The 207,924-nt window shown below is 40.0% G+C and overlaps 1 protein-coding gene across 4 annotated transcripts; it reads right to left on the bottom strand.

Moving 5' to 3' along the window:
* Nucleotides 1-21,033: 21,033 nt before the first annotated feature.
* On the bottom strand, nt 21,034-193,382 carry SLC35D4 (solute carrier family 35 member D4). 4 transcript variants are annotated; one of them, XR_013486231.1, is made up of 16 exons: nt 193,181-193,382; nt 183,588-183,634; nt 176,560-176,637; nt 153,937-154,018; nt 138,876-138,953; nt 136,402-136,427; nt 127,989-128,040; nt 122,726-122,774; nt 121,768-121,813; nt 120,583-120,618; nt 116,853-116,887; nt 110,156-110,225; nt 101,984-102,077; nt 41,093-41,157; nt 25,552-25,626; nt 23,419-23,508 (listed from the first exon to the last, which is right to left on the bottom strand). XR_013486231.1 is itself a non-coding variant. In XM_020968752.2 (15 exons), exons 1-15 carry the CDS (start codon nt 193,250-193,252, stop codon nt 23,448-23,450), a joined length of 891 nt encoding a protein of 296 aa, XP_020824411.1. In that variant the 5' UTR covers nt 193,253-193,382; the 3' UTR covers nt 21,034-23,447. The 4 variants fall into 4 exon arrangements, 3 of the variants coding, with proteins under 3 accessions (XP_020824411.1, XP_078009592.1, XP_020824412.1); XM_020968752.2 differs by lacking the exon at nt 25,552-25,626 and having other exon boundaries at nt 21,034-23,508; XM_078153466.1 differs by lacking the exons at nt 25,552-25,626; nt 193,181-193,382 and adding an exon at nt 192,774-192,843 and having other exon boundaries at nt 21,034-23,508.
* Nucleotides 193,383-207,924: the final 14,542 nt, after the last annotated feature.

The raw sequence follows: 207,924 nt of genomic DNA, 5'->3' as shown, positions 1-207,924 counted from the left end.
CATTACACCTTTGTCCAATTCCAAATGTTAGCAAGTTTCTTTTTACATCAATCCCAAACGTGTCTCTCTCAACATCCACCCAATGTTCCCAGTTCTGCTCTCTGGGGCCAAGCTGACCAAGCATCCTGGCTATTCTATTATTTTATAAATAATGAAACTGAGTCAAATAGAGGTTAAGTGACTTGTCCAGGGTCACACAACTGCTAAGTATCTGTGGTAGAATTTGAACTCAAGTCTCTGAATCAAAGTCCTGTGCCACCTAGCTGCCTCTAATACTATGGAAGAGGTAGAATTTGACCTTGGTCTTAAGGGATGGGAAGACTTTCCCTAGGCAGAGAAGAAGGAGAGGGCTTCCAGGGGCAGGGATTACCCTGAACAAAGTCCATCAAGGCAGGAAATCTGCAGGAATGTTGAGGGGGTACAGAGAATACATGAGTAAGAGCACTCCGGGATAAAGCTAGAAAGGTTTGTAGGAACCACATCACAGAAACAAGTTCTCCTTTCTCACTTCCCTTTAGACTTGGGTTACTTATTTGCTTCCAAGTTCTTCCTTGAAGAGAAATTTTTTTTTTTTGGCTAGGCAATGGGGTTTAGTGACTTGCCCAGGGTCACACAGCTAAGTGAGTGTTATGTGTCTCAGGCCAGATTTGAACTCAGGTCTTCCTGACTCCAGGGCCAGTGCTGTATCCACTGCACCAAAAATTCTTAAGAAGGGATGCTGAAAGAATCTAAGACAACTCCAAAAGACTCATGATGGAAAATGTTGTCCACATCCAGAGAAAGAACTACGGAGTCTGAATGCAGATCAAAGCATATTATGTGCTCTCTCTTTGTGTGTGTGTGTGTGTGTGTGTGTGTGTGTGTGTGTGTGTGTGTGTGTTTCTTCTTTCTCATGGTTTCTCCCACTGGTTCTAATTCTTCCTTACAAATTACACACATTGGGATGCGGGAAGGGGAGAGATGGGGAGAAAAGTGGAACTCAAAATCTGATGGAAGTGAATGTTGAAAACTAAAAATAAATAAATAAATCATGTATGTATGAAGAAGGGATGCTGGGAGGCTGCCTGCTCATCTTCCCCAGGCTGAAGCCTCTTTTTGGTTCCTCTCTGACATCTCTCAAATCTATCCCTTCCTGCCTGACCTTGAATGCCAGGCTAGGGAGTTTGTATTTTATCGGGGAGACAGTAGGAAGCCATCAGAAATTTTTGAGCAGGGAAGTAACATTTTCAGAGGCTGTGAAGTAGGAAGATCATTCTAGTAGAGATCTGCAGGATAGCTAGGAGGAGGGACTGGGGTGGGGAGGTCAGTTAGGAAGTGTCTGGATTAAGGGAACAGTGATGGGAATGGAAAAGTAGGGCTAGATTTGAGAGAAGATGATGGCAGAGAGGAACAGAAAAGCAGTTTCTTCTAATAGAGATTGGGGTGGTCTGCCAGCATCCCCTTGAAGGGGAGCAATCCATAGCCCAAGATCAAGGGAAGGTCAAATGTCAAAGAGAAGACTAGTCCAGCCCCATACCTTCTGAGTCTGCCCAACTGAGGCTGCCAGTCATCCTGACGCCTCCTTTTAGTCTGAGAGATGAAGACAGATGGTACCTTTTCCTATCAGTCAGGGCTGCACCTAGGATGCAAGGCCACATATGTTATAAAATGAGATAACATGAAGTGCTCTAAAAACCTTAGAGTGCTAAATAAATGATAGTGCTTATTGTTACTACTTTGAATATTTATTAATATTAATTATAAATATAATAATTTTAATAATTACTAACAGTCAATAATGTCTTTTAATATTTGCTAATATTATTTACATTTATTGATATTATTGATATTTATTTTAAACAATTTTTATATTTAAGGAGTCAGGGTGGCCTTGCCTGGCACTGGGCTGGCTCCTCGAGTGCTGGTCTTGTGGACTGGACTGAGGATGTTTCTGGCAGCTGGGTGGCACAGTGGGCAGAGTGCTGGACTTAGATTCAGACTTGGGTTCAAATTCTACCACAGACACTTACCAGTTGTATAACCCTGAGCAAGTCACTTAATCTCTATTTGACTCAGTTTCATCCTTTATAAAACAAGGACAATAGTATCTACCTCACAAGGTTATTGGGAGTATCAAATGGTATTAAACATATGGAAAGCATTTTGCAAACCTTAAAATGCTATACAAATGCAAGTATAACCTGAGTTTCAAGAATGGGGAAACCCATTTTGAATAAGACTCTCCTAAATGATGGAAAAAATGATGGCTTACCATTGCATGCCAACCCAAGAGAGTGTCCTTGGAGGAGAGATTTTTGGAAGCAGCAAACATGTAGCAGAAGCCAGTGTTTCAACATGTTCCTCATTTCCAGTTTACTTCCCTAAAGACTCAGCCCTTGGGTGAAATGGGGGCCTCCCTCTTGTTTGAATGAGATCTCAGCTTCCTCCCATTTAAGAGCTTATTCACTCTTGTGTATTGTCGAGTATATTCTAATCTGTAGAACTTCTCTGATTTCTATTCGCTGTTTGCTTGGATAAATGAGTTTACTCACTATTTGTTATTTGAGATGGTCTTTTGTGTAATGAGCATTTGGTAGAAAGAAGTCTAGTCTGTGGGTGGAAACTTGGGGTTATCCTTTCTCCTTTAGGAAACAGCAGCCAGGAGAATGCTTCAAGAATCTAGAAATTGTGCCTCTAGATAAGCAATATGGGAGAAGAAAGTGCAGAATATAAATGTAATTCTATTGTGGTTCCCCTTCTCAGAGAAGATTGAAGAGGTCACCTTCATGGCTCCTTCTCCTGCTCCTTTCTAGTCAGGAATAGAATTCTCCTTTGGAAAGAGGTGGGTCATCTCTACACATGCCTCTCAATCTAGCCACATTTAGACAGCATATGAACGTCCACATTTTAAATGGACAGCACACACCTTATACCGTTGTCATTTAGTCGTGTCTAACTCTCCATGACCCCACTTTTATGAGGTTTTCTTGGCAAAGATACTGGAGTAGTTTGCCATTTCCTTCTCCGGAGTCCCCACTTGAGGAAACTGAGGCAAACAGAAGTTAAATATCTTGTCCAGAGTTACATAGCTAGTAAGTATCTGAGACTGGATTTGAACTCAGATCCTCCTGACTCCAGGCCCAGCACTCTATCTACTGCGCTACGTGGTTGCCTCTACACCTTACACTAGCTGTCTTACACTTGTCTCTACCTCTTTTCCTCCTCAAAAAAGTAATTATACATAGTAGAAGTCTTTCCATCTTGGTAGGACTACTTTGGTGTTGTTCAGTTGTTTTCAGTTGTGTCAAACTCCTTGTGACCCCCATTTGGGGTTTTCTTGCCATTTCCTTTTTCAGGGTCCCCTTTTACAGATGAGGAAACTGAGGCAAACAGGGTTAAGTGAGTTGCCCAAGGTCACACAGCTAGTAAGTATCTGAGGCCCAATTTGAACTCAGGTCTTCCTAATTCCAGGCCCAGAGGTCTAGTTACTGTGCAACATAGCTGCCTGTAGGTAGGGCTTCTAGCCTTGTGGGTTTTCTCCTCATGCAGTCTTCTGTGGCCCACGGTGACTGCCTCATGAATTTCAATTATATCTTCTATCTTTGATGCACATATTCATTTCTTATTTTTATATACATGCATGTTATTTGTACACATCAATGCTCTTTGATGGTAAGGACTGTTTCTTATTTATGTCTCTACCTCCCTCACTGCCTTGAATAAGCCTTCGTGCATAGTAAGTACTTAAATCATGTTTTTTTTTCCTTAATAAATTTATTTATTTTTAGTTTTCAACATTTACTTCCACAAGACTTTGAATTCTATATTTTATCCCATCTTGCCCCTCATCCCCACCCCAAGATGGCATGCATTCTGAATACCCCTTCCCCTAGTCTGCCCTCCCTTCTATCTCTCCCCCACTTCTCTTATCCCTTTCCCCTTCTATTTTCCTGTAGGGCAGGATAGATTTCTGTACCTCATTTCCTGTATTTCTTATTTCCCAGTTGCATGTGGAAACATTTTTTTTAAACATGTGTTTTTAAAACTTTGGGTTCCAAATTTTCTCCCTTCCTCCCACCCCACCCACCCTCATTGAAAAGGCAAGCAAGTCAATACAGGCATACATGTGCAGTTATGCAAAACACTTCCATAGTAGACATGTTGTGAAAAACTAACTCTATTTCCCTTAATCCTATCCTGCCCCCCTCATTTATTCTATTCTTTCTTTTGACCCTGTCCCTCCTCAGAAGTACTTCCTTCTGATTACCCCCTTCCCAATCTGCCCTTCTCTCTATCATCCCCCTGCTCTCTTGTCCCCTTCCACCCCTATTTTCCTGTAGGGTAAGACAGATTTCCATACCCAATTGAGTGTGTATGTTATTCCCTCCTTAAGCCAAATCCTATGAGAATAAGATTCCCTCATTTCCTCTCACCTTCCCCTGTTTCCCCTCCACTGTAAGAACCTTTTCTTTCTGTTTTGTGCGAGATAATGTACCCCATTCTACCTCTCCCTTTCTCCTTCTCCTAGTATAATCCTCTCTCACCCCTTAATTTTATTCTCCAGATATCACCCCTTCATCTTCAACTCACCCTGTGCCCTCTATCTATCTATCTATCTATCTATCTATCTATCTATCTATCTATCTATCTATCTATCTATCTACACATACATACATACATATAATTTTTCCCCTCCCACTACCCTAATACTGACAAAGGTCTCATGAGTTATAAATATCATCTTTCCATGCAGGAATGTAAACAGTTCAGCCTTAATAAGTCTCTTATGATTTCTCTTTCCTGTTTACCTCTTCATGTTCCACTTGAGTCTTGTATTTGAAAGTCAAATTTTCTATTCAGCTCTGGTCTTTTCATCAAGAATGCTTGAAAGTCCTCTATTTCACTGAATGACCATTTTTTCCCCTGAAGGATTATACTCAGTTTTGCTGGGTAGGTGATTCTTGGTTGTAATCCTATCTCCTTTGCCCTCTGGAATATTATATTCCATGCCCTGCGGTCCCTTAATGTAGAAGCTGCTAAATCTTGTGTTATCCTGATTGTGTTTCCACCATACTTGAATTGTTTCTTTCTGGCTGCTTGCAATATTTTCTCCTTGACCTGGGAACTCTGGAATTTGGTTACAATATTCCTAGGAGTTTTCCTTCGGGGATCTCTTTCAGGAGGAGATGGAGATGGGTGGATTCTTTCAACTTCTATTTTGCCTTCTGGTTCTAAAATATCAGGGCAGTTTTCCTTGATAATTTCTTGAAAGATGATGTCTAGGCTCTTTTTTTGATCATGGCTTTCAGATAGTCCAATAATTTTTAAATTCTCTCTCCTGGATCTATTTTCCAGGTCAGTTGTTTTTCCAATGAGATATTTCACATTGTTTTCTAATTTTTCATTCTTTTGGATTTGTTCTACTGTGTCTTGATTTCTCATAAAGTCACTATCTTCCAATTGCTCTATTCTAATTTTTAAGGAAGTATTTTCTTCAGTAAGCTTTTGGACTTCCTTTTCCATTTGGCCAGTTTTGCTTTTTAGGGCATTCTTCTCCTCATTGGCTTTTTGGACCTCTTTTGCCATTTGGGTTAGGCTATTTTTTAAGGTGTTATTTTCTTCAGTATTTTTTGGGTCTCCTTTAGCAAGCTGTTGACTTGTTTTTCATGATTTTGTTGCATCACTTTCATTTCTCTTCCCAGTTTTTCCTCTACTTCCCTTACTTGCTTCTCAAAATCCCTTTTGAGCTCTTCCAAGGCCTGGGATGGACTCATATTTTTCTTGGAGGCTTTGGATGTGAGAGCTTTGACTTTGTTGTCTTCTTCTGGTTGTATGTTTTGATCTCCTTTGTCACCAAAGTAAGATAATATAGTCTGACTCTTTTTGCGAGGTTTGCTCATGATCCCAGCCAACTACTTGAGTTTTAAACTCTTTGTTAAGGTAAAAGTCTGCTTCCAGTGTGGAGAATGTACTGTCCCAAGCTTCAGAGGTTTGTATAGCTGTTTTCAGAGATACTTCTAGGGACCTGTAAATTTTCAGTTCTTCCAAGGTGGTATGATAAGGGGCGAGGTGTTTACTCTTTTCCTGGCCTGAGCTCTGGTCTTTGAGTGACTGGCCACAAGCAGTCTTTTCACTCTTGGAACTGTGAGGAGGGTTTTCTCTGTACCACCACTACAAGCTCCACTGTTCCAGTGCTCCTCCTCACCCCAGGATTGCCACCCAGAACTGTGACCCAGATCCAAGCACGGGCAAAGCAAGAGATTCCTGCACCAGCAGAGATAACCCTGCAGTCCCCCTCTGATCAGCCACTTGACGCCCCCTCAGTCCATGGGCAGGAAGCTCAGGACACAGCCACCACCCAGGCACCGGTACTCTGCGCTCTGGAACTGGCTCTGACCTAGCTCTTCTCTCACAGCAAAAACAGATTTTTCCCCACTGACCTTCTAAGTTGTCTTTGGCGTTCGTGGATTGAGGAGTCTGGAAACCTCCACAGCTGCCCAAGATTCAGTCCTCTGAGGCCTGCTCCAGGTTTGCTGCGGCCTGTGCCCCATGCCAAGCTGGGCTCCTCTCCCTGCCCAGCAAGATATGCTTTTCCGATCAAACATCCAGGCTGTCTTGGGCTGCAAATTTGTTCTACTCTGTCTTTTTGTGGGTTCTGCTGCTTTAGAATTTGTTTAGAGCCATTTTTTATGGGTATTTGGAAGGGTTTGGGGGAGAGCTCAAGCAAGTCACTGCTTTTACGCTGCCATCTTGGCTCTGACCCCCTTAAATCATGTTTGATGAAAACTGAATGAATGCACGGATGCTCAGGGCTTGTGGAATCCTCTCTACCGGCCCCAGTCATGATGTCTCGCACCCACTTCAATGATGCAAGGACTTACTTAGGATTTCCTCCATGAGGTGTCTATGTGGAAAGAGTCCAGTCTCAGGAGTCGGGTTCAACTCCTGCCTCTGACTTTAGGACCTGTGTGACCTCGGACTTAACCTCCCTGGTTCTCAATTTCCTCTTCTGTAAAAGAAGAGGGTCAGATGAGATGATCTCTAAGTTCCCTTACATATCTAGGTCTATTCCTACCCCCAATAGAGCCTGTACTTCTTCAGTAAAGTTGGCAGATAGTTTTCAAGAGCTGTGCTGCTGTACTTCATTACCTAAAGCCTGAAAGGCTCCTGACTTTGGAGTCAGAGGACCTGGGTTCAAATCCAGTCTCAGACACTTGACACTTACTAGCTATGTGACCCTGGGCAAGTCACTTAACCCTACTGCCTAGCCAAAAAGCCAAAAAAAAAAAAAGAAAAGAAAAGAAAAAAAATGAAGCAAGTGGATAAGATTGTTTCTAATGTCCTTTGCATCTCCAAATCCATCATGCTATGATCCCTATTATCTGTAAAACCTAAGGTAAATAACTTAAGCAACTGAAGCCTTAGTTTCCTCATCTGTAAAATAAGGGGATTGGATTACATATTATATAATTTCGAAGGTTACCCATGGCTCTACATCTATGAGCCTATATGATTCAACCTGCTGACCTTAGCTAAGCTGGCCCTTAGTTGGACAGCCAAACAGCGTCATCACTGAGGACATTCCCATTTGGTAGGTCCTGCCAGGGCAGTGTCCTACTGACCCTGCCTTCCCAGAAGCTCAGCTCAGCTCAGATCAGCTTCATGCCCTAATGAAAGATTAGGGGATGACTCTAGAAGAAACCTTGCACATAGTAGGTGTTTAACGTTTGTTGAATTGAATAAAGTGAGCCAAGCTGCTGTTAGGCTTATCTCCATTAAAGAGATTTCACATCCAGAGAATTGGGAAATGATTGCTGGATAAGAGATAAAGTGTGGTTCAAATCCAGCTTCAGACACATGATCCTCACTAGCTGTGTGACCCTGGGTAAGTCACTTAACCCCGATTGCCTCACAGAAAAAGAGATTGTATTATTAAAAAGAGAGAGAGAGAGAGAGAGAGAGAGAGAGAGAGAGAGAGAGAGAGAGAGAGAGAAAGTGTGAGGCCAAGCAACTGACAGGTCCGCTCACTTTTCTTCTGCCAGCACGAGAAAAGCTAATCATCCCTCACCCCAATCTGAGACTAGTTTGTTTTGACAAACAGCCTGGGAAAGAGGGAGTTGCTGCTGACACACTGCCTCTAAGCCTTATCTGGAGAATGCCTGACACCAGCCTCTGAAGGAAGTTATAAAAATGTGCTTATGCTGCTGGTCTGTCTTGATAAGATTTCCAAATTGGAGCCCAAGTTAGGGGAAAAAAAAAACCAACTTTAGTTCCTCTGCTTTTGGCCCCAGATGAACCCAGACCAACTTCTAGGCTGTGGTGATAAAATGGGGTGTGGCATCCCCTCCTGTCCACTGGTAGGTGTCAGGCCTACCCTTCATAGTCACCAACAAAGGGTAAATGGGGGGAGGAGGAATCCATATTCTCTTGTAGTGGTTTTTAAAGCCCCTATGTTGGGGAACATACTGATTTCATGAAGCCCCTTGCCTGGAGGACCTTTCTGTATACTATGCCACCATTAATTTTTTTCCAAGATAAAGAAAATGATTATGAGGAAGTCAGTCTCCGACAGAATCATAAATCATAGAATGACTCCCAGTTGCTAAGCATTGAAGGAAGGGAGGCAGACAGAGACAGAATCCACAGAGATAGAGACGGAAACTGAGGAGGTAGAGGAGGAAAGGAATGTGCATTTATTTAAACAGCCTTTTTAAGTATTAAAACAATCCCTGTCTGAATTCCCATTAAGACAAGATCTCAGTTTGGGAATGATAACTGGGGCCGTTGTCTTTGCTTATTACTAGTGTCTGAGCCATAGGAGCATGCTGGTAACAACCAGCTCTCTGGGGGAAACTGTGCTTATGACATACTTTTAAGTTTAATCTAGACAATTAACATTTTCCCCATCACTTTCTTGAGTCTAGTAATCAGCAAAACAATAAATCAAGCCCTGACTTGGATCATTTGCTAATTTCTGAGGTGTAACAGTACACACTGAAAATTTAACAACTGGATTCCACAAGCCGCTCCCAAACTGGCTCCCAGCATATCCCTATTAGAACCCCTCAATAACTCAAGACTAGAAATAGTCACAGAATCCTCAAAAACTAGCCAGAGAGAGGGAAGCTAAGTGGCACAGCAGACAGAATGAGGAAGACTCATCTTTGTGAGTTCAAATCCAGCCTCAGACACTTAGTAGCTGTGTGACCCTGAACAAGTCACAACCCTGTTTTCCTCGGTTTCCTCATCTGTAAAATGAGCTGGAGAAGGAAATGGCAAACCACTCCAGTATCTCTGCCAAGAAAACCCCAAATGGGGTCACGAAGAGTCGGATATGATTGAAATGACTACACAACAACAGCCCCAGAGAGTCCATGAGGACTTATATCAAACAGCAGCTGGGATGTCAGAGCTGGAGAAGATCACAGAGATGATGAAATTCAATCTCCTCATTTGGTAGATTGGGAAACTGAGGCCCACAGAAGGGAAGTCATTTAACCTAAGTCACATATCACATCAGTATCACTTCTGGGACTGAAACCTAAAGTCTCTGACTCCCAGGGCTGGGCACCTCCCATTGCACACTCTGGATCTTGAAGTTAGAAGGACGCTAAGAGATCATCTAGCCTATTCTCCTGCCTGATTCCAGAACCCTGTCTACAAAATCTCAAACAAGGACAAATCTAACTTCTGTTTGGATACTTTCCATGACACTTTCACTACGCCTCTAGGTATTGTATTCCCCCCACCCCAACAGAACATAAGCTCTCTGAGGGCAAAGACTGATTTTTCTCTTTGTATCCTCAGCCCCTAGAACAGTGCCTAGCACATAATAATTAGTAATAACAATAGCTAGCATTTATAAAGCACTTATTATATACCAGTCACTATGCTAAGCATTTTACAATCATCATTCCATGCGATCCTCACAACAATCCTGCCAAGTAGGTGCTGTTACAACCCTCATTTTACAGATGAGGAAACTGAGGCAAACAGCGGTTAAGTGACTTGCCCAGTGTCACATAGCTAGTAAGCGTCTGAGGGCAGATTTGAGCTCGAGTCTTCCAGGCCAAGAGTACCTGGCACAGAGGAGGTGCTTAATAAATGTTTATTGAATTGAATTGAACTGAATTCACCAGGCCACCTAGCCATACCTATAATAGTTTTTTTTTTTTTGGCTAGGCAATGGGGTTAAGTGACTTGCCCAGGGTCACATAGCTAGTAAGTGTTATGTGTCTGAGGCCAGATTTGAACTCAGGTCCTCCTGACTCCAGGGCCGATGCCACTGCACCACCTAGTTGCCCCCCTATAATAGATTCTAATAAAAGCTTATCAATTGATTAACAGTTTACTGCATTTATGGTGCCATGATACAGCTCTTGAAGAGAGAAGACCTGGATTCAAGTCTCAATTCTAACGATTACCAGACAACCTCTCTGAACCTCATTTGTAAAATAGGATTAGTAATAATGATACTACTTCCTCACCAAGTAATGAGGAAAATCTTTTGTCAGCCTTTCAGGGTGTTACAGATATGATTTATCATCATGGATGGTTCAAATTGTTAAAATTGCAACCTAAGGAGCCAAAAATCTGTCTCCCTGCAAACTTCACCTCTTGGGTCTAGTTCTGCATTATGTAGCTCCGTGTAACAACCCTCCAAACATTGCAAGGCATTTTTTATGTTCTCTTTTCTTCTCCAAATCTGCTCCACCTCCTAGCTTCCTTATTCTGTTCATAGTACCACCATCTTGCCAGTCACCTGGGTTCAAAACTTCACACTGTCATCTTTGATAGCTCTCTCTCCATTGTGGCCTACACCCCAAAGTTCTCAAGTGCTTCTGGTTTCCACCACCGTAAGAGCTACATATGTCATATCACCATCCCATCCCAATACACACATACACACACACACACACACACACACATACACACATGAAAGTAAGCTCTTTGAGGGCAGGGACTCTTTTATTTATGTCCTAGTATCCCAACTGCCTAACACAGTGCCTAGCACATCTATCTCTATCTTTTGAAATTCTATGTGTCCTTTGAGGCTCACCTTAGATGTGACCATAATGTCCTTGCCTTAGTTCCCTCCATCAGAAACGCTCTATTCTTCCTCAGAGCACTTGTATATCTCTTCTGTCATTACAACCCTACTTTAGGTTATAGCTATTTGTATGTTCTTGCCTCCCTTACTAGTTGTAAGTTCCTCCAAGGCAGGGATCCTATCTTGTCTCAACCAATCAATAAACATTGCACACAGTAAGCCTTTAATATACATTTGGTTGATCAGACATGATTGGTTTCCAGACTTGCCCTTGGGGATTGCCTTCAGGACCCGTTCATGAGCCTTGCATGACAATTAGTTTCAGAACCACATAATTATAGCGATTTTTAACCAAACATGGCTGTACTCAACTGAATTAGCTAACAGATTCACTTGACTTAGTTCCAGTGGACTTTTGGCCATTTGCCAGAAATTAAACCCATCTTCAAGGATTGAAATTTCCACCAATAAAGAGATTATTCAGGCTATGCAAGGGAGGTATTTACTGAGGCAAAGGCAATATTATTGGATTAAACATGTAGCCTTCCAAGGTGATTTGAAATGGACAATACTCATTTAGGTGCATAAGTTCTAGTACTTTTTTTGGGCTTGTGATTTCATTGGTAAAGGGAATTCCTTTTACTAATGCAGGTCTGCATCTTTGTGACTTAAAAGTCTTCAAGAATTTCCTGAGGCCTCAAAAGGTTAAATGACTTGTCCACCGTCCCACAGCTAGCATATGTTAGATGCAGGATTTAAACCCAGTCTTCCTGCCACTATAAGCCAAGCTATTTACTCTTTTGTTTTTAAATCACATGACTTTACATTCATGGTTCACATTTCTGGCCAACCCAAGCCTCATTCCCACTTAAATTCTCATTTAAATGGTATAATGCCTGGCCCTTAGTAAGCATTTCATAAATGTTTGATCAATTAAAAAGAATGACTTATGGCCTACAACTTCTGGTCAATAGAAAGGACCCCTACTTAAAAGAGATTTATCTTTGAAAGTCTTAGTAAACCATTTGAAAACCAGCCTGAATGGGATGTTGGTCTTAGGGCATCTGTAACCTCCTGTGAAGGGCTGCACAATTCACCCCTAAGTCTTAGCCTTCTGATTATTGATAATAAGATAAGCCTCCTGACTCCTTAGATTCCTCATCTCCAGCCTGAAAAGATCACTCGGGATGATGCTATCCTCATGAGAAATGAAAATTTGGATAGTCTCATTTAAAAGCATTTAATTTAATTCAGCAAATCAATTAAGCACCTACCTTATGCCAAGGACTATACTAGGCACCAGGATATAAAAATTAGTAAGACTCAGTCTCTACCCTCATGGAGCTTATAGTCTAGGTTTGAAGAAAAGGCTACATATTAAAGAGATGTGCATGGAGGAGAAATTTCCTTGTGAGAAGGAGCTAATATAACCCTAGTCCTGTTTTTGAATACAAAGTTATTTCAGCTTTCTCCTAGGTAAAGGCAATTAGCTCTCACAACAGGGAATAAAAATGAATTATATGCATTAGAATCATGCGGACCTCTACTGACTGACAAAAACAAGTCTTCTCTCCCTCATGTGGTGTTTATAAAGCTGGTCATAGAAACAACACTGGCTGTGTGCCTGGTACTGGGCTAAGCACTACTAGGAATAGAGAAAAGGGGTTATGTGTGGTCCCTGCCCTCCGAGAGCTTACAATCTAGTTGAGCCTTTATAGTTATGCCTTTTACATCTCAATTTTCTCTGTTAAGGTTTTGATATATCATAGGTCAGCATAAGAAATTAAATGGGAAGTTTTGGGAAGTTTTGCAGAGGCGGCAGATGACACACACAGGCCAGCAGATGACACAGAAAAAGTTTAAAAACTCAGAAATGCATAAAATATATGTATAGTATTGTATAATAGCAACACAGTTTATCTTTTAATACTGTAAACACCCCATAAAAGAAAAAGAAAAAATTCAGGTTTTTTTCCTCTGGTAGGAAGGGAGGTACAAAAAATTGTACACAGATTTTCCAGATCAAGAGGGGAAGGGCACCTCATCCCTAACCTCTCCACGATATGGAAAGGATAATTGTACACATGCAATAAGATAAAATAGAATATCTGTCTGCAACTTTCTGCAGACTTTAGCACCACTGTTCTTTGAGAGACTACACCAGAGAATCAGAAAGGGACAAGAAAGTTGAAAGCAAACAGGATCATGGCTATGGCTGCCTGGTGTCCTCCCCACTAAGGACTAGGAAGGACAAATGAAGCCTAGCGTGCTCAGCCCACGCCCTACCAGGGTGAGTCAAAGAAAGTGCAACTGAGCTCTTAGTCCCCAAATGTATGTGTGTGTGTGTGTGTGTGTGCGCTTTCAGATTTATAAAACATGAAATGTTCACCAGCCTGCAGGATCGAGATGGAGGGATGAACAGTGTGGGAAGAACAATGGAGTTGGGGGTGGGGGGCCAGGGAGTGGTCCAGAGAGAGATGAGAAGGGAATGCTTGAGGCGAGGGATTCCAAAGTCCCAGTGTATTACATCTCTATTTCACTGCTCCCTGTGTCTGCTATTAATAGCTATGTCCCACATGTGTTCACTTGAAGTTATTTGGAATATAGAACTTAATTGTTCCCCTGCTGGCAAACACAGCTAAGCCAACCACAGCGCTGGCCAAACTTTTTTTTCTATCTGAACGCACAGGGCTTCATTTGCCTCTTGTCTGCACCCTAGTGACTGCTGGACAGAAGCAGAAGGTCATAGATTCTGGGCTTTGGTCTCCAGGTACTCCAGAAAGGAGTGACAGGACAAAGGGTTTGCCTCTCTGATTCGACAGGAATAGAATTTCAAAGGCAATTGAAATTACTGTGGTGTGGTGGAAAGGGAATGAGCCTGCAAGGCAGCTCATCAGAACAGAAGATGAGAGTGTCAGTATGGGTTCTTCCAGTCCAGAGCTGACACCAAGTATATGGTCCAGAGGAATCTCTTTGCTTCTTCTTGCCTCAGTTTCCTTCTCTGCAAAAATAAGAGGGCTTAACTAGGGAGGCTCCCTGCTGCCTCTGACGTTTCATGATTCTAGGCCAAAGAATATTAGAAAATAGAATATTCGTAGGTCAAAGGCAGGAATTTTTTTTAAATTCCCTTACATTTTTCTCTTGGGTTTTTTTTTTTACATTTTTTCTCAGATTTGTTGTCAGGGCCCTAGGCCAATACTTTATTACTAATTCCCCTGGTCCCAAACTGAGAAAGTGGACCACAAATGACCCTGATAACTCAGTTTATTATAAGTTAAATACTTTAAAATACAGTTTTTAAGTACTTAAAGTCTCCACTGGGGCACCATGCTCTTTCCGAAAAGACCTGACCTTGCCTCTGACTTTGAGCCAGCCACTTTTTCACCAATCTCTTGGTTCGTCTGGGCACACCCTCCTGTTCTTCCTTCCCCTCAGTCATGATAGACTTCCCCTCTTCCTCACCCAGCCTGAATGAATAAATGAATAGCATTTACTCATTATCTGCTAAGCACCAGGGATACAAACAGAAAATCTGAGACACTCAGGAGTTCACACATTCTAATAGGAATGCAAAACACATGTAAGAGGTTTCAGCTGTAAATCAGAAGGAAAGGCCTGATGGTCCTTTAGGTAAAGAAGATGATAATGCATCTTCTTCAGCATCATTTCCATTGACAAAGCAATATCCCTTTTTGGAGTTGAAGCGTTTGACCAGGACTTTGTCAAGGGCTTTGGTGTTGAGAACTTTCTTAGGTCTTCAGTAGCTGGGGCTCATGAAAAGGCAGGGGAGGGGGGAAAGCTGCAACACCTGCACAGGAAGTTGCCAGGTTTAATCCAGTCTCCAAGGGGTTGCTCCCCTGCATCATGGCTATAGGTGTCAAGCTGGCATCAGGGTTGGTGGTCTGCAGGGGGAGGCTCTGCAATTCCCAGAGTCCTTGGGCTTACTGCCTGGAGGTGGCAACTGGTCAGCAACTGGTATACTATGTGCCTTCCAGGTACTGTGCTAAATTCTGAGAATACAAAGAAAGACATAAATATGGTATTCTCTCAAGGAACTCACATTCTGGCCGGGTAGACAACATAGAAATAACTATGTATATAAAAGACATATGCAGAGTAGTTGAGTCATTTCAGTCATGTCTGACTCTTCATGACCTTCCTTTGGGGTTTTCTTAGCAAAGATACTAGAGTGGTTGCCATTTCCTTCTCCAGCTCATTTTACAGATGAGAAAACTAAGGCAAACAAGGTTAAGTGACTTGCCCAGAGTCACACAGGTAGTAAGTGTCTGAGTTCAGCTCTGAACTCAAGAAGATGAGTTTTCCTGACTCCAGGCCTGGCGCTCTACCCACTGTGCCACCCAGTTGCCCCTTATGTACAGAGTAGGTGGAAGGTAATCTCAAAGGGAAGGAAGGGGTGTCATTGAAGGGGAAAGACCTCTTGCAGAAGGTGGGCTTTGAGCTGATTCTTGAAGGAAGCAAGAGAAGACAGGCAGGAGATGGAAGTGATGTTCATTGTGGGGTCCTAGAATGTGATCAAGAGGAAACTGTAGAATATTAAAGTTAGATGGGACCTTAGAAATTATCTAGTTCACACCTCTACACACACAGAGCAAACTGAGGTGTTCTAGGGCAAGGGTTCTTTGGGGTTTTTTAAAATTATTATTTATTTGTTTTTAGATTTAAACATTTTTTAGAATTTTGAGTTCCAAATCTTCTCCCTCTAGCACAGGGGTTCTTAAGCTCTTCTATGTCACAGACCCCTCTGGCTGACCAGTGAAGCCTATGGCTGTCTTCTCAGAATAGTATATTTAAATCCATAAAATAGAGGATTGCAAAGGAAACCAATTGTACTGAAATAGCTCTCAAAATATTTTTTAAAATAAGTTCATGGACCCCAAATTGAAAACCCCTAGCTTAGGGGCTCAAACACTAGAATGGGGTGGAGGTGGGGTCCAGGGATCGATGACTGCTAGAGAAAGGTGGCAGTGTTTGAAGTCAGTCTCCACACTTCTCCCTGCCTCAAGGTCCCCCTTGAGGAAATAAATTTGATTATATTGGCCTTCTCCCTACTTCACAGTGGGAGCGTGAGGATTAATAATCCCCTCCCAGCCTTTCCTGCAGTCCTATGGGCCTAGGCAGGTGGAGAGGGACACAAAAATGATTCAACTGTACCTTTTGGCCTTAATGATTATTTAAATGAGTTTTTTTAAGAGACTGAAACAGGAGAAGTGAGGAGTAGTGGGAGAGGACTCTTGAGGGCACTCCCTGGATGATTCTCAGATGAAACTGGACCAAAGGTTTATGTTATTGTTTGTTTTACTGAGGACAGGACCGGCATGGGCCAGGCCCTGGAAAATCGGCACACAGCAGGAGTAAAGGCTCTCTCATGTCAGCTGGGAGGAGAGAACAGCTTCGGCATTTCAGGCTTCCTAAACCAAGTGAGGCTGGTGCCAAGGTCCAGGCTGGGATTAGCATTTCGCCCTGGGCTGCTGCCCGGGGCCAGCAGGGAGCTGGTTGAGCCCCTGGCCGAGGGCAGATTTTGCAATGGCTATTCATCTTCTGAGTAGGGCCCTGGGGAATTTGGTTCCAGGCCACTCCAAGGCCCCAGAGGGGGAGAGTGCCAGAGGTCAGTTGGTCAGTGAATAAGGATTTATTAAGCCCTTACTATGTGCCAGGCACCATGCTAAGTAAGAACTAGGGATACAAAGAAAGGCAAAAATCATGGTGCCTGTATTCAAGGAACCCAAAGTCATGAAAGTCCCAGCTTATACAAACTCGAAGCCTTCTACCACTTACCTTTCCAACCTTATCTTTTCAAAATAATAATAACAAAGAAACAAAAAACCAGCTTTTAGAAAAGGCAGGTAAAGAGGATAAAGGACTGGATTTGGCATCAGAAAACTTCATGTCCAAATCTTATTTCTATTCCTGTTTATATTTGTAACCTTAGGCAAATCACTTCACTTCCTCAGCCTCCTTTTAAAAGGAGGACATTAGGCTCAATGGACCCAGAGATACCTATGAGCTTAAGACGAATGATTCAACAATAACTCATGTTTTTATAACGCTCTATGGTTTACAAAACACTTTCCCCACGACATCCCTAAAGCTATGATCCTATGACCCCTTGGAGGAGGTAGTCTGAGTCTTTTATAGATGAGGAAAATAAAACTCAGAGAAATGTACCCTGAGTCATACAGGTAATTAGTGACAGAGACATAAGTACAGGTAGCTGCTGGATACTTCTGGCTCCCACCCCTGGACCCTGAGTTGGGGTTTTCTGAGTCCCTTGGTCTGTCCTGGGGCACAGAAGAATGGGCCTGCACATATACAAATCTATGGGTGCTATATACCTGACAAGGACTTGGGAGTGGAGGGGTGGAAGGAGTGGAAGAGACCAGGGTCAGAGTGAAAGTCTGCTTAGGTCCCTGCTTCACTGGACCCAAACAAGACTCTCTCTCTTGCATCTGCCGAGATCCTACCAACTAGAAGACAACTCTATAATACAGAACAATGCACCTGATTATGTCTTCCAGAGAGAAGAAACAGAGGAGTCCCCTTGGAGAGTCCAAGCTCTGCTGGTAGGGATCAGGAATAGGCCTATCCCAAGTTACTGGGTAAGCTGAGCAGCCTTACCTTCTTTCATTCTGGCTTTCCCTGGAATGAATGGGTGTTGCCTCAGTCAAACTGAGACCTGTTAAGGACCTTGCTTAAAAAGGCCAAGGTCTCCCACTGAATCCAGGGCCATCTCCAGTCATCTTGCTCTATATCTCACCACTGGACCCAGATGGCTCCAGAGGAGAAAATGAGGCTAATGACTTTGCACAGCCCTCCCTCAAAGAAATCCAATTCACTCGCAATTCATCATGGCTTCATCTCTCTGATGTCACTGTCCTATTCAAGAGCAAAGGACAAACAACAGTAACCCTGAAATGAAGAGAAGCAGATCACTTAATAATTAATTAATTTATATTATTACTAATTATTAAAATTAATCAGTTAGTAATTTGATAATTATCAATCAATAATAATAGTATTTATATAGCACCTACATGCCAGGTACTGCATGAAGTGCCTTTTACACAAGCCTGGGAAGTAAGTACTCTTATTATTATCCCCATTTCACAATAGGGGAAACTGAGGCAAACAAGTACACAGCTAGAGAGTATCTGGGAACAGATTTAAACTTAGGTCTTCCTGATTCAAGGCCCAGTGTTCTATTCACTTCACTGTGTAGCTTGCCTCTAAGTGACTTCAAAAAAGTGTTCAATTCAACAAACATTTCTTAAGCCCCATATATATATATATATATATATATATATATATGTATACACACACACACACACACACACACACAACTATATACATACAGCACTGTGCCAGGCTGCTGAGGATTACAAAGATGAAAAACAGGTCAGAGGAGAATAGAGAGCAGGAAGGGACTTCAAGGCCATCTATTATAACTACCTTATTTCATAGATGAGCAAACCGAGGCTTATCAAAGTGATCTGCACAAGGTCACATCTGCATGGGGCAGATGTGAATCTCTCTCTACAGAGCAGGGGTCCTATTAAGCCATGGCTTTTCCAAATCCAATCAGGAAAGGACGGGGGAATCATTGATAAATATACCTCAAAAGCATGCTACAAGGTAGCTGTAAGCATAGTAATTTAAGAAAACTTGAGGAAAGCCATCTAAGCTGCAGGAATTAAGGAGAGCTTTCTACAGAGGAAGCGGCAGCTGAGTAAGGCCTTGAAGGAAGGAGATTTTGATAGGTGGGTATGAGGAGGCACGCATTCTGGGTATGGGGCATAGCCTGACAGTGGGAAAGGGCAAAAAAAACCCAGCAAGAATATAGAGTACATAAAGGGAAGTAATGTACAATAAGGCTGAAATCAATAAGTTGAAATCAGATTGGAGATAACTTTAAATGCCAGGCTAAGGAATTTTCTATTTTATGCTATACATAATAGGGAGCCACTGAGGTTATTTGAGCAGGAAAATGATGTAGTCAGACCTAAACATTAGAATAACAAATTTGTCCATTCTGTGAAGGACAGATTGAAGAGAAGAAAGGAGACAGGAAGACTATTTAGAACGCTAAATTAATAAAGTAAGCGGTGATCAAAGTGAAACTAAGCTGATAAGAGCCTAATGGCATGAGTGAAAAGGAGACAGATTTGAGAAATACTGTGGAGGTAGAACCAATAAATCTTGGCAATTAACTAGAGGTAGGGAGTTCAAGAAAGGAAGAATCAAAGATGACTTTGAAGTGTCAAGCCTGGGAGGCAGAAAGGATGGTAGTGCCTTCAAACAAAATTAAGAAGAATGTTGCAACTGGAGATGCAAGTTAATTGTTTCATTTTTAGACATGTTGAGTTTGAGATGCCAAAGAGACATCTAAGAGATGTCCAGTAGACATTTGGAAATGAAGGACTGAAATTATGTAGCATTGGGAAGTTCTCTGTATAGAAGAACTGAAGATGTGCATGAATGTTTTTTATTTTTTTATTTATTTTTTTATTTTGGCTAGGCAATGGGGTTAAGTGACTTGCCCAGGGTCACATACAGCTAGTAAATGTTATGTGTCTGAGGTCACATTTGACCTCATGTCCTCCTAAATCCAGGGCCAGTGCTCTATCCACTGTGCCACCTAGCTGCCCCATGAGCTGTTTTTTTTTTGTTTTGTTTTTTAAGGAAAAAAGATAAGTGTAGAGAAAGAAGATGGCCAAGGGAACGTCCTTGGGTATCCACTTGTCCATCCTTTGCTTTTGAAGAGTTGGACAATGACATCACAGGGTGATGTTTTAACTTGCACACGAATTAGACTTAAGTGAGGCAGAGTTGCACAAAGTTGTCAACCTCACTCTCTGTTACAATCATTAAAGTCAAGTGGCAGGACAAAATCCAAGATGACTGGCAATGGCCTAGGATGCAGCGGATGTCCTTAGCATCTTTGATGTCTGGCCAAGATCTAAGTGCTCCACAGTGCTTGCTTCAGCCACCTTCACGGCTATTGGAATAAATTGTTCTCATTTGCCCATTCTGCTGGAGAGAGTCTTCCATGGGAAATATCCCCCTGGTTACCCTCGACCCGGTTTAGCCCATCTGCCAAGATGGTTTTACTGCGGTACAGCCATTGCACAGCTTCTTGAAGCCACAGGCAACAGTTTGGGTGACAGATGGACTGAAAAGGACATCCATGTAGAGCGAAGGTGGAGGAAGATGTAGCTAGGAAACAATAAAAAGGAACGACCAGGCAAAGAGGAGAAGCAGAAGGTAGCAATGTTTCAGAAGCCAAGTGTGGTCCCGGGTGCCCCAGTCTGATCTGAGGACAGGGAAAACAGACGGAAGCAGCTTTGATGCCTGAGAGACAAGCCAGAAATCATGGAGAAAGATTGGGAAATATGGCCATGTTGGATAAGTGAGAGTCGTTGGGGGAACAGACTGAGGCATGAATGTCATTTTTGGTCTTCAGGAATCCAGTCTACCATTCCCCCTTAAATGGAATACGGGAACACATTCTTTTGTGAGCAGTGGGGAGACCCATTACCGATACTCCCATTCCCAAATTTTCTCATGTCAGCAATTTCTGTGGTCATTTAACCATAGCTCTCTCTTGGCACTTCCATTAATATGATGCCAGAGGATTATGGTGGGAAGAGTCCTATAAGCCACTTCCTCTTCTACTCTCCATCCCCACCCCATTCCCAGTGATTTCAGGTAAAACCACCAGGTTGAGGCTTGAGAGGTTCTGTTTGTTCTGAGCATGTATTTGTGTGTATTTGTATTTACGTGTGTGTGGAGGGATGTCTTTGGATAAATGTAAAGAACAACCACATTCTCTTTTCTCTGTTTTTCAACTAATGTAGACTCAATACCACGTAGGATCATGCATGCCCTACTGCATGGAGAGGGCAGGAGGGATGAGGATAATCAGACTGAAAAAAAAAATGTGATTTGCATCTTCACACTTAAGAAGAATAACACCCCCAAATCAGGTAAGATTTTTTCTCTATTGACACAAAGAATTTTCTTTATTTGGATTAATACAAATGAAAACTAGATTGGACATAGTGTCAAAAGGCATAAATAGAACTGAAATGTCAACAACAAAAAGATTCACCCAAATGAGTCATGTACAAAGCCAAAACTGAATGATGGGAATTGAGAGAGCACACATCTCGGGCAATATCTGGGCTCACCTCTGCATTCAGACCTAACCCCGGAACTCAAGGTATTAGTTAAAGATTTAAGACTGTCTAAAGAAATTATTAAAGCTGAAACAAAGGAGTAAGGCTATGAGGCAGCAGCAGCTTCTTTCAGCCATCCATCTCAGAACTCACCTGAGAACTTTAGGACCACAGACTTGGAGCTGAACTGGATCTTCCTGCCTCTTTTTTTTATTTCTTTAAATAAATTAATTAGAAGGCATTTCTGAAAAGCATTTGACAGAGCCAAGCACTGTCTTGGGCAAAAGGGACAAATATAAATATAAAAATGAGACATCACTTGCCCTCAAGGAGCTAACATTTTATTGGGGGCAAGGGAGGGGCTGGCAGGGAACACATATAGAGCAGTGGCCAGGGAAGGATATTAAAGCCAAGGTGTGCAGAGAGTCATGCGACAGCAAGTGGAGCCCCTCAGCAATCAGATACACCCCCATGATGGGCTGGACACGGTGGGTCAGGTGAGAGTGCATCTACTCCCCAGTCAAAACAGATAGATTGGCCCCAAAGCAGTTCCAAAACTGAGCGGTCTGACTTCCTCAGGGAGGTGGCCATGAGTCCAGAGATGCTGCTGCTCCAGGCAAGGAGGAGGGACTGGTGGGGAGGACAGTCACAGGGCAGATGGATGGATGGATGGGATGATTATTTAGAAACAAGGAAATACTATTCAGCCAATACCTTCCATGAAAGCACAGGGCTTCTTTAGAACAGAGCAGTACGTGGTGAAGCTGGGCTTCCAACCCCTGACAATGGCCTCTGTGACTTGGTAACAATACAATCTTCCAGAAGCCAGCTTCCCTGCCATGCTACAAAAGGCCAAAGCTCTGTAAATTAGGGGAAGGTAGTATCATCTTCACAAAAGCAACTGTAAACAGAAAATTTTATTTTGGAGCCAAATCTTGATGATTTACTCGACACCTTCCTTGTGGATCCCAAATCCAATTTTCATCCCATGTAAATCCTATTTTCTATTTTATATAAATTCTACTTTTGTTCCTATAAGAGACCCCATTAGGGTTATAGCATTTCCAATCCAATTCTTAATCTAGCATGGAAAAAACATAACCTGTCTTCTTGGTAAGTGATTTGCAACTTCTGGGATGCCATGGAATTCACTAATTTGAAGCTTTGAGGAATGCAGGTTGTTTTGGGCTTTTGTTGTTGTTTTGGGCAGGGAACGGGGAATATATTTTACTCTCCAGGACATCCATCAGTGCTCATAAAACTAGCTCCCTTTGGTGATAATTTAGTGTTTTGGGCAGGGAAAGGAGAGTATATTTTACTATCCAGGACATTCAACAGTGCTTATAAAACTTTGGTGATAATTTAGTGCTAACTTGTTTTCAACTTGCAGGAGATGAAACAATGTGCAGAATTAACAAATAAATGCAACATACACTTGATGAAAATTCAGAGAAATCTGTGAGAGGGAAGGAAAAGCAATGACAATGACAAAAAAAAACACCAAAAGCCTAAGCTTTTGAGCTCACAACAGAGGAGTTGTGCTGCCTTGCTGATTTCTAGCATGGACATTCAATTTCTCACAAATCAACTTCTTCCCAAGGAATTCTCTCCAGATGCTGCACAGGAGTGTGAATTCTGCAATTCTTTGTCAGGGCAGACAGGAGAATCTAGGACAGGGAATTCCCAGAAGAGACCATAAACATTTAAAATAAACCCAGGGCCCTCTGCCGTATGGTTGTGAAGTAGTGTTGGAGGCTGGGAAAGGGGAGACTCAGAAAGGGGCATTTAGTGCAAAATGAGTCTGTTTAGTATAAAAATGAATCCTAGGCTTCCAAAAAGGTCTGGGAAAATCCCAGGGAAGATTCTACTGCTCCTCTCTCCACAAAGGAGCTGAGGGAAATTTGGGCACTGAATGACCACGTGTTGTGTCTCTCTAGTAAGATGGTGCTAAGAGACACTAAAGATAGCCATGAGCAGCCACTCAGCCCTAACTCAGAGTTCTTCCAGTTGGTCCTAATGATAACAACATCAAGAGGGTTAGCCCTCTATCATCCTTAGGAACAGATTTTGTTTTCTCTGAGCCTGCCCTTCTCCTGAGGAAGAAGTAGACCTGTCCATGGCTCCCAACATTCCAGCTGTTTTCACGTTATCTGTTCCATCCACACAGAGCTCTTGCTTTCTCCTTCAGTGTTTGCAGCTTGTTGGTTTTATGTTCCTTCTCTTCTCTATGTGCTCGTCCTCTCTGAGTAAACCAGCAAGGCTTCTCCAAGTCCACCCAGTAGAAGGCTGCAAACAATTGTCAAAAGGTTAGCTTTCAACCTGCTCCACATGGCCTGTCCACAACAGGAGACCCTTGGCCTCTGTCCACCTAAGGCCAGTGATCATTGCCTCTTCCATAGCTGTAGTTCTGGCTACCCATCTGGCCTCAGCCCATGACGCTCTGGGACCTCCAAAATTTCTTACCACCATGGAGTGAATGTCACCCTGTCCACACAGGAACTGGCATATTAAGGGTGAAAAGAGTAGAGACAATCCTGATGTACACTCTTAATTTAAACATATTCCTTATATAAGAACAACCCGATGGTCCCAGTGACCACAGGAATTCCCTTGTCTTCCCCACTGCTCTTGCTTGGCATTTCTCTCCCTTCTTCCTTTTCCTGCTTCCGGTGCTGCGACCTAGGACCATATTTCCCATCCCTCTTTCCCCCCACCCCCGCCACACTCATACACACACACTTCATGCCACACTCATACACCAAGCAACTGTCCCTTCTGAGAGAGAAAGGACAGGTAAACGTATGCTGGTCTCCACAGCCAACATCCCAGCTCAGGCTCGTCTCCTCATCCATTCATCTGTTTATCCCTCCTTACCCTCTCCAGACTCCCCCTACTCCAACCCCAGTTCCAGCGACAAAAATAAAACCAGGGGCAGCTAGGTGGTGCAGTGGATAGAGCACCAGTCCTGGAGTCAGAAGGACCTGAGTTCAAATCCGGTCTCAAACCAGACACTTGACACTTACTAGCTGTGTGACCCTGGACAAGTCACTTAACCCTGATTGCCTCACCAAAAAGCAAAACAAAACAGAACAAAAAAAGCCCAAACCATTCCTGAATTGGCTTTTCCCTGAAATGTAAAAGAATCTTACTTTACCTAGGTGGGCAGATAGCACAGAGGTTAGAGGTCAGGCAGACCTCAGTTCAAATCCAGCCTCAGACACTTACTAGTTGTGTGACCCTGGGCAAGCTAATTAACTTCTCAGCTTAGTTTCCTCATCTATAAAATGGGGGTAATAATAGCACCTACCTCAAGGATCAAATGTTGCAAGGATCAAATGAAATAGCATATGTAAAGAGCTTTGCAAACCTTAAAGCACTATACAAATGTTAATTATTAATATCACTGCTTCAGTCCTTTGGGGAGGTATAGGGAAAGTAGGGGAATTGGGTTGGACACTCAGTGCCTTTGTATTTCCAGTCCGTGATGACAATGGGCCATGACAAACTTAGGAGTTTGTCAAGGAGTCGTCAAGTCGTCAAGGAGTAAGCAATTGGGCACAATGCCATTTTTTTCATTTTTACATGCCAATGGCTGGGTGTCATGGCACGTGTCAGTAATCTCTGCTGCTTTGGAGAGTCTTCTGAGCTTGGCAGTTGTGAGCTGCAATGGGCTGGGCTGATCTAGTGTTCCCTTAAGACTGGCATCAACAGAGCAAGTCCCCAGGGGCAGAGAGACACCAGACTGACACAGCAAACTGGCCCAGGTCAGAAACAGAGCATGTCAAGGCCCCCAAGCCAATACATAATGGATTGGGTCCATGAGTAGCTCCTACATTTCCACCCTGGATGAGAAAGTGAGACCCAGTCTCGAAAAAAATACATGAAAATGCAATAATTTAATGACACCTTCCACATGAATGGCTTAAACTCCACTTTTATGAGAGCAAGAAAAATGATATGGTGGTCAAAAGTGTGAGATATTGGCCAAAAAAGTAAATGTAATATTAAAAGTCATTGAGAGAGTCACAGTGTCCAGAACAAGGGAGGTATTCTTTCCTCTATATTCTGCCTCATTTAAGTCCCAAATACATGTTATTCATAACTTTTATAATTTTCAGCATAAGAATGAATGAAGCTACTGTGTTAATATCATATCTTCTGGTCACCCTGACCATTCCCCATTCCCTTATAGTCAGTATAGTGAGTTTATAAGTAGCCAGTGTAAGTGGCAATAGCAAGAAATAAGACTCCCAAGTAGAATCTACCATTTACATACAACCTGTCTCAAAGATCAAAAGAGTGTCATTTATAAATTGTATTATACATTACCCCAAATCCACATCCTGGTAATAGGTGCTGAATCAGGAGAAGCTCTTGAGGCATTGCTGTCAGGGCCTTCTGGTTCTGTTATGTTAAGATCCAGACATCCTCAATAAGACCAGCAGAACACCAAATGGTGCTGGTAATTCGGAGATGATGTGGACATGTCAACTTTAAAGTTTTACAGACAACTTTGAGATGATTTGGATATGTTAATGAACTAACCCCAAGGTGGCATGATAAGAGTTGGGTCTGTTCCCCCATAAACGTGACACCTCAAAGTCCTGCCCCTCAGCACTCTCCCATCTCCATCTGGGTCCATGCTGCTGACTGCTCCCAACTCTAATCCATGGTTCCATGAGTGATCTCTGTGCCTCTCCCTCTCCCCTTCCTCTTCCTCGAGCTGCCTCCCCTCACCATCCCATTCCCTGCTCCCATGCCATCTGCCTCTGTACCCTTTTACTACTTATCTCTATACCTCTGTCATAGTAAAGTGTGATTGCAGCCCAATTAAATAAGCTTTTGAGGTCTAGGCTAGGAAATTAGGTACTGTGCACTGCCACTACTGTTTCCATGACACTATCTGTCCATCTCATCCTCTGCCATCCCCTTTTCCTTCAGTCTTTCCCAACATCAGAGTCTTTCCCAATGAGTCTGGTCTTTTCATTGTGTGGTTAAAGTATTTAGGCTTCATTTTCAGTATTTAACTTTCCAGTGAACAGTCTGAATTAATTTCTTTAAGTATTGACTGATTTGATCTCCTTGCTGTCCAAGGGGCCCTCAAAGTCTTCTCCAGCACCACAGTTTGAAAGCATTGGTGGTTCCGCAGCCCTCTGCTTTCCAGTTCTCACCCCATACACTTATTCCTTATGGAATTCCTATGGAAAAACCATAGCTTTGACTGTTTTTGAAGTGAGCCAGCCATAGGGCCCTTCCTCGAAAATACTCAAAGAACCGGGCATACCTGCCCCTGTTTCATAATTTTATTATTTCATAAATTAATAAACAGTTCAACAGTTAACTGTCCAAGTTCTCTCACAGTATTAACAAACACTATGGAAAGAGGGTTCGGGGGCTAGGTTTCTCTTCTGATAGCAAGTGGCCAATGTAACTTGGGGGTGGGAGGAGTATATTTCCTTCCCACCAGGCAGCCCATTCTGCAGATGTGGTAGTTGAGGTCTGGGAATAGAGGGAGAATGAGATATGTAGCCAGTTCTTAGAATGCATTTCCCTATAGAAACTATGTTATATAAATGAGTTCCAAAGCTAGCCACACCACCCTCACCACTCATTACCTATTTTATCCTACGTAAGCAATTCAAGCAATAGTAGTTTAGTAGTGTGGGGGACTTCCAGTAGAATTTCTGCCTATGGAGATCACAAATGCCCTTTGCTCCAGTCTCTGACTTTTAATGTTTGAGAGCTGTCAAAGGCTCAGACAGGCTAAGTGATTTGCCTGTGGTCACACAACAGTGTCAGACACAAGATGTGAACCCGAGTCTTTCTGACTCCAGGCCCAGCATTATACCTACTATATCATGCTGCCTTATTTGTAACTTAAATAGTACATTTCAGTTAAATAAGCTTTTGAGGTCTAGCCTAGAAACTTAGGTACTATGTATAACAAGGTTTCTATGAGTAAATGAGTTATGAGCCCTAAACAACTGCATTATAAACTTTCGGAGCATTACTCATGGGTAAGTTGGTGCATACTCTTGTTATATCCCAGAATGGAAGCTGGCTCACTTCAAAAACAGTCAAAGCTATGGTTTTTCCATAGGAATTCCATAAGGAATAAGTGTATGGGGTGAGAACTGGAAAGCAGAGGGCTGCGGAACCACCAATGCTTTCAAACTGTGGTGCTGGAGAAGACTTTGAGGGCCCCTTGGACAGCAAGGAGATCAAATCAGTCAATACTTAAAGAAATTAATTCAGACTGTTCACTGGAAAGTTAAATACTGAAAATGAAGCCTAAATACTTTAACCACACAATGAAAAGACCAGACTCATTGGGAAAGACTCTGATGTTGGGAAAGACTGAAGGAAAAGGGGATGGCAGAGGATGAGATGGACAGATAGTGTCATGGAAACAGCAAACATGAGCTTGGACAGACTTCAAGACAGTGGAGGACAAAAGGGCCTGGCGTGCTGTGGTTCATGGGATCATGATGGGTTGGAAACGACGGAATGATTGAGCAACATTTCTTATTAATATCTAGAAGATCCCTTGTAGTAAACTTTTCAGAGGACACTGTCAAGAGTCCCACAGAATGGGCAGGCATGGATGGGTTAAGACCTGTATTACTGGAGGGAGCTTCCAAATCAATAAGCTCACAGATTCATTTGAGGGTTGAGGACCTCACTCAATTGGATTGCCCCTAAAGCTGCATGACTCCAAAGGCAATGTATTCATTTCCTACACAGGTGGGGTGAGTATGCAGGATCACAGTGAACTGAGGCCAAGGGGAAAGCATGGCTTTTACTCTTAAAAGGTTCTGCTTCTGCAAATTTTAACTAGGAACACTAAGCCTCTAACCCTCCAAAATTACCAGAGAAATGCACAGAAGACTAGCCCTTTGACCTTTCTAGTCACAGAACTAAAGTGCGACAGTCCTGCATTTTGCCCTACTGGCTTATGAAAAACCAGAACAAACAAACTCGAAGTGAATGCTGAAACACAAACAAATTGGGGGGGGGGGCAGGAGGGAAAGGCTGCATCTTAATAGCATTGTGACTATTTAAGTCTGAGATTTACTGAACTGTTTGCAAATCTTGCAATCCCCATCATTCCTGAAATGAACAAACATCAATAACTAAGGAATAAATTTTTACTGCTGAGCTCACTGGTTGCATTTACAGTCTGAGACCATACAAACAAACTTCTCCTTTTAAGCAAATCTATAAACAGGGCCCATTGGGCAGGTTGTGAAATAGATGAAGTGTCCCCCTCCTCTCCACTCCCCCATCTACTTCTCCAGTGGAGTCTTTCAGCACTTCTTCCTCTCTTCCATCAGGCCCTCAGTACCCTCCTGCTACTCTCAGCTGTGGGTGGCCCCACACTGTGATGCACCAGGCTCTTTGTCTGATGCCTGCACTCCAGACTCGAGACTCAGTGGTTCTCAAACTGTGGTCCAAGGACCCCTGGGGGTTCCTCAAACCCTTTTAGGGGCAAGATCGAAATTATTTTCATAATAATACTAAGATATTTTAATTTCTAATATAGTAGATATTAAAAGATATATAACCCATATTTTGGGGGTCCTCAATAATTTTTTAAGAGTGTAAAGGATATCTAAGACCAAAAAGTTTGAAAACCAATGCTCTAGACCAGTGGTGTCAAACTAAAATAGAAATGTTATTGTTGTTGTTAAGTACAACTTGTCATGATCCCACTTGGGGTTTTCTTCTCAAAAAATGGAGTGGTTTGCCATTTCCTTCTGCTCATTTTACAGATGAGGCAAATAGGCTTAGGTGACTTGCCCAGGGTCACACAGCTAGGAAGTGTGTGAGTCTGGATTTGAATTCAGGTCTTCCTGACTCCAGACCTCGTGTTCTAGCCACTGGGCTACCTTGCTGCCTTCAAATAGAAACGGGTGCCACTAAATCATACATAAAAAATCCCTATGGGCCACACATTAATTTAGTTTTTAAAATGTAGTATGATCTGTTTTATTGTTGTTTCATTTATTTTGTTAAATATTTCCCAATTACATTTTAATCTACTTCGGGCCAAACTCAAGAATGTTATGGGCTGCATGCCATGTGTTTGACACCTCTCCTACTTCCTCTCTCCACACATTCCCATCAAACCATAACTGCCATGCCTCATTTTCTTAAGGCCTTACTAGCTAGCTGATGCAGCGGATAAAGCACCAGGCCTGGAGTCAGGAAGACCTGAATTCAAATCTCGCCTCACACTTCCTAGCTGTGTGACCCTGGGTAAGTCACTTGACCATTATTAGCTTCAATTCCTCATCTGTAAAATGGGGATACACTAGAGAAGGAAATGGCAAATCACTCCAGCATCTTTGCCAAGAAAACCCCACGGACAAAAAAAATCCACGAGGTCATGTAGAGTCAACAACGGCAACAAGGTAGGTGACAAGAACTAATCTAATCAACCAACCTGCATAGAGAATCACACTGGGCTAGTTGAGAGAACTGCCCCATTGGGGAGCCCAGGACCTTGGACAGCAGTTTTTTGTCACATATACAATTATAGGCATCTAGGGAGTAGTGTGCTGGACTCGCAGTCAGGAAGACCTGAGTTCAAATTTTGACTCAGACATATTTAGCAGCTGTGTGATGTCAGGCAACCAATCCATAAGAACCTCTTCAATGCCTGTTGTGGGCTAGACTCTGTGCTAGGTGCTGAATACAAAGAAGGAAACGCTCCCCACCCTCTAGAAGCTTACATTGTAACAGGGGAGATGAGAAATACGTGTGAAAATATATAGCTAAAATATTAAGTAAGTAAATACAAATATAAACAAAGTAGTTAAATCTAAGGTATTTGGGGAAGGAGGGCTGGGGGAATCAGGAAAAGCTTCATGCAGAAAGCTGTATGAGCATTCTTTTTAAAGAAAAGAAAGATTCTCTAAGGCAAGAGGTAAGGAGGGAGTACTTTCTAGACACTGGGGACAGCCAGTGCAAAGATAGAAAGTACACCCTCCTTACCTCTGCCTTACAGAATTCCTCTCTTCCTTTAAGATGACGCTCAAACACCCATTTCTGGACAGTGAGGATTGTTTCATTCTTTGTATGTACATCCCTTGTCATATACACAGATGCAGGCAGCTAGCAGGTAGAGTGCTCGACGGAGATGGACTACTGTTTGTGAACAACAGAGAGAAAGCCAGTTTGTCTGGAATAAACAGTTGGGGGTAGAAGGGACAGGGGAGTAGGCAGTAATGTCAACTGAAGCTAGAAAGATAAGCTGGCATTTTGGAGAACAATTTGGAACAATGCCCAAAGGGCTATCAAACTCTGCAGACCCTTTGATCCAGCCATAACATCGCTAGTTCTGGATCCCAAAGAGATCATAAAAAAGGAAAAGGAACCACATGTACAAAAACATTCACAGCAGCTCTTTTTGTGGTGGCAAAGAATTGGAAATTGAGGGGATGCCCATCAGCTGGGTAATGACTGAACAAGTTGTGGTATATGAATGTAATGGAATACTACTGTGCTACAAGAAATGATGAGCAGGCAGACTTCAGAAAAACTTGGAAGGACTTAACATGAACTGATGCTGAATGAAGTAGGCAGAAGCAGGAGAGCATCATAGTAATAGCAACATCATGCGATGACCAACTTTGATAGACTTAGCTCTTCTCAGCAATATAATAATCTAAGAGAATTCCAAAAGACTCATGATGAAAAATGCTATCCACAGAGAAAGAACTGATGGAGTCTGAATGCAGATCAAAGCATATTATTTTCTCTTTTTTTCTTTCTCATGGTTTTCCCCTTATGTTCTGATTCTTCTTTCACAACACAACTAATGTGGAAATATGTTTAATATGATTGTACATGTATAGCCTATATCTGATTACTTGCCATGCTGGGGAGGGAGAAAAGTTTTGGAACTCAAAATTCTATAAAAATGAATGTTTAAAACAGGAAGGAAGGAAGGAAGAAAAGCAAAAAAAGAAAGGTTGGCATCAGGTTCTGTAAGGCTTAAAAGCTAAACTGAGGGTTTTATATTATATGAGGAAGCTATTAGAGCTGATTGAATAGAAGAGTCATATGGTCAGATCTGTGTTTAAGGAAAATCACTTTGGCAGTAGTATGTAGAATAGACTGAAATGGGGAGAGTCTTGAGGCACAGAGACTAATTAGGAGGCTACTGCAATAATCTAGGCATGAGGTAATGAGGGCTGAAATAAGGTGGCAGCAGTGTAAGAGGAGTAATTTAACCTCTCTCAGCCTCAGTTTCCTTGATTGTAAGATATGAATAAAAATAGCGCCTGTCAAGATATTAGGAGACACCCTGTTTTCGAGAGCTAAGGCCCAGCAAGAAAGCTGCGCCCTGAGCTTGGCATAACAACAATCTTTTTTCTTTCTCTTTTTTTTTTTTTGGTTGGGCAATGGGGGTTAAGTGACTTGCCCAGGGTCACACAGCTAGTAAGTGTTGTGTGTCTGATGCCGGATTTGAACTCAGGTCCTCCTGAATCCAGGGCCGGTGCTCTATCCACTGCGCCACCTCGCTGCCCCCATAACAACAATCTTTTACACTCATCTTCTGGAACTGATGGTCCTTGAGCTTTGGCAAGCACCAGGCCCAGACATGAAGCCCTGCTATGAACAGACTTTCTATTACTAGACAACCTAGCCTCACTCTTGCTGTTGTATCTCACTACTGTTGTTATACTATACTGTATGACTCTTTGTCTAGCCACAAGTATATAAATCAAGGTTCAGCTCCAGAAAAGCGGGTCCCCCCACCAGGGGATGGGCCCCAGTACATATGTCTAATCTGCCTCCTTGCCTGCAAACCGTTTGTCTCACTTTGAAATTAAACTTCTGTTTGATTCCTGACTCTCCTGCCTCTAGCCTGCCCTGTTTGGCTTCAGACATCCACAGGTTAGAGACCAGTTCAGTCCAGTTGACATGCCTAACTCATGGGACTGTTGTAAGAACCAAATGAGATAATACATATAAAACCCTTTGTAAACCTATGTTATATTAATAATTATTAATAAGCTATTATCAGTGTGTGCTTTTAACTATTTCTGGGGTCCCATTTATAAAAAAAAATCCCTGCTCTGGTCATCGAGGAGCAATAGTAGCTCAATGTATTACCCTTCCTAAATAATATTTCTGTATTTAACAGTACAAAGCCCTTATAAAGGGCATGTAGGGCCTTGGTGGAAAAGAGTGACTGAGGTAGAATATCGTACACTGTGACCCAAGACTACATTTTTGGAGTGGCGTGGCAGGTCTCTCCATACCACATAATATAATTATTATTATTGTTATTTTAGAAATTGATCAATATTGACTGTATGTGTATGTTTTTACTATAGCTGGACAATGTTGAGGATTCTTTATGTCATCGTAGTTCAGTCATGTTTGACTCTTTGCGACCCTATTTGGGGTTTTATTGATCAAGATACTGGAGTGGTTTGCCATTTCCTTCTCCAGCTCATTTTACAGGTAAGGAAACCAAGGCAAAAGCAGTTAAGTGACTTGCCCAGGCTCACACAGCTAGTAAGTGTCTGAGGCCAGATTTGAACTCAGGAAGATGAGACTTCCTGACTCCAGGCCTCGTGCTCTATCCCCTGCACCACCTACTTGCCCCATGAGAATTCTTTTAGAGACATGAATTCCCCCCGAGCTGACACTCAGGGATAATGTAAGAATTTTTTCCCCTTAGGTGTCGAACTAAGAAATTGTTTCCCACAACCTAGCAGAGATTGGCACATGGCAGGAGTTTAATAAATGTTTGTTGACTGAGTGACAATATGCAAAATGCTGAACATAGTAAAGAAGCCCAGGAACAAAGGAATCATCCTTTCAGCCTGTTCTTCTCTCTATAATCACTACCCAAAATACCCTGTTCTGAAAGGAAGGAGAATCTATAGTCAGCAACAGAGCATCAATGTTCACAGTCAAGTTCTTCTGTCTAATTTTGGATGACAATGAATTAACACATTCCAAACACAAACCCTTTATATAAGCAAAACTTATAAATTTGAAGTATATTAATTAAAATTAAGGTTAAAATTCTAATTTTCTTCCTTTGGATTCTCTTTTAAATTCAAGGGCATAAAGCTGGTCAGCAACAGTAACTACTTAAATTATTGCTATTATTGTTATTTTTCTTTTAGAAATTGATCAATATTGACTGAATGTGTATGTTTTTTACTGTAGTCGGACAATGTATTTTAAAGATGCCTGGTTCAAATCCTAATTAGGGAATAAACACGTAACTTACATTCTAGCTGCACTCTAAATAGCATTTTCTTCACTGACCATTCTAAACTGCAAGGCGTTGTCTGGGCACTGCCAGGGGCTCTTTACCTATTCCTACCATTTCTGCTGACATCTACCCCAGCAGATGACTAAGACAGTTGTATGTGTACAATAAGAAAATGTCTCTATACAAAAGATAGAAACAAAATCTGAAGCATAATCTGACACTCCCTTGCTGGTGGGTCTTTCTGTGGTTGGAAAAATTCTTTGAGGCTGAAAACATGCCCTTCTTAAACTCTAGGGTTCTCCAAAAAAATCAGGAAATTCCAAAGTCAAGGTTCCTTCTGCGGTGATCACACATGTTCTATTGCCTTGTTCTGGTACACGTACCACACAGCAGGCACTGCTTTCCATTTTGTTGAGTGCACACAACAAAACACACAGGTTATGAAACTTGACAAAGCTATATGTGACTGTTTTCACTGCTGCTCTCACATCCAATCTCAACACGGAGTTGCTAGCCAGTACCTCCATTCCAGCTTCTCACGTTCAGATCAACCTCAAACTGTTTAATGTTGTAAGATCACATAGGAACCTCATGAAACATTATTATGCAAAAGTGACACTGCAACAATTTAGAATCTGTCAAGCTTGGAATGATAGTGATTTGGGGAGAATCTCAAAAACAGATCCAAAAACAAAATTATTTTCCTTCTCATGAAATTTTGGCAGCTAGACTTCAACTTGCCCCCAATTCACACATCCCTTAGATAGGCATCTTCCAGCTGGGTGGGAGAAAGATGTCTAGCATGGGATGAAGCCTTTATTTTATATTTCTAAAGTGTAACTATTAACAATTTTAGACATTTGTCCGACCTCTTCCAATACTTTCCCCTAGGGCTTTGAACTCCACAAGGCCACTAGCTGACTCCTTAATCCTTTCCTCTCTGTTTATATGAATCCTATGCTTTCTTTATAGCACAGCTGTGCTTGCTGATTTCATATCTATCTACACACACATATGTGTGTACATATATAGCATATATGTACATAATATGGGTGTGTATACACATATATACATAAGCATATATGAACATACATATACAAAAACACATACACCACACACCAAACAAAGGTAGTGTCTCCCTCCTCTACACACTCATAGCACTTAACTGTATCACTCATTCAACTCAGTCATACACTGAATTGTGTAATCATGTGTTTTTGCATGCATGTGTCTCATCTCTCAGACTGCACGCTCTTTGAGGGTAGGGACATTGTCTTTCATTTTTTTGTAATCTCCACAATGCAATGTTATCAAAAACACTTGTCTGAATGAGGGATCAATGTCCAGGTTCAATTTGGGGAGCTAAGCAACAAAGGGAGAGCTTTTGTATAAAAGCGCTCCCCAGTGGAATGGAAAAAAACCAACCTTATCCTCCCTTCTCACCCACCTCATTCAGCCTCAGGGTGAGGAATGGAACTGTTTTGTTTCGGGAAGCCCCTATTCTTTTACCATGAAATCATCCAGATACATCTTGTTGATCTGCACCCTCGCAGGACGGAGGAGTTTGGGGACCACTACCCCATGAGCTTCCACTCATCTGATGACATATTTCAAATCCTTATTTAAGAGTCACATGCTATATGGTATGAGGAAACTGTTTTGTTTTTCTTTCCTCTTGTTCCTTCCTTCTTTGGCCTCTATTCACTGCCTAGGAACTCTTTCTCTAGAAATTTTGAAAAATGAAGATAGATTCTTATCAGTCTGTGATGGTGCAGGTGTCATCTTACCCACAAACAGGGTGGGGACAGGCTCCAAAACTTCTGAAATTCCTTTCTTAGCTCTACAAGCACCAAAATTTCTTCACCTCCTCGTTCCCCAAAAGACAAAAATTGTCCTTTCATTTGGCACTGAAGGCATGATTCTTTCACAGGAACTAACAGCTGACATCGATTTCCTTCTTCAAAAACCCAAATGTGGAAGCTGTCTCCACCCCAACACTTAAGCTAAAACTACAAAGCTTCTTCCTTCTGAGATTAAAAAAAAATCCTAACAGAACCCTGTTTTATTTTTGTAGCCAATATACTACCTAAGGAGACTATACAAATAGAAGATGTCATATAATTAGGGAGGCTATAACAGACCAAATTAAGTAGCAGGTACATAGGACCCCCCCCCCCAGACTAGCTCTATGAATGTCATGACTTACTCTGAAAAATCATATTAATTACCAGAATTAGTCGTAAAAGCAAGCACATAATATTACTGATAACAGTATTAATGGTAATTATCCATTAATGGATAACAAAAATATGAATTAATTATGTTATGCTCTAAAGTTTGCAAAACACTTTGTTTCAGGCCTTGTAAATAAATGCAACATGCCATAGCAGATGGAGGGCCAAGCTTGGAGTCAGTAAGATCTGGGTTCAAGTCCTGACTCTAATATACATTAGTTGCTTGTTCCTGAGAAACTCACTGAATCTTTTAGCCCTTCAGGTAATTCTCTATAGATTGTAAATATCTATTGTTTCTGTTTTGGCCATAAAGCCTGAGGTTCTTCCCCTCCCAGATTGATTTTTTTTTGACTAAGTAAAAGATGCCATTCTATGCCTCATTTCTTATCGAGCCTTAATGGGTGTTGCCTCAATTAAATTGTACTGGGAAAGAACTCAGCTTAAGAAGCCAAGGTCTCCCACTGCATCGGGGCCATCTCCAGGCGTCCTGATCTATATTTTGCCACTGGACCCAGATGGCTCCAGAGGAGAAAGTGAGGCTAGTGACCTTGTGTAGTCCTCCATCACTTAAATTCAATTCACTTGCAAGTCATGACATCACCTTTCTGACGTCATGGTCCTCTTCAAGAATGAAGGACAAACAATAAACAAATAAATTCTCTATAACTACATGCTGTAAACAGTTGCCAATCTACATTGGTAAAAGGGAGTTTCCTCCCTGGAAATTCCCTACACCATGTGAAATCATAGTCTGGAACTCCCCCTATTCCCTGCTCCCAATCCAAAAGAAAAAAAACAAAAAACAAAAAAACTAAGTTTATAGAATATATCAGTCTACTTAATTGTTTCAGAAACTTTTGGGCACCATACACCTGGGAGTTGTTTTTGCTGTCATCATTATCATTATGACCACCCTGATATCTCCTTGGCTCTGGACAGGGGGCAACACCACTCATTCTAAAGAAGAATGTCTCACCCTAACCAATGCTATTCTTTTGAAATCCTCCTAATCCCTTCCCCCAACCCTACAGGTTATAATTCTTGATGGGCAGCCAGGTGGCAAATTGGATAGAGTGCTGGTTCTGGAGTCAGAAAGACTCATCTTTGTAAGCTCAAATCTGGCCTCAGGAAATTAATGTGCGACTCTGCACAAGTCACATAACCCTGTTTGCCTCAGTTTCCTCTTATGTAAAATGAGCCGGAGAAGGAAATAGCAGACCACTCTAGTATCTCTGCCTAGAAAACTCTAAATGGGATCACAAAGAGTAGGACACTATTGAAATGACTGAACAACAACAACATGATTCTTGATAGTAACTACTGAAAAAACGAAAAATGAAGAAAAGGCCTAGTTTTGAACTGCATTCTCAACTGGAATTTTTTCTTTCCTTTAATTTTGAAGCATAATTAAATGAAAAAAATCTGTATCTGCCAAATAAAACATTCACACTAAAACAGAAAAGGGATCCTAGACATGGAAAGTTTTAAGCCCAAAAGGACTTCTTGGTGTCCTGTTTGAAGAAATCCCAACAATTCCAATCCAGTTACCCTCCTCCTCAGTATACTGCATTCAACAGTCAGACACAGTGGATTAACCCATGAGGGTTACGAGGGGTGGGTGAAAACGGCATGACTGAAGCTCAGACAGCAACTTGGGATGGGGATGAGGTTTTCAGGCTGGGGCCATACTATCTGCCACGGATCTAAAGGTGATCTTCTTTGGCCAAAGCCACTTACAAGTTCTTCAGGCTATTTTCCTTTACGGGATTAATTTTGGTGGCTAGGATGTGACCATATGGATCTGATCAAATAGAGCCAATAAAATATTTGTGGCTAGCAGCACACCCCATTGTTTTTGCTTCCAAGCTAGCTGCTGAAAGACCATAGGCTCACAGATTTAGAGCAAGATCAGAGATGCCATCTAGGTCAAGCCCCCATTTTATTTTTTTCTTGCTCTGTTGCATTTACATTTTTAAATTAAATCTTATCTTTTTTAATTAACAAGCACTTGTTTTCTCTTCCTCTCACCTCCTTTTCCTTACTGGAAACAGAGAAAGACAGACAAAAACCTTGTAACAAATATACATAGTCAAGCAAAACAAATCACCATATTGGCCACGATCAAAAAACATTTCTCTCATTCTTCATATTTAGTCCATCATCTTTCTGTCAGGAGGTAGGCAACATTCTTTGCCATCAGTTTAGGAAATCATTGCTGATCATTGTATTGCTTAGAGTTCTTAAGTCTTTCAAATTTGTTTTCACAATGTTGTGGTTAAAGTATAAATTATTCTCCTGGTTCTGCCCTCATTTTACAGATGAGGTAACTGAGGCCCAGAGAAGTTAAGTGACTGGCCCAAAGTCATACAGATAATAAGTGTCAGAGGCAAGAATCACATCCAGACCAGGAGAACATCATACACAGTAACAGCCATGTTGTGCGATGACTGATATTGATAGACTTAACCCTTTTCAGCAATACAAGGATCTAAGGCATCTCCAAACGGAGATGGAGTGGAAAATGCTATCCACAAAGAAGAAAGAACTATCAAAGATCGAAGCATATTATTTGCTATTTTTTTCTTCTGTTGTGTTTTGTTCCCTCTTTCTGGTGGTTCCTCCTATTGGTTCTAATTCTTACTTACAACATCACTAATGTGAAAATATGTTTAATAGGAATGTATATGTATAGCCTATATCAGATCACACGCCATCTTGGGGAAGGAGGTGGGGAGGAAGAGAGAAAAAAATTTGAAGCTCAGAAGCTTATGGAAGTGATTGTTGATAATTCAAAATAAATTAATTAAAAAAGAAAAAAAAAAGAATCACATCCAGGTCCTCTGACTCTGGTTACAATGCTCTTTCTGCTATACCACACCCCCTTCTCAATAGTGAGTAGGAGAACCACCAATGAGCAGCTTTATCTGTTTCATTAATCCTTCTGCTCTGCCTTCTCTCGCCCTCTAAAACAACAACAAAAATCCCATCACAATAACAAGAGCTGGTCATTGTCAATGGATACAAGTGCTCACTACTACAGCCTTTCAAGGGCTATTCTTTCCCTGCAGCTATGCCAGTCGGGAATGAGGGGCTGCTTCTCAAAATTTCCTCCTCCTGGGATTGTTTGAGTTCATCCAAATCAATCCACAAATGTAGTGTCTCCCATAACAAATATAAGAAAAGGCACGAGAAATGTGTCATTTCATCAGAGTGCGGAATTCCCTAACTCCTTTTGCCAAAACAGACTACAAACCCCAAACACTTATCTATGAAGACATGGGGAGTCGCTTGAGTGACATAAAGGTTAAGTGACTTGAAGGTTACCTTCCTTCTACTATGTATTTCTCTTGTATGGTCTCATTTATAAATAGATATATAGACATAGAGATATATAGATGCAAATGTTGATCCACTTGGACTACTGACCTCCCTGACTTCCTTTAAGTCCCAACTAAAATCCCAGCTTCTATAGGGAGACTTTCTCAAGCCCTCTTAATTCTAGTTCCTTCTCTCTGTTAATTTATTTCCCATTTATCCAGTATGTAGCTTCCTTTGTATGCGTTCATGTTTTCTCTCATTAGACTCTAAGCTTCCTGACACCAGGGACTGTCCTTTGACTCTTATTGTATCCCTAGCTCTTAACATAGTGCCTGGCGCATAGTAGGCACTTAATATATGTTTCCTGATTGATATAGATTAGATAGACTGTCTCTCTCATTAGAATGTAAACTCCTTATACAGAAGGAACTGTATCTTTCTTCCTATCCCTAGCACTTAGCACAATGTACTTACGTAGTACATGCAGAATAAATGCTTATTGATCCTCTAATGTCACTCACTTAGCAAGTGTCAGAGGTAGGACTTGAACCTAGGGCTTCTTGGCTCCAAGCCCAGGCCTTTATCTTCACATTGTCTTTAAATAACAAACATACAGCTTTCAATTAATTCATTACATATAGAAAAGATACCACATTCACAAGAACCGATTTTAGAGAGCTGACTAGAAAGCCTGATGTCTATTCTAACTTTGCCATAGAGACAATATAATCACTAATTAGTTTTGCTTGCATATATGTGAGATAGAAAGGACCTAGACTGAGGGCTAAAGGGAGCCTCAGAACCTGTCTAGTCCAAGCCTCTTGTTTTACAGATTAAGGAACTGGGATCCCAAGAACAGAAATGACTTGCTTGAGGTCACACAGGTAGCAAACATCATAGGTGGGATTTGAATACAGTGCTCTGGACTCTGGAACCAGTGTTCTCCCTTTTCTACCATTTCTGCCTCTCGGAGCAAAAAACAAAAAAAAAACAAAACAAAACAAAATAAAACAAAACATCTGGATTGAAGCCCTAGCTCTCTAATTTACTTGCTGTATGACCTTGAACAAGTCCCTCCATAGCTTCAGGACTTTGTTTTCTCAACTACAACATAGGGATAATAAAAGCCAGCCTGCCTACCTCATAGGGTTGTTGTGAAGATCATTTGAGATAATGGAGGTGAAAGTACTTTGTAAACTGTAAAATAATTGGTAGGGTATGTTTATTATTATACTTCTGACCACAATTAGAAATACATGGCAGTTGCTACAGCTGTTTCCAATAATCCTAAGTAAGGAAGGCATAAAAGTCTCCTTGTCCCACCCCTAGGATGCTTTTAGGTAGCTGACAAAAGCAGGAAGAGCCTGGGCCTCAGGGCTAGTGCTCAAGATGAGCCATCAGGCTATGCTGGCAGAGCTATATGTATGGGGGATCAATTAGGAAACCAAGAAAGCATAGCAGAGCATCATGGTACTGGAGACCCATGTGTGTGTCCGGTCCCTGGAAAAAGTCTCATGCATTGGGCTATTTTATAAGCTGATTGATATCTTAGGCACAGAATGTGCTGAAGTGATGACATTGTATGAGAAGCTCAGTAGCAACTGTCTCCTTGACCATACCTTCCAAACCCTCTCTTTTGGGACTGCATGGCTCTGGCAATCAGGGTTAATGGGACCCTGACAACAATGGTCAGCATGCCCTCCAGACTGAATCAAAATTCTCTGGGCAGTCTGGTGTAGGATTCTGTGCCTTCTCCCACAGATGAAGAAACTGAGGGCCAAAGAAACCCAAGATCAAAGGGGTAAGGAACGGCAGAATTAGGTTCAAATACAGGTGGTTTGTTGTTGTTAATGTTTTTTAGCACTCATTCTGTACCACACTGCTCACCATGAGTTATACCATGAAATTCAAATGCCCAATGGCCATCTCCTATCACGGAATTTACCAAGCCAACAGGATCCAGCCCCTATGCTTGTACAAAATACTTACCAAACTACCAGTGGCCATTTTATCCCTAAACAATGGTACTCAACAAATCAACAGCCAATCTACCCATCCTTAAAAAAATACTTACCAAGCCACCATCGCAACATCCAGGACTGTGTCAAATAGAAATATTGAGAAACCAGCTGTCATAACCTGCAGAAACAATTTTAACAAAAGATCTAAGTGACATCTGGCTTGTCCTTTCTCACGGATTCAGTTTAGTTCCACGCGGTCCCCCAGCATCCTTCCTTCTCTCCTCATTCCCTGCCCTTCTCCCACATCCACCTCCCTCCTGGTCCTTTGGCCCTACCTGTGATTCAGGTCACAATTACGCATTAAATGTTGCTTCTGAATCATTGTTCTATGCATAGAATTTTTACACTTGCCGATTGCTAGCAATATATTAGGTGCTAAAAATACTCCTTCCTAAATTGTTCAGGATAAAACAAAGAGCACAGAGGATTTTAATGAGATCAGGTTTTCGTTTGTTTTTTTTTTGCTTCTTAATTTTACTAGTTATTCTTTTAAGGATTCACTTACAATGACTGGATGTACTTCTTTATACCTTCCAAGAAAGACAAATAACACAACAAAGAATTCCTTTCTTCAAAAACAAATGAAAAACACTCCAGTTGGGTCCTTCACCAGTATCTAAATAAATTAAAGGTACACAATATAATAGAATCAAAGCCCTACTCTAGAAGTAGAAGAGGGTACTTTGGATTTAAAAAACAATACTCCTTGCCAACACTTTTGAGTCTCTGACTGGCATTTAGATGTAGGCCTCTTCTAGCCCCTCCTTCCTAAAAAGGAGCACATAGTCACTACTCACCACAGCCCACATCACACATGTCTCTAGGAAGAGATTTTTATTAAAAGTGCTTAACTTGTATAGAATTAATCTCCAGGACTCAGTTATCTTGAAAGGCCCAAAAATAGGGGCAGCTAGGCGGCGCAGTGGATAGAGCACTGTCCCTGAGGTCAGGAGGACCTGAGTTCAAATCTGGCCTCAGACCAAACACTTGACACTTACTAGCTGTGTGACCCTGGGCAAGTCACTTAACCCCAATTGCCTAAAAAAAAAGAAAGGCCCAAAAATGCTTCTTAACATCTAGACCAGCAGTTCTGAATTACATTTTACAAAGGTATCTGTCCATCTGCTATTGTCGATAGCACATTCTCTTGTCCTCCACTGTATCTGTCCTAAGGGTTTACAGGTTATACTGGGCAGAGTCTATTAACTCACCAAGTGACCAAGTATGCAAGCTTCTAGAAGGGGAGAAAAAAAAAAGTGTTTCTCTACTCCTTAATTGGGCAGCCAAATGGTGAAACAGATAGAGCCTGGAGTCAGGAAGACCCGAGCTCAAATCTAGCCTCAGGCATTTACTAGCTATGTGACGCTGGACAAGTTACTTAACCCTGTTTGTCTGTTTCCTCATGTGTAAAATGAGCTGGAGAAGGAAATGGAAAACCACCCCAGTATCCTTGCCAAGAAAACCCCAAACAGGGTCATGAAGAGTTAGACATGACTGAAATGACTGAAAAACAATTAATTAGTGGGAAATCATCTTATGGTTGTTGACAAAGAGGCTCCAACTGGATCGATATGTCTCCAGGTAGCCTCACAATGGAAAGTAAAGGATGAATGTAAGACTTTTCAAAGGGTGAAGGAAAGGATCTGGCGAGGGTGCCCAATTTGGTACTTGACCAATTATTGTTGTATTATTATTGAACATTTTATGTCGATGCCTTGTTTCCCCCTTGAGAAGGAAGAGAAGCTGTTGACCAGGCTTTTCCTGTACCCTTCCCAGGACTAGTCATACAGGGTGTCCCAAAAGACTTAATTCAATTTCAAGCTCTTAAAACCTATTAAAATAACTGTGTACTGGAGATTAATTCTATACAAATACGTCCAGATGAAAGTGAGCACTTTTAATAAAAGTCCCTTCCTAGAAACATATGTCTCTATTAAAGCTGGGGCGCTATGTATAGTCAACATTTAAATACCTTTAGAATTGAATTAGTGACTGCCTAAGAGAAAGAATCCAATATACTAGAGTTACTACTGTAAAATTAAAACAAATGGTCTGTTTTATATTCAGACCGTTAAAATGCTGACTAGATCTATTGGAATTTCATGCAACAAGAAGTTGTTTATATTAACTTGGGTTTTCTCCCTTCCTTTGTAGGGCTCCAAATGAGGCAGCTGAATCTGGGCACTGGATTTGGGGTCAAAGAACTCTCTCTGGGTTTGAATCCTGGCTCAGCTACTGAGGACCTGTGTAATGTTGGGCAAGATACTTAATCTCTCTGAGCTCAGCCTCAGTGTCCTCACCTGTAGAACGAGGGGTGGGGCTACACCAGGGGTTCTTAACTTGTTTTTTTCAAAAGCATTCTGATAACTCTGTTTCACTAAAATTGGTTTCCTTAGTAATTCTAGTTTTATTATATTTAATTACATTTATTTGTATTGCATTTTTATTCACTTATTTATTTTTTATTTATAATTATATTTATTATATTTTAAAATACTGTTCTTTTTCTCAATGCCAGGAGGAGGTGGGTGGGAGAAAATGCAGATCTGAAAATAAAATTGAACTTAATAAATAAACAAATAAATAAATATGATTCTGAGAAGTAGCCCACAGGCTTTACTAGACTGCCACGATTAAAAAAAAAAATAAAGTTAAGAACTCTTGGACTATGACATCCTTAGATTTATTCCAGTTCTAAATCCTATTACCCATAACTACAGGGATCCTGTCAGGCTTTTTACCTTCATTATCACAAAAACAGATATGAAAAAGGAACAGGAAGACAGCTTTTTCTAAAGGTGAAATATCAGCACATAGTGTTGAGAGAATAGTGTTAAATCAGTGATAAAAGAACTGATAAACTAGTATGTGGATGAACCAGGCCGTGGCTGCCATTGTAACTTATACTTCTTCCCAGCTCTCCTCGTGCCTAATCTCTTGATGTATCACGGCCAGTCCATATGATCACTGGACGATCTGCCACAAATAAGTTACAGTGGCCATATGTTGGCAACTATGATAAGAAGTTCAGAGGCTTAGTGGGGGATAAAGTAGAAGCTATTAGCTGAGAGCGGATGATTCCCTTTCTTCCCATTATCTATGGATTTCAATTAGTCATGCACACATTAGCATAGAGATTGAGTTGGCTATATTCCCCCGTGGATTATGAAATAGTTTCCCTTTCTTGAAGCCACAGGACTTCATGAAAAGAAACAGGATTTAATTACAAAGGCAAAGAGGAGAAAGGAGCAGAGAAGATGGCTGGATTGGGGGGAAAGGAGAAATTGGTTCTATCCCTCAACCCCCCCCCCAAAAAATTCCACCCAAATGGATATGAATGTGGTCAAGACAGATTATGAAGGACAGATCAAGAAACTGCTATAATTAATGGAAAACTGTAATGTACCTAATAAAACCTGCTAATCTAACATAGTACCTCCCACCCCCAACCTTGGGGGGAAAACAATCCTGTCCAACTCTACCACTGTCTATGGCCTGGTTGATCAGTGATTACATCACGTGAGGGACCCTGGTGGTCAAAGGCACAGTAGTTATAATGGGTATTCTTCCTACAGGCTATCTTAGGGAGCTAATCATAATTAATAAAGGCTTATGATCATTATACCCCCTCAAGACCTATAAAAAGAGCTCAACTCTTCTTAGAACACTGAGAAGTATGAGATGTAAGAAAAGAGCTCAGTTCTCATTCAGAGGTCCAAATCCACTGTGGGAAGCAGAGACAACATGGGGGATGCAAGGTATCTACGGCAAGGATGGTTTCTATTTAGCCTTTGTGCTATGGGCAGCACTGTGGAAACATCATGGTCAAGGGAAGGACACTTAACCCTGTTTAGACATTATAATATAACTACAGCCAACATGGAATTATTATCATAATACTGTGCATGTTATTACTTTTAATATTTCAACTCATCAATATCAGTATTCCTTTCATCCATCCAACTCAAAACCCATGCACATGTGCTCATCCTGAGTAATACCGAGGCTGGCCATATCCTTCCCTAAGTCTGCCACAGGGGTCCTCCTTCAGGTTGGGGGCCTTCCTCAGGTTTTCTTGATATTGTGTACACACGATATCTGTTCATTAGTTATCTCTTGATATCCTTACATTAAAAGCTCTTTTATTTCCCCAACTTACATGCAGTGAATAAGTCATGGAACTTGGAGTCAAGAAGACCTGAGCTGGAACCTGCCTCGGGCACTTATTAGCTGTGTGACCCTAGGCAAGTCACTTGGTCTCTGACTGACTCAGCTGACTCATACACAAAAAGGGAACAATAATAGTGCTGACCTTACAGGGTTGTGAGGATCAAACGAGTTACTATATTTGAAAACCTTAAAGCACTATATGAAACACTAGTTCATCACTGTTGTTATCATCATTATTATCAATTATTAAGAAATTATGGTATTCCATCAAGTCAATAGGCATTTATTAAGCACCTACCATATTCTAGACACTGTACCAAGTGGTAGGGATATCACAGGCATGTGTCACTGGAAGAATTAATAGAGTTAAAAGATGGGCTTTTACTTCGGGGAGAAGAACTGTGCACATTTTCAAAGTGGTTCAGAACATATGACTAACTAGATTGAATGGGGTAGGTAAAAAGCTAAGCTCAGATCACCCAAATGAACCATCTGAATAAACAACCTTACTCAGGCCAGCAACGTACTTTCTGGCCATCAGAAGCTGTACCTGGATCGCATTTATGGGGCAATCTGATCTGTGCCATTTAGAAGCTGCCTATTCCCTCAATCCACAAGCAGATACTATCACTATCTGTATTTTTTCCTATGTTTAAATTAACCATCTGACAACTGTTCAAAGTGCTGCCTGAAAATAAACCCCAATTCCAACAATTCCAAAATTAGCCTTCTCTCCCTTCTTCACATCTAACCGCCCATCCTCCTTCTCTGTGCCTTTGCAATGGCTGTCACCCATGCCTGGTGAGTGTTCCCTCCTCACCTCAAACTCACAGATTCCGTCTCTTCCTTCAAGATGGAGCTCAAGCACAGCCTTCCATGGGATCGTGACGTCCCTCCCAAACTACCTTGTATTTAACTACTTCATATTTATCTGCATTTATTTACTTTACATGTGTTGTATGTATGTATGCCCTTATTATCTCCCCTCCCCCAGAATGTAAGCTCCTTGTGAGTAGATTATTTCATTTATTGTGGTCGTAGCCCCAGAGCCTAGCACATAGTAGGTGCTTCACAGATGTAGAGAGATGCTGTAGTGGATAGAGTGCCAGGCCTGGAGTCTGGAAGATTCCTCTTTTTGATTTCAAATACAGCATCAGACCCTTACTAGCGGTGTGACCCTGGACAAGTCACTTAACCCTGTTTGCCTCAGTTTTCTCATCTGTAAAATGAGTCAGAGAAGGAAATGACAAACCACTCCACTGTCTTTGCCAAGAAAACCCCAAATGGGCTCACAAAGAGTTGGACATGACTGAAAATGGCTAAACAACAATAACAATAAATGCTTGTGGATTGATTGATTGATCAATTGAAGACAGAGGGGAAACTAAAAACAGGTGCATCCTCAAGACTCAAGTCTAAATCATTAGGGACTAGATAGTCAATGACAGCTGAGATCTCGAAGCATGATAACCTAAACTAGGCATCGTCAATGTACTAAGAGGAAAAGGCAAGGGAATGTGTGGAAACATTACCTAATCCCCACTCTGCCTCCCCCTAATGCCTTCTTTTTCAGTTTCCTGGATGCAGCTTACCAGGCCTCCTACACAAAATGTTCATCACCATGGCACTGATTTTGAGTCCCTGAAAATAGAATAAACTTCCCTGATTCAACCAGCTATTGGGAGGTGATACATATTGGTTGCTCCCTCAATCAATTTAGCTATATCTCCACTATCAAATATAAAATGCTCTGTTTGGCTTTTAAAGCCCTTCAAAAGCTGGCCTCTGCCTACCTTTCCAGTCTTCTTACATTTCCCATCTGTCTCTAAACTCTAAGATCCAGCCACACTGGTCTTCTTGCTGTTTTTTGAACATAATACTCTATCTTCTGACTCCAGGACTTTTCACTGGCAGTTCCCCATTCCTGGAACACTCTGCTTCTGCCTCCTGGCTTCCCTCAAGACTCAACTTAAATCTGACCTTGTGCAGAAGGCCTTTCCCCATACAAACCCCATCGCTGGTGCCTTTCCTATGAGATTGCCTTTCATTTACATTGCACTTTATATGTCTTGTAGGTACAAGATTGTTTGCATGTTGTCTCCTCCACTGGAACGTGAACTCCTTGCAGGCAACAACCAAGTTTTTTTGCTTTTCTTTGTATTTCCAGTATTTAATTAACACAGAGCCTGAGGCATAGTAGGTATCTAATAAATGATCATTGGCTTACATCTGCCTCTTGTTGCTGGCAGGCCATCTAAACAAAAGGAGGACCCATAGCACTGCTTAGAGAGTTGCAACGTATGGCTTGATGAGGGAGGGGAGAACAGTAGAGAAAACAAGCCAGGACACTTTTCCTGTCAAAAGCTGAAACTAGACTTGTGTCTTTAAGTCCTGATTAATTTAAAGATCTAGGTCTAGATACTGATGAGCTAGAGATCCATTAGTTTAAATAAAACTCTGCTGCCTAGATTCAGAGATCTACTGACACACATCCAATCCACACACACCACACTCTAGATATTTGGAGGGGAATTTGGTAGAGCTCAGGCGAGTCCCTGCTGTTTCTGTGCCATCCTTAAAAACAAAAAAGGTTGCGAATATTAACACCAGAAGATACTTCTAGGACCACCTAAGTCAAGTCACTTATTTCACAAACAACAAATTGAGATTTTTGAGAGGTCACATGGTCACATCAGGGATAAATTACATTACATGATAATCAGACATAGAAATTATATAATAAACTATGAGGTAAGAATACAAGTAGGCAGCTAAGTGGCACAGTGGATAGAGTGCTGGGCCTGGAGTCAAGAAGACTTGAATTCAAATATGGCCTCAGATACTTTCTAGCTGTATGACCCTGGGCAAGTCACTTAACTTTGCCTCAGTTTTTTCATCTGTAAAATGAGCTGGAGAAGGAAATGGCAAATCACTCCAGTATCTTTGCCAAGAAAATCCCAAATGGGTCACAAGCATCAAACATGACTGAAAAATGATTGAACAAGAAAACAAGCACAGCATAAGAAGACAATGAGTTGGTAACCACTCATGAAAATGAAACTTCAGCCATGAATAATAATAATAATACTAGCATTTATATGGTGCTTTAAAGTTTGCAAAGTGCCTTGTAAATATTATATCATTTGATCTTCACTACAACCCTGGGAGGTAGGTGCTATTATTATCCCCATTTTACAGAGAGGAAACTGAGGCAGACAGAGACTAAGTGATTTTTCTAGGGTTACTCAACTAGTAAGTGACTGAGGGAACATTTTAATTCATATCTTCCTGGTTCTAGGTCCAGTCTATCCACTACATGCACTATGGAGGGGATCCTATATATTCTTGAATTTTATTATAAAAATGAAGAAAACTGTATCATACCAAGACCCAAATTCCTGCATAGAGCATAGACGTATATCACCAAATCAATTAATCAAGAAGCATTTATTAAATGTTCACTGTGTAGCAGGCACCATGCCAGGCAAAAGAAATACAAAGACAAATGCAATAGTCCTTTACGGGGGGAGACAACACATAGATAAATAAGGGTATATGCACACACACAAGGAGGAAGAAACAATATATTTTTGCTCATTAAAAAAAAGACTCAAGGAATCTGCTGTCTACTTTGTTGATTGATTATTGCAGCTTGTCCTTATGCTTTTCCGGTCATTGGGCAATGGCTACTGGAAATGAACTAATAAATGCGACCCTGGTTTAAGCTTAGAACTTCAAGTTGGATTAACACTGGAGAGTCTACAAGAAGCTCTGCCCCCCTCAGACATATACTCACAGCTGCCCTACAAATTCCACAGCCCTCAGGTCACTGTTTGAAGTGTCTCATGATTGAGAGAGCTCAGTCATGCTTGTGTCCCAATGAACCAGCTTTTGTTATGACTCTGGATATTTATTTAAGGAAATATGCCTTTGTTTTCGCGATTCTATTTCCTGCTTGTTAAGATTCCATCAGTTCCAACTGGAAAGTTAGTAGAGAACTAAGAGATGACTGGACATTATACCAGCAGCCTAAACTTCTGCGGGTGGGGAGGGAGCCTGGAGGCAAGCCTGGAATTGTGAGAGTCTGCTCAGCCTCCTTCATGGGAGATTTTCCCAACCCTGACAGCAAATATCCCTCTTCTTGTTTACTAGAGGAAGAAACGTAGTCGTGGCAATGTGGACTGTGGCCTGGGCGGTAAATAAGGCCAGAGCTGGAAGGAAGCCCAACCTGCTGGGAGGGAGATCTGCACTCTCTGTGGCAATGCCACTCACATGCCAATGGGGCAAGTGTTATCACCTAGAAAATGAGGAAATTGACCAAGATGACCCAAGAGGATTCTTTCAACAGTACCATTTTATGATTCTCTGTCCCCATGCTTGATGTCCACTCACAAAGCCTAGACAAGTCTCCCACTCCCCATCTAAGGCCTTCATGTCTCATGTTCCCTGCCCGGCGCCCTAGATGGCCATGAACAGGAATAACTCTCCCACAGCATCTGAACAACACAGGCCTCCACAGCCGCAGGCCAGGAGCTGCCAAAAATATCAGAATTCAATACAATGTGTCAGCCATGCTGCTTTGAACTTCCTGCCTTTGTCAACAGATGTCACAACCTCGATGTTATTTGAACAGATTTGGGTGTTTAAAGGATATCAGATTTTGTTTTTCAAATATTCATTTGGTCCCAAGACAAATTCCATTTTTAAGGGGAGGAGGAGGGAATGGACCCTGAGTCAGGTGTTTGGGGGAGTTGGATTCTCTTCTGTGCGAAATTTGTTTCTGAGACAGAAGTGATTGGTTAGAGCAACTTTGTCACACACAGCCTAGGATGTGGAGATGGAGGGGACCTAGCAAACCATCCAGTCTTTCACTTTACGGTTAAGAAAGGCTCACAGCCTTTTCCCCATGACCACAAAGGGAGTAAAGGAAATTTATTCTCCTCTTCCCCCAAAAAAATACAGGGTAGGTTTTATTTAATCTAATAATAAGTGTGAAGGACTTGTGTCCAAGTCCATAAACAGTCGAGACAAATACTCTTCCCTCTCCTGTAAGCCCCACCTTCCCAGGATCCTGTTACATAGTCTTCTAGACTTCAAGTATTCCCCTGGGTTGAAGGTTCTGAAAGAGAATTGAGCAACCTTCTCCTCCAGGGAGCCTCGCTGCCTCCAGGGACCTAAATAACCCTTCAAATTTAGATAACTACCCTAAAATTTAAGACCCCTTCCTAAGAGAGTACTCAGGACAGCTAGAGTGAACTCCTTTCTCAAACCTATACAGTCCACACATCTCACAGTACCCCTGAAGGCAAGGTCCAGGTTATACACTCCATGTCGTGGCTCTAAGGGAAGGTCCTTAGCGTCTGTCAAAGAGCCTACTCAAAATTAAGCAATGTTGCTGTCATTCCATCTTGTCCAACTCTTTGTGACCCCCTGGAGCACAGCACAAGAGGCCCTTCTATCCTGCACCATCTCAAAGTTTGTCCAAGCTCATGTTTGCTGTTTCCATGACACTATCTGTCCATCTCATCCTCTGCCATCCCCTTTTCCTTTTGCCGTCAATCTTTTAATATTCAATTAAATGAAGTCATACACAATACTTAACACTTAGGGTTAGGCCTAGATACATGGTTCGCCATTGATTTCCATTTCTGGTACTACATAAATCACGAGAATTTCTTCATCAGTTTTTAAAGCCTTTACCTTCAGCCTTGCTCCTCCAGAGACCTGGCCTAAAGCAAGATAATATACTTTTACATCTTCTGGACTGCTCTTAAATATCTGCCAGGGCAGAAGATTTCTTTTCTCTAAGGGGCCAACTGTCAAGCAAGGACTCCCTGATGTTTTTCTTCAGGAGTCAATAACCTAATGTCAATATAAGAAAGTCTGGATAATGAAATATATTTGTCATGAAGCTATTTTGCGCTTTTAAAATGTGTTTTTAAAATGTTCAGTTTGTATTTTTTAAAATTACATTCTGGCAAGTTCGCATTTTGTAATTTCAGTCTCCTTCAAAAATCTGTTCACAAGCAAAAAACAGATGTACATTGAAAGAGCTAAATCAATATTTGTTCATTGATCGACTGTAGCTAAGAAGCTGGCTGATCCTATGTGTGAATGTTGCTAAGGCATAACTGGATATCTCCATAAGCCCACTATTAGTATTATTCATGATAGCTCATACCTTTTTGCAAATAGCTCTCAAAAGTTAGTGAAGTTGAAAAAGCATTGCACCTCAAAAGAGGTGGGTTCAAATTCTGCCTCCAGTTTTTAATACCTGTGTGGCTGTGGGCAGGTCACTAAATCTCTCACCCTTTGTGTCCTCAGCTATACAAATGGAGACTGACTCTTACACCCCCTACCTCACCCAGGTGTCATAAGCATGTTCAAATGAGATCTTGTCTAGCACATGTTTTATAAACATTATAGGCTATGCTCAGCTTCTGCTACTGCTGCTGCCATCACCATTATTCAAGAGGAAAAATAGCAAAGACTGAATTAGAGAACAGGAGGAAGAAAGCTTGACGCTGGTTGGGCAAACACTGAGAAATGTTTTTTCCAACTGGGGAAAAGAACGATGATGTTTTATGCTGGCAAACAGACTGTATGTGGCCATAGTCCTTTCAGCTTCTGCCAAATTACAGGGAAGGAAGAGAAGAGATCTGGGAAAGGACCTAAAAGCTTGTGGGGAGTTACTTCAGTAGAAACGCAGGCGTGAGAAGAGTCATTGTATTACTTTTCTAAACGTGACCTCCTTTATCCAAAGCTGTCTATTACAGCATTGGATATCAAACTCACTAGAGCAATGGAACAATGAACGTGCCCCCTGAAGACTCTTACGTGAATCACTTTCATCATGGATACAAGGGCGCATGGGTGGGGAACACTGCATATGCCATCAGGCACAGAAGCCAAATTGGTTAGCTTTCCTGAAATGCTGTTTCTGTCTCTTTTTTTAATCTTATAAGGGATGGAGGGATCTCTTCTTTTCTTTTTTTAATAGTATTTTATTTTTTCCAATTACATGTAAGGACACTTTAACATTCATATAAAAAAAGTTTTGAGTTCCAAATTTCCTCCTTCACTTCCCCCCTCCCTAAGATGGTAGGCAATTTGATATGTTATATACGTGCAATTACATAAAATATTTCCATATTGGTCATGTTGTGAAAGAAGAAACAAACAAAAAGAAAAAACCATAAATAAAGTGAAAATAGTATGCTTTAATCTGCATTCAGACTCTATCTGTTCTTTCTTGTGGATAGCATTTTTCATCATGAGTCCTTCGAAATTATCTTAGATAATTGCATTGCTGAGAAGAGCTAAGTCTATTATATTTGATCATCTCACAATGCTACTGTTACTGTGTACAATGTTCTCCTGGCTCTGCTCACTTTACTTTGCATCAGTTCATGTAAGTCTTTCCAAGTTTTTCTGAAATCCACCTGCTCATCATTTTTTTTTTGGTCTAGGCAATGGGGTTAAGTGACTTGCCCAGGGTCACACAGCTAATAAGTGTTATGTGTCTCAGGCCGGATTTGAACTCAGGTCCTCCTGAATCCAGGGCCGGTGCTCTATCCACTGCACCACCTAACTGCCCCTGCTAGTCACTTCTTTTAGCTCAATAGTATTCCATTACATTCATACACCACAGCTTGTTCTGGCATTCCCAATTAATGGGCATTCCCTCAATTTCCAATTCTTTTCTACCACAAAAAGAGCTACCATAAATATTTTTTACATATAAGTCCTTTTCCCTTTTTCAATGATCTCTTTGGGACACAAACTTAGTAGTAGTATTGTTAGATCAAATGTGTACAGTTTTATAGCCCTTTGGGCATAGTTCCAAATTGCTCTCCAGAATGGCTGGATCAGTGCACAACTCCACCAACCGTGCATTAGTGTCTCAATTTTTGAAAGCAAATGTGATACAAAAACAAAAAAAAAGCAATTAAAATATTTATGAAAGAGAATCAAAAGGATATGGGAAATATATACTAAAGACTGAGTAGAAGTATTGATTAACCAGGAAATGAAATTTATAATGCTTCACATTTCTGCAGCATTTCAAAGTTTACAAAGTCATTACTTCATCACAGCACTTTGGGGAAGGTACTGCAAAGTAATGATAAAAGATAACAAATAATAATAAAATTTTACGAAAGAGTAAATTGAAGCTCAGAGAAGTAAACTTATTTGTCATTTTCATTTTGGCAAATCACATGGTGGGAGCAGGCATGGAAAGACTGCAACCAGGATTTCCCCAAAACTCACCCAGCTTCCCAGCTTCTCTATTACTGTGGAGGGCAATGCTATCATTCCAGTTACCCAGGTTTTCATAACCTCAGTATCATCTTCATCTCCTCACTTTCTCTCACCTCACATCCACAAAATGAATCAGCTGCCAGCCTTCAGTGATTCCACCTCTGCTTCCCCCATTTGTCCCCTTCTCATTACAAATATAGCCACCACCATAATGCAGGCTCCTCTGGACTATTGCAGTAGGCTTCTAGCTGCTCTCTCTGCCTCAAATCTCTCCCCATTTTATATTTATCCTCCACGCAACTACCAAAACAGTTTCCCTAAAGTGCAGGTCCAACAATGTCACTCCCCTGCCTGATAAACCCTGCTTGATAATTTCATCTATCTCATCAGTGTGTGTGTATTTACATATGCATATATAGCCATATTGGAAATGCATGCTTAAATATTTTTTGCTAATATGCATGATCAAAGAAGTTTGGAGACCCCTGATTTTGATACATGAATTGCTTACTTCTAAGGATTTAGTTGCCCCCAAGATGGGCTACAAGACGCCATTTATTTGAGTCCTCCACATCAATTTTATTATTAATTCAAGAGAAAAGGCCAATAGAAAAATACATAAGTACCATGGGACCACTTGATTATATTGATTTCATAGAGCGGGATCTGATACCAACACCAACTCATATGTCAATTACACATAGTTATAACAGACTTTTACTGTACGTGGCTGTCATATTTCAAGGGATGTGACTGGATCTGTTCTATATCCAAATCCATGTAATAATGAAATAGGATAAAATGTAGCTCAACTTTATTTAAATGCTTCTCAGAGAAAACCCAATCTAATACATGTGATGTGAATTTAAGGTTATAAAATCTAATTAGATAATCTGAGAATTGGAAAACAATATAAGCACATACCTGTACTAAAAGAAATTTGACAACCTTTTTACTTGGAGACCATCCAAAATATAAAGAGTAATTATGCAGCGGCTTGTGACCACAGAGAGAGGGAGAGGGAGAGGTCTAGGCAAGTTGAACCATTTCTCAGGCTTCAAACAATTCTACTCTTCTTTTCTATTGGAAATCTTCTGTGCTATTAGGGCGTATTAGGAGACAAATAGTATTCAGACCTAGGGAGACGTTAATTTTACTGAATTCTATCACAGACAGAACACGTCTGCAGTATCATATTCAGCTATGCGATAAAAATTTAGGAAGGGTACTCACAAGCTAGAAAGTGTCCAGAAAAGAATAGCAAGGACAGTGAAGATCTTGAAGTCATAGGCTATAAGATGAATGTATAAGTTATTTTGACTATTATATATACCCAAATTAACTATAAAGGACATATGAAGAAAGACACCATCTGCATCCAGAGAAAGAACTGATACGTAGAAATATGTATAGAATAATTTTATGTATATATATATATATATATATATATGTGTATACATATATATGTGTGTACACACACACCCACTATTTGTGTCTAATGGTAGCCATCTATGTGGTAGAGAAGGGGGAAGGAAGAAAAAAAGAAATTTACAAGATAATTTTGTTGTATATTTGAAAGGAACAGCAAGTTGTTCATAGCAGATTTACAGTTTTATGTGCAATCATCTTTTTATTATACTATGTTATGGAAATGTTTGTTTTATCCCATAAATTTTAAAAAAGAATCAGGGATGCTTAGTCTAGAGAAGACTTAAGCGAGACATGATACAGCCAGGTTCACATCCTCCCTGTCATTTATTACCTTTATTAGCTTTGAAAGACATTTAATCTCTCTTGACTTCAGGCTTCCCCTCTATAAAACAACAGGGTTGGATTCAATGACCTCTAAGATTCCTTTCTACTCTAAGTCTAAATCTAATGATCTTAAGTATCTGAAGGGCCATTCCACAGAAGGGACTTATTCTTCTTGTCCCTAGAGGGCAGAAGTAGGAGAAATAGGTGAAAGATACAGGGAGAGAGGTTTCGACTCTATATAAGGAAAAACTTCCTAGGAATTATAGCTATCAAAAAGGAGAATGCCCTGCTGTGGTGAGCTGCCCCTCACTTGAGGTCTCCAAGTGAAGTCTGGATGACTACTTGTTGAGAATGGTTTAGAGGTGATTCTAATTTGAGTCAATTTTGGACCAGATGGTCTTGGAAGTACCTGAGATGAGGTAATCAATGGAATTACTCATCACAGTATTTCTTATCAGTCTTATATTACTTTCTTCATTGTGTGTGGTTTGTCCTTTGTTCTTGAAGTGGACCATGACAACAGGAAGATGATGACATAACTTGCAATGGATTTTGATTTGAGTGAGGGAGGGCTGTGCAAAGTCACTAACTCATTTTCTCCTCCAGAGCCATCTGGGTCCAGGGGCCAGATATCGATCAGGACGACTGGAGATGTCCCAGGATGGCAATTGGTCCTATGTCCTCATCAGCTACATATGGTGTGACTTATTTCTGAGAATATGGAAAGACCGTTGTATGGACCATAGTTATTTTCATGGGGCTATATACATAAAGATTGTCCTTATGACAATCTGATTTATGATAGAAGCTGTTTCTTACACGTGACTCTTGCTCTTGAGTTTGTGGCCTGCTAAGTTTAGCCCCTGTGTGAAAAGGGTCTTCCATTAGCTTAACGTGTGACTTTGGACAAGTTATTTTACCTCTCTGATAGCTGTGTGCTAGACTGTCTTGTTTTGCAACAGGTCCTATATTTGCTATACCTTTTGAAGGTGTGGAGTCTTTGAATCACAACCTGATTCTTGTTCTTCTCCTCTTTATTTTTAGTTGTTCTACTTCAATTCACCCCAAACAGTTGGTCAGATTTAATGTTCTCTGAAAATGGCCTAAGGAGATTTTAATTTCTACCTGTATCAGCTCTTCTCTGGGGAAATGGCTATGTTCCAAGGCCTGCCTTTGCCTATCTAGTCATTTACACTAAGTTGAGCTTGGAGGTGGTGCTGATGAAATTAATGAGAAGCCAGATGCTATGGACATTCACCACAGATTCAAGTGTCAAGGCCTTAATAGAAAACCCAAATAATATTAGTACAAACCTACATGATGAAGAGTGGGAAAGGAAAGGATGAGGCAAGATTCCAATTTCTTCTACACTAACATTTATATAATGTTGCAAAAAGATTTCATTGGAAATACCCAATTCCTTTTTATGGAAAGCTTCAATGGCTTACTTTGCCCAAGAATATGTTTCAGTAATACAGCCAGAAACAGCCTCTTCCTTTCTTACTCCAATACTCTTTCACCTTTTCAACTTTCCATGTTTAATTTTATTTAGCAAATTTGTTCTTCTAAAGCTGGAGTTATTTCTGGAAAGATACTTTTATATAAAAAGTCCTTTTTCAAACTTTGCATTTAAATGATTTAAGAATAAAATTAATCAATAAACACATATCTATGTACTGGGTGCCAGGATGGCAAATATAAAAACCAAAGAGTCCCTGACCTTAGTGAGTTTACCATCTATCCAAGGGAACAAAACAGACACATACAACTAAATACAAAATATATACACAGTGCATTCAAGGTCATTTGGGATGACGGAGCACTAGAAGCTGGGAAAGTAAGGGAAGGCCTCATGAAGATGGTCCTTGAGCGGAGGTTTTAAGGATTCTAAGGGTTTTAAGAGACAGATGTGAGGAAGAAGTATATTCCAGGTATGGAAGACAGCAAAGACATGGGGACAGGAGACAGAATGTCGTGTGCAAGGAATCGCAAGAAGGAATGTTTAGCTGGAACATACATGGTGAAGGAGAGTAATATGTAATAAACCAGGAAAGGTAGGCCGAAATCAGATTACAAAAGGCTCCAGGGGACAAACAGAGCAGTTCACATTTTATCCTAGAGCCAATAGGAGCCAACTTGGCTTGAGCAAGAGAGTGACATGGTCATGTGCTCTAGAAAAACCACTTGGGCAGTTGTGTGGAGAACAGATTGAAGAAGAAAGAGACTGGAGGCAGAAAGACCAATTAAGAAATTATTACAACAGTCTATGTACCACGTGTTTACTTAGCATAGTCTCTGGCACATAGTAAGTGCTTAAGTAATGCTAATTGACCGACTAACTCCATGCTCCCATGATTGTTTCCTTCACTCTCTGAATCTCTTCCCTGTAAGCAGCCATTGTATTACTCAAATGATATTGCACGGGTGAAAAAGAACAATTGAAATAAAAATGCAGCATACATCCTGTGCAGAAGGGATGAGAGCCTTACCTTGGGTCCCAGTGGCCATGTGAGTCAAGAGAAGGAAAGTGATGTGAGAAGTATTATGAAGGTAGAATTGACAAGACTTAAAACTTGATTGGATGTAGGAAGTAAGGAAGAGGGAAGAGCTGAGGATGACTCCAAGGCTTTGTACCTAGCTTGACTGGAAAGATGGCAGTACCATCAAAAGAAGTTAGAATAAGAGGTAGGTTTGAAGGGAAACATAACCAGCTCTGTTTTGGACATATTAAGTATGAACTGCCTAGCTAAATGTAGACACAGGAGAAGGTGTCCAATGGGCTGTTGGTGACATAGGATTGGAGCTCAAGATGGCTATAACACTCAAATATGCAGATCTAGATGACATCTACATAACTGGGATCACTGAACCCATCAGAGTTGATGAGATCACAAAGAAAGATGGTATAGGGGGAGAAGGGCAGAAGAAAGGAAGGGAGAAAAGAGGAAAAGAGAGAACAGGACAGGGGATGACAGGAGAGGCAGGAAAGGAGAGGATGAAAAAAGAGAGGAGAGAGCATTTTGATAAATCTGGTTAGAGAGTGAGATGATCTAGCAAATTAATCTGTTAAGGAACACTTGGACAGGTAGAACAGATGAACCAGGAAAAAAGAATGTCAAGAAATCTTTGAGAGGAGAGAATATGTAGGAGAAAAGGGCAGCCAGTAGGGTTAAACGGTTCAGAGATACAAAAAAATAATTTAGGACTGAGAAAAGGCCACTAGACTTGGCAATTAAGAAATCATTAGTGATTTTGGAAAGACCAGTTTCAGTTGACTAATGAGGTCAAAAGCTAAAATGAAAAGGGTTGAGAAATGAGTGGGAGGAGAAGAAGTAGACTGCAACCAGTGTAGATAGCTTTTTCTAGCTATGAAAGGGAGAAGGGATACAGGAGAATAGCTTGAAGTCACTCTATGGTCAAGTGAGGATTTTTTTAAGGAAGAGGAGAGCAATCTACCATATGAAACTATCACCATTCCAGAGTGAGAAGGGACATGGCTGGAGCATTTGTTGTATCCTGAGGTTGCTCTGGCTTTCCTTTTTCTTCCATGTGAAAGCTCGATAAGTAAAGAGGGGAAAAATTAGGAAGGAAGGCTTCTTCCCAGTCTATCACAACTTATTTCAGGTTAAAACTTGGTAAGTGCCACAGCTGGCTTTCAATCCTATTTTATAAGGCAAGCTTCAAAAGCCAATTTTATTTAAAACCAAATTAAGATCTCATAGTCTGAAAGTGAGGGTTAATGGTGGTGAAAAAATCAGCTATCCTGGGAAGACCATGCTTTCAGCATCTAAAAGAGGAGAATCCTGATTCATTTAAAGAGAATATTTAATAGTTGGAAGCTATATTTGGAAATGAGACAAATTTAAGCATCAAAAAGTTTCCAATGAATATGCCATAATTATACTTACTCAAAGCCCCTGAAGACTTTTTTTTTTAAAAAATTCCCTTTGAAGGAGTAATAATTTCAGCACATCCTATTGTCAGAGTCAGCAATCCTGGGATTGAAAGAGCAGTTTTACAGACAGGTTTTGATAGACTCAGATGCTTCCTTCCTCTATTAAAAGGTAGGAAATTGAACACCCATTTGAAAAAACAAAACAAGTAATTGCTATCTTTGATCTGCCTCCTTCCCCCAACCTCATCAAGGAACCTAGCCTCATCAAGAGCGGCACTGCATATTGGACTCATCAGGCCAGGTGATTGGCTTCTATTTGGTTTGAGCTGATGAAGGAGGAGAAAAAAGAAGGTGCAGAGGAGGAAGATGCCAGTTCCCTTAGAAATATGCCTTTGCAAAAGCTTTCTCCTATCAATTTTCCACTTGAAAGATTTATACAAGCCACAACACTCTCTGCTGTATGAGTTCTAGTGACCAACACAGTACCAACAAGGCTACCCATGAACCCAAGGAAGAGTGAAGGAAACTTGGAACGTTTTATAGGGATTAGGACTGCCCACTTCATGATGAGAAAGAAGAAAGTCATGGCAGAGAGCAGCGGCTGTTTCAAATACATTTTCCCTCCTAAGGCTGAAACCCGTTAACCTAATGAACCCTATTCCCACTCATGTGTGGGCAGAGTGGACCGATGTAGTTAAAGGAAAATTACACTCTCCCCCCTCCCCCAGCACAAGTCATGTTCACAGAAATTGAAAAGTAGAGTCTATGGCAGAAGGGAAATAGAATAGGAAGGTCACCAAGCTAGAAGTCAGAAGAGCTAGGTTCTAGATCAGCTTAGAACCTACTGCTACTATCTGATAGCTACTGGCTGTCTGAAAAATAGTTAAGCAAAACTGAGCAATAAAGCAAATCTGCCTGATCATGTATGTAACCCTCTTTCCCCATAGTCCCCCCCATCTCTCTACCTGCTGCCCTATAAATACACACACTTAATGAATCTGGCACCCCCTTAAGGAGGGTGCTTCTCTCTAGCAATTCACTTGACTCCTCTAGACCAGCTTCCTCATCTCTTAAATGAGGAAGTTAAATTATCAAGGTGGGGAACTTGTGGCCTCGGGGCCACATGTGGTCCTCTAGGTCCTCAAGTTTGGATTCAAAGGGCCACACTTGAGGACCTAGAGGACTACACGTGACCTCAAAGCTGCAGGTTTCCCACTCATGAATTAGACCATCTATAATTAGATAATCTGTAAGGACCCTTCCAGCTTGAATGATCTGAGACTCTTCATACACTGGGTTAGCTCTCCCTGGAAAAGAGAGTCAAAACGGAAGAAAGACAACAAACTAGCTCTTCATAGTGAGTACAATCTATGTTTGGAAGGAGCCAGAAAGCTTGGGCTTGGGACCACCCCAGTATTAGGGTACATCACATTTGAATTTGTTTAGTTTTACACCAGCATGCAAAACCCACTGGGTCGTAATCTTCCTCCCTTATACACCCAAAGCTAGGAGAAATAGAACTAATAAAAGTGAACTGTATTTGTACATTGTAAAATAGTTCAGAAAACAGATTTTAATTCAGCACCCTTCTCCCCTACCCCATCCACAAAGAAATGCCAAATACCACAGGGGTTTAGAAGGCAATCACAGGTCAGCCTTTATACTGATTTCCCCAAGGGCAGGATCAAAGGAAGAAGAGTAAAGAACCAGAAAAAAGCAAAAGGCTAAACAAACCCTAATTCATCAGCAAAAGCAAAGACACAGTTTTGATCCAGTGGTCACCCACATAAGGTCAGCTTAGCCTAAGTCCAGCAGCCAGGCCATCATACAAAATTGAGTAATTCTAGAAAAGTCTTTACTGCTGAAGTCAGTATTTCAGGAGTTTATTAGCCATCTGGGGGACTTACAAAATGGAGACACTCTGCAAAGATGGTATGGATTATTTCTACTGCTCTCTCCCAATCTGAGAGGCAGCCATTGATCATCTGTCTGTCTGTAGACTGTGGTCTGTGCATCAGCCCAAGGTTTCCCAGGTCTCTGTGTGCCTGGTTGCTGGGCCGATGGAACCTCACCCAGATGCCTGATCATCTAATGTCTCAGAATGTGGACCCTAGAGCTGTACAGCAGCTGTTGCATGGCACACAGGGTCTTGCCCTGAAATTCAGTATGGAGTATTTCTGAATGCACCACAAAGTCAATGAGTGCATCTGGCCTGAGAGGCGTGGAACTGGAAGGGAGGGCAGAAGCAGCTGCTGAAAAGAAACTACTGGGCAGTTGGGGTGGGGAGAAAAAGGACATCATCTGCCAAGATCCAATTACCATTGGGAAACCTGCTGCCCTGTGAATCCACACACTTAATGACTTTGGCATACCTTCTATAAGCATCACGATCCCCAAAGAACCACTGGACTGGGCAGCTGTTCAATGTCAAAGTTTCGCAGATCATATCAAAGGAAGGTGGGTACTGAATGCCTCAGGGTAAGAAGCAGCAGCTTACTGGAGTTTAAACAAAATTATCTCTTTGTGGCAACTGAACTCAGATGAATTGCAATAACCTATCTTGGTTCTGGAGAGAAAGCTCTTTAAAAAAACAACATCCCACCCTCATCATGGTAGAGTTGGGGGACTATGTGGGAAGAGAGCACTTAATATAGCATCAGATGCAGTCATTTTGCTAGACAGAATTCCTTAGCTATTTTTCTTTGTTACAAGGGAGAGTTTGGTGGGGAGCGAAATATACTGGAAAATAGTATGTAAAAAACCAAAAGATAACCAGGTTTGTTTTGTTTGGTTTTGTTTTAAAAAAGAATACTGACCAAAGTGGCCGTGGCACCATTAACTACATGTGTTTAATTAAATCATTTAAGTTCTCTGAGCCATAGCATAGTGGAAGGAGCCCTGAAGAGCTGTATGACCATGGGACATTTATCTAGCCTCTTTAGGTCTCAGTTTCCTGCCTGTAAAATAAAGGAGCTAGATTGGGTGAACTCCAAGATCCATTCTGGCTAAACATCCAATGATCCTACCAAAATGAAAGGTTTAGACAAGATGGTCTCTAAAGGTCCTAAAACTAAGGTTATAGGATTCCTAAGAGTGTTACTGGGCAATATTAAAGTCAAGTTAAGTAAGATGTCAACTGAAGATTTTTTTTTCATAACGATGAACACACCCTATAGTTAAACACCAAATGGAAAATTCAAAACCTAACCCAGAAATTCAGATTAACCATGATACTTCCCAATTCTCTACTCCACCCCTATACCTTGCTTGTCTCATGTCTTGGCTCAACTGAAAATTCAGCTGTTCTGCTTATTTAGTCTTCAGTGTTCCAGAGGCACATCCGGACTAAATGTCTCTAGTCTGCCCAGAGAGTAGGCTGAATATCTACCTCCCATACCAACTTATTTCCCTTGCTTTCATCTGTTTCCTATTAGTTTCCAATGGTCTCAATTTGCTAGGGCATTTTTTATGTTATGCTGCTTTCTAGTGGATAGAATACTGGACCTGGAGTCAGGAAGACTATCCTAACAAGTTTAAATCTGGCCTCAGATATTTACTAGCTGTGTGACCCTGGGTAAGTCACTTAACCCTCTTTGCTTCAGTTTCTACATCTGTAAAACGAGCTGGAGAATGAAATGGCAAACCACTCCAGCATCTGTGCCAAGACAACCCCAAACGAGGTCATGGAAAGTCAGACACAACTGAAAAAGGATTTAACAATTTGTCAAAAATAATAATAATGATAATAATAATAATAATGTGAGAATCCAATACTACCCCCAAAAGCATTATCTAGGAGATCACCGAAATTCCAGCAACATTCTGACTATTATAATGTCATACAAGTTACAAAGTAGAGCCACCATAACTGAATATAGCAGTTGCTGCTGTGGTTGGCTGAGGACTTCATTACTCTTCCATTAGGATGGCATTTTCCAGGTCATCTTGGAACTACCCAATTCTTGAGTCCTGGAGATTTTTCCTAGGACCTATGCTAGACACCTGGATATTTCTTGGCATGAGACTTTCAAAGTGAAGGGTGGGGGAGAGAACCTCTCTCTCCATGCCCTAGCTTGTCTCTGTGACCAGGGAAGAAATTTCCCATTCCACTAGAGAGAGGCCAGCAAGAAGGTTCAGCAGAGCCAATGAGGACTCAACTGGCCAAGTGAGAAGCTGACCTGATCCAAGTAGGAGCAGTACAGAAGCAGGCACCATTACAACGTCAAATAAAAATTTCAGTGCCTCCTGGTGGAGACTATCTCTGGGACTCAAACCCGCCTCCCCTCTGCTTTTATTGGATCAGAGACCCAAACTATCTAAAAATGGATAGATCTAAAATAGAGAAGTTTGTGCAGGTACCTTAACTTGCCGTTTATTTCACCTGAGCAATGAGGCAGCTGCCTTTTAGTACAGGTACAATTTTTATTTATCAGATTAAATTGTCTACTAAGGAAATGATCCTTCATGAAAAGGTAACTAATTATAGCTCAGAGGAAGGAAAGGAGAAGCTAGGTAGGTGGGAAAAGGAGCTAAAAGAGATTTGATTGTTGGAAAAAACAGACTTCTAGACCAGAGTTATTTTGGGTTTTTTAAAAAAAATCTTTTTGGGGTCTATGACCCATTTGGCAGTCTGGTGAAGCCTGGGGACCTCATCTCAGAATCATGTTTTTATATGCAAAAAAAAAAATACCTGGATTACAAAGGTAAGCAATTATATCAAATATAGTCATCAAGATATTTTGAAAAACTAAACCCACAGACCCCAGGTTAAGAAGCCTTATTCTAGACTGAAATCAGAATACACGCTTCTGTCCTGGCAGAAGTATGTGTCCAACTAAAATCCCACCTTCTATAGGAAGCCTTTCCCTACTCCTCTTAATTCTAGTGCTTTCCCTCTGTTAATTATTTCTATTTATCCTGTATAATATTGTTTGTTTGCTTGTTATCACCCCCATTAGATCATAAGTTCCTTGAGGACAGGACCATCTTTTGCCTCTTTTTGTATTCCCAGTGCTTAGCATAATGCCTGGCACACCGTAAGTGATTAATAAGTAGATGTTGATGATGGAAAATGCTATCCACATCCAGAGAAACAATTATGGAGTCTGAATGTAGAACAAAGCATATTATTTTCTTTTTTGTGGTTCTTACCTTTGGTTCTAATGTGGAAATATGTTTTAAAGAAATAAAATAATATATGTTTATTGATCAACCTCTGTACAGACACAATGGGGAGGAGCTGGTGCAATGGTCAGGAGATTGACTGACAACCAGCTGACCTGAGAGTCCTAACTGAAAGGAAAAGGCAGCTGGGTCAATGCTTACAGTGCCCCCTTATTGGTCACCTGAGCTTTCATAGAACCACAAAGCTCAGAATTAAGGACACATGGGTAATGACAGTGCCTGCTGTGTAGAGAACTGAAAACTATTAGGATAAATTTTGCCTCATTCAACAGGGAAAGGGAACTAAGCTAGCTGGGGAGAAGAGGACATCCAGCCTTGTGGAGGGCACTGAAAAGGAGATGGAGGGGGCAGCTAGGTGGCGTGGTGGATAGAGCACTGGCCCTAAAGTCAGGAGGACCTGAGCAAGCCACTTAACCCCAACTGCCTAAAAAGAAAAAAAAGGTGGTAAGAGAACCACTCAAAGCATATATTGTCAACAGCTGGAGTCTGTGGCCTACGACACTCAAACTGAAAACAATACTACATGCTCCATCATCTTTTGCCTTTTTATATAACTGCTACCTGACACCATTCCTTGACTTCTGAAAATATCTGTATAACCTACTGTGTTGTAAGGCAGCAAGATGGCCAAGCAGATATAGCCTTGGGCCTGGAGTCAGGAAAACCTGAGTTCAAATCCAGCCTCAGATACCACACTTAAATTCTGCTTGCCTCAGTTTCCTCATCTATAAAATGGAGATAATAATAGCACCTTCCTTCCAGGATTGTTTCGAGGATCACATGAGATAATGCTTGGAAAGCGCTGGGCACAAAACCTGGCACAGAGTAAGTGCTATAGAAATACTATTACTATTTGTTGCTATTATTATTACTATCTGTTAAATATGAGACTCGTAAACTAATACAAAGTGAAGTGTGCAGAACCAAGAGAATGATTAATACTATAACAATGTTAGAAAAAACAATTAAGACTTAAGAACACTGATAAGTACAATGAAGAGGCCATGATGACACAGGACCAAGGATGAAGAAGGTTCCCCACCTTCTGAAAGGTGATAGACAAAATATGCATAACGAGACATATTTTGGACACAGCCAATAGAGAATTTGTTTTGCTTGACAATACATCTTGATTACAGAGTTTTTCATTTTTTCCTTTTTCCACCGGGGGAATGGGAGGGAGAAGTGGGAAGGAGAAAAAGCAAACACTTGATAACTGAAAAATAATATAAAATTTAATTTTAAAAAATACATGTATGATCAGCACCACAACCCTAGTTTTCTCCATACCAATAAACACCAAGAGAAGAAATCAACAATAAGGCAAATAAATTTGGGTAGATTGCCAACTTCTCTATTTTAAGAAAGAAAGGCTAGCAAACAACTAAGAGAGAAGCAAATCAAGCCTGGCGATGACTGTAAAAATGTAAAGCAGACTCCCATCAGAAACAGAGTCACAGAATGCCGCTCGTCTGCACAAAGTCACCTAGCTTCTCAACATACGACAATTTGGGACCCTCAAATGGTACATTCCTCACCTGTACAGAAAGAATGTGGACTAAGCTACTACAACAGGGTAAGGAAAAACAACTTTCCATTTACTTTCTTTATCTAGGTATCTAGCCAAATATTTAGAAGATCTCCCACGCTATGACTCTGAGCAGGTCTAACAGCTACTGTCTTTTGGCTATCAAGGAATCATTTCATTCCCTCTTCACTTTCCCAAGCAAAAACATCAGACGGCCTGTAATTATAGAGAAAATGGGCAAAATATGTAGCACGTTGTAGCTGTCACCGAAGACAAATGCCCAAACCTATGCCTCCCTTTCTTTTGCCTGGCCAGAGTTCAGTGCCAGGAGGCCCTGCCCCATCATTGTTTCAGCACCCATCTCAGGTTTAACGCTACATTTCCCTGAAACTATATCAGCACAAGGTAGACCCAGTGATTTTTTTTTTAAACCAACACAACAGAGAGAAGAACCCTTACTTTAAACATTCTTCCTTGGAGCACAGTATGCTAGATTTAGAAATGAAGGAGTCCTTACAGGTCATCTAGTCCAAACCTTTCACTTCATAGTTAAGGAAACTGAGGCCCAGGGAGGTTAAATGTCTTGCCCAAGGTCATACAGGTAGCACGTGGAAGTCGGGAATTGAACTCAGGTTTCTGCCTCCAAATCACATTCTTTTCACTGAGCCATGCTACCTTGGTGTCACTGTCATTGGAATTGAGAAGGTTCTTACACAATCCCAACTACGTGAAAATACAACAAAGTAGATTTGAACTGGCTTTCAGAGAAGTGGAGGCCAGATCCCTGGAAGAGGTAAAGTACGGCTGCAGCCAGGCACAACATTGGCTAAAAAGGGTGGAAAGCCAGGGATGAATTTACCCCTTAGGGCTCACTGACTTCCCTCGGTTTTCTGAGCAGATCACTCTTTCCATTGTTGAAGCAACTGCTGGCATGTTGCTTTGGAAGGGCAGCCTGAAAAAATTTTAAAGGCACTGGATAAAGTGATTAAGTAAAGCCCTCTATTTTGCAAAGCTGAAAATAATGTTTTAAACCTCAAGTACCACTTGTGCCTGGCAATATTAAGTCCCTGCAGAAACCAGCAGGGTGGGGAAAGTAGGGGGTGGGGAAGAGTGGGGGAGAGGGATTTGGACTAAAAGAAAGGAAGACAGTTCTTTTAAATGGAATTTGTCTTTCTGTCTCTTCCTACTGACTTTTGTTGGTAATATACAGAAATGCTGATGAATTGTGAGGCTTCAATTTCTCTCCTGCACTTTGCTGATGTTTTTAACTAACTGAAAAAAAGGTAACTTCCCCAAAGATGCAGGATACTGCCTATAAGACCAAGAGCCATTCCCACTAGTTGAGGGATCAAATGATATAAACAAACAATTCTCAAAAGAATTGAAAACTATTAGCAGTCATATGGAATGTAAATGGAATGGAAGTAAACAGGAAATCTGGAAGTGGCAATGCTCCAAATTACTAATTTAAAAAATTGCAAATCAAAACAACCCCAAATTTTCATCTCATCTAGAAAATGGGCAAAGATGAGAAAAAAATGGATAGGGTCAATGTCGGAGTGGTTGTAGAAAAAATAGTAATGCACTGTTGATGCAGCTGAATTGGTCCACCTACTTCCAAAAGCAATTTGGAATTATGCAAATATACTGACTATAATGTCTGTACTCTTTGGCATAGAGATTTCACTGCTGAGCATTTACCCCCAGGATATCAATAACAAAAGGAAAGGCCCAATATAAATCAAAATATTTATCAAGGAACATTTTGTGGTAGCAAAGCATTGCATGCAAAGTAAATGTCCATCAACTAGAGCACGGCTAAGAAAATTGTGAGGCATGAACGTAATGGAATATTACTGTGCCATAAGAAACTACAGATATGATGAGTACAGAAAATGACTCATATGAACTGATACAAAGTAAAGTAAATAAAATCAGGAAAACAATATGTACAATGTCTACCATAATACAAATGAAAAGAACAAGAAAGCAATCACAACCAAATGCTGTGAAATGATAAACATCAACCTTGGCCCCATTAAAGAGATAGAAGGCACCTCTTCTTCAAGCCCATTACCACACCCTTCTTTGCAGTGATGTGAGAACATAGATATTGATAATGAATATCCAGTCAGACTTTTTTAGATATATTGGTTAGTTTGTTACTAGCAGTTGAGGGGGAAGGAGGGAAGGCTTCAAGGCTATATCTGAATCTTGTCGCAAAAAAAAAAAACTGGGATTCTATGAGGCAGAAGTGAGAAGGAAATGCATTTAGGGGATGGAGGACAACCAGTTCATAGGCCTGGATACAGGAGATGGAGTGTTATGTTTGAGCTCTGTTGGATTGCAGATGGCATAAGGCTGGAAAGACAGGTCGCTACCAAGTTGTATAGGGCTTTCAATAAACTGAGGGATTTATATTTCATCGCAGAGGCAAAAAAGGGAAGCACGAAGTTGATTAAGTAGTGGAGTAATATGGATTTGTACTTAAGGAAAATCACTTTGGCATCACTGTTTAGTGGTAAGAGACTCGAAGCAGGATGATCAATTAGGCTATTGCAAAAAATCCAGTTTCATGTGATGAAATACTGAATTAAGGTGGCAGTTATATGAACAGAGAGAAAGAGTCAGATAGGCAAATGAATGAATGGAATAAACATTTATTAAACACTTACTATATGTGCCAAGGGAAGCTCGGTGGCTCAGTGGATAAAGTGCCAGCCCTGGAGTCAGGAGGGCCTTAAGTTCAAATCTGGCTCCAGAGACTTACTAGCTGTGTGACCCTGGGCAAGTCACTTAACCCTGTTTGCCTCAGTTTCTTCATCTGTAAAATGAGTTAGAGAAGGAAATGGCAAACCCAATCCAGTATCTTTGCCAAGAAAATCCAAATGGGGTCATGAAGCGTCGGACACGACTAAAACGACTCAGCAATAACAACAAACCTGCCAAGCTCTATGCTACACATTAATACTAAATTAGCACTTACATGATACTTAAGTTTAACAAAACATCTTATATATGTTATCTCATTTGATCCTCAAAACAATCCTGCGAGGTAGATGTTATTATTATCTCCATTTTACAGATGAGGAAATTGAGGCTGATCCAGGCCAAGTAACTTGCCCAAGGTCACACACGGTTCTGAAATACAGGATTTGAACTCAGGTTTTCTTGACTTCAGATCCCATGCACTTGCTACTATGTCACCCAGCTGCCTAGGTTCAAGAAGCTCACGCTCAAATTGAGGGAAACAATTCATTAAAGCAGGTTTAATAGCAAGGCATCTGAAAAGGTCTAGAAGTCCTACAGGTATAGGGGAGCGGAGGAGAAGATGCATGAGTTAGGTGCTGAACTCTTTGAGAAACAAGGGACAATGTCCTGGGGGCTGGTGGAGCAGACTTCAAAAGAGAAGAGGCTGCTGAGGGATGAGAGGAAATCTGGAAGATTGCAGTGAGGAGCCAGAAGTATTGAGTATCACAGCTCTGCCTCAACGAGCAGTGGGTTCGGGAGGTGTGAGAAGGTTCAAATCCTTAATAAAAGGATGTGTTCTGTAAAATGTGGACTCAGTCAAAAGGTGCAATCAGCATGTGGCCTCGAGGCTGCAGGTTCTGCACCCCTGGCTCAGACACTGCTGGAAAGGGTGGCTGAAGATTCCTTTCCATAGAGGAGTCTGATCTCAGGAGGCCTAGCTGATGGACGGATGATGAGAGAAAGAGGTCCCAGGTGAAGGAAAGTTTGCTCCTTATGGAAGTGGAAGGAGTGTGTAGAATGAAGTTGAGGAAGATGAGAAGAAGAGAAGAGAAAGTGAGGACTGGAGATAGTTTGCACCTACACAGCCCATGATTTATTAATACAGGGAGAAGGAGAGAGAGAAAGAGTGAGAAATGATTAGCCTTAAAGGTAATAGTGTTGATGTTCAGTCGTGTCTGACTCTTCGTGGCCCCGTTCGGGGTTTTCTTGGTAAAGATACTGGAGTGGTTTGCCATTTCCTTCTCCAGCTCATTTTACAGAGGCAAACAGAGCTAAGTGACTTGCCCAGGCTCACACAGCTAGTAAGTGTCTGAGGCCAGATTTGAACTTAGGAAGATGAGTCTTTCTGACTCCAGGCCTGGCACTCCATGCACTTTGGCGCCACCTAGCTGTCCTGGGTAATAGTGAGGGGCAGATAAAGAGTGATTCTCAGAATCCAGGCCGCCTGGTAGAGGGTGTGGGAGTGGCTGGGTATGTGTGTTGCCTCTGGCCTACTACTACAGCTGTTCCTACTCAGAGGAGGCTGATGGAGGGTCAGGGCAGTAGTGGTGATGCAAACAGGAAGTGATTCCTCTGCCCAGGGAGAAGTCATGCAAAAACAAAAAATAAAAACCATCATGTATTTTTTATTTTTAGAAAATGTTTTTAAAGAATGTAAGCTCTTTGAAGGCAGAGACTATCTCACTATTACTTAACATAGTGAATATGTAATATTCATATTGATTCATTCATTCATTCTCCCAAGTTAGGAAAAAGTCCTAGGGAAAAAAATTACCTTTTCTTTCAACTCTCTTAAACAAACATTCTACCAATTCTTCTCCTCCAGCAGAAGAGGAATGATAATAAATTCCATTTACATAACACTCTCACATTTGCAAAGTGCTTTTACATATCAGTCAAGTCAATTAGTATTTATTAAGTGTCTACCATGGGCAGCTAGGAGGCACAGCTGATACAACACTCATCCAGAGCAGGAATACTCATCTTTGTGAATTCAAATCTAGCCTCAGATACTTACAAGCTGTGTGACCCTGGCCAAGTCACTTAACCCTGTTTGCCTCAGTTTCCCTATCTGTAAAATGAGCTGGAGAAGGAAATAGCAAACCACTCCAGTATCTTTGCCAAGAAAAACCCAAATGGGGTCACAAAGAGTCAGACATGACTAAAAAATGACTGAACAATAACAAACTGTGTATTATGAGCTAAACTGTGCTAAATATTGGGGTACAAAAAATAAAAATATCCCTTCTCTCGAAAGTACTCATAGTCAACATGCAAACAACTATGTACAAATAAAATATATACAGATTAAATTGAGAGTAATCTCAGAGGGAAGTCACTGAGATTCAGAAGGGCTGGGAAAGGCTTCTTGAAGAAGGCAGTACTTGAACAGAGATGGCAGAGGAAGCTAAGGAAGGTAGGAGGTAGAGAGGAGGAGGAAAAGGGGCCTATGCAGGGGGAAAGCCAGTGAAAACACTCAGAACCAGAAAGAAGACTGTTGTGTTCAAGGATAGCCAGGAGGCCGGTGTCTCCGGACACGGAGGGTGTAGAGGGGAGTGTAAGGAGATTGGAAAGGTAGGAAGGGCTCTAAGAGACAAATAGAGGATTTTATCTTTGTTTCTGGAGGCAACAGGGAGCCACTCAAGTTTACTGGGTGAAGGTAGGGAAGGATGACTTATCATCAGACATGTGCTTTAGAAAGATCACTTTTGTGCTGAGCAGAGAGGTTGGACAGTGGTGGGGAGAAATTTGAGGCAGAAAGACCATGATAATGGTCTGTGAGAAGATAAGGGACTGAACCATTCTCATTTGACCAGGAGAAAAAAATACATACTTTGACTGCACATGCAAAATCTGTATCAAATTGCTTCAAAGATGGGGGAGGGGAGGGACAGTAGGAAAGAATCTAGAACTCAAAATTGTAAAAAACAAAGGTTAAAAGTTGTTTTTAAAAAAAAAGTTGTTTTTACATGTAATTGGGGAAAAAATAAAATATTAAAATTGAAAAAAATTATGTTTCTACATTTTGAAGGGGAAAGGATAGCCACATCCACTCCAGTGAAACTGTGGTCTCACGGATTTGGACGTTCCCTCCAGTGTCAGAGATCATAACTCTTCCAGGCCTTCCAATCGTTTTTGACCCTGTCTTATCATAGATCCACCGGGAGGGTATTTACATGTATGTTAGGTGGCTTCCTCAAACTTTCTTGACATTGGCATACTTCCTTGGCAAATGAAGCACATGGGCTCTACACTCGTCATCTCTTGCTCTTACTATGTGGCTGATGCACTTTTTTTTTTCTAGTCCTTTATTTTTTAACTCCATTTTAATGCTGCTTCCCTTGTATAATTCCTCACGTGTGGGACTGGGACACACCCACAGTGTGCCTCTCTAATGAAATGATGGTCAACTTCAATCCTCCATAGACTGTATGTAGTATATATTCCATGTAATCTCAGACATGTGACATCACAGAAAAAAACACTGATTTTTTTTTTAAGATAGGCCTTTATTTCAGTAGAAGCTAAGGTTATTTTTAACAAGTATGCAATCCTTTTCCTAAAATTTTGGGTCCAGTTCACTGTCCATTTGCAGTGTCCATCCCAGATAGAGCTACTAAAGGAACAAATCTATGGTTTATACGTCCAACTGTATATCATAGCCTGGACAACAGTCACATTCATCACAGATAGGAATAAGTAAGGCTGGTGGCATAAATTACCATTTAAAAGCAGAGAAACTGAATTCTAATTCCATCTTTTCTCCAGAATTTCAGCTTTCTATTAGAAAATTACTTCCTCTACAACCCATTTCATGCATCTGAAAAACAAACAAAGAACCTTGATCTCTCTGGGCTGCTGAGAGAATTAATTAAGCTGATTCTTGTCTCCTCTTTTTCTCCTGTAATGGGGATAAGGGAGAAGCAATGGGTAAATATGAGTGCCTGCTGGAAGAGAAATGTGCAAGGCATATACACAGCCCCCAGAAGGGTATGGCCTGGGCAGAAGACCACACAGAAGCAGACAAATAAAAGTGGAAAATGCATTTAATAAAATCCCCTCCCAAACTCCTCATAAAAACTCATTTCTTCCATTTTCTCTCCAATCACCCAGGTGTTTCTGGCTTCTGACCTCATTGGTCAAAGGAAACCAATCTCTCCAAAGATACTATTGATCTCTTAATTGTCAAATCTGATGGCCTTTTCTCAGTATCTAACACGGTTGACTGCAGGGAATGGTGAGCACGACATCTGTGCCTTCAGATGTGAGAAAAGGTAGCTGGAGATCACAGTTGAAGGAGGGTCAGGTCTCAGGGAGGCCTTATCGATGGATGGAGGATGAGAGAAAGAGGTCCCAGATGAAGGAAAGTTTGTCCATTACAGAAGTGGAAGGGGTGTGTAGGGCAGAGACTGAGCAGGATGGTATAAGAGAACGGGAAGTAAGGACTGAAGATTTAGGATAGCCCATAAATGATTAATATAGGGACAGAGAGACAGTCCAGATGATCTCTCCTCTCTCAGTTTTCATGGCATTCCCTCTTAGTGCTCTTCCTACCTCTCTGACCACTCATTCTTAGTCACAATTGCCAGACTGTCCCATGTCCCAAATCATAAATGTAAAATTCCTTCAAATCTCTGTCCTGGGCCCTCCCCTGCTGTCTTTAAATACCCTCTTTGAGAAAGATCTGGTAAGTTCCTATGGGCTCAATTACCATTTCAAATGCACATGATTCTCAGATGTGACAAACCAACCCGCCCACCTCTGCTAGGCTCCAGTCTCACATCACCAATTGCCTGTTGGATAGTTCCAACTGGGTACCCCACAGGTATCTCAAACTTAACATGTCCCAAATAGAGCTCAATTTTCTTTCCACCAAAAACCTCTCCTCTTTCTAATTTTCTTATCTCTGTGAAAGATACATGCTTCCAGTCATTTAGATTCATAATCTCAGAATCATCCTCCACTCTTCACCTTCCCTCACATCTATATCTAATCAGTTGGAGAGTCTTATCAATTCCACCTCCACAATATGAATTACATCCAACTTCTCTCTGTTCCCACACAGACTGCCCTAACTCAGGCCCTTATCACCTTTCCTCTACACTACTGCAAAGGCCTCACTAGTGGTCGCCCTGATTCCAGTCTCTTCTTCTTCTAACTACCCTACACACAGCTGTCTAAACGACTTTCCTAAAGCCCAATCTAAGGATGATATAACCCCAGCTTACAAAAGCTCCAATGTCTCCCTTTTGCCTGTAGGATAAAATACAAAATTCTCTAATTGGTATGTTAAGCTTTTTACAACCTGGTTCCAACCTACCTTTCCAACCTTATTCTACTTTATTCCTTATTCTACTTTATTCCTTTTTCCACATCTTCCAATCAAGCCAAATTGGCCTTCTTGCCATTCCTCACACAAATACATGCTGGTAATATCCTAGATCATTAAGAACATGAGATCAATTGAGAAAACATCTGCAAAGAATGATATTACTCATATCTGTGCCTTCTCAGAGACTGTCTCCCATGCTTGGAAGACCCCTTTGCCTCTACCTGTAAGATTCCTAGCTCCCATCAGGGCTCAGATCAAGCACCACCTCCTCCTTGAAGCCTTTTCTGATTACCCCAGCTGCTAGTGCCCTTCCCTAAAATTACTTTACATACACACACATATATTTGTGTGTATATACATACATACACATACATATATATATACACACACACACACACACACACACACACACACACATATATATATATAAATTATGCTCGTATGAGTACATGTTGTTTCCCTCAATAGATTATAAGCTCCTTGAGGGCTTAGTTTGCACTGGGATGCCTGGCACATAGTAGGTGCTCAATAAACGCTTCTTGATCCACTGATAAAATGGCTGTTGATATTACACGACACAACCAACCTTACCAATTTTTTTTTCATTTAGTTGAGTAAATTGCCCCAGGTGAGTTATCTGCTGTTCTAAGGAGAAGGCCTAATAGTACTTTATTGGGTCCAAAGGGGAAATAAATAGGAGGAAGGCCTACTGGTAGAGTGGAAAGAATGTTGGCTTTGGAGCTTGAGAACTTGGGTTCAAATCCAGGCCCTACTACTTGTGAGCTATGTGAACTTTCAGGAGATACTTCATGTCTCTGGGCTTTAGTTCTATAAATATCTATAAAATGAGGGGACTGGGCTAGGTGACCTCTGAGGTCCTTTCCAGCTCTAAATCTATGACCTTATGAAAGAATTTTTATATATAAGGAATATTTATATCAATATAATATATGTAATAATATAACATATCTCAATAGAAATTAAACATTCCTAAAACTAAAGAACAACCATGTCAGCAGGGAGAATGGAAGACCCAAACATTTATATGGTGCCTACTATGTGTCAGAAACTGTGCTAAGCATTTTTTACAAATATTATCTTATTTGATCCTCACAACTCTTCAAGGTAGGTGCTATTATTATCCCCATTTCAGAGTTGAGGAAACTGAGGCAGATAGAAGTTAAGCAACTTGTCTAGGGTCACACAGCTAATAAGTGTCTGAAAGTGGATTCACCCTTAGGTCTTCCTGACTCAGACCCAGAGTTCTATCCACAAAGCCACCAACTGCCCAGAATCACAGAATTGGAAGGGACCAGCAACCAGTGCTGAAGTATTTTTTAATCCAACCAATACCTCAGGAAAGCATCCCTGGTAAAACACACAAGAAGGGGTCATCCAGGATATCCTTGAAGATCTGCAGTGGAGAGGAACCCATCACCCTTCCAGGCTGCCCATTACACTTGGCGACAGCTCTAATTGATAGACAGGTGTTCTGTTCACATGAAGCTAAAGTATTCTCTTTCTAACTTGCACCCTCTGAGGGCAAATTACATATAGATAATTATAATAGATAATTGAAGACAGCTAGGATAGCCTTCCCTTTCCGCCATCATTCTCCAAATTAAAACATTACCAGTTTCCTCAATGGACACTCATATGGGAGGGACGGTGATACAGTGAAAAGAAAAATGGATTAGAAATCAAAGGATTTGAGTTTGAATCCCAGTTCTGCCTTTTACTGCCTGTGTGACCTAGGGATACAACATAAATTACACACACATATCCATATTCCTTTGAGGGTGAAGGGGATTTTCATGAGGCAGTAGAGTACTGTAAGAAAAGCACTGTGCTTGGGGTTATGAGAATCAAGCTTGAATCCTAGATCAAACTATGAACCTACCGTATGATCACAAATTACAACCTCTCTGAGCCTCGATTTCCTCATCTATAAAAAATGAGGATAGTAACACTTACACTCATTAACTACCTGTAGGGAAAGAAATGTCTTATGAACCATAAAAGACTATATAATAATGTTATTATCCTGAAATGTTCTAGAAAGTAAGGTCTGTGGCCTAAGGCAAACATTCATTCACTCCATAGTGGAGGTCTCCAAGGTATTAGAATTATTTGCAATTTTTTTTCTAAATTAATCTCATGATTCAAAATGGTCTAGAACGTTGCCAGCACCTATTGACCTTGTGATCAGAAACTCTTGGGGAAAAAAATCCAAATCAACAAAATGAATAATAATTATGAACTTAAAATTTGGGTCATTTCTTCAGTAAATAAGCTGAAACAAATTTACTCAAGTTCCAAAGTTGTGAACCATAGAATAGTTATCATGCTTTATGGGATAGTCAATGGCACTAAAAATAGCACCAAAAATGAGTGCATAATCTAATACAAAAAAAAAAAGGAATAATAAGCTATTCCAAAAATAGCAAAATTTCCACCAATATCATGCCCTCCTCTAATTCTTTGACTTCAATTCAACTCAACAAACATTTATTAGGAAATGGATGTCTGACATATTCTAAAATAATCCAAAAATTTATTTCTCTTTTTACACATCCTCTGGGAAAACCTTGTTCATAAACAAACAATTCCCAGTTAACTAACTTCTCTATGGACCTGTTTCCATACTGATTCAACTATAAAAGAGAAATCTCTCCAGCTCCCCCACCCCCAATTCTTCTGCTGTTTCACCAGTGATGTAATGGAAAAAAAATTTGACATGCCCTTATTATTGTTATGCTAAAGGAAAACTGTTACATAAGGAAAATTGTACTTCTTTGAGGTTTTAATTTTCCATGAAAAAATCATTCTCATTACTATGAAACCATTCAGAGAACAGAAAAGAAAGAAAAGGTTTCACCAGGAAACATCCCTAATTAGATTTTTTTTTGAAAAAGTACACTCTTTTAATATGTTATATCATATAATAGGTTCAAACGGCTTAACTTAAAAAACTAAACACTTCAGTCAACTGAATAGGATGAGAAAGAAATGTAACGGGATAAGCAAAGCATAAGATTCATATTCAAGGGAGCTTTGGAACATGAAGGAGACTGGGTGAGACAAAGAGATAGCCAAAGGCAGGCTTCAAGAAAAACAGTTGGCAGGAAATGCAACTACCATTCTTCTGAGGAAGGAAGAGCTGCCTTTCTGGAATAAGTTTTGCAATTTGGCTTCCACTAAGCAGGCGAGTGCCAGCTTGGGAATGGAAGCAGGAGATGCCCCACATACACTGCCGCTCGCCACCATTTTGTCCCACTCCTAAATTTCACATGCCCCTCCCCCCATGCTCCCCACCAAAATTTCAGATGGCACTCAAAGCCTAATCGGGGATTAGTCAGTGTGGGGACTTTGTGTGTTGACACAGATGACACCCACCTCCCTGGACAACTTTATTGAGTATTTGGTAATTTACTGTTGGAAAAAAATTCATTTGCCCTCAGGTCAATCTCTCCCTATTGAGTCACACCAGAATTCAGGATACAGACATATAATTCTTTATCAGGCCCACACTCAGCATCTTTCCAAAGTGGTAGGACTCATTGGAGGCTTGTGACCTGCTAACCTGTTCTTCAGGAGCCCAGGGTCACCAACGCATACCAATGAGACACTGAGCTCTGGCTCAGTCACAGGCTAAAACCCTAGGTCACGATTTCTATTATCACTACCTGCCAAGAAATCTCAAAGGAACCTCTAGTGAACCATCTTATTATACATAACTACTCTTGACGAACTCAAGCAATTTGGCTAAATTGACTTTCTTGGTGTTCCCCACACATTAAACTCCATGTCTATCTCCATGACTTTGTGCTAGGCTGGTCTTGTGCCTGGAATGCACTTCCTCTTCACCTTCACCTCTTAGATTTCCTAAGTTCCTTCAAAACTCAGCTCAAGTGCCCATTCTACATGAGGCCTTTCCTAATTCACTATCACCAGCACCACCACCACCAAGTGATTGTGCTTCTCCTTTGAAATTACCTTATATTTATTGCCCATGTATTTTTTTATTTTATTTTTAATTTATGGAATGAAACAGCATTTCCATAACATAGTACAATAAAAAAGACAATTGCATATGAAACTGCAAATCTACTGAGCACAACTTGCTATTCCTTTCAAATATACAACAAAATTATCAGGTAAATTTTTTTTCTTTTTTTTTTCCTTCCCTTACCCCCCCCCCATCAGAGATGGCTACCATTACACACAAATAGGTATATACATGTAAAATTATTCTACACATATTTAGAATTTTTTCCCTGGATCCAAATAGTGTTTTCTTCATATGTCTTTTATAGTTAATTTGGGTATTTATAACAGACAAGATAACTTAGATGCTCAGAGTCATTCTTAAAACAATACTGCTGTTACTTGTTGTCTTGGTTCTGCTCATTTTGCTCTTCATTATTCCGTGCAAGTGTTTCCATGTTTTTTCTAAAATTAATGAGCTCATCATTTCTTATAGCACAGTACTATTCCATTACAATCATACACCACAGCTTATTCAGCCATTCCCCAACTGACGGGCATCCCTGCAATTTCCAGTTCTTTGCCACCACAAAGACAGCTGCCATAAACATTATATATTCCTTTTTCTGTAATCATCTCTAAAATATATATTTATATTTATGTTTAGCAATACGTATCCATATTTATATATTATATATAATTTTCAAAAACAATATGTATATGTGGTTTGCTCCAAAAGGGTGTAAACTCCTCAAAGACATCAACTGTTTCACTTTTGTCTTCATATCTACAGGACATAGGCGCTTAATAAATGCTCACTGATGAACTGATTGATTGATACCTGACCACATCTCCTTAGTAGGCAGCCATGGTACTAAACTGCTTATCCAGAAGTCTAACTTAGAATTTCTGGGTTAGGATGCTGGGCCTGAAATCAGGAAGATTCAGTTTCCTGAGTTCAAATCTGGCCTCAGACACTTACTAGCTGTGTGACCCTGGGCAAGTCACTTAACTCTGTTTGCCTCAGTTTCCCCATCTGTAAAATGAGCTGGAAAAGGAGGTGACAGCCCACTCTAGTATCTCTGCCAAGAAGACCCCAAATGGAGTCATGGAGAATCAGGCACAATTGAAATGACTGAGCAACAGTGGAGGCCATCTAAACTTAGCATCCCAGGTTGGCCTTATCTTATAGCAAATAGTAGCTGTGGCACATGAAGAGACACGTAGAAGACTTTCACCGCCATCTCTGTGTTTTCTGCCTGTGGGAAACTCAGTACTTCCTACCAGACCCATGCAGAGATGGTTAATTACATAGTGAACCAGGGGGACTGGCATATACATAACTGTACAGATAAACTGTATGAGACTCGCTGACCACACTGTGTCCACAACGGGCCTCCTGTGCCCCATATCTCCACTCTTCCTCTCCTCTCCTCCTCATCCCACCACAGATGAAGCAAACACAGACCTCTGCTTGCTGGTGTCCGCTCCAGATTTCTTTTCTAATATTGAATTCCAAATTCTTCTCCTTCCTCCAGCCCCTCCCCACCCCATTCATAATCTGTGCTTGGCAAAGGGAATGTCTCTGGCAAATTAGAAAACAAAGGAAGGAAGAAAAAGAAGACTAAGGAAGAGGGTCAGACATAGGCAAGAGGGGAGAAGTTGGGGTATAAAACAATAAACAAACACATAGGGTATGAAACAAATAAACAAATCAGCAACTGACAGGGGGTGTGTGTGTGATAACGACCCCCAAAAAGGACAATGGAAGGAAAAAGAGCACATAGGAACTAACAGAGAATGTCCAAGCCTGCCTCAGGAAGACACAAGATGATGATTTTAATTGCATTCTGGGTTAATTAAATAATGACAGAATCAAAGAAGGGATTTTTGTATGGGTTGGAAAGACCTCAGGCCCAATCCATACAGAAAAAAAAAAAAAAAGAATCTCTAGGACAACACACCAGACAATGGTCATCCAGTCTCTGTTTGAAGACCTCCAGAGAATAAGAACTCATTATCCTACTAAGGCAGCCCATTCCATTTTGAGGTAGCTTCTAATGGTTAGAAATTTTGTTTCTTACATTAAGCTGAAATCTGCCTCTTCAAAAATTTCTACCCATTGTCGCTGGTTCTGCCCCGTGGTGCCAAACAAGACAAATCTAATCCCGTTTCCTTCCTTCTCTCCCATCCCTCTTGGAGGCAATTGGGGTTAAGTGACTTGCTGGGTGTCACACAACTGAAGTGTCTGAGGCTGAATTTGAGCTCAAATCCTCCTGATTTCAGGGCCCATGCTCTATATACTCTGCCACCTACTTGTCCCACTAATCCCTTTTCCACATGACAGCCCTTCAAACACCTTAAGACAGTTATTTAAAGCTCCCCTTGAGCATTCTTTTCTCCACGTCCAATATTCTCCATTCCTTCAACCAATCTTCAGATGGCATGGATTCATGGCCCTTTACTATTCTTAGTGGGTTGTTCTAGCAATCGGGGGTGGGAGGGTGGGGGGGAACTGTGGCCTTGGGGTCCTCTAGTGCAGCCCTTTGACTGAATCCAAACAATTTGTTCTGTGAAGGACTTGAAGACCTAGAGGGCCACACATGGCCTTGAGGCCACAGGTTCCACACCTCCGTCTAGCTGTTCTCCAGCTCATCGATATCCTTCCTAAACCGTTTTTCCCAAAACTAAACACACCACTTCAGAAGTGGCCTGCCCAGGGAAGAGTACGGTGGTTCCATGACCTCCTAATTGATAGATTTATGCCTCTCCATAAGAGAGGCATAAATGTAGCTCCAGAATGTTATACATATTCTTTGGCTGCCATTAATACAGAGTTGACACACACTGAGCTTGTAGGCTCTAAAACCTCCAAATCTTTTTGAGATAAATGCCATCTAGCCATACCTCCCCCAATCTGGTATTTGCAAAGTCATTTTTTGAACCCAAGCACAAGACTTTATATCTATCCTCATCCTAACAGATTCAGTTCAATTTCTTAGCCTGTCAAGATCTCTTTGGAGCCTTATTCTGTCATCCAGTATGTTAGCTGGGCCTCCTAGGGCTGTGTCATCTGCAAACTGGATGCCATGAATGTCTTTATTCAAGTTATTGATAAAATACTAAAGATATGGGGAATGGCTGAATAGGTTGTGGTATATGAATGTAATGGAATGCTGCTGTTTCATAAGAAATGATGAACAGGCAGATTTCAGAAAAACCTAGAAAGATTTACATGAACTGATACTGAATGAAGTGAGCAGAACCAAGAGAATATGTACACAGAAACAGCCACAGTGTTCGAATACCAACTTTAACAGACTTAATTCTTCTCAGCAATACAAGGATCAAAGACAATTCCAAAAGACTCATGATAGAAAATGTTATCCACATCCAGAGGAAGAACTATAGAACCTGAATGCAGATGGAAGCATACTATCTCTCTCTCTCTCTCTCTCTCTCTCTCTCTCTCTCTCTCTCTCTCTCTCTCTCTCTCTTTTTGTTTGTTTCTTCTCTCTCATGGTTTTTCCCTTTGGTTCTAATTCTTCTTTACAACATGACTAATGTGGAAATATATTTAATATGGTTGCACATGTATAGCCTATATCAGATTACATGCCTGAATGCCATCTTGGGGAGGGGGAAAATTTAGAACTTAAAAATCTTATAAAAATGAATTCTGAAAACTAAAAATAAATTTTAAAGAACTTGAAAAAAATATTAATAAGAAGGCTCCCTGGTGAGGACCTTGGCCAATGTGATAATGATTAATTCAACCAGTTTAGAGTGCATCTTTCTGTACTATGATCTAGATTCTAGCCCACATCTTTTCCATAAGAATAATAAGAAATGTATTCTAAAACACTACTGAAAAGTAGATTATCTATAGAGAGCTATGTTGTAACAACAACAACATACTTCAGTCGTTTTAGTCCAACTCTTGGTGACCCCATTTGGGGTTTTCTTGGCAAAGATACTAGAGTGGTTTGTCATTTCCTTCTCCAGCTCATTTTAAAGATGAGGAAACTGAGGCAAACAGAGTTAAATGACTTGCCCACGGTCACATAGCTAGGAAGTGTCTGAGGTCAGATTTAAACTCAGGAAGATGCATCTTCCTGAGTCTAGGCCTGGTGCTATTCACTGAGCCACCTAGTTACCCACAGAGAATTACAGCAGGTATAGGAACTAAGACCTGTGATTTCATTTATAATGGAAAATCCCTTTACCACCATATGCTGGCCCCTTCTCTGCAATTTGTAATGTTAGAGATTTGCCTGAAGTATTTAAAGGTTAAATGACTTTCTCAAGATCACAGTCTTCCTGGTTTCAAGGCCAGATCTCTAGCTCCTTTGCCATGATGTCTGTGAGATGTATAACCTCGTCAGAAAAGGAAATAATGATTAGTTTGACGTGATCGAACACTTACATTGGGTCTTTGTTAGCGCTGAGGTTTTTGTTAAACGTTCCCTAACCATTTCTATCTTCTACGCAAACCATGGCCTCCAAGGCCAAATCCTGAGAGGCGTGTCTTTGTACCTGGAGCTAAGAATGACTCTGACATTTTTAAATACAATAAAACTTAACTGTATTTTAAAATGTCAAAACCATTTTTCAGTGCTGGACTTAACAAAAAACAGGCCGCGAGCAATATTTGGACTATGGCAGTAGTTTGCCAACCTCTCTTCTAGAATTTTACCAAGAACCAAGGGAATTTAGACAACTAAATACTTGAGTGCCTATGGGTTATGGAAATGCACTTGTTATCAGACACTGAACGCAGATGTACATACTTCAAGGGATCCATAATCTCATTGAGAAAGTCCTCTTAAAAGTGCTGGCCAAAGCCTGAACACACCTCTCATTCTATGTGATTCTTATTCTTGTCTCCTTATGAATCCTCCATAGAGACTGTTTTTGTTTTTATAAGCATCTATATCAAGCACTGTGCTTAGCGCAAATATTATCTCTGATCCTCACAACCTCCCTGGGAGTTAGGTGCTATTATTATTCTTCATTTTATAGATGAGGAAACTGAGGCAGGTAGAGGTTAGGTGACTTGCCCAAGGTCACACAACTAGGAAGTGTCTGAAGCCAGATTTGAACTCAGGTGTTCTGAACTCCATGTCTAGGGCTCTACACACTGCATCATCGAGATAACTCACCCTAGTAGAGGCCTTTCTCTGGGTCTTTTAACATTCCTTGTTTACTGGTATAGCATTTGGACTGTCCATCTATAATCTCTTACTGTCACCAAATGACCAGCCCATTTCCTTTTCTAATTATACATTTCCTGGAACGTATCCACTTGTGCCTCTTTTCAGAACTCATAAATAAACTGTCCTTTTTGGGGGTCATTAACACACACACCCCCTGTCAGTCTCCAATTATCTGTTTATTGTTTTATACCCTAACTTCTCCCCTCTTGCCTATGTCCGACCCTCTTCCTTAGTCTTCTTTTTCATTGGCTTCATTCAGTTATCACTGGCGACATGTTACACACTGTGAATGCTCTTTGAATCCCCTACAATTGTGAGCATTCCATGACAGAGACATATTGTATCACTGGACACTGGTGCTAAAGACATGCATTTTAGTGTCAAGGAACAGTTTGGGATTATTGAAAATTCTGTGCAGTTTTCTAAATGCTATCCAACTTGCTCTCTTTCTCCTATTCAATCCTGGGTTCAGATCACTGTCTATCTGCAATGCCCACCAAGATACAAGTACTGTGGATCATCCAAATGCATGGATAATAGGTATTCTTCAGCCATTCAGTACTTCCCATCTGGATTATGAGACCAATCTCATTAAGGAAGTTCTATTGTATTCTTAAGTTTGATGCAGGTATCATCAGCATATAAGAACATCTAAAGGGCCTCCTTCTATCTTCCGTAAGGAATTCTTCCACCTGGCCTCTTCAAGGACATCCTCCTTGATAATAGAGGACACTGTCTTAGTCTTATTCTGTTGTTCATAAGAATCACTAAATCTAGCTGCTTCTATCATAAAAAGCCACAGAACAATATTTTTTAACTCCTACAAAAATAGCAAAACTTCCACCAATAAACTTCCAAATGTTAAGTCCCAAGAGTATCTGTTAGCAATTCTTTTCAGAACTCATCTTACAAATGAGAGTGGACATGAGGTAGTCTATCCTAGAAAATTAAGTTGAAACAAAAGCACTGATTTTGGAGGCGAAGGATCTAAAATTAATCTTGACTCTGCTATTTAACTACCTCTGTGACAGTGGGTAAGAGAGGTCACCTCTCTGGGCCATTGAGTGAAGGAAGGGATCCCACCAGATGATCTTTAGTGTCTCTGCTGGCTCTAAATTCCATGGTCCTACATTTTTTCCCAGCTTAATATCTTTGTCAAGAAAAAAAAATATGTATATATATATATACCATTGTAACAAGAGTATTTATTAAGGGGATTTGTTCTGTGAAGTTGGATTCAGTCAAAGGGCTACATATGAGGACCTAGAGGGCCATATGTGGCCTCAAGACCACAGGTTAACCACCCCTGTAGCTAGATGCTCAATACATGCTACACTTAATTCAAGAAAGAAAGTCTTAAGTCACTAATTCTTAAGTTGATACCTTACTCAGGCCAAGTTGCTGGGTCTGTATAAAGTGCGAAGTGATACTGAAGGGGAGCTAAGTGGTGCAGTGCGTAGAATGCCAGGCCTGGGGTGAGGAAGACTTATCTTCTGACTTCAGACATTTACTAGCTGTGTGATCCTGGGCACATCACTTAGCCCTGTTTGCCTCAGTTTCCTCATCTGTAAAATGAGCTGGAGAAGGAAATGGCAAACCACTCCAGTATCTTTGCCAAGAAAACCTCAAATGGAGTCACCAAGACATGACAGAGAAAGACTAAACAACAAGAATCTGAAGGATATGTCTCAAAACTACTCCTGCCAAAGTCATGCACTAAAAGCAGGAACAAACTAAGGTAGGAGCTTTCCAATTTGTCCAAATATTCCCTAAATTTTTCACTGCTTTGAAAAGTCCTCTTACGTAAGAGTAGTCTTTGCTCAGTTTCTTTTGTTTGAGGTAGAGGATTTTTTTCCCTCTGTGTGTTTCTTTTTAAAGAAACTCCTATATGAGAATGCAGGATAGTGTGGTGGTCATAACATACAGGGAGATGTTGTTATGGAAACTGCTTTAAGGTCTCCCAGCAATCCCAGTGTATAATTAGTGCTGAAAACCACATAACAACCATCCAGGGATCTCCATGGAAACCATTAAACCTATATTTTCCCCATTTGCAGCAGCTGTTCTGAATCAAAGACTCTACACAGGTTTTTTAAATATTGTGAATAATACATCAATTGCTTTCTTTATTAACTAAAGTGTGACTAAATAAACTATGTGCTGTGGTGCTCCGTCTTCAGCATATGCAACCTAGTAGAGTGCCTTCCACATGTTGGTGCTTAATAAGTGTTTGAGGAGTGGAATGGAATGGAACTTTGAATGACATCTTCATGCAAAGTCAGTAAACACTCAATTCGGGCTCTCTCATACAGCTGTCAAAGCACCCAGTCAATCTGGTCAATTGAGTCAAATAACCAATCAACTCAGAAAAAGGAATCAAACAGATTGTTAGATGGCACTGATCACTGGGTGGACTAAATATACCAGGCATTTCGGTCAAAACTCTTCAATCCAAAGCTTTCTACAGATAATTGGAGCTCCTGGGCCATGGAACTTAATTTCAGTAAGCAACCATTTCTTTGATGGTCAGTAATCTGTCTGCTTTCATTTTGAAAAATGAAAACAGAAAATCAGAAGCCTAGGTTCCTGATCATATTTTCCTCCTCAGTTCAGGCTCCTTTCTTCACTTCTATAACTCACAAATTACTTAGATTTGAATCCTGAGAAACACAGCACCCAGTCTAAGAAGGGCCCTGTTGTCTTCCAAATGAAATGTTAGTTGCATTGTCAAGGGAATGACAAGCCAGTAAATGCAATTCCACTCTTGTGAACTCTTCATAGAAAAGAGACGATGGACAAGGCAAATCTGCCCAACTTCTTGTACTTCCTTTTAAGGAAAATGATCTTCAGACAGGTAAGGGTAGCCCAAATATAATTAAGAGGGAACTGAAGAAGATATGAATAAGGAAATATAAACTGCAAATAATCATTTTTTAAAATGCTCACTCTCTCAAAAACATACACATACACAAAGAAATGCACATTAAGACAACTTTGATACATACATGTATCAAACACACATAAACATACATATTACCTCACACCCATCAAATCAGCTAAATTTAATGCAAAATATTCAGTTCTGGTAAGCCTGCAGGAAGTAGACAGTCACACGTTACTGGTGGTATTGTAAATTGGCATAATCTTTTTGTCTAGTAATCTGGCTGTACACAATAATTACAAAACTTATCATACAATTTGGCCCACTAATCCTATTACTGGAAATATGCCCTGATGATATAATGAAAAAGACAAAAAGAACTATTCGTGCAAAAAAAGGTTTAGAGCTATGTTATTTGTAACAAAAAAAAGCAGGAGGTAAACCTGTGGGAGGTTATGTCTCATGGGCAGGGATTAGCTAAATAAATTATAACATGTCACTATAATGAAATATTTTTGTTGTTATTCAGTCATTTTAATCATGTCTGACTCTTTGTGATGGGAATTTGGGGTTTTCTTGGCAAAGACACTGAAGTGATTTGCCATTTCCTTCTCCAGCTCACTTTACAGGTGGGGAAACTGACACAAATGGGGTTAAATGACTTGTCCAAGGTCATACAGCTAGTAAGTGTCTGAGTCCGGATTTGAACTCAGGAGGATGAGTCTTCTTGACTTACGCATGGTACTTTATCCAATGCTACCTAGCTGACCCGATAAAATACTATTGTGCCATTAAAAGTGTCAAATGTGAGAAATATTTTAAAAAATTCAGAAAGGTATATGGAATAAAGTAATAGCAGAATTAGAATATTACATGTATTAATTATAATTATATATAATTGAAAAAGAAAACTATACATATACATGTATAGTTTTCTTTTTCTATATATAGATATACTTATATGCATAAATTATAATATATCACTATAATGAAATATTTTTGTTATTCCATCATTTCAGTCATATCTGACTCTTCAGGACCCCATTTAAGATTTTCTTGGCAAAGATACTGGAGTGGGTTGCCATTTCTCTCTCCAGCTCATTTTACAGATGAGCAAACTGAAGCAAACAGGGTTAAGTGACTTGCCCAGGATTATATAGCATTTGTATATGTGTATGTATGAGTATGTGTATGTATGTGTGTATATACATACACACATATAGGTATATTTATATTTATATGTATATGAGCTAGGCAGTACAGTGGATGAAGCCCTGAACCTAGAATCAGTAAGACCTGAGCTCAAATCTGGCCTCACACACTTATTTACTAGTTATGTGACTCTGGACAAGTCACTTAACTTCTGTTTTCCTCAGTTTCCTCATCTTTCAAATGGGAAAACAAATAGAATTTATCTTCTAGGGTTATTGTGAGGATCAAATTAAATAATACTTGTAAAGCACTTAGCACAGGGCCTGGCACATAGTAATCACTATATAAATGCTAGCTAGTCTTATGATTACTACATATTATTATCCAGATCAGGAGAAGGGGAATAAATGCAAAGATATTATTAAAGTATATTTTTGCAGTAAACATTTTTGAATTTAGACCAGTTTGGTTAGAGCAGGATACAGGATGTATGACTGAGTTGATTCAAAGTTAGACTGAAGGGCAAGCTGACAGTTTATTCTGGCCCATCTTACTGAAGTACCAATGGTACTGTTAAACAGACCCCTGAAAATGTCTAACACTGTTCCAAACAGATCACTAATGTGCGATGCTACTCTTTGTCTCCTGGAACCAGCAGCAGCAAATCGTAAACAGCAGCTCCCGTCTAATAAACAGCATCAGAGTGCATCAGAATTTGAATCCTTGAGCTGAAAGAAAACTTACCATCTAATCCAACTGAGATCCCTGGGAAAGTATATGATGGAAACATAGCTAGCTAGTTCACTGGAAGTGTTCTGCTTTATTCCTTGAAGTTCTCTATATATTTGAGATATGAGACCTTTATCCAAGAAACTTTATATAAAAATTTCCCCCAATTTTCTGCTTTCCTTCTAATTGTGACTGTATTTTATTTGTACAAAACCTTTTTAATTTAACCAAAATAATTTTACAAATATTTTCAAATAATAATACTTGTTCCATATACCATACAGGGTTACCGTGGGAAGGTAATTTGTAAATTTTAAAAAGCACTAGACAGGCTCAGATTCTTATAATATAATCTAGCCACTGCTGGGATTCTTATAATCTAGCCATTGTTCAAATTCTTATAATCTAGCCACTGGTCAGATTCTTAAAATCTAGCCAATAGCTTACTAATGTTCAGACTCCTTAAAAGTCTGCCTAGTATGACGGATGTTCTAATAAACCTTGTCTTTGGCTGGAAAAAAAATCACTAGATAAATGAACAAAAATTGTTATTGTTATTATTGTCATTGGGTCATCTAGTTCATCTCCCCAACCAAATAAATCCATTCCCTTTATAACATCCCTGACAAGCCTCATTACTACATAAGGCAGTCACACGTATAATTGATATCATAGTGCTTGCCTTCTCAAGGGGTGGGAAGGAGAGTCCCTTTTAGTGCTAAATCCCATGATCTTCCTCATATCTGAAGAACCTCCCCTCAAATATTTGTATATTCACTCTTCGCAATTAGGCTAAACCCTTAAAGTATTTTCCAGCCACTAAGGTACATTTTCCAGGCACCATAATGAATTCACAAAGGGCTAATTTAAGCTATGTACTAACTAGTAGTTTAATCTGTAGTCTATGTAGGTGGCCAAATCCTGAGCTCTTCTATATCCCTGGACACCTTCTTTTCTTCTGAATAGACATGTTAGTGTCTTGGAAGGAAAGGCCATGGAAGCAGGCCAGACTCAGAGGGAAGAGTCAGGCTGCCTATTAAAGATGAAGAACTTCAAAGCCAGCATCATACCCATTGTTTCCATTCCCATCACCCACTCCGGCTCAACGAAGACGCAGAATCATGGAGATTTGTTCCAGGACAGCCATATTCTTCAACAACCACCAAGACCTCCATTCTAGCTGATGCTTTTATTCAACTCTCAATCTCTTCCTGATAAATTCCTTATAGCAGTCATTCCACTTGCTCTCAAAGACAAGAAACAAACACCCCAGCACTATGGGCTTACATACAAATCTGACCAGACTAGTCTGGAGCCATTTCAGAGGCAGCCAGCAGGCAAAGTAGATACAGCACTGGGCCCAGCGTCAGGAAGACCTGAGTTCAAATCTGTCCTCAAACACTTGCTAGCTTTGTGATTGTGGGCAATCAATCAATAAATCTTTATTAAGCACCTACTATGTGTGAGGCACTGGAAATACAAAAAGAGGCAAAAGACAGTCCCTGCCCTCAAGGAGCTCATGTTCTAATGAGGACAACAACATGCAAACAAATATATACCAACAAGATACATACAGGATAAATAGGAGATAATTAACAAAGGGAAGGCACTAGAATTAAGAGGGGTTGGGAAAGGTTTCCTCTACAGAGGTTCCCAAACTGGGTGATACTGCCCCCTGGGGTGCTGGAATGATCGGGGGTGGGGGTGGTGGTAATAGCTTTAGATGCAATTGGGGGGCTTTGAATAAAAATAAGGGGGTGGTGGAAGCATAAGGAAAGAGAAGAAAATTTTGAAAAACTGTCTATACATGTTTCATTGGTTGTGTAACAGAGTTAAAGTCGTAGGGATTACATTTTTTCCAAATAAACACGCAAAATGTAAGTTATAACCAATCAGTGGTAAAGTCCGCTGATAAGACTTAACAAGCAAGTGCTGGCAGGCAAGCATGTCACGCATTGTCAGGAAGTCCAGCATGCATCGGTAGGAAGACGTGTGTGTAATGACTTGTTTACAATACAATTACATGATGCATTATTGCATCATCAAAATTTCAACGCAGAAAAACCCCACAAATTTACAATAAATTATTAAATTTAAGATGCATCATTTAAAAAAAATTTATATTTTTGAAATGATTCAATTTTTAAAAAAAAACACCATTAAAGAATTAAATGAAGTGGATTTCCAAGGTGGTGCTGAGTAATTTTGTTTTTGAAAAGGGGGCAGTAGACTAAATAAGCTTGTGAGCCTCTGCTATCGAAGATGGGATTTTAGTGGGACTTACATAAAGCCAGGGAAACCAGCAGGTGGAGATGAGGAGGAAGGCCATTCCAGGGATGGGGGACAGCCAGAGAGAATGCCTGGGGCCAAGAGATAGAGAGTTTTGTTTGTGGAACAGCATGGAGAGTCACTGAATTGAAGAGTATGTGGGGACGTGGAAGACAGTGAGGGATAAGATGACTAGAAAGGTAAGGAGGGAGCTAGGTAAAGAAGATCCTTGAATGCCAAGAAGAGCATTTTGTATTTGATCCAGGAGGCAATAGGGAGTTACTGGGATTTACTGAGTAGAGGGATGACATGGGCAGACCTGTGCTTTAGGAAAATCACTTCAATAGCTGAATGAAGAATGGATCAGAGTGGAGAGAGACTTGAGGCAGGCAGACCCACCAGAAGGCTACTGCAATAGTCCAGGCATGAGCTGATGAAAGCCTGTACTAGAGTAGCAGCGAGTCACTGAACTGCCATCTGCCTCAGTCTCCTCAACTGTGAAATGGGGATAATAATGGCACCTACCTCACAGGGTTGTTGTGAAGATTAAATGAGATATTTGTAAAGCACCTCGCACAATACCTGGCACACAGCAGACACTTCATAAATGTTTGTTCCTTTCCCCTTCCTCATTTCTTTCAATGGTAATCACACTTGGTCACCTCGCCAGATAAACAAGTCAACCCTCTGACCCACTCCAACCACCCACAGACAGAAACATACCAGCAAGTCCCCATTGGATGGTCGCAGTTCACCCAGAAACACCAAAGACGAGACTGGTTTTGCTGGGCCCAAGGTCTTAGACAATCCTAGGAGCTGGATTGCATGCCATCAGTTTGTGGGGTAGGATAGTGGCTAAAACAGAGTAAATCTATCAAGATTTTTTTTAAGATTCCCATTCTGTTATCTACTGCTTTTCTTACATATCCCTCTCAATTTTCTGGCATCTGAAAACCTAATCTATGTTTTTATCCAAGTTGCTGATAAAAATATTAAACAGAATAAAGTCATGGGCAAAACCCTACAGTGCTGGCCTCTCTTTCTCTCCAAAAACGTCTACCTCTTGCCCATAACCATTTCTGTTAGCATTACCACCATAATTCCAGAATTCTTGGCTTCAGACTTCATCACTTTTGACTCTGTCCTCTGTCTCGTTCCCTATATGCAACCTGTCATAAAATCCCATTATTTCTTTCTTCAAAATGTCTCTCACATTCATATTTTCTTTTCTATCTCCTTTGCCACCAATTCACTTACATTATGGCAACAGGCTCCTGACTGACTTCACCAATTCCAATTCATCTTCAAACAAGATGGTTTTCCTAAAACATTGTTTTCATCATATGATTCTCTGCTTCAAGATCTACAGTGGTTTCCCTGTTACCTAAACTTTCTGTCTGATTTTCAAGGCCTTCCATAATTTGTTCCCTCTCTATCTATTCAATTTTGTTCCCAGTGCTCCCTTTCATTCAAGTCAATTTCTTCACTGTCCCTGATATACTAACTCCCCTCTCTGTAATCTGCTCATGCTGTCTCCGCTACATGGAATTCACTTATTCATCCAACAAGATCTATAAAATGTCTAATATACGCCCAAGCACTTACTCAGTGCTGGAGACACAATGACCAAAAAAAAAAAATTCCCAGTCAAAATGGTCACTTGCCAGCCAGCTGCCTTGCTTCCGCATACCTGCCCCAACAAAACAAGTCTCATACCAGAACAAACAGTGATCGAGAAATCCAATGAAAAACTATAAAAAGTGACCTCTCCCATCCCCAGAACTGCACAAAGACCAAGGCAGCAACCCACGGACAAGAGGAAAGGTCCTTCCCCAACCGTGCAAAGTCAACACTAGTCCATCCCAGTTTGATCAGAAAGGTTCTGTGTCAGGGGCAGAAAGAAAGGAGGATTCCGTAAGAAATCCTCAGGATAGTCAGAAAGCCTCAGGCTGGGGACCTTGGAAAGGGGGAAGGTGAAAGAGAAGGAGAGGAGCTGCAACCACAATTGCTGACCAAGGCAGTGCCATAACGTTCAGTCCCAAGCAGCCTAGGTGTACAAACTCTAAGGTCACTAACATTATGGCCTGAGACACCAAAGAGGACCCCAAAGATTCAGCACTCTGAACCTCAAAGATCCAAAAGGGTCAACCTCTGGAAGGTGGAAGGTTCGAAGAGACTCAGGGTGACACCAAGGAGGGCTGACCCCATACCCTAAGGCACATCAGGGGACAGAGCCTGGCCATGACACAAGGCGTCAATTCAGAAACTAAAGGTGTAAAGATGAATAAAGCAAGCTCCTGCGAGAAAAAAATTACTACAAATCTAACTTTATAGCTACTGAAAGCAGAGACTCAAAGGAAAAAAAATAGATTTTCCACAAGGATTGCTTGAATACTTAGAAGAAATGAAGATGTTAAAAAAAAATTAAATAAAAGCTACTGGGGAAAAATGAGGAAGAGGAGAAATAGCTTAGAGGAGAAAGTGGTAAACCTCAATCAAGAAACAGAATCCTTGAAAATCAGAATAGACCAAATGGAAACCAATATCTCCATGAAGAAGAAAGAAATATTAGAACAAAAACAAAAAAATTGAAAAAAGAAAAGAAAATTTAGGATATCTGATATCAAAAGCAAACTTATCTGGAAAACAGGCCATGGCAGAAATGATTTAAGAATCGCTGGACTTTTTAAAACCCAACATTTTTTTTTAGAACGTGGATACGTTATTTCAAGAAATCAATTCAAGTAAAAATTGCACAGTTCTATTAGAACCAAAAAGCAAAATAAGGTCAGAAACAATCTACTGATCATCTACTGAAAGAAACCCCAAAAGGGTAAGTTCTAGGAATATCATCATTCTCACATCAAAGAAAAATTCATGCAAAACAAAACATTGTGCAATGCAGAAAGAAGTTCAAGTACCAAGGATCTACAGTCAGGTTTACATGAGACCTAGCAGATGGTACAAAACACTAGCGGAGATCTTGAAATACAATATTCTTTTTTTTTTTAATTTTAAAAAATATATTATTTTCAGCATTCTTTTTTAAAAAAATTTGAATTCTAAATTCTCTCCTTCCCTCTGGCCCCTCCCCAACCACTGAGAAAGTAAGCAATATAATATAAATAACACATGTGAAATCATGCAAAACATATTTCCACGTTATCCACACCATCAAAAAAATAGCAAGAACAATAAAGAGAGAAAATTACACTTCAATTTGTACTCAGAGTTCATCAGTTCACTCTCTGGAGGTGAATAGTATTTTTCATTATGAGTCCTACAGAATTGTCTTGGATCATTGTACTAATCAGATTGGCTAACACTTCCATAGCTGATCATCATCACAATATTTTTACTGTGTACAATGATCTCCTTGTTCTGCTCAGTTCATTTTGCATCAGTTCATATAGGCGTTCCAAGATTTTTCTGAAACTATCTCCTTCGTCGTTTCTTATGACACCGTAGCAGAATTAAATGTTGTTGTTCAGTTACGTACAACTCTTCATGACCCCATTTGGGGTTTTCTTGGCAAAGACACTGGAATGGTTTGCCATTTCCTTCTCCTGCTCATTTTACAGATGAGGAAATGGAGGCAAACGGGGTTAAGCGACTTGCAAATAGTAGAATACAGTATTCCAAAACACAAAATATATAGGCCCACAATCAAAGGGGAAGGGGATGAGAATAGCATTTATATAATGCCTACTATATATATATATATGTACTAGGCTAAGCGCATTTTATATAATGCCTGCTACTATACAGGTAATATGCTAAGTGCATTTTACTTTTTACAAATATTATTTTATTTAATCCTCACAACAACCCTGGATGTTAAGTGCTATTGTTATCCCCATTTAATAGTTGTGGACACTAAAGCAGACAGAAGTTAAGTGACTTGCCTGAGGTTACACAGCTAGTAAGTGTCTGAGGCTGGATTTGAACTCAGGCCTTCTTGATTCCAAGCCCAGTGAGGTCATCCACTGTATCCACTGTACCACCTAACTCCCCTGCCATATAACCCTACGCTTAACCTCTGACTGCCTCAGTTTCTCATCTGTAAAGGGGTGATAATAACAGCACCTACTTCCCAGGGTTATTGTGGGCATCAAATGAAATAATATTTGTAAAGTGCCTAGCACAGTGCCTGGCACATAGTAAGTGCTTAATAAAACGCTTTTTTCCTTCCTTCCTTTTTTTTCTTTTCTTCCAAGAATGCAGCACCACATCTTGTAAAATGAAATAATATCTGTAAAGTACTTTGAGTGTCATATAAATGCCAGATGTTTGTTATTACTAACAAAGTTCCTCTGAAATACCCTCAGTACCTGGGCATTTGGAGAGCTTGGCAAATGCTCATCAACCGATCCTATCTGAATAAAGAAGGGAAGGAGTTTGTCCATAAAAATGAAATATTTCAAACACCACAACCGTCAACAATACAAAGAATTCACTGAACCTTAAAATCTCCTTCAGCGGAGAGCTGCTTCTGGCAAATTGGGAGTTGAATAAAACATTACAGGTGAGGTTCTAACAACTCCTATTCCCCTCTAAAAACAAAACAAAAGCAAAAAACCTAAACAAACAAGTCAAGAAACACATCCTGCAAACTGCCAAAGGAAGAATAAGTCTTCAAAGGCCCCAGACGGCTCACAAACTTCAGATGCTGGTTTCCAGGGCCTGCTGCTGCCTCACAAGGCACAAGATGGTGGCAGCCTGCACAGCATTTGCTCATTAGTTACATACATATAAAGCAACCAAATGGGAAACATATTCTGGATTCTCCGAGGCTCCCCAAGGGCCCAGGTTGCTGCCTGAAGACTGCTCACTCTCCTCCCCTGGCTCCCTCTCAACACAAACACACTCTGGCCTCAGCTGCTGCTTCTTTCCGCCTGCCGCTGAGAACGCCAGTCAGTCTGACGTTCAGGACGATGACACGGGGCACTACTCAATCCAGGAAGAATGCTCATGTGAGAATTTAAATCAGCTGGAGAGCCCCACCAGCACATAATAACATCTATAACTTGGACCACATTTCCCTCATTTGTCATGTTTCTTCTATACATTCTGTTATTCTGATCTTAAGCCTCCCTCACTTCTTTCTGTCTCTAGGATTAACTTTACAAATATGAGGGAAATCAAACTCTTTCTAATGTTATCCTAAGACTGTGGAGACCTACAGTTGTATTTCCTGTGCTGGTATTTGTCTGTACCTAAAATCAATTTGTAGGGTTGGATATCAAGAAAATATGAGGGCGCAAAACATTCTAATTGATTCTCTTGGAGAATTTCTCAAGAAAAAAGAATAATTACACACAGTGGGATATCAGCCCCTTTTTTGACCCAGAATAGCCTGGGACTGATGGGTCACAGGATGACAGAATCTCAATCTGGAAGAAACCACAGAAAGCATCTAATCCAATCTCCTTATTTTATAGATGAGGAAACTGAGGCTGAGAGTGATGGACAGCTATTTGGCATAGTGAAGACAATGTTGGGCTTAGAGTCAGTTCAAATCTTTCCTCTGACATTTATTAGCTCTGTGACGTTGGGTAAGTCACCTCTATGAGCCTCACATCTGTAAAGCAGGGATAATTGTAACATCTGTCTCCAAGGGTTGTTGTGATGATCAAATGAAATAACAAAGGCTTAAGCACTTTGAAAACATTAAAGGACTAATCCTTAATAAAAGGATTTGTTCTGTGAAGTTTGGATTCAGTCAAAAGAATAAACTTGAAGACCTAGAGGGCCACATGTGGCCTCGAGGCTGCAGGTCCCCCGCCCCTGGACTAAATAAATGCTAGCTATTATTTTTCCTTGGATGTTGAAACAGCTGTATGAGTGACATTTGTTTGCAAACTTCAGATGAGGGAAAAGCCTATTATCTAAAACAGTGGAAAGCTGTTTTGATTACACACTCTATCAATAAAAATTGTTTGCACAAGTTCCCCAATGTATGTGTATTTACTTAATTATAAATTGTATAGGAAATTCTAAGAAACTTTAAGTTATCAAGAAGGTGCTGAACTTGTATTGGTAGAAGGTTTTCTCACTAAGGAGTTTCATGTATCAATGACATCCTGGGATCAGCCCCATCTTTATCCATGTATTATTCTGATAACAATTAATCAGTGAACATTTATTAAGCACCTATTATATGCCAGGCACTGTGCTAAATGCTAGGGATACAAAAAGGGGCAAAAGAGAGTCCCTGTCCTCAAGGAGCTTATAATCTAATGGGAGAGATAAGCTATATATAGGATAAATGGGAAATAACTAATAGAAGGAACAGGGCAGCTAGATGGTGCAGCGGATAGACCCTGAAGTCAGGAAGACAATCTTCCTGAATTCAACTCTGGCCTCAGATACTTACTAGCTGTGTGACCCTAGGCAAGTCACTTAACTTTCTTTGCCTCAGTTTCCTCACCTATAAAATGAGCTAGAGAAGGAAATGGCAAACCACTCCAGTATCTTTGCCAAGAAAACCTCAAATAGCATCACAAAGAGTTGGACGTGACCGAACAACAAAACAGAAGGCATTAGAATTAATAGAGATTAGGAAAGACTGCTTATAGAAGATGAGCTTTGTACTGGAGTTTGAAGGAAGCCAGGAGGCAGAGATGAAAAGGGAAAGCATTCCAGACATGGGAGATAGCCAGAGAAAATGTCCAGAGCTGGGAGATGGAATATCTTGTAAGTGGAACAAGTGGGAGGGCAGTGTCATTGGACCAAAGAATGCGGGGGAGGGGTGTAAGAGGTGCCAACACTGGAAACGGTAGAGTGGGGTTTGGTTTGAAAGGCTTTGAACTCCAAAGGATTCTGTATTTGATTCTCCAAATGATAGGGAGCACATGAGTTTATTTAGCAGGAGGTGACATAGTCACATCAGTGCTTTAGGAAAATTACTTTGGGGCTAAACAGAGGATGGACCGGACCAGGAAGAATGGTGGCACAGGAACAACCAGCAGGTTATTTCAACAGTTCAAGTGTGAAATGATTCCGGCTTGGTGGTAGTTATCAGAAGAAAGAAGGGGATATATTCATGAGCTATTTCAAAAGTGAAATCAACAGGTGTTAGCAATGGATTGGTTATGGGGGAGACAAGGGGAGAGATATGGAGGAGTCAGGATAACACCTAAGTTTTGAGTCTAGAGGTATACTGAAAAGATAGTGGAGTACCCTCAAGAGTAATAATGGAAGTTTAGAAAGGGTGAAAATTTGGAACAGAAACATAATGAGTTCAGTTTGGGATATACTGAGTTTAAGACATCTGTCTATAGGACATCCAGTCTGAGATACCTGAAAGGCAGTTGGTGATGCAAGACTGGAGGTCTGAGGAGATGTGAGGGCTAGATAAAAAGACTTGAGAATCATCAACACAAAGACGAGAATTAAGTCCATGGGAGCTAATGGGATCACCAAGTGAAGTAGCAGAGAAAAGGAAAGGGTCTAGGACAGAACTCTGTGGGACACCCACAGTAAGTGACCTGGATTAAGATACAACAAAAGAGACTGCAAAGGAGTAATGAGACAGCTGGAACCCAAAATAGAAGGGGGTCCCAAAACCCTAGAGAGAAGAGAGTATCAATGGCAAAGGCTGAAGAGAGGTCAAGGAGAATGAGGATTGGGAAAAGGCCATTGGATTTGGGAACTAAGAGATCACTGGCAACTTTGGAGAGAGCAATTTGGGTTGAATGATGAGGTGGGAAGCCATATCGTAGGGAGTTAAGAAGAAAGTGACAGGAGACGAAGTGGAGGCACTGTATTGTAGATCTGTTATATAGAGATGGCTTACTCAAGAAGCTTATTCACAGAAGAGATAGAGAATGACAGAAGGGATGGAAGGATCAAATGAGGCTTTCTGAGGATGAGGGAGACATAGGCATGTTTGTGAGCAATAGGGAAGCAGCCAGTAGATAGGGAGAGTTTAAAGAAAAGTAGGTAAGAGTGAAGAATTGAGGATGACACCTAGGTTGTAAATCTGAGTGCTTGGAAGGACAATGGTGCCCTTGCCAGTAACTGGAAAGTCTGTAAGAGGGCAAGTTTTTTATGGGGCATGGGGAAGGTAATGAGCTCTGTTTTTGATATTTTGAGTTAAGGTGCCTAAAGGACAACCAAATGTCTAAAATATAGTTCATATCTGGGACTGGAGCTCAGAAGAAAGATTAGAGCTGGCTATCTCCATCAGGTAGGCATCCATATAGACACGCTCATTAAACCCATAAGATTTGTTTAAGTAATCAAGTAAGTTTACAAAGAGAATAGAGGAAGGCCAACGACAGAGTCTTGGGGCATAGCAGACATGAAGTGGATGAAGACACATCAAAGGAAAATTTAGAAGAAATAGTCATACAGATAGGAGAAGATACAAGACAGAGTAGTGTCACAACAACCCGGAGAGCTGCATCTAGAAAGATTATACCTATTGTACCTAGAAAGAGTATCTGGCAGGAAAAAGTGTCCAACAGTGTCACCCAGACATACCACAAGCAAAGTCAGCACCTATCAAATGAGAAATGGGTAAACAAATTATGATATATGAAAGTAATTGAATATTACTGTGCCATAAATGATAAAGGCCATGGATTCAGAGAACTCAAAGACTTATGTGAACTGATGCAGAGTGAAGTGAACAGAACCAGGAAAATAATTTACACAATAACTACAACATCATAAAAAACAAATCTGAAAAATTTAAAAACTCTAATCAATGCAATGACCAATAATGCATCCAAAAGACCAATCATGACGCATGCTCCACACTAACAAAGATGCAGAAGACTCCTGGTGTAAATTAACATACATGTTTAGACATGGCCAATGTGTAGATCATAGGATTCATTGGAAAAGACCTTGATGTTGGGAAAGATTGAAGGCAAAAGGAGAGGGACAGCAGAGGATGAGATGGACAGAGCTTAGACAGGCTCTGGGAGATAGTGGAGGATAGAAGGGCCTGGTGTGTGATAGTCCACCAGGGTCACCAAAAGTCAGACATGAATGAATAAACAATGCATAGATTTATTTTGTTTTGCTTAACTATGCTTTGTTTAAAAAAAAAAGTTGCGGGTTTTTTTGGTGTTTTTTTTACTGGGGAGGTAGGGTTGGAGATGGAGAGGGGAAATGATAATGACACTGATGGCCCCCAAAAAGGAAAAGAGGGTCTTTGTAGTGTTTTTAAGTAAAAAGAAGAGAACAGAAGGTTAAGAAGGAGACACAGATATTTAGAACAGCTTTGAAACCAACATGTGAAATTTATTATGTAACTTGGAAGAGAATTACAAGTAGTATGCAGTAATGGAGATGCAGTGTTTTATATTGCAGTCCTCTTTTTCTATTCTTCTTTGTATGTGGAAATGCTTGTGGTTTGTCAATATTTACCAAGAATAACAGCAGGTCACCCCAGAAGAAAAATACATATTCTGCCAGAAAAGGTCCAATACAGACTCCACTAAGTAGAGTTTTCTTCAGTCGTTCAGTTATGTCTGACTCTTCATGACCATCGCACACCAGGCCTTTCTATCTTCCACTATCTCTCAGAATCTGTCCAAGTTCACGTTCACTGTTTCCATGACACTATCTATCCCTCTCACGCTCTGCTGTCCCCTATTCCTTTTGCCTTCAACTTTTCCCAACATCAGGGTCTTTTCCAACGAGTCCTGTCTTCTCCTTATGTGGTCAAAGTATTTAAGCCTCTTCTTCAATATCTGACCTTCCAATGAATAGTCTGATTTAATTTCTTTAACTAGTGACTAATTTGATCTCCTTGTTGTCCAAGGGACTCTCAAAAGTCTTCTCCAGCACAACTCAAAAGGGTCAACTCTGCGGCACTCAGCTTTCCTTATAGTCCAATTCTCATAGCCATCCATTACTACTGGAAAAACCATAGCTTTGACTATACAGACCTTTGTCAGCAAGGTGATGTCTCTGCTTTTTAGTACGCTGTCTAGATTTGTCTAGAGCTTTTCTTCCAAGGAGCAAGTGTCTTTTAATTTCATGGCCGCAGATGCCATCTGCAATGATCTTTGAGCCCAAGAATATAACTGACATTGCTTCCATTTCTTCTCCCTGTATTTGCCAGGAAGTGATGGGACTAGTAGCTATGATCTTGGCTTTTTTGATCTTAAGCTTCAAGCCAGCTTTTACACTCTCCTTTTTCACCCTCATCAACAGGCTTCTTAATTCTTCTTCACTTTGATATAGCATAAAAGCCAAATTCATATAATACTAAAGCTGGGGAGTGTCTTAATTGTTTGCCTAGCCCTAGACCAATCCCTCTTTCCAGGAAGAATCACAAGCCAAACCATCCAGCCAATTAAAAATCCACACTATCTATAATTAGTTATAGAAGAAGAATTCTCAGACTTCCTTCAGTAACTCCATTCCAGAATTTAACAAGGGAGAACAGAGACTCTTAGAGTATTTGTTTTGCTAAATAAAGCTGCATGTACAAGAAAAACTGTCCTAAAATTTAATTTAATTACTATGACTTTGGCCTGTGTTGTCATTGGAGCAACATCATTAAAACATGAAGAACTTGAACCAAAAATATCCCTGCAGAGTTTCCATTCAAAAGGCACAAAGAAAAGAGGAATGACATAGTCTTTGGAGGAAAAAAATGTAACAATCTTGGGTTGAGGAAGTAAATTCCAAAGATGTTCTCTCTACTTTGTCTGACATGGTATTTCCTTTTTGTATATGATTTAGGACAGCGAGGTGGCGGAGTTGATAGAATGCCAGGCCTGGAGTCAGGAAGATTCATCTTTCTGAATTCAAATCTGGCCTCAAACACTTAACTATCTATGTAACTCTGAGCAAGTCATTTAACCCTGTTTGCATCAGTTTCCTTATCTGTAAAAAAAATGAGCTGGAAAAGTAAATAGCAAGCTGCTCCAGTATTTATGCCAAGACAATCCCAAATGGGGTCATGAAGAGTCAAGACTGAAAAACAACTGAACAACCGGAAGTCACCTTAAAGATTATCTGGTCCAATTCTTTCATTATAAAAATTAGTAGCCTGAAACCCAGAGATTAAGTAATATACCCAAAATCATAAAGGTAGTGGGTAAGGCTGGACTTAAAACTCAGATCATCCGGGCAGCTAGGTGGCGCAGTGGACCCGCCCTGCATTCAGGAAGACCCGAGTTCAAATCTGATCTCAGACCCTTGACACTCACTAGCTGTGTGACACTGGACAAGTCACTTAACCCCACTGCCTAGCAAAAAAACAAACAACTCGGATCCTCTAACTTTATACCCAGTGCTTTTTCTGCCCCATGATACTTTTCTTTCTTCTTAAATTACTTGCCTCTCTTTCTCTTGATTCTCTAATTATGGACTTTAGAAACAGTTTTTATAATCCCTTCCTACTATTACTCTAAAACCTTTGGTGCAGCATTCCATCCAAGCCACTCTCTAATGTTCTACAACCTTGTCCATCTCCAGTTACCTGAGACTTTTTGAGTCCACTGAATTAGATCAGGTAAGGTTAGTGCCTCCTTTACAATCCTACCACGGAAGGTAGGAATAATACTGTCCTTGGCATACCTCCCTGCGATGGGACAAGGATTCTTTACAGAATGACAATAAAAGATGGGTTAAACACCTTTGAGTTCCATATGAATCCGATCTGCAGGGCTGGATTCATGAACACTGAGCTAACGTTATCTCTCTATGTTTATACACATCTAGGAGGATCACACAGTATAGACAATGGGACAACATGAAGACCCACAAGTTCCTGGGATGGCTAATGGTAACAAGCATTAGTAAGACTTTCTATGGGCCAGGCACTGTGTAATCAATTAGATGTTTCCACCCTATCCCTCTCTTACCTTGGCAAAGAAAATCCAGGCTGTGTGCTGTGCTGGAGCCATGTTGTTTTTTAGCTTCACTGAACTTAACATCAAAAAGAATCCCAAGAATCCACTGGATGGGGAAAAGAGAAAAAATGTTTTATTAATGAAACCAGCATTCTTCAAAGCATCCAAAACAATTTTTTGGGTTTCTCTTATATTTGCTGTGATTTCACAGAAAACAACTTTTATCTACGCTTTGTTTTCCAATGTCATAATTATTCAAGCACTGTTTAGCAACTACTGTATGCAAGGCACCATACTAGGCACTGGAAGAAACAGAAAATTTAGATAAGACAGAGTCCCACCTCACTTTGGAGCTTACAGGGTAATGCGACACACAGATAACTTATAGGAACTGGGTCTGGACCATCAGGTTCATTCATACAGAAACTCCTATTGAGAACATGCAGGGACAAAAATTTAGACCTGGAATGGAAGTCACTTTCCAGATGAGAACCTGAGCTTCAGAAAAGTTACATGATTTATTCAAGGTCACATCAGCATTAAGTGGCAAAGCTAAAATTTAAACTCAGGTACTCTCCAAATACAGGGCTTTTCCCCCTGTACTATGAAAGTACTTCTGACACTGTAAATTGGTACCTGGTTTTAGAAAGTTACCTGAGGCAAGAGATGTTAACCAATTTGTCCAGGGTCACCCCGACACTATGTATCACAGGTGGGACTTGAACCCAGGCCTTCTTCCTGACTCTGAAGAGGCTGGCTCTCTATCTATGTTGCCTCTGACATGAATAACTAATACACAATCACCTCACTAGAGAAGGGAAAAGGTCATGACCAACTGGTAGATGGAAAAAGGCTTCATGAAGGAGGGAACAGCAAATGAGTTGGAGTTTAAAAGATTGGTAAGAATACAAATAGTGGGAAGAGGGAAGTAAAGGGTCTTGAGTGGGAAAGGATATTCCAGGCATAAGAAGAATGAAGGACAAAGAAAGGAAAATAAAGAATCTACATGGCAGATGTCAAATGGCTCAGTTTGTCTGGATAGTAATATGGAGGCCAAAGGTATGATTATCAGACTTAAATGAGAATGTAAGCTACTTGAGGGCAAAGACATTTTGTTTTTGTCTCCACATCCAGGGGCCTACAATCTATCATTTACTGTTGTTGTTGTTCAGTCCTGTCCAACTCTTCATGGCCCCATTTGGGGTTTTCTTGGCAGAGATATTGGAGTGGTTTGCCATTTTTTTCTCCAGCTCATTTTATGGATGAGGAAACTGAGGCAAACAGGGGTTAAGTGACTTGCCTAGGGTTATATAACTAGTAAGGAAGTAAGACTGGACTTAAAACTCAGATCCTTGGGGCAGCTAGGTGGTGCAGTGGACAGAGGACCCGCCCTGGATTCGGGAAGACCTGAGTTCAAATGTGACCTCAGACCTTTGACACTCACTAGCTGTGTGACCCTGGGCAAGTCACTTAACCCCACTGCCTAGCAAGAAAACAAACAACTCAGATCCTCTGACTCCATACCCAGTAAACGTCCGAGGCCAGATTTGAACTCAGGAAGATGAGTCTTCCTGACTCCAGGCCCAGTGCTCTATCTACTGTGCCCATATAAATATTAGCCATCATCATTATCATTATCAGATATAAGACTATGCTGTGAATATGCTACTTGACAAGGGGAGCAAAGTTTCCTTTTTGAGGTACTAGCAACTGTACTTATCATTATAAGTCATTATCATTAAGATCTTTCTCCAGGAAATCCCTAAATGGGGGAAGCTGGATACAAAGGTCTTCCTTCAGAACCAGCTGCTTGGCTCCTTTTGTTTATGACCGAGCGTGCCTAGGACACGGTGACGGGGATTAGCTTTACAGTTAGGGGAGTTGACCCGTGGAAGCTTAAATCATTCAGTCACTTACAACAGAGAGGCAAAACAGTTCCACAAGAAGGCAGTGTTCTAGAAGTCAGGTGGCCTAGAATTCTATCCTCTGGCAATGCTGATAACCTTCTTCAATTTCCCCTTCTATAAAATGGGAATGAGGCGGCACTTGGTGGTGCAGTGAATAGAGCACCGGCCCTAGATTCAGGAGGACGTGAGTTTAAATCTGACCTCAGACAGGTAACGCTTACTAGCTGTGTGACCCTGGGCAAGTCACTTAACCCCCAATGCCCAACCAAAAAATAAAATAAAATAAAATAAATTGGGAATGAGAGTACTTGCTTTTAATATTTTACATGACTTCACAAATATAATTCATATCATACTGCTTGCCTTCTCAATGGGTGGGGTTGGGGCTAGTGGGAAGAGAAGAATTTGGAACTCAAATTTTTTAAAAATGCATGTTAAAATAAACTCTACTATTAAAAAATGTTTAAAAAGAGTACTTCTTTATTTTTTCATTCACAGGAATGAATAACAGACTTTTAGAAAAGCTGAGGAAGGGCTTAGAGATCATTTAAGACCAACCACCTAATGTTACAGATTAGGGACAGCGTGCCACAGAGGATCACTGGTACTTGGTACTGAAAGGCATATAAGTCTTGGTTCTGACACTAGCTTTGTGACCTCTCTGAGCCTCAGTTTCCCCCTCTGCAAGAGGCAGGTAATAATGCCTGTACTACCAACCTCATGTGAGGCTTCAAAGTAAGCAACATAAATTTTAAATCTTAAAATACTGGAAAAACATTAATAATGATAATTATTATTATTGTAAATGAAGAAATGAGGAAACTGAGTACAAAAGACCTGAAGTCACTTCCCCATAGTGACAGAGGTAACAAGTGAGAGAGCCGTACTGGAAATCCTGGTTTTTGATTCCTAATTCAATACCTTTTCTACTCCATCATGAAAATTCAGTGAGGTTAGATCTGAAACAAGCCAGATTCCCTCACGAGGGAGCTAAAAAGGAAGACTGGGAGAGAAAAGTAAGGCATAACCCTGCTCCAGTTCTTTCAGTGGTTTTTAATTTAACTTTCCCCATCACAGATTTAGATCACAGATTGCCTGGAGTCACAGAAATCAAGTTAACTAGGATTTTTAAACCCCTAATATGTGCCAGGAGCAATGTTAAACGCTGAGGATACAAAGAAAGGCAAAAATAGACCGAGTTGTTTTTGTTCAGTTGTTTTCAGTCATTTCTGACTCTTTGTGGGCCCATTTGGGGTTTTCTTGGCAGAGATACTGGAGTGGTTTGCCATTTCCTTCTCCAGCTCATTTTACAGATGAGGAAACTGAGGTAAACAGGGTTAAGTGACTTGACCAGGGTCACATAGCTAGTAAGTGTCTGAGGCTAGATTTGAACTCAGGAAGCTAAGTCTTCCTGGCTTCAGGTCCTCTACTCTATCCACTACACCACCTAGCTGCTTAAGCTACTACTACTGACCTCAAAACAGACATTTATAGAAGGTGCACTCACTACTTAAGGTTAATTTAATACTTCTGTAAAGTCCTTCTGAATTCGTTATGGATCAACACCAAACTCATTCTTTACAAACACACCTCCGTTTTAAAGGATGGGAGGAGGACAGAGCAAGGGGAATTTCCAGGACACTCTTGGAACAACTCTGGGATTCACCTGAGATAGGATGATGAATGGTATGTGATGCATCCTCTCTAAGGATTTAGCTTACAGTCAGGAAGATCTGTAACATGGCTTGGAGAAAGGAACCCTTTTTACACCAGGAAAACCTTTGTACTCTCACGAGGGGGTAAATGAAGAAGACAGACTTCTCTTCCTGTTAAAATTTAAAACATCAGTTTGTATGTCGGGTTGTGGGGAGTTGCAGATTAAAGAAAACCAAACCAAAGCAAAGATGTCCCACAGAACAAGGGAACAAGGTAATGGGCCATAAATTGGGTCTCTGCTCAAAATAATGAAATATCAGCTTGACATTCCCTTCTCATCTTTCTAGTAATTCTGCTGAATAATAATCCCTCCAGGAAAACAAAATCACACGCACAAGTGTGGCACTAAAGAACTGTGTTTTATAATCACAGCTAAGAGTAAGCTGAATAAGAAATAATCCAAGCTGGTAGTCACTGGAAGACGCACTCTAGCCAAGCTTTCCAAAAATCTGTAAGTAGGGATTTCAGAGTGAGCTAAAGGCTCAAGTACACAAAAGAACCTCAGCAAGGTACATTCAAGTCTTTGCTTGAATGACAGCTTTATCTAGGAGCTATTCGTGACTTGTTGGCTTAAAAAAAAAATGGGATGAACTTTTAGGCTCATGACATCATCAAGTCAGATCTGGAAAGGATCTTACTGTTGATGTTCAGTCAGTCACGTCCGACTCTTCGTGGCCCCGTTTGGGGTTTTCTTGGCAAAGATAATGGAATGGCTTGCCATTTCCTTCTCCAGCTCATTTTACAGATGAGGAAACGGAGGCAAAGAGGGTGAAATGACTTGCCCAGGGTCACACAGCCAGTAAGCTGCCTTAGAGGACAATCTCTTTATTTTACAGATGAAGTAACTAAAGCTCAGGAAGGAAAAATTACTTTGTCCAAAGTCACATAGCCAGCAACTGGCTAAGGCTAGTCCTGGGACTCAGGTCCTCAGTCTCCAAATCCAGTGTCTTCCCATTATGTTGTTAATTGGGATTTTTTTGTTGTTGTTGCAGGATTTTACCCCAAAGTGGTGAAGAGTACCTACAGTGATGGGAGCCTCTTTCCATATTAAAGGGCGTACCAACAAGAAGACACCCCCCCACCTCTTTAAAGGAGGTATGGGGCAGAGGAAAGAGGCAGTATAGAAAGGAGGAAAGACATAGATTTAGAGTCAGAGATACACCGGAGACAGTACTAGATTGAAACGCGGTGGACCTGGATTTAAATCCTCTAACTTCTCTGGGTCTCAGTTTCCTCACCTGTAAAATGAAGGAATTTGGGGCTCATGATTTCTAAAGTCCCCAACTCTGAGTCTATAACCTGAGTTAAAATCTCAATTGTGCTACTTACTACCTGCGTGACCTTGGGCTAACCACTTGAACTGTCTAGGCATCACTTTCCTCTCCTGTACAATGAGGATGTTAGACTGGATGATATATAAAGTGCCTTCTGGTTCTAAACCCTATAATCTAATATCTAAACAGTCAACTAGAAGCTGGGGCAGTTAGGTGGTGCAGTGGATGGAGAGCCAGGCCTAGAGGCAGGAAGACCTGAGTTCAAAGCAGCCTCAGATACTTATAAGCTGTGTGATCCTGGGCAAGTCACTTAACCTTCTTTGCCTCAGTTTCCTCATCTGTCAAATGAGCTGGAGAAGGACATGGCAAACAACTCCAGTATCTTTGTCAAAAAAAAAAAAACGCAGTGCTGTCGCTTTGTCAACAACAGCTTTTTGTTTTCCTCAATGAGGAGTGTTGCTCATTTGTGAGCCTTCATTAACTTGAAGTGAAATGGTTAAAAATATTTATCCTGTTAGAATAGGCTGCATCTTTTTAACAACTCATTAAAAAAAAACTCTGGCTTTTGAGATGACTTATACTAATTTACATTGTTTACCATGCTGTAGTCCTTTAAGAACACTACTTAAAAGCAAAATAAACTTGGTTTACATTTAAAAGAAAAAAAAACAAAAAACAAAAAACAACCCAAACCCAAATGGGGTCAAGAAGTCAGACACAGCTGAACAACAACAAATCAGAAGCTAGCAAATTCGAATTTTAGTTATAACTCCTACTACCAACCAGCTGGATGACCTTAAATATGCCCCTTCACTCCTCTGGGGCTCAGTGTCCCCACCTATAAAACAAAGCAGCTGGACTAAGTGAACTTCCAGCTCTGTAATTCTAGTATGCCATGAGTCAAGGTCAGGGTTGGGTGGTGAACACAAAGAGTCTATAAACTGTGACACTCTAATTTAAGTCTCTGACTTAATTCTAAAGTTAAATAATAAACGGTCTTTGGATTTGTCTCCTGTTCTGTATTACTCACTAGATTGTAAAATCCTTGAGAGTGGAGATTGCATCTGATGCATCTTCTGTCTCCCCTACCCTGACCCCAAAGCACCTAGAACAGTGCTGATCACAGAGGAGAAATTTCATAAATGCCGGTTGTAACACTGAGTGATCTTTGCTTCTCCCTCATACCCAACACAGCCTCTGCAATTCACAGAGTTAACAGACTGTATGGGCTTTTTTCAACAGAGACTCAAGAGTTACCCAGTGACTAATTTACTTATTCAGTGCCATGCCAATCAAACTACCAAAAAATTATTTTATAGAGTTAGAAAAAAATAATAACAAGATTCATTTGGAAAAACAAAAGGTCCAGGATATCAAAGGAACTAATGAAAAGAAATGCAGGGGAAGGTGGCCTAGCAATTCCAGATCTTAAATTGTATTATAAAGCAGCAATCATCAAAACTTCTTGGTACTGGCTAAGAAATAGGGAGGTGGATCAGTGGAATAGGTTAAATATGCAAGACACAGTAGTCAATGACTATAGTAATCTATTATTTGATAAACCCAAAGACCCCAGCTTCTGGGATAAGAACCCACTCTTTGGGAAAAAAAAACTGCTGGGAAAACTGGAAAAGAGTATGGCAGAAACTAGGCATAGACCCAAATCTCACACCATATACCAAAATAAAGTCAAAATGGGTTCAGGACTTAGATATAAAGGCTGATACCATAAGTAAACTGGAGAACAAGGAATAGTTTACTACCAGATTTATGGAGAACAGAAGAATTCATGACCAAACAGGAGATACAGAACATTATGAAAAGCAAAATGGATTTTTTGATTACATTAAATTGAAAAGTTTTTGCACAAACAAAGCCAATGCAACTAAGATTAGAAGGAAGGTAGAAAATTGGGAAAGAATTTTTACAACCAGTCTCTCTGATAAAGGCCTCATTTTTTAAATATATAGAGAATTAAAACAAATTTATAAGAACACAAGCCATTCCCCAATTGATAAATGGTCAAAGGATATGAACAGACAGTTCTCAGATGAAGAAATTAAGCCATCTATAGTCATATGAAAAAATGCTCTAAATCGTTATTGATTAGAGAAATGCAAATCACAACAACTCTGAGGTACCACATCACACCTATCAGAATGGCCAACATGACAAAACAGGAAAATGATAAATGTTGGAGAGGATGTGGGAAAATTGGAACACTAATACATTGTTGGTGGAGTTGTGAAATGATCCAACCATTTTGGAGAACAATTTGGAACTATGCCCAAAGGGCTACAAAAATGTGCATACCCTTTGACCCAGCAATAGCACTTCTAGGGCTATATCCCAAAGAGATCAAACAAATGGGAAAAGGACCCACATGTACAAAAATACTCATAGCAGCTCTTTTTGTGGTGGCAAAGAATTGGAAATTGAGAGGATGCCCATCAATTGGGGAATGGCTGAGCAAGTTGTGGTACATGAATGTAATGGAATACTATTGTGCTATAAGAAATGATGAACAGGCTGACTTCAGAAAAACCTGGAAAGACTTATATGGTCTGACGCTGAGTGAAGTGAGCAGAACCAAGGGGACTTTGTACACAATAACAGCCACGTTATGCAATGACTAAGACTGCTAAACTGAACTCTTCTCAGCATTGCGAGGATCTAAGACATCTCCAGAGGCCTCATGATGGAAAATGCTGTCCACATCCAAAGAAAGAACTATGGAAGTCAAATCACTCTCACTTATTTTTACCTTCTGTCAAGTTTTGTTTCATCTTTCTGATGGTTCCTCCTATTGGTTTTAATTTTTACTTACAACTTCACTAATCTGAAAATATGTTGAATAGGTATGTAAATGTAAAGCCTATATCAGATTGTGCGCCATCTTGGAGAGGGTGGGGGGGAGGAAAAGGGAGAAAAAATTTCAACTCAAAAGCATATGGAAAAAAAAATTTAAAAACAAAGAAGCTGTTAATTCTCAAAAAAAAAAAGAGTTACCCAGTGAACTCCAGGTAACATAAGTGGTAGAGTGCTGGATCAGAGTCTGGAAGGCTAGGGGTTCAAAGACTACTTCAAACACTTGTAAGCTATGGGACCATGGACAAGTCACTTAACTCCTCTGAGATTCCATTTATTTCCTCTACAAAATGGAGCTCAAATGAGATAATAGATAGAGAATGTTTCCCCAAATTTAAAATAAAATCTAAATGCCAGTTCTTGCAGAAGTAGTAGTAGGATTTGGGGCGGGGAGTGAGGGGGCCATTCTTAAAGATTACCTGGCACAGCAGCTGGTGTGGAATCTGTAAAAATACAGGAATGGGAACTCCAGAACACTGAAGAGATCACCTGAGGAACAAAGCAATGCAATTCATAAAACACTGGCAACAAATAAACAAAAAGAAAGAAGGAAAGGAAGGAAGGAAGGAAGAAGGAAAAGGAGGAAAGGGAGGGGAGGGGGGGAGGGGAGGAAGGGAGGAAAAGAAAGAAAGAAAGAAAGAAAGAAAGAAAGAAAGAAAGAAAGAAAGAAAGAAAGAAAGAAAGAAAGAAAGAAAGAAAGAAAGAAAGAAAGAAAGAAAGAAAGAGAAAGAAGGGAGAGAGGAAGAGAGGAAGGAACGAAGAAGATGAATGAGAGAATCAATAAATAAATGGATAAGAAGAGATAAATGAATAAATATGTAATTAAATAAATGAATAGACAGAAAAACAGATGATTGAATACATAAGTAAATGGATAAATAAGAGTAGATAAATAGATAAATTAATGGATAAATAAGTAATTAGATAAATGAATAAATCAATGGAATAGATAGAAAAATAAATAGATAGATGATGGACAAACTTGCTCCAAGGCTGTTATCACTGAAACACAATTGGCCAGTCACTGGTCGAGTATTCCTTTGATTATGAAGATCTAATGGTTGTATTAGTGCTTATGTGGTTCAGAATGGAGAGGGGGAGAGTGGAGAACATTTTTCAAAAGAGCCTTTTAGGAGGGGGACGGGGTTGCCTTATACAACTCATATTCAGTAATGAATAAGTTCCACAGGCATCCTTCAAAGGCTTCACATTTAACCAACAGTGCAAAGAAGGAACAAGTTACATGCAAACAATGTGTGTTCATTTTACTTCAAGGTCCAAAGGCTACATTTATTTCTACTGAAGTAAGTTCATTCTTTTAGTTCCACTTAGTGGAATAGGAAATACTCACACATATTGGCTGTGTCCCTCTATGGAATTTGAACTAGGTCACAGACAATAAGTCAAGAGGTTTTTAAAAAATGTTTTAAGCCTTTCCAAATATGTCCAGAGGAAAAGAACTTAGCATTTCCTTCCAAATCTGGAATTTTTCTGTCTCTGAGGGGTCTTGCCTTCAGACCTATGGTCCTCAGGAAATCTGAGTCTTTGATGAATGGATGTAACATTTATTGAATAAAGTTTTGCTTCATGAGCAAAACTCACAAGAACGAGTTTATAAGTGTTCCATCGATGAGCATGGATTAGATAGTTATTGCAATACATATATATAGTAATCTTTTGACAATCTGATCAAACCTGTAAATGTATCTGTCTTGTTTTAGTTGTTTTTTAAATAGCATAAATCAAGCCAAGTTGACTGACTTCTTAGTGATGTTTAGGGCTCAGGAAGCAGAACAAAAAAAATTAAGGCAATTTTCTCACTTAAGACTAATGAATCACTGAATTTCTGAGTTGGAAGAGGCATCAGCTGTCATCTAGCAAAATTCACATTGGAGAAAAGAATCCCTACTACCACATATACAATACATGTAACATATCCAAGCCTTGGCTTGAAAATTCGTAGTGAAGATGAGCCCTTCACATTCCAAAGCAGACCATTCCACTCTGGGAGACTCCTGAGTGTTCATATTTCCTTACACAAAACCTAAGTTTGTCTCTTGCAGCTCCCATTCATTGGTGCCAGTTCCACCCTCTGAGACCAAACAAAAGAAACCAAATGACATCCTTTCAAGTACTCGAAGACAACTATAATGTTTCTTTTGAGTTTTCTCTTCTCTAGACTAACGGTGTTAGGATTTAGACACATCTGACACTGGTGCCTTTCTCAAGCACTTACAACTATTCTTGAACAGTTTTAAGGTAGTTAAAATAAAACTAGTAATTATCCCTATCCTGGAAAGTGACATTTTTTTTTACAAATAAAACTATATTGACATCTTTTGTTTTTCCATTGCCTGAATTTCCTCCTGTATCTGTCCCCTTCCCTCCTCCTAAACAGCTATCCCTTATGACCAAAAATAATGTTTAATAGAAGAAGAGAGGAAAAAAGAAGAGAAAAAACAACTAGCAAAAACAATCAATATGCAACAAAAAAAAATCTGAAAACAAATGCAAAGTCTCACACTTGTGGACCTCCCATCTTTGCAAAGGAGTAAGAAGTATTTTCTCCTATCTCTCCTCTGGAGCCATTATTGAACTTCGTAATTCTGTAACATTCACTGGGAGCAGCTAAGTGGCACAGTGAATAGAGTGCCAGGCCTAGAGTCAGGAAGCCTCATCTTGATGAGTTCAAATCTAGCCTCAGATACTTATTAGCCATACAACCCCAGGCAAGTCACTTAACCCTGTTTGCCTCAGTTTTCTCATCTGTAAAATGAACAGGAGAAGGAAATGGCAAACCACTCTAGTATCTCTGCCAAGAAAACCCCAAATGGGGTCATGAAAAGTCATACACGACTGAAAAACAACAACAACATTCACTTTTGATTACATTGTGGTATTTGTTCTTTCTCTTCATGTCATGGTAATCGTTATATATCCTTTTCTTCACTTTCCTTACTTCATTCTGTATCGGTTCATGTAAGTCTTTCCATGTGATTCTAGATTGATCATATTCATTGCTTCTCACAGCACAGTAATATTCCACTACATTCATGGACCACATTTTGTTTAACCATTCATTCCTCAATCAATGGACAATATTTGGTTCCTGGAAAGTGATTTGTAATTGATAGAATCCATGATTTCATCAGCGTGGATATTTATCACCACATCACAATGCCTCTATACCTTAACAGCTAGTCCTCTTAAGTTGATAGGACTGGACAAATATAGCATCCAGTGGCCCACTTTCTAATGATGACCCTCTCTGAGCTTACCTCAGCTGGTTTGTGGATGACAGGAGCGTACATGGTCCATTGCTAGGCATGTACCAGGCTTTCCCAACTAGGACTAGCCAGGGCTCCTATTCCTCTGGCCCTTGAAAACTTAAGTCATCTTCATTTCATAAGGAGGTATCAGAGTGGAGCTCTGAATTGATATAATTCTTCAAATATGTAGCTAATAATATCCTTATCTAGATTTTAAGGAATTCTGTTATTAGTCTTTGCAACTCCTTCTTGGAGGCACATGAAAAATCAATCAATTGATAATAATCAAGAGGTACTATAATTGTTCTAGGAATTTTAAATGTTACATTAAATAAAAAATAAAGTAGCAAAATTAATTTAAGAAACGGAATATGACATATTGCCTCCACAAAAAGGAAAGATACACACCATAACGGAATGAAATAGTACCTTTAGATATTACATAAAATGGTGCAAAAATATGATCAAGAAATAGTTTTTAAAAATAAGAAAACAGGAAAAACTTTAAAATTACAAACATAAGAATTCCTTTATTAAGCATTTAATATAATGGAAATTATAAACCTCACTTTAAGTGGCATGATTAGATAGCAAGGAGGAAATCTACATCTATGAAATGACTTTGAAACTCTACCTTTCAAAAATGGTACCTGTAAAAGTAGGAGAATAGGGGTTCAGGAGATATGGATGGTAGTCCTGGTAGTTAGCCTGTGCATACCAGTTTATTCATTTTTAAGATAGGAATAACACCACTTGATTTAGTTACTTCACATGACTTCTGGGAGGATCTCTGATATCTGTCTCATCCTTTCCATTCCACTATTGCTGCTAACCATATTCCTAGACAAATGCAAAAACCTCTTTACTCCCAGACTTCTTTATCCTCTAATAGATCCTACATACCCATGTTAAATTAAGTTCTCTTTGATTGTGTACCACTCTGCTTCCAAATCATTCAACAGACTACCATTGCCTACCAAACAAAATCCAGACATATTTTTTCCCTAGAATTCAAGACCTTCCACAGTATACGAGGCCTTTCTTCCCAGTCTTCTCTACTTATATTTCCCAATATGAACCCTTTACTGCAACCTATCTGGACCAATCTTTGTTCGGACACAAAGATACAATGTGATTTCCTGGCTCTGCAGCTTTTCCCAATCCTATCCCTTTATCTGGAATGACTTCCTCTCCTCTGATTTTTGTCTTTTTTTAAAATTTATTTTATTTTGAATTTATAGAATAAGAATTTCCCTAACATAGTATAATAAAAAGATTGTACATGAAAATTAAAATCTATTATGTACAACTTGCTATTCTATTTACATATATAATAAATATATATATAATTTTATATAATAAATTTTTTTTCTTCTTTTTTTCTTCCCTGCCCCTTCCCACCTTAAAGATGGCTACCAATAGACACCAATACGTGTATGTGTGTGTGTGTGTGTGTGTGTGTGTGTGTGTGTGTGTAAAATTATTCTATACATGCTTCTATTTATCAGTTCTCTGGATGCAGATAGTATCTTCCTTCATATCCTTTCTTCATGTCCTTTTTAGTTAATTTGGGTACTTATAATAGTCAAAACGACTTAGTTGCTCAAAGTTCTTCTTAAAACATTATTGCTGTTACTATATATGATGCTCTCTGGGTTCTGTTCATTTCTCTCTTCATTATTTTGTGCAAGTCTTTCCATGTTTTTTTTTCTTTGTGAGGCAATTGGGGTTAAGTTCCATGGTTTGTTTTTTTTTAAGATCATTAAGCTCATCCTTTCTTACAGCACAGTACACTGGGGAATGGCTGAACAAGTTGTGGTACATGATGGTGATGGAGTGCTACTATCTTTATCCTTCAAAATTCCATCGATTCTTTCAGACCTTGATTAAACACACCTTCTACATGATCGCTTCTCTGATTATCTTGTAACTGTGCTATTTCCTCACCAAGTTCTTCTCATCTAGATGTGGAGCAGGTAGAGGTGGAAGTCCATTGGGAAAGACAACTGCGTCTTTTGCAGTCATGATTTTTATTCCCTTTCCTGACTTTAGGTGCAGAGTCACAAGCCCAGATGGACAGTATCAGGTCCCACTGAGTACGTGACAGACTGAGTAGACACCTCCCTAGCCCTGCATTTGCAGTTCTACTCCCCTCTCCTTCCATAACTGATTTCAGTGGACTCCTGAACCATGACTTTCCCTTCAAGTGAGTTGGACTAAATGATCTGTGAAGTGGTTTCAGCTCCATGAGTCTATGATTGAACCCCATGATCCATAGAGCTGACCCCACCCCGTGAAAGGTCTTTAAGGAAGATAAATGGCCTAAATTGGCGGTTAGCCTCTGTATAGGTTTATTCATCTGTAAAATGGAAGTAATGCCACCTGCCTTACCTACTTCACATGTTTTCTGGGAGAATCTCCTTTCATTTCAGGTTATACATGGCAAAAGGGAACAAGAACACTGTAAATAAATGAAATCTAACGGTAATAAAAAAAAACCAATTACAAAAAACTCCTCCCTACCCTAATGCTTTCACCAGAAATGCCAAAATTTTACAAAATGAACTAGTTTAGGTTTCAGCTCTTTTTATTCCCCAGCCCAGTCCTGGAAGGAAAAGCTCAAGAACAGCAAATTGTCTAGAAGGTAGGCTGAGGGGGAGAAGAAGAAACTCGCTGAGAGCTGGTTTCATAAGCAAGTAAGAATGGAGAAAAATCTAACCACTTCCTGTTTTCCTGGGTCAGGAAGTTCCACATTGTTTTGAATTGGCTGGGTTTGTCCTCAGCTTCATACTAAAAAAAACCTTTTCACCTAGGATCCCTTTGGCTTGCCTGATTTTCTTCTTCCAGTTAAATATTCAAAAGTAGCAAACAAATCAACCTCAAAGGCAGGAATCAAAATATCTTTGTGCTGTAAATACCTCTGAGGATAGCTGAGGATAGTGCTGACTTATCTCCAACCATGCTAGAGTCCCAAAGAAAAGTGCCTAGTGAAGCCCTACCCCTCCCTTCAAAAAAACAAACCAAAAAAAACCACTCAAAAAGCACAGGCTGGCATCATAATGTAGAGATGAGCACCACTTTAGCAAGGATCATTTGATTTAACAATTTATGTGAACATTTTTTGGCAGTCAACATACTGCACTATGCTGAAGATCTGAGCATACTGTATTGACTGAGCACCTGCAGGACTGTGTCCAAGGCTGATGGGTAAGGTGAGGTCACTTTTATTCTCTGAGATCCACAGAGTGTGCAGGGTGGCAGAATGGAGCATGCTGTGGCCACATTGGAATTGGTATCCAAGCTATGAGGTGCTTTCTCTCCACCCCAGGCCCAGTTGTAGTTTCAACATCAGGAACAGAAAATGCATGGTAGTCACCCCCAAGTAAACAATGAGGATTGTCTTAATGAGCTCTAAAGCACTGGTCACACTAAATAACAGTGTAATTTTTTGCTCTGATGCTACTCCAATTCTCAACCATTGTGGGCATTCTGGGAAGTCCAGGAAAAGGATCATATTGCCATAAGCTGTTTACCAATGCCATCATTGGCCCAATACGTTGCTACAAGCAAGAAACCAACAACATGGTGGCCATCATGGCTAAGCTGTAGTGCTAGAAGAAGGCATATAGCCCAATCCCCTGATTTTACAGAGAAAGAATGGGAGATCCAATATGGCTGTGATGTGTATCAAGTCCCATGGGCAGACAGTAGTAGAGCCACCCACTAGAACCCAACCTCTAGTCAAGGACTTGGGACCACAAGTCTGCCCCAGTGCAGTATGTCTGTCCATAAAGAACATCAAGGAATACATAAAGGTACATCAAGAAATGTGTAGTTTTAACCTTACCTGTGGGATGAGATGCAAAGGCCAACAGGACCACGCTAAAAAAAGACAACAAGGTGTTACATATGAATTCAGTAAGTGAAAGAAATTTTTAACCTATTCTATCAGGTAGCAAAGTTTTTCCCAAAGCAAATTCTCCAAAATAACAAATTTTTGTTAACTATATATTACATTCTATGGCTTAGCACAGTGATTAGCACATAATAAGCTTATTAAATGCTTGTTAACTTGCCTTGGCATACTACCACTTTGTCTAAACATACTTTATCTTCTTCCCATTTACTGAAAGAGATGAAAAACTTAAACAATCTTATTTTGATGTGCAAATCCAGTAACCACTTGCCCTAGATCTCAAGTTCTACTCCCTATTCCTAAGTTTCCTGGCTGGGCTCAGTGCTGTTATTTTTCTCAGTCCCTCTTAAGAGAATACTCAACTAACCTATTTTAGTACAATATGATGCTGTAACCAAGAAGTCAACAACACAGCAGCCATTATTGCTGAACTACAGAACTGGAAGAAGCCATACAGCCCAATCCCAGTGTTAGAAAGCTAAACAGGCAGTCCCCAATTTACTAGTGAGTTATGTTTCAATTTTCTTTTTTTTTTATTATGAATTTGATCAATATCAATAAGCATGAACATTTCCATGTACAAAGAAGATGAGAAAAAATGTATGTGAATCTCTTCATTCTGGATAGTTTTTTTTTTATTTTTCTGAAAGTTTCTGTTAAAGTTCCTTGTTTAGAAGTTGGAATGCAGTATTTCAGAGAAACAATTTTACATGGAGTAGTTAAGTAACCAAGCCTTCCCACAAAAATATACTTCACTACATTTCTAATCATGCTAGCCTAAGTTCTAGGTTCTGAAATCAGGAGACCGATAGGTGGAGGAAATACTCATCATTATAATTGGTTCTTTGGCTTATGGCATTGTGTTCCCTTCACACATAAAGATGTTTATTTGGAGAGGTAAAACATTAGCATGGATTACTTTATAAAATGAGATAGCTGCTATCAATCATGACTCAAGAGAACCGAAACATAAGACAAGTAAACTTGGATGGCATGTTCCCAGCGCCTACCACAGTGCCTTAAACATAGTGCTATCATTAAAAATAATGTGGATTAAACTGAACTGAAGGTGTGGAAAGTCCCAAGTACATACTTCTCTACTTGGGGGCTGGGGGCAGGGAAAAGAGGGGGTCAGGTCTGGCTAGGGTATCCAGTAGGGGCAGAGGCCACATGAAGATACTATTTCTACCAAATTGGATTGGGAGAGGGAAAAATTAAAGGGGAGAGTTAAAGAATGATATGCTGCATCAGACTAGCCCAACTTTGCCTTAGAGTTACTGAGACAGAGGAGATATGGTCAATGGCAGTATTTGCAGTGCTATTACTCTCACTGTAGGATAGCTGGAGAAAAAAGGTACCAAAGGAGAAGGAAATAAACTTTAAGAAGTAAGTAGCCCCTAGAAACTAGGGGCTATTGAGCCAGGAACCCAAAGTCAGATGAAAGAGCTAGATGAGAGAGTTGGTCCTCTTGCTACCACTGGAATTTTACCAGAACTAAATTTCTGGTTATTCTAGTCATCGCTAGCATGCACATTCTTGGCAGAAATCTTTCTGAAGTCTGTAATTTGAAATTATATACAATAGCTATAGCCATGGAATGATAGGATTAAATAATGTGCTAATTTGGAAAAAAAAGAACACACCAGAATATGGCACCCATTTCTTCTCTGCACACCAAACAATAAACTCTCCCTATGCAATACCCAATAAATCTTCCTTCAGCTCTATCCAAGTCTATTTGTCATACCCAGGAGAGAATTCCTACATTTCCTTTGGGGCTTTAAAACACCACCATTTCAAAGAAACCTCATCTGTAAAATAAAGGGTTTGGGCTGAATGATCATTAAGCTCTAAAATTCTCTGATTCTGAGCCCCTGGAAAATTGTCCTCCCACTTAAACAGCTATAGACTAAGTGAGGCCAGAAGCATCCTAGAAAAACCTAGATTAAGTGTGAGTCTGGAAGTAACAGGACACCAGAATTTCCCAGAGTCATTATTAAATGCCAATTAATTAAAGGTTCCTAAAAACCAAGGTTAAGCTTTTTAAATTTTGTTTTATTTTGTCTTAGGGAGGGAGACAGACTTGTGATTTCATTGATTTGAGAAGCTCCTAATGCTGAAACTCCCTCCACCAATGCAGATGGATAGCTTATGGTCTAAAAGAGTCGCCGGAAAGATTAAGACTTAACCATAGTCATGTAGATCATATGTATCAAAGCCATCTCCAAGGCCAGCCATTTAGCTACTACCCTATGTTGCTTCCCCACATTACTTTTACCACATAACACAGCTGTGAACCCAGAAGCAAAAAAAGGCCAAAACTACTCCCTTTTAATGGTTACACTCACCTCTTGCTACATGTACACTCTTCTGTTCCTTCTTCCCCTCCATCCTTTCTTCTCTACATCTTTTTCATGCCCTTATCCAATTGAGTAACACCCACTTCCCTTTAGTATCTCACTGCTCTGCTCAGAATCACTAAACAGAAAAATTCAGGAAATAAATATTCCCTCAAAAAAAAAGGGGGGGGGAGGTAGCTGGACTAAAGTTTCAGAAACTTCTCACCACTTTTCTCTCACTAAAAAATTGAGAGCTCAAACCAACTTCTCTGCCTTGGCAAGCAATGCTTTGAGCTGGCAACGAAGAAGCACAGATGACCCATAAATCCAAGCATAATGGAAAGCTCTAGATGCTCATTCCTCTGTGTTTCCAATGCCAGCAAGAAGCCAAACAGTGCCCCCAGTACTGATTCACACATTTTCATCACTTGTGCCGAAAGAAAAGACTTGGCAATGGGATTTTGGCTTGAGCTGACTGACCCCTAGTCTCAGCCAGGAAGCTGCAAGCATCAGGCTCACAGGCAATAAATATACACATGATAAAATAAAGGAATGGTTAGGACTAGAGAAGAGAACACAGGAAAATTAGCTATAGGTCAAAAAAGCTCTAAATCGTCGCTTTTCCATATCCCTCATTCCTTTGATGTTTGATCTGGCTAGAAGTTTTGCCTGAAATGGTTCAAATGCCATGGAAGCATTTTAAAAACAAAACAAAAAAAAATCCTGAGTTTTTAGACAAGTCCCATGAAAAGGCCTTCACTACAACATTCAGGCAAGGTGGACCAGATGCAAGTCTTCTACCTGGCACAATGGAAGCTCTCATCCATGCCTGTAGCAAAGCCTGCTGTTTAAAAGGCATTTTTCAATATAAGTATTTAGCTGAGCATTAGGGACCTCAAAATGAGAAAAACAGTTCTCTTTGAATGCTGGAAGCAAGGTTGTTCACTCCAGAAATAATGGATGATCCAATGGACAAAAGGCTCATCTCCAAGTTGACTCTGTTATTACCTCAGTGTGACTGTATTTAAACCTTCCTAGATTTCCCTAAACCAAGCTAACTTGGCTTCTTATGCTGAAGCCTACAGTGGACAGTGGGAGACGTGACTTTCCAGCTACAAAAAAGCCATGCACATTAACCTGCTCTCCTACTGAATAACTTTAATTTCTGTCCTGCTCACAGTTAATTAATTTCTTTGAACTAATCTGGTAATGAGGGACAGTGACTCAAAGTGTATTCTGTGAAAAATGTGACCGGAAGATGTTTTTGAAATGAGTTAAAGAAACAGACAACACCAAAAAGATGACAAGGTTAGTAATTTTACCTAAATATGTAGTTTAGGTACTGCTGGTCGATGTCACTAGGGAATCAGAGAGGTAGAAAAGGGGAAAAAATGGTCAGTTATTTTGCAAGTAAAAAATATTCACCATTCTCTACTAAGGCATTACTTAACGGCATATTGTTACAAAAGAACAAGATGAAGCAGCAAGGGTACTTTAAATGCAAACCAGCATCTGGATTTTTTTTTTTAACATCAGTGTAGTGAATTTCCAGCAAGGAAACTCCCTCCCCACCAATGCAGTTAGCCACATGCTCTGTAACTTAGAGGTGCCCGGGCACTGAGAGATTGAATAACTTGATCAGTATCACCCAACAAGTATGTTTCAGAGTCAGGTGACAAGACAAAAGTCATCCTGACTCCGGGAGTGGTTCTCTACCTATTACGTCACACTGCTTTTCACCTGGATTTTCAAGAATTTTTGGTTTGTTCCATTCAAATCAGATACATGTTCACATGAAGAAGGGGAAATTTGGGCAGGGGGAGTCACAGAGATCACATAAAACAGCAACCAATTAAAAAAAATTGCGGGGGGAATCTCCTGGGAATATGGCCCAAAGAAAGTGTGACCCAAGTGGGGACATCAAACTCCTTGAGATACAGAATCTGCCTTGTGCTCGTCTGGGAGAGTTTAATGTAAAGGAAAATCTGGAGGGAGTATGTTTCTTTAGGTTGTTCCAGGAATAACCAAGGTGGCTCTCAACAAAACTCTGAATTAGGTATTCCCTCATTTAACTAAACTGACAAAAAAGTGACTAGTTAGATCAACCTCACTCGGTATACCAAAGGTTTCACTGAATCCAGAGAATACAGCTTCTTTTTGTGTCTGTCCAAATTCAAACTGAAAAACTATGGAGAGTACTTACTGTCTCTATAAGCCATAGGTAGGTTCAGTACCTAAGGTTGACAGTTGAGTGGCTTAGAGAAAGTTGTACACGTGGGTATGAATGAAGACAACTAGGACTACAAAATTTCAGATGGCAATGAGAGAGAGGAGAATAACCTTTGGGACCTAAATCTGTCCACTCTCCCACAATCCTATGCAGCAGAGCTCCAAGTCCCCAAGCTGAAAGGTCTCTAACGATGAGAGTCGCTCATTCCTTTTCTGTAACCAAAAAATATAAAATAAGACAAAAAACAAAAATATTCCAAAAATCTTATAAAACGTACCTTAACATGTTGGATTTCCAGGCCTTGTGAAGTATTTTGTAAGACCCTGTAAATGAAATAAAACATGCTACTGATACATGCTCATTCTGGCAAATAAACTAGACTCACTGTCATTGAATCAGATAAGCAAAGGGCTGGAAGGAGCTCTCAAGGGACCTCAGAGCAACATCCAAATGAGAAGGGCACCTATCCTGTCTCTGAAGGTCTTCAAGAAAGATGTCACAATCTATGCTACTGCATTCCAGCATATAAACCAGCTCACAGAGAATACTAAACAGGGAAGGGTTAGTCATTCACTAGCACAATGGCCAGCAAAAGCTGAACTTCCTCCTCTCATACGTTAGCTACGGTAAACAGAAACACACAGCACCATTCAGACTCTGAACAGAGGGTAACTAAGTCAGACTAGCGTGTTTTCTCACAATACAATATGTCTCACAACATGACATAAGCAAAAAAAAAATTAAATAAGCTCTTCATTTAACCTACTCTGGAATTTTCTGGTATGTAATTGAAAGAAAATGACCTTCACATAAACCTTTGTGTGTATTCCCAGGATTTTAAGGAAAGACTTGCCAACATTCCATAAATTGGTCTGGGGAAGTAAATCTTAAGTCACAATATCTTAATTAAAGTTTTCCATGAATGACAGGAAGAGGTAGTTGGGACTGATATAATTGAGGGAAAATTCCAAAGAAGCCAAAGCAATTCAGAAAAGCACCAGTGAATTCTGACCCAATCCAACTCTACTTTGGTACCTGGAGTCTGCTCCTCCTCTTGTCCACACCTCTGCCAACAACTAGGTGTGTTCTAGTCTTTGATATGAAGAAGCATGAGCAGGATCTGACTCCATCCTCAAAGCTGTTCCTCCTTTCTTTACTCCTTTCTTCCAAATCTTAAATGCCTTTCTATTATCAAAGTCTTCATTATTTTTTCCTGGCATGCTTTTTAAACTTACCTACACAGAACAAGTGAATGGCAGCCCAGAAATACCCAGCTTGATCAAACTGTAACAAATGACAAACAAATGAATTATTCTAGGCAGAAATAGACATACACCATATATTGGAGCCACAAGATAGCAAGCACAGTGGTGACTACAGAATGCCTGGCATGCTCCAGTAACAAGGGTGGCCAAGGTCAGTGAATCCTTAGAGACCCTTTTAACCTTCTAGAGGGTTGTCAGTAAGGGAAGTCTTTCAGGACACTATATTTCAAAACATAACTTCAAAATTGAATGTTTCAGCCACCAGTCTCTCATCCTAGTTGAAAGGAAGGGGGGATGTAATAAACACCTACTACGTGCTAAGTAAATACTGTGCTAAATGCAGTTGGATGTCTCCCCTGGGTCACTCTTTGGGCCACATACCCAGGAGATCACCAAAAAAAAAATCTCTATGGCTCTCCCTGCTCAAGTTTCCCCTTCTTTACATGAAAATGTATCTTATTTGAATGAAATATGGTCTCATTTGACCCTCACAACAACCGTTGAAATATGTGCTGCTACTGTCTCTGCTTTAGTTAAGGAAACTGAGGCAAACAGAGGCTAAGTGACTTGCACAGGACTACAAAGCTATTAAATAAATATCTGAGCTGGATTTGAACTCAGGTTTTCCTGACTTCAGGTACCATCACTTGAACCATTTTGTCACATAGCTGCCTTTCAAAGTAGTTGGTTGAGAGGATATCATAACTTCTCCACGAATCACAGAATTTGTATTGCAAAAGACTTGTTTCAGAGGTGTCAAAATCAAATAGAAACTGGGCTGCTGCTGAACAGTATACAAGGATCCCAGCATCCGCATAGTGACTTAGAAAACCACATATTACAATCAATGTTCTATTGTACTTTTATTTATTTAATTAAATGTTTCCCAGTTACATTTTAATCTGGTTCCAATGGTCTACACATTTGATACCTCTGATCTAGTCTCAAAATTCCTAATGTACTTTCAACCTGAGGGAATCATTATGATTTTGGGGGCGCTCTGTCTATGAAAGAAATACTCCTGATAACATACCCAACAAGGGGCCATACAGTCGCTGCATGAAAATCTCAAAGGAGAGGGAATCCACCATGTCTACTTTTTGGATAGTTCTAATTATTAGGAAACTTTTTCTGACATCAAGCCTAAACTGGTCCCTTTGTAACTTCTATGAATTGTTTCTGGTCTGCCCTCAGAATCCAAACAGAAATCTTTCCACATGACAGCCCTTCAAATACTTGAATATAACTATCATGTCATTCCCTCCCCCTTTCCCCCTGCCACCTACGTCTTCTCTTCTCCAGGTTAAATATCCTTCAACTAATCTTTATATAACACAGACTCAAAGCCTTTCACCATCTTCTTTGCCTTCCTCTGGACCCTTTCCTGTTTATCAACGTATTTCTTAAATTCTAGCACCCAGAACTGAAGACAGTAACCCACAAGGGGTCCGATCAGGGCAGAGAACAGAGGGATCAGCACTTCTTATTTCTGGATGATTTACCTCTCAACACCAAGATCATATTAGCTTCTTATGAACACCACAACCCAATGCTGACTCATTCTGATCAAACAGTTCAGTAAAAGTCTCATCTCTTCTTCAAAACAACTGCTTACCAACCAGACCTCCCCTCTCTTGCTCTTGTGAAGTTGGTTTTTTTAACCCAACTATAACACTTTACATTTGTCTCTATTGAATTTAATAATAATAGCTAACATGTATATAGTGCCAGGCACTATGTGCAGTACTCTACAATTATAACCTCAGTGATCTTCACAACTCTAGAAGGTAGGTGCTATTATGACCCCCATTTTACAGATGAGGAAACTGAGGCAAACAGAAGAAATGAATCATTCAGGGTCACACAGCTAGCCAGATTTGAACTCAGGTCTTCCTGACCCTTGACCTGGTACTCTATCCTATGTACCATCTTAGATTCAGTACAGTCTTCTGGCCCATCAAAAGCTTTCTGGATCCTTCCTGTCATCCATTAGCCCTCCCTCCCAGCTTTGTGCCCTCTGCTAATTCACTAAACACAGTGATGCTCCTTTAGACCTGACTTGCACAGTGGTAGCAGCTGAAGGTGGGCTGCCTAGGAGTCAGAGCGCCTGCAGAAATCCCTACCCCAAGAAGGGAAAAAGAGAAAGAAAGAAAATGGAAATAATCTAGGTTTCAAAAAAAGATTAAAATACCACATATTGCTACAGCCGAATTACTAGGTAGCATATCCCTGAGGGAGTTCAATTTGGGGCTTTTACATTACATTACACGGTATTAGGGGGAAGGAAGAAATAGGCTGCTTTCTTCTCTCAGGAGATCAGCTTTCAGAGCCTCTCACCCTATGAGGGAAAAATCTAAGATTGTCACCCAAGTCTTTACAATGCTGCTAAAAAGGGGGACTGAGCATAACCAGTAAGTTAAACGATATCTTGTATATAAGAAGAAACCATTTGAGTATATGTTTTACTCAAAAAACCCAACAGTGAGATATAATAATAGTAATAATAACAGCGTATATATAGTGCCTACCATATGTCACACATTTTACAAACATTATCTCATTTAATCCTGACAACTCCTACGAGGTAGGTGCTATTATACCCCTTTTACAGTTGAAAAAACTGAGGGAGACAGTGATTAAGTGACACACCCAAGATCACATAACTATTAAGTGTCTGAGGCAAGATTTGAACTCGTTTTCCTGACCTCAGATTCAACACTATATCCGCTACACCACATAATAATAATAACAATGATAATGATAATAATAATAATAATGGATAACATTTGTATAGCACTTGCTATATGCCAGGAATTATGCTAAGTGCTTTATCATTACAATCTCATCTGATACTCACAACAACCCTGGGAGGTAGATCTTCCTAACTGGAGGCAGCTAGATGGCTCAGTAAAATGTGCTGGGCCTGGAGTCAGGAAGACCTGAGTTCAAATCCAACCTCAGATTCTTACTAGCTGTGTGACCCTGAACAAATCATTTCATCTCTGTTTGCCTCAGTTTCCTCATCGGTAAAATGAACTGGAGAAGGAAATGGCAAATTACGTCATATCTTTGCCAAGAAAACCCCAGGGACAGTACTGTTGTGCTATGGTCCATGGGGTCACAAAGAGTTGAACGCAACTGAACAACACTAACTCCAGGTCGGTGGTCTATCCACTGAACCACGTAGGTGCCTGTAAATAAGGTGAATTTCAGTGTGTGTAAGGTGGATTTTTGTTATTCTTTCTTAGAGTTTTCTTCCCAGGATCCACAGCCATAACCATCTCTGGTTTCCAGGTGTTGGATATGAGTTCTCATGATCATGGTTGAAAACAGTTTCTATTGCGCAGTCATGGTAGATTTAGGGATGAAGTAATGTAAAATTGTGAGGCTATTCCCAGCCATATGCCTTCTTTGTCGCTTATAAAGCGAGTGAGCACTGGTCAGTGACTGGGGACTGCGTAGGGGTGAACGTGCAGGTTGAATGCTGTGCGTGCTTTGATCGGCCCCCATTAAGGCTGGGAAGGGGGGATCTGTGTGTTTGTCTCAACCGGCCCCCATCGAAACTTGAGGAATTTAGGGGAGAGCACAAGTTGTGCTGGTCTCAATTGACCCCATCAAGACAGAGGGATAATTGCCCCCCTTCACACCGGCCCCTGCGAGAAGGGTTGTTAGGGAATGCTGTAGGAGCTGGTGCTCCCATTATCAGCAAACTCCCTTTGAGAAGACCAGACTAGAATAAAGTAAGCTTATTTAACCCCTTATTATGACTCCATTCCTGTCTTCCTGTCTGACTGGATCAAAGTGAACCTGCTAGTGAGAGAGATGCTAGAAGCCCTCCCGTGTCTCTTACCTAAGAAATGGCGTTGTTGGTGTGTTTGCCTGTAAAACAGTGCCTCTATTTGGCTTCTGCACCATAGCTCTGTTTTTGCTCTTAGGGTAGCAGATAAAGTGAAAATTCTTCCAAAAGTCAACCAGAGGTTACCAGAGCTGAGCAAAGTTAGGCCAGGTGCACATATCTGGGAGGGAGATGGGGGGAGGACACAACTTGATCCAGTCTCAGACTGTTTCAATTAAAAACTCAATGTTCTACAGTGGAAGCAACACCTGATTTGGAAGCAGAAAATCGATGGTCAAATCCCAGCTCAGTGATTGGCTACCTGTGTTAATTTTAGCCTTCACTTCAGCATGCCGGGGCTCTGTCTTTTCATGTGTAAAAGGAGAGCAAAAACGACAAAGGTGTCTCCAAGCTCTCCCTGTACAATCCTCTGATTCACTCACTCCTGCGCATCTACTGCTACAGCAGGTAACAATCAAACTCCTTGTAATCAGATTGCTATAACACTGGTAGACAGGAAAAGGACAGGAAAAAACATGGGAAGTCTGGGTTGTTGTTTTTTTTTTAATGCAAACCTGATGTTTTTTAAAACAACAATAATAACCGACATGTACATAGATGTATATAGTATATAAGGTTTACAAAGTACTTTCTGCACTACAAGCCTACAGGGATTGTAATACAATATTATCATTCTTGTTCTACAAATAAGCAAAGTCAAACACAGAGAGAAGAAAGGATTTGTCCAGAATCCTGTACCTAGTAAGTAAAACCTCTGGGACTCAAAAACAGGCCCTCTGACTCTAGGTCTAATGCTGTTTCCACTATATTTGTCAGAACTCTACAAGCGTGGGCTATTCCAAGTCATCAAAACTCAATTAACTGGCATTAAGTACCTACCATACTATATGTGCCAGGCACTGGGGATATATATTTTTGTTGTTCAGTTGTTTCAGACATGTCCGACTCTTCGTGACCCCATTTGGGGTTTTCTTGGGGAAGATACTGGAGTGGTTTGCCATTTCCTTCTCCAGGGGATATAAAGAATGAAATAATCCTCACTCACATGGAGTGTGTAGCAAAAAGTGAAGTTCTGGATATGCCTTCAGGTAGCTTGCAGGCAGGTAGGTGATACTAGAAGACCTGAGTTCAAATCCAACCTCAGACCCTTATTAGCTGTGTGACCCTGGGTAAGTCACTTCACTTCTGTTTGCCTCAGTTTCCTCATCTGTAAAATGGGAATAATAATAGACTCTACCTCATAGAGGGAGTTATTTAATATGAGTAAAGTACTTTGAAGACTTAGGCACTACATAAATACTATCTATTGTTAATATTCATATTTCAGAGCATGGATAACATGAAGAAAAAAAAACTAGTTTATGGGTCTGTACTTACTTGTGAGTCATAAAAGGGGAGACACCCTGCTGCAACCAGGAGGAAGACAGCACTGTGGAGAGAAAGACAATGAATGGAGACTTTACGTCTTCATGGTTAAGTGTTTCACAGACCCTCCCTAATCGTTGTGAAGGAAGAGAAACCAAACATCATAGGACCAAGCCCACCTCTCATCACTCTTTCCAAGCCCAGGTGGTCATCCCATGTTCCCTGGGCAGCTTTCCTGTCTGGGGCTAGGAAGTTGCAGTGATGTATTTGACAACAGGGAGACTGACACCTGAAGATCTATTTGCCTACTAGCAGACCCTCAGGAAAACAAGTGACTGGAAACCAAAGAATCCAAAAAAACCAAGAGGATGGGGCTGGCTGCCTCTTCATTTTTCAGCTGTTTGCATTACTTACCAACCAGATGCTCTATCTTACAGCCCTCTACTGATTTAACACAACTGTACCATTAGACCAGGGGTTCTTAACCTGGGGCATCCAGGGACAGATTTTAGGAGGTCTATGAACTGGGATAAGGAAAAAAAAAATCAACACTAGCCTCTAATTGAAAATGATCGTTTTGACAAGCAGGATGGCTTCAGAGAAACCTGGGAAGACTTACATGAACTGATTCAAAGTGAAATGAGCAGAACCAGGAGAGCACTGTATACAATAACCAGCTATACTGTAATGATGATCAACTGTGAAAGACTTAGTTACTCTAATCAAGACAGTCTGAGACAATGCCAAAGGATTCATGATGAAAAACGCTATCCACTTCCAGAGAGAGAACTGATGAACTCTGGGTGCAGACTGAAGCATGCTTTGTTACTTTCTTTCATTTTGTCTGTTGTTTTGGGGGTTTTTTTGCAACATGGCTAACATGTTTTGCATAATTTCACACGTGTAATCAGTATCATATTGCTTGCTTTCTTAAGGAATAGGGGAGGGATGGGAGAGAAGGAGAGAAATGGGAACTAGAAATTTTTAAAAAATTAAAGTTAAAAGTTCTTATATGTAATTGGGAAATATTTATTTAAACAAATAATATGTTTTTAAAAATAAAGTAATCATTTCCTTCTATTATGAAATTTTAAAAAATTTATTCTGAAGAGAGGTCTATAACTTTTACTAGACTATCAAAAAGGGTACATGGCTCAGGAAAATGGTTAAGAACCCTTGTTCTATGACTGCACATGTATAACCTAGTTCAAAATGCTTACTGCCTCAGGGAGGGGCTGGGAAAGGGAGAGAGAGAATTTAGAACTCCATTTTTTTTTTTTTGCAAAAGGTAGAACTTTTTAAAAATTTTTTGTAGTCATGCAAAACACTTCCATAGGTAGTCATGTTGTGAAAAACTAAGTATATTTCCCTTCATCCTATCCCGTGCCCCATTTATTCTATTCTCTTTTTTGACCCTGTCCCTCCTTAGAAGTGTTAGCTTCTGATGACCCCCTCCCCCAATCTGCCCTCCCCTCTATCATCCTCCTGCTCTTTTGTCCCATTCCCCCCTATTTTTCTGTAGGGTAAGATAGGTTTCCATACCCAACTGAGTGTGTATATTATTTCCTCCTTAAGCCAAATCCTGTGAGAATAAGATTCATTCATTCCCTCTCACCTTCCCCCATTTCCCCTCCAGTGTAAAAGCCTTTTCGTGTCTGTTTCATGTTAGATAATTTACCCCATTCTACCTCTCCTTTTCTCCTTCTCCCAGTATAATCCTCTCTCACCCCTTAATTTTATTCTCCAGATATGACCCCTTCATCTTCAACTCACCCTGTGCCTTATATCTATATACATACATGTAATTTTTTCCCTCCAACTACCCTAACTGACAAAGGTCTCACGAGTTACAAATATCATCTTTCTATGCAGGAATGCAAACAGTAGAACTCAAATTTTTTTTAAATGAATGTTAAAAATTATTTTTACATAAATTGGAGGAAAAATAAAATATTAAAGTAGAAAAAATACTTTTGTTCTAGACTGCAAGCTCTACAATCACAGGTGTTTCAACTTATCTATACTTTTTAAGTCCACCTCCAAACGCCTAATGCGGTATTTTGCACATAATAGGTGCCTTGTAAATTTTTAAGTGTAATAATTTTTGAATTAGTCATTTGCCAGGAAAAAGCCTTTTGCAATACATCTACAAATGCTGACTGACTCAATCAAGAAAATTAAATACCGCTTAGCATAGAGTAAAAGGGAATTTTGACCAGCCTGGAAAGGTGCAGTAATTAAAAACCAGTACAGACCAAGCTAATTGTTAGTTACAGTTACTGAAGGAAAACACCATGCAAAGCATATTAAGAATCACTCCCACAAAATGACAATATTTTCAATTGCTTCATATTTTGGAAAAAAAATATTCTTTGTTTTATAGGAACTTGATACTCTACAAGTGATTTAGACTGTCTAAATTTTTACTTCCCTTTGGTTCTTATTTCATTTCCTCCAAGCTTTCATCATCCAGACTTCTTTAACTTCCACAAATCTCTCTTGGCACACAATTTTGGTTTAGAGAAGGGAGAGGGAAGAATGACCAAAATTATCATATAACAATAATAGCACCTAGTACGTGCCAAGCCGTAGGCTAAATGCTTTCCAAATATTATCTAATTTGTTCTTCATCGCAATCCTGAGAGGTAAGTATTATTTTACAGCTGAGGAAACTGAAGCAGTCAGAGGTTAAGTGACTTGCCCGGGGTCACACAGTCAATGTTTGAGGCTAGATTTGAACTCAGGTCTTCCTGGCCTCAGATGAAGTAACTCTATCCACTGCACCACCTAGAATTGCAAATGACCTCAAAGTCTGTCTGATCTCATCCATACATGAGAAGGAAGGTGCTCTGATACCATTCCCAACAAGTGGCCATTCGGCCTCTGACTGAGGCTTCCCAGTGATGGGTGGAATCACCCTTGAGGTGGCTGGCTCCTTCAAAGCAGGGACTGTCTTATTTTAGTCTCTGTATTTCCACCCCTTGTGTCCACAGGGCTTATCCACACTTAATAAGTACTTGCTGAATTGAACTAGATAGCTCTAATAGTTAGGAAGTCTTTCCCCTACATCAAGCTGAAATCTGCCTCTCTGTAAGTCCCAATCATTACTCCTAATTCTTCATTTCTTGGAGTAAGCAGAACAGTCTAAGGACCCCAATTCAACTCCTGTCTCTGGCACTTATTACCTGGATGACCTTCAGAAAGTCACTTCACTGCTGTTAGCCTCAGTTTCCTCATCTGTAAAATGGACTCCATATCCTCTAAGGTCTCTCTCTCTCAATCTGAGCCCTTCCGAAGAACACCCCTTCAAACACATGAAGACTGCTACCACGTCCCACCCCCACAGGCTGCTCTTCTTTCTAGGTTCCAGCTCCTTTGAGTGATGTTGTTTATGGCACAGTTTCTAGACTCCTCTCTATTCTGACTGCCTTCTCTGGACACATTTCAGGTAGGTGGTTCAGCGGACAGAACACTGGGCCTGGAATCAGGAAGATCTGAGTTCAAAGCCAGCCTCAGATTTTTACTAGCTGTGTGACCCTGGGCAAGTCACTTAACTCTGTTTGCTTCAGTTTCCTCACCTGTAAAATGAGCTGAAGAAGGAAACGGTAAACCAATCCAGCATCTTTGTCATCTTTGTCAAGAAAACCCCAAATGAGGTCATGAAGAGTTGGACAAGATTACACAACAAATAATACTACATAACATAATAATGTTATATGTGTGTATTATGTTATAGAATTACAGTTTACCACAAACCATAATAAAGATCATCATACATAAGCACATTGGAAGAGCTGCACAATAAATTGTGATGAGGTCTAAGGGATTAGCAGGGGGAAGGCTATTCCTGACATGGGTTTTAATGTATGAGTAGGAATTCAGCTGGAACAGAGAGGGATGACATGTCAAGCAAAAGTAATCACGCGCTTAAGATACGGCACTGGGAAGGTGTGGGTAGGTTTAGGAGACAGAGAGTAGTCTGGTTGGACTCCAGCAGGGCATTCTTGGACACGAGTAATGTGAGAGGAGGTTGGAACGGCAAGGTGGTAACAGATTGCAGAGAATCTTGGGCGCTAGAAGAAAAAAAAGTCTAAACTCTACTTAAAAAGGGAGTCAATAAAAAATTTTAAGTAGAGTACGGCGATTTCAACCTCTCATCCAAGCTGAGGAGAATGAGTCCAAATAGGTGGAAATTTTCCTCCTCCAAATACCTAATAAGAGATTGACCAGGAATTTTGCTTAGGCATATAGATATGGGGTCACAAAAAGCTGGACGCAGCTGAAAACAACTGAACAACAATAGGTACAAAAGACATGTGATAACTGTTTAAGATTCTTTCAGTGTTATTTTTTTTAATCCAATTATACAGAACAGTGTGGTCCTACTCAGTACTATAAATACTCCATCTCAAAGAACCACTGCCTAATAAAGTAGAGTGTTTGTACTCAGCTGAATTCAAGGGTGGGGAGGGAAGCTGAGAAAGCTAGGGAGGCTGCATCATACAGTAGGAAGAGTGATAGATTTGGAGTCAGGGGAACGTGGTTTGCATTCTGACTTTCTATCTGTGAGACCCTGGACTAGTCACTTAACCTTTGTGGGCCTTAGTCTCCTCATCTGTAAAATGAGAGGGTTGGATCAAATGACCTCAGTGCTTGCATGTCATGGCATCACCCCCCTGATGTCATGATCCTCTTCAAGAACGAAGGACAAACAAGATGCCTTCAAACAACCATCCTTGAAAGAGGGAGAGCACCCCCTTGTGGACATCAAAGCAGGGCCCAAATAGGATCTTTTACTTAACTACATCATCTCATTTGATCCTCACTGGAAACACCGACAGGTAGATATTACCTACCTTTCTATACATACAGATGAAGAAGGTCAGGCTCAGAGGGCTTACGTGACTCACCAGTGGTCACACAATCAGTAAGTGATGGAATCTAAATTTGAACCCAGGCCTCACCTGACTCCAGGTCCAGTTCTCTTGGAAAACACTGGAAATTGAGGGGATGCCCATCATTTGGGGTGTATGTCATTGTAACAGAATACTATTGTGCTATAAGATATGACGAGCAGGACGCTCTCAGAAAAATCTGGAAAGACTTCCATAAGCTGATGCAAAGTGAAATGTACTGTGGACAAAGGAAGAACAATATTGTAAGATGATCAGCTGTGAATGACTTAGCTATTCTCAGCAATACAGTGATCCAAGACAGCTCTGAAGGACTTATGACGAAAAATGCTATCCATCCCTCGGCAAAGAAACGATGATGTCTGAATACAGACTGAAGCATATTTTTTTACATTATTTTTCTTGAGGGTTTTTTTTTTGGTCTACGTTTTCTCTCACAATATGACTAATATGGAAATATGTTTTGCGTGACTACACACGTGTAACCAATATTGAATTGCTTGCCTCCTCAATGATGGGGGCTGGGGAGGAGGAAGGGATGGAATTTGGAACTCAAAGTTTTAAAAATGAATGTTAAAAATTGTTTTTAGCCTATCTTAAGGATTTTGGCACTTATCGAATCTAAATGACATTTTGATACCACCAGAGCATGAGTCCACGAAGTACAAGAACTGTTTAATGTTATTTTGGTGGAGCCATATAATAATGCCATCCATCCATGTATGTAAAGTGATTAACAAGATTTTTTTGGTTCAACATCTTCTTTAATTTGGAAGCCATATTCTCTTCTATTCAGGACTTATGATAATGAGTTTAAGACAAGGCAGAACCATTATAGGCTTAAACACTCCCTGAAAATTTTCACATTTCAGGACAGCTAGATGGCACAGTGGATAGAGCACCAGCTCTGAAGTCAGGAGAACCTGAGTTCAACTCCAGCCTCAGACCAAACACTTAACTCTTACTAGCTGTGTGACCCTGGGCAAGTCACTTAACCCTAACTGCCAAAAAAAAAATCATATTTCATATAAACTCTTTTTACAATTATTGTGTTGCTGCCACGTTTTAAATAAGAACAGTTTTCCATATGGAAATATGGAAACTCTCTAGCTTTCTCATTGTACTTGGGTCTCTTTTATATATTTACCCTACTTATGTCTTTCATGAATAAGTAACTCAGTCAAAGGCTTTACGATAATCAATAAAGACAGAATAAATTTTATGGCAAAAAAAATTGTTTTTACATGTAACTGGGGAAAAATAAAATCCTAGATTAAAAACTACGTTATGATATGGGGTAAAAAGAAAGAAAATAGGCTTTAAAGAATGGCCTTTATTTCTTAAATGGTACTAGAATGACCATGCACACACACATGAAAGAGCAAGAGAATAATTCCAAGGCCAACATGTCAATAAGTGTATGATAATGCAGTCAGGCAGTCAGCGTAGTCAATAACTCAGGGAGCAAGGTCAAACTGTGCTGGAGTTGTCATAGAAGACTTTATGAATACTAAACACTAGTCTAGACTAAGCACTGTACTTGAAATCTAGATAAAAGGCTTCGAATCCAACCCCAAGCACAACTTCTCAAGAGACTCAGTTACCTCATCCATAAAATGGAAATAATACTTGGAAACTTGCCACTGTTGGGAGGTAAGTGCTTTACAAAACCTTAAAGAACTGTATAAATGTGAGTTGTTAAAGGAAGAAAAAATGTGACTTAGCAGAGGCTAGACAGAAAGGTGGCTGATTTAATAGCAGACGTATTAGTAGTAGTAGCATTGATATAATAATAATAATAATAATAATAATAATAATAACAATAGCTAGCTGATTTGGTGTTTATGTAAAACAGATACAATTTTTATAAAACACAATACATATCCTCCCTATTCCTAGGTGACAAATTTCAGATATCCCTAGATGGAGTCAACACTAAAATGTTTCTTCTACCAAAGTTCTCCACGGATATTTTGGGGCTTGGGTTTTGGGTTTGAGTGGTAGATTGAAAGGGGAAAGGTAACCAGAAAAGGAAGCAGGTTGGTCAACTTGGATTGATTGCTTGATTTCTTCAACACAGTAAAAGAACAGAAGAAATGCCTTTAGTTCATGGATTAGATTCTCTAGGGAAGACTGATGGAAGGACAGAGAAGAGAAAGACGGAAGATCAGAAGGCAAGGAAGGGTTTTGATCAGTAGCAGAAAAGGAAGTGCACAGCTAATGATCATGCTGCCATCCAAGTGAGGCATAAAATGCTTCAGTCAGCGGCCCGCTTTTCTTCCCAAAGTTCTTTGGCAGTCCTCTGCTAAATCTTTTGATTACATCTGGAAGAACGTAGCAATTAGGTGTTACAGGTCTTTAACACCCCTCTGTAATTCCTATTAATCTCTCTTTTAATAAGAAGGGTGTGCCCAGAATTCTGGGCATTCTATACCCTCCTAGCAGTAGTAACAATGGAGAGGGCGGGAGGAGGGGAGGAGTGTGGCTGGACCTAGACCAGGGAACAGGAGGCAATGGAATGTTTGAAACCATCAATCCTAAATCCCTGAATCAGGAAGCTTTCATCACTTTGGAGTTTCCTATCTATACTGCAGAGCAAGAGGAGGGGAGCTGGCTAAATGAAGACCTGCTCAGGTTGGAACAATAAAACTACAAAACCAGAAAGGACTTTGGGGATCAGTTGGTCCGACTTCTTATTTTAGAAACAAGGAAATTCAAAGGCTTTTCTTTGACAAGAAAGCCAAAGTCAGAGGCAAAAGGTTTAATGCCCGGCTCAGCATCACCCAGCAGAGTTGGGTTTAGACTCCTGGCTTGTGTTCTTAGTCCTGGTTTCATGTCCCCTGGCTACATTTTCAGTGTTTTTTCCATATCACCACACTGGTTATTTATAAAGTGGTGAATACCCAAATTTTTTACCAAATGTTACCAAATGCTAAAAATTCCCCCCTTATTTGTATTTTGTCTGCATATCACTATTCCACAATCATTGCTGACTCTTTGTGATCCCATTTGGGGTTTTCTTGGTAAAGATACTGGAGTCATTTGCCATCTCCTTTTCCACCTCATTTGACAGATGAGGAAACTAAGAAAAACAGGGTTAAGTGACTGGCTCAGGGTTATACAGTTACTAAGCTTCTGAGGCTAGACTTGTACTGACTCCCTCTATCTACTACACCACCTAGCTGCCCCCCTATTCCACAACAGTTTATTATTAAATGCTTGAGTAACAACAGCTAAAATCTGGTACAGGAATCCTACCACTCCCCCACCACCACCCCCCGCACCTCCACCCTCTCCCGGGAAGAATTAACTAATGAATCTTTGGGGAAAAAAACACAATAAAATAATAAGACTACATGAACAATGCAAAAGACAATATGGCTTCTATATGTAAAATGCCAGCATCCATAATTCATTAATGTCTCTGTTCTAGTGAAACAAATACAAATATTTATTCTGGATCAAAGTGAACATGAGAGTCCAGCTTTAGGCTCAGGGACTTCTTGACTTACCTCCAGATTTTCGAAGAAGATATAAGCTGGATGGAAAAAAAAATAGACTAATGTCAGAACTCACATCTTCAAAAAAAAATCATGAAAGGAGGCAGATTTATAATACATTAATAGGGGATGCTTGAAACCTTTATAATACAATGAAATTTAGTGACGATCCTGAATGGGCAGAAGAATGAGTCAGATCTAGGGGAGGTAAGCCACTTTAACCAAACTTTTCTGAGTTTACAAATCAAGATACGTTTTGTTTTGGTTTTACTATTAACTATGGAATCCACACAGCATCTGTATGGCTGTTTCTACCCATGTGAAGCAGTTAGCCATTCAGTCAAGAAGCACCTATTAAGCCTTTACTGTGTCAGGCACTGTGTTAAAGTGCTGGGGATACATAAAAAAGAAGAAAAAACCCCTACATTCCCTGTCTGAAAGAGCTCACAGCCTAATGGAAAACAACATGCAAACCAGTGTGTATAAAGCATCTACATACAGGATAAATGGAAGATAATCAATAGAGGGAAGGGACTAGAATTTAGCATGATCAGAAAAGGCTTCTTTAGAAGGTGGGATTTTAACTGGGACTAGCCAGAGAAAATGCCGAGAGCCAAGAGATGGAAAGTCTTGTGCAAGGAATAGCCAGGAGACCAGTGTCACAGGATCACAGACTATGTGGAAGAAAATAAGGTGGAAGAAGACTGGAAAGGTAGGAGGGGGTCCAGTTAGGAAAGACTTTGAAATCCCAACAAAGGATTTTGTATTTATTCCTGAAGGAAACAGGAAACCATTGCAGCTTATTAAATAGGAGGGTGATGGAGTCAGACTGACTTTTAGGAAGCTCTCTTTGATAGCTAAATGGAGAATGGATACAATGAAAAATGGAATCAATATTTCAGAGTCCTACACATACAGGCACAAGTGCAGACACACACACATATACAACTACTTCAACCTATGGAAGGAAATAAATTAAAATATGTTCAACTTCCTATTCAAATAAATTTATTCTCATTGAAAAAAATCCTTTAAAAGATTCATTGATTAGAGTAGTGTAGCACGAATCTTTCTTTGGCTGTAATGATTACCTTAAGATTTCACATGAAACTAAAAACAAAAACAACCAAATTTTGGTAGTTTGTTGTGGATTAGGGATAGGAGGAAAACCTTATAAATTTCACTCTCCCTTTAAAAAAGACACCTTCGATTTCATCATCTTAAGGAATACCACTTTCTACAGAAAGGCTTTTCTTTTTTTTTTTAAGAAGCCTTCCTGATCATCTTTAATTCCCTCTATTGATCCTATACCCTTGTTGACCAGACCAAGCACACCTGTTACTTGTCACTGCTACCTGGTGGTAGTATATCCAAATTGCAGGGGCAGGTCTCGTGATGTGAAGAAATGAATCTACTAATGAAATGAGAAAATTATATCACAGAGGTGATACCTTTGGGGGCAATCTTCAATATATAGCTATTAAGGTAAAGCTATTTATTAGGCTTTAATTATCTAAATAACTGCTTCATGAGTATGACCTACCAATAAGACCATAATATGTCAATAAAAAACACACCTAACACTTCAATAGTTTGGTTAAAAGGGGAAAGATGCAGGGCTCTGATCTCCATTTTGGCTGTGAATTTAAAGTATTATGAAGTTACACATTCACCTAGAGGTAATATGTCTGCTTTTTCAGGACACGATTTAATAAATTTCATCTTTTAAGACACTAAAATTAACCCAATGACTAAAAATGTTCTTTCAATTTCCAGAAGTGAACCCTTTGCTTTCAGATAATCTTTTGACCAGATGACTTCAGAAGTAGAAAGATGGTAAGTGGGCAAAGGAATTAGCCTATAGTGCTATGCAGGGAAAACTTATTAATGACCCACTTCTCCCCTTTGCTCAGATGGCAAGTTCTGTAGGTAAGTAGGTCAATTAACTCCTTCAAGCTAAATGGTACTTCAGTATCCTAAAAAAAGGAGTATACCTCTTCCAAAGCCAAACCTATACCTAGTGAAGGAATGACATACATACAGGAAAGACAATGATCATCACAATATTTCAATCTTCAAGCTATGTCATGTGTAAAGAGACAGATACCACAAGCCACTACTTTATAGTCACTTGATACCTGTGCACATGCAAATATAAACATAATATTCTCTTTTAAATTGGTACTGACTTTTTTTAAGGAAGTTTAAATGTGTAAAAAGAAGTAATAAGAATAGTGGGAAGGAGAGGAGAGGCCAAGCCAAACCCTCTCTGTAAATGTAAAGTATTTCTCATTCCAATGAAACTCTCATTTCCCAAAAGATCAAAAAGTTGATCCTTGAAACTAGTGACTGTTGACTATCAAGTTGTAAGGCAGAACTTAGTAAATCCAAGGCATGGAGGACATCTGCATTCCCAACTGGGCATTACAAACCTCTTCTGGGTCTAAAGCAGAGCAGGAGCACTGCCCATTTGCACAATTAGTTACCTCTTTTGAAATGCACTTCTGGTACAGACAGACAATAACTTCCGATGCATTATGCAATGTGAAGAACACAGGAATGGACTGAAAGAAAAGTAGAAAAGTGACCATCAGAAATCAGCACATTTTCCAGCAATGTTCCTAGTGTAAGGGACTTGATTTTTATTTTTAAGAAAAAGTCAACAAGTAAAACAGAAATGTAAGATCTTCTAGCACAGCAGCATATATACACTTTTGTTTATGACAAGACAACATTAGCCTTTATTTATAACAGGGGCTTTCTCACCAATTGGTGAGGAAAAGACGCCAGTCATACGTTATTCTTCAAATTGGAGTTACAAAAAGCTCCAAAGTTCACCTCCTTTTCCTTCTAATGCTACTTCTTAGAGATTATTTTACAAACACTTTGAAACTCAACACCCCATGAAGACAATGTAGATATTGCCATTGATGTCAATTTTCCCAAAGCATTTCAGGGAAGAAAGGATACTGGAGTCAATATCAGAATAATCCCTGGGTTTAACTCCTGGTTCTTTGAACAAGTCGCCTCACTTATTAAGCCTTTTTTTTTTTATCCAGACCTGCGATGTCATTGATAAGCAAAACTTCCAGGATGGAAACTGTGTCTACAAAGCAGATCAATAACTCCTTTGTAATTTATGATCTTGGGGAGATGCTCAAGACACTGTGATTTTAAGTGATTTGCCCCAGGTCACATAGCCAGTGTATGTCAAAGGCAGAACTCAAATCCTAACACAAAAGCCAGCTTTCTATCTGCCATGCTATACCTCTCTTCTGAGCTTTGGTTGATAATAAATAAAATTAAATCTTTCTTGCACTGGTTTATCTATGTCAAAGTCAGCTGTACATCTGAATGTACAGCTGGAAGTCAAAGTTTTCAACCTATTAAAGGTAGCACTGAACAGAAAATTACTTTAAGAAAAAGAAAATTAAAATACAATTATGACTCAGTCCTAATAATCATTAATAAGTCATTATTAATAAGTCATTAATGGTCTTAATGTTTTCTTACAGAAAAGACATTAGGAAAGCATTCAGTCCACAGTTCAGGTTAAGGACTAACCTGAACTCAGGAATACCAACCCTCATTTCCATTCCTAATTATCTTCCTTTAGTTTTAAGCACTCTATCTAATACTTCTATGCCTCAATTTACTAGCTATGTGACCAGAGATCTTGTCCCAGTATTTATGACAGAGACCTACTAGACAGTTTGGCTGGTAGGTAAAAGGAATTCTAGTCATATAATCTGTCAGGATGGGGATATAGGAAGAATCTATTAGCATCCCCTTTTCCCTAAAGTAAAACCCTATCAAAGTAAGGAAGAAAACCCGCTTCAAAGAAGGTGATGAAAAGATGATAAAGGGTTAAGAATCAAGATTCCCTGACCTACTTCCAGGACCAAGCCACATTGAAGTTTCCTTATACTATTTCTGTTGCTCTGATAGAAACAAGTAAAACAATCAATAAACATTTATTAAGTGCCTACTATTTGCCAGAAACTGTGCTAAGCACTGAGGATACAAAACAAGGCAAGACAGTCTCTACTAATGAAAAGTACCATAGACAATGAAGTGATATAAAAACTGTTTACAGTAAGTTTCTCTGATAAAAGCTTCTTTTCTCAAATACATATGGAACTGAGTCAAATTTATAAAAATAAGAGCCATTCTCCAATTGATAAATTGTCAAGGGATATGAACAGGCAATTTTTAGAAGAAGAAATAAAATTATCTACACTCACATGAAAAAAAAAACACTCTAAATAACCATTCATTAGAGAAATGAAAATTAAAACAACTCTGAGATACCACCTCAACCCTATCAGAAAAGACAAATTCTGAAAGAGATGATGGAAAGTAGTTACACTAATGAACTGTTGGCAGAGTTGTGAACTGGTCTAATCATTCTGAAGAACTATTTGAAACTATGCCCAAAGGGCTATAAAACTGTCTCAGCTATAAAACTGACCCAGCAATACCACTACTAGGTCTGTATCCCAAAGATATAAAAGAAAAAGGAAAAGAACCTACATGCACAAAAATATTTATAGCAACTCTTTTTAGTGCTAGCAAAGAACTGGAGATTGACGGGATGCCCATGAATTGGAGAGTGGCTGAACAAGTGATTGTGGCACGTGATTGTGATGAAGTCCTATTGTGCTAAAAGAAATGAAAAGGAAGGTGGTTTCATAAAAACATAGGAACTGTATGAACGGATGCAAAATGATGTGAGAAGAACCAGAAGACCATTGTACACAGTGACAGCAAAATCATAACAATGATCAACTGTGGAAGACTTTGCTACTCTCATCAATAGAATGATCCAAGATGATTCCAAAGGACTCTTGATGAAAAATGCTATCCACTTCCAGAAAAAGAACTGATGAACTCTCAGTGCAAATTTAAGTATAGTTTTCTCACTTCATTTTTCTTGCTTTTTATTTTGTGATGTGGAATACGGATATAAGTTTTGCATGATTTTATATGTATAATTGATATCATATTGCTTGCTTTCTCGGTGGGTGGGGGTGGATGGTGTCTAATCCATAAATCTCTATCTTCCTCACAGAATTAGTATAAGATACTTTATCAAAAGCTTTGCTAACTTGGAATTACACATATAAAGCAACTAAAATGTCCATATCTTTTGACCCAGAAATGCCACTGCTAGGTATATATCCTATTGACAAAAAGAAAGGGATCATATACATCAAGTATTTATAAGATCACTTTTTCTGGCAACAAAGAATTGGAAACAAAGTGTTATCCATTGATTAGGGTGACTAAACAAATTATGTTTCATAAAAGAAATGGGATACTGTGGTACTGTTAAGAAATGATGAATAGGGGGCAAGTAGGTGGTGCAGTGGATAGAGCACTGGCCCTGAAGTCAGGAGGACCTACGTTCAAATCTGGCCTCAGACCAAACACTGGACACTTACTAGGTGTGTGACCCTGGGCAAGTCACTTAACCCCAACTGCCTAATTAAAAAAAAAAAACCCAAAAAACAAACAAACAAAAAAACAAAGAAATGATGAATATAGAGAAGCATGGAAAGAGTTACATGAAAGTGAACCAATAAAACAATAAAAACAAACATTACAATGATGTAAACAGAACTACTGTTTACTGCAACAACTACAAACAACTGAAAACTAATGGTACAAAATTACAAAGAACATTTTAAGCCATGACCAATGGGCTGAGTTGTTGTTGTTATGCTTTACTAATTGTTTGTTACAAGGAGAGTACCATAGGGAGGTAATGTAGGAAAAGATAAAAAAGGACACTAATAAAACATTAAAAATACAGAGGAAAAAAATAAAAGCAAGTTCAACAGGGGACATGAACAAGCAGGGCAATTTTATTACTATCTTGTTAAATTTAATATGCACTTTAATAAACTATGCAGCATAAGTTTATAAGTTCACATGCAGTCCTCTTTTTTGCTCTTTGCATACTGAAATGTTTGTGGTTTTGTTAATTCTTAAATTAATAATAAAAAAGGAAACAACAAATCACATGTTAAAAAATGAAGACTGCAAAATTAAAGGGCTCAAGGTTGGCCCCAAAGAAAAGATAGGAGAAGACATGTTCTCCCACTCCTTTGCTGAAGTCAGGGGTCCACAGGTATGGAACATGGAATATGTTAGGTTTTTTAATGTATTGGTCAGTTTTGATAAATTTTTATCTTCTTTCTCTTTTTCTTTAAAAAATGTCTTTGTTAATAGGAACCGCTCCCTGGGAAGAAGAGGTTAGACAGGGAGAAATCTAGGTGATGTAAAAGCAAAAGATATTATAAAACCAGATAGAAACCTATTTAAAAAAAAAACTTTGCTAAAATCTAGGTAAGCTATACCCAAAACATTCCCTTCATCTACTATTTTGGTAGTCCTATCAAAAAAAGAAAGGAGGTTAGCCTGGTATGACCTATTCTTGATCAATCTATACCGGTTCTTTGTAATCACTGCTTCCCTTTCTAGAAACTCATCAACAATCTCTTCAATGCCCTGCTCTAGAATTTTCCCAGAAATTGAATTTAAGCTCATTAGCCTATAGTTTTTAAATTCTGTTCTCTTCCCCTTTTTTTTTCTTTTGAAAATGAGGACATTTTCCCATCTTCAAACTTACGCTACCTCTTCTGTTTTCGATGATCTTGCAAATATCATCCACAGCGGCCAAGCTAATCACATTTGCCTATTTCAGGATTTCACGATGTAGTTCACCTGGAACAAGGGATCTGTATTTATCAATGGAAGCCTAGTATCTTATAATCTCTCCTTACTTATCTTGAGTATCACTTCCTTGTTAGTCAATTTCGTTCTGTCATTTCCAGTGCAAAGGTCCTTTTCCTTGGCAGATACAAATGAAACAAAATGAGACAGCATCTCTCTCTCTCTCTCTCTCTCTCTCTCGTCAATGACCTTGAAAGTAAGGGGCCACACATCAACTGGGGGATAACTCAACAGATCATAGCTTATGAATGTCAAAATACTATTTTGCTAAAACAAATGATGGAAAAAAGACATTTTCAGAAAAACCTGGAAAGGCGTGTATGAACTGATACAGAATAAAGTAAGCAAAAGCAGAACAATTTATACTAGAAGATCAACATTGTAAAAATTACCAATTCTAAAAGACTTAATGATCAATAATAATACCAGAGGACTGATGATAAACAATGTTACCCATCTCCTGACAGAGAGGTAATGAACTCAAGATGCTGAATGAAAGATACAGTTTTGGAAGTGGCCAATATCCAAATTTGTTTTGCTTGACTATACTTTTTTGTGGTCCTTAGCTTCCCTTGCCAGCTTCAGCTCATTCTGAGTTTCAGCATTCCTGACATTATTTTTACATGCTATTACCACACTCATATTCATTGTCTGTTATCTGGCCTTGTTTCTATTTTCTGTTCATTTCTTTCTCAAATGTAAGTTGTATGCATCCAAATTGGTCTCTTCAGACAAATCTGAATTTCTTTCCTTACTGGAATTATTTCCTTTTATGTCTTCAGAAGAAAAGAAAAGCCTTTCACTTATGAGTATGTCCTGCTTCCTTGGCTAACATAATGCATATATCGCCTGACGTATTTTATTTCGTGGGATCCTGAACTCTTTGAAATCTGCTTCCCCCAAACCTAGGCTGCACGTCAGACTATGTCCAGATTTCTAATTGTTCTCTATCACAAGTTCTATGATGGAATGCTTACTTTCCCCCTGCCCCTACCCACCAGAGCACCCATCATTTCCACCCCTGCAATCAGCATCAGATCCAGAATAAAACTGCCCCTTACTGGATCATCCACCTCTTAAAGGATGAAATGATCAATAAACCAACTAAATAAGTTATTGGTCATCCTACTTTTGCAAGAAAGACTTCTAACAAATGTCTGGAAAACTGAAGTCCCCATCACTACTTTAGCATGCCTCTGTGCAGGGCCTATGATGTTTCCCAAATTATTTGTCTACTTCCTCTTTCAGTCCAAATAAACATTAAGTATACCCCAAAGACAAAATCACTTCTGTTTCTGCCTCCTTTGACTTTTACCCAAATAATCTCTGTCACATTTCACCACCTCTGGTTCCTGGATTTCATGATTCTTTAATTTTGTAATTATCCCCATTTTACAGTTGAGGAAATGGAGACTCAATGAACTATAACTTACTTGTCCAAAGTCACACTCCTAGAAAGCTGGTGAGTTAGGACTTTCAACATCAGGCCTAGTTCTAACTCCACATCCTCTATATGTTTCATTTGTTGGGGATGTTGCTACACAAGCAATTCTTGGTCAGGTACTGGTCTGCCCAGATGGCTCCCAAGGTCCCTTCCAAGTCTGAGGTTCTGTGCCTATGGTCTCAACTATCTTTTTCTTCCCCTAGTCTTTAATAAAATTCAATAAAAATCTAGTTTCAGTAACTGCCTGCCACTATTTTATAAAGGTTGTATTCAATACTTTTGTAAAGTGTAAGAAGATAGTCAAGAAGCCAGCTGTTTTCTTGAGTATTTTACTGAGAAGGAAAGTACAGCTATGTAAAAACAACTGAATTCCAGGGCAGCTAGGTGGCACAGTGGATAGAGCTCCATCCTTAAAGTCAAGAGGAGCTGAGTTTAAATCCGACCTCAGACACTTACTTACTAGCTCTGTGACTCTAGGCAAGTCACTTAACCCCAACCGCCAAAGAGGGGGGAAAAAAGGAATAAAATAGACTTGATCCTTGCTCTCAAGGAGCCTATATTCTAGTTGTGGAAATAAAAATCACTGCATCCAAGGAAATCAAAGTAATATGTTAAAAAAAAAAAACCCGCTTAATTCCACAGCTGGACTAACCCTAACTAGGACCTTCCGTTACGAGCATCTTGAGCCCTGCACCACAGCCCCTCCACAGGAGAAATACTACAGAAAATAACAGTCAAGAGAATTTAACACCAAAATTTACATATTTATCCTCTGTGGAGCCAACCTGCATTATGCAGCATTAGTTTTAGGAGCCATTTAAAAAAATGTGCCCTGGAGCCAAAACTGGCTCGTTTGCCCAGCTAAGTTAACTAACTCCACATGGGTTTCATCCTTTCTGTGGATTCTCTCTCTCTCTCTCTCTCTCACACACACACACACACACACACACACACACACACACACACTCCACCTTCATTTGTTGAATGAGTTTAGTGCTAGAGACCGTGAGAGAGATTAAGAAAGGGAGGGAGAGAGGAAAAGAGAGGGAGAGGGAAAGAGAGGGAGAGGGAGGGAGAGAGAGAGAGAGAGAGAGAGAGAGAGAGAGAGAGAGAGAGAGAGAGAGAGAGAGAGAGAGAGAGATGGAGATGAAGGGGGAAGAGGAGAGAGAAGTGGAGAGAGAGAAAGAAAGAAAAGGAAAGAGAGAGAGTGAGGGAGACAGAGAGAGAGAAGAAGACGGAGGAGGAGGAAAAAGAAGAAAAGAAAAAAGAACAAAAGAGAGACAGACACAGACAGAAACTAATGTAAAGCTAGGAAAGCAGAATCAAAGGACAAATGGAGTAGCTACCCTTCCTGTCAACAAGCCTTCTTCCAGACTTGCAATAGCCTGCTAAGTCCTGACCTTATTTCTTCCCGAAGTAGAAAAACCCTCTGGTGTGGATAACCAAAGTTATGATGACATCACCTGATATTTGTACAAATGCGAGACTGAGCTCTGATCATCAACTTGCTCAAATTCCAAACAGACAGTGAAGAATACAGTGCCCCAAGCTAAATCCCTGAAGGAAAACCATCAGGCCTAGAAAAATTAAGGTTCTAGGAAAGAATGTCAGTCGGATTTGGATAACCAATAAGTACTGGATATATGTCCCCATGAAAGTAGTACCATACTTCCTCCTGCAAGATACCTGAGTAAGCATCATCTCTGTGAGCTCATTAAGTGAAGGAAGGTGGGGGGAAATATGTTGTATTACTCCAAGTACATGGAGAGTGAATTGAAATCTTTTTTCTCTTCCAACAATTCTAACTGTTGCGTCACCCATTTGTAGTTTAAAGGCAGCAGACGGACTTTAGGGACACAGGCAAATTCTTGGCATAAAGCAGACCTGGCCCCAAGAGCCAGAGGTCTAGACAAAGGAGCAAATTAGAGCTCCTTTCTTTATTACATAAGCCCAGACATTCCAACAACCAATAACATTGCTATAATAACAATTTCTTTAACTAATGATGTAAGTCAGTCAGTTGTGAGTTTTGAAGAGAGAAAATCTGGTAAACACTACTCAAAAATGCTTGTAAATTTATTAATTCAATTCTATCCCATGTGTTTTTACTCTGGTGTGGATACATCAGAGCCAGGTTTCAAGGCCCTGTCAGTCAGTAAGCATTTATTAAGTACTTACCATGTGCATTGTGAAATGACTGCACCCCATTGGGAAGCTGTCAAGCACATACTGGCACACACATAGGTAGAGAATACTTCCCTCCATGATCTCTACCTAATGCCTTGAATGAACTGACCAATCACGCCAATAGCCAATTTCAAGCCAACTAAAGTTCCATGCCTGATGACATCTATTTATTTTAACTGCCTTTTAAAAAGTCAGAAAATATCCAAGAAGATGCTAGACTGTGCTGACTGTTTAGTAAACAAAGGTTTTTTTTTTAAATAAAGGTTTCTTTCTCTTCAGTGAGCCACAACAGCACAGAAAGAGACTGAATGGACCCCACTCAGCTTTGCTCACTATAGGGGGCTACCCTCAAAGAGAGGATTCTGTGTGACAGCTTGCAGTTCTAGTGAGCAGGATCTGAATGAATACAAATCTAAGAGTCAGGAGACCTGAGTTTTAGTCCAAGCTAATCATTTCTGTCACCTTAGATAAGCTGCTTAATTTCTTTGAACAGTCTATGCTTCAGTCATCATCTGTCAAGTCAGGAAAGAGAATGCTTACCTCTACTATGATCTTGTTTTAAGGATCAAATAATATGTTGCTTTGAAAAAAAGGACTGGAAAAATCTAACTTAACACTCTGCTTACCATCATCACCATCACTGCTGACATTTTAAAGTGTGCAAAGTGCTTATCATATATTCTCATTTGAGCTTCAAAACAACCCTGCAAGGTAGTACTGTGGGAATTATTATCTCCTTTCAAGAGACGAGGAAACTGAGGTTCAGAGAAATTAAATGATATTTGCCCATAGTCACAAAGATGAAATGTCTGAAGCCGAATTTGAACCCAGGCCTTCTTGTCTCAAAGTCTGACACTGTAATTCACTCTGCCATGCTGTCTCCATCAACAACACAGTTGTAGCATCAAAAGAAGAAAAAAGCCTCTGAACAAATAAATAATTGTTATAAAATTTGTACACTTTATCAGGTAGCAAAAGTAGAGAACCTTTCAGGCCAGACAACTGTGTGTAAATAAGACTTCACATAATAAAACTAACTATGATATGTAGTGTTTTAGGATTTGAAAAGCATTTTGCAAATACTATCTCATCTTATCCTCACAACAACTCTGGCATATACGTGCTATTTTTATCTTCATTTTATAGTTGAGGAAACTGAAGCCAAAAGGGGTTAAGTGCCTTCAATCAATTTATCAATAATCAATGAATAAACATTTATTGAGTGTCTACTATGTATGTGCCAGGCAGCATGCTTGTCCGGGAACACCCAGATAGTGAGCGCCACAAGCCAGATTTGAACAATGACAACATTAACAAGGGACAAAAGACAGCCAGTCCTCAAGCTATTTTGGGCCCAGAATAAACTGGTATGATTGATCAAACATCCTATCTTTGATTTTACCCAGTACAAATCTTTATCTCCCTCCCTGCTAAAAATAAAACCAAACAAAACCAAACCTATTAAAACTATATAAATTCTCAGTAAAAATACATGGCTTAATTCTGAAGTTACGTTTTACATTGCTTACTCTTTTTCTAGTTTTCAGTTTTGTCCCAGTTGTTCTTAATTTGGTTTGCCAATTAATGAAACAGTTACACATTCTAAAACTTTGACCATAAGCCAAATGTTAAAACTTGGACTGCTTTTACAATAAAAACAATGTTAGGTTCCCAGGCTAGACCATCAGATTACTAAAATCAAAACGTTGTATTAAATTACCAATAGTTCTGAATCTTGGGAACAAATGGTCATGGGGTTTAAGAATAAAAAAGGGAAAGGTTTCTTATTTTCCTGTGTGACAGGGTTACCTTAGCCCTTGACACTTAGATACCTCACCCAGGCATGCCCTACTCCATTAAAGTACTCCATACAGGCTCAGATTCTTAAAATCTAGCCAACGGCTCATATTCAATCTAGCCTGCTTGTCTATAAAAGCGTCATAAATGCTCAGATTCCTTAAGAGTCTGGCCAATATGGCAAATCTTTAATAAACCTTGTCTTTGGCTGAAAAAAAAAAGTACTCCATACATAAAAATTATCTATTTTATTCCCCTCAGGGGAAAAAAACAGCTATGTTTTAGGAGGATTCAGTTATTACTTCATAGGTACAAAGATATATTCTGAAATTTATAGTTTTAGAAAGGTGCCTGGGGGAAGGGGTACTGCCAGGCTAAAAGACCTTCTCAGTCACACAGCCAGTATAGATGTGTCAGAAGCAAGATCTGAACTCAGGTCTTGGTTACTCAGAGGACAGCTCTTTATCCATTACACTAAGATAGATCTGTGAATTATTTTGCTTGATAAGACCTAGCACAATGGGTAGAGCTGGTATCAGATCAAGATAGGCTTGAATTCAAGTCTCTCCTCAGGTACATAATTGGCGGGTAACCTTGGACAAGTCACTTAACTTCTCAGTGTCTCAGGCTACTCTGTAAGACCACTGTTGCAAAGAGTGCACCAGTTTGCACTTGTAGAGGGAATTTTCTCCCTGGGAGTTCCCTAAATCCATTTCCAAAATTGATTCATACTTAAGATTTTTATATATTTTTATCTTTAAAAAATATTTTTATCTTTACAAGAATATCTAATAGACAGAAATTCAGGTTTAGTAAGGAGAAAAAAGTGAAGAATTCAGGCAGTTATAGGGGAAGATGTTTAGTGAGAAGGCACCCTGAACCCTGCTCCTCCCCACCTTAGCTTTGCCTGGGAATCTAGACCCTAAGATCAGTTGCATTATGCTATGCTATTATGCCATTATGCATTATGCCTTCCCCAAGAAGATTATTCTTGACTTCTACTTACAAATTCCCAGAGTCTCTCTAAGACTCACATTTTTTCATGAGAGCTGCAATGTCAAAGGTCACAGATAAGAGTAAGGTATAAGGTGGGTAGGACATGTGTGTGCTCATATGAGTCACTGGTACATTAAAAGCTAGGAATTGTCTCTATAAACTACACTATCTAGATTGCATTATTTAGTCAATGTTTAGCTTTTTTGGTTGTTTTTCCTAACAAACCAACATGACATTTTACAAATAGATCAATTCACTGTGCTACCTTCTATCTATCTTCAAAGAGGATGGAAGAAAGAACCATTTTTTGACAAAGAGAATACACAATTAGTTTAAACCACAAACCTGAACTTCGAAAATGGATGAATTAGAAAACACAGATCATGGCTCAGGATGGGTACATCTTATTCAGGAGAAACAGGATAGATTTTTTTTTTTGTAAAGCAGGATGAGATAGGGAAGGATAGAATAGACTAGCAGATGGAATTATATTCATGTGAGGAAATCCAGAAACCAGAAGAGAGAAGCGCAGTGGCCAGCAAGTGGGCAAACAGAGGCAGAAACAGATGTAATACTGTCATCTGAGTAGACAGACCACCCTGATGGGAAAAAAAAAACAGACGAGGAGCCCAGAAACAGATCACAAACTTGACACAAAGGCATAATATAGGAGTGATGGAGGACTTCTAATTTTCCAGACGTCTGCTGGAGCCTTCTCTCTTTGCCTAAAGCCAAGCAGCTAATAACTTCTCAATTTGCCTTCATGATAATTTCATCCCTTGAAATGAATCACTTTGTTAATGTTTTCCAGTGTTCCAATAAATATGGGCTTTGGTGGCCTTGATCCATCCTCCAAGACCATCATTGTTCCCTGGTCTTTCCTTCAGTTGAGTAACTCTGTGAGCTTATTTCTCCTCCTATTATTGTCCATTCTCTGTTCCTCTGTATTGATTCTGCTTTTGGTTACATCATTAACATTTCCAAATTCTCCCTGATATTTTGATGAGTTTTGCTATTATTTCTTTCCATGATTTATTAGCTGCATTCATTTCTTCTCTTCCCTTTCATAATCTAGTAATTTTTATTCTTCCTTTTGTAAAGGAGTATTCTTGCTGTACTCACCAAAAGACAAAAGGGAGGTGATTGATGATGATAATAATAATAATAATAATAGATAGATAGATAGATAGATAGATAACAGAAAAGCTCTCTCCCCAGAGCTGACTCTTGCTTTTTAAAGGCTCTGTGTGTGTCTAATCCCTTAGCCAGACAATTGGTTGACGTTTCCTATGTCCTCTTAGCTGCCTTGATCTAATGACCAAAGCCCCATATTTCCATCATATTAAACTAAGAAACATCTTCACTTTGTGGGCAGGTTACCCAGGTAGTTAACTCCATACTCTAACATCTAATTATTTAAGAAAACTCCTAAATGCCTCCTATACACTTTGTTTTCTGATTGTCTGTTATCCACTTAAGTTATCTCTCATGATTTCTTGCCTTTTCTTACATATTGTTTTAGCATATATTTCTTCAGGTACTTTTTCCCTTGTTTCTCATACTCAGTGTTTTTAAAAATTATGTTATAAATTTCTTCAGTTTGATTATTGTCTTTTTAGAAAATTTTAATTTGTGAGAAAATTTACTACAATACACATTTCTATTGTCACAACTGTGGCATAATTGCTAGAGAACAGGCCTTAAGAATCAAGATCTGGGTTCAAGTCCCTCACTTAATACACACTTGTAAGTGAGGTGGATTTTAGTGTGTGCAAGGTAGGTTTTTGTCATTCTATCTTATTGTTTAATTCCCAGGCTCCATGGCCATATCAATCTCTAGTTTCCAGGTGTTAGATGATATTTCCCAGGCTCATGACTTGTAAACATCTCCACCATGCTTGCATAGTGAGATACAGGCATGAAGTAATGTAAAATTGTGAGGCCACTGTTAGTAGTATGCCTTCTTTGTCTGTTGCCCTATAAATCAGGTGGGCACCAGTCATCAAGTGGGGAACCCATTTTGGGATCTGAGTAATGCATAGAGGAATGCATGTACCTGCCTTGATTGGCCCCCATCAAGGCTTGGGGGGAATCTGTGTCTGCCTCAATCGGCCTCCATTGAGGATTAGGGGATGAGGAGTTGTACTCCTCTTTCCTCCCACCCCTGCAAGAAGAGTGACTAGGGAATGCTGTAGGAGTTGGAGCTCCACGGGGCAGCTAGGTGGTAGAGTGGATAAAGCCCTGGCCCTGGAGTCAGGAAGACGGAGTTCAAATCTGGTCACAGAACAGACACTTGACACTTACTAGATGTGTGACCCTGGTCAAGTCACAACCCCAATTGCCTTTAAAAAAAAAAAAGAGAGAAAGAAAGAGGAGTTGGAGCTCCAATTATCAGCAACCCTCTTGAGAAGACTAGATTAGAATAAAGTAAGCTTATTTGACCCCTCTGAAGCTGTCTTGCTGTGTGACCAGATTAAGAATGAACCTGTGCTAGAACACCTGTTAGTGTTAGGAGCCCTCCTGTGTTCTCCTGCCCAACAAACGGTGTGACCTTGGGCAAGTCCTTTACCCCTCAGAGCCTCAGGAAACTCTCTAAGACTAGCAGTTGCAGGGAAGATATTAATTTGTATTGGTAGAGAAAGTTCCTCACCTTTCTACTGGCACTAACCCTCTCTCTGTTTCCTTCCTGTTCTTCTCACAGCTATTAATCATGTTAAAGCCTCTAAATTTTGTAGCAAAGTTGACATCCCAAGTCCCTTCCTTATGTGTGCCCAAAGAACTCTGGAATTTGTCATTGAGAGAGCTCAGCACACTGAGAAGTTTAAATTCCTTTGTCAGCTTCTCAAATCAGAAGTCTGAGATTTAGCTTCATGGGAAAAGCATGCTCTTCTTCTCTTCTTGAGAAAGAGGCAACTCACTGTTCAGAATGTTGCTTATTCCCTTTCTAATAAGCTTACAAACCCCACACCAGGTGTATACATTGTTTTTCATAAATATATCAAGCATGAGCTATATTTCTTCCCCTTTGTCATAGAGTTGCAGCCTGGGGTGGCCCCACTGAGTCCTCAAGCACCAGGAAGCATGTGGCTTCCTCCACTCCTCAGTCAGGAACCTTACTTGGGTGGTGGAGCAAGAAAAAAGAACTACCAATGTACAAACATGGCAGCCTGAGGCCATTTAGTGAGAGAATAAAGCACTCCTCAACAATCCCAGAGGGCTCCACAGTGATGCAACATGGTTCAATAACGGATGTTAATGAGGAAGTCTCTAAGTCATCGAGAAAAGATTAAATTAGGTTCAGTATTTTCTGCTTAAGAGATGGAGACGGGACTTGTAAATTCATTGACATAGTGAACTCCCAGATGAGGAAAATCCCTCTACCAATGCCAGTCAACATCTTCTCTATAACAAACTTTACGAGAGTTGCCTAGAACACTAAGAGGTTAAGACTTGGTGTCATATAGCTAGTATGTCAGAGACAGGTCCTGACTCCAGGTCTTCTTGGCTTTCAAAGACAGCTCTTTATCCATTACATCTTCTAACTCTTTGAAGAGAACAAAGGAATATGTAATCTACTCTAGTAAGAGTTCCATTCAAAATTATTTACATGTTAATCTTAGAAGTTAAAGGGTATAAGCTTTAGTTAGCTAAAAATTCATTTACTGGAATACCTTACTTGCTTATGATGCCAGGTAAGTGTGACATTATTGTATTATTATTATTACCACTATTATTATTAAAATCAGATATGCCAGTAGAAAGCTCATTACTATAGAGATCCCTAGCAAACTATGCAAAAACAAAAAAAGGATCCGCAACACAAAATACAAGTTTGAGCTAAGCAAGTACATTCGATGGGATTAGTCTATTCATATATAGTCATTGGAAAGGAACTTTAACCATCAATAATCAGAGCCAGAAGGAACCTTAAAAATGATCTAGTATCTAGTCTTTCATTTTCATTTTCCACGTGAGAAAGCTACGGCCCACAAATACAGAATGACTTCTCCAAGTTCATGATGGCATAGGTGGAAAGAGGAAATCCTATCTCCTAACTCCTACTCTAAGTCTTCTTACATGAAATAGCTATTTGGTAAAAATTTAGCTTATATGAACCAAAGTCATTTTAAAGAATTAAACCTCTGTTTTTATAAGTTTCAAATCTACCAGAATATCAAAGATATTTTCTTATAAAACTAAGAGCCCTCTAAGGAATAATCCAAGAGGATTAATTAGTATTGTATCTGCATGGAAACATTATGATTCTAACTAAAACTATTTAAGTGCTATTTCAAACACTAGAAATAATGTTAAGAAAACCAAATTCTTTTTCAGAAGAGAGAATAATATATTGACCCAATGACTCTTGTTTCTTCATTACTTACCAATTTAGATAATGCTCTAGAACCTGCGTAGATTATCCCCACAAACAGCATTGAAGAGGGAAGCCATGCCAGAACCTTGGCCCTGGGGAGGAAAAAATTCACACTTCATTACCAAATAGCATGTCAATCATAAGAGACACAACTAATTAGCAGCAGAGCCTGCAGACAGACCACATTAGGTTAAGAGTGATGATTTGACAGTAATTGACAGGTTATGTGAGATGTATTTTTGTATCCAAAGAAAAATGAGTCAGACAAAGTCCTCCCTCACTCTTTTGAGAAAGGAAGGAAGGAAAGAAGAAAGGAAAGAAGAAGGAAGGACAAAAGAAAGAGAAAGAGGAAGAAAAGAAAAGAAGGAAGGAAAGGAAGAAGGAAGGAAAGGAAGAAGAAAGGAAAAAAGAAAGAGAAAGGAAGGAAAGAAAAGAAGGAAGGAAGAAGGAGGGAAAAAAGAGAGAGAGAAAGAGAAAGAGGAAGAAAAGGAAGGAAAGGAAGGAAGAAGAAAGGAAAAAAAGAAAGAGAAAGAGGAAGGAAAGAAGGAAAGAAAGGAAGGAAGAAGGAAGGAAAAATCAAAGAGAGAAAGGAAGAAAAGAAGGAAGGAAGGGAGAGAGAGAGAAGAGAGAGAAAGGAAGAAAGAAAGAAAGAGAGAAAGAAAGAGAGAGAGAGACAGAGAAAGAAAGAAAGAAAGAAAGAAAGAAAGAAAGAAAGAAAGAAAGAAAGAAAGAAAGAAAGAAAGAAAGAAAGAAAGAAAGAAAGAAAGAAAGAAAGAAAACTACACTCCTGTTTAATTTTCCCTTTAAATTTCTGACTGATCCACTTAGCACTACTGCTTCTATAATGGGGATTGATATGAGATGGAAACAGAGTATTACAAGCCAGAAAAAGGAAGAGATTTTGAACGTTAACCAGAGTGAAACAGGAATAGGGGAGGGGAAAGAATTCCACCCAGGTTTCTGAATTTAAAAGGTGCTGGTAAAACTAGTAGTCTTTCAGCATCGTAGAAACAAGAGTTTAGCACCTAGCTGGCAAGGATAAGTAATTAAAATGGTAGGGATTTGATGGTGGAATGGGGTGTGGTGAGCTCCCTCTGTGCCCCACCTCTGCTCCTTTCCCTGAAAGGGTCCCCCCTACACAGCAGAGTCCCCAGCACCCCTGTCCCAGGCTTCCTAGGGTCTCTTATGAGGTAGTGGCCCGCACTCCTTGATTTTAAATGAGGGTGCCTTCCATACCATCTGCCCCAGGAATGGTTTGTGGTATGACCATGTGCCAGACACTATAGTAAGTACTTCACAAATACTATCTCATTTGATACTCCCAACAACCCCGGCAGATAGATACTACTATTTTCCTCATTTTACAGCTGAGAGAACTGAGGCAAAGGTAACTTGTCCAGAGTCACACAGCTAGTAAACTCCTGAGGTCACATTTGAACTCAGGACTTCATGACTCCAGGCACAGCACTCAATCCACTGCATCACCCAGCTGCCTCCAGGCAGACTTTGGGGAGACAATGTAGTAAAATAGAAAGAACATTCACTGGCTCTGGAGTCAGAGACCCTGGGCTCCAATCTCACCCCTGAATCTTAATAATACCTATATTAATAATACTTTAATAATACCAGTAGGTCATCTGAACTCCCTCAGCCTCAGTTACCTTATCTGTAAAATAAACAAGTTGAAGCAGATATCCTCTAAGGTCTCTTCCAACTATAGCTCTGTGATTATTCTGGGAGTAAAAATTCCTAGTTACAGCTCTGCAAATAAGTGAACTATCTCTCAAAGAGGTTAAAAATAAAAGCCACAGACTAGTGCCAAATTGTTTTTTAAAAAAAAAATGACCAAGTGTTGTTCCTTCTGTTTGACTAAGAAAGCTTCTTTTGACGAATGTACTCGACAGCTCCTCCCAACCAAAGTAAAAAGAATGATATCCTCACAGGACAGGAGCCAAATGGAGACTGATGAAAAGCTGTCTCTACAGCCTCACAATGGCTGCTTAAACCATTAATCTGACATTTCCTGTACACCCAGTTTCTGGGAATCTTCAAGGACTAAGGAGAAATTTTCTTTGATTCAATTATGGCATTACTAGGAACTGCCTTTTCAGTGTGATTTACAGCTTGTAACATGCTATAATCTCGTCCAAAACAAGAAAAGCACTCCTCTTCCCCAGACAGTCCAGGGTCCAGGTTACTGACGCCACATCTCACCGCCTGTCACTTATAAATGGGTTTCCATCTAGTGATTGAAACTCCTAAGTCATTTTAACAACAGACGCAAACAAATGAAGCCATTCCTGCAAAAGGCACTCATTTCAGGTAATTCAACACTGAGTGTCAGTTATCGGAAATTGCCCAACATGAATGGCACTTGCCCACAAGTAAGTTCTTCAAAGGTCTGGAGTGCATGTGCAGACACGTCATCCCTCACGCCCCCATACGGCATCATACCTGCCTTTGTTCAAGCTGCAGAACCCTGAAAGACAGACAGTTCCTTGCCTACTGCAAAGCAAAATTAAAACACAAGTCATCTGTGAGAGATTCCCTGGCTCCCAGAAGTACTAGAGTAAAGAGATGTCTGAAATCTAAACCCCAAGGCAAACAGAGTAGGGAAAACAGAATCTTGCTTTGAGGCCAAAACCTTCTCCAACGTTTCAAGAAGGGTCAGCCTGTTGCTAAATTTCTTCCAGGAAAAGGCTTCAGCATTAAGTGTCTCTGGTTCTAGCTGACATGGGGTACTGCAGACAGGATACAAGCAAGAAACAGAAACAGCCAAGTGTGGTGTTGTAGTAGGAAGGACAGAGCATATGTGTCAACATCGAGAATGGATCAGCTCCTTTAAGGAAGGAGGCTGTGCTTTGGGTAAAATAGCAGCTGGCACAGCTGGAGGCATAGGTCCTTGGTATGTAAGGTCAATGAGGTCGCAAATATTTGTTCTTGATTCCCTCTTGTGAAATAAACAAAGCAAACTCCTACGGGCTTAGATATTCCAAGAGACACCAATAAGGCTGAAAAGTCACTAGACCTGAAGGAAAAGAAAACACCGCTGGGGAACATCTTGTCTATTTATCCTTCTACCCCAAAACACAATTTAAAAAAATAGAGGAAAGAGACAAAACAAAATAAAAACAAGAGTCATGGCTTAAACCAAAAAGATTTTGGCAAATTTCTGAAATATGTGTTGCTTTGCATTAGATACACACAACCCCCTAAGGCAGGAAAGATTATTTATCTCTGCGTGTGCCATTGACCACACAGACACTCTGGGGGATGGTATCTGGGCTGCCATAAGGGTACAGAACCAAGCTATCTCCAACATAATTTGAAAGTCATTAGAGGCACAAACTCTAAGAAGGAAAGGAAGCCAGAGGTTTCATCCAAGCAGTACTTAACAGGAATACACTCGTCAACAACGCCAACAAAGTCATCCAGCCTCCACGTGAAGACCTCCTTCAATGAAGAAGAAGCTACTACTTTTTGAGGTATCCCCCTCTACTGTGAGACAGCCCTAATTGGGAGGGAAATGTTTCTGCCTCCATCCAATATATTTAATCTACCTCGCTGAAATTTCCACCCATTTTTTCCTAGTGCCACCCACTGGGGTAGGAAAAGTATAAAGCTTTTCTAAATAACAGGCACTCAAATACTTGAAGGCAGCTGCTGGTTTCCCTTCTCCAGGCCAAACATCCCATTTCTTTCTTATGGTATAGTTTTCAAGCCTTTCATCATCTTGATTACCCGACTCTAGCTTATCAATGCTTTTCCTAAAATGCAGTGCCCACAACTGACCCAGGGCACTATCACCACCCTCAGTCTGAGTATCATGTTTCAATTAACATAGCCTAAGAAAGCTTCTTTGGCCACCGTGTTACAATGGTTCATTCACACTGAATTTAAAGTCCACTAAAGGGGCAGCTAGGTGGCACAGTGGATAGAGCACTGGCCCTGAAGTCAGAAGGACCTAAGTTCAAATCCAGACTTAGACCAAACACTTGACACGAGCTGTGCGATCCTGAGCAAGTCACTTAACCCCAACTGCCTAAAAAAAAAAAAGAGACAAAAACAAAAACAAAGTCCACTAAAAACCCAAGACCTTTCTCATATGAACTTGAAACAGAACATTAGTCATCCTCACTTTGAGTCTTGCCTTTAAATGTTTTGCACCATTTTCTTCTGCATTTGTGTCTTGAATGTCCCTCCCACCATAACAGTTATTCCAGTGAGGTTCTTTATCTGTTTGTGTGCCCATTCTTCCAGCTGATTTCTTGACTTTGGGTTTGATGTTAGGGCTGGGCTAGTGCTTCTCGCGGGAAGCAGCTGGCCCTGGTGCTGCTTTTTTGGGGTACTGATGGTTAGGTTATTCCAGGATCACAGGGACAAGCTGGGGACCTGCAAGCTTTCGATGCTCCCAAATGGGTCTGATGGCAAATAAGGGTTGTTGCTGCCCTGGTCTGAGCCCAGCAAATTCCTGACCTGGGTCTGATCTGAGCGAAAGCTGACTGCTACTGGTCAACAGCAGAGTACGGTAGACAGTGGGCAGCCTGTATCAGCCAGCTAGAAAGCTTTGTTCTTTCAAAGTGCCAGAATTGTAGGCTCCCCTTTGATCTGAGATTCCTGTCCTGTTTATTCCTTTGCAGGGTGGCCTAGAGGCTAGAACTGAGTCCTCACTCTGCTCCTGGTATCTGAGTCACACAGTTGTTGTTTACTTCTGAAAATCCTCCTTTCTCAGCATACTGCCTAAGGCCTTCCTACCAAGGAATGCCACCCTTAGGTGCAGCTTTTTTCTCAATCCACCCTAGATCTGTTACTCGGAACTCAGTAGTGGACAACAAAGATGCCAGTTGTCACCTGTCCCACTCTGGGTAGGTGGTACCCTGGTATGTGTCGAGGACCTCCTCTCTCCCTGGTTCATAGCCTCTTCCTGGGCGCTGGAGTGCTCCAAACACAGCATATTTTGTCTGACTAGCTGTGCCACGCTGGGCTGGACAAATGACTCACTGTAACTTCTGTTGGATCTCTCCAACAAGATTCAAGCTGCTGCATTTTCTAGTTAGTTTGGAGGAGTTTTTGTGGGAGAGCTTGCTGTACCACTTTCTGCTCCTCTGCCATCTTGGTTCTGTCTCCCACACCAGGTTGCTTCTTCTTAAGAGTCAATATGGCAGGCATATGCTTCAAGGTCAATGACAAACTATATACACCAAAATATTTATAGCAGAAGTTTTTCATAGTGGCAAAGAACTGGAATAAGTAAGTGTCCATCAATCACGGAATGGCTAAACAAATTGCAGCACATGAATATAACGGAATTTTACTATGTTGCAAAAATGATGACTATGAAAAACACAGAGAAGCAAGGAAGACTGATATGAACTAATTCAAAGTGAAGGAAGCAAAACCAGGAAAACAGTAAATACAATGATTATAACAATGTAAGTACAAAGAACAATAACAAAACAACCCAAATTGAATGCTGTGAAATTATAATGTAGATAATGAAACTGAATTTCAGACAGCTGAAGTTACTTGCCTAAGATCATGTAGATGGTCAAGTGAAGGGATGAATTGGAACCTAGGTATTCTGTTTCCAAACTCTGGCCTCTCTCCACTATATCACGCTGAAAAGTCAACAGGTTAAGAAGTATCTCTGGGGAAAAAAAAATGGCCTAGGCAGAGAAATCAATCGCCCTCCAATCCCTGGTCACTAAGTCCTATACAGATAACATTAGACCAGCCAAAGAGTGATGTAGTCCATTGGAAAAGGCCTAGACCCAAGAATCAGGAGAACCAGATGCTATTCCTGGCTTTGTCACTAAGTGGTAGAAAGAAAAACTATTAATTTTGAAGTCAGAAGACGGGTTTGAGTGCAGTCTCTGCTGCTTACTACCTGCATGACCTTAGGCAAATCACTTAACTTCCTGTGGCCTTAATTTTCCTCTACTATAAAATGAGGAGTGGGGCTGGACTGGATGGCCTTTGAAATCCCTTCCAGACCTTGAGTCAGGAAGATCTGAGTTCAAATCCAGCCTCAGACACTTACTAGCTATGTGACCCTGGGCAAGTCACTTAACCCTGTTTGCCTCAGTTTCCTCATCTGTAAAGTGAGCTGGAGAAGGAAATGGCAAACCATTCTAGTACCTTTGCCAAGAAAGCCCCAAAAGGGATCATGAAGAGTTAGACATGAATAAAAACAACTAAACACATTCTAGAGCTATAATAATCATTATCTGTGAGACCTAAGGCAAATCACTTAAGTTCTTTCTGCCTCCATTTCTTAATCAACAAAACGGAGGAAATAATTTTCTCATGCATGACAGTGGGTTGCGATTACTGATTTATCTATGTCTTTGTTGAGACACTGTTGATGAAGATATCCACTTAATGAGAAATGAGGAAAATTATTTGCTGTTCAGTTGTTTTTCAATCATGTCCAATTCTCCATGACCCCATTTGCAGTTTTCCTGGCAAAGATACTGGAGTAGTTTGCCATTTCCTTCTCCAGCTCATTTTACAGATGAGGAAACTGAGGCAAACAGGATAAAGTGACTTGCCCAGGATCACACAGCTAGTCCCTGAGGCCACATCTGAACTCAGGAAGCTGAGTCTTGCTGACTGCAGGCCCTGACTCTATTCTCTGCTCTATCTAGCTGCCCAGAGGAATATTATATTTTCTCTAAAAACTCATAGGGTTAGGGTTTCTTGATAACCATCACCCTAACCTTACGTAATTGAGCACACTGTGGTGGGAGAGAGATTTGGGCCATGAAGCCTAACACCAGAAGAATCCCCCTCTCAGCCACAAACCACCAAACAAATTAAATTAAATACTAGGAAACAAACACTTTTGCACAAAAGTTGGGTGTAGCCATTGGCTTAAACCACATTTTTTTAAAAAGTTAAACTTAATCCATTTAAAGCAAGCAGAGCTTGCAGAATGCAGGGCTATCACAATTGGAAAAAAATGGGACTGATGAGTGTATGGAACTGTGTGCTGAATTACTGAATATGGACTGAACTAAACAGATGGCAGGTTTTTATTTAATTTCCTTTCTTTATTATGAACTCCTTAAATGTCAACACATATGAATATTTCAATAGACAAAGAAAAACAAAGGGGATTAGATGGGGAAATTCTGTTATGTTCATTTTTTCCATTACATACATCTTTTTGTTGCTGTTCAGTCATTTCCGTCACGTCTGACTCAATGACCCCATTTGTGGTTTTCCTGGCAAAAATACTGGAGTGGTTTGCAATTTCCTTCTCCAGCTTATTTTATAGATGAGGAAACAGAGGCATAAAGGGTTAAATGACTTGCCCAGGGTTACACAGCTAGTAAGTGTCTAAGGCCACATTTGAACTCAGGAAGATTAGTCCCAGCCCAGTGCTCCATCCATTCAGCCATTCAGCTGCCCCCATACATCTTGGGCTTTTGTTTTGGTTTGGTTTTTTGGTACAATTCAAATTTAATAGAGTAGTTCCAAAACTGCCCTGCTTGCCCGTGTCCCCTTCTGAAATTCCTCCTCTCTCTTTTTTTAAGTAATTCATTGACAATCTTTTCTTCCTTTTTTTAGTATTACCATCAGTACCACTCTCCCCAACTCTCCCCCAACCAAAAAAAATTAAAAAAGAAAGAAAAGCATCCTTTATAACAAATAAGTATAGCCATGCAAAACAAATCCACAAAATGGTCCTGTCTGAACATGAACAACGGTCATATCTCAGCCTTCCCTTCTTAGTCCACCACCCCTCTGCCAAAAGGTGGGAAGCATCACATATCATGAGTCCTCTGAAGCTGTGTTTGGTCATTTCACTGACCAAACGTCTTAAGTCTTTCACAGCTGTTTGTCTTTAAAATGTTGGTGTTATCACATAAACTGTTCTCCTGGTTCAGCTCATTTCACTCTGTATCAGTTCATACAAATCTTTTCAGGATTCTCTGAAACCATCTCTTCCATCAAGTCATGGTACAATAACATCCCATTACATTTACCTATCATGAGTGGTTCAGTCATCCCCTAGCTGATAGACAACCACATTGTTTCTAGTTCTTTGCTACCACAAAAAAGAGCTACTATAAGTATTTTTGTACTTAGGGGTCCTTTCCCTCTTGTTTTTTCATCACTTTTGGGAGTAGAAGCCTAGTAGTGGTAATGCTAGGAGGGCTGTTTGATCATAAGTTCAATCAAGAGACAGACTCATTCTGGACTTGTATGAAAATAGCTCAAGGGGCAGCTAGGTGGCTAAGTTGATAGAGCACCAGCCCTGGATTCAGGAGGACCTGAGTTCAAATCTGGACTCAGACACATAACATTTACTAGCTGTGTGACCCTGGGCAAGTCACATAACCCCACTGCCTAGCCAAAAAAAAAAAAAAAGAAAAAGAAATAGACAGCTCAAAATGACAAAGGATGGAGTCAACATTTCTGAAGACACGTAATAAACAATATCCTGGGACAAAACTACAATACTGTTCAGGGAAGGCCTTACACATTCCCTGCAATATTTACCAATCATGATAAACAAAAGCCACTTGTAATTAAGCTGTGAGCTGGCTGCCACCCATGGATGCAAATACTGCTCAGAAAAACCCTGCACAGGGTAAAGAAAAGAGAGACTCCATCTCTAATGGGACCCTACTGATTTTGTAGTCAGCACAGGATAGGGGTGTCTTCTGAAATCTTTTCACATAAATCCAAGAATTGAAATAGGCAATACTGCTGTCATGGATACTGTGAACAGCAAGGGAAACATTGGGGAGAGGGGTGGGGAATCAAGTATTATTCAAATTCTAAAACAGTATTATTTATCAGAGGATTGTTGTGGTTTTTTTTAATCCCCACCTTCTCCCATATGGAAGATTATATTTTCTCCATGGATGCAGGCAAGTAAGACAACACCTTAATGTGTACGTAATTATGGACATTTTACAGAGAGAAAAGAGTCATCCTTATAACTGAGACAAAACCCTAAGGACCGATGCCAACAGGTGGGAGGTCTTGGTGAAATAAATAGATTTTTGTTTTCTTCTCTTGGCTTCCTCGAGTCCCAGGAAGATGACAATTTAAGATCCAGAAATGTCATCTTTCTCTAAGTACAAATTAGGTGCCCATTTCTGATATGATGGGCCCCTGGCAAGTGGTTTTACAAACATTAACTCCAGCTCCAAACCTCTCTCCGTGGCCCCACTTCAGGGCACTCCCGGTACATATAGAAAGGTCTACCCTTAACACACACTGCTATGATCTATCTGCTTGTATTCCAGTAAGCACTAGTATTATTCATACTTGCAAAGCTGCCCTGGATTTCCTTACCCTCACAATCTTGAGGAAAAAATGCAAGATTTACTTTCCTCTGTAAACTTTACCCCCTGGCAGATGCCCACTGTCAACAGCAAGTGAACCTCCAAAGACTTGGTAACACCAAAAACCCTACCTTGAGGCTGTAACACCTAATGTTTTATGTAACCGGCTCTGCCCATGTTTTCTTATTGATATTATCCAGAAGGTTCCAACCATTTGGGGGAAAAAAAAGTGTTCTCCTGGCCCTCTTCTCTGTCTCTCTCTGTGTCTCTCTCTTCCTCCTCGCCCCTCCCTCTTCCTCACTCCTTCCCCTCTCTCTCCCTCCCCTTCTCTACACCTCTCCCTTTCCCTCTGATGGTGTCAGTCAGTGAGTTTCCACAAAAATCACATAGTAGTGATCTGGCTTTTTGGAACTTGGTTGAGGTAGAAGGAGAAAAGTGTGACTTTGTATGTACTCTTCATGCTATGTTAGAAGAAATTTTAAAAGTAATTCTGACAGAAGTCAAAATATTTTTGAAAAAAGATTCCAGTGATCTTTGATATAACTCTGGATTTGGTTACTATAGGGAATTAAACTACTATGGATAAGGTGTTGGGCTAATCTATAGATAATCCTATTATAATTACATGCATACTTGGACATTCTAATTAGCTCTGCCAATCATTAAGGATCCTTTCAGCGTTTGGCTGGTAAACCAATAAAACTAGTATCTATTACTGCTAACAAATCTCATTAATTCTACTACTCTGTGTATATTTTTTTCCAAATAAAATCCGGTTTGGCATTTTGATCATTGTTCCCTTCTATAGAGCAATTTTATATTTATTGGAAGGAACAACTACAAAAATTTTCATAGGAATAAAAGATCTAAAATCTTAAGGAAGATAATGGGAGAAAGTAGGAGTGGGTAGAGCACAGATTACTAGATCTTAAGTTATATTATAAAGCAGTAATCATCAAAACTTTGATGTTGGTTAAAAAGTAGTAAAGTAGACCAGTAAAAAAGATAAGCAACACCCAGAAGAAACTGGACATTGTAGCTCATTGTTCCACAAACCCCAAAAAATACAAACTCCTGAGGAAAGGTTTCCCTATTTAATAGGAACTTCAAGGAAAAGCAGCAAACAATTTGGCAGGAAATAGGTTCGGACCAGCATCTGACCCAATATGCTACAATAAGAGCCAAATAAATACACTGCCTAAAATATAAAAGCCATTGCAGAATGGAAGGATCTCTCAGTTCTATGAATAGCGGAAAAATTCTCAATTAAGCAAAGGATAAAGGTGATCATAAAAGAACAAAACAAACAACTTTAGTAAATGAAATAAAAAGCTTTTGCCAAAACAATAAAGATAAAAGAAACGGTGGGGGGAGAAGTCTTTGAATCAACTATATCATTAAATTTTATATCTAAGATATAAAAAGAATTGATAGAAAGAAGGAAGGAAAGGGAAGGGAAAAGGGAAAGGAAAAAGAAAAGCAAAAGGGAAAGGAAAGAAAAGTAAAGGAAAACCAAGAGTCATTCCCCAAATGAGCAGTTTTCAAAGAAGGAAATACAGACTATTAGTAACTGTATGGTGGAAAAATGCTCCAAATCACTAATAAGAGAAATTACAGTTTCTAAGGCAGCAGTTCTCAAAGTGTGATCCACAGACCACTGAGGGTCCCTGAATTCTTTTCAGGGGTCAAAACTATTTTCATACTAATACTAAGATATTATTTGCCTATTAAAATATTCCTCCTTTTTCCAACTACGTATCTGTGTTAAGAATAGATTTTCTTCACAGATTTCAACATCATATCACAAAAGACCGAATGCAGAAGTTAATATGAGAATCCAGCTATCTTCTATGAAGCCAGACATTGAAGACATTTGCAAAAAATGGACAGCTAGGTGGCACAACAGACAGCACTCCGGATCTGGAGTAAGGATGACCTGAGTTCAAATCCAACTTCTGACACTTACTACATGTGTGACCCTGAGTATATCACTTACCCTCTCTGTGCCTGAGTTTCCTCATCTGTAAAATGGAGATAATAATAGCACCTACCTCCCAGGGTTGTTGAGAATCAAATGAAATATTTGTAGTGTTTTGTAAACTTTAAAGTACTATATAAATGCTAGCTATCATTAATATATAAAATAATGCTACTCTTCTCATTGAATTTTTTGTTTTGGAAAATACAGTTATTTTTCATAAAAATGTGTTATGTTAACATATAGTGAGTTTATTGTTGCTACTTTAAATGAGTTAATTTTTCCAATATATGTAAAGACAATTCTTAGCACTTATTTTTACAAAATTTTGAGTTCCAAATTTTCCTCCCCTCCCCACCTTCCTCTCTCCTCATGAGTTAATATTTTTAAATTTTCTCTGCTTTAATTTCTAATATTTTTGTCGTTGTTAAGTCATTTCAGTCATGTCTAACTCTTCGTAACCCCATTTGGGATTTTCTTGGCAAAGATACTGGAGTAGTTTGCCATTTCCTTCTCCAGCTCATTTTACAGATGAAGAAACTGAGACAAACAGGGTTAAGTGACTTGCCCAGGGTCACACACAGCTAGTAAGAGTCTGAGATCAAATTTGAACTCAGGAAGATGAGTCTTCCTAACTCCAGGCCCAGCACTCTATGCACTATGGTGCCACCTAGCTGCCCCAATAGCTGAAGTTTATACAGCATGTCACAGTTTTCAATGTGCTTTATCTATACCGTTTTATGATTTAGCCTCATAACCAACATGAGGAAGGTAAAGCAAGTATTTTTTATTATTATTATTATTATTCTCATTTTTCAGGAGTTCAGAGAAAGTTGGCCTGAAGGTAAAAATTTGGTGGATGGGTTTATCTTACAGACATTTGGTGCTTTGCACAGCACAGCAGGATCTGTGATTTAAGCAGTATGGGAAAGCTCTGGGTGAGGGAACGCCGACCAATGCCAGTCAGCACCCACTTTGTAACCTGCATTTTTAGAGAGCTGAGGTCATTTATCCATGGTCATATTGCCAATACAGGTCACAGGTGAGATTTGAACCCAAATCTTCTCAGCTTCAAGGTATTGACTACATTATGCAAAAAACCCAAAACAATTTAAAAAAAAACAAACCACCATTCGATCACACTCTACCAATTGTTTTCAAGCCTGAAATGAAGCATATATTTAAGAGAGTTCTCATCCACCAGGAACAAGACATAGACAGATAAACTAATCTTGCATCTTCCATTTCCATCCCTTTTAAATATGTTTGTCCCTAGGAAGGCCATAACCCTCATCCACCATCATACCCAAGTGAGAATATCAGTGTTAGTTTCTGCCTCCAATAAGATGTCTGCTGAATGATTCAGACTGGGCCTAGTCCCCAAGGAGATTCTGGCCCCTGCAAACATCTCTGGCCTCCAAGCTCCTAAGGCAGGTTATGATGGCTAGCCACAAGATGCCCCTAAGAGAGATTCAGAAGGATTAAGGGCCCTTAGCAGATTTTATAGCTTTGTTGATTACCTCAAACCGTAATTGTTCCTTATAGGGCTCTGTTTGGAAATTATTACCACTCTGGATTTATGTGCACGTAAACACATTTTTATTACTACAAATCCTTGCATTGTGGCCTTGTCTGAGTTTTTGCAGGTGTGTTTTTTAATAGCAGAGAGCCCGAGGTAACCAAGTTAAACCAAGTGTTAACCCAGGCAGCTAGCGTAAGTTGGTTGGCATGAATAATAAAACTGCTGTAACTGAGATGAGAACTAATTAAATTAAATCACTTGTTTTTCAAATAGAGCGTGCATTATTCAGCGAACATCTGCTCTTTGAAAACACTCCGAAATTTATCCCTTCTTTTCTTGCCAGGCTCAGGGGTCTGAATTTTTAATAAATTCCCCATGTTCTACTGACACCTAGTGGATTTTGGCAGTTATTTCTAAACAGGCAAAATAACAAGACTAACAACCAGGGTCAATTTGGACAGAGGGAAACAGTGCCAGATGTTGACTTCCTCTCCCTTTTAACAACATCTCCCAACAATATCCATCACTGGCACATTTTGTCCTTCACTTAATCTCATCTCTTTTCTCTGTTCCTCCTTCCTTTTCTTCTTGGTTTCTCCATCCTCATCCTCAACCTCTTCACTCTGAATCATGTTTCCTTGATAAACCAAAGCCTCCTTAAACTGGAAAATAGCTGTAACACTGCTACGGAGCAGAATTCAGGATAAAATGACTCTGGTCTTACAATTCATCCAAGACGGGGGGTAGAGGTGCAGAAGCCAATTAAGCACCAAGATATGAAGCTTTATATAAAAGACAGCTCCATCCACCATGTCTTTTCCTCCACGGGATGACCTTAGACTGAGATGGATTTCCATTTTGGCGGAGAATTCCTCAAGCTGGTTCTACCTACCTCTTCTAACACCTCTTACAACCCCACCTCACCCCGGGGGAAACACTGAAGGAGCCTCCTTTCCCTCCAATCTCCATCCACAATAATTCATGTTTATATAAAGCTTTAAAGCTTGCAAAGTATAATAAATGTATGTCACCTTAGCCTAGCAATCCTAGAGAAGAATGAATGAGAACAAGACATTAGGAAATCCAAGTTCACTAGCTACCTAAAAGGCTTAAGTGAAAGAGAATAGTTAAGAAAGGAAAGTGGATCTCTTCTTGATTAATATGAAGAAAGGGAAATACTGGCACATAAGAGTTATTTTAGTATATATCCAGAAGCCCTGCTATGATACTACCAAAGATGTGTTCCTTATGACACATTCCTTGATCCTAATTCTGAAAAGACTGAAGTTTCCTAAAAAAAAAATTTAAATAAAAATAAAAGTTTCCCTCATCTAATGAAAAGGTAGGATAAAACATAACAGTCATTCAGAATGTGGACTCTAATTATGAGTCCAAAGGTCTCATAAATAAAATGAGATTGTGTCTATCCCAGTAATGCTGTCATTGTGGTGCTAGCCTTCTTTGGATGCTCTACTGCAATTCAGCAAGTACTATATACAATGATACAATAGAAAGAGTGATATTCTTGAAGTCAGGAAGCTCTGGATTCAAATCCTGTGTCCAATACTTGCTGAGGGACCATGGGCAAGTTTTTTAACCATTCTCATATTCTACTTCCTCATCTGAAAAATGGGATAATAATAGCACCTACCTACTGAGATAATGGATGTAAAACTTTGCAAAACTTTTAAGTTCTACATAAATGCAAGCTATCATTGATTGCTATGTATACAGTGCTAAGTTCTAGGGATTTGTTGTAGTTTACTTGTTCCAGCCATGTCTGATACTTTGTGACCCCATTTGGGGTTTTCTTGGCAAAGATACTGGAGTGGTTTGCCATGTCCTTCTCCAGCTCATCTTATGATGAAGAAACTGAAGTAAATGGGTTTATATGACTTGGCCAAGGTCACACAACTAGTGTCTGAGGCCATATTTGAACTCGGGGAGATGAGTCTTCCTGACTCCAGAGCCAGCACTCTATCCACTGTGTCATCTAGTTGCCCCTCTAAGTTTGTATCCCTAGACATAAAATAGTCTCTCTTTGTTGGGATTGTATCCCTAGACATAAAATAGTCTCTCCTTTAAATAAGAGATCAGGGGGAAGGCGGAACAGGGGTGGTAATAACTATAAACCATGTCTACCAAGTAAGTACAAGATACTATGAAGCAGGAGAGAATATAGACCAGTAAGGGGATCAAGGACGTATTCCTATAGCATAGGGGTAGTACCCTACCCTGGTAGGGGTGAGGATACTCTGCACTGAAGGCAAGAGGAGGGAAGACCAAGGAGGAGAGATCAGTCAGTGGAAAGATAACAGAGATAAGAGAAAGAATATCAAACTTGGGGAGCAGTGAGTCGGTCTGACAGAACACAGAGTCTGGGAAAGGGAGTAATATGAAAAAAATCTGGAAAGGTAGGTAGGAAGGTTTGTTAAGGGATTTAAATACCAAATGAAGAAGTTTAGATTTTAGTAGATAAGTATCTTATCAAATAAAAAGCACTTGATAAATCTTGCAGTACTATGTCAGGTATTACACTTATAATAATTGTTATTGGTATACTAGAAACAATAGGGAGAAGACTGAAGTTTTCATTTGAGCAGGAGAATGACATTGTCATATGTGTCTTTGGAATACGAAATCAGCACTTTTGTGTAGAAGATACACAGGAAACTGAACCCAGGGAGAACAATTAGGCGGCTACAGCAATAGCCCAAAGTGGAAAATAAGGGCCTGAACTAAGACAGTGGTCCAGTGAGAAGAGGAGACGTGGGAGGGATATTGTGGAGGCAGAATCAGCAAGGCTTGCTAACTGACTGCATTGGCAGCTGATAGAAAGCAACAAGGTAAGAACGATTGTGAGCTTACAAACATGAATAAATGGAAGATGGATGGGTTTATGGAAGGGAAGATAGTGCGTTATTTTAAACATAATCAAAGAAGTATGTCCCTATATGTGTGTGCCCTTGGTTTTCTGGGAAACATCCTGAAATATTTCTTAACTATTTTTAGTTGATTTTAAAAGTAATTGCTACTTTTATATGTTATAGAAGTGATTTAATCATTTTGTGGTAGTAAAAACCTTTTGTTTTAGACCAAATTTTGGAAGCAACCGAGTAGTAAAAGTAGAAAAAATATTTACAAAAATGCCTACTTTTTGCCAGTGGAAATATAAAATAAATGGTTTTTAAAAGAAAGATAAAGAGGCGACTAGCCAGTGCAGTGGAATGAGCACTGGCCCTGGAGTCAGGAGGACCTGATTTCAAATCTGGCCTCAGACACTTATTAGCTGTGTGACCCTGGACAAGTCACTTAACCCTCAGTGGCTCCAAAAAAAAAAAAAAGAAAGAAAGATAAACACTTTCCTTGTGCCCAAGAAGAAAAGGTTTCACATTCTCAGGAAGGAGTTCATGGGCAGAAGGGAGTAGAATATCAAAAGGGGGTTCCATAAAATCATGACTGTGTGTCTTCTCATGGAAGAGACTCTCCAGAAGACCAATAGGAAAGGATGCCCTCAACTTGGCAATTTACTCTGGGTCAGTGTAGACCTCAGGGAAAGAATAATTAATCCTATTCTCTCAAGATCCATTGCAGGAAGAGACGGACTATGGCTGAAAATAAGGAGAATTTAGGAAGCGCCTTCCCTAACTCTTGTAGGGGGGGCCCTGTGAGACTTAATAAGGAAGAGCTGGGCCAAAGAGAAAGTAGAACAAATAAACAAAGTAAGGATTGAAGGAATGAATGCCAGAGGAAAAAAAGGAAAAGGGGGAGAAAATGGGGACTTGGAAAAGGAAAGTAATGGGAATACAGCTGGGAAAATAGAAGAAAGAAGAATTGCCATAGTGTGAAAAGACTGACGGGCTGTGAGAGAGGACCACGGGCCCCTGACTGTATCTAATGCTCCTCTCTAGTTTCATCCTCCAAATTACAATGCAGCCAAACAGTTTATAGTGACAAGAACATATATTCCAGGAATTCTTCTTTCCTTCCACAAAAGTACCTTGGCTTCAGTGGCAAAATCGTCAAGTCAGACTACAGATTCAGGGGCCAGAGACTGGAGCATCTGGGGCAACCCTGGTGCTACTGCTCCCACTGTTGCCCCAGGTGTTGGAAACTGGAGATGCTGCTCAGGTCAGCCCAGCCCAGCCTTCACCTCAGGCCCAAGTCCCTGCATCTGGCAGCAGCCTTAATTAAAGCAGGCACTAGAGGCTGGAGGAAGTCTCCAGTTATCCTTTCCACATCGAGACTTTCCCATCACGGTTTCAATATATCACAGGTAGGCATAAAAAATTAAATGGGAATTTTGGGGGGAGTTTTGCAGAAGTCACAGATGACACACAAAGGCCAGTAGACAACACAGAAAAAGTTTAGAAACTCAGAAATGCACAAAATATATGTAAAATATCAACATATTTTATCTTTTAATACCATAATACTTCAGACTTCTTCTCTGGTATGAAAGGAGGGCCAAAAAATTTTACACAGTTTTTACGGATCGCAGGGGTGCCATTCCCCTAACCCCAGAGATGTGGAAGGGATAACTGTGGCCTGTTCCCAATCATCTGTAGTGCCACTTAACAGAAAAAAAAACCAACAGAAGCATCCCAGTTTGCTGAGTGTGCTTGTCCGCCATGACAATGCTTCTCTTTGTAAAACCGATTAAACAATTTGGCAGAATTCCACATTCAGTGGAACAGGATGAGACACATTGTGTTACAATAAAAAAGCTACAGCAAATGCATACATCTGTGTCCTGTTTGCCTTTGTGAAAAAAAGATAATCGACACCTGGGAAGACATGTATGAACTGACGAAAATGAAGTGAGTAGAACGAGGAGACTACTATATACAGTAACAGCAGTATAGTAATGATGATCAACTGTGAAAGAGTTAGCTACTCTGATCAATACAATGATCCATGACAATTCCAAAGGATTCTTGAGGGAAAATGTTATCTACCTCCAGAGAGAGAACTGATGAACTCAGTGTGGATTGAAGCATTTTTTTTCATTTTTTAATTTTTCTTGCTTTTTTTTTTTTTGCAACATGGCTAATATGGAAACACGTTTTGCTTGACTTTACATATATGATGAGTATCAAATTGCTGGGGTAGGGACTGGAAAGAGGGAGAGAATTTGGAGTTCAAAAATTTTAAATGAATGTTAAGGAAAAAAAAAAGATAATCATTTACTAGCATAAGACCCATACCACCAACATGGGCAGGGTCAATACTATGAAATAATAACGAAAATCAAACTTACTTGTGGAAATTCACAGCATCATTATCTAGTAGTATGCCTCAAACAGCTATCAAAATTATATAAAACCACAAATCTGACCATGTCACTCAATAAACTCCAATGCTTCCCTATTACTTCTGGGATCAAATATAAACTCCTATATTGGTAGCTAAAGCCCTTCATAACCTGACCTTAATCTAGTTTTCTAGATTTATTTACAAGTTGCTTTTCTTCACACGCTGTCAGTCTAGCCAAATTGGTTTTCTTACTGTTCCTCATATATGGCACTCCATTACTGGCTTCTCATGCTTTTGCCTTAGCTGTTCCCCAAGCCTGGAATATGCCTTCAGAATCCATAATTTCCTTCAAGGCTCAGCACAAAAGCCACCATCTACATTCTCCTAACACCCCTAGCTACTAGTATCTTCCCTTCAAATTATCTTGTATCTCTTGTACAAAACCTTTTCTATATCTTGACTTCCTCATTTAGAATATAAGCTCTTCGAGGGCAGAAACTGGTTCACTTGGATCCCCAGCACATAACACAGTGACTGGCACACAGTGGGTGCCCAACAAATATCTGTCGATTACATGATTAATGGTTTTTAATGAAGATAGACTTTTGCTTTAAAGTAAACAATGGAGTATTCTTTACTTTAGGAGTATAAATAGGTCCTTAATTAACTCACTGGCTAACTGTTCTTGCCTATTAGGAATATAGCTATTAGTTTGGGATTTTTAGTCAAGACATATGTTAATGGTTCTCTAGTAAGATCCCCTAATGGAAAATTAAGGAAGAGGGTTAGGGAAGCTTCTGTTGGATCAGTCGGCAACCTTTTTTCACAAACTAGAGAAGGGAACATTAGCTAAAATCACAGCTTCAGCTCTACTGGCATTTGTGTTAAGCCAATACTTTTTCTCTCACTGCAAAATAATTTTCTATCTCCTTAGAGTGGCTGAAAAACGGTAAGGAGACCGAAAGCAATTTTTCAAGTTCTGAGCAATTACAGTAAATTATTTTAAAAGCATTAGATGTAAATTTTAAGTGGCTTGAGAACTCGGGTTCTATAGGACTAATTCTTCCATCTTAACAGGGGACAAATTGCCAAACAATTCTGAACAACACTATAACTTCAGAACACTGTCGACTACATCCACTTAAGGCATACTGAGTCACAGCTTTCCCGTAGGATCTCAGCTCTACAATGCATAATTATTTCTGCAAGGGACTGAACATCTGTTAGAAAAATCACATTAAAAGTTCTCCAAGGATTTGGCAACCACAGCAGCTGGTAGACAACAATAACAACAAACATGTGGCCAAAGAAACGGCGGGTATCCTTCTTAAAACAGAAGGCTCTGTGATCATCCAGGATTAGGTGCTAATGACCAACAGCCTTGGCAAATAAGCCTTAAAGGAAAATGACTCAGGCAAGAGTCACTTTTATGGAATCAGGACAATATGTGGCCAGAGGCTGACTCATATTTGCAAATCTTACATATTTTCAGCATATTAATAATTGGATCATCAAGTTGAGAAAACCGATTAAAAGAGAAACAGCATCTTTAGAACCCGACCTAGCTCCAGTTCCCTTGATTTACAACTTTAAAATCTATTGGGATATGGCCACAAATTTCAGGGGAGAATTAACACTGATTTTTATGAGCTGGAATCAGCTTTCTGCTTCCTCTCTGCTGTCCTGAAGCCCCAACAATTCTTCAAATCTGTATTATCTGAAAACTGAAATTTAGTGTTTTCTTTATAGCAATTTTTTTTCCACAGGATTTTATTTTCTAAGGAAGTCTGAATGTTTATTGTGGACATACAAAGCTCCCTGAAAGACCGCTATAAAGCAAAAATGCAATGCTATGATAGTGTTCTTTTAAAGGGCAAACAACTTCATGTGAAAGGCCTGTGCTTGACTTCTATTTGTCAATCTTTACAAAACCTCGAAAAGATTTTAATTTTCAAATTAAAAAAACTATGCCAATAAATATTAATTTATTATTACTGACCAAATACTATGGGGTAAATAATTACTCCCTACTGGTAAAGTTAGGTATTTTGTGAAGTATATTAACTCTTACAATCTATAATCATTTAAGAGCTGAAAAAAATATCCAACAGGACCTAAAAAAAATCAAGTAATAGGCAATTTTTTTAAAAAAGCAACAAATTTAGCCTCCCTTTGTTATGATTTTTCTTTACTGATTTTTCAGGGGATTTTTATATTTGCACAGAAATCTGAATGCAATAAAAACATGAATTCTTCTTGTTCAATCCAACAAGCATTTATTAAGTGCCTACTACATACAAATCACTATATGAGTGCTGAGTGAAGGCAGCAATTTCACAATTCTCCAGTTAATCTGAAGTAATCAAAATAATAATTTAAACTATCAAATAGATTTGTTGGATTGAATTATCTAAATCAGATTACTACACTGACAAAATTAATAATTGAGAAACGTTAATTTAATTTGCATATAGAAAAGCAGCAAGATAAACTAGAAAGATTGCTGACAGAGTCAGGAAAAGACCTTGGTTTGAATCCCATCTCTGAGAATTACTTGCTAAGTGAACCTGAACAAGTCATTTAACCTTGGTTTTCTCTAATCTGTGATTCTCTTCATACCTCTGAGTACTCCTCAGTCTACTTTACTAGATCTTCATCCAGGTAGCCCCCACTAATCATGAGTGTCCCCCCAAGGCTCTATCTTGGGCTCTCTTCTCTTTCTATACTATTTTACTTGGTCATCTCAACAACTCCCATGGATTTAATTATTATCTCTATGCCAAAATGATGCTGAGATCTATTTAGGTAGCCCTAACCTCCAGTCTTGTATCTCCAAATGACTATTGGACATTTCCTACTTAACTTCCCATAGTTATCTTAAATTCAACAAGTCCAAAACAACACATTATCCTTCTCCCTAAAGTCTCCCTTCTTTTTAACTTTTCTATTACTCTTGAGGATACCATCATCTTCTTAGTCACCCAGGCTCCTAACCTAGATGTCATTCTCAACATCTTACTCTCTCTCACCATCAACCTCCTATATCTAATCAATTATCAAATCCTGTCAATTCTGCCTTCAAAACACCTCTTCTATATGCCTGCTGGGCCATGGCCAATGGTCTTGATTTATGGCTCACCACTGAATGCTGATGACTCTGGAGGACAGAGTGAGGCCAATGACTTTGCATAGCTCTGCCTCGCTTAAATCCAATTTACTTGCAAGTCAAGACCTCACCCTCCTGATGTCATTGGTCCTCTTTGAGAACGAAGGACAAAGAGCAACACTCTATATGCCTACTTCTCTTCTCTGACACTGCCACCACTATGGTACAGGCCCTCATCATTTCACACCTGGACTACTGTAATGGTCTACTGGTTGGTCTCCCTGCCTTTCAGCAAAAGGAGGGGTCTCTCTCCATTTCTAGCCCATCTTCTACCTACCTGTCAATTTGATCTTCCTCTTTTTTTTTTTGAGGCAATGGGGGTTAAGTGACTTGCCCAGGGTCACACAGCTAGTGTCACATGTCTGAGGCTGGATTTGAACTCAGGTTCTCCTGATTCCAAGGCCAGAGTTGATCTTCCTAAAATGAAGATCTGACCATGTCACCTCCCTACTCAGTAAACTCCAATGGCTCCCTATCACCTCCAAGATCAAATACAAAATCATGTTTGGCTTTTAAAACCTGGTCTCATCACACCTTTCCAGTCTTCTTATGACTTGCTCCCTTCCACATACACATACTTAGTGACACCCATCTCTGGACTCTGGGCTTTTTCACTGGCTGCTTCCATGCCTAGAATTCTCTCACTCCTTATCTCTGCCTCCTAGCTTCCTTGGCTTTCTTTAGGTCTTAGATAAAATCTCACCTTCTACATAAGAAACCTTTTGCTTTAATGGCTAGTGCCTTCCTTCTCAGATTATATCCAGTTTTTCCTGTCTATACCCTGTTTATACGTAATTGTTTGCCTACTGTCTTCTCCAATTAGACTGTGAGCTCCGAGAACAGTGACTATTTTTTTTTTGGCCTTTCTTTTAATCCTCAGCACATAGATCGGGGCACTAGTGTGCACTTAATAAATTTTTGGCAACTTGACTTGCATGTAAAATGAGTATCCCTGTTTCAGAGAGTTGTTATGAAAATCAAATAAGCTAAAGAATACAGAATGCTCTGCAAACCTTAAAGTGACACAAAAATGTCACTTATTGGGCATTATTATCATAGCTTCACCCTGGTTATATGGCAAATAATAAGAGAATGGGTTTAGCTGGGATGGGGAAAAGTGAAAAGGACCAAAGTAGATTCTCTAGTTAGTGAAAAATGTTATTAGTCCTAAGATATTTTTAACAAATCAGCTTTAAAAACGTGTTATAATCATTGCATCAGTATACTCTACATCGATCTAAGTCTTACGCTATATATCACATCCCAGTTTTGAGTTAACTTATGTCTCAGAGAAAACCCAAACCACAATATTTTTAAAAATCAAAGAGTCAGATGAAAAACCTAAGAAAGCAACATATGTTAAAAAAATAAGTAGCTTATGAATTATGCAAAGGTAGAATTCACTGTACCTGGAATTGCTATTGATCTCCACCCAGCCAAGCTTCCAAGAAATGTGAAGCAAAAGGCCACCAATTAATGTCTGCCACCTGAAATAATACAGTTATCAAAAGAAAGATCACAGCGGGTAAGATTACCGTCACAAAACATAATGTCTACAGTCCAAGAACATTCATGGCCTAACATCACACGCAAACACACAGAATTATTTTACAGATATGAATTTATTTCCTTGAAAGAGGTCAATGCCTCTTTCAAGGGAGAACATGGCGCGGAAGAGAATAGTTTTCTATGTAATTTATAATTTTTAGACACATCTTAAGCCTTTTAAAAGAGGCTATTGGTGGTGCAGACACTTAGTAGCTGTGAGACCCTCACTTAACCTCTGTTTGCCTCAGTTTCCTCAACTATAACATAAGGACAATACTAACATCTACCTCACAGTGTTGTTGTGAGGATTAAGTAAGATATTATTTCTTAAAAACAAATTGAAACAATAAAACAAAGTGTTACTGAAAACACTTAGCACAATACCTGGCACATAGTAAGCACTTAATATATGCTTTATTCCCTTCCCCTCCCTCCATTTCATGCCTGGAGACAGGCATCACCGCACAGGAAACTTTCACAACCATCGTTTCTGTCACACCCAGGACTAGAAATCCATTGCATTTATGGTAACCATTTTTTGTGCTACTAAATATTTGGTACTTAACAACAAAGTTGCCTAAAACCACATTTTCCAAGTATATATTTTTTTCCCTACCAGTTTCCTTCTACAGGAGTAGCTGATGTACTCCTTTTTTTCTGACTGCCACATGGAATAAAAATATTCAGATTTTTTAGAGTATGTCTATTTTAGAAGAACTCAATTTTCTCAAGTTTCAAATCAAGTAACTAAGAAAATCTTCAGTATTCTCTATGCCTGTGGCTTTCTACAAGCTAATTTTCAGGAGTAAAAGCAGCTGTGAAAAACTACAAAAGGGCAAAAAAGGAGGCAATTTGGCATTTGAGCTTTGCCCTTTCTTTACTCCTCCAAATTGGGCTGGTCCAAACAGTCTGAAGCCAGAGCAGATCAAGTTTAGTAAATCATGTTCTGGGCTCCGAAACATTGAACAGAACATCACAACTTTTGGTCGCTGGGCTACATTCAGTCACAGATCATATTTAATGTGGATTTCCACGGTAGAACATAAGCTACTGCAAGTAGGAACTGTTTCATCCACTTGAGTAGTAAATGCTTAATAAATATCTGTTGATTCATCAATTACTAAAGCCATGGCTACAGTACTGTATTTAGGGGCTAAGGACCTAAGTAATCAGTTGGAGTTTTCTTGTTTTGTTTTGTTTCTTATCGCCATATGCTCAAAGACTTCTGGGTACCTAACAACTAAATAACTCCCTCATCATATGGATGTTCCATTCTACATAAGACTCCAGCTCCACAAGATGGTCCTACATCGATGATTCTTTTGCTTCACCATGGCATGAAGTGCCCCTAGATTTCTGAAGAAACAAGTATTGGTAGGTCGTACACAGCTTAGAAAGGCTTTAAATAGGGGCCCTGCAATGGACTGTTTGTCACCTCAGGTCTAGATGAACTAAATTCTGAGAGGGTCTCCATGAAAATATTGGCTATAATAACCTGTGAAGACCATCAACCAAGGTCATAGTGACCTATATTGGTAGAGAGATTACTTACAAGATGAAACCATGGGTCCTTTGAAATATTGATATATTCACAGTATTAGACTTCTTTTGAAGGATCATTTCCATATTCATAATTCTCAATTATCCATGCCCTTTAGTTCTTCTTTTCAATGAATCAATAAATATTTATTAAGCTCCTACTATGTGCCGGGTACTGTCCTAAGCTCTGGGAATATAAAAAGAGGCAAAAGATAGTCCCTGCCCTCAGGAAGCTTACAATCTAATGGGGGAGAGAACATGCAAACAAACAGCTACAAAGTGAGCTATAATGTAAAATAAGTTGGAAATAATTAAAAGAAGGAAATCACTGGAATTAAGAGGGATTGGAGAAGACTTCAGCAAGTAGGATTTTAATTGGGATTTATAGGAAGTCAGGAAGTCAACAGTTAGAACAAAGGAGGGAACACACTCCAGGCACAGTGTTACCCCAAAATTCCAATCCAATGTTCAACCAAAGGACACTGAGGCACTCTGAGAATTTTCAATTTATTAGAGAAACTGGTCATCCTTAGGAAAGTGGATCCAACCTACATGTGCAAAAATATAGCAGCCCTTTTCCGTGGTGACAAAATATTGGAAATTGAGGGGATGCCTATCGATTGGGGAATGGCTGAAAAATCTGTGTATATGAATGTAATGGAATACTATTGTGCAATAAGAAATGATGAAAAGGCAAATTTCAGAAAAACCTGGAAAGACTTGTACAAACTGATGCCGAGTAAAATGAGCAGAACCAAGAAAGCATTGTACACAGTATCAGCAACATTCTGTGATGATCCACGATGAATGACTCAGCTCTTCTCAGCAACCCAATGCTCCAAGACAAGTACAAAGGACTCACGAAGGAAAATGCTATCCATATCCAGATAAAGAATAGATTCTGAATGCAAATTGACGCATATTTTTTTCACTTACTTTATTCTCTCTCATTTTTTTTCTTTTGATCTGTTTCTTCTTTCACAACTATGACTAATATGGAAATATGTTTTACATGATAGCACATGTATAAACTATACCAAGCTGCCTACCACTTTCAGAAGAGAGGAAGGGAGGGAGAGAGAAAAATTTGGAACTCAAATCTTGTAAAAATGAATGCTAAAAATTTTGACATGTAACAGGTGAAAAATAAAATACCATGTCAAAAAAGAAAAAGAAACTGGATTCAAAACTTGCCTCTGCAGTCATGGACCCCTTTCTGTCCAATGGCCAGGCATATTTATGGAAAATGAAAGTACTAAAAATACAATGGGATGGTACAATTCTTCAGTTGGCCAATTCCAAAAAAGGGAAAGTTACATGATTGGTCAAGGGGAGGAAGCGGAAACTCCATGTTTGGCTATGGGAAACAGCCAAAGGAGGGAATTCTCATTTGCTCAAGGGAGATGTCCATCAATCACCATAGTTAAGTCATCAAGCTTTTCACATGTCATCAATCACCAGTGTTTAGTCAATGACTAAGCAATAAGATTCTGAAACTTTTTATTTGTTTATTGCAACCATCAGGTACAAAAGGATATGGAAGCTGTGGTTTTCCAGAACACAGTAGTTTTCAGGGTAGAAAAGAATGGGGAAGTAGGGCAGCAAGGCTCTATCCCTATCCACAACACATGTTAATGCTGGCCTAAATATCAAACTATAAATCTACATAGCATAAATCTATCAGCCATCATCATCAACACATGGATCTCATCAACACATAGTGGATTAATTAATCCTAATTCTTTCTTTTTTTGGGGGAGGGGGCCTAGGTAATGGGGTTAAGTGACTTGCCCAGGGTCACACAGCTAGTAAGTGTTATATGTCTGAGGCCGGAGCTCACCTCAGGTCCTCCTGAATCCAGGGCTGGTGCAATTAATCCTAATTCTTATCCTAACATCATTAATTATCAGAACTTCCTCTAACTTAATCCTATTCTACTTAATTTACTGTTATAATCACTGATACCTAATAAGTGACAATGAACTGAGTAGATGCTGATCATATTGAATAGGGGCATCAAAATTATTCTCACCATGGGTAACAGCCAGAGAAAATGCCCAGAGCCAAGAGATGAAGTGTCTTGCTCATGGAACAGCCAGGCGGCCAGTGTAAGTGGATCTGAGAGTACATGTTAAGGAGTAAGGTGTAAGAAGACTGGAAAGATAGGAGGGGGCTAGGTTATAAAGGGCTTTGAATGCCAAACAGAGCATTCTGCATTTGATCGAAGAGGCAAAAGGGAATCACAACTCCAACATGACTTTATTGAGTAATGCAGTGACATGATTGGAACTGTACTTTTGGAAAATCACTTCAGTAGCTGAATGGACTGAAGTGGGGAGAGACTTCAGGCAGGCAGATCCATCAGCAGGCTATTGCAATAATCCAGGTGTGAGGTGATGAGGGCCTGCACCAGAGTGGTGGTAACAATGTCAGAGGAGAGAAGGGGGTGTATTTGAGAGATGTTACAAAGGTGAAATCTATATGCTTTGGCAACAACTATATCCATATAGGGGATGGGAGGGAGAAATCCAGGGCGACTCCTAGGTTGTGTGCATGAGAGACTGGGAGGATGATATTACCTCTATAGTAATAGGGAGGTGGAGGAAGGAGGGAGGATTTAAGGGGAAAGATAGATGGTGAGTCCTGTTTTGTACATATTGACATCCAATTCAAAATGTCTAAAAGGCAGTTGGAGATGTGAGACTGGAGCTCAATAGAGAGATTGAGGCAGGAAAGGTAGATTTGAGAATCATCAGCATGGAGATGGTATTTAAATCCATGGGAGACTGGAGATCAACAGAGAGATTGAGGCAGGAAAGGCAGATTTAGAAGCTGTAAATCAAATTAATATTGAAGGGGAAGAGAAGAAGGCCCAGGACAGAACCCTGAGGGACACCTGCAGTTAGAGGGCATTATCTAAATAAGGATCCAGCAAAGGAGACAGAGGAGGAGTAGTCAGGTAGGTAGGAAGAACCAAGAGAGACTGGTGCCCTGAAAACCTGGTGAGAAGACAGTATCAAGGAAGAGTTATCAAAAAGTGTCAAAGGCTGCAGAGTGGTCAAGGAGAATGAAGATGGAGAAAAGGCCATTCCACTCGGCAACTAAAAGATCATTAGTAACTTTGGAGAGAACAGTTTCAGTAGAATGGTAAGGTCAGAAGCCAGACTGTAAGGGATTAAGAAGGGAGAGAATGTAGAAAAAGTAGAAGCACCTATTGTAGATGGCCTTTTTTGAGGAGTTTAGCTACAAAGTGTAGAAGAGATACAGGACGATAGCAGGGAGAGAGGGGTCAAATGAGGGTTTTTTCAGGGTATTTGTAGGCAGTAAGGAATGAGCCAGTAGAGAGTGAAAATAAGTGAGAATGGGGGTGACAGAAGAGGCAGCCTGTTGGAGGAGACGGGATGGAGTGAGATTGCTTGGACAAGTAGAGGGGTTAGCCTTGGTAAGGAGTAAGGACACTTCATCATGTGAAACAGGGGTAAAGGAGGAAAAAGTGGGTGAATGCACCTGACTGAGATGAAATGAGGAAGGGAGAAGAGGAAACTGATGGCAAATCACCTCAATTTTTTTTTATAAACTATGAGGCAAGGGTCTCAGATGAGAAGGGGAAAGGGGGAAGCCAGGGAAATTTGAAGAGGGATGAAAATGTTTCTTTGGAAGAGCCGCTGTGGAGAGGGGGATAGCGAGATGATAAAGGAGGATTGCCTAGCAGCAGTGAGGGTCCAGCTGACGTAACACGTATGTAACATTGGATGTAACATGAGGTAACTTTTATGTAACACAAATTTGTAGTGGACCCAGTCAGAACAGTTGCGTGATTTTCTCCACTTCCATTCAGTAATATGTATGAAGGCATCAAGTGGTTAAGAGTAATCCAAGGCTGAGGCTTGGTTGGGAGTGATATAGTAATATGATAAAGGGGTTAGACCCTATTCGTGGGAGAAGGCAGTGTAAAGTTGAATTGATTCACCAAGGAGTCAACATGGGCAGAAGAGGAGACTGGCTAGTGCAGGGGAAATGGCCTGGGAGAGAATTAAGGGGTCAAGGGATCGGAGGTCACAGTGCAAATAAAAAGTAGGGTTAAATGCAAAAAAAAAAAAAAAAGAGTGGGGAAATGAGTTAACCTCTCCATTGAGTTAAGAAGTTGTGGTATAGGCCTAGGGAAGATTAAAAAATAAATAAAAGTAGGGTTATACAAAGGAGGGCAGAGGGAAAGGTGAAAAGCCAATAGATTATGGTCAGATAAAGAGATTTCAAAACTCTTGAACATAGAGGTGGTACATTTTGGATTTAGCAAGCCCAAGGATATGACAATCTTTGTGTGAGGCTGAGGTGGAGTGGAAGAGTAGCTCATGGGAGGTGACTAGGTTGAAGAACTGAGTGATTAGGATGTTTGAGGAAGAATTAATACATATGTTGAAGTCTCCTAGTATGAGGCAGGAGTTGGGGAGAAGGGAAAAACTATAAGCCAGATATCCAATTCATTGAGGAAAAAAGGGGGAATGACCTGAGAGTCTGTAGAAAACTGCTACCAGGATACTGATTGGGTGGTAGATATGAATAGCATGAACCTCAGAGGAAGACAGATTACTGAGTGATAGAGGTAGGGAAAGGACCTGGAAATGGCAATGGGGAGCAAGGAGTATTCTAACTCTCCCATCTCCACCAGTGAGCCAAGGAGAAGGAGTGACGGTACAATAAGGTGGCTTACGTTGTCAACTTTTTGGCAGGAAACACTAAGAAGCAAATGATTATGACAGACAGAGTCAAAACCTGCTTGGATTCAATAGGCATGTCGATTAATTTTACAGACCTCCTTTTCTTCTTTCTCTTCTGCTATAAGGGATGGTTTATTTGGGAAGGGAAGGGGAAGAATTATATTCAGAAGGTTATGTAAAAGTAAAAGATCTATTACAAAAACTTTTAATAAAAATCAAGTTCATTCTTATAACTTAGAAGAGCTGTGAGGTCCCCAAACTAGAGAAAGAAAAGAGTAATAAGTGAACTGAACTACATTTAGGAGTGAAGGGAGAAATTAAGTAGACTAAATCAGGATTTCCAAGGAATCCCTTTTTTGTTGTCGTACAGTCATTTCTGTCACGTCTGACTCTTCATGGCCCCATTTGGGGTTTTCTTGGCAGAGATACTGGAGTGGTTTGCCATTTCCTTCTCCAGCTCATTTTACAGATGAAGAAACTGAGGCAAACAGGTTAAGTGACTTGCCCAGGGACACACAGCTATTAAATGTCTGAGGCCAGATTTGAACTCAGGAAGATGAGTCTTCCTGATTCCAAGCCATGTGCTCTATGTTGCCATGCATTTCATACAGATGTATTTAAAAGGTACTTACCCTTGGAATAAAGTGGGGTAGGTGAATTTCAAGACAGACAGGACATACTGAAAAACAAAGTTCACAGATGTTATAAATCTCTCATGTACTATAAGGAAATCCCTCAACCTGTAATTTCACTATGATTTCCTCCCTAGTGAAGAAACATCCCCCACTGACAGGCTGGTATTGTCTCTACAACTTACAGCCTTAAGAGAGTTGCCTAGAGCGTGGAGAGGTGGTTTCTTGACCAAGATAACCCAGCTAGTATATGTCAGAGGTAGAATTTAAACCCAAGTCTTTATGCCTCTAAGGCCAGCTCTCCATCTACTATGACACACTGCTTCTTACAACATTTCTGTCCTGTCCTTGAACTGAGTTCAATGATCACTCAAAGCCCCAAAGTTTCAAATAATCACTCCCCTTAATACAGACAGATTCAAATTCCCCCAGGAAAATGCTGAAAGGGCTTCATAATGTCCACCTCAGGTCAGTTACCTAATCTCCAGTCAACAAACAATAATAACTCACATTTATGTCAATCAACAAACATTCAGTTTGTAAACTGCTTAAAAGAAGTTCACAGGAAGATAAAAACCTCCATCAACAAGGTTCAAAGCAATGAGTCCTTGAAAGCTATTACCTAAGCATAACAGTCAACAGAGAGCTAACCTTGGAGTCAAGAAGGTTCAAATCCTGCTTCAGATACATATTGGCTAGTGAGCCTGGGCAAGTCATTTAACCTCAATGTCCCTGTTGTTTAATCATTTTTCCAACTCTTTGCGACCCCATTTTGAGGTTTTCTTGGCAAAAACATTGCAGTGGACTGTCATTTCCTTCTCCAGCTCATTTTACAGATGAGGAAACTGAGGCAAAGAGAGTTCCGTGACATGCCCAGCATCACACTGCTAGTAAATGTCTGAGGTCAAATTTGAATTCAGAAGGTCTCTTTTAGATTCCAGGCCAGGCACTCTGTGCACTATGGCACCACCTAGTGGCCCTAGGCAACTCTGCCTCGAGGTAGTCTTGGCTCCCCACCCCACCTCCACCGTCTTTCCAACTCTAGCTCCCCTTTGTATGGCATCCTTCCCTCATTAGGGCATAAGCTTCTTGAGGGCAGTAACTGTCTTCCTTGTTTATTTTGCATCCCTAGTGCTCATTACGGTTCCTTTCACATAGGAAGGGCTTAATAAGTGCTTTCTTCTTTATTAATTGCTGCTCACCCAGGGTTCTCCGTACCCATGAAATCGCCAGGAGTGTCCAAAACAAGGGACTGCATTTGCCTTTGTAAGAAGCTACTTTGTTTTTGCAGTTCTTTAAACATTTCACTTCTAAAAATCAATAGTGTTTTATTTGGTTTTATCAAATCTCAGTAGATCTGGCTGTGGATTAGGTCTCTGTTAGTAAGTATGTTTCCTGCTGGGCAACATATCCACTTAGGTATGCATCCCAGAGAATTGTAAACTGGACTTAACTCATGCTTTGCAGAGTAATAATCAAGAAAATGGATCTTGCCCCACAAGCTGCTGTTCAGTTCTTTCCAGTCATATTTGACTCTTTGTGATCTCATTTGGGGCTTTTTTTTTTTTTGCAAAGATACTGGAATGGTTCGCTATTTCCTTTTTTTGTTTGTTTTTGTTAGGTTTTCGTTTTGGTTTGGTTTGGTTGTTGTTTTGGGTTTTTTTTTGGCTAGGCAATTGGGGTTAAGTGACTTGCCCAGAGTCACACAGCTAATAAATGTTATGTGTCAAGCTGCGTTTGAACTCAGGTCCTCCTGACTCCAGGGCTGGTGCTCTAACCTAGCTGCCCCTGGTTTGCTATTTCCTTCTCTAGCTCATTTTATGGATGAGAAAACTGAGGCAAAGAGGGTTAAGTGCCTTGCCCAGAGTCACACAGCTAGTAAGTGTCTGAGGCTGGATTTGAACTCAGTTGACTCTTTCTGACTCCAGGCCCACTGTCTATCCACTGTGCCCCCAGCTGCCTCTTATGAGGGCAAAATAACAATATACTGTGTAAAAATAAGAACCCAACTTGGCCCTGAAGAGAAAATGAGAAAATGCACCTCTCCCTTCTTTGTAGAGGTGAGAGGCTATGGGTAGAATAGAGTATGTTTTGCTGATTCGGTCACTGTGTTGTTTAGCTTTGCTGTTTTGCTTTCTTCCCTCCTTTTCATTCTTTGTTACAAGGGACAAATTCTTAGGGAAGGGGAGGGGTCAAGGATATACCTGGAAATGCAGCTGATGTAAAAACAAAAGACATTAATTCTAAAATTTTAAAGATAAATATCTATTCAACACCTACTGCTTGCCCAAAAAGACCAGGGACCTCAGGGTCAGAAAAGCTGAGTCTGACTCCTGCCTTTGACACCTCTCTACCTTTTTCATCTGTAAAATGAGGATTAATACCACTTACCATCTACCTCCCCTAGTTATTTAAAGTGCTTTCCAAACATTAAAGCTATATGGACCATTGTGACTGTGTCAGTAATATAATATGCCTCTATTCTCTAAAGAAATTGCTATCTACAGCTTTTAAAATTTCTTCCTGTAGCAATTCATGTTGCTAAAGAGCACCACTTAGGTGAGAAATCTGCAGGGGAGACAGGAGGCTATGTCTGCGTTTCTCAGATAAAAGACAGAGAGGTGAGGTACAAGTGGGTAACTGAAGGAGATAGATGAGGCGTTAGGATTTCCTTTCTGGTTTGGTTCTCATCAGATTCCAGACCTGGGGTTCTTAATCTTTTCTTGTGGCATGGACTCCTTTATCAATCTGGTGAAGCCAATGGACCTCTTCTTAGAATAATGTTTTTAAAAGCATAAATGAAACACAGAGGATTAGTGAGGAAAACAATTGTGTTGAAATATAGTAATCAAAGACTTAGCCCTTCTCAGCAATGCATGGATCTAAGACATCTCCAAAAGACTCATGATGGAAAATGCTATCCACATCCAGAGAAAGAACTTTGGGGTCTAAACGCAGATGGAAGCATACTATTTGTTGTCTTTTTCTTTTGTTTTGTTTCTTCTTTCTTGTGGTTCCTCCCATTCTAATTCTTCTTTACATCAAGACTAATGTGAAAACATGTTTAACAGGAATGTATATGTAGAGCCTATATCAGATTGCATGCTGTCTTAGGGAAGGGGGAGGAGAGCGTGGGGGAGAAAATTCAAAACTCAAAATCTTATGGAAGTGAATGTTGAAAACTAAAAAAAATAAATTATTTAAAATGTAGCAATCAAAATATTTTTTTAAAACAAGTTCATGGACCCCAGGTCAAGAACCACTGGTCTAGAGAAAGCACAGCCTGGCTGTTGTCTTGGCCCCAATTCATTGCCATGATTTCTCCCCAAGGTTTAGTCAGGTATTAGGAGAACCCATGCCTCCGCAAAACCCATACTCTGCAAAAATAGAGGGAAGAGTTGGTTCTTTCCGGACACACCCAGCTAGCGCCAGCTGACTGACCCTTCATTTAATTATGGCCTTCGTGGGTCCTCCTGGCACAGAGATGCTGGTTTAAAACAGAAACAAAGTACAGAAAGAGCAATCACAGATTCCTACCTTTATATGTCATAAAGACATTAGGATGGGCCATCTTTCATACAAAAGAGATGATGCTACTGGTACAAATGAAAATCCTAGACAATGTGATATGAATGTCAGTCACAGCCTAGTGGATTCTCTGCCTAAGTACCCATCATTCTGCAGGGTGTCATTGGTTATAAATTTCAAGGAAGTACTTATTACTCTGCAACAAATATATATTGTGTCACAAGAAAAGGTGCACGGCAGGGGGAAGGGGAGGACAGAAGACTTACGAGTTCATTTGTCAAATGAAACAGTATTTGTAAAAGTGCTTACAGTACCTGGCACATAGTAGCAGCTATACAGGGGCAGCTAGGTGGCACAGTGGATAGAGTGCCCAGTCTGGAGGCAGGAAGACTCATTTTGCTGAGTTCAAACCCCACCTCTGGCACTTACTAGCTGTGTGACCCTGGGCAAGTCACTTAACTTGGTTTGCCTCAGTTCCTCATTTACAAAATGAGCTGGAGAAGGAAACGGCAAAGCACTCCAATATCTTTGCCAAGAAAACCCCAAAACAGGTCACAAAGAGTCTGACACAATGAAAAAAAAAAGACTCAACAAACAAACAGTAGTATTTTAATGTGTTTCCTTCCCTTCATTGGTGGTGCAGGGAAAGAGGGGCCTCCCCCTACAAACACAGATTTAGCGTCTTAAAATATTCCTCGGGAGCGCTGAGATATCAACTGACTTGCACATCAGCCCATCAGAGTCAGGGCTTGAACACGAAGCCACGCTGTCTCTCAAAAGGTGCGTTATTCTGCTCTAAATGAAAGCATTACTAAAACAGCTGCAACATTAGCCATCTGTGTCAGAGTAAAGAGGTGTAATGACCAGCGCAAATTAAGAGATAACCAGAGCTCTTATAAATCTTCTGAGAAACTCAGCAGCCTCTTAACTTTTGAGTGTGGAAACGAGAGTAAGAGCAAACACGTTTACACACATGTACACATACATATGTTTATCATGCTAAGTGAAAGCTGAATGTGCCATAAGCATACATCTGGGAAATTTTCACTTCATATCATGAAAAAGTGACAAATCTATACGAACAAAAAGGGACCGGCTTCTCACTGTCTTAGTTGAGCAGGAAGACTCCTGAAGTCCTTCCACTCACCCGTAAGGTACATGAAGACAATCCTCAATTAGTAATCTTTTTCATTTGCTCCTCACAACAACCCTGGGAAGTTATTATCCCCCTTTTACAGTTGAGGAAACTGAGGCAGAGAAAGTTAAGTGACTTGCCGAGGGTCACACAGCTATTAAGTGCATGCAGTCATATTTGAACAAAGATCTTCCTGACTCCAGGCCCAGCACAACACTGTGCCACCCAGATGCCTCTAATAATACCATGTTATGGATTCTGTCCTCTCTGTAGTCCAATTAAGGGTCCAACAGGTGAAACAGTCCACAGATTGAATAGTTCTAGTTTACAGTTCCAAAGTACCTCTTTCTCTCCTTTAAAAAAAAAAGTGTTAGCGGAAGCTAGGTGGCACAGTAGATAAAGCTCTGGCCTTGGAGTCAGGAGAACCTGAATTCAAATCCAGCCTCAGACACTTGACACTTACTAGCTTGTGTGACCCTGGGCAAGTCACTTAATCCCAACTGCCTAAGCAAAAAAAAAAAAAAAAAAAAGTTTCACTAAGGACTAAACACAAGATGAGGAAAGTGTTTTCTACCCCTTCAAGTTACTGGAAAACAGTCCTATTTATGTTTATTATCAATAGTTTTTCTGTTTCAATAAGTGACATTTTCTGATTTTTTTCCTCCAATTGCCTGGGGCAGGGGAGGAGTAACACCTTCAGAAGCCACACTTAATGGCCCACATTTCCCACCTCTCAACATCTTTTAAGTCTAAATTTTTTACACTCAAAGTTATGCCACAAACTTCTATGATATATGGTGCTTAGACAGATCATATTCATCCAAAACAAAAAAAAATCTTGCTACCGTGCTGGCCTTATAAAAGCAACAAAGAAATTAACAGTCATGGGGAGATCTTTGACAGTTCTACAGCTTTCAATCCAACTTTAGGTACTTGTTTCACATGTTAATCATAAAATTTGTGTATGAAACATAAAAGTTCTGTGTTCTTTTGTTTTTAATATTTAAGGTGGGGTGTTTAATGTTTAAGAAAAGAGAAAATCGACTAGAGAAAACCAGAGAAAAACTGACTAGCAAGGTAAAGCAATCTTCTTCAGTTGATATTTTAGACATTTACACTGAATTTGCAACTTTCCATAACTCTTCAACATAGCAACCTGAATATATTAAAATATTTTACTAAAAATACTTTTACAACTAGAGAATGAAAGTGATTTGAAAATATTGCTCTCAGATGAGGAACACGTACAACTCTTTCATATAAGAAATGAGATGTAACACTGTTAAAGAGAAGATTTTAGTGGGTTTTTTTAATAAGGTCTTTTCACTAAAAAAAGACTATTATTCTGTACACAATAGATTTTTTTTTCTTTAACAAAAAAGATTTTAGTTTAACTTATGGTGGTAAAGAACAGGCAAAGAGTGGAGAAGGATGCTATTTCCTATGAGTAAAAAATACTTAATTTGATACTGAATAATATGTAGGTTGGAATGTCCATTAGAACTACAGGACGGACGGAAGGACAGAAGGACAGAAGGAAATAAACATTTATTAAGCACTTACTACATTCCAGGAAATATCTCATTTGATCCTCACGACCCTGGGAAGTTATGTATCCTGCCATTTAAATTAAAATGCAAATGCTCTTGGAAAAGAAATATTCGGTTTTGATTTCCACTAAGGTATAATGTCTGCTAGAAACCTTACCTTCATAGAGGCAGCTAGGCAGCACAGCTGAGATAGAATGCTAGGCCAGGGGTCTAGAAGACCAGAGTTCAAATATAGCCTCAAGTACTTACTAACAGTGCAACCTTGTCTAATAAGTCACCCAACCTGTATCTGCCTCAGTTTCCTCAAATAAATGAGGATAATAATGGCAAATATAAAATATATTTTTAACTTTAATGAACACTTATTCCTCTTCCAAATGGAAAGACAATAAGAGATTCATTATTTCATAGGAAATCCTCTTTTCATGTTCTGCAATGAATATGGAAATACTTTTTTTATATTTACATTTAGAATTTTTAAAATGAGCATAAAGCTTGGAGACAGCAAACCCAAATTTTAGTTCCAGCTAAGACTTCCCAACTGTGTAAACATGCAAAAGCCACTTAACCACTCTAAGCTTTTTCCTTTATCTGTACAATGAGGACAATGAAACACTAGCCTTATCTACCTCATAGGATTGTAATGAGGAAATGTGAGGCTTTTGCCCACTTCAATAAATATTTATTAAGACACTCCACAGTGCTTAGGACAATACAATAAATAAATAAGAAGAACATCTCTAGCTCTCTACTTTACAACAAAACATAAAATCAAGTAACTAATGACTTAACAGGTGGTCAGAATTGGGGCAGGGGAGGAAGACTGGGAAGGGGCAGATACAAAGGAGGATCCAGGCTAGAAATCTGAAAAGAGAGGGGAGCAAAGGAATGGGAAAGGGCTCAGCAGACACCAAAACAGCCAGGGGTCAGTGTGAAAAGGGTCTTGGATTTGGAGATAGAGGAGCAGAGATTGAATCTGGGCCAAAGCCCTCTGTAATGTTAGGGCAATCTTTTAACCCGTTGAGGCACGTGTTTATTTTTTGTAAAAGAAGCAGATGGCTATATTTGATCCCTTTCAACCTAACTTCAGGCTATGCCAGGTCTAAGCCTTATTAAATAATTTTGCTGAAAGTGAACAGGACCAGGAGAACGTGGTACACAGTAACAGCCACAGTATTTGATGACTAACTTTGATGGACTTAACTCTTCTCAGCAATGCAAGGCCCTAAGACATCTCCAAAAGACTCATGATGGTAAATGCTATCCACATCCAGAGAAAAAACTATGGTGTTTGAATGCAGATGGAAGCGTACTATTTGCTTTTTTTCTTTTTCTTTTCTTGTGGTTCCTCCCATTAGTTCTAATTCTTCTTTACAACATGACTAATATGAAAATATGTTTAATAGGAATGTATAAGTAGAGCCTATATCAAATTACATGCCATCTTGGGGAGGAAGACGGGAGGGAGGGGGAGAAAATTTAAAACTCAAAAGCTTATGGAAGTGAATGCTGAAAACTAAAAATAAATTAATAATAAAAAAAAGAAAAAAATAATTTTGTTGAAGGGAGACTCCTCAGCAAGTGCCCACAAGACCACACATTCTTCCCTTTACTGGTCCCAAAACCAACTCTGGCCCAGGATCTTCTTGCATCTAGGAAAAATACCCTAGTTTTAACCTGTTCTTTAACAGCTTGTAAAGTTTGTATGCAATAATAATTTCCAAACTTTATCCAGCTGCCACCTTACTCTTGCTTCCTGACAAGCCCCAAACTTCCTAACCATGCCATGCAACAATACTTGTTTTAAAGTTAGAATTCATATTTAAAAGTTGATATGATTGTCTAACTTAAAACATCTGGGGAAGGGTTGCCAAAAATAGATTTACTAATTAGGGATTCAGAGCAAGTCTCATTGCCCCAGCAAGGTCTACACAGTACATTTTCTTCAGTACAGCCCTGAGGGTAGGCAGAGCAAGAATTATCCCAGGAGTTGAAAAAGTCTGTTTAGGAGAGAATTCTTAACTTGGGGTCCACGAACTTTTGAAAAAATATATATTTTGATAATCGAATAGCAAACATTTATATAGTGCTTACTCTGTGACAGGCATAGCAACAAGGTGAATAAAGTACTGCACCAGGAGTTAGGAAGATCCGAGTTCAAATCCAGCTTCAAACACTTCCTAGCTGCGTGACCCTGGGCAAATCACTTAATCCTGCTTGCCTCAGTTTCCTCTTCTGTAAATGAATTGGAGAAAGAAATGGCAAACCACCACAGTATCTTTGGCAAGAAAACCTCAAAAAGGGGTCAGGAAGAATCTGACATGACTGGGCACAACTGAGTGTGGCAGGCACTGTGATAAGTGTTTTACAAATATCATTTCTTTTGATCCTCACAGCAACCCTAGGCGGTAGGTGCTATGAATTATTTCAATAAAGTTGTTTTTCATTTTATGCATGTAAAAATTTCAAGGTATTTATAGGCTTCACCAAAGTGCTAAACGGCAGACACACAAAAAGGGTTGACTTTTTTTTTTTAGAGGAATGGGGGTGGAGACAATATATGTTTTTATAACTTCTAAGAGACTGCTTTACCAAGAGAGATTCAGTGGCATACACAGGTAATGACTTTGAGGAAGAAAAAGACAGGAGCTGGAGAAGACTAAAGCGACCAGTCATCAAGTCTCATCTCATTTTACTGCTGAGAAAACTTAGGCAGAAAAGGATTGGTAACTTGGCCAGGGTCCCATAGTTAGCAGGTACCACTGGCAGGATTTGAACCTAGATTTTTCCTGGCTCAAAGTCCAATGCTCTCTTCACCATGATAGGTGCTCTTGGGGCAGCCTGTAATTAATCTGCTTTTCCACTTTTCCAAAAAGAGTGGATTCTTCATTCTCACCCTTATCCTAACCACTAGGTGTACAGTGGCTTAGAGTGTGGGACTTGGAATCAGGAACACCCGAATTTTAATCCTACCTTAGTCACGTTAGGTGTGTGACCTTGGCAAGTCATTTAAACCTCTTTCAACATCAGTCACACCAAATCTGTAAAATGAATTGTGACATATATAAAGCACTATATAAATGATCTTGATATTCCAGGGGTCAACAGACTAGGTACCTTTTCTTTTTTTTTTTCTTTTGCCAAGTGACGCGAAGTTATGAGTCAAACAAAAATTTTTAGGCTCATAGGAGCACGATTTTTAGAGGTGGTAGGGGCCTTGGAGGTGACTGAACTGTCCTTCTAACTAAAAATGACAAAACAAAGCAGGAGTTATCTAAGGAGTCCCAGGTCCGCAGCAACAGAAGCAATCCCGGGGTGGCCGCGAGGATCCAAAGAGACCCTGCCAAGTGACATCCCGCGCCCACGCCCTTCTCTCTCACCTTGTTCGTGAGGTAGGTGGCCAGGTAGAAGGCACAGAACGTGAGACCCGGGAACGGTCTCTTCGTATGCATCTGTCAAAGCATCCTCTCCAGGCAGACGAGGAAGAGGGCAGGGATCGCTTTCTACCGGGCTCTGCAAAAGCCAGGGCGCTGAAATCTGCAACAAGGAGAAGATGCCACGACAGGCACACGTTGCTCAGCCTGGGCTCCAATAAGCAGAAAGGACAGCCCTTCCCGGGTTCTGCCTTCTTAAAGGGGCCATGCTTCTTTCAGAGGTCCGGGAATGCGTTTACCGGCTCTGGAGCCGCCCTGAAATAGCTTCGATTTGCTCACCTGGGGAACCCGGAGGCGTCTGGGGCGGGAGAAGGGGAGGAGCTTCTCAGCGCTCCTAGATGAAAGCAAATTAACCTCAGCTGTAGAAATAGAGATGAGGTTGGGAAGGGGGAGAACTAGTTTGACCCTAATTGCCCCCATCTGAGCATGTAATTTGTATAAATGTCATTAAACCCCTGCAGTTTAATTCAGTTCAACAGGAAACCCCTGTTAGGTGCCAGGTTCTGTGCTAAAGAGATAAAGATGAAAAATGACCCACCCAGTCCCTGCTCCATCCTGGACCGCTAAATGGCGACTTAGTGCCCGGAGCACCGGGGCTGGAGTCAGGAAAACGCCCCTTCCTGACTTCAAATGTGACCTCAGGCATTTCCCAGCTGGGTGACCCTGGGCAAGGGTTTGCCTCAGTTTCTTCATCAGTAAAATGAGCTGGAGAAGGAAATGGCAAACACTCCAATGTCCCTGCCAAGCAAACCCCAAACGGGGTTATAAATTATCACACGACAGAACAAAAGCCCTGCCTTCAAGAAGTTTACAATCATTTGTGTACTAAAGTACCATGTATGCAGCCCAGGACCCCCAGTTCCCATCCCACCAAGCCTTTGAACTCACAGAGACCAAGATGATATTGGAAGACCAACGTGGAAGGGGCCATTACCTTTCTCTGACTCTTCCTCTATACCTAGAGTTAATCAAGGAAACCTCAAGTTTAGGTATAATTCATGGCCAGCCGCTAAGTGACGCAGTGGGTAATCGAGTGCTGGACCCAGAGTCGGAATGACTCCTGTTCCTGCTGTGTGACCCTGGGCAAGTCACTTAGCTCTGTTTACCTCCCTTTCCTCCCCTGTAAAATGAGCTAGAGAAGGAAATGGCAAACCACTCCAGTATCTTTGCCGAGAAAAGCCCAAATGGGGTCATGAAAAATCGATAGAACAATAACTGAATAATTCATGGTTAGGTTTCCCCAAAAGATGGATAACAGTGTGTGGGACAAGTGAAAGTTTCTCATGTGAGATGTAAGCCATGCTGGAGAAACCTGAGTTTTTATTTGGGTAAGTGCTCTCAATCCCACTCAACAGGAACCCCAGGCTACAACAATAACAGCTAACATTTATATAGCTCCTACTGCGTGCCAGGTACAATACCAAGTGCTTTACATATATTATGTCCTTTGATCCTTATATCAACCCTGGAAGGTAGGGGCTAGTGATGGGGTACGGGCCCAAGCAGAGACTTTTGCCTCTCACCCCAAAAAGGAATTTGGGTGCTACTTGTCTACTGGATTCTCCTTGAATTCTCCTACTTGATCAAGAAAGTCTCTGGCATTTACCTGAGGCTATAATCTTATCAACTGGCCTTTCATTATATATACTTATATACTTAGCCCAATCTCCCAATTCCAGTTACCCTTAACCTAGTTTAGCCCTCCACTGTCTATTACTTGCTGATGGCCCTCGGCCATTTCCCACTCTTGAGCCTATCTAAACTCTATTCTACCTCGCAGTCACTCCCATCAAGATTCTCTATTCCTGGATCCTTCCCACAGTCTTTCTATATATAAGATTCATCTTGTTTCCATTAAGGTGTTCAGATTCCTTAAGAACCTAGCCAAGGGCTTAGATTTTTACAATCTAGCTGATAGCTCACAAATGTTCAGATTCCTTAAGAGTCTGGCCAATATGGCAGATCTTTAATAAACCTAGTCTTTGGCTGAAAGAAGGTTTGGGTGGAATTCATTCATGTGGGCAGGACCCATGTGTGATTTTGGGGCCCCAGCACAGCTAAACCTCTAAACCTCAACACTATTACAATCCTCATTTTACAGATGAGGGAATTGAGGCAAATGGAGGTTAAATGTCTTGCATGCTATCAGTTCCCATTAGACTGTGAGATCCTTTGAGAGCAATATTGTGTTGTTTTCTTGTGCATTTGTTGTTGTTGGGTTTTTAGTTTATTTTACTTTCATAACCAGGCACTTAGCATAGTACTCAGCACATCTTAGATGCTTAATAAGGGATTCTTGACTTGTTGACTTAAAAAGAAACTGCATTTGGGTTGTCACCAGACTAACCCTTTGACAATCCAGGGAATCCTTCCTTCCCAGAATCCCACAGAATGTCTCTCCCAAGAGATAACAGCAGTCAGAGGCATTGGCAGATTTCCTGTAGAAATGCATAGTAGAGATGACTTCATGCTTGAGAGTTTAGGCATCAGACTTTACAGAAAAAGGAAAGAAATGCTCTCGAACAAAGAATTTCCATCCCAACCGACCTGTTTGGAAAGACCATCAAGATTTCTTTCTTTCCTAACTCCTGGCTTTGCTCTCTAAGACAGGACTCAAGAGTTCTGTGGGCAAGTCTCTCAGGAAGATCTGAGTTTGACTCCTGGCACAGACACTTAGTAGTCAGCCTCAGTTTCCTCATCTGAAAAATAGAGATTGTAACAGCACCTACCTGAGAGGGTTGTTGTGAGGATCAAATGAGATAATATTTGTAAAGTGGTCTATAATTGCTACCTATTTATTATTGAATACTTTAGGTATCTTTATCTCCAGTTTAAAGATTAAACTGAGGTCCAAAAAAGGGAAGTTATCTAGGACTGTCCTGACCCCAGGTCTAGCAATCATTCCCACTACCAACTGCTTCTTTAGTGCATTTATGATATATACAGAAATAAAGGTAATTTTTGGTAGACTGTGAAGGAACCAGGCAGAGCCAAAGTATTATTAAAATGGAGTAAGGAAAGTCCCTTTTCACATGAGGGGGACTTATGTCTCCCTGTAAAGTGAAAGCTTTTTACTAGATGAAATATTCTTTACCTGAAATCTATGAACTTTTTAAAAAAATATTTTGATATAATTTATATTTCAACATTATTGAAATATATTTCAATTCCTTCATAATTCAGTTTGTAATGCAATTGTAATACAATTTAATTCCTTTGTAATCCTATATATTTTATTTTGTGCATTTAAAATTATCATTCTGAGAAGGAGCCCATAGGCTTCACCCAACTGACAAAAGGGTCCATGACACAATGAAGACTAAGAGCCTTTGGACTAGATGTCATCTATGGTGCCTTCTCACCTAGATCCTATGATCCTGTTGGGGGAGGCGGGGAAGGTTAAAAGATGGAAAGGAAGGGAAAGTGAGGGTTATGTTACAAATGAAGTGGGGTGAGGAGAATAGCACCTGAAAGGGATTAGAATGAAATAAAACTAGAGATGAAGAGGCATAATACTGTGAAAGGCCTTGTAATGCCACAGTCAAGACATTTTTACTGTTGTTTTATCAATATCCTTGGTTTTTATGTCACCTGCATTTCCCAGTGCCCTCCCAGAGAGCAATATAACAAAAAATTTAAAGGAGGAGGGGAAAGTTCAGCAAAACTAATCAAAATATGTGGTATATAATTATGATGGAATACTATCGTGCTATTAGAAATGACAACCAGCAGGAGTCAAAATGGCAGGACTCAGGACTCCGCTGAGCTCTCCCAAATTCCCCTCCGTAGAACTTTAAAAGAACACCTCAAAATGATTTCTAGAGCTGCAGAACCAGCAAAAGGACAGAGTGAAACAATTTTCCAGCCCAAGGAAACTTAGAAGGTTGGCAGGAAAGGTCTGTCTCACAGGGGTTAGAGTGGACAATAGGCCATACCCCAACAAGCCAACAGCAAGCCTTACAGGCAATTGAACGTATAGTAAGGGAGTCGGACAACTGGTCAGAAGGAGATTACAGGGAACCCTTTGCTGATACTGGGTGCAGGACTCTGTTGCATTACCCATACTTTGCAGGACAGAGCAGAAGAGCACTAGCACTCTAGAACCTGTGGCAATATGGGTACAGGTGCCCTGGTCACAGTTCCTGGGCAGGGAAGAGTACTGGTGGTCACTCACAGGCCAGGAGAACAGTCACCACACCTCTCCTTAGATCAAACCACTTACAGACCCCCCAGAAATAGCTCTGAGAAAAAGCATCATGAAAAACCTGAAGTATGGGACAGTGCCACCTCCACTTTAGGAACAGAGCCCAATTTTAACATAAAAGTAAGTCAAGAAATAGTCTGCAAAAGTAAGCAAACAATAAAAAAAAAACAAGACCATAGAAAGTTACTATGGTGACAGGGAAGATTAAAATACAAACTCAGAAGACAACAAAGTCAAACAGCTGCATCCAAAGCCTCCAAGAAAAATTTTTGGTCATTCTCTCGCTCTTGCTTTGAGCTGAAATATTATCTTGTTCATAGCTAAAGAATTCATTCATTTTAGTGCATTTTCTGAAATATTTTAATTGTAGCACTTCAATTTCTGCTTGCCATTTTGCTTGGATCAATCATTTGTGTAACCAGTGATTGGTGGGAAGGGGTTAGTTTGGTTAGTATAAGATAAGGATTACCCCCTTAAGAGCAACCAGGAGAGTGAATACCCTTCTGAACCTAGACTTGTTCTCCTAGACCAGAGAGACATTTGAGTGGGGGCAGATAAGATATAATTCTAGTCTAATACCCCTTTCAAAGACTAGAGAAAAGAGCATTCAGCCTCAGTAGCACTCCTAGGGCCTTCCTTTCCCTCTCTACCTCTTAACCACCAGTAAGTTTGAAGGTATGACTTTGGCCTGTCCTCCTCTCCACAGAGACAGTCCAAGCCAAAAAGAATTCCTAGAATAGCACCCAAAAACAGAGTTTTAAAAATCAAATAAGAGAGGTAGAGGAAAAATTGGGGAAAGGAATGAAAGTAATGCGAGAAAATCATGAAAAAAGAGTCAGCAGTTTGGTAAAGGAAACACTGGGGAAAAAAAACTTAAGAGAACACTTTAAAAAGCAAAATTGGCCACGTGGGAAAAGATGTACAAAAATTTACTGAAGAGAAGAACTCATTAAAAAGCAGAATTAGCCAAATGGAAAAGGAGGTACAAAAGCTCACTGAAAAAAACATTCATAAAAAATTAGAATTGGGCAAATGGAAGCTAATAACTCCATAAGATATCAAGAACCAATAAGGTAAAATCAAAAGAATGAAAAAATAGAAGAAAATGTAAACCATCTCATTGGAAAAACAACTGATCTGAAAAATAGGTCCAAGAGATAAAATTTAAGAATTATTGGACTCCCTGAAAGCCATGATCAAAAAAAGGTCTAGACATAATCATTCAGGAAATTATCAAGGAAAACTGCCCTGGTATCCTACAACCAGAAGGTAAAATAGAAATTAAAAGAATCCACAAATCAACTCTTAAAAGAGATCCCAAAATGAAAAATCCCAGGAATATTATAGCCAAATTCCAGAGCTCACAGGTCAAGAAGAAAATATCATAAGCAGCCAGAAAGAAACAATTCAAGTACTGTGAGCCACAATCAGGATGACACAAGATTTTGCAGCTTCTCCATTAAAGGATTGGAAGGCTTGGAATATGGTATTCTGGAAGGCAAAGGAGCTAGGATTACAACCAAGAATCATCTACCCAGCAAAAATGGGTATAATTATTCAGGTAAGAAAAAATAGATATTTAATAAAATATAGAGGACTTTTAAACATTCATGATGAAAAGACCAGAGCTGAATAGAAAATTTGACTTTCAAATACAAGACTGAAGCATAAAAAGGTGAACAGGAAAGAGAAATCATAAGGGATTCAACAAGGTTAAACTATTTATATTCCTACATGGGAAGGTAATGCTCGTAACCCCTAAGAACTTTATCATTATGAATAAGTAGTTTTCAGAAGAAGAAATCAAAGACATATAAAAAATGCTGTAATTAGAGAAATGCAAATTAAAACCACTCTGAGGCACCACCTCACACCTATCAGATTGTCTAATATGAGAGAAAAAGAAAATGACAAATTTTGGAGATGATATGGGAAAACTGGGACATTAATGCACTGTTGGTGGAGTTGTGAACTGATCAAACCATTCTGGAAAGCAATTTGGAATTACGCCCAAAGGGCAATCCAACCATACATACCCTCTGATCTAGCAATACCACTACCAGATCTGTATTCCAAAGAGATTAAAAAAAGATAAAAGAAAAGGGCCTACTTGTTCAAAAATATTTACAGGAGCACTTTGTGTGGTAGCAAAGAGTTGGAAATTGAGGAGATGCCCAGCAATTGGGGAATGACTGAGTAAGTTGTAGTATATGAATATAATGGAATACTATTGTGCTATAAGAAATGATGAGCAGGATGCTTTCAGAAAAGCCTGGAAAGATTCACATGAACTGATGCAGAGTGAAGTGAGCAGAATCAGGAGTACTGCTGTACGTAATAACAGCAGTAGCAATATTGTATGATGATCTACTATGAATGCCCTGACTATTCTCAGCAATACAATGATCTAAGACAATTCCCAAGAACTTCTGGTGAAAAATGTTATCCACCTCCAGAGAAAGAACTGATAGAGTCCAAATGCATATTGAAGCAAACTTTTTTTATTTTATTTTCCTTGGGTTTTTTTTTGGGGGGGTTGTGTTTTCTTTCACAACGTGACTAATATGAAAATTTTTGCATTACTCTACATGTATAACCTATGTCAAATTGCTTGCCTTCTCAGTGAGGTGAGAGAGAAGGAAGGGAGGGAGAGAGAGGGAAAAAAGCTCAAATTTTTAAAAAATGAATGTTAAAAATTGTTTTAAATATAATTGGAAAAAAAATATTTTTTTTAAAAAAGAAAAGACAAGTAGTATGGTTTCAGAAAAAACCTAGGAAGACTTATATGAAATGATGCAAATCAAAGTGAGCAGAACCAGGAGAATATTATACACAGTTACAGCAATTTTCTAATGATGATCAACTGTGAAAGACTCGGCTACTTTAATTAATACAATATCCAAGATAACTCCAAAGGACACCTGGTGAAAAATACTATCCAGGGGCAGCTAGGTGGCGCAGTGGAGAGAGAACTGGCCCTAAAGTCAGGAGGACCTGAGTTCAAATCCGACCTCAGACCAAACACTTGACACTAGCTGTGTGACCCTGGGCAAGTCACTTAACCTCAATTGCATAAAAAGGGAAAAAAAGAGAAAAAAAAGAGAAAAAAAAGAAAATACTATCTACCTCTACAGAAAGAATTAATGAACTCTGAGTGCAGTTTGAAGCATACTTTTAAACTTTATTTTTCTTGCTTTTATTTTTGTTTTGCAATATGGCTGATATGAAAATATGTATAGCATGACTTCACATGTGTAATTGATGCATTACTTTCCTTGTCAATGGGTGGGGGAAGGGTTGGATAGAGGAAAAGAATTTGGAACCCAATTTTTTAAAAAATGAATGTTAAAAATAAATACTTTTTGAAAATTAACATATCAAAAAAGTTTGACATTATATATAGCATTCCACACGTATAATCCCTCCACCCCCACACCTCTGTAAATAAGTAAAGGAGATGGTAGACCTGGGAAAGGTGCCTTCTCATATTTCTTCTTTGGGGCTAAGCTTCATCATTATAGTTTCTGGGCACTCAGTTTAAATTATTTTATGGTTGTTTTTTCCCATTGACATTGTTGTAGTCATACTGTATATTATTTTCCTAGCTCTGTTTACCTCACTTTTATACTAGTTCATATTCTGGCCAGAAACCATGAGAATCTTCCCCTCCCAGATAGTTTTTTTTTTTGAGTAGGTAAAAGAAGCCATTTTTTGCCTCATTTCTTACTTATCCTAAATCACTAATTGGGTGTTGATTCAAACAAACTGAGACCTGGTAAGGACCTCAGCTTACAAAGGCCAAAGTCTCCTACTGCATCTGGGCCATTTCCAGTCGTTCTGATCTATATCTTGCCGCTGGACCCTGATGTCTCCGGAGGAGAGAGACTGGAGACTTTATACAGCCTGTCTCACTTAAACAATTCACTTGCAAATCAAGACATCTTCTGGATGCACTGGTCCTCTTTGAGAATGAAGGACAAACAACAATGAGCATAAACGTTATTGATAGGAAAAGCTATAACTAGCACAGGGTGAATGGGACTTTATCTTAGGGCAAACACGGGGTGGGGTGAAGTGTGCTTCATTCCAGGAGAGCAAGCTACTGCTACCAAGTTGCCACTCCCAAGTTTTCTAGAGTGCTTCTTTCTCAGAGGCTACTTTCTTGCCCCTGGCCAAAGAATTTCTAGATTAAAATTCTGTTCATTGGCAAGGGAGAGTTACTTTAGGGTTTCAAATGAAGGAGAACCCAGATCATTAGGAAGTTTGCTATAAGGTAGGAATTTAAAGGACTGATTGGACAGATGCTTGAAGAGAATTTAGAAGGCTCTTAGAATAGTTTAAGAAAGAAGGGATCAGGGTCTGAATTAAGGAAGTTGCTGTAAAAGCGGAGAAGAGAGGGTAGACATCAAAGCAATGTTAGAGGAATGGAAAGAACCTGGTGTTATAAAGATGACCCGAGACTCAGTTCCGAAGACTGGTGTCTTAAAGACTTTTTATTAAAGAGGTTGAAGTGCGTCCTTTCGATTCTCATGAGAAGCGGGCACACCTCCTTTGAAGGGGAGAATGCATGCTGGCACAGAAGCAACAGCAGGCTTTATAGTTAGTAATTGCCTCCCTCCTCCCTTCTGGATCAGGATTGGTTCTAATCCTTCTGGGTTACAATCTTACCTGTGATCCCCACCCCTTAATATACATTGTGTGCATAGAGCCTAACTATGCTTGTGCAGTAGCAAAAGGCTGCTGACCTGGAGTTAACCTGGACGTTTCCAACTGATTCATCTGGGCTCCCTGTTTGTGATTTCTTATAAGTGGTTTGCTGATTTCTATCTATCTATTTATGTGGAAACTTAGCTCTTTTATTTCTCACACCTGGCAACTGATTGTATTGGATGGTTTAGGGGGTTGAGGAACAAGGAAGTTATATGCTAGGGAAAAAAAAACCCTACCTTAAGAGTTTATCTAGTCTTATCCCCTCAATTTACAGGTGAGGAAACTGAGGAATACTTATATTAAATGACTTGCCCAAGATCACATGGTTGCTTAGTAGAAAATGCTGGATTAGAACGCAGGTCTCCTGAGTCCCAATCCAGTGGTCTCTCGACTATAAGCTACCTCACTGACATTACTTCAGAAAATAACCTGTCAATCAACAAGCATTTAAGTAATGCTTACCAGACCCTCTGCTGGGAAATACAAAGAAAGGCTTAAAACAGTTCCTGCCCTCAAAGAGTTTACATTCTAATGGGAGAGACAACATCTAAATAACTAAGTAAAAACAGAGCAGATGGAAGGTAACCTCAGAGTGAAGGCACTAGCAGCTGAGGGACCTAGGAGGCCTCCTATTAAAAAAAAAATGAGACTTAAGCTCAAAAGGAGTCATGGAAACCAAAATGCTGAGGCAAAAAGGCAGAGCATTCCAGGCACAGGGGACAGCCAGCAAAGTCATGGAGTGGGAGGTGGCACTGCTTGCACATAGGCCAATGTTGAATTATAGAGTATGGGGAGGGGAGTAAAGGTTAAGGAGACTGGAAAGATTTAAGGGGCCAGATTATGAAGAGCTTTGAATACCAAAGATGGGCTTTATATTTGATCCTGGTGCTGAGTGAGCCATTGGTTCTTATGGGAGGAAAAGTTAAATGATCAAGCCTACACTTTGGGAAAAATATTATTGAGAGCTGTGTAAAGAATGGATTGAAGGAAAAAGAGACTTTGGGCGAGGCAGCTTGTTAGAAAGCTGTTGTACGAGTCCAAGCTAGATTGGATGAGCTCTTGAACTATGGTTGCTGTTCTATAGGTTGAGAAAAGGGATCTCATACCAGAGACAGTTTGAAGGTAGAAATGACAAGACTTGACCACAGATGGACTAGAAGTGAGTGAGAGTGAGGGACAGAGGATGACATTCAAGCTTGTGCGCCTGAGTGACTGGGAGAATGACTCAATAGTAATAAGGAAAGGTGGAGGGTTCTGATGGTATTATATATATTTACATGATCTCAACTGGACCCCTAGTGCAATAAAGCAATCCTTTTCCACCTCCCTAATTGACTCACTTATACCACAGTAGCTCTTCCAAACCCTTTAAGTTCCCCCTTAAACATTCCATGACTCTCCCTCCCCCACCCTCTCAGCTTAGAACTTGACTCATATTTCACTGGAAAAACTGAGGCCATTCAGAGATCTCCATCTTCTTCCCTCCTCCTCTGCTCATGTCTCCCAGATGTCCTCTTCCCCATCTCCAGCTTCACTCCTGTCTCACTTATTGAAGTGGCCCTTCTCCTTGCCAAGGCAAAGCCCTCTACACAGGCACATTCTATCCCATCTTCTCCAGCAGAGTGCCTCTTTCATCATCCTTACTTCTATCTTCAATCTCTATACTTGTCTACTGCCTGCTTCCCTACCACCTACAAACATGCCTGTATCTCCTCAAAAAAACATCGCTTAATCTATCAATGCCCACTTTCAATATCTCCTCTTTTTTATGGCTAAACTCCTTGAGAAGTTCATCTACAACAGGTGTTGTAGACCCTATCCATCACCTTCTTCTAACTTTGATGCTCTCTCTTCTCAAGTTTTTCAGGATACTACTCTCTCCTGGTTCTCCTCTTACCAGTTAGATGGATACTTCTCAGTCTCCTTTGCTGGATCTTCCTCTAGGACATGCCCACTAAAGCTAAGGTTGTCTGATGCTCTGTTCTGGCCCCTCTTTTCTTCTCCCTCTATGCTATTTCACTTGTTGATCTCATTAGCTCTCCTGGATTCAACTATCTTCACTATGATGATGATTCTCAAATCTGCTTATCTAGCCTTAACTTCTCTGCTGACCTCCAGTCTCTCATCTCCAGTTGCCTACCGAGCATCTTAAGCTAGATGTCCTGTAGAATTCTTAAATTCAACATGTTCCAAACTGAACTCATTATCTTCCCCTAAACCCTCCCCTTCCAAACCTCCCTTATTACTAGAGAAGGCAACATCATCCTCCCAGTCACCAGGCTTGCAACCAAAGTGACACCCTTGATTCCCCACTTTCTCATTCCCCAAATCCAATCTGTTGCCAAAGCCTGTCAATTATGCCTTTGTAAAATCTCTTACAGATGCCCCCTTCTCTCCTCTGATACTGCCACCACTCTGATATCAACCCTCCGCATTTCATGTCAATATTACTGAAATAGTCTGCTGATTGGTCTTCATGCCCCAAGTTTCTCCCCCCTGGGGTCCATCCTTTACTCAGCTGTGAAAGTGTTCTTCCTAAAGTGCAGGTCTGACCATGTTACCCCCTGCTCAGTAAACTCTAATGACTCAGTTCAGAATCAAACATGTTTGTCATTCAAAGCTCTTCATAACCTGCCTCTCTTTACCCTTCACCTTTCTAGTCTTCTTACGCCTTATATACCTCTGACACAAACCCTGTAATCCTATGATACTAGCCTCCTAGCGGTTCCTCTCATAAAATATTCCATTTCCCTACCTGGGCAAGAAGAAGACCTGAGTTCAGATTCAATCTGACGCTTTGAATGACAAACAGAATGATAGTAAGGAGGTCTAAGTTCTTCAATCAATGATATTTATCTTTTGAACCTCGAGATAGAAGTACCTAGGCTGATTTATCAACAATCACTTCCATATGCTTTTGAGTTTAAAATTTTTCTCCCCCTTCCTCCCCACCACCCTCCCCAAGACGGCGTACAACCTGATATAGGCTATGTATGTACATTCTTATTAAACATATTTTCACATTAGTGATGTTGTAAGTAAAAATTAGAACCAACAGGAAAAACCGCTAGAAAGAGGAAACAAAACTCAACAGAAGAGAAAAAAATAGCAAATAGTATGCTTCGCTCTGCATTCAAATTCCATAGTTCTTTCTTTGAATGTGGATAGCATTTTCTGTCATGAGGCCTTTGGAGATGTCTTAGATTCTTGTATTTCTGGGAAGGGTTAAGTTTATCAATATTAGTCATCACACAGCATGGCTGTTATTGTGTACAACGTTCTCTTGGTTCTGCTCACTTCACTCAGCATCAGATCACACAAGTGTTTCCAGGTTTTTCTGAAGTCAGCCTGTTCATCATTTCTTATAGCACAATAGTATTCCATTACATTCATATACCACAACTTGCTCAGCCATTCCCCAATTGATGGGCATCCTCTCAATTTCCAATTCTTTGCCACCACAAAAAGAGCTGCTATGAATATTTTTGTACGTGTGGGTCTTTCTCTCATTTATATGATCTCTTTGGGATATAGTCCTAGAAGTGCTATTGCTGGGTCAAAGAGTATTCTTAACAAAAATACTGGAGTGGTTTTCCATTTCCTCCTTTTGTCAGAACTCTCCACTATGACCTGTCCATCTTGGGTAACTCTGGATGGCATGGCTCATAATTTCATTGAGCTACATAAGCCCCTCCACCATGACAAGACAGGGATCCAGAAGGGGTGTATATACCTATATTCTTTAAAAATGTGGGAACATAGGGGCAGCTAGGTGGCGCAGTGGATAGAGCACCAGCCCTGAAGTTAGGAGGACCTGAGTTCAAATCCAACCTCAGACCAAACACTTGACACTTACTAGCTGTGTGACCCTGGGCAAGTCACTTAACCCCGATTGCCTTTAAAAAAAATGGGGGAACATAGTCAAAGGCAAACTTGGCAAAAGCACAATGAGACAGAGATAACAGACATACAAAGATGAAGATAAATACTGAAAAGAGAAATATACACCCACATGCTTATAAGCACAGGCATACTGACAATGAATACAAAGCCCACTGTAGTGATGGACATGATGAATAAAGTAGCTGATGGTTATGTAGATAGAACTTCAAGCTTATAATGAGTATGGCATCCTACTAGGTGGTGCCATAATGCACAGAGCGCTGGGCCTCGTATCAGGATAGACCTGAGTTCAAATTTGACTTCAGACACTTACTAGCTGTATGACCCTGGACAAGGTCCTTAATCTCTGCCTCAGTTTCCTCAACCATAAAATGGGAAAAATAATAGTACCTACCTAGTAGGGTTGTTGTGAGGAATGAGAAACTATTTGTAAAGCACTTTGAAAAAGTGCTTAAAGCCCTGTGTGAAATGCTAGTTATTATTATCTCATATGATTTCTCCTCCACCCCCCCAAAAAAAAACTCAATTGGGAAAGTGGGTCAAGCATTATTTTTCCCTATCCACAGCCTGGTAGAGGCCTTGCTCAAATTCACACAGACAGTAAATGACAAAATACTGTTCCAAAACTAGGTCTTCTAATTCCAAATACATCATACCACAGTCACACAATGACTTGATTAGAGAAAAATAATAGCTTATTCAAGTTTTGCATCATTGCCAACTTGAGAGTGGTGGAAAAAGAGGAATTCCTTCCAATACTTGTTTTGTTTTGTTTGCAGCGGGGGTACAGGGTGGGAAATGGTTTGGAGCAGACCCCAGTGTTCTCTGGCATAAGGAACACCCCATGAGAAAGCAACAGCTACCAATCTTGTTCTTCAATGTCTAAGTATGGACTGTTGTGTGCAGCACAGAGGTGGAGGGACTTGTCCAGGGATACAAAGCCAGTAGGTGCCAAGAAGAGGGGGCTGACTCAAGTTTTCGTGATTAGAGGGCCATTTCCCTACCCACTGACTCCTAGCATCCCTGCAATCAATTTTAAAAGCAGATGCTGAAGTCCCTGTAATCCTGGCATCATAGGTGCCCATAATGCAAAGGGCCTGGATTAGATTTCAGGGGCTTATCATATTGCTCTTCCCTCAAGCCCCTTGCTTGGATACCTAATCCCTATTTAATAGTTCCTGTTCTCAATCAATAAACATTTATTAAGCACCTACTATGTGCCAGGCGCTGTACTCTCCACTTATTAGCACGCACCGCTCATATTGCCAAAGAACTCAACCACAGAGAGATTAGATTAGTTAATACATTTATTAAACGTGCTGTACACTAACACCAGAGATAGAAATAAAAGCAAAAAACAAGACGATCCCTGATCTCAGGGAGTTTACATTCTAATAGAGGAAGAAAACATCTAAAAAGAGGATGGGGAGGTAGCTTGTAAGGGACAAGGTAGAGTAGTCCTCGGGTCTGAGTTGGGTTGGAAGTGAGCATGGATGGAGGAACTCATCAATCAGAGGATGAGGCCAGAGTTATGATAATAATGCAGATTAAACGAAGTATGTCATCCTTTTTTTTGAGAGCTAGTTGTTAAACATTTACTAACACACCTCTACCCTTTGCCCTTTGTTAATTGTAATATTAGCTTAACCTGCATGAGAAGGCCACTGGGACTGGGGCTGAGAAATAGTCCAGGAGGCTGGGGGCTCAGCTTGCTTGGAATAATGAGGCTTAGCTTTCAATAGTCCATTTGGTTCTCTACCCACTTTTTTTGGGTGGGTGCAAGGGGACACTAGTAATAATTATTATTATAACAACAGCATTTATATAGCACCTACTATGTGTTAGTCACTATGTTTAGTGCTTTACAAATAGT

This window comes from Phascolarctos cinereus, unplaced genomic scaffold (genome assembly GCF_003287225.1).
Source record: "Phascolarctos cinereus isolate Bilbo 61053 unplaced genomic scaffold, phaCin_HiC Scaffold_4;HRSCAF=312, whole genome shotgun sequence".
In the NCBI taxonomy this organism is placed as follows: Eukaryota; Metazoa; Chordata; class Mammalia; order Diprotodontia; family Phascolarctidae; genus Phascolarctos; species Phascolarctos cinereus.
This window is presented reverse-complemented; position numbering and strand designations above follow the sequence as displayed.

Coding starts and splice junctions, on each gene's coding strand:
- SLC35D4 (XM_020968752.2), bottom strand. CDS start 193,252: ATGCATACGAAGAGACCGTTCCCGGGTCTCACGTTCTGTGCCTTCTAC. Junction 154,019..176,559: donor GAGATCAATAGCAATTCCAG/GTACAGTGAATT, acceptor TTTCCTCCCCAG/GGCCAAGGTTCTGGCATGGC. Junction 23,509..41,092: donor GATGTTGCGATGGTGGCTTG/GTAAGTATTTTT, acceptor AATTGTTTGCAG/CCTTCTACTGGGTGGACTTG.